This window comes from Canis lupus, chromosome 3 (assembly GCF_048164855.1).
Source record: "Canis lupus baileyi chromosome 3, mCanLup2.hap1, whole genome shotgun sequence".
Lineage (NCBI taxonomy): Eukaryota > Metazoa > Chordata > Mammalia > Carnivora > Canidae > Canis > Canis lupus.
Genome location: NC_132840.1, coordinates 47,010,793 through 47,289,655, shown reverse-complemented (window position 1 = coordinate 47,289,655; position 278,863 = coordinate 47,010,793). Strand labels below are relative to the sequence as shown.

Here is a 278,863-nt window from a genome sequence, read left to right as displayed (position 1 = left end):
GTGCAGGGCTGTGGGTCGCCGGGAGGCTGTGGTGTGTGTCTGTCTGCAGGCGGTCTGGTGTGTGGCTGCGTAGGGCTGTGTTCTGCGTGCCGGTATGAGGCCTGGCGGGCGCGGGGGGCGGGAGAGGGGCTCCGCGTGGTGTCGGGGATGGCACCGCCGCAGAAGAGCCGCTTAAGGCGCGAACGGGCTGCGCTGGGGTCGGGGCGCAGCGCGACGAGTAGTGGCGGAGGAGGGGCGGGGAGAGAAGGCGGAGACCGGGGGGCCTTCATCCCGCGCCCCCCCCCCGCCCGGCCCCCGCCCCCGCCCCGCACCGGAGACGCAGCTTGGAGATCCTGGTACTTGCCGGCTTCGCGGTCCTAGAGGCGCTGGGTTTAGGGGACCCTGCTGGGCGGGGGAGACGCCTAGGGCCTGGGGGCAGTGGAACGGAGACTCGGAGATCCGGAGCAGCCCAGAAGTGCGCGGCGAGGGCCGCCTGAAGAGGCGGGGAGCGGTCTGGAGACAGCAGAGGACTGGGCCAAGACAAAGAGCGGGGCCGGGGCCTCGAGGCGGGACCGCACCTCCAGGCTCCCCCCGCGGCGGAGGGACAGCCCAGCCTGAGCGCTAACGGCCGTGGCGCGGAGCCCCGCGTTGGTGGCACAGCCCTTCTGCGCCCTAGTCCGGGAGCCGCCACAGGGAGCAGCTCCAGAGCCCCCGGGGCATGGAATTACGCGCCCCGGGAGGGGCCGCGGTCGGCGGAGGGTGGGGGGTGTGGGAGGTGTTCAGAGCGTAGCAGGCGGGCGCCGCGCCCCCGGGCTGTGATTGAGCGCTCCACTGGCCCGCCCCTCGCCAGGCGGCTCACCGCCCACGCAGCCATTCATTCATTCATCTCTGCGTCTCTCCATCTACCCACCCTTCTATCCATACACGTGTCCGACCTATCGTCCGCTCACCCAATTATCGCGCCAGGGATCACACAGACGTGTCAGCCCTGGCTCCCTCCACTTTCTCCTGCTTGCCAGTCTTGTTTGTCTCACTCTCCTTGTCCCCCCCCCCCATGCTCCCCACTCAGGCCCCTCTCCGCTCTGCCAAGGGGAGGAGCGCACCCACGACCTCTATCACACTTAGGTTTCGCTGTTCAGTGATTGCCGGACTTCCTCTATTAACCCCCCACCCTGCCGCTGCTAACCTCTCCATACATCCCACACTCCACTCCTGCAGCAATTACGAGCCAACTGGGTGTGGGGAGCCTTCTCCCCGCCCTGCCTGGCCCTTCCTGAGGCCTGGTGGTTCCTTAGAGCCGTGGCAGGCAACACATCTCTCCTCACTGCCTCCTCCAGGCTGGGGTGCGGGAAGAGGGGAGTGGGGAGTGGGGAGTAGAAGTAGAAGGAGTTTCATAGTTTGCTGTGCCTCAAGGTCTTGGCTAAGGGCTCAGGGGAGGGTGGCACAGGGGAACACCAGTGGCTTGAATAGTCACTCCCAATCCTACCTACCGTTTGTAGTATCAGATGGGAAACTAAAAAGCACAGATTCCTGAGCTCTGGCACAGACCTAACCAATTCAAGTGCCCAGAACCTTTGCACATGCTGTTCCCTCTGCCTAGGAATCAACAGCTTACAGCCAGGCTGGGCAATCACTGGCCTGCAGCATCTTACAGCCTACCCAGACTCCTGAGTGTGGCTGTGCAGGGGCACAGGGCAGGCCTCTCTTCCAGAAATGGACCCTAATGTGCCCTCTGGGCTGACCGCTAGCTCACCAGGTAAGGATGCAGCAAAAACAAGCAACAGTGGGCACCTACTCCCAGCCAGCCAGCCCTGGGCAGCCCAGCTCCTCTGTGGGCTCTAGTCTCCCCGTCTTTAGAATGGAGGCTATTTGGTGCCTGTCTTCAATGATCTGGCCTAGGAACCAGGGTCAATCAGTCCTGAGGCTGAGGAGAGGCCCAACATGTGCACCAGTAGACAAAAAAAGCCCATATCCCTGCTGGGGACCACCAACCCAGTCACAGACTGGACTGCAATCCCCATCATAGTGCTGCCTGAAAACCCTCAGCCTCAAATTGTCCCTGTCACATCCTGACTCAGCAGCCTCCTCCACACAGCCAGCTGCAAGGTCAAGATCAGCAGGTAGGGGTATGAGGATGGTAGCATGTGCCCCCTTCACCAGCGGGGCAGGGACAGGCTCCCCTCCCCAGTTTCAGAGTGATCACATAATCAGGCCCCTCCCTTACTCACCACTTGGGTCTTCTAGATGTTCCTTGAATTCACCAGACACAGGATTTTTGCCCTTGCATGTCCCTCTGCCTGGAATGCTCACCCCCACCTTCTAACGTATCATATAATGTATTTATTTAGGTATTTTGTGCTTAGTTTTGTCTGTGTGCTCAATGGTGCACCTGTCTACCTGGATTGTGCCTAACACACGTTCAGTAAGTGCTTGTTGAATGAATAAATGAGTAAATGAATGAATGAAGCTGACCCAGCCCAGGGCTTTCTCCTCTTTGAACCACTAGCCCTTTGGAGAGGAATGGGGGGAGGGGATAGAGAGCATCTGGGCAAGGACAGGCCATGTGGCTGACTCATCTGTGGTCACTCTGGGAGCACCCTTCATGGATTCTGGATTCTGGGCACATGTCCTAGGGGTTTGGAGGAATGACTCGGTGGTGGGATGGCTTGTCCCAAAGGAGAGCCGAGCCCTTCATCTGTTCCAGGGACCTCTCTGTCATTCTGGGGGCAATGTGGCAGAGGGGTCCAGATTCACACCTGCCAAAGGGGGATAGAAACCCCTACCTAGCCAGGGCCTATCCACAAGTGTTATCGTGGATGGTCATCAAGATACCCCTGCCCAGGGGGAATCTGCTCATCTCTCTCCAGGCTGAGAAAACACAAAGGACTCAGCAAGAGTACACAGGCAGACAATCTGATCCCCACCTAAGTTTCTAGAGCAGTCTCGCTCACCTCTGCCTGGCACAGAGCAGGTGCTCAAGATGCATTTAGAAAATGAATGAATAAAGAAGACACAGTGTCGGGATCCCTGGGTGGCGCAGCGGTTTGGCGCCTGCCTTTGGCCCAGGGCGTGATCCTGGAGATCCGGGATTGAATCCCACGTCGGGCTCCCGGTGCATGGAGCCTGCTTCTCCCTCTGCCTGTGTCTCTGCCTCTCTCTCTCTCTCTCTCTCTCTCTGTGTGTGTGACTATCATAAATAAATAAAATTAAAAAAAAAAAAAAGAAGACACAGTGTCAAAATTCAAACTTAGGTCTATATGGCCTCTGAACCCCTTGCTTGTTCCATTAGACCCTCCTGGCAGGATTCCAGGGATCATGGTGGCAGCACCCAGCACCAGGCAGGTACTCCATAGATGCTGAAGGAATGACTGGCAGGCGAGGCTGCCTGTTTGGCAGGCTCCCTGCTCCTGCCAGGGGTTTGACTCCACTGCTCACCACGTGAGTCCTGCCCCAGGCTCAGTGTCAAGAGGGGATCCCCCAAGGCTTGGCTGGCGGGAGAGTTTTATGGGCCAGCATGGTACTCATAGGTTTCAAAGGGCCAGATGCTTCCTGGGGAGGTGCGGCTGTGTTCAGGAGAGCCTGGCCTGGACAGGTCACCCGGTTGTTCACCTAGCACAATCTGAATAGCTGCTTTCCTGCAAAGTGTGTGTCCAAATACCATTCTAGTGTTGAATAATAAACAGGGGCCAGTGAGGAGACTCTAGGCAGGGGCCTGGGGAGTGCAGGCAATGGGGGTCAGTGGAGCTGCTAGACATTAGGCTCCCTGACAGACCACCAAGGACAGGGCTTAGTCAGGGGCCACCCAGGTAGACACAAGAGGCAGAAAAGAGGGGTCTGGACTTCACCTACCAGCAAGGCAGGTGCCATTAAGACAAAGTCACATTCAAGCTCAGCCCTGGTCTGGGAACCCCCAGACCCTCCTGGCTTTGAGATGTCATGGCTCTCCAAGGAGAGGACAGACCACCTGGCACTTGACCTGCAAGTCTGCAAGCCACAGGTCAGAGGTGGTCCAGGCAGTTTTCAACATCTATTTTACACATATTTACAGAGTAGTCAGCCAGCGATTTCAAAACTCTTCTCTTTCCCTCACATCAGTCACACACTACCCCCATTTCAAAGACTGGGTCACTGAGATCCAACCAATTGACTTGCCTAAGATCACAGAACTTGTGTGTAACAGAAGTATTTGCCTGGCGAATATTTATTGAGCACCTACTATATTCTAGGCACTGTTCTGTGTGTTAAGTATTCAGAGCAATGAGCAAGACAAAGCCTCTGTTCTTTGTGGTCATGAGTCAGACAAGAAACAGAATGAATGGGCAAATTATATAGTAATGTTACATTTAGGTGAAAAAATAAATAAAGCCAGGGAAGGGGACTGGGAGCATCTGGGGAAGGGCTGGGTTTTCACATTGGGTGGTCAGAGAACTTGCACTTGAAAACATTTGAGAACACACTTGAAAGGCTAAGGTGGTAGGGTATGCAGCTGTGTGGGGGGAACACTGCAGGCAGACGGAACAACAGGTACAAAGGTCCTGTGACAGAAGCAGGGTGAGTTTTCATGGAATAGCAGAGGCTCCTGTGGCTGGAGCAGAGTAAGCAAGAGAGCAAGTGGGAAGAGATGGAGACAGAGAGGTGCCTGGAACTACACCATAGGACCCTGTACACCTTAGAAAGAACTTTGGCTTTTATCCGGGAGTAGGATGAGGTATCTCTGCAGTGTTCTGAACAGAAGAGGGACATGATCTCCCTGTGGTCCTCACAATATCTCCAGCTGCTGTTGAAGAGCATGGTCATGGGGCTAGGGCAGGAGCAGGGAGGCCAGTGAGGCGGCCCCTGCACTGGTCCAGGTGGAAGAGGAGAGGGCCTGGCCCGGGTGGGGGGTGTGAAGAGCCGAGGAGGTGCAGGATTCCGTATTTTATTTCGAGACAGGGCTGACAGGACCAGCTGGCGCATTTGGCCCGGCCAACCAGAAGGATGGAGCAGCCAGTCTCGCTAAGTGAATGGTCTGGGGCAGGTTCCCCAGGATGAGGGGGAGGCAAGCCCTTAGGAAGGGACAAACCTGTCCCATCTGATGGGTTAACAAATATCATACCAATACGTTAGCTTAGACAGCTGCTGAAGAAGCCCCATTTTATCGGGTGTACCAGAAGCAGTGCCCTGCCAAGTTAGTTCCCCACACCAAGCCTCAGTTTCCCCTTTTAACGAGCATGTCGGCCCAGGGCAGCAGCTGAGGGCCGTATTTGCCTTCCCTCCCTCGTGGCTGCTGTACTCCCCAACTGCCTGAGTGAACCCACTCTACAAATCTCTGCTCTGGGCTGCATATCTAGGGGTTCCCACCAAGTGTCGGGCATTGTTGGGGGGCACAAGGGAGATAGCAGGGAGCAAAACAGCCGGCCCCCCCTGCCCTTGTGGGCCGGTTGTGGTCACTAAGCAATTCTAGTACTGTTACTTTCTCTCCCACACCAAAACCCTCTACCGCGGAGCACTTCCTAAGAGCCAGGCCACCATGTGAGACCAAGAGCAAAACACTTGAGAAAATGTTTTTCTTTGTAAGCAAAGAACTTGATGTTTCAGCTGGGGGTGGGGGGTGGGGGGTGGATCAACATTATAAATATCCAAGTTCCCTTAAAGTTTCGAAACTTTTTCTTTTCTTTCTTTCTTTTTTTTTTTTTTTCGAAACTTTTTCAAACACGAGGTGTGCCCCCCACCCCTGATCCCAGGGAAGGCAGTGGAGGTCAGAGGGAGATCTGGGGTCTCCTTCTATAGGTTCCAGCCAGAGCCAGGGCAGGAGAAAGGCCTGGGGACAGGGGGCACTCTTCCCTTTTCGATCTGCCTTGGGCTGGCCCTGTGGCCCTACAGGGGCTAGGGAGGTGTGGGGGTGTCTGCCCATCAGGGTCCTCAGAGACCAAACCAGATCCTGCCTTTGATCTGCATGACCTTTCATCTCTGCTCTCTGTGGCTTTCTCTGCCATCTGTCTGTCCATCCATCCTTCTTTACTAGGCTGTGGGAGGCCACCAAATGAGGTCACATAGCTTCAGGCTCAGGCAGGGTACACCACACTCCCCATTACAGGATCCCCTTCACTGGCTGTGAGCTTCAGGGAAACATCGTAGCCCCTCAGCCTCCATCTCCAGGGTGCTCTGAGCCTAGGCAGCCTCAGCACCCCCTGCCTGGCCCCCATGGGCAGTCACCTCCTTGTCTCAGCATCTGAATGCCCTAGAAGGTGCTGAGCTTGGGTCCCTGAGCTCAGAGGAGGTAAGGTCCTGCATTCAGAATGTGGCAGCTGAAGGAAGGGGTGGGGGGCTGGGAATAAGTGGGGAGAAGAGAAGGGTCGGGGAGCAGGAAAGACAGAGCAGGGACAGCAGGAAGGAAGAAGGGAAGGGACAGAGGAGTAGGAGAGGAGTGGAGGCTACCAGAGCAAGTACAGGGGAGAGGGAGGAAGGGATGACAGAGCACCAGGGATGAGGGGAGGACAGGGCACCAGGACTGCCAGGCAGCATCTGCTCAGCCTGTGGGGCTGCCCCTGCTCTGCATTCTCCTCTGCAGTCCTGGGTCCAGAGGACACCCCTTGGTTCCAGCTGTGATCCATGCTGCCAACTCCCAGCACATGTGGCCTAGCTGGGATCCTGTCATGGCCATGGAAGCCACCCACGGCAGTCAGGGGACCTCTCAAGTAGCTACAACCCAGGGTTCAAACCCATCTTCTTGGCCGAGGAGCCACCAAGGGGCTGGAGGTCTGCCCAGCCCTCTGCCTCAATACAGATGGCCCCCTGACCCTAGCCCCTGATTAACCCTTAGCCACAGCCCCAGAGTGAGCCCCCTGCCCTGACCCCAGTCCTAGACTGACCCCTGCCCTCTGCTGTGAATGGACTTCTGGCCCCAGCCATGGTCCCTAGCCACAGACCAACATCTGGCCCTTGCTCTAGACTGGCCTGTGACTCCAGCCCCAGCCTAAGCCTGAACCCTGATCCTGGCAGAGGCACTCTGTCACTCTGGTGACGATCTCCTGGACACATTCCACCAGGCCACTGGGGACCACGTGGGAAGGAGAAGGGGCCCAGCTCAGAACCATCCAGCCCCCGAGGTAAGGAGCACCATCAACCCCATACATGGCCCACGCTGAGGCCTTAGGGTCACGGGGTGACCAAGGAGGGCCCGAGGCCACTGACACTTTCCCCACGCAGAGTTCACTGGCGCTGAGCAGAAGGCCTGCCGGGGCCAGAGCAAGCAGGCCAGACAAACACACAGACACACTCAGAGCCTGACAGACCTACACACACAGTCAGACCCGCCAGCCCAGCCCCTGAGATCCTCATACACAAAAACACACATGCAAAGACACACACAGCCTGAGATGCACAGGCATCAGCACACAGACGCAAACCAAAGACACACAACCAGACAGGCACAGGCACACACAGACTGTCCCCACCCCCTGCACAGCACCTCCAGCCCAGGCTCCGTGGCTCCCTAGGTGCCCAAGAGTGGGAATGACAACAGCTCCTTCCAAGAGGATGTGGAACCTACTCTGAGTCCCAGTGGCTTCCTCTGCCTGCCTGGAAGAGAACTGGGCAAGAGGGCAAGTTCAGTCCCTCCCCCAAACTCAGGGTGGTTGCTGCTGCCACTTTTTTTGCAGAGAGGGCCTGGCCCCATGCCGCATAGGAGATGGATAGGGAGTAGGATAGGATAGATGCATAGGGAGGGAGGTCAGGACCTGCATAAACACACAGGCTCCGAGCACCTGGCTGGGTCAGTGGTTGAGTGCCTGCCTTGGGCTTGGTCATAATTGTGGGGTCCTGGGATAGAGTCCCACATCAGGCTCCCTGCATGGAGCCTGCTTCTTCCTCTGCCTCTGTCTCTCTGTCTGTCATGAATAAATACATAAATAATCTTTAAAAAAACAAACACAGGCTCCCCTCGGGGGAGATACACGGGCACACACATCCATGTATACGCACACTCACAAAATCAGAGACTCACTTGTGTCTCTATATGCATGCAAGGAAATGTATGCAGGGATATACACAAATGTGCTCGCATAAAAGTGACACAGTGCACACGTCAGGAGACACAGAGACTCCTCTATGGCACACTTGCATACACCTCTGGGTAGCAGCCATCTGCCTCCATACATCATTTGTTCTCTGAGCCCAGGCAGTCCCCAGGGCCCCTAGGTATCTCTGGGTGGCTCAACCACTCCTCAGGTAACCCCTCTAGGCCCTTTCCAGCTCAACTCAGAGCTCTGTGGGCCTCTGCCCTCCCTCTACCTGGTGGCCCAGGGATGGGGATGCTGTCCCCAGGGCTTCTCTTGGCTTCCAGCTCCCAACCCCACCCAGGTGAGGACCCCTGAAGTCCACCTTCCATCATCCAGTCTGATGGCTGCAGCTCCCACTCAGACCTGGGTTGGCCATGGCATGCCCTTTGTCTTCAGCACAAGTAGGCCAACTCCCTCCCTGCTAAGGGACAAACCAGTCCTGTCAGCTGCAGTGGCCTGTCAGCTGCAGACTGGGTCAAGAGACCCAGGCCCAGCTTAGTGCCTCCCAGGGCAGGGGAGTCCCAAGTAACATTCAAATGGAAAGCCCTTTTCAGGGGTGCCTGAATCTGCAGAGATCACTGCTGGAAGGAGAGAGAAGAAAGTGCTGATCAAGAAGGAGAGGAGGGATGCTAATTGTGCTGTGTGAATTTTTCATCACCTGAGTGTGTGAGAAGGAGAAGGGGAGCTGGGAGGAGGGGAAGGAGGGCGGAGAGGGAGGAGGAGGGGATTATTGTTATGCTTTTCCTCCCAGTTTGGCTTCATCCCCAAATTCCCCAGTGGAACCCAGGTGACTGTGCCACAGGGCAGGGGTGGTATGTGGAGAGGGTGCTAACTCTGCTAAGCACCCCCATGGAAAGCACCCACAGAATCCTCTGTGGGAGGTGCCCCCCCTTTTTTAAGATTTTATTTATTTATTTGAGGGAGAGGGAGAAAGAGAGAGAGCACGATAGTGAATGAGTGAGCAGGAGTGGGGGAGGAGCAGACAGAGAGGGAGAAGCCGACTCCCCTCTGGGCAGGGAGCCTGAAGACTATGTGGGGGCTCAATCCCAAGACCCCAGGATCATGAACTGAGCTGAAGGTAAATGCTTAACCAACTGAGCCACCCAGGTGGCCCGAGGGAGGTGTCTTTAGCCCATTTTAGAGATGTACAAACAGCCTCAAAGAGTAGAGGCTAGAGCACAGGTCTGAGTGGCTTTGGGGGAGCCTGAACTACTGCCTTGTCTCAGGAGCTATTCTCATTCATCTGTTAAGACCCTGAGGCCCAGCTCAGAGCAGTCTAGCCTGGGCACACATTTGGAGGAAGGAAGTTGAACCCCTGGCTTCAGAAGCCTGCCTCGGCTCTGACCTCCAGGAGAGTTACTGGGTGATGAAGTCATGACTACCATCCTCCCTACACATCCTAAACCAGGCACTGCCTCTGCCCTCCCTCACGGCAAGTCCAGCCCTGCCCTTGGCTGTGTGTGTCTAGGAGGCTCTGCACCCTCTCTGAGAGGAGAGGTGATGCTTCTGATCCTGCTTCCCTCACAGGGTCAGGGTAGGGGGCAGTGATATGGGCTGGAAAGCAGCCTTCTGAGCTGTAATCATTCTCCCTAAATAGCACCAAGTTCACAGTGTGACACCAGGAGAATCCTCCCAAGCCCAGCCCCCCAATGAGGTAGCTACAAAGGACCTTCACTCGACCAACTGACAGGACCAAGAGCCAAGTCCAACCAACCCCAAATAGTCCTTCCAGGCCTATTTGCATACATTTCTATGGTGGCGAGGACTGCAGTCAACTTTCTTAGATGATCCATACCACTCCTAAAGTGTGAGGATCCATACAACTCCCAAAATGTGTGACAGGAGACTCACAGCCAGCCACTTCACATCATATTTCTGAGCCTCAGATTCCATCACCTTTAGGATGGTGGAGTGGCAGGGCCTGGGCTGTGTTAAGGATTAATGGAAATGTGTATGTGAAAGTCACTACGGGGTCGTCTGCTGCGTCATGCGCCCCTGACAAATGTTAGGTCTGATGGTTATTATTCCCTCCTGCTCTTCAGAGAGATGTGAGTTTTCGATCGCTGGGATGAGTACCAAGTTCCAATTTCATGGTGGTGGTCTGAGCATTTAATTCAGAAATCCTGCGGGTTGTGCTGCTGGGGCAAAGGCCCGCCCATGTTTTGTCCCTGGTACTCAATGACCACTAACATGTGCTCTGGGCTACTGTCCCCAGATCCCTTTACAACCTCCCAACAGCCAAGTAAGGGGCCTGGGAGCCCTGTGCTGCAGACCCAGAAACCGGGGCTCAGAGAGGGAGCTTAGGAGGAGTAGAAGCAACAGGAAGACAGATTTCACCTCCATATAAGGAAGAGCTTGCTAACAGGCAGAGCTGCCCAGAAATGGAATGAGTGAGCTGCCTTGGGAGGTGGTGAGCAACCCGTGGCTAAAGGCGTGCAAGCAGAGAAAGGGGGTCTCTGGGTGGCAAGGGCACACAGGCAGCTCAAACACTAGACGGGGGAGGACCACTGGGATCTCCGGTCCTGTGACTTGACCAAGGCCATGTGAGGAGGAATGGAATTCCAGAAGGTCAAAGCTGGGGGCCAGAGCAAGCGCTCTCCTGCTCCAAACCTGCCACGTGAAAGCCCAGCAGACAGAGCTCAGTGGGGTGGAGCGAGAGGCCTAGCCCTCTGAACCAATTCCCTGCCTGCCCCCCAGATCACATAGCATTGATTTCTCAGAAAGAAAGGCCTACTTTTTAATTTAAAAGTTGGAAATAGACACAAGTAGAAAGGAAAGAAATCCCAAGTCCCCCTGACCCTGTGACAATTATCACTAATATTCCCTTCCAGTTGTCTCTGTGGGCATCCATTTTGGTTAGAAGTCCCGGCACGATCTAAGAAAGATGTTTCCTTACTGAGATACAATCCGCATATTATACAATTCACCCTGTAAACGTGGTTCTCGGTACATTCAGAGAGTCGTACAGCTGTCACCACTATCTAATTTCAGAATGTTTTCTTGCCCCCCCAAACCCATACCCATTACCAGTCACTCCCCACCCCTCTGCCACACCGCAGCCCCTGTCAACCACTATCTACTCTTGTTTTTATGGGCAAGTGTAGTGGCCCCTTCTCAGCCTCCCTGCTCCCACTTCTGCCCCCCTCAGACCTTATGGCGGCCAGAGGAAGCCTGCCGAAACCCAAGTCAGATCCATCCTCCTCTCACTTGGAACCCTCCATGCCTCCCACCTCACACAAGACTTAAAACCAAACTTGCACCACAGCCTGCAATCACCTACCCAATCAGACCTCTACTACCTTGACCCCCCCCTCCCATTCTCCGCCCCCCCCCTTTCCTGCTCCAGCCACACCAGCAGCTCCTCAAACACCTCAAGCATGGTCCGGCCTCAAGGCCTTTGCACTGGCTGTTCCTTCTACCTAGAACATGCTTCTCTTAGATGTCTGCTCAGCTCTTCCGACCACTAGTCCTGCTTTTTCTTCATAACACTTATCATCTGACAGGTCTGTCTTTCTGTCCTCTGTCTTCTCCTCCACTAAGATGGCAGCACCATCGCCTGGTGTCTTGTTTGCACCTAGCATGGAGTTGCAGTTCAGTGAATATTTGCACTGTCTCCAATAAAGTAAGCAACATAAAAGGAATAAATGCAAAAAACCAAGCGCCCCACAGAGCAGACGTTATGAACGAGGCCCTCTGCCTGTGGACATGTGCGGTTTAAACCACACTGTGCCTTTTGTTAATTGAGCCAGGAGAGTTCACATAAAAATCCAAATTCCGGTTTCTCTTGAAAACACCGATCTGGTCATCTAGGGCCGCACAGCCGTGTGACAACTGTCAGCAGGCACTGAGAGGTGGAGCCCAGGGGTGCTGGGGTCCTGGCTCTGGGGTCTGGGGCCAGGCCTGGGGCTGTCTCTGCCAGGTGGCCCTCCCCAGGTCAGAGGCTGGGAGGTCCTGGGAGGCGAATGCTTTGTGGTTCCTCAGGGATGCCCAGCTGTGCTGCCTGGAGGGTGGCCTCCCTCTGTGAGAGACTCGAGTCCTCTGCTGTGGCTGCTCCCCAGCATCTGGGGCCCTGACTCATTCCCTGACACCAGCCTCATTTCCCACCCACCTTTTACATGCCAAACAGGTCAACCAGCGACACGTACCCGGGCTCGCCAAGCTCCGTCACTGCTCGCAGCCAGTGTGCCTCGTGCCTGCCCTCAGCTTCATCCTTATGTCTGTCTTGGGGCCTCACCTGCCCCCAGAGGCCCATTGAGGCCCCCCTCTACACACCTCCCCCTCTGACTCTGAGACAGGGCAGCAGGGGGGTGGCACCTGCTCATCCCAGCCTCCCCAGCCCTGGGCATTGCCAGGGCACAGTAGGCCCTCGGGAAGCTTGGCTAGAGGACTAGATGAGTGGCACCTGCCCCTGTGGGCTGGGAAATTAAGGGATAACATGTACACCTAGAAGGGTCCGACTTGGGTCCCGCTCCAAGCCATCGTGTGCTTGTCAATCACCTACTGTGATTCCAACAAAGGCGGAAAAGCTTGGGAAGGCCTGCAGTGGGGAGGCTGGTCCAGGGAGAAGGCGGCTCGGCTGGAGCTGAGTGTGCTGCTGCAGTTGTGCGTGTGTGCGTGCGTGTGTGAGTGCGTGTGCGAGCGTGTGCCTGTTCATGCTGATGAAGGAGGGCTCTACAGCAGGCAGTGTCCAACGTTCTCCCTGGGCCTCAGTCTCCCCACCTGCATGCAGGGCTCCCCTGATCACCAGCCCCTCTGGCCCCACGGTTCAGGCCTGCCTCCCCACCCTGGGGAGGTTTCAGGGTACTGCAGCCCTGCCTCCCCATCCATCAGGATTTTGCTGCATTCCTGTGAGTCATTCTCCAAACAAACCCCTGCGTGCAAAGGAGAGAAGGGAGCAGGGGAGGGGGAGAGGGGAGGCTGGATGCAAACCCAGCCCCGCCTCCTCCCTCTCGCCTGCTCCCCCTCCATGCCCCCTCCCATGCACACTTGAAGCCCAGCCCCTGGTCCCAGGAGAGCTCTGGAATAAGAGTCTGGTCAGCTTGTACCATGGACTTGCTGTGTGACCTTGGGCAAGACCCTGCCCTCTCTGGGTCTCAGGAGAGGATGACCCTGAAGGTCTCACCTACAGGATGCCTAGGCTTCCAAGGCATATTCTGTCTCAAATAAAGCAGGGTGTGGGGTGACGGTATGCATGGGTGTCCTCAAACCAGCCTCTGCATACTGCTTTGTCTCAGTTTCCCCATCTATGAAGTGAGGAGAAGGCAAGTCCCTGGTGGCACAGGTGCAGCAAGGCAGGGGTCCTCAACATGGGCCAGCAGCTGGAGCCCACCAATCACAGGACCCAGGCCAGCCTCCAGCCCCGAAGCAGGGTGGGGGAAGGGGAGGGGGCTCCCACCGGAAGTCCCAGTCTCCTGCACTGGGGCCTCACAGTGCAGGCATTTCCCTGGGGGAGGCGGGGTGTGGGAGGTGTGGGGGGGTGTAGAGGGCATCTCTGAGTCACAGAGCCAGGGGCCAGGCCAGGAGGAATGTCTTTATGGGCGGACCCCAGCTCTGGGAGTGGGGGATGAAACACTGCTGGAAATAAAGGAGGAAAATTCCCCACACCAGCAGTGAGAAGTAAAATGGCTGTGGCCGTATGCCCGTGTGTGTGCATGTGGGTGCATGGGTGTGCATGCATGTGTGCTCCACAGGATGGGGAGGCAGGTCCCACAGGTGTCTGGTCACGCAGCTCAGGTGCTAGGGCCTGGTAGTCCAAATCATTAAGGACTGTGCAAACATCTGTGTGCCAGTACATGTCTGCCTGCATGGCACATGAGGGAAGGGCAGAGAGTGCAGGGGGTCTCCCCAAAATGCTTTCTCTTGGGGCTAAAGTGTCCTTTGGGCTCTGTTTCTTTGGGAAAATCCAGCTTCCTAGTCAGCCTCCCTGCAGCCATCATCTTTGCCAGGTGGGTGTATGCACCAGCCTGTGTGCCCCTCATACATGTGTCTGTGTGTGCTTGTGTGCCCTCAGAGCTCCAAAGTGCTGTGAGTGGTCATGCGGCTGCAGGCTGGCTGGCAGGGGACAGTGTGTGTGTGTGTGTGTGTGTGTGTGTGTGTGTGTGTGACAGATTTTGGAGAGTGTGAGAAGGGGGTGTGAGTGTCCATGAATGTGACCACAAGTGGCAGGGGTGCGTGGGTGTGTCTGAGTGTGGGTGTGTATCGGTAGTGCCACAGAAGGCTGGCATCTAGGGATGAGCGTGCGTGCAAGAGGATTTCCGCCTGAAATACCAACTCCTGGAACGGCCCCAGCCAGTCCCCAGCTCCGCCTCTGCCCAGGCTGAGCCGCCTCCTTAGCACTCTCATTCTCTCTGGCTCCATGAAAAGCAGGTTTCCAGAGCCCCAGGAGCTATACCCACGCGTGAGCACACCCCCGCCGCAGGGCTCTCATCTGTGGGGCCCCTAAGACTCAGAGCAGAGCTCCAGCCCTCAGCCCACACAAGTGCCCTGACACACTTCACTATGGATCTGGTATTGGGGTTCAGGGAGCCCAGGCAGGGGTTCCACCTTGACCAAGGCCCATTGGGCATGGAGGCCACACAGGAGGGAGAGGAAGGCCAGAGTGAGGTCAGGGGCCTGGATGGGCTGCCTAATGGGCATCTCACCACAGCGCGCCCAGTGGGGCTGTGGCCACCTGGGGGCAGGAGAGGAGCCCGCCCGCCCGGAACAGCCCACAGGACACCACGGCGGGCGGGCGGGCGGGCCAACCTGGCTGCGGTGAGCTCAGAGCCTGGGCCGCCTCCCAGCTCTGCCTTCAGCAGCCTGAGCCACCTGCTCAGCCTCAGCCGCCCCCTCCACTGAACAGGGACCTTGTCTTCCTGACGAGGCGCAGCAGGGGGCTGGCACGCTGCAGGCCCAGAAGCTGTCACTCTTGTTATGGCAATGGTCCCCTGGCTGCTGTGAGAACAGGTGGGAAGAACACCAGGCTGTGGGTTCCTCTCATGCACTGAGTAGACTTGGTCTAAGTCCTTTCTGCTCACTGAGACTCAGTCTTTCTACCTGTAAAGTGGGGTGATGGGGTAACGCACCCCATAGCACCTGAGGGTAGGAAAGACCCATGGAAGAGGACGCTAGGACAGACTGCTCCCTCTGTGTCCAGAGTGAGGCCAGCAAGGGTCCCCAGCACAGGGTTCAACCTGGCAGTTGCAGAGCTGGTCAGCTCTGGGTGTTTCCATGGGGGGTAAGCATTTGCACACCGAGACGATGGGCTCTTGTTAGCAGACGCCTGGCTTGAGACAGGGATGTGGTCTTCAGTCTCTGGGCCACTGCTCTGTGCCCTCACCATGCATGGAATCCCTCAGTTGTCAGAAGGGGTAGACAGGTAAGAGAGGGCCATTGCTGAGGGATGGGCACATGGGGCATCCCAGTCTCAAACGACAAGTGACAAGCTGCCTGGGGACATCACAGGAGGCATGCAAGGAGGTGCCAGTGTGGGGAAGCCCAGGTGGCTCAGCGGTTTAGTGCCACCTTTGGCCCAGGGCCTGATCCTGGAGACCTGGGACTGAGTCCGGCATCAGGCTCCCTGCATGGAGCCTGCTTCTCCCTCTGCCTGTGTCTGTGCCTCTCTTTCTCTCTGTGTGTCTCTCATGAATAAATAAATAAAATCTTAAAAAAAAGAAATGAGGTGCTGACGATAGTGATCCGCTCACCCACAGAGTCCAGGCCCAACCCAGGGAACTCTGGGATTTCAAGATTCCATAATGAGGGAATCTTTCTACATGGCCTCCCAGCCTCGCTGATGAGAACAGCCCAGAGGGAAGGCCACCAGAGCCAATTCCTTTCTCCTTCTATCTAGGCTCATGAGCCCTTGTGTTGCTGGAGCAAACAAGGGGCTTGCTAAGCACCCAGCTTCTCGGAATTCATCAAAGGGTCTCCTCCTGGGGAGGGGGCTGGCCCCCACCTCTACTGCCACCTCCAGGTCTGTCAACACTTGGGAGAGGACCCAGAGAGAGCCAGGGGCTGAGGAGTCATTACAGGGAAGCAGGTGGGTAGCAGAGCGAGCGGAGGAGGGTATGCGGCAGGGACAAGGATGGCAGGGGTGGCACCTGAGAGGCTGGGAGATGGCATGGGGTGGGGGATAGGGGTGCAGCCTAGCCCATATGATGGCAGCCTGAGGTTCCTTCTCCTACCCTCCATACTGTGTGTGCCTGGGCCCCTCAAGTGCTCAGGGAGCCTGAAAGCTCCTGAACCACTCAGGACTCGCCTCCGCTCGCCCCTCTATTGGCTCCCAATGGGCTCAGAATGAAAGCTGAAGTCCTGGTCTGGCCTGCAGGTTGGGCAGGGGCCCTTACCCCTCCCCTTCACTGTTTCTGGGACACTCAGGCTTCGGCAGGGCCCTTCCCCCAGACAGCCACGAGGTTCACTTGCCTCCCTCACACATCACCTGTTCAGGAGGCCTTCCCCAATTCTCTAATTTAAAACTGCAAACATCTCCCAATTCCCGAGCCTCTTCTCTGCTCTGCTGTTCCCTCGGCGCATTTGCTGCCTTCTAGCACACTCTGTAGTACTGTCTCCCAGTGGAACCCAAGTTCCGCCAGGGCAGGGATCTCTGCTTTGTTCCCTGACGTCAAACCTAGAACCATGCCAGGCACATAGTAGGGGATCAATAACTGTGTGTGGAATGAAGAGCACACCTGGTTATTCAAGAAAGAAAAGCCTCCATCTGAGGCCTGAGCTCTTTCAAAGCCTTCCCCTGTGGGAGTTTCAATTCTTTTTTTCTCCTAAGAAAGCACAGAGAGGAAACTTTGCACCACGGCTTGGCTCAGGCCCCGCCCCCAAATCAATGGTTCCCTCTTGACGACAGGGGTGCTTCTCGTTTCTCTTCAGTGTTCAGTCCAATAAGCAGCCCACTTCCTGGATAGCTCCCCTGGTGTTGCTTGGGCACTGGTTCAGCAGTGAGGATCCCAGACCTCCGCTGTCCCCGAGCTTCCTTTGCAGACCCCTGTGTGGTCCTTGTCTCCGTAGATCTTGGCCTGGCCTCCTCCCCACCTCCTACCGCTGATCCTTCCTTTCACTGGGTTTTGCCCTCTCCCTTATGCTCAGGTATGAGGCCAAAGGGCAGAGTCTCCCTTTAGCCTGGCCAGACTCACCTGCCACCCCTCAGCCTTTTCTCAAGCAGGGGTCCGGAATGCCGGTCCTTCCCTGTGCCCAGCTCTGCAAGTCTGATGCCAACACCTGCCCCTTTTGGCATTCCCCCCTCCCAGCCCCACAGGGGAGGCTGGCCCGGTCCCCCAAGGGCCACCTGAAGCAGCTCTGCAGAACAATGGCTACCTCCCCCTGGGTTTCTGAAACAGGTGCTCAAGAGACTTTTGACAAATGAATGAATGAATGAATGAATGAATGAATGATGCCAACAAATTAGCAAGAAGGTGAATAAATGAGTGAGAGTCTGAGTGGAATGATTCTCGAAGTAGGTCAACAATGAAGTTGTATTTTTTGGGCAGGCCTCCTCTACGCTCATGGTTCTCTTGTGGGGACCCCTGGTGTGGGGGGCATCTGGGTGATAACGATGACGTCGGTAGTCTTATCAGTCAGTCTAGGTGAGGCTATCTTGCTACAACAAAACCGCCAAATCTCAAGAGCTTAAAACAACAAAAATTTATTTCTCGTTCACACCACACATCCTCCCCGGTGGGGAGGCTCCTGCTCACTAAGCGTTCCCACTTCGGGCTGTCAGAGGGAAAGAGTGTCCTGGCATGTCGCCCTCGGCAGTGAAATGCTCGGCCTGGAAGAGCTGTGCAGGTCACTGGGCAGACCTGGTCATGTGACCCGACCCACCGCAAGCCGTCCAGGAAGCATGATCCTACCACGGCCTTGGGAGGTTGAGGAACTGGAAGTTTCGGCCAACAGCTCTAATGACACCTCCAAAGATACCAACAACAGAATGAACAGCAGAGACCACTAATGGAGCCGTCCCTGTGTCCTGGACACTGGGCTTAGGACTTGAAGTGGGGTTTCACTTAGTCTGCATGGAATCATCCTGAGTTCTGAGGCTACTGCTGGGAATATTCTCATTTTCCAGATGAGGTAACTGAAGTCCACACAGTGAAGCGACTCACCAAGGTGACACAGCTTGTAATCAGTGATGCAGAGATCAGAACTCACAGCTGTGGTTCCAGGCCCTCATGGACCCCATTGCCTGGCTCGGGCTCTTAGCTTCCTCCACTGAGGCTGCCCAGGGGGTCAAGGCTGGCCCTCAGACCAGAAGTGCCCCACACAGAGGGCCATGCTGACCAGTCCTACCAGAAACTGCCACATCCCATTCATTCCAAAGATGTCTCCAACACTGGAACCCCTACAGTGGGTGAGGCGAGTCCCAGGTTTTACTGAGAGAGAAAAAGCCTCAGAGGGAGTGATGACCGAACCAAGGTCACTGTGCAGGGCTGAGACAAGACCACAAAATGGGGTTGTGATCACAATTACAGATGACATGGCACATACCTGACACCCAGTACGTGCTCAACAAACACTGTGGCTCTTAGGATTGTAAATGGCATTTATTTTTGCACCCCATGTCCTTCTCCTCCCATTCCAAATCTGAGCCACAGACTATGATTAACCCTTTCTGAGCTACAGTGGGGCCCCAAGACCAGAAAGCCTATGGCTAAAGACTCTTGCTCTGGCTGCCCTAAGAATGCATTTCGGTCCCATAGGCAGTCCCTTGTCCCAAAGATTTTATGCCTAGAAGTTTGACCAGAATGAGCCCCCACCCTGTGCCCAAACCCTGCTTCGCATCCATACCCCAAGCAGTGTCAGCGACTCACAGGGTAGTAGGCCCCAGCAGTCAGCCTCCAAGGGCAGCCATCCTCCTAATGTGGACAGGTCAGAGCCTTCCCAGCCTGCTTTGAGTGCACCCTCCGCTAAGAAGCCTGGAGTCTCCAAGTCTCCTTACCCTTTTGTCCCCTGTGCTCAGCTCCTAGAGCCTTCCCACTGCCTGTGAATTCTATGCATAGTTCACTGTCCCAATCATCCAGTCCAAAAGCATTTATTGAGCACTACTCCACACAGAGCATTGCCAACCACCATGAGAGAGGTGGAGTTGAAAGGGCATGGCCCCACCTTCCTGTGAGCCCAGGGTGTAGCAGGAACATATGCATTCATGATGCCCCACAGCCCAGGGGTTGCTAACACAGGTTTTGAAGTTGCACAGAGATGGTTCCAGGCCCAGCCCTGCCACTTCCCAGCTGAGAGACTGTGGAAACTCTCTATCATCTCCACTGACCTTAGTGTCTCTATCTGCAGAATGAGATAGTAACAGAATCTACCTCCTGGGTGGTAACAGTTACTGAGTACCAAGAGCTTTGTGCAGAGCCTGGCACATAGTAGGAGCTCACCTCTACTGTAATCCTTATTCCTCGCCTTGACAGGACAAGGGCAGAGTCCCGAGGCATGCCAAAATAGACCTCCCTCCGGGCTTCCACCACCTCATTAATAAGAAAGGACTGTCCACCAGGCTAGGATGCCACCTGACGCCCCTGGCAGCCTGCCCATTCACCTCCATCTTGTCTGCAAGGACATCTGGGGATGGGGATGGAGCATGCCAAGTTCTGGCTGAAGGCCAGGCATGCAGGGACCCCAGCAAACCAGAAGAGACCCACCCAGCAGGTCCCACTGCCATTGAGCTCACATAAGGTCATTGCAACACACCACACACACACACATACACACTGTATGCACACAGTAGGTCCACAATAAACATCCTACATGGGGCTGAGGCTAAGTGGTGCCCTAAGGTGAGGCAGGTAGTTAAAGTCTGCAGTCCGGGGGGACTGAATTTGATGTCTCAGCAGTAGGGAGCCACTGAAGGTTGCAACTGGCCAGTAGAGGGACTTCTGCCCACCTCCCCAGCCTCAGGTCTCCCCACCCTCTAGGAAGCTGGAGCTTTTATGTGGTGTCCCTTACTTCCCCCACCACCAATATGAGTCAGTGTTCTGCCCCAGGCCTTTGCTTCAAATGTTCTTCCCACCTAGAAAACTGTTCCCAGGCCCTCTGATTAGCTCAGGTGTATCCTCCTTCCAAGCTGGGCTCAGAAGCCTCTCCAGACCTTCCCAGTGTGGGCTCAAAATCTGTTCTCTGCTTCCTGCAAAGTGGTCCTTTTTACATTAGAGCACAAGTATTTCCTTCTCAGGCCACCTCACCCAGACAGGAGTCCTTGGAGAGCAGGGTCCTGATGTGACTACTCTCTGTGCCCCAGCACTGCCTGACACAGGACAGGGCAGGGATCGGTGGCTTCATGATGGACATCACCATAGGCTTCAAAGTTCTGTCTCAGAGATGGCACAATGGAGGATGGAGAAGCCCACTGGGTGAAATGATATCCTTGGTGCACCTGCTCCCTCTCCCCTTTCTCCTTCCTTCTGCAGAGAGGTGAGAGGGGGAGAGGGGCAGGACTAGGAGAGAGACAAGGGGGTGCAGGTCTAGGCCGCAGGCCCCTCACTGGGTGAGGCTCACTGGGTGGGGTGCAGAAGAGCACAGGCAGGTCCCACAGAGAACACCTGAAATCTCCATGTGTCCTGACCTTCCCATCATTCCCTACAGCCCCAAGGGCCCTCACTCTGGCCAGAGGGCTCGGGGCAGCACTGCAGTCCACAACTCATGCCATCCCCAGGCATGCTGGGACAGTCAGACCAGACTGACCTCAAGGAACTGTCCGTCGGGGGAAGCAGGACACACCAGGTCACCCCTCATCCTAGGCAGCCCCTTCCTCCAACAGAGGGAGCAGGAAGACAGAGGCTGCCTTGTTGGAGGGGACAAGGGTGGATTTCGGGGGCGGGTGGGAGAGGCAGGAGACGGGCCTTTGTTCCAGGCAGCGGGAACAGCTTCTTGAAAGGCAAGGGAGGTGAGGCAGAAAAAGACAGGCATCTGGGGGGCGGGGGCGGGGGGCTCCTAGAGGTCGCCCTGGACGCCCTCCGGGGCCCTCGGCCCACGCTGAGCGACCACCGTTGTTGTCGGCGCGGGGCGGCGTGGCCGCGGCCGGGCCAGGGGGCAGCGGCCGTCCCGAAGGGCCTTGAACGCCAAGCCCAAGGTGGCCCAGCGGGCGGCGGCGGGCGGGCCGAGGGAGCGCCGAGGCCGCCGGCGGAGCAGGTCCCCGAGGCAGGGCGATAAATTAATTAAATGAACCTGCCACGCCAGCCTCTCCCCACCCGCGCCGCACTCCGGGATGAGCGGGGCCGGGCCGCGCCCGCCGAGGCCCCCCGCCCCTCCCTCGGTCCCTTCCCCGCCGGGCGCCGTTTTCCAGGTAATTAAGGCCGTGCGGGCAGGCGCGCAGCTGCTTCCGCGGCCGGCCGCGCCTCCGGCCCGGGCAGGTGCAATTAAAGCCGCGCGTTCGCGGCCATTAAGCATTAATGCAGCTCATTAGCATAAGAACGAGAAGACGCTTTGATGGCGGCAACCCCGCAGGGGCGGCGGGCGAGCGCCGTAGGGGCGGCGGGGGGCGGGCGCGCAAGCCCGGCGGGAGCCCCGGACCCAGCCCGGCCACAGGCCGCCCCGCGTGCGAAGGGACCCGAGCCTCCGTCCCGGCCCCCGCCCCCGCCCGGGTCCCAAGGAGGGCGGGGCAGGAGGCCCACCAGCGAGGGTAGGGGGCTCTTTCCCAAAGGCACCGCAGGGTAAACTGAGGCCCGCAGGTGCCATGTGACTTGCACGGGGGTCCCACTACCAGGGAGCCAGAACCCACCTCTCGGCCTGCAAGAGGTTCCATTATTAACAATAGCAATCCACACTTAAGCCCTGTTTCTGAGCACTTAGAGGAGACTGTCACTTAATCCCACCTCCTCCACCCAGCAACCCCAGGGGCCAGTGGGTACTTAGAATTGTGATCCCCATTTTACAGAGGAGGGAACTGAGGCTTGAGAGAGACTGTAATTCACCGCAGGTCCCATGGATGGTAAAAAGCCAACGGGAGGATTTGAACCTGGGCAGTCTGGCTCCTGAGGCTGGGCTCAGAACCAGGAAACCACAGCATGATGGTGACACAGGCGGGAGGGGTGGAGGCTGTGGTTAGGTGCAGGCGGTGTCATCCCACCCCAACTGGGTGTCAGACCACGGCCAGTGACATCAATCATAGCCTTGGGAGAAGCAGGTAATAATCCAGAGTAGCAGTAAACCGGGGGTGAAACTGCCCAAGGATTACTCACTGGCAATTTGTTTTGTGTCCCCCACCCAAACACTTGGTGGGCCTTCAAAATGGGTCTGGGCCAGATGTGGCGGGAGGACAACCAGCCTGCCACTTTGGTCTAATACCTGGCATTTAGTAGTTCAAGAAACACTATAGCTGAGCAAATGAAAAGTGAATGCCTGAATACACGCTTCCCTCCACAATGGGATGGGGGTAGGGTGAGGTGGGGTGGGGGATCAGGGACTGATTCTCAGATTTCATCTCTTTCAGGCTTCCTTTGGCCAGGGAGGTGGCTCTGTGAGAGCAAAAGGGCTACGACGAAATGGCAGGTGGGGCCTGAGACAGCCTTGCTGTGCCGTGGGCGTCCCCTGGGGCAGTGCCTCGGGCATTCCAAAGTCAAGGTTGTTGCTGAAAGATGTCTTGAGGGCCCTGGTGAGGAAGGCAAAGAGCACAGGAAGAGGAGACACAGGCTGCCAGAGGTGATGGAACTTGAAGGAAACTTCCAGCCCCTGAACAACTCAGAGAAGGTAGGCAGTTGCCTGGGGCCACACAGCAAACCCTCCCAACTCATTCAGTCCTAGATGTGCCTTTAGCAGGTGTCCAGAGCAGCCTGCAGCTGAGACACGGGACTCCTCGCTCCATGAGAAGCTCATGCAATGCATTCTTCCAGCCTCTGCCTTGGCCTGCGATAAATGTGCATTCCCATACATGAATGTATAAGGACACCAATAATATGATTATTTGATTACTGTCTTTTCCCCCTTGGCCGCACATCCCAGGGGCAGGGATTACGGAACACCCAGATCATGGCTGATTCAGTGCTGGACCGCAGTAGGCTTGCAAACGTATCCGTCCACCAGATTAAATATTATTAGGACAAACAGTCACAATGCCAAAGAAAAACGCATGCCTGAGTGGGGGCTTTCTTGCCTCGCCAAGTCCTCAGATACCCGCTACACACACACATCCGTACACAGCTGGCTTTATGGATCTGGACTGGCCTCGATGCCTCCACAGGCAGGAGAGGGGCTTGGCCCCCCTCTTCCCAACCTGACCCTGAGGCCAGCCCACCCCCTCAGCTGCCAGGCTGGCCTGCAAAGGTATCTGTCCCAGGGGGGCCCTCAGAAGCCTCATTAGGAAAGTAGTGACAGACGCATTAGCTGCTAAGGGTGTGTGTGTGTGGTGGTGGGTGGGGGGAGCACTGAGGGCTGTCACAAGGCTGAGGAAAACCAAATGCCTGCCACTTCCTGGGCCTCTGGGCCCCATCTGTGCCAGGGGAAGGGATGGAGACAATGGCCCAAGGACAGACTTGCCCCCTGGGACTCACCCTGGGTCTCAGAGCCCAAGGCAGAGATGTCCCAGCCATTCCTTGCCATTCTTGCTGTCTGCTTCCTGGCCAGACTCGACTCACTGTGTGATGCTTGACAAAGCCCTGCCTCCTCTGTGCCTGGGTCATTATGGTTCCGATGCTCTGTCTCAGGGAAACTCAGGGACCTGGGAACCCACTCCCATGTAACAGAAGAGGAAACTGAGGCTCAGGGTGCTGCCCCAGAGCACAGTACTAGAGTGGGGGCTAGGCTCTCCTGAAGGTCCTGGCTTGGCCACTAACAGGCTATGTGGCCTCTGGACTTCAGAAATGCAAGCCTGAGCCACAGTGACCCTGGAGTTCCCTCTGACCTCTGAGCCAGCCAAGGTCTAGGAAAGCCCGGTTCTGCTGGAAGAGGGTCAGGGATTATCAGTGTCCCCTCAGCCCCCAAAGCCAGTCCTTCCTGGACCTGAGGTGCAGCCACACACAGAGGTGACCGAACCCTGACTCCCAGGGCACTGAGTTCTGTCCAGCAACCCAGTCAGTGACCATTGTCTCTACCATTGATAAAAAGCAGGTGGGTAAAGTCCTATACCATACTCCAGATGCACACAGTAACAGGCCTCACACCACAGGATATGCACAGAAACAAGAAGACAGATACCCAGCCACACACACAGGTCCTCTGCCCACAAATACAGACATGGAAACCACATACACACAGAGGAGCACAGTCCCCCACATTGTACCACTGCACATACGAGTACCCGAGACGTGCTCAGACAAATCAACCCCTTCATCTCATTTCTCCAACCCAGACACACACACACACACACCACAACCACACATACAACCACAGGTTGGTCCCAGTCACAAAGACACCCACTATACGTACAAATCACATACACAGGTGCATACTTAGCAACCCAACACAGACAGACTCATCCACGTGCCTGGATGCAGCAACCATGGAAGAAGCATCACCCCCTCCACGTACAGAAATACCTCCTCCCCATCCATGGACACAGCCACATGCTGCACGCACAGGTTCCCAAGGCCAGGAACGCACACGGATACACACTCATCTTGCCACTCGGTTAAATTCCACACGGCAGGCGGTGCCCCACCCAGAAGGGAAAATCCAGATAAATAAATCATGTTCAGAGCATCAATCTCGGCCCCAACCTGGCTGCCTCCTTGCTGCAGGTAAAGCGAAACAGGTCTTAAATATTTTATAAATGAATAAACCTGTTAAGAGAATATAATTTACAGGGCCATTGGCTGTAGGCTCACAACATCCCTCCCACATCTTTTCATTTTGGAGAACACGTGGTGGTGGCAGGTGGTGGCCACTGGGGCATGATGTCTGGTGCCCCACCCGCTGCCCTTCTGCCAGGGGTGCTATTCCCAGGGAAAGGGGCATTCTGTGATTTTCCATCCACTAAATCCAGCTGCTGCTCAGAGTCAGGGCCCTGCATTCTCTTGTCTCTTCAGCTCCACCCCCCCGCCCCAAGCCTTGGATGCCTTTTAAATGCCAATCCATCCCTGGCAACTGTGATTTCCCAAGGCCTGTTTCACACAGGGCTTGGATGTGTTAGAACTGAACTGTTCAGGGAAGGGGAAGAAGAGAAGTCCTGGCAGGAGGGATAAGTGGGGAGCAAGGACAGCTTGTAGCTAGGCCTGAGGGGCAGCTGGGCATAGGGAGGCTGTGCCTGGTGCCAGGCCCGCACACACCCAGGGAGAGGCTGAGCAGCTTAGGGCAACGAAGTCTCCTAAGATGTAGACAGGGAACAGAAGGTGGGTCCCAGGACCAACAGAGGGTCTTTGGGTCTGAGCATAGCTCAGGCAACGGAGGCTGGAATGAGGCTGAGGTCTGAGCCTTCGCTGAAGCCTTATGCAGCTGGGGCCAATTAAAGCCCCTTGCTGCTGGGACCTGAGTCTCAGCTGGGGCCTCGAGTCTTCCATGTCCCTGAGCAGGCGAGGTGGCTCCTGGGTCCCCAGCTGGCAGGATCCTCTGGCCCAAGCTGCTTTTATCTGAGGTTAGTGGCAATGAAGAAGGGCTCCTGAGGGTCTTTGAACAAAGTTAGAAAGGGATCGTCTAGTCCAGCTCTTCTGAAGCTCTCACAAGAATGTGGTTCCGGTTCTCTCAAAACTCCCACAGACTCAGGAGAAAGGAGAGTGTTACACAACATTAAATGAAAAGAGCAGGATATCAAATGGTACACACAGGAGGAATGATGGTATGCTTAAACAACAACAAAAAACCCCCACAAACGGGGCAAAGTCAAACGTGGCTGCCTTCGGAGACTTGGAGTATGGGTGAATTGTTTTTCTTTTAACTTGTCATAATTTCCAGAAGTCTATAACAAGCCTGTCCTCCTTTTATAGTGAGAAAAAAAACCCTACCAAGTGCCTTACAAAACCAAATATATAGACTGGTCCTATATTTTACATTTATCTATCATATATTCTTTATGTCTATAAAAAATGTTGACAGTGGTTATGCAGGGGTAGGGGTAGAAACACAGGGGATTTTTACTTATTTCAACATAAGTAGATTTAGATTTTTCTCAGTTCAACATAATAACATGATAAACATCAAAAACAAAATGCATGGGATGCCCGGGTGGCTCAGTGGTTTAGTGTCTGCCTTTGCCCAAGGGCGTGATCCTGGAGACCCACGATAGAGTCCCACATCGGGCTCTCTGTGTGGAGCCTGCTTCTCCCTCTGCCTGTGTCTCTGCCTCTCTGTGTGTGTCTCTCATGAATAAATAAATAAAATCTTTTTAAAAATGCTTAGGACTGGGAAATTATTTTGATATAAAGTCTGAGGAGTCTCTCCCGTTGCATCTGAAAGCCCCTTCTCACTCTCCCTCCCAGTGCGTGTGCAACGGGTGAGGCTTGAGAAAAGCCAAAGGACAGTTGCTCAACAGGCACACAGCTTTCCTTCCAAGACCGAAGGGCTGGCATCACATTTTGCTGCCTGCCCAATCCAGGTAGGAGGGGACAGAGGGTCAGCTGAGTCGGTGCCTCTATAAAGACTGGGGGAGAGAAGGCGGCCCTGGAGTGACCGGTCAGGGACTTAAGGCACTAGGAGGAAGGAGGGGTGGAGGAAGGGCTGGGTTGGCAGCAAAGTTCCGGAAGGGGCTGCCCCCAGGGTAGGCGGGGTGCCCGGGCTCCGGAGGTAGGAATGCGTCTCCAGGCCAGACAGCCCGGATGGCTGCCAACCAGGGGAGGCCCGTGCTCCTGGGCTGGAGGGGGGCCGTCTGGGTGGCGGGGTCCAGGCTAGGTCCCTCCTCTCTCTCGGGCCCACGGGCGGCCCCAGCGAGGTGGCAGTGCTGGAGGGCTCCGGGACAGCGTGGCCTGGAGGCCGGCCCCTGCTTTCAACGCCTTCCCTGCCGCGGGAGGGAGGGGTGCAGCCTCCCTCCCCAGGTCGGGCCCCGGGAGGCGCTGCCTGCTGCCCCTGAGGAGGGGATGCGCGGCTCTGAGAGCAGAGCCCTCCCGAAGCCAACCCGCACAGGATCCCGGCGCACCCGGAGCCTGGAGCCGCAGCCCCCGGTTCCCGGAAAGACTCGGGCTCGGCGGGGGCGGGGCGTCGGCGGCCCCGCCCAGCGGCCCCGCGGAGCACGCCGGGACGGGGCGCTGCCATGGCGACGGGAGCGGGCCGCCCCGCCCCGCCCCGCCCCCCGTGCGGCCTCCGCGCCTCGAGGCTCCGACCCCTCCCGGCGTCGCCGGCCCGCCGGCCGGGGCTTGTCAGGCCGGACGCGGCGGAGGAGGCCCCGGCGCGGCCAAGATGGTGGGCGCCGCGGGAGGGGAGCGGAGGGGAGGGCAGGAAGCGCGGGCGTTTGCCCTCTCGCCGCCCCCTCTCGAGGTTGAGCAGAGGAGAGGAAATGGCCCCGGAGGCGATAATCGAGCTGCCAGTGTGTCTGGCCTGACAGCTCCTACCTAAGCCTCCCCCCGCCCCCTGCCCAGGCCTGCCCTGCCCGCGCCGGGATCATCCAGGACTTGACACCCGCGCCCCCCGCCCCGCCTTCCTGCCCCTCCCCCAGCCCAGTGAGCCTGCACCCCCGCGAAGGGGCATCGTTGGGTTTCCCAGGCCCGGCCCGGACAGGCCGACCTCTGCCACCCACACCCCGGGCATCCGCTCTAGGACAGCGAGAACCTGCTTCCCCTCCGTAGGGCTGCTGAGGCTCTGAGCAGCCCTCCCTGCCCTCCCTGGAGACCCAGCTAAGCTGACAACTTACCCCGAGGGGTGGGGGGGTGGTCCCCTCTTACCTCGTGCTCTCCCAGCAACAAGGGGGCACACGAGTAATGGGAACTCACACTGACTGGGCCAGGCCAGTGGGGCTGGATGACTTATCTTCCCGAGTCCTGCATGTGAGTGACTCTGCCCAGGCTCCGTGGGCAAACAAGCCCAGATCTGTTAAGGAGTGAAGTGGCAGGGCTGGGACGCAGCCAGGCTGTGCCTCCGGACGCCTGTCCATACACAGTGGCACTCCCTGCTCCCTGGCCGCCCAGCCTGGGCTGGTCCAGCCGCCTATCTCTGGCCCAGAGCAGTGGCCTGGCCTCCCAGGCCCTCCTCCTCCCAACGACCACAGGCCTGGCTTCCCTTCTGAGACGCCAATCTGCAGCCACACAAAGCCCTGTTTGTTTGCTTTCTCTGCTGCTCCCCCTGGATCCGATGTCTTTCTCTGCTACCTGCCGGCCTGGCTTCCTCTCCAAGCTGCCCTCCCAGCCAGCTGAAGGGAAGGAGGGGGCGGCTATTCCAGCAAGCCCTGCCTCACAGCCACCCCAACATTCCTCAAATCCACCTCCCCGGTGCCAGGGCACCCAGCTGGGGCAGCCTGACCCACAATGGCTTTGCAGCCCCCTTGCTGCCTCTCAGAATATAAGGTGCCAGCTGGGTGGAACAGGAAAGATGCCTGCAGCCAGGGGCTGGGGCAGGGGGAGGGGAGCCCAAGAGGCCCAGCCAACCTCCCCTCTCCTTTTGTGAGCAAGGCTTGTTTTGTTCGTCAATCAGGAAGGCAGCCCCTGACTTCCCAGCAACCCACGGGCTGCCAGGAGATAAGGAGATGAATGAGGCCAGGAGGGCTGAATTGGAGGAGGCAGAGGGACACCCTGGTTTTATGGCCCTCCCCCACCCCTGTTTTTCTGGGAGTTCTGGGTCTCCCAGGCTCTAGGACAGACAAGGGCTTACAGGCTGTGCTGCGAGCCTTTGGTGCTAGGTGCCCTCTCCGTGCCCACTGTGGGCAGGCACCTGAATAGATCCCTCTGCATGGTGGGCACCCCAGAGTGTGCAGCCTCAGGCACCCTCTGCAGTGTCTGGGGAAGCCTCATCCGCCTGAGCTGAAACAGGGCTTTCACAGGCAAAGAAAAATAAACACCCGCATTCCACACCACCTTCTCTACCTGCAGAGTGGGGGCTGCCCTCTCTTCCCGTTCAAATAAAGAAACCCAATACTGATACTGCACAAGATCCTACAATCTCTCCCAGTTCCCTCTACCCAGGGCTCTTTTATTGTACCCCGCCACACTGGGTGGCCCAGGGCAGGTCCTAACCTCCCAGGGCCTCCCTCTTCCCCTTCCTGTCCCCTCCATGCAGAGTTTAACCCTTACACCAACTTAGGATAAAGGCATGATTGTGCCCACTTGACAAATGGCAGGAGGCTCATGGGACAAAGCCACAGAGACAAACTGCCCCAGAAAGGATTCAAGCTCATTTCTGTCTGACTCGAAGCCCTAAAAACTTCCCACCAGGTTGCAGTATCACTTCACAGCCAGTGATTTTCTGCTGATTGGAGGAGTGACCACCATGAGGAGGTGAGGGAGGAGCAGGTACGGCCGCCAGATGCTGTTTCCAATCTCAGCACTGCCACTTGGGTGCTGTTTGACCTCAAACAGGTCACTTAACCTCTCTGAGCTTCAGTTTCCTTGACAATCTGTATAGGGTGGTTGGTAAGGCTTAGAGAGGACAGACTACCCAATGCCCATTAAAATAGCAGGCACTCATTGAATGATGGCTTTTCTCTATGATCCCTTCCAGCATCCAGAGAGACGGGCATTTATTTCTTAGAGGCAGGCGAGAATTCTACCACTGAACCACCCATGCTATTTATTTCTTAGAGGAACCAGACCTCTTCCACCTCTGCTTTCACCCATCCGGCCCTGCTGCCAGTTGTCCCCCTAGTCACCATCTCCTGCCCTCTGGAACGCTCAGGTTAAGGCTGAGGGCTGCCAAGCTGAGCTCCCCAGGCCCCTGTCCTGCTCAGGAGACCAGGGCCTCTCTGTTTAATCAGCCAGGGCGAGGGCCCCAGGGGACAATGTCACCCTAAGGGAATGAAGCCAGCTCCGTCCACATCCTGCTGGACTCAAGAAAAGAGAACCACTCAATTAAGTCTGATTTGCCAAAACGTCTGTTTTTAGTGCTATTTCGGGCCACGGTGGGGATTTTCTGTGCTTGTCTCAAAGGTATCCTAAACCAGATTCCTTCCTACCTCCCCCACTCCCACTGTGTTTGAAATGAAAATATGTTCTTCCTCTTCTCTCTCTGTTTTTTCCTGCTTCTCTTTCCCACCTATCAGAGGGATGCAAATAAGAGAAAAGGGTGGAGGCTGGGCCCCCACAGGAGGACAGCACCCCCCACTCACTAGGCCTGGGCAGGCCCCCTCAACTCAGTCTCCCAGAGTACAGCACACTGGCAACTATGGTTTCCTCAAAACAGCCTGCATGTGAGAGCATCTTGGGTCTTTATCTTCTCCCAGCCCCTGGAAGCCTCTGAAGCTTGATCATTTTCTGCTGTCTCCCTAGACACACACCAGGCATCTGCCCTTCCCTCCACACACCCTTGTCTTCTGCCTCTGAGCTTTTGCTTGGGCTGAGCACCTCCCCCAAGGTCTCCATGCACTTTACCTTCTTAGCTTGCAACACAATTATAGTTAAATCCACATCTATGCAAACATGTCATTTTTACTTTTTTTTTAAGATTTATTTATTTATTCATGAAAGACAGAGAGAGAGGTAGAGACACAGGCAGAGGGAGAAGCAGGCTCCCTGCAGGGAACCCTATGTGCGACTGGATTCCCAGGACCCCGGGATCACAAACTGAGCTGAAGGCAGATGTTCAACCACTGAGCCACCCAGGTGCCCCTAATCATGTCTTTTTTTTTTTTTAAGATTTTTAAAAAAGATTTTATTTATTTATTCATAGATACACAGAGAGAGAGAGAGGCAGAGACACAGGCAGAGGGAGAAGCAGGCACCATGCAGAGAGCCTGACGTGGGACTCAATCCAGGTTCTCCAGGATCGCACCCTGGGCTGCAGGCGGCGCTAAACCGCTGCGCCACCGGGGCTGCCCTAATCATGTCTTTAATGTCTGCCAATCTACCAGACTATAAGCTTCACGAGGGCAGGGGCAGCATCTGCTTGGCCAGTACTGATCCTCCAGGGCAGGCTGTCAACCTCCCTTGGCACTGCTGACGTTTGGGGCCAGATAACTTGTCGCGGGGGCTATGCCCATGCATCCCAGGATGTGTAGCAGGATCCCAAGCCTCTACCCACCAGATGCCAGCACCTCCCCAGTTGAGACAACCAAAAATGTCTCCACACATGGCCCACATGTCTCCAGAGGGTAGAACTTGCCCCCAGTTGAGAACCACTGCTCTAAAGCCTGGAAAGTGCCTTCCCCAAATGAATGAATGCATGACTCCTCTTCCCTTCCCACCAGAGGGATTCTTATGTCTTTATCTCTCTCTTTTTTTTTTAAAGATTTTATTTATTTATTCATGAGAGACAGAGAGACAGAGAGAGAGAGAGGCAGAGACACAGGCAGAGGGAGAAGCAGGCTCCATGCAGGGAGCCCGATGTGGGACTCGATCCCTGTCTCCAGGATCATGCCCTGAGCCAAAGGCAGATGCTCAAATGCTGAGCCACCCAGGGATCCCTGTCTTTACGTCTTATCATAATCTTGTGCAAATTTAATTTTCCCTATCAGACCAGAAGCTTCCAGAAGACAGGCCCATGTGACCTTAGGTGTAGATCAATGCTGATTGCCCATAACTATTCGCCGGAAGAATAACTCAAAGCATCAGAGCGCACCAGACGAAGCCTAGTTCTGGTGCCCCCTCGCCAACGCCTTGGATTACTGTGTGACTTTGCTATGCTAGCTAAACTTCTCTGCGTGTCAGGGTCTCTCCAGTCACTGCAACAATTCTTTGTCCTATGGGGCTCATGGAAGCCCCCAAGAAGAATCTTTCAGGTGGTTTTCAATTTACATTTTCTGTGAAATTTTACAGAAATTTTTTTTACAGGTAAATCAGTGTCACCTAATTGTAATTAGGTAAGATACTGATTCACCACTTTGCAATGGGCCAGGTATAGCTGAGTGCTTTAGAGGCACTATCTCATTTAATCCTCCTAAAAACAAAACTATGAAATAGGTACTATTATTTTCGTTTCTTGAGAGGGGAGGGTCCTTCACTGGGAAGGCCTCCTTCCCATCAGGCCTCACCTGCTGAGCTCTCCTGGCAGAGTATGAGCTCCCCTCACCAGGGGTCCAACAAGGCCCAGAGGTAGTGACTGCCTATTCAAGAAGTAGGCCTGCCTTAGAGGGGCTTGGAGGGCTACTCTCCACTCCTCTTCCCTTCCCTTCCCGGGTGTTATCCCTCCCAGGAAAGCTCTGGCTGGAACACACTTTCCCCAGCACAGAGCCACTCTGTGAGATTCTTCAGGGCTCGAATCAAAGATAAGGAGGAACCATCTTATAGATACTTCTATGTACCAGGCGCTGTTTTAAGTCTCTAATGTGCATTAACTCATTAACTCTCCCAACAATCCTAGGAGGTAGATGCTATTATTTTCTCTGCCTTACAGGTGAGGCTACTGAGCAAAGAAGATAGGTCACTCGTCCCTGGTTAGTAAGTGGCAGAACTGAGGTCTGAACCAGCGCGGTTGAGCTCCAAATACAAGTGCAGGGCCTCAATGCCATATCAGAGATGCCTCACACATACAGGGCTGTGTTCCCAGCCCCCTGGTATGTGACAGGGCCCGCATGTGTGACTTAGGGATGGGTGAGCATGTGGTTGCACGGCCACATCCACGGCCGGCCAAGTCCTGGGATCCACACCCAGCATTGGGGGAGAGACCCTCTGGACACAGAAGCTCTGACCAGGACACTGATTCTCACCTGCCCTGCTGTGTAACAAACACTCGCTCCATCCATCTTTCCCTGGCTGAAGAAGAAACTTGGGAAGGATTAGAGGCAAACTGGCACAAACCTGTGCAGAGTCCATTAGCACCAAGAGCAATAGCTGCATGTGCTGCATGCCATCAAGCGGGGCTGCTGCTGATGCCCGTTTTAAAGGCAGGGGGATGGAGCCTCGGAGAGGATGGTCAGCACCCGGATTTTACCCCAGTTCGCCTAACCCCAGGTTCTAGAGCACCTTGCTTCTCAGATTGCAAAACACCCCCACACTGGCATCACATTTAATGCTTGCCACCACTCCCATCTTTGACAGGAGGGGGAGGACAGGCCTGGAGCAGCAGCTGGCACTAAACCTTTGCCTGATGCTGAACCCCGGGCTTCCATAGCTCCCCCACCATGCTGCCCTCCCTGTGTGAGGCCTTCAGGAAGGGGTCCTGGGGGAGGGGGGCCATGCTCCTCTCCTGTCTGCAGGTCCCTTGGATCCCCCCCCATGTGCTGAGTGAGGCCCTTGTCCCCGTTCTGACACCTCTCTCCACTCAGCCCTGAGGTGGGGACTCCAGCTGACATGCTGCAGTCTGAAATATACAGCAAAAGGCAGAGGAAGATGTCCCCACAACTCCTGTCCAGTGGCTCCCAAGGCCCCCTCCCTCTGTTTCCCCCTCATAAGATTCACTCCTGCCCTCCATGGCACCCCTGGGCACTGGCTCCCCTGAGCCCAATCACTTCATATGGAGAATGGGTATTCACTGCCCACCTGGCCCTTGGACTTGGGAGGGTCTGGAAGGCCAGACCACATGCTGGTTTGGCTCTAGGGCCCAGGGTGAGCACAAGGCAAGGGCAGCACCCTGAGGGAGTATCTGCTGAGGGAGGGAAGGAAGGAGAAAGGGAAAGGGAAAGGGAAAGGGAAAGGGAAAGGGAAAGGGAAAGGGAAAGGGAAAGGAAAGGAAAGGAAAGGAAAGGAAAGGAAAGGAAAGGGGCAGGGAGGAAGGAGGGAGAAGGAGGGAGGAGGAGGGAGGAAGGAAAGAGGGGGGAGGGAGGGAGGGAGGGGGAGGGAGGAAGGAAAGAGGGAGGGAGGGAGGAAGGAAGAAGGAAGGAGGGAGGGAGGGAGGGAGGAAGGAAGGAGGAAGGAAGGAAGGAGGGAGGAGGGAGGGAAGAAAGGAAAGAAGCAAGGAAGGAAGGAAAGCAAGGAAGGAAGAGGGAGGGAGGGAAGAAAGGAAAGAAGGAAGGAAGGAGGAGGGAGTAGGGAGGGAGGGAAGGAAGGAGGGAGGGAAGGAGGGAAGGAAGGATGGAAGGAGAGAGGAAGGAGGGAGAAGGGAGGGAGGAAGGAGGGAGGGAAGAAAGGAAAGGAAGGAGGGAGGGAGGGAGGAAAGGCAGGCAGACAGGCTGGCTCAATGTCAGAACGAGCCCTAGTGCTCCTGGATATTTCCTTTCCTAATTCTGAGCACACTATTTAGCAACAAAAGCATCTCCTTCCCTCCTCCCTCCACAGCTCTCTTTGCCCCCCTTCTCCTGCCTCACCTCCCTTTCTTCCCTCCCTCTATCCTGCCACCACGCGCGCACGCACGCACTGTTTACTCAGGCTCAAGAACGAGCAGAACGAATTCTCTCCTTTGCCAGCAGAGCCCCAGTCCTTGCCTCCAGCCCTGGCACTCACCCTCCCTGTGTGCACCCCCCCCCCCATGTCACATTCCAGTCTCAGATCCCCAGTGACCCACCCAGGCACAGGGCACAGCTCTGCCTCAAACAGTCTCCTCAATCCCTGGGGAAACAGGATGAGCCAGTTTCTCCTCAGCCCCTGGGGGAGCAGCCTGGGGGGTGCTGGGCCCCTCTCCGGCCTCACTTGTCTCTCAGAAGTCTGAACGAACAGAAGCCACTGAGCAGGGCCCTGAGAATCTGCAAAGGTCCGGCAGGCAGCGGCCAGGGATCTCAGGGGCCCACGAAACCTGTCAGGGGCTCCCACCCGGGCCCGCGGCACCTAGCCCTTCCTGCCAGGAAGCACTTCCAAGCGTCTCCCGTGTTCCAGGCCTCGCCCTTGGCACTGGGGCCAGGGGAGGAGGGAGGTGTGCTCTCGGGCCTAGATGCTCCGGCCTTGTGGGGAGGACACTGACAGAATTACCGATAATTCCATGATAAACGCTCTGCCATGGGTATAGACAAAGGGAGATGACTCAGTCTGCCTCACAGGTCAGAGAAGGAGGAGACAGGACATCTGTTTTGGTCTTGGGAGGCAGGGAGGAAGGTGAAGGGCATCCTAGGTGGAAGCAGCAGCCTGGGCAAGTGCGTGGAGGCAGGGATATACGTGGCTGAATCCTGAAGGCTGTGCTGTCGGGAGGGAAGGGAAGGGGGTTCTACAGCACAGCAGGCAGAGGACCCTAAAAGGGCGCTGTCATATGGGAAGGACCACGGACTGGACCTGTATTCTGACAGCAGCAGGAGCCCCTAGAAGTATCTGCTATGGTTGAGAAAGATCACTCTGGTAGTGTGGCCCATGCTGGGAGGGGGCAGGATGGAGGCAGGGAGGCCAGGAGGCCCAGCCTCTTCCGTCACCATTCTTTCTGAGCTAGTTCCTCCTGTCTTGGCCACTGTACATGCCACATCCGTTTCAAGCTCCAAACACTTGCTGGTACGTTCCCTCTGGCAGGAGTGCCCCCTCTTTTTCTTACTTACCCATGCTGGAAGCACCTGCTCCAAGCTCCCTCTTCCGTGAAGCCCCTGCCTCCATAAGGCTCCCAACTCTGGTCAAGACTGAATCCTAAGGCTCAAGTTATCTGTCCCACTCATCTCGGAAATGGATTGTACACTGTCTCCCTCTGCTCTTCTTCACATGGACAAGTCTTACCACAGATGCTGCCCTAGCTCTCTTGATCTTATTATCCCCATAACACCTTCATGAACTGGGGGACTTGTTTTCTGCCTGAAACTTGGCTCAGGCTCCCATGACAATACTAGTTCCCTTGAGTATTACCTGGGTCTCAGTCACCCACCAGACTATAACCCTTTTGGAGGCAGATGCATGAAGCACAGGACTTCAGAAATGGTGGGCCCTTGGAAAATATCTGTTCCCTTGGAGCTAGTGAGCCCAGGTACCTCTCCCACAGAGACAGTGCCCATGGTCCACTGCTCCACCCTGTCCTTCCCTCTGGGGCCACACATTTGAAAGTGTGTGGGGGGGGCATCACGGCCACAGGTGGCTATTTCCTTAAGATTTTATGTAATTATTCATGAGAGAAAGAAAGAGAGAGAGAGAGAGAGGTAGAGACACAGGCAGAGGGAGAAGCAGGCTCCATACAGGGAGCCCGACGCGGGACTCCATCCCTGGTCTCCAAGATCACACCCTGAGCTGAAGGCAGTGCTAAACCGCTGAGCCACCCAGGGCTGCCCCACAGGTGGCTATTAAAAGCAACAAGACGGGGGCGCCTGGGTGGCTCAGTTGGTTGAGTGTCCAACTCTTAATTTTGGCTCAGGTCATGATCAGGGTGGTGGGATGGAGTTCCGGGTCAGGTTCCATGCTCAGCAGGGAATCTGTTTGAGGATTCCCTCTCTTTCTCTCCCTCTGCCCCTTCTGCATGCTCTCATAAATAAATAAATAAATAAATAAATAAATAAATAAATAAATAAATAAATAAAGTGCAACAAGATGCATCCATGCACTGCCACGGGGATAAACCAGTATTAATAATGGTGACAGTGCCAACTGGCATTTACTGGGACAAGTACTATTCTAAGCTTTTACATGTTTACATGGACTACTTCATCAAATCTTCAGGAGAGTCCTATGAGGCCAGTACTCTTATCATTCCCGATGTACAGACAGGACACTGAGATACAGAGAGGTAACTCATTCACTATGCAGTAGAGCTGGGGGTTATCCCAAAGCCTTGCCCTGGAGCGCCTCGCCCTACGGCTTCCCAAAGACAAATGGAAAGGAAAAGAGAAGGTAAAGAGTAAGAATCTGAGATTCTCATTTGGGGTAAAAGAAAACTAAGTATTGGCATATATGATACACGTATACTTCAGCGAGTAGCAAAAACCTCCAGGAGGATACATTCAAACTCTGAACTGGGGTTACCTGTGTGGGGAGGTGCGGAGGACACTTTTACTTTTACCCTATATACTTCTGGGTTATTTGCATTTTTCACAATAAGAATGAATCCAGGTGTTACTTGAGTAATTAAAAAAGAAAGAACTTGTCAGGGCTTCGATTAATGTTTGTGGAATGACTAAAAGGCAGATTCATTTCGTAGGACTGTTTTTTCAAACTCTGGGTATGACCCATTAGTGGATTGTGAAATCAATATAGTGGGTTGCAACCAGCATTTAAAAAAATAAAAAAAAAATCAAATAGGCTAGAACAGAAAGTATCAGCTCAGCAAAGTAGAGAAAAAGAGTTATTTCACTCAACTTCTGTTTCAGTTTTATATAGTGGTGGTGAAGAGACTTGTGACCTAAAATGTATTTCTTACTAGAGGTCTCCTGTAGAGTTTGAAAGCCATCCATCTAGACTTGGAGGTCTAAGAGGAATGGGGAAGAGGGGCTCCTGCAAGGGTGGCTTGGTCCAGTGGAAGAGAGATGGGTTTTTCCAAGTGGGTGCATTCCCTCCATTTAGGAAGAAGCCAGAGGGGCCCCTGGCTCTGGGGAAAAGTCCTATTTATTAGCCCACTCTAGAGTTGGCTTCTGGGGCCTGGGTCATCTCTTGATAACTGCTTTCCTCCAAGGCTCTTTGCCTGGGAGAGCCTTCACCAGGGTTCTGAGATGGAGCCGCCCCCAGCCCAGAAGGTCTACCTGGCTCCTCTGTGTCACCCAAAGCTCCTAAGATCGCTCCTGGGGTGCCCTATGCCCCCTCCGCTGTCGAAGGGGCGGGGTGGGAAACGAGATTCCTTTCCAGCTTCCACATCCCCAGAGCCACATCCCAGGGAAGACTCTGGAAACACAGCTGTGTGGTCAGTCGGGAGGGGGCTCCACGGAGTCTGCAGCGAGAGCTGCCCCCAGCCTGGGTGAGCCTGACCCAGGCGGAGCAAGGTCTGCATGGAGGATGGGATGGAGGGAAGAGCAGCAGATCCCCCAGCCCGGGGCTCCCACGGCGCTGGCGCCTCCACTTAGGCGCTCGCCGAACCCACCCCCGCCTCCCCTCCCAGGGCAGCAGACAACTAAAAAAAGATAAAATAAAAAGAAGTAATTCCCCTGCTCTGACGTCAGCGCGAGGTTTTAACAGCCCGGCAGCGGCCTGAAACCGGATTGCAACCAGATGTAATGCCCTTGAATCCTGCACACACCGCTGCGCTGGGAGAGAAATGAAGCGGGAGCGGGGCGGGGGCGGGGGCAGGGGCGGGGGCGGCGGCGGCGGCGGGGGCGGCCCTCGGGGTGGGAGGGAGCCGTGCGGGGCCCGCGTGGGGCCTCTGCATCAGAGCCTCTGCCGGGAGCACGGGCCAGCGCTGCGGGAGCGGGTGCGGCGAGCGGCGAGCGGCGAGCGGCGAGCGCCGAGGCTCCGGGCCCGGGTCCGCCATTCAGGCGCGGCCGCCCCTCCCCCAGCCCCCCAGCAGCGCATTGTTACCCTCGGTTTTGTCCAGTCCCCGCCGCCGCCGCCCGCTCGCGGCTCCCCGGAGGGCACGGCTCCCGTCCGCACTCCGGCCCTTGGCGGGGAGCTGAGGACTACGAGAGCCCGAGAAGGGAAACGGGCGCCCCAGGAAGCTGGGGCCGCGGCGGCCTCGGCCTCCCTCCTGTTTCGCTTCCCCTCCGCCCCTCCTCCGAGGCCCCCGGCGCCACCGGGGCCCGAATGTCACGCCCGCCGCCCGCCGCCCGGCCCCGCGTCCTCCTCCCGGGAGCGCCTGCCTGCGGGGCGCGGGGCGCGGGGCGCGGGGCGCGGGGCCGGGCGGCGGGCGGCTTGTCGCGGTCGGCGCGCCGGGGCGCTCGGGCTCGCGGGGCCGGTGCCCCCGCCGTGACGTCACCCCCGAAGGGCCCGTGCCCCCGGGGCCTGGCCGCGTCGGGGCTCCGGAGCCTCGGGCCGCTTCCTGCCGGGTCGCGGGGCCTGCGCACAGGCCCGGGCGCCGCTGCCCGCGCGGGGAGCCCCCGAGAGCCCCGCGCCCCGCGCCGCCCCCGCGCCCCCGCGCCCCGCGCCCGGCCTCCCGCGCGCTCCGGGCTCCCCCCGCCGCGGGCGCACTCCCACAGCTCCCTCCCGCCCCGGCGCCCGCCGGGTGCCCCCCGCGCCCCGCGCCCCGCGCCCAGGCTCCCCCGGCCGCACCGACAGCGCCGCGGGCCGCCCCCAGACGGCCATCCCGTGACCTCGCGGCCCCCCGCGCCGCCCCGCCCCGGCCCGGCCCGGCCCCCGCGGCGCCCCCGCGCCCAGTGCTCACCTCGGCGCCCGCGCTCGCTCGCTCGCTCACTCGGGGGCCCTGGGTCTGGCGCGGCGACTTGGCGGCCCGCAGGCCCGGGCGGCCATGGGGGTCAGGGCGCGGCGCCCGGCCGGCCGGCGGCCCCGCAGGAAGGAGGTGGGCCGCGGCGCCCCCTCCTCGCGCCGGCGCTCGGGCGGCGGGCAGGGCGGCCTGCTCGGCTCGCCTGTCGCCCTCGCCGCCGCCGCCTCGCTCTCCGCCTCGACTCTCGGAGCCCGGCCGCGGCGGGGGCGGCGCCCGGGGGCGCGGGGAGCCGGCGGCGGGGGAGCGGGCCCTGGCCGCGCACCCGGCCGGGCCTGCCTGGTGTCCGCGGCGCCGCGGGGAAATGCGATCCCCTCCGCACAGGAAGAGCGGACGGGCGGGCGGGCGGGCGGGCGGCGCGCGGGGGGAGAAGGAGAGCGAGAGCGGGAGGGAAAAAGTTCCCGGGCGGCCTGGCTGCGCCCGCTCGAGGCCCCGGGCGCCAGGTGGGCCGTGCGCGCCCCGACAGCACCCCCTGGCGGCCCGCGCGCCCCACTGCGCGGCCCCCGCCCGCTCGCCCGCCGGCCCGGGGGGCGGGGGGACGGCGCCAGGAGTGAGGTCCAGGTGGAGCCCTCCGGGATCGCACGCCCCGCCGGGGGCCGCGGGGGCGGGGGGGGGGCGGGGGCTGGAACCTCTTGCGGAGCATCTGGACTTGCGTCCTGCCCTCAGATGCCTCCGGTCTCTGGCCTGGTTCCTAGGCGGGCTCCCACCTTCACCCCGCCGTCAGCAGGACCTCCTCTTTACAGTCTGGGAAACATTCTTCTGAACTCACTAAGCCGGACAGAAATTTCTCCACTTACCAGGTTCCCGACATCTTGTTGGGCGCTGGGGAATCAACAGAGACAAATGGTCCCTGCTGTCACGGAGCTGACACCCTGTTAGGGACAGGCAGACAGACCACAAATGCTTACGTACATAAAGAAGATAATTTCAGGGAGTCATGAGTTCTGGGAGGCCAAATAGCAGGTGAAGTGATGGACAGGGGCTATTTAGCTGGAAGTAAGAAAGGGAGGCCTGTCTGAGCAGAGAACTGAACAGAGCAGGAAAGAAACCTGCAGTGAACAGAGCAGGGGAAGAGCATCCCCCCTCCACACACACACACAGAGGGAAGAGCAAGTGCAAAGGCCCTGGGACAGGGGAGAGCTTGGTGCTTAAAAAGCCAGGAGACCAGTTCTCACGACACTGAAGGCAGAACCCCAAGGAGAGGCCTCTTGTCTTTAGCACTGCGCAGGGCCTGGTGAGGAATTCCGATGTAAAGTTCTGGTGTTCTTGGGAAGGAAGCCACTGGCAGAGCTTAAGCAGAGGAATACTGAATACATGAGTGAGTGAATAAGCCTAGGAACTTACAGACTCCCTGAGCAATGGCTGCCCCAAGGCTTTGACTCACCAGGGTTCAGACAGAAATCCACAGCCACCTGCCCTGCGAGCCTCCCTCCACCGCACCCCGCAACAGCCTCAGGAGTCTGGTGGGCCCCTGGAGAGGAGGGGGAAGCATCAGAGCTCCCAGGCGCCCTGTGACTAGTGAGGTCTCCTATCAAACCCCAGCTTCCTCATGGGTAGAGCAGGCTCTGCAGTAGGTACAGTGACTTTACTCTGTATGAGACCCTGTCCCTGGGATCCCTGGGTGGCGCAGCGGTTTGGCGCCTGCCTTTGGCCCAGGGCGCGATCCTGGAGACCCGGGATCGAATCCCACGTCGGGCTCCCGGTGCATGGAGCCTGCTTCTCCCTCTGCCTGTGTCTCTGCCTCTCTCTCTCTCTGTGTGTGACTATCATAAATAAATAAAAAAAAAAAAAAAAAAAAAAAAAGAGACCCTGTCCCTCTTTCTGTGGGTTAGGTCTCACTGGATCCTGGCAGCCCCTCTGTGAGGCAGGCTCACTCATCACATTTTGTTCACGAGGAAATGGAGGCACAGAGTGGCGAAATCACCTGTCCAGGTCCTCGAGCTAAAGGATCAGAGCCAAGACCCGCACTCAGGGCCCTTCACTGAGCTCTGCTTTCTGTCTCCCGCGGAGAATGGGAAGAGCAGAGCAGAGGCTGGATCAATCCACCAAGCGAGCTATCCTGTTTTAAGCTAGCTCTCAGGACTTATTCTTGGGTCGGGGAGGCAGACCTGGTTTCAAAATCTGGCTCCTTTGTGCCAGCTTTGGGCAAACCTCTTGACTTGCGGAGTGTCCGTTGCCTCCTCCATAAAAACTGCTGGGGATACCAGCAGTTACCTACTTCCTGGGATTGTTCAGAGGGTTGAATTAGCTAAGGCGTGTGAAGTGTTTAGCCCGGAGCCTGGCACGCTGTGGACGCATTTACTGTTCTAGGTCAAATACTAGCTGAGTGGGAATGGTCTCTTTCATCCATCCAGGGACATTCTACCCCCCACGTCCAGCCTCCTGTCTGCCCTGCCCGCCCTCCTTCTGGAAGAGCCTGACACCAGGAACCCCAGTGGGCTGCTAGAAGAGGAGGCCTCTCTGGAGGAAGGAGATTGTGTGGGGTCCAACTGGTAGCAACTGCCATTGTTGAGCACCTGCGATAACGAATGAACGTGTAACCAAGGACCACAACTGTAGTGGCTTCAAACAGTGCACACTCGTTCTTTACAGTCTACAGGTCAGAAAACCCTTAAATCAGTTCCACAGGGTGGAAGTCAAAGTGTTGGCAGGCCTGGCTCCTTCTGGAGACTCTGGGGGAAGAATCTTCCCAGTGTTTCCTAGCTTCTGGAGATCACCTGCATTTCATGGCTTGCGACGCGTGGTGACCTTCAGAAGCTAGAAGAGACGAGAAGACAATAACTTCTGTTGTCCTACCTTCTACTTCCTCCCTTGACCTTTCTGCCTCCTCTTCTAGGGACCTGTGTGGTGACATGAGGGGCACCTGGATAATCCAGGATAATCTCCCATCTCAAGACCCTTAATTTAATCACACCTGCAAGGAACACCCCCCCCCCCTTTTTTTTTTGCCATGGAAGAGAATAGGCACAGGTTCTGGGGATTTACATCTGGATATCTTTGTGAGCCACTCTTCAACCTCACATTCCATACCCTCTCTGAATGTTCCCTCATCATAATGCAGTTTACCGATAAGAAAATTGAGGCTCAGAAGAGATAAAGTCACTTGTCCGAAGGTCATACAGCTGATGAGTTTATTCACCTAGTCCATGGGTATTTACTGAGCGCCCACATCAGATTAAGAATCTGGGTTACAATGTAAAATAAAGGTTTCCCTGGAAAAGTGTGCTGTGGGGCACAGGTATGAAGTGTAATGACCTAGTCCTGTCGAGGAATTCAGAGAAGGCTTCCTGGAGGAAGTGACCTATGAGCCGGGATCTGAAGAGGGATTTTTCCCCCCCCAGGGCTGCTTTGTTTATTTATTTATTTTAAAGATTTTATTTATTTGTTCATGAGAGACACACAGAGAGATGCAAGAGACATAGGCAGAGGGAGAAGCATCCTCCTCGCAGGGATCCCAATGTGGGACTCAGTCCCAGGATCCCGGGATCACGTCCTGAGTCGAAGGCTCAACCACCGCAAAGCCGGCCAGGCGTCCCTCCCCAGGGCTGCTTTAGTCAGGGGAGGACCTGGGGCTTCTCAGAAGAGAACTGGGAACTGATCAGGGGTCAACGTCAGCAAAGCCAGTGCCCAAGAGATTTCTGCTGAGAACTTGCTTGTCATTCTTAGCCGGATGCAGTCAAGAGGGCCAGGAAGGAGGGGGCCCACCGTGCAACAGACCCCTGTTAAAGACAGTGTAGGTACAAAAGTCTTAAACTTGCAGCTTGAATGTGGAATCTGGGGTGCTGGGTTTGTGTTGACTGAAGAACAGAGCAGTGTTTGCAAATTTGGAGTTGAATACCTCTAAGGAATCTAAGTTCTTGTAAAGTTGAAATACATTTAAGGAATGTAAATTCTGCCTATTGTTTTATACCCCCATTTAAATCACCCAGCTGACCCCCCCCTCCCCAAAGCATTTGAGTTTGGAATAGCCTTCCCCTACCCCAGGGGTCTTAAGACCCTGTTTTGCTTCTGTGGCCTTGACCTTGAGCTCCCCCTTAGTTTTCTCATAGGTTGAAAGGAGACAAAAACCTCTATTAGGGAGAGAGAGAGAGAGAGAGAGAGAGAGAGAGAGAGGGAACCTTGAACCTTGTGGGCTGGAGGGCAGGAAAGGGGAAGGGATCTATCTCAGGATAGGATCAAGTTTCCTGAGAATAGGCTCATCAGTGCTTACTCAATAGAATAGGAAGGCAGCATTTCACTAAGCTTCCACCTTGTTGGGTAGACATCCCCATTGCAATCACCCCCTGGTTCACACAAGGAAACTGAGGCCAGGGAGATGAAGTACATAGAGCGGAAAAGCACACAGCGAGATTCAGCTGTATCCAAGAGCCCAGCCAGAGCTGCCCCACTCTGCCAGCCTGCCTCCTCTGGACCAAAGCTCCTGGGGGCTCTGGGCTGTTGTCACACAACACACCTTTGGTAGTCCCTGCAGAGTGCAGGGTATGCAGTAGGACTCTCATTTTTTTTTTTTTAAAGATTTTTTTTTAAATTTTTATTTATTTATGATAGTCACACACAGAGAGAGAGAGAGAGAGGCAGAGACACAGGCAGAGGAAGAAGCAGGCTCCATGCACCGGGAGCCCGACGTGGGATTCGATCCCGGGTCTCCAGGATCGGGCCCTGGGCCAAAGGCAGGCGCCAAACCGCTGCGCCACCCAGGGATCCCAGTAGGACTCTCATTAGCGAGTACATAGCCAGCAGCTATTGAGCACTTACTAGGTGCCAGGCCCAGTGCGTTTTAGTCTTTGAGGTAGAGGCTCACTATCTGCTCACTCCTGCAGATGAGTAAATAGAGGCCTGGAAAGGGGAGGAAATGTTCTCAGAGTTGGTCGGCTCAGTGTTTGTAGCTGTCAGCTAGGCTGACAGTAACCAGGGGAGCAGGACGGAAGGGCAGAGGGGAAGGCCCGTCCCGGCTGTGCCAACAGCGTGAACCCCGGGCGGCTGCCGTGCCCTCCTCGAGCCCATCATATCCCCAGGGGGAGTGCAGCAATGCCCACCTCAAGGGCTTATCGAGAGAAGTTTAAAAAGCCAGATGCTGTGGAGGTCTGCATGGCTGCCAAGGCTTTCCCCTCTCAGCCTCTGTGAAGTGTACCCATCATGCTCCACCACCCCTACGTGGAAGACAAAAGTGAGCAGAGCCATTTCTCACAAAAGTCTTGCCAGTGTTGAGAGTGCTTGAGAGGAAGGCAGGCCAGGAAGGAGAGATGGGGATGTCCATTGCGGGGTGGGTGTCAGTAATGGGGGGGCATAGCAGGGAGAGACCACTGGGCTTCCCACAAGGCCTCTGACCTCCTGCCGGAAGACCAGAAGGAGGAAGTACTGGCCCTGTTTCCCTCCAGGTGAGTTTGAGCAAAGTCAGGGGGACCCTGTCCAGTCTAGGATGTCCCTTAAAGGGACTCAGAGCAGCTGGTCCAGGGCTAGATAGGATCCTCTATTCACTCATTCATTCATTCATTCAATACACATTAGTTAAGGGAAGCCCCCTTCTAGATTCCATCTCCAGATTCCCCCTTCCATATGGTGATGCAACCCCCCCCCAGCCCCACCCCAACACGCATGACTGCTGAGTAAGATGGACACTGGACCTGTTCTGAAGGCCTTGTTATCACAAGAGGAAGGCTACTTTGGCCTCATATTCTCTTATATTGGGAACCCACATTTCTTAGTATATTGGAGAAAAAAAAGGTTTACTTTGAATTTTATTTTGAAAAAAATAAAATTAGAGACACCTGGCTGGCTCAGTTGGAAGAGAGTGCGACTCTTGATCTCAGGGTTGTGAGTTCAAGCCCCACACTGGGTATAGAGATTCCTTAAATAAATGAAACTTAAAAAAAAATAAAATGAAATTAAAGCTCAGAAAATACATAGACAATATGTACATGTTATCTTTTCTGCAACAAAGTCTAGCTTAACATGCTCATTCTTAGATTAATGCACTCGTACTTGGAATGCAAAAAACGTGAATTTGGAGAGGTATATTTCTTCCCATAAAATCACCTGATGGCCTTTACTAGACCCTCTGGGCATGCTTTATCAGGTCCTTGCACTCTTCAGGTCACGGAATTCTATGGCTTTCAACTTCTGTCTTGGGGGCACCTGGGTGGCTCAGTCATTTGAGCATCCAACTCTTGTTCTCAGCTCAGGTCTTGATCTCAGGGTCATGAGATCCTGTCCTGAAACACTTCTTCATCTTTGGGATTTTCATTGTTTAGATGGGGCTGACCCATCCAGTGGAGCCTTGATGTGTCAGCTGTACATGGGACCCCAGGAATTCTCCAGCTCACCTCTCACCAACTTTGTGAAATTCTACAGCTTTTGGTTAAGATTTAAAGATTTCCTTCGCCATCAACTTGTGTTAAGTGAGCCTGACAGAAAGGATGCCAACGGAAGAGGTGGGGGAGAGCCAGTGCAACACGGCGGGATGTTTGAGCGAGGACTAAGTTTGTAAGTGGCCAGGGCAGTAGCGAATCTGGTCACGTTGTAACAACCTTTCCTTCCAATGCAGATAACAAATGCTCAGCTGCGGGGGACCTCCATCATCAGGATTAGCCAGATCAGCCGGGGAATTGTTGCATCAAGAATTACGTGAGGGAGGGCTTAAGTCCCATCTTGTCTCAGCCATTGTGGACCTCTTTCCAGAACCTTTGTCCCATCTAATACAACTTGTCTTTTGGTGGTAATAACACATTGATTTTCCTGTGGGGAACGTTCAGCCTAGGCTGACCCTACCTCTGGGATACAGAGATGGTCATATGAGTCAGATTTAGGCAATCAAAATGCCCTATTTGCCTGGACAGTGATTGGTTTAGGAATGGCCACAGGACGCATGGCCTCTGGGGGTTTTGCTGAGGGTGTTGAGCTTTGCTGGCCCCTCCAAGGGTGGGTTGTTAAGCTGGTTGGCTGTGGGCCTGAGAGAATAAAGCCAATATGGAAAAGAGCTGTATGGAGACAAACCTAGAGATACCATCTGGGCACATGAATCCAGCTATACCTGAAGCTTAGAAAATCCTAGACTTTCAGTTACATAACCAATAAATTCACCTGTTTGTGTAAATAAATTAGTTTGTATTGATTTTCTGTCACTTGTTTTGAAGAGCACTGAAGCTGCTTTACGTGAAGAAGGAAAATTAGGAATGTGAGAATAGGAGCATGACCACTATCTCCAAAGATCTGAAGGGCTGCCCTGGCCTTGAATACTAGCATATAGATGGTATGGTTCCAGTGGGTGGGAGGACCTGAAGCAGGATGTTGACTCCAGGAGGAAGAACTTTTCCCACAGTTAGAGCTGTTCAAAGAGGACCATGTACCACCTTGAGAGAGAGTAAGCTTCCTGTCTCTGGGGGTATGCAACAGAAGCAGGATGTGGTGAAGGGATTCAGGCTGGCAATGACAGCAATCCTGTAATTGAATATGACTCTGTACCTCAGATTGGCTGTAGCAGAGAGCTGGAGAATACCAGTCGCCCCTGGTTTTTCTTTGTAAAATATTTAAAATATTCCAGAAGATGAAAGAATAAGGTGATGGCCCCTGAATACATTCTTGTCAGCTCAAGAAGTAAACCTTCACCAATACAGCCGCGTTCTTGATCATAGACTCCCCCCAACCCCCAGCCCTCCACCCACCCCTGTCCCTTTGCTTGTCTTTAAGCTTTTACTACAAAAGCACCATCCCAAGGGCTACTTGGTTCACAGGTCTCTTTTAAACAGAGGGGTTGAAATTGCCATATTTTTGGGCCCTACAGATTTTTTTGTTATTGCCAGTGATGAAAATAAAAGCGCTTAGCTATCCATAAAACATGTATTTTCCTTCTTCCTTTTTTTAATAATAGAAAAATATTACAAAAGCAGTCCCCAAACAGTTTTTCATCTTGTTTTTGGAAAAGTGACTCCATGACCTCCCCTCACCACCTCCCCATGCCCCAGCCTCCTCCGCCTCCCCAGGTCGGGTGTTCTGAGCTCCAGCCCCCACTCTGCCCTGTGAGGAGAATCATGGTTTCTGAGCTTGGGGGTTGAGACCAAGATAAAGCATAGCAAGCACTTGCCCATTCCCCGAGCATGCAGTAAGTGCTCAGTTATGGCTGTAGAGTTATGACAGCTCCGGGGATTGACGCAGGGCTCTATCCCAGGACCCTGGGATCATGACCTGAGCCGAAGGCAGAGGCCTCACCAACCGAGGCCCCAAGGTGCCCCGCTGGTCTCATGTGTTCAATTTCAAGCCCCTACACCCACCCTCTGCACAGTGGCCCCAAAGTTGTTCCTTTCCAGTGTGTTACTCCCTGCCTTGTCCCCCGCAACGCACCCCAAGCCTGGCTGGGCCCTTACTGGTCCTTCCTTGCAGAATGACTTGCAGCTCAGGGCACCTGGGTGGCTCAGTGATTGAGGGTCTGCCTTCAGCTCAGGTCATGACCCCTGGCTCGGCTCTCTGATGGAGTTGCATTGAGCTCCCTGCAGGGAGCCTGCTTTTCCCTCTGCCTATGTCTCTGTCTCCCTCTGTGTGTCTCACGAATGAATGAATGAATGAATGAATAAATAAAATCTTAAAAAAAAAAAAAAAAGAATGACTTGCAGCTCAGCTCCCCTGAATGCCTCATCCCTTACTCCACTGAGCATCCCCACATGCTATTCTCTCTGCCTGAGGTACCTTTCTCTTTTTCTCTGTCTGGCTGCTCCCTCCACACCCTTAGAGGCTCAATTTAAGACGGGGCTCCTCTGGGGTGCCCTCCCAGAGCTCCTTGTGCAAACCAGGGCTTTGCTCCCTCAACTGTGCACCTGGACCCTACTGTCTGTCCTATGGCATTCTCAGTGATCCCTGTGTTTTATGAGTCTCCCTTGCTCCAAGTAGAGAGTTTCTTGAGGGCAGGAGTGCTGTCCTCTTCAGGGCTTGGCAGATAGTTTTTGCACAGCAATGATTAAAAACAGTACAATTTACTTTTCTAAGCTCTTTGCACCTACCAACTCATTTAAACCTCACAAGAGCCCTGGGAAGGGAAATATTCTATCAGCCCATTTTGCAGATGAGCAGGCGAGGCCTGAGGAGGGTGTGTGAATTGCCTGTGGCTGCCCTAACAAATCACCACTAACTTGGCAGCTGAAAACTACACATTGTTCTCTGACTGTCCTGGAGGTCGGGAGTCCAGAATCAGTAACTCTGGGCAGAGCTGATTCCTTCTGTAGGCTTGAGGAGCGCGGGGGGTGGGGGGTGGGGTGGACTGTGACCTTGTCTTTTCAGATTCTGGGGGCTGCCTGCATTCCTCAGCCTGTGGCCCCTTCCTCACGCCAGGACTACCTCTTGCTTCTGTTGTCACTTCCCTTGCTCCTCTCTGTCACATCTCCTGCCTCTGTCTTACAGGACACTCATGATGACCTTGGGCCCACCAGATAAGCGAGTCCTCTCCCATCCCAACATCCTCGCCTTAATCACATCTGCAGGGACCCTTTTGCCAGCTAAGGTCACAGGCACAGGTTCTGGGGATTAGGACTGTCTTTGGGGGCCGTTATTCAGCTGATACAGAGGTGCTTCCAAGTGGCAGAGCTGAGATTCAGGCTCCAGAGGTCTGACTCCAAATCTCAGTGCCATGATGCCTCCAGTTTGGAGAGATTCACTGACTGGCTGACTGGCCACATGGGGCAAAGAATTCTAGGCAGAAGGAAGAGGGTGAGTCCTGGCCTGGGGGCCAGCGAGACAGAGGCTGCCTGGGAGGAGAGTTCACACAGCCCTGCGGCAAGGTGGGGAGGGCATGCGTTACTCGACCTGAGGAGGCCACTGCCACAAGACCCTCCAAGGGCAGGGAACAGGGGTTCCTCCCACCTCCTCCCCATCTCCACACCCCGGGTGGTCAGAGGCGCCCAGACCAGCGTCCTTCCTGATGATTCGGTGTTTAGAATGTGCCTGGTATTGGATCAAAGTGTTCCCAACTCTCATTTAATGTTTACTGGTTCACTGATTGATTGAGAGAGAGAGAGAGAGTGGGGCGGGGGGGTGGGGTAGTGGGCAGAGGGAGAGAGAGAATCTTAAGCAAACTCCACACCCAGTGCAGAGCCCCATGCACAGCTGGATCTCATGACCCTGAGATCATGACTGGAGCCGAAATCAAGAGTCGAACGCTTGCTTACCTGACTGAACCACCCAGGTGCCCCATCTCATTTAGTCTTTACAACCATAATCCCTCAAGCCCATTCTATGGATGTGCACATTGAGGCTTACCAACGATAGCTGGTATTTCTTGAGCATTGACTGTTGACCATGGCCATGGCCATGCTCAACCCTGTGCACTGTACTTCATGGGTTCATGCTCAGCTGGTCCTCACAGCGGTCCTATAAGGGAGGTACTGGGATCCCCATGATCTTACAGAGAGGAAACTGAGCTTAATAGTGCGGTGAGTAGGCATTAGAACAGTGAGGACCTTGGGGGACGAGGCTGAGCTGGGTTCCAGAGCTGTAGTTCAGAGTGGAAATGGAGGGTGGGCAAGGTCTGGTCTGCATAGGCAGCCCCCAGGCCACTCCCTCTCAGGCTTACAGAACAGCCATGCTGCAGCTGAGAGGTGCACGGGGGCTCTGTCCAGCTGCCAGGCAGCGGGGTGGGAGATGATGCTGGTCCTGGGCTGTGGGGTGGAGGCGAGGGGAATGTGGGGATGGGGAGTAGGGAGAGGGTGGAAAGTGGGGAGTGGGGTACAGAAGAATGGGAGGTGGGCAGTGGGGCAGGTGGAGGAGGGGGATGGGGAAGGAGTGGGGAGTGAGGAGATAGAGGGAGTGGGAGGTGGGGGAGGGGAAGGAGGGGGTGGGTGGGAGGGGGAGGTGGGGTGGGTGGGAGAGGAGAGGAGGGATTAGGGAGGGGAAGGGGGGAGGGGCGGGGAGAGGTGGGGAGGGAGGGGAGGGACTCAGGGAGGTCCAGGAGGGTCGCCATAGTAACGGGAGCCTGCGCTGCTCTGAGGCTGAGCTGCCCCTGGGGAAGGAGATAAAATGTTTTCTATCGATCTCTGTCGGGAAAGTCATCAGTGATAAGCTCCTCCAGCCAAGACGGGGCTGGAGGGGCCTGGCTGGTGGGAGCGTGCGTGGCGGCTGCACACCCCTGTACTGTGGTACCCAGGATGACACCCCCGGGACGGGGTCAGAGTGGGAAGTGACAGCACCCCACCCCCCCCCCACCCCCCCCCGCCGCGGGCCTGGCCCTTCTGCCTTGCCTCCTTTCCTGCTCAGTGGCGCAGGGACACCTGGGCTGGCTCCCGCTCTCTCAGGGCTGCGAGGAGTCAGCGATGGAGAGGCAGGAGGAGGAGACGGGCTGGGGATCCGCTGGTGTGGAAACTCTTGTGCTCTTCTCTGTGCCTGGAGGTCCAGCTGCAGGGAGCTTGTCCTTTCCCTTCAGGGAACCGGCAAGGTTAGTCAGGTGCCCGCTGGGGGCATCGGCAGCCACGGCTCAGGCAGGACTCAGTGGCCTCGGGGGGAGGTGGGGGGACAGATACTCCAGCTGCCTCTGCCGCCAGGGCCAGGCCTCACTGGACCTGGAGCAGCCTCGGGTCTCACAGTCCCATGTGTCCCTGCCGGTCTCCACGAGTGTGCACCTGGGTCTGTCTCTGTGGTTCCTTCACCCCGCTGATGTTAGCAACTGCAATGACCTGGGGGCTGGGCTGGGACAAGGGTGACCAATGCAGACACAACTCCTCCTCCTCAGAGTCCATTTTTTGGGGTGGAAAGTCAGACAAAGAAAATAAAGAAGTATATACGCAGTCTATGGATGAGGATGCGTCGGTGGGGAGGTTAGGAGGCAGCAGGAGCATGGGGAAGTGGCTTCTTGGTTGTATAAGGAAGTCGTGGAGCATGAAAGAAGAGCATGCCTGGCCCGGGGAAATAAGTGCAAAGGCCCTGAGGCAGAGAGTGCTGGGACCGTTAGCCCCTGTGGGGCTGGAGTGGATTCAGGGTCCAGAGAAGGTCAGGAAGGGCTTGAGGGGACATGGTGAGTGAGACCTCTGACTCTGACTCTGAGTGAGGAGCATGATCTCCCCGAGGTCCTCACAGCAGCTGAGGGGTGATGTGAAGAGAGCAGACCTGGGCCACGGCAGCAGCAGGCAGCCTGGCGAGGCGGCCACCGCACACGTCCAGATGGGCATCACTGGCCAAGTGTGTGGGCAGACAGAGGCCCTCAGGCAAGCCAGCCCCTCTCATCCCTGTGGCCGTCAGATGTGGGCCAGGAGGAGGCAGGAGGGAGAGGAAACAGAGGGATGGAGGGGCTATGGCAGGTCTTTGAGAAACATTTATGGGTAAGAATCCATCTACCAAAAAAAAAAAAAAAGAATCCATCTACCTCCCTGGAGTCCGCCAGTCAGTGGTGTCTGTCCTGGAGGCCCTGAGAGGAGACACCTGCCCAATAGCAGAGACACTGGTCCCCACCCAGCAAGTCTTCTCCTTCTGGAAGCCAGAGAGAATCCCATTGGTCCATTCAGCTTTGAGAATTCATCTACCTTCCTTCTCCACACCTCTAAATCCTGTCCACCTCCCAAGACTGGATCACACTCTGGCTTCAAGGAGTCTGATGAGATACCTGGAAGGTGGGTACATGAGTCAGCCAGAGGGTACTTTTTTTTTTTTTTAAAGATTTTATTTATTTATTCATAGACACACAGAGAGGCAGAGGGAGAGGGAGAAGCAGGGTCAATGCAGGGAGCCCGAGGTGGGCTCGATCCCGGGTCTCCAGGATCACACCCCAGGCTGCAGACGGTGCCAAACCGCTGTGCCACCAGGGCTGCCCCAGCCAGAGGGTACTTAAGCCTGTCATCTGTTACTGTGTGACCTGGGGCAAGTCACTCTGGCTCTCTGAGCCGACATTCTTCCCTGTGTAACTCAGAGCTGATAGCACCTGTTCCATGGGGTTGTTCAGCCTTTATCTCTGTGAGCCTTAGTTTCCTAATCTGTCAAGGAGGGCTGAGGGAGGATAAAATGGACTCTGTCGGTGGGGGTCCTCACTCTGTGCCTGGGCCATGGTATACCTATCCCCACATTCATTCCTTTCTCCTCTCCCAGAACCTAGCCTCGTCTCCCTGTCTTTCCACTCTGCTTCTCTGGAGCTACCCCCACCCCAGTTCTAGGGAGTGCTCACCAGGCTGTGACCACAGCCCACGATGCCCACGACATCAGTACCAGAAAGGGTCTCCAAAGGTTGTTGCCACACCACATGGCCTTACTTGGTCACCCAACTGGTCAAAGCCAGAGCTGGCTTTTGGAGCCGGCCACTGAGCATCGGGGGCCCCGGCTCAGATCCCATGTGGCTCACTGTGGCAGCCTGAACATGACCCCCAAGTAACCTCTATCCTAAACTCTGGAACTTGTAGCCCCAAAAGGGTCTTTGCACGTCCTCCAAGTTAAAGACCTTGAGATGGGGAAATTGTCCAGGATTATCTGGGTGGACCCTAATTCCATCACAAGTGTCCTTCTAAGAGAGGTAGAGGGAGATGTGACATACCCCGGGGAGGCGGTTTTGGGGACATCACACATGTCATGGGCCCCGAGCCAGGGAGGACCAGAGCCACCAGAAGCTGGCAGGGAGCAGGAATGAATCCTGCCGGCAGAGCCTCTGGAGGGAGCATGCCCTGCTGACACAGAGCCTCTGGAGGGAGCATGCCCTGCATGTCAGCCCACTGATACCGATTTCAGACTTCTGGCCTCCAGAACTGAAAGAATCAATGTCCGTGCTTTAAGCCACCAAATTTATGGTGATTGGTTATGGCAGCCACAGGAAACTTATGCGTGTATGTTTTAGGATGTCTTGACTGCCGCCCTGACCCCCCTGCCTGCCCACTGCTCGCCCAGAGCTGGACGTGAAGAGGTGGGTGTTTGTCACTCCTGCAGGCCAGCAGAGGCCCTGGGGGTGGTGGGGGGCAGGGCAGCTGGGGGGGCGGGAGGTGACCGGGCTCCAGGAGTCGGGACCATGTGGCTGTTCTGTGAGCTGCAGGACCCTTGGCTCCGCCTGGGGCTCCCCAGAGATGCTGGGTGCAGTGGCTGCGCTGGCCTGGCCTGTCGATCTCTGACAGCTCCTTTGTGGGTTGGAGTGGAGCTGAGGCCTTCCCTGGAGAGGCCACGGTTCCCGTCAGCCTCAGACCAGAGGCTCAGACCACTCAGTCCAGTGCCTGTGGACGCAGGCATGCGCAGGGAGCATGGGAGGCAGAAGGCCACAGTGCGGGTGGTGGCCGCCTGTGTGTCCACATACATCAGTATGTGTGTGTGTTTGGGGGGGGTTGGTGCATGCACATATGGTGGGCACACTGGTAGGGAGCAAGTATGTGTGCACACGATATGAACCCAGTTGAAGACCCCAGTGTGCCAGAAACAACTAATTTCTTCGTTTTCTTTAAATCAACTTAAATCCTATTCTAAGCCCCCATTCTGCGGGTGGGGGGAAGTTTGCATCTCAGCCATTACGGGGACTCTTTTTCCCCTCCAGAGTGATGCAAAGGTCCTGGACCACACAGTCTGGCCCCCACCTCTGGCCGGACAGGTAACTGACACTTCCTGGCTGGCAGAGAGACCAGTGAAGCTCCCTTAGAAACAAAATGCCAGGAGCCTGAATTGGAGCCTAGGGTAGGGTGGGGTAAAAATAGAACAAAATCCAAATTATTATTATTATTTTTTAATATTTTATTTATTTATTTAGGATAGTCACAGAGAGAGAGAGAGAGAGAGGCAGAGACACAGGCAGAGGGAGAAGCAGGCTCCATGCACCGGGAGCCTGACGTGGGATTCGATCCCGGGTCTCCAGGATCGCGCCCTGGGCCAAAGGCAGGCGCCAAACCGCTGCGCCACCCAGGGATCCCCAAAATCCAAATTAATACTTCATATTCATCTCGAACTCCAGAGTTGCACTGCTGAATATGGGTGTTGTTAGCCACGTGTGGCTATTTGAATTTCAATTAATTAAAATGAAACCAAAAAAATATAATGTAGTTCCTAAGTCATGTGGCTATATATTTCAAATTTACAGTAGCTGCACATGGTTGTGATGGAGGACATAATAGAAAGTTCTACCACTGACATGAATACTACCCTCTTGTTTGTTTTTTTTTTTTTGAATACTACCCTCTTGAATGGAGTAAATTGCCCATCTTACAGATGGGAACGCTAAGGCTAGACGGGCCACAAAAAGTCCTGTCTTTGTTTAGAAGTACAGCCTCCTGAGCTTGGCTTGTCAAGGAGCTGTGTGGCTCTAAGCCCTGTCTCAGGCATGATGCTTCACTCTTTTATGACTCAGTTTCCCCATCCATGAGATGGAGATTATGACAACCTCATAAGGATGCCGTGTAATTTCTGTGAGTTAATATTGGTAAAATGCGGGATGCCTGGGTGGCTCAGCGGTTGAGCGTCTGCCTTTGGCTCAGGGCGTGATCCCGAGGTCCTGGGACAGAGTCCCGCATCGGGCTCCCTGCATGGAGCCTGCTTCATGCAGCCTGTGTCTCTGCCTCTCTGTGTGTCTCAAATGAATAAATAAATAAAATCTTTAAAAATATATTTGTAAAGCACTCAGGACACTGCCAGGTACACGGTATTTGCCAAGTCACAGTATTTGACCACTGGCTGCCTGGGATCCTCTCCCAGGGGCGGAGGCTGGGATTCACTTAGACTTAGCCCCTCAGTCTTGTGCTTCTAGCATTCACTTGACGAACTCTCATTGAACTTGCTTTTGGGGGCTGATAAGCTTGTATAATATAAATCTGGAGCTGTGGGGGCCACCCGGGGCGGGGAGGGAAAACTGATCTGAGAATGAAGTGACCCCAGTGGAAGGTTCCTGTTGATATCTGAGAGCTGGATCCAGCTGGTCCCGAAGCTAGCATCTTTCCAGTTATGTTCGCCAATAATTTTTTCCTGTCATTTGCAACTCAAAGACTGATGTGGGGCCATCTCATCTAATTCCTTGCTCCCTAATGCCTGATCCTTCTCTGTAGCAGCTCTGACAGTTTCTTCTTGAATGCTGCTCACAGTGGGGATTTCACTACTTATCAAGCTCCACAAGGGTAGTACCGATTCTGTCACTAGCAAGGGCTGATAATCGATTGCTCCTGTCTGGAAAGGGTGTGTGAGAAAAGACAAGATATGGGGATGGCCGGGCTGCTCCTGAGGAAGCCCTGCTGGCTCAAATACAGTGCAGGGCAGTGGAAAGAAGACCCTTCATAGTCTGGCAGACCTTGGTTCCGATTTTTGCTCTGCTCGTGGCTTGCTGTGTGACCCTGAGAAAGAGACTTTCCCTCTCTGATCCTCAGTTTCACCACCTGCAAAATGAGTTCCCTGGAAGGATTCCCCTGGCAGGACAGTGTGAGAATCAGGGAGGGAGGAGTGTGTGTGAAGCTGCTGGGCATGGGGCTGCGCCTGGCACACAGAGGGCACGCGGGGGCGAGAGCCACGCCTTCTATGTGGATGACAACAGTGCATGTTCTATGCACACCTGAGGGTGTCTGCTCAGTGCCTGTGACGGGCTGGCACTAGGGGTCTAGAAGAAGCCTAGGCTGCTCTTGCTCCGGGAAGCATCCGCCGCAGTGGTGATGCACACCCTTCCCCTGGCCGCTGCGTGCAGCCCGAGATGCAGGAGCTGTCTGTTGTCATGGTGACAGAGGCCCATTGCTGTCCCGGGCCGTCAGTCACCTAGGCCTGCTGTTGTGGGCACGTGGGCACAAGGGCGTGGGAGGTATTATTCGTGTGCCTGTGTGTGAGTGGAATTCCCGAGTGTGCAAGGCTGTGTGCCTGTGTCTATGAGTGTGTGAAGAGAATTCCTGAGCGTGGAGGCCATGTGCCTGCATGTGGGTGTGTGAACAGAATTCCTGCCTATGTGGGGCTGGGCGCGCCGTCACTGTTGGCAACTCTATGTAGGTGGCATTTGGGTTGCGTGTGGTCTGTGTGTTTGGAGTGTGTATGTCTGTGATGCTGGCCCCGGGGCAGGGTTGGCAGGAGGGTGGCTCGGGGGAGGAGGGGTGTGGGCTCAGGTGTCCTTTGCTCTGACCGTGTGGCCCTCGTGGCTCACTGTGCCTTTCTGAGCCTTGGTTTCTTCCTCTGGAAGCACAGCAGGGTGTGAAGGGCAGTCACACTCCTCGTGAGTCCTGTGCTAGCAAATTTATTTATGCAACATATATTTATTGAGGGCTGACGATGTGCCAGGCCCTGGGGTTGCAGTGTGGTCAAAATTCCTTCAGTCAGGAATCTTCAGCGTGATGGACAATGTACATGGAAGCTAATAGAAGCACAGAGACGTCAAGTATTTGCTGTAAGAGCCAGATGAGGGCACGTAGAGGTGAGGGTGAATTCTGAAGATGATGTGGTCCAGGAGGTGACCTTTGAGCAGAGGCCTGATGAGAGGAGGACAAAGTCATGCAATGGAAGAGCATTGCAAGCAGAGAAAACAAGTGCAAAGGCCCTGAGGCAGGGCCGGAGTTTGGGTGTCTGTCGGACAGTAGATGCGTTCGAACTATGTGGGCTCCATAGTCAGATAATGGGAGGTAGACAGAGGGAGAAGGGAGAGTGGGGCTCTGCACACGGCCTAGGAAGGTCAGGGACTTGGATGCTGGTCCCAAGGATGGGATTTAGGGCCAAGAAATCCTGGACAGCTCTTCACATTGGAAAAGCCCAATAGGTCTGGGGACTGGTGTTGAAGTGCACAAAGGGCCCTGGAGACAGGTGCATTGGTGGCAGCTGACACCCCTCCCCTCCTCTACAGAGTGATTGGGCTCTGGCCTCCCTGCATGCTCTGCCTGGCAAAGCAAATCTAGAATTCTCACCTATTGGTGATAAGACAACAACCCAATCAAAAGGAGCAGAAGATGGGATGCCTGGGTGGCTCAGCAGCTGGGCGTCTGCCTTTGGCTCAGGGCATGATCTTGGAGTCCCGGATCGAGTTCCGCGTCGGGCTCCCTGCATGGAGCCTACTTCTCCCTCTGCCTGCTTCTGCCTCTCTCTGTGTCTCTCAGGAATAAATAAAATCTTAAAAAAAAAAAAAGAGCGAAAGATCTGAATTGACACTTCCCCCAAGGATGTCCCAAGGGTCTGTAAGGATTTGGAAAGTGGTTCAGCACCAGTCAGCACTAGGGAAATCAAGTCAAAACTACCACTGGTTGCCACCATGTCCCCACTAGGCTGGCCAACGTGTAAAAAGTGGATAATACCAAGTACTGGTAAAGATACGGACGATGGGAACTCTCAGACAGGGGTTGTGACAGTGTGAAATAGTACAGTCACTGGGAAACAGCCTGGGAGCTTCTTATGCAGCTAAATATTCACTTGCCATATGATGGAGGCTTTCTGCTCCTAGGTGTTTACCGCAGAGAAATGAAAACAGACGTCCACACATATGCTCATGGCGGTTTTATTCATAATTGCCCCAAACTGAAAACAACCCGAATGTGCATCAGCTGATGAACAGATAAGCAAAATGTCATACAACCATACAATGAAATATTATTTGGTAATTAAAAGGAAATGATTCGCTTCCAACAGCGAGGCTCCCTGTCCTTGACAGGCGAGGAGGGAGTGAGCAAGAGCCTGCCTGGCTTGCTGAGGAGTTTGTGTGTGTGTGCGTGCATGTGTGCGTGTGTGCGCGTGTGAGAGAGGGGAGGGTTTCTGTGGAATATGGTGATTCCGTGGCAGCTAGGAGCACTTTTTCTCCTCCTAGCACCAGGCAAGATAGGATCCCTGCTTACTTTGAAGTTGGGGGTGGTAGGTGACTTGCTCTGGCCAATGGAATGCGAGCAAAAGTGAGGACGTCACCTCTAGGCAGCAGCTTGGAGGGCTGGTGTGCAATTCTTCTTCCCTTTTCCTTTGCTCTGACCGGCTGACCCCCTGTCAAGACAGGGTCTTGGGCAGCCTGGACCGCGGAGAGTCACTCCGAGAGGCTCTCCTGTGTGGTGTCTTCCGGTTCCCCTGGTCAGATATGTGGCATGAGCAAGACAAGTTCACTTTTCCTTCCTTCCTTCCTCCTTGACTTCATTTTTTAGAGCATTAAAAAAAAAAAAAAAAAAAAGAGAGAGAGAGAGAGAGCAGGGGAGAGGCCAAGGGAGAAGGAGAGAGAGAGTCTCAAGCAGACTCCTCCGGGAGCATGGGGCCTGACACAGGCAGGGCTTGATCTCAGGACCCTGAGATCATGATCTGAACAAAAACCAAGAGTCAGACGCTTAGCTGACTGCACCATCCAGGCGCTCCTAGAACAATTTTAGGTTCACAGCAAAATGGAATGGGAAGGAGAGAGATTTCTCGTGTATCCCTCCCCCCAGCCTTCCTCAGCACCCCCATCCCTCACCACCAGGCATGTGCTACAGCTGATGGACATGCATTGACACGTTGTTATCACCCAAAGTCTGTGGTTTACATTAGGGTTCATGCCTGGTGGGGCACATTCTAAGGGTTTTGAGAAATGCAGAGTGGCATGGCTGCCTTATAATAGGACCCCACAGAATGCTTTCACTGCCCCGAAAGTCCTCCTTGCTCTGCCTATCCTCCTAACCCTCCAAGCCCCGGCAACCCCTGATCTTCTTACTGTCTCTATAGTTTTGTCTTTTCCAGAATGCCATACAGTTGGAGTCATAGAGTATGCAGCCCGTTCAGATTGGCTTCTTTCACTTAGTGATCTGCATTTAACTTCTCCCCATGTCTTCTCATGGCTTGCGAGCCCGTTTCCATTTAGCACTGAACCATATTCCATCACGTGGTTGGACCATAGCCTGTTCATCTATTCACCTGCCCAAAGACATCTTACTTGAAATTTATGAATAAAGCCCCTATAGCCATCGTGTGCAGGTCTCTGGGTGGGCATAGGTTTTCTTTTCTTTTTTCTTTTTTGCAATGTAATTTATTTTATTATATTTAAAAATGTTAAAAAATTTTGAATTCAATTTGCCAACATATAGTATAACACCCAGTATTCATCCCATCGAGTGCCCTCCTTAGTGCCTGTCACCCAGTCACCCTGTTCCCCCACCCACCCTCCCTGGGCATAAGTTTTCAAGTTATGTGGATCAATACCAAGGAATGTGATGGCTGGATTGCACAGTAAATTATGTTTTATTTTGTTAAGAAACAGTCTGTCTTAGTCAGCTGGGGCCACCATAACACAATAGCACAGACTGGGTGGCTCGTACAATAGCTATTTCTTTTTCAAAGTTCCAGAGGCACACCTTCTTGGTGTGAATTAATGTGGTAGGGGCGGGAGAGAGAATGAGAGAGAGAGAGAGAGAGATAGAGAGAGAGTGAATAGAGGGAGGGAGAGAGATGGAGGTGGAGGAGAGAGGGAGGGAGAGGGAGAGAGAGAGAGAGAGGACTCTGTAGTGTCTCTTCTTACAAGGATATGAATCTACTGAATCAGGGCCCCTTCCCTGATTACCTCATTTAATCTTAATTATCTCCATAAAGGCTCTATCTCCAAATATAGTCACATTGGGGGTCGGTGCTTCCACGTAGGAATTTTTTAAGGACACAAATATTCAATCTGTAACACCGCTAAACTGCCTTCCCCAAGTGGCTGCGTTCTCACGGACAGAGAACAATAGTTTGCGCGGCTCCATGCCCTTGTCAACATCTGATACCTGATGCCTGTGCTGTGGAATATTTGTCTGTTTATTTGATTATTTAAAAATTTCGTTTTTTTAAATTTCATTTTTAAAAACGATTTTATTTATTTATTTGAGAGAGAGAGAGAGAGGTGGGAGGTGCAGAGAGAGGAGGAGAGAATCTTCAAGCAGATTCTCTGCTGAGCAGGGAGCCCGACACGGGGCTTGAACTCACGACCCTGGGATCATGACCTGAGTGGAAATTAAGACTTGGACACTTAACCGACTGAGCCACCCAGGCACCCCTAAAAATTTCCTTGTTTCAGTGATCTCTACCCGCAGTGCAGGGCTGGGACCTACAACCCCGAAGTGTAAGAGTCATATATGCTCCACCAGTTAAGCCTGCCACCGCCCCCTGTGTTGTGAATTTTAGTATTCTAATGGGTGTGTTGTCTCAACTTGCATTCATCTAATGCTGTATGGTGTGGAATACCTTTCCACATGTTTATTTTCCATCTGTGTGTCTTTGGTGAGGCGTCTGTTCAGATATCCTGACCATTTTTTAAAAAGATTTTATTTATTTATTCATGGAGACACACACACACACACACACAGAGAGAGAGAGAGAGAGAGAGAGAGAGAGAGAGAGGCAGAGACACAGGCAGAGGGAGAAGCAGGCTCCATGCAGGGGGCCCAACATGGGACTCGATCCTGGGTCTCCAGGATCATGCCCTGGGCTGAAGGCGGCGCTAAACTGCTGAGCCGCCCGGGCTGCCCAACTTGACCTTTTTTTTAATTGTTGAGTTTTAAGAGTTCCGTGTGTGTGTGTGTGTGTGTGTATGTCTTTAGAAGAGTTCCTTGTATATTTTTGATAATAGTCCTTTCTCAAATATTTCCGCTGTAAATATCTTCTCCCAGTCTGTCTTCTCATTCCCGTGACAGTGTCTTCTATAGAGCAGAAATGTTAAATTTTCATAGGGTCCAACCTACTGACTCTTCGTTGGATGGATCATGCCTTTAGTGTTGTATGTAAAAAATTGTTGCTCAGTTGTTCTTTAAAGGCTTAAAAACCACTGAGCTGTTGGGAATGCTCACTACCACAGCATAACCTTGACGGGCCTGGCTAACGCAATGATGAATGATAGCATTGTTGCTTGGCTGGCAGAAAAAGGAGGGCTGTTAGCTCTGCTACCATCTGGATGGTGTGGTATCAGGAACTAGCCCTGTGGCCAAGTCAGGGTGCTGCCACCACCAGAGCAACTGCTCAATATTCACAAAGCAGGACCCTGGAGCCTGCGATCGCCTCCCCAGCAGGGAGACACCCTTCTTTCACACCCTCCTTCCTGGTCTTGTGTGAATGGCAGTGCATCAAGAAACAATTTCCTGTACTAGTTGCAAGGGATCCAGGAACATGCTTCCAGCTTTCCAGCCTCACCATCCAGAGAGACATAGGAGAAGGAAATGGGCATGAGTGTTAAGGGCTACTTGACCATGATCAACTAAATGAGGGGTGGGATGGGGGCACCCCTGTGGAATGAGAAGAGGCAGAGAATGAGGTTGGGGGAGAGGAGGTTCAAGGTGGGCAGAGGGGCGAAAAGAAGGGGTGGCCAAGGGGAAGGGCAGGGCTGACATTGGCATTGGAGAGGGAGAGGATTAGGGAAGGAGGAGAGGTGGGCTCTGGTTTGATGTCAGCTATATTGGGTTGCATAGTGTCTCCCAAGATTCACGTCCACTGGGCCTTTCAGAACATGACCTTATTGGGAAGTAAGGTCTTTGCAGATTGGATGAGTTAAGGATCCCAAGGCAAAATCAATCTGGATTTACAGTGGGCCCTAAATCCAGTGACTGGTGCCCTTACAAGACAAGGAGAGGACACAGAGGCCCAGGGGAGGAGGCCATGTGAAGACAGGGACAGAGATCTGAGGGATGTGTCTGCAGGCCTGGGAATAGCAGGAGCCTCCAGGATGAGAGGAGGGGAGGAGGGACCCTCCCCTAGAGCCTCTGGAGGGAGGACAGCCCTGTAGACTCCTTGAGTTCAGACTTCCCGCCTCCAGAAGTCAGAGAGAAAGCATTTCTGCCTTTGGAGCTCCCCAGTCTAGTTGCTTTGTTACAGCAGTATGGAGAATACAGAGGCTGGATCCCAAGCTTCCTTACCCAGGAGGCTGGGAGGGCAGGCCCAGGGTGGCCTGGGGGAGAAAGAGGGGTGTAGAGGGCACCCCAGGGGAGGTCATGAGCATCCCGCTGGTCCCTGGGGGCAGAGAGCGCTGACTGAGCCAGCGATCGCAGGACCCACCAGGTGACTGGGTTTGAGTGTGGGGCTGGGTCATCTTGCTCCTGGTGGCAGGAAGGCAGGTGGAATGGGAGGTGGAGGCTGTCCCTGGGACTCCAGCTTCATCCCTCCCTGGGAGTCTACTGCCCAGCCCCTGCCAGCCGGTGCAGGGGGGGTGAGTCCAGACACCTATGAGCTGGAGTCTGCGGGCTGTGATGGGCTGGGAGGTACATGTGCAAGACCATTGCTGGGAACTGATGTGTCTGTTCTTAAGGAGTTGGCTTGGCCTGGGCTCCTCCCAACGTGGCTTTTCCTAACTTGCTGTGTGCAGGTGGATGAGTCACAGCCCTATCGGGCCACTGGGAAGACCCAGTGTGATAAGGCTGGACTGGCCTTTAGAAGTCCTGAGGGCGAGGCAGGGCTGAGGGATGTGGTCACTGTTATTCCTGAGGGGAGGATGAGGGAAAATATGCTGCTCGCATGGTGGAATTTGGGGAAACTGAGGAATTCTTCCAGAATCCTGGCTTCCATGGTCTGGGAATTCTTATAAGGAAAGAGAACGCTTCCTTCCTTGGTCCAAATTGAGGGATAAGTAGCGTGACCATTTAATCTGGGGGTCAGCAAACTGTTGGCTACCATCCGAATTCAGCCTGCCACCCATTTTGTGAATAAAGTTTTATTGGTGGGGATCCCTGGGTGGCTCGGTGGTTTAGCACCTGCCTTTGGCCCAGGGTGTGATCCTGGAGTCCCGGGATTGAGTCCCGCGTCCGGCTCCCTGCTTGGAGCCTGCTTCTCCCTCTGCCTGTGTCTCTGCACCCCCCATCATGAATAAATAAATAAAATCTTTTAAAAAATAAAGTTTTATCGGCACCAGCCCCACTCACTCATCTACACACTATACGTGGCCTCATTAGGAGGAAGGGAAGAGGAAAGGGGGCTTACCAGTGTCTGTAGGTCTGAGGGGCAGGGCCTGGGCACAGTGCTGTGGGAGGTCCTGGGGGTTTGGAGTCTGTGATGCCTCCTTCTGCCCCCCACCCCATGCCATGTTCGTCCATAAAGTCCTGCCCGCTTACCTGCAAATGAGGTAGGTCCCTAACCCATCACTGTCTATACCCTGCTGCCATCACCATTCACACCCTCAGGATTGTGGTATTTCTATCTTCCTCCAACAGTCCACACAACAGCCAAAGGGCTTAAAAATTCAAACAGGCCACATCACTCCCCTACTCAAAACCTCATGCTGCCCACCCCATTTCCTATCATCCTTAAAATAAAAGCCCCATCTCCCCTGTGGCCAATAGACCTGGGTGACTCAGCCCCGTCTACTCTCTCACCTCATCACCCCCTATAATCCCTCTTTCTTTACTATGTTAGTTTTCGTTGCTGGTTCTGTAAATTGCTATAAATTGCTAAGCTTGCTCCTGCCTCAGGCCATTTGCACAGACTGATCCCTCTGCCTTCCCCTGGGCTGGCTCCTTCTCAGCCTTCATCTCTCAGCTCAGGTGCCATCTCTTCAGAGTGATTTTCCTGACCAACTTTGCTAAAGCTCCTGGATTTTTTTTTCTTTTTTTTTTCTTTTTTTTCTTTTTATTTATTTATGATAGTCACAGAGAGAGAGAGAGAGAGAGGCAGAGACACAGGCAGAGGGAGAAGCAGGCTCCATGCACCGGGAGCCCGACATGGGATTCGATCCCGGGTCTCCAGGATCGCGCCCCGGGCCAAAGGCAGGCGCTAAACCGCTGCGCCACCCAGGGATCCCTTTTTTTTTCTTTTTAAGATTTTATTTATTTGAGAGAGAGCACACATGAGCAGGGGGAGGGGCGGAGGGAGAGGGAGAAGCAGGCTCCCCATTGAGCAGGGAGCCTGACTTGGGGCTCAATCCCGGGACCCTGAGATCATGACCTGAGCTGTTCTTGTTTAAGGCAGGCACTTAACTGACTGAGCCACCCAGGTGCCTCTATACTTTAACTTTTATTTCAAAATTATGCATGCCTGTAGTTCAAGGAGTACAATATTTTTTAAAGGTTTATTAGGAACAAGGGCTGTCTCTCTTCCCTTCCTTCAATTGCCTCTTTCCCTAGAGATAGCCCCTCCCATCACTTCTTAGCAGGTCCTTTTTTCTGTTCATCTCCATGCCTCTAAATAACCTGCTCATGTTGCTGTTTCTTGGCTTTTCAGCCTTTTCAGTATTATCTATTGACTTCCTGCCCTTGAGAATGAACATCTGGGGCTCTCCCCTCCTCCCTTTCGACACCCACATGGGCCCTCCTGACCTCTCACCCCCTATCAGAATTAGTCATGACTTGGATCAAAGTGTCAGCCGGGGAGGCAGACCGCTCGCGTTGCCCTTCAAGACAGAGCTTGTTCTGCTACGAGGAGCATGGTCCTGCTGCGGTGCCCCTAGGATTCGGGGCAGCATGTGAGTTGAAGCAATGCTCCTCTGGAAAGCTCGCAGTCACATCCTGAACACAGGGATGGGGGCGGGGGGGGGCACATGCCCTGGAGCCAGTTCTGCCCAACACAGGACTCCCGAAATGGGCAGGCTTTGCTCTGGAGCTCCTGATCAGGTTGGCCAAGACTTTCAGATTTGCCTTGGGGTCAAGTGCCCTCCCTGCCTGGTTCTGCTTCTCTTCCTTTTATCTCTCATAGGCGTTACTCCCCAACAAAGTGCTCTCACATCATCTCAGTGGCTGTCCCCCACCCCCCTGGAGAACTTGAGCTGACACAAGCCATACTCGCTGTGGACATTATCACCCCAAGTCAGTGGCGCTCCCAGCTGAGCCGTGCAGTCTACCAAGATGAAATGGGCTTTCCCGCACAGCGCTCTGCTCTTCCCCGCAACTAGAATGAAGAGGTTTTGTTTTGTGTGTACTTATCATGAACTCAACCCCCAGCCTCCACCATTTGTCTAAATCAACTTTCACTTCTTATATATCATGTGTGCCATCAGTTTTATTTTGAAGAAATGCCTCCAGAGCCTGCTGCCCTGCCCTAATCTGGTCTGGCCACCCTTTCTGCCTGGTGCATGGTGTAGATCACCTTCAAGTCACTTCTTACCTCTCTCCCCAGGTGGATTTCCTGTATCTATGATTTCCTCTTTCTTGTTTATTTTCTCCCCCATCTTATTTTGGCAGAGCACGTCTTCCATCCTTCCTGAGAAAGAGTATGTAGGAAGTACATTTATTGAGAGTTTTTACATCCAAAAGTGCCTTTATTTTTTGTTTATTTATTTTTTTAGAGGAGGGAAGGGCAGAGGGAGAAGGAGAGTGAGAAAGAGAAAGAGAATCTTAAGCAGACTCTGTGCTCAGGGCAGAATCTGATGTGGGGCTCAATCTCACAATCCCGAGATCACAATCTGAGCCAAAATCAGGAGTCTGACGTTCAACCGACTGAGCCACTCAGGCTCCCCTGAAAATGCCTTTAACCTACTTGGTTTCTAGTTTAGCTGGGTATGAAATTGCAGGTTGGAAGTAGTTCGTTTCCAAGTTCTAGGGCACTATTTTATCACCCTAGGGTTTCCAGGGCTGCTATTGCGAAGTCTGAAGAGAGTCTGATTTCTGATCCTTTGTATGCGATCACCTATCCCTCTCTCTCCTCTCCCTGGAACTTGTACATCACTCATCTTCACAATTATGCTTTGGTGTGACTCTATTTTCATCCATTGTTTGGGTCCTTGGTGAGCCCTTTCACTCTGCAAAGGATAGAAAAAGTCCTTTCCATCTGAGACATTTTCTTAACTTATATGATTGATGATTTCTTTGCTCTTTTTTCCCCCCTGTTTTTAATCTTTCTTTCTTTCTTTTCTTTCTTTCTTTCTTTCTTTCTTTCTTTCTTTCTTTCTTTCTTTCTTCCTTCCTTCCTTCCTTCCTTCCTTCCTTCCTTCCTTCCTTTTCTTTTTTTAAAAGATTTTTATCTATTTATTCACGAGAGACACACAGAGAGAGGCAGAGACACAGGCAGAGGGAGAAGCAGGCTCCCCACAAGGAGCCTGATGTGGGACTTGATCCCAGATCCCAGGATCATGCCCTGAGCCAAAGGCAGATGCTCAACTGCTGAGCCATCCAGGCATCCCTCTGTTTTTACTTTCTGGAACTCCCTGTAATTCAGATGTTCATGCTCCTACATGGATCTGGTACATTTTCTTATCTTTTCTATTTTCCATCTCATTGTCTTATTCCTCTTGGAAATTTCAATTTTGTTTTCTAACTCTTAGATTGATGTTTAAATTTCTGTAAGTATGTATGTGGGTATATATGCACATATATACATATATATATGGTCTATAAGATAACATGTATTACATAATACATTATAAATATATTTTATCAATAATATGATATATAATATGAATATAATATATAGATATAATTTTCATGGACTCCTTTCTGTTCTCTGAAGATTCTTTTTTTTGCCACATCCTGTTCTTGTTTTATAATTGTAGTTCTTTTATCTCTTTGAGGATGTTAATGAGGTTGTTACTCATTTAATTAATTAATTAATGATTTTCTTTATTTATTTGAGAGAGAGAGAGAGAACATGAGAGGCAGACTCTCCACTGAGCAGGGAGCCCAAAGTGGGGCTTGACCCCAGGACCCTAGGATCATGACCTGAGCCGAAGGTGGACGCTTAACCAACTGAGCCACCCAGGCACCCCTGTTGTTACTCATTTTTAAAGTTTTCTTCTTCCTGTAGGTCTGTTTCTCTTTTGCTTTCTCATGTTTTTTGATTTGGGTGTCTGTCTTTCTCCTCAGAGGCTCTCCCCAGATTTCTGGTGGTATCTGGAATTTTACAGGGAGCGCTGAGTCAGCTCCTGACGTGGTTTGCTGGGGCTGCCATAATGATGTAGCACAGGCTTGGGGCTTCAGCAACAGACATTTCTCTCTCACAGTTCTGATCTCGGGCTGGCAGTATGAGATCAAGCTATCAGCAGGGTTGGTCTCTCCTGAGGCCTCCCTCCTTGCCTTGTGCAGAGCCAGCTTCTCCCTGTGTCTTTTCATGGTCTTCCCTCTGTCGTGTTTGTGTTCTCATTCCCTCTCATAAGCACACCAGTCAGATTGGATAGAATGAACTCTAACGGCCTCACTTCACCTTACTCACCTATTTAAAGACTACCCCCAAATGCAGTCACATTCTGAAGGACTGAGGTTTAGGAGTTCAAAATATGGAAGGTGGTGTCACATCTTAAACCATAACATCTCCTGTGCTCCTGAACCCCAGAACTTGGCCCAGTTCCCACCACTTCATGGAAACAGCTTCCCCCAGAGTCGACAACCACCTTCTCATTACCTGTCCACTGGGCAGAGGCTATTCTGTCCCCATCCAGCTGGCCTTTCTGCAACATTTGATTTTTTAAAAAATATTTTATTTATTTGACAGAGCACAAGCAGGGGGAGCAGCAGGCAGAGGTAGAAGGAGAAGCAGGCTTTCTGTGGAGCAGGGAGCCTGGTGTGGGACTCAATCTCAAGACCCTGAGATCATGACCCTAGCTGAAGGCAGATGCCTAACAGACTGAGCCACCCAGGTGCCCCTGCAGCATTTGATTCTATGGCTCACATGCTTCTCCTTGAAATTCCACCCCTCTCACTCATGCTTTGCTTTTCTTCCTTGCCCTTCTTACTTTGGGGATTCTCAGGCCTCTTTCATCCCCCTCTTTTTCTTTCATCTCCCTTTGGCACTGACAGGACTGTGTGGCCCGGTGACCGTCCACCTGCATGGGGATGATGCTGGGTGGGCAGCTAGGATGCTAGTTAAAAAGCCAGAATGGCAGGTCTCATCAGAAGCTATCCAACCTGGACTGTGTGAGCATGGAGTCCAGGAAGCTTCCTCTTTCATTAGCTCCCTAAGTGATCGTCTGGCACGTTGCAGAGGAGCTGAAATTTCCTATGTGATTAGCAGGTGCCCATCTCAGCACTCTGATGTCCATGTTAGCTCACTGAGTCCTCCCAAACCTGTGACGGGAACCGTGACTACAAGCGGGGAAGAAGGCTCAGAGAGATTAAGGCCACACAGCTCATAAACGGCGGTGCTCAGGGTTAAATATATTGGAATTACAAAGAAAATAAAAAGCAATGCTCAGATCTGAGCTCAGGCCATGTGGTTTCAGAGCTCATGGTACAAACCACCCCTGTGGGTTGTCACAAGGTTTCAGAGCTGCTGTCCCAGGTAATCTCCATCTCGTGGTCTTATTCCCTAGAAGGGCTTCCCTGGGCTGTGGTCATCTGCCCAGACCTTCTTGGGTCCAGTCTCAGATGTTTCTTAGGCATCTCTGAGCCAACATATATGGACTTACTCATCTTCCTCCCAGAGTGCTCCTGCCCTGGTGCTCCCCACCTGGGTAGTGTCACACAACCTTGAACTTGCTGGCAGCCTGAGTCCTCTCTGTCTCCCTCACCTTTCACCACAGTGTCCTCCCGGCCCTAGCCTCTGACAGGCCTCACTTCTCCTGTGGTCCTGCTGCTTTCCCCCCAGACTTGGGGTCCCTCACCCTCATAGCCCCTCACCCTCTCCTATCTGCAAGCCCAGCCGCTTCCTTACTTAAGACCCACCATGGCTGCCCACCAGTGCCCGACTCAGCCCTAACCCCCTTCCCTGGCTCTCCGGGTCACACACCGACCTTCTCTCTTGCCATCCACCCTGCACAGTTCAACTTCTAGAAGACAACCTGCAGCTTCAAGTCTCGAGGCCTTTGATTTTACTGTTTCCCCTGCCTGCTAGGCCCTTTCTGCCTTTCTTTTCTTTAAAAAAATTTTATTCAGTGATATTTAGTATATTTGCAATGTATAACTACCACTATCTAGTTCCAGAACATTTCAACACCCTGGAAAAGAAAACCAGTGCCTCCCCATTGCCCTGGCCATCCACACCCTGGGAACCACTAATCTACTTTTGGTATCTATGGATTTGCCTGTTCAGGACCTTTCATATAAATGGAATTATGTGACCTTTTGTGTCTGCTTCTTCTGCTTAGGACAATGTTTTGTGTTTTTATTTTTTATTATTATTTTTTAATTTAATTTTTTTTTATTTTAAAAGATTCTATTCATTTATTCATAGACACACACACAGAGAGGCAGAGACACAGACAGAGGGAGAAGCAGGCTCCGTGCAGGGAGTCCGACATGGGACTCGATCCTGGGTCTCCAGGATCATACCCCAGGCTGCAGGCGGCACCAAACTGCTGCGCCACCGGGGCTGCCCGTGTTTTGTGTTTTTAGCAAAGATTTATTTATTGGGTGCCTGAGTGGCTCAGTCAGTTCAACGGCTGTCTTTGGCTCAGTTTATGATCCTGGAGTCTCAGGCTCAAGCCCTGAATCAGGCTCCCTGCTCAGCAGGGAGTGTGCTTCTTCCTCTGCCCCTCCCCCTGCTCCTGCTCTTTCTCTCACAAATAAATCTAAATAAAAATTGAAGATTTATTTATTTATTTGAGAGAGAGTGAACATGCAGAGGGGAAGGGCAGAGGGAGAAAGAGAGAGAAAGAACCTCAAGCAGACTCCTTGCCAAGTGCCAGAGCCTCATGCAGGACCCAATCCTAGGACCCTGAGATCACAACCTGAGCCAACCAAGAGTTGGATGCCCAACCAACCCAGCCATCCCGGTGTTCTCCACCCCCCAGCCCTGTTGTAGAGTGTGTCAGTACTTGATTCTTTTTTATGACTGCATAATATTCCACTTATGGATGCACCACATGTTGCTTATCCATTCATCCACTGAGGGACACTTGGGTTGTTGGGAACAGTGCTGCCAAGAACATTCAGGTATGTTTTTGTATGGACACTGCTTTCAATTCTCTTGAGTATACATTCAGGGGTAGAATTGCTGGATCATGTGGTAACTCTATCACTCAGGCCACTGTGTCCAGGGGGCCATGGGGGCTTGTTTTAATCCTTTCTTGAGTTCAGAGACTTGAGTCTGTGGCCTGGTTGTGGGCAAACAAGTCATTCCTATCTCCAGGCTTGGGTTTCTCATGTGTTAGTGGGGATCTGCACTCCTGCCTGTGGTGGTTTCTGTAGATGCCTGTGTGAGCTTCTGGGGCCCGCCAAAGCAGACTACCACGGGCTGGGGCTTAAACAACAGAAGCTTCCTGTCTGATGGTTCTGGAGGCCAGAAGTCCCATGAAGGTGCCGGCGGGCTGGTTCCTTCTGAGTGGTGAGGGATGGGCCCGGCCTGTTCCAGGTCTCTCCCCTTGGCTTGCAGGTGGCTATCCTCTCCCTGTCTCTTCATATTGCCTTCCATCTGGGTATGTCTGTCCAAATTTCTTCTTTTTATAAGGACATCAGTCATATTGGAATAGGGCCTGCCATCATGGCCTCATTATGACTGATGAAATTATAACTAATGACTTGATCACCTCTATAAAGAGACCCAGCCTCCAAATAAGGTCTCATTCTGAGGTGCTGGGGTTTAAGATTTCAACATATGAATTTTGGGGGACACCATTTAACCCATAATAACCTCACAAATTAACTGCTGCTCTCAGATCCTTGTCTCAGGGTCTACTTCTGGGGCACCCTGCTGGAGACTTGGGGAGACTCAAGTGAGCAAGTGCAGTGTTTATGGGTCCTCTGCTATCCCCAGGGCCCCAGACTCAGCACCTAACATGGCAGACAAGGCCCTTGACATTGTGAGGTTCATGGCCCAGGATAGTGGTGGAGGGGGGCAGATGGCAAACATGCAATGTAATTGTAGATAGCAAGGAGTCTCTGAAGGATATCAAGCAGGGAATTGACAGAAGCATGACTAGGGAGGCTATTTTAGCCTGGAGAGGTCGGGGAAGGCCTTGATGAGTAGGTGACATCTCAGCTGAGATCTGAATGGGGAAGATTCCAGTCTTGGGAGGTGTTGGGGGAAGAGCATGCCAGTTAGAGGGAACAGCCAGATGGTAGTGGGCCTGCTGCTCACTTCCCACCCCCTAAATACCAGTACTTAACACGAGGAAAGCAATGTTGGGGAGAAGAGCTGGGGTTAGGTCCCAGGAGTAATGATGGAGGACGCTTAGCCTAAGTGGGGATTCTTTTGGACTTCTGAGGGGCTCTTAGAAAGGAGGGGGTCAGATGAACGCTTTATGGAGGTAAGAGGAGGAGCAAAGTGTGGATGTTATAGGGACAGAAGAAGATAAACTTTGTAAAGAAGACACACAGAGAGTGAGCGCCCCATCCTGGGAGGTATTTAAGTCCAGGCAGCATGATCTCTTGGCAGGAGACTGTGGGGGAAACTCAAGAGTTGCGCTGGATACTTGAGCACCTCGAAATCCCAGCTTCACTGTCAGAAGCACCCAGGAGGGACCAGCCCTCTGATTTTCATCTGCGGTAATACACTGGGCCCTCTCTCCTATCCCTTTTATGAACTCAAAGGGAACAACTGCGCTTGACCCTGGGACCGGTCCCCAAGGCGCTCGAAGTGCCTGTAGTGTCTTTGTCTTCCACCAGGTGGCACTGTTCGCCCGGCATTGGGGCCGCACTGACTGCGGCATTTTTTGCAGCGGGGCAACAAACGGGGAGAGGCTGGGGTTTCAGGTCTCCAGGATGGCGGGAGTGTGGGAAATCCTCCGGACACCAGCCGTGCGCTCAGATGTGAGTGGGCCAGAGCAGATCCGAAGGCCGGACTCAGCTCTGCCAGCTTCTAGCTGCGTGATCCTGAGCGAGCCGCCTCTGGGAGTCTGTTCCTCCCCCGTAAGTCAGGAACTGTCTTGCAGTTTTGCTGCGAGGATTGCAATCAGTCCGAATGCTTGGCCTGGAGCAGGCGGTCCATGAAACATGCCTGAGGTCATACTGGGTAAGGTCCGCTCCCTGGGCGCGCGCTGCAGCCCTCCCAAGTTCACCAGAGTCAACTTCTCAACGTCTAAATGATTCCCAGGAGCCTTCAGTGGCGCCTTCTCTTATCTGAGACCCTCAGTCCTGCGGTGGGACCTTAGATCGCGTAAAATATACAGGTTCTTACATCCCTCCAACCGGACAGCCCCGGTGGCGCAGCGGTTTTGCGCCGCCTGCAGCCCGGGGTGTGATCCCGGAGTCCTGGGATCGAGTCCCACGTCGGGCTCCCTGCATGGAGCCTGCTTCTCCCTCTGCCTGTGTCTCTGTCTCTCTCTGTGTCTCTCATGAATGAATAAATAAAATCTTAAAAAAAAAATCATCCAAGCGCTTACTGTAGAACATGGAGCCTTCCATACCTGGTTAGTTCCATTCGCAGTGACAAGTCCTCTTAGTAAGTTGCTATGGATTCCCTCAGGACTTCCTTTAAAAAGATTTCTGTATTTGTCTCAGTATTTGTTTCAGAGAGAGAGAGAGAAAGAGCGCGCACGAGAGAGAGCACAAGGAGAGGGAGGGACAATCCTCAGGCAGACTCTCCACTGAGTGCAGAGCCCCACGCGGGACTCCATCTCACCACCCTGAGATCATGACCTGAGCCGAAACCAAGAGTCAGATGCTTTAACCGACTGAGCCACCCACACACCCTCTCAGGACTCTTTTTTTTTTCTAAGCATGCACCTAAGCTCACATTTATATGAAAATTATTATTACATTTAAGAAGCCAAAACATACCTGTTCATCCCCTGAGGCATACAGGCACCTGTCCTGTGCAGGCTGCTGCTCGCCCTGGGGCACAGCAGCAAATGAGGCACTTAGAGTTCTGCCCCGTGGAGCTTCCGTTCTCGTCAGGAATGACAGACACCCGATAAAGAATAATATATGGGGGCGCCTGGGTGGCTCAGCGGTTGAGCATCTGCCTTCGGCTTAAGTCATGATCCCTGGGTCCCTGGATCAAGTCCCTCATTGAGCTCCCTGCGTGGAGCCTGCTTCACCCTCTGCCTGTGTCTCTGCCTCTCTCTGTGTATCTCTCATGAATAAATAAATAATATCTTAAAAAAAAAAGAATAGTATATGATGGTGATTGGTAAAGAAGAATAAGGGGCTAGAGAGTGTGTATGTTCCTGGTATAACAGGAACCATAAGCAGCAGAAATGTATCCTGTGGCAGTTATGGAGGCCAGAACCCCAAATCAGTATTGCCAGGCCAAATGAGGTGTCCACACGGCCGTGCTGCCTCCAGACGCTCTAGGGGAGAATCTGTCCCTCACCTCTTCCAGCTTCTCGTGGCCACCACCTTTGTCTTCTAGCTTCTGGTGGCCACCACCTTCCTCTTCTAGCTTCTGGTGGCCACTACCTTCCTCTTTCAGCTTCTGGTGACCACCACCTTCCAGCCGAGGAAGGTCACATGAACCCCAGTCTTCAAAGCCAGGGTCTTCTCATTCCCCCTGTCTCCCTATTATAATGACACATGTGACTGCATGAGGGTGCACCCCAATATCCAGGACCATCTCTCCACACACCTGCAAAGCCCCCCTTTTTTGTCATACAAGGTGACCTTCCCAGGTTGCAAGAATTAGGATGCAGACAACTTCTGGGGGCCACTTTTCAGCCTGTCCAGAGAGTGTCCGAGAGGGTGGAGGTGCTCTTTCAGGAAGGGGAATGTTGAGGCAGAGGCCTGAGAGCAATGACGGGCAGCTGTGCCAGCCTCAGCCTCAGCCTGATACGTGGTGCACACGGCTGATTGGCTCATCATCGTTCAATCACTAGGAAAGTGAAAAACATGACAGATCGTGCTCTGAGAACATAAGTGTGTGCATGGTGAGTGTCGAATACTGGCTCCCATCCCAAACAGCAAGGATTTGCTGCTGCTTCTGTTTTTCTGGCTCAAGCTGCACATCTGACAGCTCGGGGTGGAAGCTGGTGTTTGCCAGTGGCTCCTCTCCCTGGCTGTGGGCGCCCCTGTGTCAACCCTACATGGTTACCAGAACTGAAGGATGACCCCCAGCAGGCATGCGGAGGTCAGGGGAAGCAGAGGGGACATGGTGCTGGCAGGACCTGGCTTCTGTCCTCGCTGCATGGCGCACTGAGGGCCTTTCCCCTCCGGCACTGAGTGCCAACACCCTCCCAGGCTGGGGTCTCAGTGATGCGGAAGCAGCAGAGTCAGGAATGGGGCCAGGCCTGCCTGCATCCAGAGCTATCCTCCTCATGCACCTGGCCCATATGTTCCCTGGGGTTCTCTAAGCCTGTGAGAGGGGCAGGCCCAGAAACCAGGAGCTCTAAGGCGGCGGGGGGAGGGGGTCCCCTCCCAAATAAATCACTGCTCTGGCATCCTCATCTCAGGGTCTGCTTCTGAGGAGACTCAGCCTGAGACACCGCTGAGCCCACAGGGGCCAGACCCGGTGCTGGCTGCTGGTGTACCTGGTGTCATTTACTTCTCCAGCGGTCCGTGAGGCATTCACAGCCCTGTGCCACCATCCAGAACAGGTGTCGACCTGTGCCTGTGTGCTGGAGATTGTCACACAGCTATAAGGCAGCAGGTTGGACCTCAAAAAGCTGCAAGCCTGGCTGTGTGGCTCCTGCTACTGCCCCCCTGCCCCCACCATATCTGTAGTCCTTGGACCAGATACCCCAGAATGTGCTCAGGATGTATGGGCTCAGCAGGACGAGTGCTCTGGGCGGGCTGGGCTGGGCAGTCCAGTGACCGTGGACTCTCCTGAGGGCCAGACGTAGCAGGGCGACGTGCCCCAGGGCACTGAGGGGCGGGGGGAACTCCCCATTGTTCCAGGCCTGAGCCCAAGGCCGCTTCTCTTCCCAGAAGAGGTTCTTGACAGGTGCTGGGAGCCAAGGTCGGCTCAAGCTATTACACCCTAGAGGCCCCTTTTGAGGGCCAGCTGAGACCCACTGTGCCTGTCCCTGCCAGGCAATGCTTCAGCAGAGAGAGCACTAGGCTCTTGGCTCAGCTGGCACAATGCTGGAAACTGCTTTCCTGAGGGCATCTCTCCACCTGCTCAGCCATGCAGCAGCCGGACGGTGAGGCCAGACCCAAGATACCCTTCTGGGGTGCCTCCCATCCCTGTGTTCTTTCCCACTGGGCAGGCCACTCACCTATGTGACCCTGGAGGTCAAAGCTGCTGAGGGATGAGCATGAGGCATGGGATGGGGAGACCCTTGGTTCTTCAGGGTGCTGTGGGGGTGTGAGTTTCATTGATGTAAGGATACCTGCTTGCAGGGTTAGGTGTCTCTTTTTATGTGTATCAGAAAAAAAAATATATCTAGCATCAAATGTGATCATAGGGGTGTCATAGCCAGGCAGGAGGCTCAATTTTAAGAAATGAATCAGATGAAAAAAGTATTATTCTGTGACTCTAAGACCATTTTCTGTGTGCTAGATTGGAAGAGATGAAGAGGTCTGATGATGCCAGGCGTCAGCAAGGATGCTGAGCCATGGGGACTCCCATCCACTCCTGGTGGGGGTGCAGATTGGTGTACCCTCTCTGGAAGACAACTTGGCCTTATTTGGTAGAGTCAAAGCTGTGCATCTCTGCCTCAAGGAATTGGACTTCATCTGTAAAATGAGGATAATAGTGGCTCCTAACCTCGGAATGCCTGAATGGTGACCATGCTCAGCAGGGCCCCCAGTTACCCCCAGCCACCCTGCCCTGCAGTGGGGCCTCCATTTCTCCCCTGGCCAAGTCTAGGGGGGCATGAGATGGCTTGGATAGGTCCTCCAGGCTCCTGGCAACCCTGGTTCTGCATTGGCGCAGCCCCAGTGCCCAGGGGCTCATGGAGATGGCTCACCCTGGAAAGCAGATGTCCCTGAATTTGGGGCTAGGCCCAGGCACAGGCAGGTCAGGGTTCATTGGGGGGCTGACATGACATCTTCACCAGCCTGCCCTCTGCCTGCCACCCTGTTCTGGCCACCTTCTGCCTCTGGCCTCAGTCTGGGGATCAGCCCTGGCCCAGAGAGCCCAGGCCTGGAGCTGTGGCCCTGGGCAGGCCCAGGGTGGTCTGCAGGGAGGGGCCCCAGGCTGGGGTGGGAGGTGTGGCTCCAGGCCAGCTCACTAGGTTCAGCCTTACTAGGGCCTTAATTTCAACATCAGTAAAACAGTCGGTGCTCTAGGGGTCCTTCTTCAGCAGTAAAATTGATCCCCTGGTGTGATTTTTTGGAAGCAAGTTAAGCCTTGGCCCCATGACCAGTCTGGTTGGTTGGGAAAACAGGCCTCATCTGCCTCCCGCACCTGGAGAGTCCATCCTCCCACATTTGGGGCCTCAGATGAGGCCGTGGTGTCTCTGGAGCACCTTGTGTTGACTGAGGCCATCTGTCCCACACTTTGGATGTCTTGCCGTGCAGGAGTCAAGTCCATTATTATTATCGTGGGTCCATTGGAGATCACCACTCATTTCATTTCAGTGTGTGATGTGTTCCCTTGTATCTCCAACCCCCTTGATTCTTCCCCAACCAAGGCTCCCCCGTAAGAAACCTGGTTTTTCATCTGTAGCTGTGTTTCTGACCTCGTAAAAATATACCATTTGGTTTTCAAGCAGCGCCATGCTACATCTTGTGCTGTTCTTTATCTCTTTAACTGAGCATCATGATCTATGACCGGTACTATGAGGATTCCTAGTTCACTGCTTTTCAGGGCTACGTGGACCACCCGCTCCCCCGGTACATCCATTCCCATGCAAAGTGCTGTTATGGACATCTAGGTGAGATCACAGAGCGGGGAGAAGGATGGTGTGGTTAATGAAGGGGGATGGTTCAGCTTATGGAACAAGGCGGATCCCACTTTACAGAAAAGCAAAGGAAGGGCCCAGTGATTTAAAGATCCAACTCTAGGGCAGCCCCGGTGGTTCAGCAGTTTGGCGCCGCAGATCCTGGAGACCTGGGATCAAGTCCCGTGTCAGGCTCCCTGCATGGAGCCTGCTTCTCCCTCTGCCTGTGTCTCCTCTCTATCTCAAATAAATAAATAAAATCTTTTAAAAAAAAGATCCAACTCTAAAAGGCAAACTGTATATATGGTATTTAAGAGGTGAAGCAAATAGAAGTAAATGTTGGTTGATAGCTTTGTGATCGTGGGATGGGGCAGATGAAGCCCAAATGTCCCAAACATAAAGTGTGTTCCTATGCCTGATTGAGAGAGAGAGAGAGAGAGAGAGAGAGAGAGAGAGAGAGAGAGAACACACATCTGTGCAAAGGAGAGAGCAGAGAATCTGACTAGAGGAAAATGAGAGATTTCTGCCTCATGAAGGACAATACACAAAAGCATTAACAAACAAATGACAGACTGGGAGAAAATTTTTTTTAAAGTTTTATTTATTTAAGTAATCTCTACACCCTATGAGGGTCTCAAGCCTACGACCCCGAGATCAAAAGTCGCACACTCTTCTGACTGAGCTAACCAAGTGGTCTGAGAAAATATTTTTGATAATTGGAAACAACAAGGACAAATGTTGAAAGACATGGAGGACGACACAAACAAATGAGAAGGGATCGGGTATTCATAGGTTCGGAGGCTTAGTGTGTCAGGATGACGATCTACAGATGTGATGCAAACCCTATCCAAATCCCAACAGCTTTTTTTGCAGAAATGGAATAGCCAACCCTCAAATTCATAGGGAGATGCAAGTGGCCTCAAATAGCCAAAAATAATCTTGACAAAGAAGAATAAAGTCAAAGGACTCACACTTCTTGATTTTAAAACTGACAACAAAGCTATAGCAATCAACACAGATATACTGGCACAGATAGACATGTAGACCAACAGAATAGAACTGAAAGTCTGTAGCTGATTGATTTTTAAAAATTATTTATTTATTTTAGAAAAGGAGAGAGAGAGAGAGAGAGAGACCGCAGTGGGTGGGGGGAGAGGGAGGGAGAGTCCCAGGCAGTCTTTCCATTGAGCATGGAGGCTGACATAGGGCTGGATCTCTTGACCCTGAGATCATGACCTGAGCTGAAACCAAGAGGTGGACACTCAGTCGACTACACCACCCAGGTGCCTCTAGCTGATTTTTGACAAAGTGCCAGGAACACTATGTAGTAGAAAGACTAGATTCATCAACAAATGGTGCGGGGGCCACCAGATAGTCACATGTGAAAGAATGAAGATGGGCCCCTACCTCACACCATAGGTAAAATTCAGCTCAAAATGGATCAAAGATCTAAACTTAAAAGCTAAAATGAGAAAACTCTTAGAAGAAAATATAGGAGTGAATCTTCATGACTTCGGACTTGGCAAAGGATTTTTAGATATGACACCAAAAGTTCAAGTAACAAAAGGAAAAATAGACACATTTAATTCCATCAAAATTAAAAAGTTTTGTATATCAAAGAACAGCATCAAGAAAGTGAAAAACCAAAAATAAAATGAAAAGGCAGCCTACATAATGGGAGAAAATATCTTTGAATTCTATTTCTGATAAGAGTCTAGAATCCAGAATGCATACAGAACTCCTACTCCACACGAACAAAAAGACAATCCAATCTAACAATGGATCAATGCCACCAAAGCAGATACACAAATAGACAATAAGTACATGAAAAGATGTTCAGCATCATTATTCATTAGGGAAACACAAAGCAAAACCCTCACTGAAATACCACCTCACACTTCCTGGGATGCCTGTCATTTTAATACAGAGGATATAGTAAGTGTTGGCAAGGATGTGGAGAAACTAGAGCCCTCATACGCAGCTGGTGGGGTTGTTGTAAAATGGTGCAGCCACCGAGGGAAAGGATTGGCCAGTTAGTCAGAAAGTTAAACAGAATTCCTAGAGGAGCCGGCAACTCCACACCTAGATGTATGCCCCGAAGAATTGACAAGTATGCAAACAAATGCCTGGATGTGAATATTTATGGAGCACTATTCACAATAAACAAAAGATGAAGACAACTCATATGCCCAGCCATGGAATAACGAGTGTGGTATGTACATACAATGAATTTTATTCAACCATATAAAGGTACTGACTCATGCTACAACCTCAAAAAATTGTGCTAAGTGAAAGAAGCCAAGTCATGAAAGGCTATCCTTTCTGTGGTTCCATTTACAGGAAATGTCCAGAAGAGGTGAATCCAGAGGGATAGAAAGCTGGCTGTTGGTTGCCAGGGGCTGGGGGAAGAAGGGAATAAGGATTGAAGTGATCTCTTAATGGGTCTAGGTTTTCTTTTGGAGTGATGAAAATATTTTGGAAGTAAATAGAGGCACTGTGAAGGTACCAGCTGTCACTGAATTGTACACTTTCAAATGGTTCATTTCATTGTATGTGAATTTCCCAACAAACAATTTCAATAAGGAATCTGCATCCAGCATTTTCCAAGAACTTGCAAACCTACAAGAAAAAAAAAAGCTGGAAACCCAATAGAAAAATGGGCAAGACACATGAATGGGCACTTTATAGAAGGGAACCCACACTGACTGATGAGTGTATGAGAAGGTGCTGGAGCTCATGAGTAACCAGAGAAGTGCAAGCCGAGACAGCAGTGGGGCCCTTCTTTCTCCCACCAGACTGGAGCCACCAGGGGTAGATGACAGCCATGGTGAGTGGGTGTGTGTGGGGGGATGGGAATCATCTTCCACACCAGGCACTCCACTGCTCCTTGCCCCTGAACAGTAGAGAGAGAGAAAGCGAGCAAGGAGGAGTGAGAGAGGAAGGAAGAAAGGGAGTGAGGGATCGAGGGAGGACATTCTGCTCTCAGGAGATTGGCTGTGTGGAGATGGGAAATGGACCCGGGCACAGGAGGGCTCAGAGTTTCCCCCGGGGTGCAGGGCCTGGCCTGGGGTTGGGGGAGGGGGGGGCAGTGGGAGCCCAAGGGCACAACCCCACTGCAGAGACAGCAGAGGCAGAGGCAGCAAGGCAGGGAGTGTAAGGCTTTGCAGAGAACAGTAACCACTCCACCACTGCCAGCTAGCCATGAACTGGCATGGGATGGTCAAGGGGTGTCATTCGGATGTGACAGATCAGGAAATCAAGAAAACCAGGGAGACAGCTCTTCAGCATAGCTATGACAGGGTGAGGCCTGTGGCCCTACTGGCACCTTGAGAGGTCTGGGCTGGACCCTAGGGGCCTGTTTGCTCTGACCTTGCCAGCTCACCTAATTGAGGTGCTACCTTCCAGGGGGCCTCCTGTGGGGTTTGGGGCCTTCCAGAGGAGGGGCCTTTCTCCCCTAGGGGAACAGAGATGAGGGAACTTCATGGCTGCATCCTGCAGCTTTAGCAGAAAGGTGCTCTCCCACTGGTTCCTGGGAGATGAGGGTGGTGGCAGGACCCCCAGTGCCTCAGCTCTATTGCCCTTCCTGAGAAGCAGGAACATGTGATGCTGAGTTCCTGTCCTCCTGTCCTCCTGTCTTTCTGTCTGAGACAGCCATGGGGGCTGCTCCTTCTGCCTCCTGAAACCCACAGACCTTCCATTCCTCACGGAAGTCAGAGGAAGCCCCCGGGGTTCAGGGAAATGAGGAAAAGGTGAGGCAAGAGGGCCTTGCTTCTAGCCAAGCTCATCCCTGCCATCCACAGATGCCTGCCTGGCAAGACCCTGCTGCGCGATGGCAAAGGGTTGCTTATTCCTTCCACTGTTCTGTATTTTAGAGATCTTTCTTGAAAAAGGAAGAATAAAAGAATCGGTGAGAGCTCCTGGCTAAGGATGCGTGTTTAGAGGATTTTGGAACCTGGCTATGATTCTGCGTGTGTAGGTGAGCGTGCGAATGGCTGTATGTTAGTTCTCCCCTTGCCTCCCTGAGAATGAGTACAGAGATCATGACAAAGGTTGTCAGAGCCCAGACCCTAGGATCGGCCAGGGACCCTCTGCACCCTTCCAGCAGCCCCAACATGTCCCCCACTTTGCAGAAGCAGAAACTGAGGCTCAGAGAAGTGAAGTGACTTGCCTAAGGTCGCACAGCCAGCCAGCCAGCCAGGGGCAGAGCTGGGATTTGAGGCCCGGTCTGGGGCTTTCCTGACCTGCACCACAAAGCTGCCGGAGGGCAGGTCCCGTTTACATGGCTACAGGATCCCTGACGTGCAGCCCACACGGCCCAGCATGGCGCAGCGTGGGAGGTTCTGTCTGTCGGTCCCACGACTGAACAAAGTAGGGGTCCTCACTGACCTGAGAGAAGCCAGGTCCTGTGTGTGTGTGACTTGGGGAGCCTCCCACTGCCCCAGAGAACATGGTGACATAGCACAGCTCATCAGTGGCTGGCGTGTGTGAGCCAACTGGGAATACCTCAGAGTTGACATTTCCCTGGCCAAGCTTTTCTTCTTAGTAAGAAAACACAGGATATAGGGCAACTGCAGCAGCTGTGTTTAAATGCCAGAGTTCATTTGACCTTCAGAAGCAGAGAAAACTCATGTTTCTCACAAACATTCCCATCTCTTCTCGGGAAGCCTGGTATTTACAAACACAGCCTTTCCACAATAATCATGACCTCCAGGCAGCACTGTGCAGGTTGCGGACTACCTAGCTCTAGGAACAATACCAGTCTGTGTAAAAGTACCCTTTTGGTGTCACCTAGTGCTCAACCTGTGCAACAGGGCATGGTGGCCTTGAGCCTTCAAAAACATTTCCGCTAGGTGGACAGGTGAATGGGTCCCCTGAAGCTTTGAGAGGGCAAGGGTGCTTACCTTCTTGTTGAGATGCATCCCTTTGAGCAGGAGAAACTGGCCAGTTCCACCCAAGGGACCCGGAGGTGGACGGCTCCCCTCATCGATGAGCATTGTGCATGTCCTCAGCGTAGCATCTCACTCACGTCCCCCTCCTCCCACCCCACGCTGATGTTTACATTCCAGACTTGGCTTGTGTTAAAAGTTTCTGCAGCAACCCTTCTCCTATACCCGACCCTAAAATTCTTGAGGGGGCTTTTGATTTACTCACCCCTGTGTCTTCCTCTCCCAGTCTCTGCCATCCCGCTCTGCCACCATGGTGATCCTCCCTGACTCCTTGGTGTCCCTGCCTGCCATGGCCCAACTACAGGAAGTCCCCGTGGCCTTGCCTCCGAGATGCACTTGGCTCCCCAGTCGCCCTCACCGTCACCCCGAGTGCCCGAGTGGGGCCCCCAGGCTCCAGCACCCCCGGCCCCCAGCTGGCTTCTCCTCTGCATATTCACGGGCTCCTCCTGCAGGCTGTGCGGGGCTCCTCCCTCCCCTCTCCTTCCCCACCTCTGAGCCCGCACCCCTGTCTCCTCCTCAGCCTGGACCACAGACCACCCTTCCCACCCACTTCCCATTCCCGGGCCCTGATCTACCCTAAGCTCTCAACAGTACTTGAAATGATCGTGTTATTTCTAGCTTGACTGGCCGGTTCGCTCTCTCCAGATGAGAGATTCATCCACGGCGGGCAGGGGCTTTGCTTGCATCTCTGCTGCTGACTCCTGAGTGCCTGGCACCAAGTGGTGGCCCTTGCGGGGCCGGATGAAGGGAACATGCCAGCTGAGGGGGCTGCTCCTGCCCGCGGGGCTTCTGGCTGCTGCCTCACGGGCCTCGTCCTCCTGCGGGCCTCCCAGAGTGGAGGCTGAGCGCGGCCTCCCCAGAGGCAGCCCGGCTTCCTCTCTGCCCTTCAGAATCCTCTCTTCTTCGGAAGGTTCATCCCTTTGGTACGAGCAGTGTCGGTTTCTGCCTCACTGCTTTCTGCTTCTGAAAATCCTCTGGGCTCTGGGCCCCTCCCTGCTCATACCTGTGCCCTTGAACTTGTGACTTCTGGCCTCGGGGGGGAGGGGGCTGTCCAGAGCACCGGGCCGGCACCCACACTCTGCACAGGCTCCGCACAGGCCACGGGCTGGACGGTAGACAATGGGGCTCCTCCCACCCAGGCCAGCAGTCGGCCGTGGGTGGGAGGGCAGCGCTGGCGCTTGTTCTGAAATGTCCCTACCTGGAGGTCAGAGACATCCGTACTTCGTCAGCTGCTATGACCACCTCTATATGCCCTCAACACTTTACCCAGAAGTCACCTTCTCAATGAGGGGACCTCCTTACTTAGCATTGCACCCTCGCATCCCCCTCCTGCCTCATTTGTTTTCAGAGCCCTCATCACCATCTGATGCCCTGATCTTCTAACCATTCTTCTCTTTAGTACCTGCTTGCCCCACAAACACAGGGATTTCTCTCCCCCGCCCCTCCCACTGCCCTTGTGACAACTAAAAATGTCCCCAGATGTTGCCAAAAATCCCCCAGGAGGCAGAACTTTTCTTGGTCAAGACATTTCCTTTCCTCTTATGGATAATTTCAAGCAGATATGAAACAGGGAGAACAGTGTGAAGAACCCCCTCCCCTCCCCTGGAAGCTGTACAGTTAGCAACCCCTGGTCAATCTTGTTTCATCCCGGTTCCTACCCATCCCTAGCATTTTGTTAATTTGAAGCAAATCTCAGACATCATATTATATCATTTGTAATTATTTCAACATTTACGTCTAAAAGACCGAGGGCGCCTGGTTGTCTCAGTCGGTAGAGCATATGACTCTTGATCTTGGGGTTGTGGGGTTAAGTCCCATGGTGGATGGGGATTTACTTTAAAAAATAAAAGAAAATAATAAAAGGCAAAGACTGCTTTTATCAAAATAACTATGCACACAGTTGTTGTTGCTTAGTTTGCTTGAATTGGGGTCCAAATAAGGCCCAGTATTGCAATTAATGATATTGGTGTGTCTTTTTTTGCGGGGAGTTGCAGAGCGAGAGGGAGAGAGAGAATCTTAAGCAGATTCCATGCTCAGTGCAGAGCCCAATGTGGGGCTCAATCTCACACCCTGAGATCATGACCTGAGCCGAAATCACAAGTTGGACACTTAACTGACCGAGCCACCCAGGTGCCTGTTGGTGTGCCTCTTTGTCTGATCCATCGCAATTGATTTGCTGGAGAAACCAATTACTGGTCCCACAGAGTCTCCACAGTTTGGATTTTTCCTGACTGTTTGATTGTGGTAGCATTTGGAATATTCTGTCTCCAGTCTTTCCTGAAATTTGATGTGTGGGTCTAGTGCTTGTACAGATTCAGGTTGGATTGTTTTCACTGCGAATGGTTCAGAGGCGAAGCTGAGTGCTTCCATCAGGAGATGCGCGGTGTCTAGTTTTCCTGTCTGATGTTAGCAGCTGCCTGCCTGCCTTAATTCCTGGCAGGCTGTGTCTCTGGCTGCCCCGTGCCTGCCTTGACCTGCCCCTGGGTTGTTGCAGGACCATGTTGCTTGCCTGGGAGACATTTCTTGGGCTTCTGGGGTGGGGTGGAGGTGGAGGCAGGTTCTCAAAGGCTGTGCTTGGTCTCCCCGGCCCTGTGGATTCTCCAGCTGGTCTGGCAGGATTCGTCCCTTGAAGGCTGTGCTGTGGGCCTCAAGAGGGCTCTGGCCAGGACTCCATCTCCAGAAGTCAGAGGTGAAGACTTCTCTCTCCACCCTCAAGAAGGAGTAGTGGTGCGACGATGTTGATGAGAGAAGGGGCACCGGGGGCAGGAGAAATGGCTGGGTGAAGGGACAGGGGGAGGGGAGCACAAAGTGCACATCTGGGACCAGAGACTAGTGGATGTGGTGGGTCGAGGAGCAGCCCCATGAAAATTCATCTCCTTGAGGTCAAACCGCAAGCATTGAAGCCACCCTGGAAGTACATTGATTGGAAAAAACAAATCCCTGCCTCCATGGTGTTTATCGTAGTCTGTAGAGTAAGCATCTTAGCTTTATCATCTGACATGTTTTGTCCGTACCTCGGTGGTTATGTTGTGGTGTTTGAAGCCGGCTGCCTTCGAGCGGGCTGGCATGCTCTCCATCATCCAGTGATGCAGGGCTGTGCCCCTCCCTTTGTCTCAAGACACCTAAAGGTGTTTGAGTTTGAGCTCCCTGCCTTGGTGGGAGACTATACATACATAAGGGTGATCTGGGTGCTGTGAGATCAAAGATGAGTGGTTTGGAAGGGTCCAAGGGAAGAGGAAGCCACTGTGGGAGTGGGTAACACCCACAGAGGTGGTGGGAACTAGCAAGTCTGGGCTACTTTACATGGATTATCTTATCCATCCTGTGAGGATGGAAATATTATTGACATTTAACAGATAAACAAAATGAGGCTTAGAGTGATCGGTGATCGACTCTAGTCATGTAAGTGGTAGAGGCGTAATTTAAACCCAGTTCTGGATGATTCTAAAGGTGAAATGTAACTGGCATTTAGTAAGAGATAACTGATTATAGTCCCTTAAGCAAATTAGGGATTGATTTACACATTAAAGATGACTGGAGGTAGGGTCGAGGGCTGGCTTGGCAGCTCTGCAAAATCATCAGAGACCCAGGCTCCATCGTCCTCAGTTCGTGGCTTCCATCTCCAAAGTCACCTCACAGTCTAAGAAGGCTGCTGGAGCTCCAGCCATTTCATCTGTTTTATGGGCAAAAAGAAGAAAGGAGAAGGAGCAAAAAGACATGACTCCTAGTTTAATTGGCTCTTTAAAGAGGGTCTTTCTTAGTCCTACTCAAAGGCTTCCAGATCATTGACCACGCCAACTGCAAAGAAGTTTGGGAAATGTAGCCTTTGAGTTGGCCACATTGCTGAGCTCCATGAGTGAGGAAGAAGAAGAGGAAGATTATGTCACAAATCCCCCCCACCCTTACCACTCCCCCAGAGGAGCCATTTCCCATGCCCTCTAGTCTCTCCAGAGCAGTGTGTTCCAGAATTTATTCCAGGCCCACTGATGAGAACCAGTGTTTTGAACTGCTTTGCTGGGGGACGCAGGCTCAGAGAGGCACATCCAGGGCCGTGTGCCACAAAATGAAGTGTTACGGTCTCACTGCTCACCATGGGCTTTGCTTGTGGTACTAAGGGGGACCCATTGCACTGTCTGATGTGTGTAGAATCTGCTCTCTTGTTAATCACGCCCGTGGCTTGTGCTTGTTCGCGTCAGGCTGCGTTGTTGGTGGTTTAGAGTGTGGGTGCTGGTATCGGAGAGACCTAGTTTGACCCTTGGCTCTACCTTTTACTGGTCGTATGACTGTGGGGGGAAATGCATAATTGTTCATGAATTTCCGTCCCCATACCTGTAAAATGGGCATCACGATCATGATACTTGCACACATGCATCAAGGGTTTATTTTGTGTCAGCCCTTCTGAATTCTCTACACACACTGGTATATTGAGCTTTTCCAGTGAGGTTGGTACTACTGTCATTCCCATTGTATAGATGACGGAATTGAGCTACAAGGAGTTTAAGTACAGCTGGGGAATGAGCCAGCTGGAAAAGAGACCAGATCTGACCAGAGCTCACATTCCAGGCATTACCCTGTGAGCTTCAGTTTCACTGCTTGTAGAATAAAATAGGCGAGATGATAGTACTTCCTTGGCCTGACTTGAAGACCCAATAAGATACCAACGTCTGTGATGTGTTCCAATTAGCACCTAGTGTATAGCAGGTGCTTGGCATATGCTGGCTAATATTACCCTGTTCCCCATCCTCTGGGCTCCTCCCCTTGATTCCCACATTTGGCTAAATGTTGTCTGCCTGGCTCTTCCAAGTTCCATTCCCTCCCCTGGCTATTTTTATTTCAATTTCCTTGGAATTTGAGACTATACGTGAGACTCAGTGGTTATTTGCAGATTGCATGGGAAGTCTAGGACTTTGGGGAAATGCAACAGCTTCCCAAATGGGAGTAACTACACTGACCCAGTTGCCTTTTCTGGGAGAGTGACCCATGGACTCTCCTTCCATCTCCTGGGGACAGAGTCTAGCTTCTCCAGAGTGACTGAGATAGTGTCTGCTGGGAGAGGTCATCTGGACAGGGTGTGGCATCTCTGCTGAAGGTTTCCTGAGAAGAAGCACCGGGACAGAACAGCAGGTGAATATGAGGGAATCGGCGAAGAAGCCAAGAACCCTCCTGCCATTTTATCGTCACAAAGCCTCAGACCTGGAGAAGGCCAGGCATTGTGGCCCTCTTGGTCCTAAGAGAATAGAACTTTCTAATAACAGCCCCAGAAACAGGACCAGGAATTGAGGCAGACAGTGTTAGCCAATTTTCTAAGACCTAGTCTCTTTGTCCTAATAAAACATCAATTGTTTTTTTAATCAATGTTCTAAGCCAGTCGTGACCATCGTGTTACCAAATTTCCCAGCCTCTCATGCTGATCATGTGACCCAGATCCCCAGATCCCACCAGTCAGTCCTAAAGTGGGAGGTCTGCTGGGGGCATTTCTGGGAAAGCTTCTGATGAAGAGACAGGAGAAGCTCAAGATAGGAAAGGCCCTTGACCTTTCCCTCACCTTGCACTTGTCTTGTACCCAAGTGTGAGGACTAGAGTGATGGCAGTCATCTTGTGACTCTGAGGTCAAAACATGAGGATGGAGAGTGAATTATATTAGGGAAGGTGGAACCACGGTCCCTGATGCTAGCAACCATCTGCCTCTAGTTATGTTATGTGAAAAAAAGAACCCTCTATCCATTTGGTTGGATATGGATTATCTAACCATAATTGTTTTAGAGATTATTTATTTATTTGACAAAGAGAGGGAGAGAGAGAGAGAGAGAGAAAGAAAGAACAAGCAGGGGGAGCAGCAGGGAGAGAGAGAGAAGCAGATTCTCTGCTGAGCAGGGAGCCCAATGCAGAACTCGATCCCAGGACCCTGGGATCATGACCTGAGTTGAAGGCAGATGCTTAACCGACTAAGCCACCCAGGTGCTCCTGGATTTTGTTTTTGGCAGGTGAATGTGTTCCCAACTCAATACAGACATGAAAGCAGAGCACGGACACCTCTCCCCAATCAGGGACACTGCATGTTCAGAGATGCTTGTTAACTGTTCCTAGGGACTGCTGCATGCTAAAGCCTTTGCCAGGTCTTGGTGACATCCAGCAAATCAGGCCAAGACCCTCCCCTCAAGGGGGTCACAATCCACCAAAAAGGATGACACAGACTTTCCACTGGTACAAACCGTCACATAATTCTCAGGGTGTAAGAAATCCCTTCCCTTTCTGAAGTCAGATGTAACCCCACCTGCCAAGCTTGGCGACACCTAGACAAGAGTATAATGGGGGCAGGAGGAATTGTTCAGGGTCACTGGATGACTTGGTAAGCCCTACAATTATTGAAAGGGACCTTTGCCTGCCACTTTTTATATTTCTTCTGAGCCCATCTGATTTTAGGTAAATAAGATAAACTGCTATGACAAGTAAACCCTTAAGTGTCAGGGTTTGTTCATGTCTGTTGGATGTGGGCTGATGGGAGCCGATGATTGTGTGGGGTCTGCTTCTTGCAGTCACTCAAGGACCTAGGCCCCTTCCATCTTGTGGCTCTGCCTTCTGAGTCCTCTGATTCAGCAGGGAGATGGGGAAAGAGAGATGAGGGTAGCACATAGGAGGGTCTTCTCACCAGGCCTGGGAGCGATGGTGTCACTTCCTCTCACATTCCATTGGCTGGAACTCTGTCATGTTGTCATACCTAACAGCAAAGGGGGCTGGGAAATGGAGTCTCATTGTGTGCCCAGAGGTCCTGTGGACACCTGCTGGCCCGCAGAGGTGGTGGGCTGCAGGCTCCCTTCCTCGTCTGTCCAGTGCCCTATCTACAGCTGTTTCTCCTCGCAGAGCAGCAAGCCAATGCCCTTGAAACACCTAGACCTTCCCAACCTAAAAACCTGAGCATAGGCCATCTCGAGGAAGCCTGCCTGACTCAAGCAGGGCCCTCTTATCCTGAAGCACAAGCACCTAGGTTTAGACCAAGGAAATTCAACCTTGTTACTATTCTATGTTGGGCTAGAGGATTTTTGGTTATGGTGCTGTCCTGCATGTTGAGGGTTGCAGACAGCATCCCTGACCTCTGGGACGTCCATGGCACCTTCCAGCTATGACCGAAAATGTCTCCAGACATCACCCAATGTCCCTGGGTGTGTGTGTGGCAAAATTGCCCCTGTCTGAGAATGCTGTATTAGTAGATGCCAGAACTTTAGATAGGAAAGACCACCTTCTCCTTGGTGGAGGTCTGAGGTGCAAGGAGGAGGAGGCACACGTTGTGTTCTGGTGTGTGTATAGCAGCCAAGAGTAAAACCAAGATGACAACTCATTTACCAGAAAATCATAGTTAGAATAATAACTGGGTGAGACTAACATTGTAATGACATCTCTGCAGGACTATCAGGTCAACTCTGCGCAGGGTCAGGGTGCCTCGTAAAGAAGGGGACACTTTAACCAGGTCACGATGGCTGGAGGAATTTGCCCAAAGTTTGGGCATAGGGGGGTGGCCCTTCATTATGTTTGTAAAGGCAGTCCAGTGCATTCTGGGAATTGGAGGTAATCTGATGTGATGAGCAGGACTGAGTACTGAGGAGCCACATCTTCTAAGAGCCTGCCTTCAAGATGGTTTTAGTCCCTTCCTCTCTGTCCCCATTGCTCACCTACAGGCCCATTGGATTGCTGGTCACCCTGCAATCGTTTGCTCCTCCTCAAAGTCTTGTCTTTTGTTCCACTGTATCCTAGTGCCTCGCACACGTAGTAGGTGCTCAGGCAACTGCATGAGTGAAGCAATAAATACATGAAGGAATTGATTTGGGAAGAGTGTCCTATACCAGGCAGGAGAATTGGATTCTGGTCTGTGCAGAAAGGAACCATTGCAGGGTTTTGAGCAGGAGAGTCCACCGGCTGTTGGGTCGAGGCTGTTCTGGGGACGATGGAGGCAGGGAAGCCAGCCATGGTGACTGTCCAGGTGGGAGCTGGTGAGTTGATGAAGCTTGAGCAGAGCTCTTTCAGAGGAACAATTATGGTTGTTGATGACTGACTGGTTGTGACAGGGAGGGAGAGTGGAGGGAGGGAAGAATCTGGGTGGTGCAGGAAGTGCGGGCCTCAAGTCACGAACTAGGAGTGGAGGGGGCTGGGGTGAGGTGTCTGGAAGACCAACCCCACCCTCACCCCTGTGCCATGGGGAGGAGTTCAGCAGGTGGAAGCAGTCTGGAGCCTGAAAGGGAAGTTTAAATGAGAAATAGAAAATTAGGAGTCATTCATGTGTAGTGCCTGGAAGAAAAACCACATAATTCTGTTTTTCAGAAGCTGGCTGTAGCTATTTCTGCATACATACAAGGCAGCAGCACTGATGTTTAGAGAAAGAGCAGCTTCTGTCTGGAAAAACACTCTAAAGAGCTCTTGATTGGGTGAAAGGTCTTGGGCTTGCCTGGAAGCAATTTCACAGGGGAAGGAGTGCTCCATTTTCTCCAGAGATGGGGAGTGGGGGTATGTGCAAACAGTGGAGGGCTGGCGCAGGCCCTTAGACAGGGACAGGGCTGACACTCTCGAGAAGCTGAGATGGCCCACATTCCATTTTAAATGTCTCCTCGTGTATAATTACCCTTTATCTTAGAACTCGACAATAGAAAGGTAAATAACCCAAATAAAAATGGGCAAAGGATCTGAAAAGATATTTCTTCAAAGAAGATAAACAGATGGCCAAGAGCACAGGGAAAGATGCTCAACATCATTAGCCGTCGGGAAAATTCAAGTCAAAACCGCAATGAGACACTGCTTCACACCTATGAAGATGGCCAGTATCGAAAAGACAGGAGAGAACAAGTGTTGTTGAGGCTGTGGAGAAGCTGGAGCCCTCATGAACTGCTAGTGGGAGTGTAAAATGGCGCAGCCACTGTGCAAAAACAGTCTGGAAATTTCTCAAAAGCCTAAGTATAGAGTTACCATATGACTCAACAGTTTCACGCTAGAGAACGCCCAAGAGAAATGAAAAGTGAATCCATTAAAAAGCAACAGCAACCTGGGGAGCGCCTGGCTGGCTCCGTCAGTAGAGCATGCGACCCTTGGTTTCAAAGTGGTGAGTTCAAGCCCCACACTGGATGTGGAGCCTATTTAAAAAAATACTAAGTTTGGGACCCCTGGGGTGGCTCAGCAGTTGAGCGTCTGCCTTTGGCTCAGGGTCTGATCCTGGATTCCTGGGATCGAGTCCCACATCGGGCTCCCTGCCTGGAGCCTGCTTCTCCCTCTGCTTGTGTCTCTGCCTCTCTTTCTGTGTCTCTCATGAATAAATAAACAAAATCTTTTAAAAAATACTAAATAAAAAAAAAACCCAACCTATACATGAAATGTCTGCAGCATCATTATTCATAACAGCCAAAATATGGAAACAACCCAAGTCTCCATCAACAGACGAACAGACAAACAAAATTTGGTTTGACCATACAATGGAACCTTATTCAGTCATAGAAAGGCACGAAGTACTGATATGCGCTACGACATGGATGGACCTCGAAAACAGGCTGAGTGAAAGAAGCCAGACACAAAAGGTCACACAAACTGTATGATTCTTTCAGAAAACACAAATCCATAGAGGCAGAATGGGTTAGTGGTTGCCAGGGGCTGGGGTGGCAGGGTACAGAGCAACAGCTAATGGGTACAGGGTTTCTCTGTGGGGTGGTGGAGATGTCCTGGAATTAGATCATGATATGGTCATATGACATCATGAATGTGACTAAAAACCACTGAACTATATGCTGTAAAATGGTTAAAATAACTTTTGGGGGAAGACGCAGTGGCAGCTGTAGTGGAAGTAGGGTTCTCTGCTCCTGTTCTTGCCACCCCGCTCTTCCCTCTCCTTGAGGAATGAGGAAAGAGGAAGCTTTTGGGCAGGAGGCCACACCACTGCCGTTGCTTCTTAAGAACCTGAAAGACAGCCATGGGACCAGAGGTGGCGAGGTTCACCGAATCAGAATGACTCTAAGCAGCCACGATGGAAAAACCTTCGATGAGGGTACTCGCTGACCTGATCAGAGGCCAGAGATGAAGAGTCTCAATGTGAAGCAACCAGTTCCGATGCCTACCAACACTGGGAGAATTACTGCAAGAAAAACACCCAGGGCTAAAGGGTCTAAGATTTGGGATCTTTGCCAGATGAAGACCCACAAGCAACTCAGTCATTGGCATCGTCCTTCTGTGGTTGCTCAGTGGTTGACCTCCATCAGTAGTGAGCCAGGGGTCAGGGTTGAAGTCATCATCACTGATGCTTCAAGTGACCTTCTCATACATTGATTACCAATTGTTGAAACATAAAAGAAAATAAGATGGTTAAAATAATGAAATTTATCTTAATATGATTTGTTTTAAGTAGGCTCCATGCCCAAGTGGGGCTCAAGCTCATGATCCTGAGATCAAGAGTTGCATGCTCTACTGACGGAGCCAGCTAGGCGCCCCTCAAATTTTTTTAAGTATACGGGAACTCTCTCTACTCTCTGTTCACTTTCCCTAGAAAGCTACAGTACTTTAAAGTGTATTAATTAAAAAAACAAAACAGAAAACATGAAATGGCCATGAGGAGATGAAATCTGTGACCTTGGGTCCCCTGGTGTCACCTGCAAGCTGCTAGGCCTTGGGAACCCTCCCTGCACCTTCACTATCATCACTGCCAGCCTGCACCTCCCTGGCCTCTCTACAGCTCACCACTTCCTCTTTCTGAATGACTGAACTTCTTATAGGCCAGTAGAGGCCGCCTACAGAGAGCCGGTCAAAGGGCTTGTTGCCTTTGACCCTCGTGACCAGCCCACAAGGAACTGGAGGCTCAAGGAAGCTGGAACATTTGTCCAGGATGACTTAGTGGGTAAGTGGCAGAGCCAGAATGGGACCTCAGGTGTGTCTGCCTCCAGTGTGCGCTGGAAAGGATCACCTCCCAGGCAGTCTCTGGACAACAATGCTCTGAGTCTGGAGATAATGCATTCACAGCCCTGGAAACTCAGACACACACTTATATGGACATATACTCCTCCCTACGCTGGTCACACATACACACACCCACTGGCACCCACACACAAGCAAACACCCATAGACACACATCCCCTCACTCTGAAACAGTCACATTCACACACACACACTGTGAACTAGACACACACACTCACATGGATCTGCACACACATTCTCACACCTGGAAATACACACCCACACCCGCACACACTCAGAAAGAGACCCAAACACTGACATACTCACATGAGGGACTGGGCTGTGTAGCTGGGCTCTGGCCTGTCATTTGAAAGTGCCGGTTATCTAAGTCTTGGGCTGAAGGAGGGGAAAGAGGCTGGCTCTGAGCTTCCCATGGCTCATGGGTCACTTTGACCTGGCTGGGCCTCACCAGCAGGTACTTAGCCATCTGGTCCCCAAGCAGTCCACTCTAGATGCTCACTGGGGGAGGACAGTCCTGGGGACTTCCCTTAACGTAGGGCCAACTCCCTTTCCAATTCATTAACCTCAGACTGTCCAAGTCCTTGAGGATGGAGGTTAGGGCTCCTTACTAGATCCTGATGGTCGCCCCTATGGGTAATAGTAGCCACAGTGACAGTAGTAATGAATAACAAACATTTACTAAATACTTTCTAGGTACCAGGCACCGTGCCAAGAGCATTATCGCCTTTGACCCTCACAATAAGAGTATAAGATCAGTTCCAGTATGGTACCATTATACTGACAAGGACACAAAGGTCTGCAGATGCCTCTAGGACCTGCCCACGCTGGTCCTAGAACCAGATTATATCAGGTAGCTCTCATCATTATAGTGCTGCATAACAAACCACCCCAGACTCAGTGGCTTACAGCTAATGTTTGTGCTCACGTATGGGTCTGCAGGGTGAGGGTAAGTTGCTGGTCTAGTTTGAACTTGGTTGGGCAGCTCCACTTAGGTCTGGGGTCACCTGGGCTGACCTGAATTCAGGTCTCCTCTCTGTGCATTTGTTCTGTGGCTCAGGCTAAAAGGAGAGCAGTCACCCAGGATATGTGCTTTGTATCAAGTCAAAGCAAACCACAGGAGCACATCTGAGGACTCTGCTTACACGATGCCCATTCCCATTCCATTAGCCAAAGCAAGTTACATGGGCCCAAAGTCAATAGCGCAGGGCAGTCTGCTCCACCTACAACCGAAGGGGAGAAAGGGGTGATTGTTTGCCGAGCAACAATTCAATCTCTTGCTCAGGTTTAACACAGAAATCTGAGCTCACAACCAATGTGTGACATTGCCTCTGTCAGTGGACAGCCTTGAACAGGGTGGGGCATTTAGGGTCTGGCCTACTGGGATGGAAGTCCTGGCACCAACACTTCCTGACTATTGCTTAAGCTTTTTGGGCCTGGCTTTTCTCATCTGTAAAATGAATTGTTTGCAAGATCAGTGGGATAGTGTATATCAAGTGCATGGTACAAGGTCAGCACATAGGAAGTCCTCAATACAGGGCACCTGGATGGCTCAGTGGTTGAGCATCTGCCTTTGGCTCAGGTTGTGATCCCGGGGTCCTGGGATAGAGTCCTGCATCAGGCTGCCCACAGGGAGCCTGCTTCTCCCTCTGCCTATGTCTCTGCCTCTCTCTCTGTGTCTCTCATGAACAAATAAAATCTTCAAAGAAAAGGAAGTCCTCAATTCATAGTAGCTAATACGATTAGCTGTCACCTCTAGCAATTCTCAACTGGAGGCCATAACCCCTTTCTCGGAGCCATTTGGACATGTGTATGGGGTGTTTCAGGTTGGGGATATATTTCAAGGTGAGGGCCAGGGACACTCAAGGTTTGCAAGACCAGCCCACACCACAAAAAAATGGTCCCACTCAAATACTAAGTGCCCTCACCAAGAAACCTAACAGGTTCTAACCCTGGCACTTCTTGTTGCAAATAAGAGAGGCTGAGGCCTGAGGAGGGGTGGAGCCTAGACCAGGAGGTGACCCTGGGGTCCTCCAAAAATACAGCTATGATGCCAGGACACAAGGACTCGAGGACCAGGCAGCAGGGCCCGTTGGGCAGGGGCTGGGATGACAGGTTACCCTGCTGGTCACCTGGGCACCGTGGGGAAGCTGGCTGCCCCTGAGCTGCCCTCTTGAGCTGGAGCTATAAAGCCCCAGTTTTATGAAAGCAAGAACAACACACCAGCGGGCAATGACAGACCAGTAATTTAGAAGAAAGAACATAGCTGAACCCCGCACACCTCTGTGGAGGAGAGATCTGATGCTTGCAGTGATCAAAGCTCAGACACCAGGATGGGCAGCTCGATATCACATCTCACATCACACGCTGGAGGACACAGTGGCACTTCGGTGATGTTCCGGCCCCCAGAGGCACAGCCTGTAGGGAATTGTGAGACACTAACCCTGCCAGAGGAGCCCTCTGCAAAATCCCCTGTGCTCTCCCAAAATGTCAGTGCTCTGAAAGACAAAGAGTTAAGTAATGTTGCACATTAAAGCCAGATGCAGGCAACAAGTGATCCTGCATTGGAGTCTGGATCTGATGACAAAACACACCAGAAGGACGTTCTCTGGGCAGTTGGTGAAATGCAAGCCTGCCATATATGTTAGATACGCTCCTGTAGCAACAATAATCTTCCTGATTTGGGTCATTGTTTTGAGGTTTCGGAGGAAAACATCTTTTTTCTTAGGAAATATCCACTGAAGTATTTAGGGTGAAGAGCCTGCAACTTACTTTCAAACAGTTGATATAATAATAATTATATATAAACAGATAAAGCAAATGCTGGGAAATGATCATCAGGAAACCCGAGTGGAGGATATGTGGGTTTGTTGTATAGTTCTTGCAAGTTTTTGGTGGGTTGGAAAATCTTCCAAGTAAAGAAGTTTTTAATCACTTAAAATTGACAGCAGCCTGATTCATTTCATTAAGTAAGTTCAAGAGATGGCTGAGACAGGCTCCTGAGTCTTTTTGGAAGAGGCACCGGAGGTGCATTGGTAAATAGTGCGAATAAAACACTATTCCAGTCAAAACGGAAAGGGCATGGAGAAATGTCCAACATCACAAATAACGAGGGAAAAAAGGCAAATTAAATAAAGTCTAATTATTCAACTATTAAATTGATATAACTATATTTGGAATAATAATACTCTCTGCTAGCAAGTCCGAGAAATGGAAACTTCATCCTTCTGTGGAGGCATAGAGCTTTATTTTTTAATGAAGTATGGCTGGCACACAGTGTTATATTAGTTTTGGGGGTACGACAGAGTGATTGGACAAGTGGGTACATTACACCACTAGCCTGGCTACGGTCAGTCACCACGCTTTAACAATAGAATGGGCTATGTTCCCTATGCTGTGCCTCTGGTCCATCCCTGTGACTTGTTCATTCCAGAGTTGAATTAGTTCTCCCTCGCCCCTTCCCTGCTTTTGCCTCATCGCCCCCCACCTCCCTCTCCCCTCTGACAACCATCAATTTGTTCTGTCTTCATGGATCTGTTTCTGCTTTTTGTTGATTTGTTCATTGTTTCAGTTTTTTTTGTTGTTGTTGTTGTTTTTTTTTGATTACACATACGAGTGCAATCCTATGGTATTTGTCTGTCTCTGCCTGACTCATTTCACTTAGATCAATAGCTTCTAGGTTCATCTGTGTCATTGCACATGGTGCTGAGTGTGACTGGATTCTCTGCTTCGGAGGTCTATCCTAAGGAGATAATCCTATATGAGACTCCACATGTTAAGGTCACCTGTGTGCCACAAGAGGCAGTGTCTTTGCTGGAACCCCTCAATCTCTAGTCTTTTATTATTTTTTTAAGATTTTATTTATTTATCTGAGAGAGAGTCCGAGAGCATGAGCAGTAGAAGGTGGGCAGAGGGATGCTCAACGGTTAAGCGTCTGCCTTCGGCCCAGGGCATGATCCTGGAGTGCAGGGATCGAGTCCCGCATTGGGCTCCCTGTATGGAGTCTGCTTCTCCCTCTGCCTGTGTCTCTGCCTCTCTCTCTCTCTCTCTCTCTCTCTCTGTGTCTCTCATGAATAGATAAATACAATCTTTTTTTTTTTTTTAAAAAGATTGTATTTATTCATTAGAGAGACACACACACACACACACACACACAGAGAGAGAGAGAGAGAGACAGAGAGAAAGAGAGAGAGAGAGAGAGGCAGAGACACAGGCAGAGGGACAAGCAGACTCCATGCAGGGAGCCTGACGTGGGACTCGATCGCGGGTCTCCAGGATCACGCCCTGGGCTGAAGTCGGCGCTAAACTGCTGGGCCACCGGGGCTCCCAAGATAAATAAAATCTTAAAAAAAAAAAAAAGAAAAAAGAATTTATGTTCTGCACTTGTTGGGAGGACTGTTCTGAGGAGATCATGGTATAGGGTTGGTTCATCATATCATTCAAACCTGCAGCCCTATGAGATTTTTCCTACCTTTTCTCTTTCTTTCTTTCTTTCTTTCTTTCTTTCTTTCTTTCTTTCTTTCTTTCTTTCTTTCTTTCTTTCCTTCTTTCTTTCTTTTTTTTTAGGTTTATTTATTTATTCATTCAGAGAGAGCGAAGAGAGAAAGGCAGAGACAGGCAGAGGGAGAAGCAGGCTCCATGCAGGGAGCCCCATGGGGGACTCAATTCTGGGTCCCCAGGATCACACCCTGGGCTGCAGGCGGCGCCAAACCGCTGCGCCACCGGGGCTGCCCTTTCCTACCTTTTCTGTCAGTTACTGAGATAAACATTTATTTATTTTTTAAAGATTTATTTATTTATTTATTTATTTATTTATTTATTTATTATAGACATAGAGAGAGAGAGAGGCAGAGACACAGGCAGAGGGAGGAGCAGGCTCCATGCCAGGAGCCCGACGCAGGGCTCGATTCCCGGACTCCAGGACCGTGCCCTGGGCCAAAGGCAGGCGCTAAATCGCTGAGCCACCCAGGGATCCCCGGAGATAAACATTTAAACCCCATGAGATATTTTTATTCTTATAAATATCTAAGACTTGTTCAGATTTACCTTTCCCATTGCTCTCATTCCTTCCCTATTCCTGGGCTTCTGACTGGGGCCATTTTCCACCTACCTGCTGGTGATGAATCCTCTTAGCCATTGTTTGTCTGAAAATATTGTTACTTTGTTTCCATTTTTGACAGATAACTGGACCAAAATTCAGTTTTGGCTTTCCTTCACTCATTGATTTGTTTGGTAAACTTGATGAGTGCCTGATTGGTGTTGGGGTGCTAGATGCCAGAGGTGCAGGAGATGCTCCTCTGAGAAGAGAAGGGAAGAGAGTGCCTGACAGGGAATGGGAGCTGCAAAGGCCCTGTGGCTGGAGGCAATTGAGGTTAGTGTGGCTGGAATTCAGGGAGGAGGGCTGGAATGGTGGGCTGCATCTGGGCCATATGGGACCTCGGGGGCCACAGTGAGGAAGAATACTTTGCCTTAGTCCTTATAGGAATAGTCAGGCTCCTCAGAGAAGATGAAGCTTTAACTGGACCTCAAAGGGTAGATGTGATGAAAAGAAGCAGAGAATGTTACAGAAACATGATGTGTGTGTGTGTGTGTGTGTGTGTGTGTGTGTTTAAGATTTTATTTATTTATTTGTGAGAGACACACAGAGAGAGAGAGAGGCAGAGACATAGGCAGACAGAGAAGCAGGGCCCATGCAGGGAACTCGATCTGGGGACTCCAGGCTCACTCCCTGAGCCAAAGGCAGACGCTCAACCACTGAGCCACCCAGGCGTCCCAACACGATGTGTTTTGAACGCTGAATATTTGAATAAGTGCTGAGCCTGCACTGGACCATGTGCTGGGCTTTTTATGTCATTTCCTCCACCCTAGGGAGGCAGGATTGCATAGTGGTAAAAGGCCAGGCATGGGTTTAGGCTGGCTGGCTTGAAGCACACTACTTACTCAGCTGTCTGCCTACAGGCCAGTCCCTTCCACAGAGGTCACTTCCCTCATTGGGAAAGCCAGAATAACACTCCCCACTTTGCAGGGCAGTTTGGGGCTTATAAGGAACTGGTGCTGAGAGCTGAGCCTACAGCTTTGCAAGAGCTCAAATAGCTATTTGTTTTGATGGGTAGAATTTTCTCTTCTGCTGTGCAACAGAGAAGGTAAGTCACCTGCCCCAGACCCATGGCCAGCAAGTGTTGGGATGGGGACTTCATGGCTTACTGGTTGCTATGATTTTGTACTCATTGATCCTGTCAACCTCCCCTTTCCGCAGGCAGGGTCATTGAGGCCCAGAGAAGTGCTTTGTCCAAGGATACCCCAAATTTGGGAGTAGTAGGACAATTCATTCATTCATTCATTCATTCATTCATTCATTCATTCCTTATTGAATGCCTGCTTTATGCCAGGCATGATTCAGGTGCCATGGAGTTGTGTATAAAGGGATAAAAGAACCCCGTCCTCCTGAAGCTCACATTGTACTGGGGGAGGCTGACACTACACTGGATAAATAAGTAAACTGAATCAATGTGTTAGATGACAATAAGAGCCGTGGAGGGAAATAAGGTGGGGAAGAGGATGGAGAGTGGAGGGGGCGGTTGACATGTTCCACAGAGCAGAAAGATGACCCCCACACCTAAAGGAGTTGAGGGAGGGAGCTAAGAGGACTTTTCAGGGAAGAGCGTTCCCGGCAGAAGGGGCAGCAACATGTATAAAGGCCCTGAAGGTGAGGGTGTGCCTGGGGTGTTCAGGGGACAGCAAAAGGGGCCAGGGGAAGGCAGAGGTTGGCTGCTCTGTGGAACGAGTGGTCGGGGCGGGGGGGGTGCTGGCCAGTACTCATTCCTTGCTGGTGTTGCTAGGATCTTAAATGGCTGGATTCAGGTGAGTCTACCACTGAGCCCTCTTCCCAGCAATAGGAAGTCACTGGGGGAGAGGCTTCTTCCTCAGTCTGGGGAGGATGGGAGGGTTTCCTCATCATCTGCATCACTGCCCTGCTCAGTTCCCTCCCTGGCTCCTGCTGAACCTACTTCTCTCTCCTTCCTGTACCCTGCTTGGGCCAAGGGGGGGCAATGGGCCATGAATATAGGAGGGAGGTGCTGGGCATTGTGGCTGCAACTCTTCATTACCCTCCTGGTTTTATTTCTTTATTTTTACAATTTTATTTAAATTCAACTTGCCAACATACAGTATTTCCTCCTGGTTTTATTTTTTATTTTTATTTAAAAAATATTTTATTTATTACAGACAGACAGACAGACAGACACACACACACACACAGAGGCAGAGAGAAAAGCAGGCTCCACGCCGAGAGCCCAACACGGGACTCGATCCCGGGACCCCAGGATCGCACCCCGGGCCAAAGGCAGGCGCCAAACCGCTAAGCCACCTAGGGATCCCCTCCTCCTGGTTTTAAAGAACACCTGATAATGTGGTTTTTGGTGACCTGCAGTGCATGCTGCCCAGCCTTCCCCTGCTCCTTGAACACTGCTGGCTTCCCCTGCCCACCAGGCCATCTGCTCATGCAAGCTTCTCATCCCCTGTCTTCCCAGTAACTCAGTGGGCCCCTGAGCTGGGCTGGCCCTAGACCCCAGCATGCCTGTGAGTGTCATGAGTGTGATCTTAACTGCTGAGTCTGTTCTATACAAGAGAGGAAGAGAAACATTTATGAAGAATCCACTGTGTGCTGGGCACGTTTGTGCATGTTGCTAACTCTAATCCTTATTTCAGCCTTGCTCAAGAAATATTACTATCTCCTTTCATGAACAGTAAATAGATTCAGAGTAGGGAAAGATTTAGGTTTTACCCAAAGCCGCCCAATAAGCAAAAGCTAATTTTCATAATGAAAGCCTATTTTAGTGATTGCTGGGAGCCAGGCAGCCAGATCCAATGCCAGTGGAGGCTGAGGGAGAGGATCTCCTCATACCAAGTGTCAAACTCCTGGCCAAAGAGGGGTCATCAGGAAATGTTTGCTCTGGAGCCACCTGGGAGATATTCTGTGATAAATGGCTTCCCATTATCTGAAGAATAATCAAAGGGGAAGAGAGAGATAACCCTGAGGTTATTTCTACCTGAGGGTAGAAAGAAGCTCTATCTGTTAAAACTCCAAGAAGGGTGGCTTTGGGTCTGTTTCATGAGGAAACACCCTGTTCCTAGAGTGGAGTAGGCTACCTCAAGAGGTGATGAGCTTCCCATCACTTGGGGTATGTAAACAGAAATGACTTTTCTACTTGCTAGGGATGCTGAAAAAGTTATATTCCAACAATTTCTGCAAGCTCTACAGACCTGGGAGTTTTCAAATAGTCCTGCAAAGACTTCTGCCTCAGACTGTCTTGGGTAGGAAGCTTTTGATCTGAACCACTCCAACTACATTTGAAGCTTCAGTTTGGCTTCTCCTGGCCAGGGTGTTTTCTTTTCACGGAAAATGGCAGGGGGTGGATTAGGGGTGGAGGAATGGATTCCTCTAGTTGCATCAGCTCTGATGTGACCTCTGACGTTTACCTTTGTTCCCAGATAAACCAAACACACACAAACTCAGCTTTTCTGGCTTCAAAAAACAATGGGAGCCGCCAGGTAGGACAGGAGAAACCTGGTGCTTCGAGGAGAGTAGAGATGTGGGGGGTGGTGGGAGTGAATTCCCCTAGGAGCACTCTGCCTTGATGGGTTCCCCAGAATTGACTCTGGGTCCAGGAGGCCCTGCCTGGACACCCTGAGGGGAGCATCCTGACTCTTGTGACAGTGGTCTGTAGGCAAACCAGCTTTGAAGCACCCATTGTGTACTCAGCCCTGCTGTGGCCAGAGGTAGTTACTTCACGGGTGGGTGGGGGTCAGATCATACGCACGGAGTTTTACCATTGCGTATTTCCTTCTTACTTTTGAGGAAACTGGAATTTGCCCCTAGTCACAGACCTGGTACATGCTCCAAAGCCAGCATCCCTCCTGTCCTTCCTGTCTGGTTGGTGGGCCTGCCTCATCCTGAGGATGTTGTAAAGGTTGGGCCTATCTGTAAGTAAAACAGTCAGCACAGGGACAGGCACCCAGTGGCTGCTCAGTAAATGCTCAAGACTGGTAGGTGCTCAGGGCTAAGGGCGAGAGAAGCCAGCCACCTGAATCAGGAAGTAACTGGTACTGCTGGGGATTTACCCCAAAGATGCAGATGCAATGAAATGCTGGGACACCTGCACCCCAATGTTTCTAGCAGCAATGTCCACAATAGCCAAACTGTGGAAGGAGACTTGGTATCCATCAAATGATGAATGGATAAAGATGTGGTTTATGTATACAATGGAATATTACTCAGCCATTAGAAATGACAAATACCCACCATTTGCTTCAACATGGATGGAACTGGAGGGTATTATGCTGAGTGAAATAAGTTAATCGGAGAAGGACAAACATTATATGGTCTCATTCTTTTGGGGAATATAAATAATAGTGGAAGGGAATAGAAGGGAAGGGAGAAGAAATGGGTGGAAATATCAGAAAGGGAGACAGAACATGAAGGCTCCTAACTCTGGGAAACGAACTAGGGGTGGTGGAAGGGGAGGAGGGCGGGGGGTGGGGGTGAATGGGTGACGGGCACTGAGGGGGGCACTTGACGGGATGAGCACTGGGTATTATTCTGTATGTTGGCAAATTGAACACCAATAAAAAATAAATTTATTATTAAAAAAAAAAAAAAAGGAAGCAGCTGGCCTTGCGAGAGTCCTGCCGGGGCCCGAAGCTTGCTGGGAGACTGTGCAAATCTGAGAATCTGAGTCTCTCTCTCCATATATGTAACACCTGGCTGCAAAAGGGGCTGTCTTGGGCCTGATCATCTAAAATCCCACCTATTGTTCTAAACTCCTTCCCTCCCACTCTGTCTCCTCCACCCCTGCTCCACAAGCCATCAGCCTTTCCTGGATTCCTGAAATGCCCCTAATTCTTTCCTGTTTCCCACCTTTGTAGCATGGTCTCTCTTCCTAACCTGTCCTGTCCCTACACTTCACACGTCTAACACTCTCTCCTGCGTTTGGGCCTTGGGCAAGGGATCCTAAGGCACTCTGGCTTATCATCTGACTTTACCCCGGGGTTTCTTTCCATCACAGTTATTGTCCAGGTTATAATCCTTTATTCATGTTTTGTCTCTTCCGTTAGGAGACAGTGAGGGCAGGGACCCGTGTTGTTCCCTACGGTACCGCAGCACAGACCAGTTCAGCAAGTACCCGGTGAGCGAACGAGAATAGAATGAATGAACAAAGGAGTGGAGGAGGTGTCTCTGGCAGAGCCCAAAAACAGGGAGGCCACGGGGGCGGGGGCCCAGGGTCCTGAGGAGTAGCCTGGGCAGGAGACTGCAGGGTGTGCTGGGCCTGCACCGCCTCTGGGCAAAAGCAGATCTCAGAAGAGGGCGGGGGACCCCGAGCCCGGGCCAAAGTCCAAGTCCGCAGGGGGCTGCGCAGGAAGCTACTTGTACCTAGGACCCGCTGTCGCCGGCTCCGAGCTCCACCGCCACCCAAGCACAGGGAGGCCAGGTCAGTCGGCGAGCCGGGAGCGGGAGCGGGAGCCGGGGGCCCAAGGGTCCGGGCGAGAGCCGCCCCGCACCTGGCGGCCCCTGCAGCGTGCGACCCTGGGGCCAGCAGCTCTCGGCTCCTCGAGCTGCCGTCGCGAGCTCCGGGACGGTGGCGCCTCGCGGGCACGGGGAACTACATTTCCCAGAAGGCCCGGAGCACTTGGGGTCACAGGGAAAGCGCCCCGGGCGGCGCAGCTTCCCGGCGCCACAGGGCGGCTCTGGGGGTGGGGGGGCGAGTCGGCGGCCCTGCGGCCCCGGCCCCCGGGAGGTGGCCCGGCTGGGGCGACGTGGCGGCCCGCAGCAGAGCCGATGAGCAGCTCGGTGGCGGGGCCCGACTGCTGCGGAGGCCTCGGCAATGTTGACTTTAGGCAGGTACGGACCGGGCCGCGCGGCTGGGGGAGCAGGGAGAGGGTCCGCGCGGCCGGGGGTGCTGGGTCTTCCCGCCTCAGCAGCCGCGGCGGCGGCCAACGCCCAGTGGGCGGGGCCGCTGTTGCCAAGCAACGGGGGAGGGGCGGGGCGGGCGGAGCTGCCTGTTTGGGGGCGTGGCTCGCGCGCGCGTGTGAGTGGAAGAGAGGGATTGTATCCGAGAAAGAGTACTTCAGTGTGTGCGCGTGTGTGCGAGCCTCTGCGACTGTGTGGTCGGGGTTGCCCTGGGAGTGTGGGTCCTGGCTGAGAGGGGAGTGTGCGTGGTGGGAGCGTGTGGGTGCGTGGGAACTGGGGGTCCTGCCGCAGCCCCGTCCCCCTCCCGGGGCCAGAGGTCGCGCCCTGGCTCCTCCACCCCCTGGGGTTGAGTTGGCTACGGGACATCACCTCTTTCCAGGCTGGAGGAGTGGAAAGACTTGCCGGTCTTCAAGCCTTGTGCCAGGATGGCGTGGGACGCGCCCTGCTGGCTGGAGACCCGGCTGCCTGGGGCAGCAGCCCGTGTGCAAAGTCATCGGCCAGAGAGTTTTTTTCCTGGCATCTCGCGCCAGGCTCCCCTTCCAATGGCTGTTCCTCTCCCACCTGCTGCCTTCTCTCAGAGCCTCCCTTTTCTCGCCTTTCCACCTTTCTCATCCCTCAGCCACTGTCTGTGGAGCCTGGGAGCTCCATCTCTGCCTGGAGCAGCCTTTCTTTAATCTAGTGCGTTTCTTCCCTTTATTCATTCGCTGATAACAGCCAGTCTTTGCAACAGGAAGCCTGGAAGCATAGAACATTCTCTGAAGGGGCTAAAATTGGTCAATGTTTCTGAGATGTAGCTGGTGGAGAAGTGGGAATTGAAATCCCTGTATCTGTGAGGAGGTGACTTGCTGTCTGAGACAGGGTGATAAGCTCTGGTCAGCAGGGACAGCAGGGCAAAGGCCTGAGACGGGGGCAGTGTTTTGTCCAAGGAACAAAGAGAAGGCTAGCATCTGACCCTGAGAGGGTGCAGGAGGAGTTGACATTGGTTGGTGGGAAGCAGAAGAGAGGAAGAACAACCTCCCCCAGGAGGATGAGGGTATCCTGTGGAATCCTTAGAATCCTAAACTGTAAATAGTCATTAGAGAATCTCTGGACCCACATGGACAGTGGTGGTACCTTTTGTGTTTTCTACCATAGCAGATTTCAGATGAAGAGGGCACTTGGAGAGTGCCAGGGGCGCATTGCCTGGCTCCGGGGTGGGTACTTCCTGGATGAATGACTCTGTGTGGAAGGCCACGTCACCATGAACTTGAGGTGGGATGTCTCTGAGCCAGAAGCCCCACTGTGAGGGGGCAGTGGGCCCAGCACAGGCCCAGTGGAGTGTCAGGGCACTGCCGGGTAATCTGAGTGAGGCCTGTGTTCTAGACCTAGCACTGGGAGCGAGAAATCAGCCGCGAGCAGGGGAAGGTTCACTCGGTGTGTGTGGGAAGGGTTTTTCTGTTTTCCCCTTTCTCTACAGGTTTGATGGGGCTGTGCAGCTGGAAAGAACTGGGAACGCTTCTGGGGACAGGTCAGGGTGACCCTAGTTGACTAAGATGCAGTTTTTCCACTGCTGCCTCTCTTTTGGTACAGCTAAGCTTCCTATCACCAAAGATTTTTTTTTTTCTTAACAACACCACCACCACCACCAGCAAGCACGTTATTGTGTATTTGTCTTGTAGTGGTTCTCCTCCTTCTTCAGTCAGAATCTCTGGCTTTAAAAGATGTCAGTCAGTCCCTGGCCCACGTGAACACCAAGGTTTCTTTGGACTCCGTGGGCATCTGAGCTGCAGGATCGCAGTGTGCTAGTCTAGCCCTACCTGATAGGAATGTAATATGTCCCATTTATCATTTAAACTTCTCTAGCAGCCACATTTTGAAAAATAAAAAGAAATTGGTGACATTACTTTTTTCTCTTTTTAAAGATTTATTTATGCCAGAGAGAGAGAGACAGAGACAGAGACAGAGACAGAGACAGAGAGAGAAAGCAAGCTAGAGAGTGTGCGAGTGGGGCCAGGGGCAGAGGAGAGAGAATCTTCAAGCAGACTCCCTGCTGAGCACAGAGCCCCACACAGGGCTTGATCCCATGACCCTGAGATCACAACCTGAGCTGAAATTAAGAGTGGGATGCTCAACTGACTGCCACCCAGGTGCTCCGGTATTATTTTTAAGAGTTTATTTTATTTAACCTACTATATCAAAAATATTATTTCATCCTGTGGCACCATAAGTTCCCAATAGCCACATGTGGCAGGTGGCTACCATATTCAGCTGAATGGTGCAGCCCTTGAATACAATGGCCTTGGACAGCTATATTCTGCACCTGCTCCAGCTGATACAGAATTTTGGTTTTGTTTTTAATTAGAAAAAAATCACCCACTTTGATGAGGAGCGTACCTGACATGGCCTCGCTGGCAATGGCCCTTCGTAGCTTTTTGGCTATCATGGGATTCTAGAGCCCTGCTCCTTGGCCTGTCAGCTGCATGAAGCAAGCTGGCTGGTGGGTGGGTGGCAGCAAGGACTGTCAGTTTGCTGTCCACGGGCAGGGTACCTCCAGGACTCAGAAGATGACTGCAGTGGGGCCTAGGGGTGCTGCCGTCTTGGAGAACTCAGTCTGGCAGGGTGTAGTCATGGGGGCCACTTTCATGCCCTTTTCCATTTGGACACACCTGCTCTCGTGAGCAGGTAGGTGATGTCACTTAGTGTAGGTGTCAAGAAGTGTGCTTCAGTTTCTTGATCTGTAAATGAGGGGATAGTAAATGAGGCTCTAGGGAAGACCAGAATGAGATAAGAGTGTAGAGGAGCTTTACAAATTGTCAAGCATAGCCCACCAAAGGGTGGTCTTCCGAAGGCAAAGCCCCTGTATTCAGAAAGTTTCAAGGCCACAATGGGGGATAGGCCTGTTTAGTTGTACAGTTCCCATTTATGATAGGAGTTGGAGACAAAATCCCAGTGGCAATGTGGGAGGTCTTGACTGCCTTTCAGGGGAAGATATTTGCCTGCTATGCAAATTGTCTTTAAAAACCTTTGATGCTATTACTTTGTTAGAATATCAGTCTATTTTACTGGATTTTGTGACATTCTCAAGGACCTAATTTTTATCTTCAGTATTTTGGGTCAAAGTGAAGACAGCTTCACTGTCTTCAGGTAGGGGCTTTCCTCTGCCCCTCATTATAACCTTGGGCAAGTCATTGACATTCCTAGAACCTCAGTTTCTTTTGCTTCTGTTGAGATGATCAAGTGGGTTTTCCTTTTTTGTCTGTTAATGTGGTGAGTTACACTGATGTTTTGATTATCAAACCAGCCATGGGGTGATGCAGGATCCTGAGATGTTATCCTTTGCATATTTTGTTAGATTTGCTTTGCTTCTTTTTGTTGTTGTGGAGGATTTTGGTGGCTATGCTCATGAGGAATAGGGTTTGTAGTTGTCTCGTGTCTTTGTCTGGTTTTGGTATTAAGGTAATGCTGGCCTCTTTGGGTGAATTGCAAACGAGTCTCTCCTATTCTGTATTCTGGGAGAGATTATGTGGAATTGATGTCATTTCTTCCTTAAATGTTGGTAGAATTCATCCAGTGAAATCTTCAGGGCCTGGGGTTTTCCTTTTCCTTTTCTTTTTTTTAAAGACTTTATTTATTTATTCATGAGACACACACAGAGAGGCAGAGATATAGGTAGAGGGAGAAGCAGGCTTCATACGGGGAGCCCGATATGGGACTCAATCTCAGGACCCTGGGATCACGACCTGAGCCAAAGGCAGATGCTCAACCACTGAGCCACCCGGGTGCTCCTGGAGCTTGCCTCTTTGGAAGATTCTTAACTGTGAATTCATTAAAAAAAAATAGATATAGGACTATATCTTGAGTGAATTTTGTTAGCTTATGTCTTTCCATGATTGGACCATTTCATCAGAGTTGTTGACCTGTGGACATAAGCTCCGTTATTACCCTATAATATTTGTGAGGCCAGTGGGGAGGCTCCTCTTTCATTCTTAGTATTGGCAATTTGTATCTACTTTTTCCCTTGGTCAGGGTGGCTAGATGTTTATCTATTTTAATTCTTTTCCCCAAAGAACATGTTTTAGATTTGAATTTTTCCCCCTCTGTTTTTCTCTCTTCAATTTGACTGATTTTTGCTTTTATTTTTTCCTGCTGCTTGTTTGGGTTTAATTTACTTCTCTTTCCCTAATTTCTTAAGGGTAAAGCTTATATTACTGTTTTGAGCCTTTTCTTCATTAATATAACTCTTATCTCTTAGCCCTGCATCCCACAACTTCTGATATGCTGTATTTTAATTTTCTTTCTGTTCAAAGTATGTTAAAATCTCCCTTTAGATTTTTCCTTTGGCCCATGTATCATTTGGAAGCATGCTCTTTAACAATAGCTTTCTGTTGTTGATGTCTTGTTTAATTCTGTTATTATCTGAGAACATATTTTTATGTTTTCTGATTCTTTGAAATGTAAGATTTGCTTGGGGTGCTGGTGGCTCAGTCGGTTGAGCGTCCGACTCTTCATCTCAGGTCAGGTCTTGATCTCAGGGTTCTGAGTTCAGGACCCACCTGTATTGGGCTCCACACTGGATGTGGAGCCTACTTAAAAAAAAAGAAGAAAAAAAAAGATTTGTTTTATGGCCCAGACTTGTCTGTCATGGTGGATGTTTATGTGTGCCTGGGAAGGATGTGTTATTTGCTGTAATCATGGAATGGCCTATAAACATCAGTCAAGCCATGTAATTGACGGTGTTGTTCAGGTCATCTCCGTCCTTACTGGTTTTCTGCCTGCCTACTCTGTCAGTTTTGAGAGTGGGGTTATCGAGGTTAGGTTGCCAGCTGTTGTGATGGGTTTATCTGTTTCATCTTTTAGTTCTGTCGGCTTTCTCTTCATGTGTTAGCCTCAGTTTTTTAATCTGAAAGATGGACACACCCCACGGTGTTGTGTGGACTGAATAACACATTAATAATAATAACTAACTTTATCAAACGCTGCTAAGTGCTAGACACTATGCTAAGTGCTTTCCTTGCACGATCTCATTTCATCTACCTGATAGTCCCATGAAGGAAGTACCACTATCATTCAAAGCTTACAGAGAGCATGTGACTTGCCCAAGCATGAATGGGGTTTGTCAAGCCCGACCAGGCTGGGGTACACCCTGTCTCGGGACTGTGCTCTGCCCTGCCTCATTAAAACCAGGGCTTAGGTGCACCTGGGTGGCTCAGTGGTTGAGCATCTGCCTTTGGCTCAGGTCATGATCCCGGGGTCCAGGGATTGAGTCCTGCATCGGGCTCCCTGTGAGGAGCCTGCTTCTCTCTCTGCCTATGTCTCTGCCTCTCTTTGTGTCTCTCATGAATAAATAAATAAAATCCTTTCTTGAAAAATAAAAAATAAAGCCAGGGCTTGGTGTCCAGTAACTTCCCAAGGAAGGTCAGCTGGCTAATTGTTATTGCTTTTAATATGTAACATGTATTTAAATATATGTACTGAGTAGCATCAACCCTGGGGGCGGGGGTGTCCTTGAGGACACCCTTGAGGGTGAATGTAAAGAACAGGGGTCTGCAGGTCACAATCACACAAAGGTGGTAAGAGAGGGGACCCAAGGTGGAGAAGATGAGGGCCTTGAGAAGCACAGGACCCATCCATGGATACCACTCCCAGGAAAGGGGCTCACTTGGTCCTGCTCATTAGGCTGCACATCAGCTGCCAGCGCCTTTTTGCACCTGGTCCAGGACACACTAGTTGAATGAAGAGGAATGGACATCTTCCCCTTTCCTGAAAGGAGTTATAGATATGGGGAATTAGAACAGCTGCTGGCCATTTCTTTTTATTGTGGGATTTAGGAATGCTTCACATCAGTGTTTTTCCAGAAATTGTAGCTGACCACCGTTGCATTGTGACATTCCAGCAAACCTCCTGTCTTAAGATGGCTTGCAGGGCTTGTGTGCCCTCAGAGTTCAGCATGAGGGCTATATTCCTTGGATCAGTGTCCTAGGACTTTCTACCTCTTCCTTAGGACTCATGTCCTAAGGAACATGTCCTTCCTAGAGGGCCCCCCTAGAACAAGGTGAGATGTCTGTATTAGTTAGCTGTAAGCAAACAGAGGGAGGGGACAGGACAGCCTCAGCCCTGGAAGCACCCTCTGTACCTTGTTCTCCCCTCTGTCCAGAATGTCACCTTGGGGACGGTGGGTGGGGGGAGCAGTCTCATCGCCCTTGCTTCATCAAAGGGAAACCCTGGGCTGAGATTGGTCACAGAAGGCCTGCCTGTGGTCCTTCCCAGAGGGTGGGAGTGATCCGATTCCAGCTCAGATTGTGAGCTGCCCAGAGATCTTCTTCTGAGCCAGATGCCCCCCTTCCCCCATACAGAGTAGATAAAATGAGGAAGGAGGACTGCCTTCATGTAAAAGTTTGAAGAAAAAGACACTGGCACGTTCATTCTTGTGTCTGTGTCCTGTGTCAAACAGGGGCTCTAACCAAAAGTTGCCCAATAAACATTGCCTGAATCCACAGAGAATGCCAGGGGGCCCTTGAGGGTCCCCTGGGAAAGGCAGAAGAGACTGTGGTTCCAAAGACGTATTTTGCTGTGATGGAGAGTGGTGCTGGAGGACCCCATCCCCCCTGGTTCCTCCTGCCCTTTGCTGTACGTGGTGTATGGATCCCACTTGTGATCGATGTGACTTTGACTCTCTGGGCCTCTGCTGTTTGTTTGTATGTCACAATGTGACCCTGGGTGCTGTTGACCCGCAGCAAATCATTCCCTGAAGTGTCCTCAAAGCCTGCAGTAACGTGAAATTGCTATGAGCCGCTTCCTTACCAACTCGTAGGGCTTCAGTAGCTGAGCCCATTCATCGGTGACCTGAGTGGAATTATTCCTGGTTCTGGTAGGTAGTGTCTCTCTTTTCAAGCACAGAGCTCTGCAGTCTGTGACCTTGGAGCGGGATTCCATTCTTAGAATTACCCAGCAGAGGAAGCCAAGATTTTTGCTGTTTTAATGAGGTTGGGGTGGGGAGGGGAGGGGAGGAGCAGGGGACCTTCCCCATAGTCAAGGCAGCCCACAGGTGTCAGGAATGACGCAAGAGACCCGGGATCTGGGACCCTCCTGATCTGCTCAAGTGTCACCTGGGGATACTCCCTATCCAGTTTCGGGAGGGAGGGCCGCCCTTTCAGGTGAGCTTTGGGAAGTGACAACAATCAGGAGAGGACGTTTGGGTCCAGGAGGAGTACCACTGTGGAATATTAGTCATTCTTTCCTGCCAGGCAACGCAGATCCCCCACTCTCAAGGTGACCCAGGTGACGGGATACTCTCCTCCCACCAAGACAGTTTGACCTGAGGACACTGGGACCTGGTGGGGGCTGAGGTTCCAGTTTTAACCAGTTCAGTCCTAACTGGGAGCTTCTGTTGGATGTCCCCTGCTGCCAGCTGTGGCTGGCCTTAGCTTGTTAACCTTTAAGTGCCTCAGTTTCCCTCCCTCAGCTGCCACAAAAGGCGAAAGGAGCTAATTTCTCCTGCTCATTTGCCCTGTCTCTTTGCGGGTATTCGAGACTGCTCCTTCCCTCACTGCAGCAGTGGCTGCAGCATTTCTAAGTCCTTACCGAAAGCCCTGGCTTCTATCAGGAATCTGGAAGGGCTGGGTTGGCCATGGCCTGGCTCTGCCCTCTGCCTGTGATCTGGGGGTTTCTCTGAGCTTTTGGCTCTCTTATCTGCAAAGTAGGCCTAGCAGTAGTGCTCTCCAAGATGAGGCATGCGAATTTTAAATAAATACTCTTTGGTCTTGTTATCTGGCACTGGGAAGTTTCTTGCAGGAGGTCTTTGTCCTCAGACTCCCCCTTAGAATAGGGGCACCCAAGTGGATGCTCGGAAGGACATTGAGTTGAATCCTTAAAAACATCTTCAGCATTTCCAGAGAATATGGTTTCCTCTGCCGGCTGGTGGGGAAATAGGGGGCACAGGTCACCGTTCCCAATGCTGAGGCCCTCCCTAACCTTCCTCCCTGGGGAGGTGTCATTTACACACAGAGAAATGCATAGACCTTAGAGCCCAGTTGGAAGGCCTAACATGCAAGCTCCTGGCTACCTAGACTCCAGTGAGATGGAAAATATTTCCATCACCCCAGAAAATGCCCTGTGCTCCTCCCCGTCAGTGCCCTACCTTGCTTCACAGAACCTACCCTGAACCATTTGTTCGGTTCTCACCTGCTTGGTGTCCCCAGGCCTGGGTTTCCAGCCGCGACCCTCTGGCCATCACCTGTGCCCACTCTCTAGCTGGATGGGTGCCTGCTGCGGACCTCACACTTTACCCTCTTTCCTCTGGCTGGGTCCCACCAGTGCAGGGTCAGCCTGTGGGACAGGCAGCACAATATTGAGGGCACACTGGTTTCGCCTGGGATTTGGGGTTTCTTATCCTCGAGAAGGCATGCATCCCTTCAGCCAGCCACCAGCTCGTAGCAAAAAGTGATGAGTGTGCAGGCTGTGTGGGCACAGAGCAGGGCTTTGAGAATCAGGCCTGCAGGTAACTCAGTTTGGCTATCTGTAAAATGAGGATGCTGATGACAGTGGGAGGAGACAGTTGGTGGGAGGCTCTGGGCAGGGGTAGGAGGCTCTGGGTGGAGGTGGGAGTGTGTGGGGGGGTGGAGAATATTTTACTTCTCTCTGCTTAGTGAGAATAGACCCACAACCAACTAGAGACCCCGACTGTTGGTGTTTCCCTTGTCACGAACATATGCTGCCTTACTGTGTGGGAGGGTAGGAGAACAGGAATAGAGAATTCTGCTCTGGAAGAATGGTGGCCTTCAAAGGGAATCTGGCTAACAATCGAATCCTTGTCTGTCGAGTTGCCATATAAATTCCCACGGGGAGTGCCTGGTGTCGTAAAAGTTAGCAGGGTGAAAAGTACATTTCATGTGCTGGCCCTACACTCTGTGATGTGATGATCGAGGGCAAGCCTGGGTCTTAGAGGACCTTTTGTGGGCGGCCTCGGATGAATGGTTGGTGAGGATGCCCAGTTTATGGAGTTGTTGCAAGGGGCGAGTAGTATCTGGAGGGGATGATGGGTAGTGGAGTTCAGGGAAGGCCACGGCATCAGGACTCCTAGTAGCTCCCTGGTGTTCCTCCCTGCACACACCTTCCACCCAGCTGTACATCTGAGGGATGGGCAGGCCTCACCCTGGGAGACTGACCTGCCTTGAAGAGATCCTATCCCAGGGTTTCTAAGAACCTGAGAAAGCCCTGTCCCATCCCTTGTCTGGCCATCCCACCTCCTGGCAGTGTTGGTGAACACTAGTTGATTACACAGCCTAAAAGGTGCCATAAAAATATTTATGAAGGGGTGGGCACTTGGGTGGCTCAGTGGTTGAGCGTCTGCCTTTGGCCCAGGTTGATCCCAGTGTCCTGGAATCGAGTTCTGCATCAAGCTCCCCTCAGAGAGCCTGCTTCTCCCTCTGCCTATGACTCTGCCTCTCTCTCTGTGTCTCTCATGAATAAATAAAAATTTAAAAAATCTTAAAAAAATATTTATGAAGCACAGCGCCTGGGCACCTGGTGAATCTGTGGCCTTATAAGTAGAGGGATCAGCTGGCCACTGCCGGCTGTCCACCTGCAGAATCTCCACTGCGGCCACATGGGCAATTTTCTGCCTCCAATTTGAAGCCAGAAGGGAGGGAATCAGAGTCCCAGGAGCACAGGCAGCTGAGCTGGAGGTCCCTTCAGAGATGTACCTTTAGCCCCTACTTTTTACTGATGATGAAACAAGAGTTGCTGTTCATTCTGCAAATATTTACTCTTTGTACCAGGTGGAAGACACAAAAATGGAGGAAATAGTAGCCTCTAGCCTGGAGAGATGAGTATGAGATAGGCACTGTAACCAAATAATCATAACAGGGTGTACACTAAAGACACAAAAGAGTGCCACTGGTGAAGGTAGAAGAGATGCTCCCGCTGGGTCTTGAGGGGTGAATAGGAGTTCGCCTAGAGGTGTAGAGTGATAAAGAGTATTTCAGAAACGTGCAGACCCCCCCCCCAAAAAAAAACCCCAAAAAACGTGCAGACCCATTGTAAGAGGGTCTAGAGCATGATGTTTGGTGTGAGTGACAGATGGGGCAGGAAGGATGGCAGGTGATGGTGGATCCAGTGGATGCAATGAATTTATCACTTGTCAGTGCGCGCTGGGATGGGTGAGCTCAGTGCAGGTGAGGAGGCCTGGGGTCCAGAGCATGGCAGGAAGTGAGGCATGGGAAGCTGGCTGAGGGCAGTGGGAACAATGGGATCAATAAACAGATTGGATTCATGGATGAAAGAGGACAAGGGCCAATGGCAGGTAAGCTTTGGCTGGGCATTGAGGGTTGAGATGGGGACCTTCAGGGAGGAGGGGCAGTGAGGCAGGTCCTGCTCTGTAAGTGGCCGAGCAGGACCAGAGCCCCACTCTGATGGCTGCTCCCCAGCCCAGCTCTCTTTCCATCCCTCCTCAGGGCTCCTGCTCCACCAGTCAGCCCCATCGCAGCCTCTCAATGGGCCTTGCAGTCGGGTGCTTAATAAATGTTTCTTTTCAACAGAAGATTGAATGCCCTCAGGTTCAGTTCTGGGGCTGAGGTGTGCCTGTCTTCCTCCAGGGTGGACAACCTGTTTTGAGGCCTATTCAGCCATTTGGTCCTTCATGAGTGGCCTCACCTCTCCTGGTGTGCTCTCCAGGGCAACTTGGAATTTCCTGTCATGGCCTCATGCCTTGCAAGGTGTCCGCCCCGAGGGCCACTGAGCCTCCGCTGCTCTGCGTGATACTGGGGGCCTGGGTGGGTGGGGGAGTCTGACCTGGGACCAAAAGAGAAGAAGGCTGGAGGACAGGGTGCGGGGTTGCCTGCCTGGTGGGTGTCGGTAGTGCCCACAGGGTGCCCAGAGCCTGTGATCAGTGTGGAGCAAGGCTGTGCTTCTAATGTCACTCTTCCTTGTTTGCTGAGTGAGTCCTCCTTTGTCATTTGTTTATTAATAATGCGCTTGTGGGCTCCCATGGCCACTTTGTCCCTCAGCCATGTCATCCACATGTTCACATAGCGGTGCCTTTTTTGGCTCGTTCATTCTTAGCTCTGCCCTTGGTGCCTAAGAGGCGAAGTTTGCCCTAGACTTGGGACAGGAGGCCTACACACGCGAAGGACATGCTGGGCCACATCTTCTATGTTCAGTGACTTTCCAGAGTCTTCCCACCGTCCCTACAGGCAGGGTGTCTCAATTCTGTTCCTGAGGGACACTGGGGCCATGTGTGGAGACATTTTTGGTGCCACTGGCACTGAGTGGGTGGTGGCCAGGGGTGTCGCTGAACACTCTATGGTGCAGGGGACGCCCCCACCACAGGGAGTGATCCAGCCCAAGTGTGGACTGCAGAGGGCAGGAAACCTGCTGGAGATGCCCCACGTGGCATGAAGCTGGTATGTCGTGTGCATACACACAGAAAGAACATTTAGTACAATGTGTTGTGTGTTATTTTATATAAATGTATATATATATATGTATATTTATGTATACATATATATACACATAGATATGCTGTGGCAATTCTACAGCTTGCTCTGTTCAGTTGACATTTTTAAAAGAATATTCCAGGTTGACACATGGCTAGTTTGTTTAAATTGTGTAGCTTAGCTGCTTTAGGAATGGGCCCCATTCTCTGTATCCATTCTTCCATAGATGGACAGCTAAGTTGCTCATCTTTTTCATTGCCTGCACACGCGCTTTGCACGCTCGCATGAGTTTCTCCAGGACAGGCGATCAGAAGTGAAATTGCTGACAAGTAGGAGCACGCCTTTCAGTTCACACCCTCCCCAGCACTCAAGGCTATCCCTCGGTAGGGCTGGTGAGAAGGAGGCACGTTATTGTTGTTTTAATTTGCATTTACCTGATTACTAGGGAGGCTGCGTGTTCCTTACCATGAATGCCAGCCCCTTGGGTTTGCTCTGGGGCCTCTGAAGCCCTCTGCAATGCATGGTGTCAGGCATGGCACCTGGTGATGGTGACCCAGACCTTTGTCCTGGTGTGGTCACTTCCCCTTCAGGGTGCTGGCCACTCATCCTTGGCGCCAGTGATTTCCTTGTCTAGTGTCCCTATTTGCTGCTCTTCTGCTGCCAGCCGGGCCACCCTCTGACTGGGCACGATGCGGGTGGTTGGGTTTCAGCTTTTTATCTTCAGTTTTATGATTACACTGTAGTAACCTTTGCTGGACTTGCTTGTGCCCCAGTCTCCCAGAGTGTTCCCAGAGGGCAACTTTGTTTCTGAGCTCCGGGGGCTTGTCACTCCATGTTCAGCTTGTGGGGCCGGGCTGTCAGGGACTGGGCGGTTCTCCCGCTGATGCTGTCTCTGTCCCTGCAGGCAGACCTCTGCGTTATGACCTGGCTGCTGGGCTACGTGGACCCCTCGGATCCCTGCTTTGTGGCTGCCATCCTTACCATCGCTTTCAATCCACTCTTCTGGAATGTGGTAAGTGCCCTCGCACCAGCGTTGTCTGGATTGGCTGCGTGGACAGACAGACAAATGGCTCTTCCCTCCCTGTGTCTGTCTCTGGCCAGTGTGGAATCATCCTTTCTGTTTCCCCGTCAAGGTCAGAACCCAGTTAGGGGATGCTGACCAGGGAAGCCCCTCATTCTGGGGATCCTGCAATATCCTGGCAGTGACAGCGGGGCTGCCCATGTGTGCCCTAGGATTTTAGTTTTCCAGTGGGTGTCGTAGATGGCCTCAGCATAGGGGCTCTGTTCCTTCTCTGCCATGCTGCACAGTAAAGCTGCTTTCTTGTGAATCTCCACCTTCTCACATGTGCTCCAGAAACATGATCATTTTTTCCTGAATGGGCCTCCCTGCAAAATGATTGGCACACCATTGGACTGAGTGTGCTGGGGAGCAAGAATGAGAGGGCAAGAAATGAACACAGGGGCTACCTGGGTGGCTCAGTCGGTGAAGTGTCTGCCTTCAGCTCAGGTCATGATCTCAGGGTCCTGGGTTGGAGCCTCATGTTTGGCTCCCTGCTCAGAGAGGAGTCTGCTTCTCCCTCTACCTCTCCCACACCCCCTGTTTGTGCTCTCTTACTCTCTGTCAAATAATAAATAAAATCTTAAAAAAAAAAAAGTGAACATAGAAGGAAAAAGAGGAGCACCCAGCTCTTCTGTGGGTCCAGGGGACCAGGCTGTGTGGGAAAGGAGCTCCGAGTCCTTGGAAGAAGGTGTGGGAATGGCAGACAGTCACTCCTGCTACAAGCTTCTCTGTGATGCCTCCTCCCCCCGCAGGATATGGGGGAAGCTCTTGGGTTTTCTGGAGGGATGAGATGGGGTGGCAGTTGTGAGGCTCCTGCCCTGTGCCTGTACCTGGGTTTGCTGATGCAGAGCCACGAACGTCCTGTGATCACCCTTGAGGGTAGCCTAAAGAATGAGGCAAAGCTCAGCATTAGCAACATACTGTTCCAGACTGTTTTCATTTCGAGTGACCACTTGGTCCCAGAGGCAGAACGGGACATGTTTTTCATCTGCTTTATGAGTTAGGTCTTTTCTCTGTCTGGGGAGATCGGGGTGGGTGGGAGTGGGGGTGGGGGGTGGGGCTGCCCCTCTCAAAGAGGCCGCCTTCCCCATGTGTTGTCCCTCCTGTCCTGAACAGGCTGGACCCACCCCCGAGATGGTCGGTTCAGGCCTCCGGCTAGAGAGGGCCTAATGGAAGAGAGGAGCTCAGAGGACCAAAGGGCCAGAGCTTGCTGTGTCTAAAACCATCCTTTAGGCCTCCTGGGACCCCTGCCACAGGCCACCCGGGATCCCCTGTGTCTGAGCTGACCCTGACCTGCCACAGGCATCTGAGCAAGAGCTGGGCTTCCACAGTACCTGATCTTCCTGTCCCCTTCTACCCTCATTTCTTCTCCCCATCTCCAGTCCCCACCCTCACCCTTCCTCCTGTGGCACAAGACGGCGGTGGGTATGGTGGGTACGTGGCAGGCTGGAGAAATGGCCCCCAAAGACGTATGTCCATGTCCTAATCCTTGGAAACTGTGAAAGTTACCATATATGGCAAAAAAGGGGAGCTTTGCAGGTTTAAGGATCTCAGGATGGGGAGGGTGTTCTGGATTATTGGGGTGTGCCTTCATGCAGTCATGTGTCCTTATAAAAGGGAGGCAGAGGGAAGAAGAAGACCCTGGCTTTGAAGACTGGGGTAATGTGGCTGCCAGCCAAGGAAGGCCATGGCCACCAGAAGCTGGAAGAAGTGAGGGACAGATTCTCCCCTAGAGCGTGGGGCGTGGGGGTGGGGGTGGGGGAGCATGGTCCTGCCAGCACCTTGATTTGGCCCAGAGACACTGATTTTGGACTTCTGGCCTTCAGAACTGGGAGAGCAAATTCCTGTTACTCTAAAGCACCCAGTCTGCGGAATTGGTTAAAGCAGCTGCAGGAAGCAGGTGCAGGGCACAGAGATGCTGTCAGTCTGTAGAAGAGCTGGCAGTCAGCTGGGAGCGTGCAGTGCTCTCCGCAGTCCACAGTCCTCACCCTGCGGGCCTGGCTGATCTCCCAGCGCCTGGGGCTTGGCTGGCCCAGTGCACAGTGGGGCCCGGGGACACTTCTTCATGCAAATGCCCCTCCCGCTATTTGCTGCTGGTTCTTCCAACTGTGTATTTTTGTAGGTTCATTTTGAAGTCACACTGTGGCCCACGGGCCCGTAGTCAAGGCGCTTAAGATTTGGGAGATGGGCAGCTTGTAATCTGTGCATTTGTCATGAGGCTTTTTTCTCTCGTCGTAGTGTTTGATTTGCCTTGCTTCTGAAAAAGTTATTTGCTGGAACAGTATGTGGTCATCAGTGGGAGGAAGAGCTCTTCAGTGGCTTCAGAATGAGGACCTTTAGGGTGGTTTAGTGGGCTGCTGCTGGCCAGGCAGTGGAAAGGCCCTGGGAGGCAGGAAAAACCGGTCTGGGTGGGCCTGGGCCCGGGCTCTTGCGCCTGGGGAGGGAGATCCCAGCGCATGAGCAGTAAGCAAGGTGGCACCTGTAAAAGTGCTTAATGAGCTGATTAAATCATCATGACAGCTGATACTTGGTGGGACTTGCCACGCTTGGGCATTGTGCTGAGTGAGTCTCATACAGAATTTTAGTCGATCATCACAGCAAAGGCTGTTATCATCCCCTTTGGAAACTGGGCCGAAGGGGTTCGCTCATGTCTTCAGATACTTCTTGATGGCCTACCATATGCCAGACATGGGGGGCGCCCTGCCCTGGTTCTAAAGGAGCCCACATTCTAGGAGGGGGACACTGTGGTTAAACACACATACCGCCAAAACGCAGGATGGGGTGGGGCCAAGTGAAGCAGGGGATGGAGGAAGCTGGTCAGGGCAGGGTGACCTTTGAGTGGAAACCTGCCCTCCACAGGGGAGGGAGCCCCCAGGTGTCTGGGGGAAGAGGAGACAACAAGTACAAAAGTCCTGGGTGATTTCAAGGAACAGCCACTGGCTGGAATCTGAACGGAGGGTGAGGGCGGCAGGTCAGAGAGAGGGCTGGCATCACAGTACAGGCCTTGTGGGCCGTGGGGAGCACGTGTGCCGGATCCTGAGCGGGGAGCTGGGGAATGAGTGACCTGATCTGACTTGGGTTTTCCAGGCTGGCGTGGGCTGCTGAGAGCAGATGAGGGGTGAGGGCGGGGCTGGAGGCTGGCACCGTGCTGGAGGCCCAATGGTGGCTTGGACCAGGGTGGCACCAGCAGCTGTGGGAGAGGTGGTCAGATTCTGCACACAGTTTGAAAGCAGGAAGAGTCAACAGGATGTACCGTGGTTTGGTGCAGCAGCGCCAGAGAGAGGAGGCACGGCCAGCTCCAGTTGGGACCTGAGTGAATTACAATAAGCAATATGGATTTGCTTGCAGTCTGGCACACAGCTCCGCAAATCCTCGAAATTTCCTAGCTGTTGAGTGCGCTCAAGGTGTCTTTTGTTATGTTAACGCGGTGACTATAGACCCCTCCCCCACCTAAGGACAGGGAGGAGCACGTTGCCAGAGGAACCAACCACGTGGTTGGGGAGGGAAGAGGAACTGGAGGTTGAGTTCGGTAGCCCAGGGCCAATGATTTATTCAGTCACTTCTGTAATGCAGGCTCCGTAAAACCCCGAGGATGGGGTTTGGAGATGGGGTGCCTGGGTACCTCAGTTGGTTGGGCTTCTGCCTTCAGCTCACGTCATGATCTCAGGGTCCTGGGATCGAGCCCCCCATCATTGGGCTCCCTGCTCAGCAGGGCATCTCTTTCTCCCTCTTCTTCTGCTCCTATGCCTGCTTGCGCTCTCTCTCTCTCAAATAAATAAATATCTTTAAAAAAAGATGGGGTTCAGAGAGCTCTGGGTTCGTAAACACATGGAGATGGGGTAAGAGTGGCGTGCCCAGAGAGCATGGGCACTTGGCACCCATCCCTGTCCCTCACCTTATTCATCTTTTCATCGGGGTGATGATTCCTAGTCTTTAATATCCTTTATAACAAGCTGATAATCAAGCAAATAAGCTGGTTTCCTGAGTTCTGTGAGTTGGGCAGATAGTGTCAGAATTGAGTTGAATTCTGGGACACCCACCTGGTGTCAGAGCATTGGTTGGATGTGTGGAGACAGGGTGCAGAACTGTAGGGGGCGAGGCCATGTGGGACCACATAGGGGCTGAAGCCTGTGTGGGAAGAGATCTCTGATCTCTCTGCTTCTGGGAGATCCCGAGTGGAGGCCTTTCGAGTCTGGAATTCAGGGGAGTGGAATGGCTGGGGTTGATGGTGATGTCTGAGGCTGCGTAGAGAGGCCCAGGCTGAGTCTGGCCTTGGACCAGTGCCTTCTGATTGCTCCAGGCCCACTGTCTGCCCCCTGGGGGCTGTGGCTCTTGGCTGGAGGGGCCTGCCCACCTGTCAGTGCCAGCATGGAGATACGCTGACACCCCCTCCCGACATTCCCCCTGGTCCCATCTCTCTCTTCGTCCCTCCCCGACCATCCCTGCAGCCGGTTTTTATCTCCTTCACTCTGTTAGAATCCTGCTCCCAAAGCCTCAAGGAGCTCTTTGTCACCTTCTGTCCTCCTCTTGTTGGATCTTGGGGCAAACCAACACTGCTGACCTTCACAGTTTCTTGTAACCCTGTTCTCCTTGCCTTATGTACTCTTCTAGCTCACTGTGTTTCTCCTTTTAAACAGCTTTTCCTCATTCATTCATTTGTTCATTCAACAAATGTTAATCGAGGGTGTCTGGGTAGTGCAGTAGGTTAGGCATCAACTCTTGATTTCGGCTCAGATCGGGATCTCAGGATCGTGAGATTGAGCCCCGTGTCGAGTTCCATGTGGAGCCTGCCTAAGATTCTCTCTCCCTCTCCCTCTGCCCCATCTCCTCACTGCTCAGACTCTCTCTGAAAACAAAAGAACAAATATTCATCGAGAACCCACTGTGTGCCAGGCACTATGTGAGCCCCAGGAGCCAGTGGTCTCCATGCTTAGAGATCACAAATAAATTTGTAAATAAAATGGTGAAAAGGTCAGGTGCTACAAGGGGACCAATTGGGGCTTTCCCCTTTGTCTGTGTCTCAGTCCTTGGCCCAGAATCTTCTCAGGGTACCAGCACCTTGGGTCTGTGCTGTGGCCCCACCTGGGTATGTCAGGCCCAAAAGGGAGCTAGCTGTTTGAACCCTGGCTGAGACAGGGGTGTGGGCTCTGCTTTCCTTCCAGACGCCCAGGATGGAGATCCAGGGGCCAGCCTCACTCCTCCCTCTCACCCACCCTGCCAGGCCCTTCCTCATCAGTCCACCTGCTCAATATGGGGTCACCTGTTCACCTGGTGTGCACTGCAGCCTCCTAGCCAGGCTTCCAAGCACTCTCTGTGCCTCTCCACCCTTTTACTCTGCATACTTCACTCTGTCATACATTGTGAACACGGGCCAGGGCCAAAGCGCTCAGTGCCCCGGTGTACCCTCAGTTGCTTAAAAAGGCACCCCACACCTTCTACCAGAAAGTGTGAGCCCTTTCCCGGGTCCCTGAGGCCCCTCTGCCAGCCATTCTGTTGCTTGCATGCCCAGACGTCCTGGTCCCCACCTTTCCCTGTGACTCATCCTCTCTCCAAGGGCTTCCTGTGTACCTGTGCCACCTCTTTCAGGCAGTCACCCCTACTTCTCACAAATCCCCTTCCCAGCCTACCCTCCAGGCCCAGGTCACCAACATTGGCACTGTTGCCATTTTGGGCCATCCTGCAGGGTGTTTAAGCAGGTGACCTGCCTCTGCCCACTAGGCGTCCTGACAGTCTCAAATGTTTCCAGATGTTGCCAGGATCCCCAAGGGGCATAGCTGCCCAGGTTGATCTGAGTGAGGCAGTCCTTTGTGCCCCCTGCATGTGTCCTGTGTTCCCCCTGGGCATCACTGCCTGCCCCTTAGCTTTCCCCTTAGCCCGGGTGTTCCCAGACACCTGGAGCAGCCCCTGCCTTGCGTCCTGGTACCCCCAGCACTGTGTGCTGTTCTGAAGGGCAGAGCTTCTGCCTCCCCCTCTGTGCTCCTGCCCTGCGCTGTTGGCGTTGTTGGACCCGCAGCCAGTATTTCCTGGGTTCTCAACAGTTGACCTGACCTCTTCCCCAGTATTCTGGGGTGCATGGGTGGAGGGAGCCCACCTCCATCTGTGACATTGGCATGTGCATGCTCTGACTCTGCAAAGGAGAGGATCTGTGGGGAGGTGAGGCCTAGCCGGCCCAGTTATTCGTGGCATCTCCGGAAAGATAAGATAGACGCAGCCCTGCGCCATTTCAGCCCCGGGAACTCCTTCCAGTGTCAGAACACAGCGAGCCAGTGCCAGGTTATTATGATGTAGCCTTGAGCTTTCCCGTTGTTTATAGAAGAAAATTGTTGGCGGGCTTTGGTGTCTTAACTATTATCGAAGGCAAACTGCTGGTCAGGACGTCAAAGCTGATGGAGACTATCAGTGTGTTTGGACACCCTGCTAAATGGGATGGCTTTATGGACAGTGACCATATCGTTAATCTTCCACGTGGGCCCCTTGGGAGAGCAAAAGGGATCTGGCCAGGACAGCAGGTGTCAGTGGGAACCGTCCCAGCCAGCGGGTTTCTTCAGCTCAGAGTGTGCTTCTGAGTTCTGTGCTCTTCCCTGCCTGGCGCAGCCTTCTGCTCCCCCTCTTCTGCTCAGGAGTGCCTGTTCTCTCACACCCTTGCCTGCTTGCGTGATTTCTTCCACCTGAGACCCACCACCCATCCTTCCAGGGCATGTGTACAGCACTCCCCACCCCAACCCTCCATGCCCACCTGTCCCCCCCTGGGTCCCAGTCTCAGACTCCTCTCTCTAAGTGTGGGATCTATAGCCTGTGTCTGGGGCAGCTCTCATCTGTGGCAGGATGGCCAACCTGCCTATTGGCCAGGGCTTTCTGGGTTAGTCTTTTTTTTTTTTTTTTAAGATTTTATTTATTTATTCATGAGACAGAGAGAGACAGAGAGACAGAGACACAGGCAGAGGGAGAAGCAGGCTCCATGCAGGGAGCCCAACATGGGATTCGATCCCGGGTCACCAGGATCACGCCTTGAGCCGAAGGCAGGCACCAAACCCCTGAGCCACCCAGGGATCCCCTTTCTGGGTTAGTCTTGATGTCTTGCACGCCCAGAGCCCCTCCTTCCTGGGTTGGTCACCCTATCTGCAGAGAGACAGAGCCTCCCTAGGGGGTGGTGAGTTTGGGAGGAGGCAGCTCTTCGTCTCTAGGAAGTAGGGCAAATCACCACCTGGCTGGGGGTAGGGGTAGGATAGTCCCTTAGCCTAGGGATGTCTTGCTGGCTGAGTGCCTGAGGCCCCTGGGCCAGTGGCCCTGGGCTTTGGAGGGAGCTGGGAAGGCAGGACAGTAGATGGCGCTGTGGGTCAGGCAAGGACAGCCAAGAGCCCGTGGGCTGACACCTTTGTATTTGCTCTGTGGTCCCATTTTCTGGTTTCAGATCCTCAGCTAGCAACTGTTGGCTAATTTCAGGTGCCCCAGAGGAACCCCCTATGGGTACCAGGAAGCTGACCCTGCAGATGCCGCTGGGCCGAAGCAAGGGAACCACCCTGACACCTGGGAGGATGGCTCAGGTCCCATTCCCTGTGTTCACACCCTCTCTGGGCCTTGGTTTCTCCATCTCTGAGGTGAAGACCCCCAGCTCAGGTCCCATCGAGCTCTGAAACACTGTGACCCACTCACTTTACCAGGGGCTGCCCAGGGATGGCCCTTTGTGGGGTCCAGGGGAATAGAATGTCCCTTGCCCTCCTGGAACTGGTGTTTGGGCCACCAAGGTAAGATAGGATATCATGAGTGCAATCTAAAAGGGTGTGGGCAGCCTGGGAGGCTCAGCGGTTTAGCACTGCCTTCTGCCCAGGGCGTGATCCTGGAGACCTGGGATCGAGTCCCACATCAGGCTCCCTGTGTGGAGCCTGCTTCTCCCTCTGCCTGTGTCTCTGCCTCTCTCTCTCTCTCTCTCGTGAATAAGTAAATAAAATCTTAAAAAAAATAAATAAAAGTCAGGGTATGATTAGTAATAAAGCTTACAAGTAGAGAACACATCTAGGAGACAGGAGACAGGCTGCACAGGGCCTAGGAGGTAGGCTGGGCTTTCTAGAGGAGCAGCAGGCATGGAGGGTGGGGGGCAAGAGTCAAGAAGGCCAAAGCAAAGGGGATGTGTATGGACAGAAGGTGGACTGGTGGGCCTGGGGCCCCGGAAAGAGGACTCTGAACATTGGCTTGCAACCCTGATTGTCTGCTACAGGCTGGCAGCAATGAGAGAGAGAGAGAGAGAGAGAGAGAGAGTATGTAAGTGAGTGGCCGTGCATGTGAGAGTATGTGAGTATATGTGAGCATGCATGTGCTTCTGTGTGTATGTGTGTGTGTGTGTGTGTGTGTGTATCTCATTCAGACAGGCTAGGGAATTGGGATAGGGTGTGAACCCAAACTGTCTGAGACCCTCGCTCCCATCTGGCTTAGAAATCTGGCTCCCAGAGCATGGCCAGGCACCCACTGGGCTCCCAGTCAGTGTTTCCGGATTGGGAAACATCCTCTTCTGCCACGAGTGCGTCTTGCCTCTGTGGGAAGCCTGAGCTGGGCTTGTGGGTATAGCCTGTGGCATTAGCAGGGTTTTTCACTGAGCGGAGCTGGCTGGTGGGCTGGGCATGAGAGCCAAGAGAGCACAGAGCTCTGGCTAGCTAGCTGCTTGTCTCTTACGGCTAATGTCCTCCAGGACACCATAGCCCTCCCCTGGCCCTTGCTCTCTCCCTGTCCCTGCCCAAGATGCTCTCTCAGAGCTGGGTTATGCGGAATTAATGGCATGTCTGGTCTCAACTCCACGGTTGGGGACAGTCAGCTGCTCATCACTGGGGACCCTCGCTTGCTTGTCTAGCATCTCTGTGTTGGCTCAAGTGCCAGATGTTCCGTGTGTGTGTGTGTGTGTGTGTGTGTGTGTGTGTGTGCTCTTTTCTGAGCCAGGGAGTAGACATGTGTTTTCAGCTGGAAGCAGCCCTGACCACCCCTGCAGCCCCATCCCTATCCGAATGGAGAGCTGTACTGGCTAGCGCATCGCTCTGTGGGGCTGCTGGCACTGGCCTGGTGGTGGTGGTGGGGGGCATCGTGCTGTCGGCCAGGGCTAACTTTAGAATCTCAGTGTCTGAGCAACGTGGTGATGAAGTGTACTCGGCGCCTTGAACTGGGTCAGCTCACAGTCTTTGCCAGGATCCCTTGGAGTGACACAGTTAAGAACAAAAGGGTGGGGAGGTGGAAGGAGGCTGCCCCCCCAACACCTCCCACACTCCAAAGCCTAGGCGAAACCCTGGCTGGGCCAGCTTTCTTCAGTGACCTCATCCTTTTCCCTAGCTTCCTGACATTCTGGAGGTGCAATCTGAGTTTTCTTAGAAAGTCCGTGCTGGGTGGTGGTGGTGATTGTGGGTCCAAGCACTTCTTCCTGTGATGACTTATTTTTGGTTCTGGCCTCTGTGGCCTTTTGAGGACATCAGGGCATTGTGCGGATTTGTGGGATTGAAAAGCACACGTTGGAGAAGGCTCCTCCCTGAGTGGTTGGGTGAAGGTGACCTCTTGGGATCCTTCCCACATTGAGGGGGTCCAGGACGGAGTTTTCTTGCCCTAGCTTTTCCGGGGTACTCTGAGCAGATTGGGACCTCCTACTTCAACCTTTCTGTAGAACCCCTGGCCTTCAGGTTAGATGAGCGGCTCAGGGGCCATTCATCACCTGGACCCATTCACCTACCTCTGTTGTGACGCCCTCGCAGAGCTCTGGCCATCTACTCTCCGCTATTCTGCAGACCTGATCTCTCACCTCTTTGGATCTTTGCAGTGTGTTCCCTCTTCCTAGAGGGGCCTCCCTTCCTCTCCACCTTTGCTTGTCCTTTAGCCAGCCTGCCCTGAGCCCCAGGCCCACGTGGACATGGCCAAGCATCCCCTTTGCACTTCCCAGACCCTGGCTTGGCTAACCCACAGCTCTGTGGACTCTGTCGTGTGCTCAAGTTTGGCTGCCTCCCTCAGACTGAATGCTCCTAGAAGCTAAGGACAGCATCTTGGAGCTAAGGACAAGGCCTAGCCCAGTGTTAGAAGGGGTGGATGGGAAGCTGTCCTTCCAATATCAGGCGTGAGCACTGAGTAGCCCCGAGAGCAGTGGGCCAGGCAAGGCATGTCCTCCTTTTTTCTCCTGTGAGAAGGATGCCAGGTCCTCCCCCTCACCTGCTGATGCTGCCATGAGTGCACTGTCAGGAATTAATGAGATGCAGCCACGAGTGTTTAGCAGCCTGGGAGGCAGACTGGTTGAGTTGTTGGCTTTGCCCCATTCCTGGGCCTGCTTTTGACGCCAGCCGAGATTCCATGAACAAGTTCCAGGGCTTGAGTTCTTATCTCACTTTACTGCTCACTTGCTCCCTGAGTCAGTCCCTTCCCTTCCCTGGGTCTCACTTGCCTCATCTGAGGTCTGGAGGAGCGGCCTTTGCCCAATTTCCTCACTGTGAGCAGCGAGGCTGTTGCAGAGGAAATGAGTGCAAAAGGGTTTGGAAGCACGAAGTGCCCAGTGTCATATTTGGCTCAAAGGAGGAGCAGCTGCAGGAGCCGTCTGGTTGCAGGCACGTCCAGAAGAGCACTTGCATCGGTGGAAACTCCTAGAGCCTTTATCCTCTCCCAGCCACTTTCCCAAGCTTTAGGCCAAGTGCCTTCACTTATACCAGAATCTCCTGCCCAGAAAATTTCCATGGCCTATGGATACATCTTAGAGCATAATTTCCATAGCTGGCGACACCTTCCTGGCCCCCAGGAGTCAGGAATGAGCCAGGGAGAGGCTTTGACTCTGTCGGGAAATGTTGGATGCGCACATTGTTGGCCAGTGCCATGGGGCCGCGCATCACCAGGCAGTATTGTCAGGCTCTCCAGTGTCATCGGGTGACACTGCCAGGCTGTGAAGTTCTGGTCCACCGCTTGCCCAAGAAGCAGCCTGGTTCTTGCCACCTTTGTCTCCGACTCCCACCTTCCTCATTCCCTGCCTTGGCACAGTGAGACTCAAGAGGGCTAAGATGAGAGATGGTCAAGTGCCAGCCTGATCAATGTGGGGCTTAGGTCCAAAGATCTGGGCTGATGCCCCACTGCATTCCAGGAAAGCCCCCCATGTTTACGTGTTTGCTGGACAGAGGGTAATAATGCCAGGGGTTTATTCAAAGAGAGGACAGCATGGGCCTGGGACCCTGGACTCCTGAGGTTTTGGTGGCCATGGAATCTGGACTGGCCAGGGAGTGCTGGGGTACATACTGGGCAGGAGGCAAGAGATCGTGAAGAGAAGCTGGAACCAAAGATGAACAGCTGGCCTGGAGGTCCTGGGTGGAGGGGAGTGGATAATCCTGGCCACCTGATAGAAAATGGAGATTTAGGGGCTGGCCTGGGTTGGAGGGGGATTGGTGGAGCAGAAGGTGAGAGGTGGAGCCTTTACAGATTTCCTCAAGGTAGCTTTCAAAGCCAGGTGGTGCTTACTCTCCGAGGCTCTGGCCCAGCCTCAGAGGCCAGCCCCTGTGTTGGGTACAAGGTTCTGCTAACACACCTTTGTTGCTTTTCACTTTGTCTTGATGCTCCTGCTGAAAATAGCCCTGGATGGGCCCACGTGTGCTGACTGGATGTGCGGTGCAGTAAGGGATAGTGTGCACAGAGACCTCTGCTCCCAAGGCCCACCCCATCCTCCCTGCTGCTGCTGCATGATACTTGAATTGACCCCAACTGGTCCTGAAATGGCACACATAGTAGGTGTGATGTTCTTCAGCCTTCCAGGGCTGTGCTCTGGGCAGAGGGGCCTGTGGTGAGGACGGTGAGGATGCCAGCCCTTTAGCCTCATGACTGGATGGATTTATCCCTCTTCAGGGTTATTCTGTGGCTTAGATGGGAGTACAGCATGGAGGGGGGTGTCATGCTCTGGGCGTGTAATAGGCAGCAGCTCCTCTGCCGTGAGTCCCCATCTGTCCACCCATACAGCAGGTGGAATTGTCATGGCATGACACGAATAGCAAGCACCAAGGGGATTTGTAAGCAATAAAGCAAAGGATGAGCAGAAGGAGTTAACGTGATTTATAATAAACACGTATTTTGTCTTCAATCTGTTCCTGGCACAAGCTTCCTAAAACCCTCGGAATTTCCTAAGTGATGGGAGCCAGAAAAGTGTCTTTTGTTATGTTAATGAGGTGACTTTTGGGAAGCCTCTCTGTCCCCTAAGTCTGGGGATCAGTGGAGCCAGCCCATGTGTAGACAGTTGGAGCTCTCAGTTCTATTTCTGGCCTCCCGGGAGGGGAGAGAGCTGGAGATGGAGTTGGGGCCAGTGAACAATGATTTCATCCATCTTGCCTGTGTAATCCAGGCTCCATAAAGCCCCAAAAGAGTGGGGTTTGGAGAGCTTTCCCAGGTTGGTGAACAGGTGGAGTTTGGGGGAGAGCAACAGGCTCGAGATTCCCAGGAGCTATGCACCCTTTCCCCACACCTCGCTCTCTGTATCTCTTCCAGCCCAGCTGTTCCTGAGTTCTGGTCTGTATAATACGCTGGCGACCTACGAAGTCAGTATTTCTCTGAAGTGTTGTGAGCTGCTCTAGCAAATTAATCGAATTGGAGGTGGGCGGTCATGAACCTCGAATTTATACCTGTTGGCCTGACAAGGGTGACCACCCAGACTTGGAGTTGGCGTCTGTGGTTGGGACAGTGCGATCTAACTCCATCTCCAGAACCATAGCGTCCAAGAGGAGCTAATTGCTTCGTGTTGTTAGGGAAAGCACACACATCAGAGGCTATCGTAGCGACTAGTTTTATTTGCTCATGAAGTTTCTTTCTTTTTTTTTTTTTTTTAAAGATTTATTTATTTACTTATTCATGAGAAACACAGAGAGAGAGAGAGGGAGAGAGAGGCAGAGACACAGGCAGAGGGAGAAGCAGGCTCCATGCAAGGAGCCTGATGTGGGACTCGATCCCGGGTCTCCAGGATCACACCCCGGGCTGCAGGCGGCGCTAAACCGCTGTGCCACCAGGGCTGCCCTCTTTTTTTTTTTTTTAATTTTTATTTATTTATGATAGTCACAGAGAGAGAGAGAGAGAGAGAGAGGCAGAGGGAGAAGCAGGCTCCATGCACCGGGAGCCCGACGTGGGATTCGATCCCGGGTCTCCAGGATCGCGCCCTGGGCCAAAGGCAGGCGCCAAACCGCTGCGCCACCCAGGGATCCCCCTGCTCATGAAGTTTCAATTGCCTTTTCGGCTAGGCCTCTATTTCAGGCCCAAACTTGCCCCTTCTTCCTGAGTGGGGCCCTGTGCTTTTCCCTCCCAAAGCCTGGGACTTCTCATGTATCCTGGTGGCTGGCACAGCGGGGAGTACAGCCCGAGTGAGGGGGCAAGGGGAGTGAGGGGGCGAGGTAAAGTGCCAGCTCAGCAGGAAGGGCTTCACTCTGAGGCTGGCCCCCCTGCCCCCTTGCCCCCTGCCGGCCACACCAACAGTGACTCACAGGGACCCCCCATAATGCCCAGTACCCTCCCCTCTCTCTCCCTAGCCTGGGCGGCTCCAAGGCTGGATGCCATCGGCACAGTGACTTGTTACCAGCCACCGATTCCCAGGGGCCTCTTTGGAGCTCTGTGTCCACCACGAGGCTAGGGGAAGTGGGTTGGTGTCTTGGGAGGTGCAGTACCAGGGTCAGATTTGTGCTGAGGGCCCCAGGAGCCCTTCGAGGAAGTGCTGCCCCGGGATGAGGCAGCTGAGCTGCGATGAGGTGGGCTCACTGTGTGGTAGGCTCAGGGCCCAGGAAGGGCACGCATCTGAGTTAGGTTCTCTGGCCTGGGTGGGAACCATCTGTGCTGCCCCTGCAGCGGAGTGTGGAACCCCACTCCCTAGCACTTGTGCCCAGCAGGGGATGGATGTGACCTTGACAAGCCCCTGGAACCCTGAAGCATGCACCCCATCTCCTGGCAAGATTAGAGGCTGAGTCTGCCCTGGTCCTGCCCTCAGCTTCTCCCCGCTACTTTGAGAAAGACCACTCAGTTGTCCTACAAAGCGCCAGAGGCACTAGTGCCTTCTAGAGGCTTTCTTCCATTAGGGATGAAGAACATTGGAGAAAGGGGTGCTCGGGGAAGGGGTGACTGTGGCATGTCCTGCACAGACTCCTCTGTCACCTGTCCTATAGACTCTCTTGTCACGTAGGGAGGAATCTTGGATGCGGTCACTGATGAAGTAGCTGGGTGTGGGCAGCCTGCCCCAGCAGCCAGCTGGTTGGATGGGGTAGCACTGCTCCGTATCTCCCCACCAGTCTTTGAGGGTAGGGACCAAGTGATGGTGGCCTGCAGTGATGAGGCAGGACAGCCCTAGGTAGGAGCAGTGCTGTCCATGGAGGGCACCAGACTCTCCAGAAGCAGCACCTGGGGACCAGAGAGGTTGCTTGACCTGCCCTGGTCACACAGCTGTGGGAGCTGAACTGGGCCCGGCAGCTGGGCCTTCTCCTGTGCATTTCCCTACTCCCCCTTCCCACCCCTTGAGGGGCCTGCATGGTGCAGACACAGTCCTAAGTGGCGGCATGGCCCGGCCCCAAGGAGGCAGAGCCCTGGGGCCCTGATGTTGGGAAGAGGCTCTGAGAAGGCCTGCTGGGGCTCTTGCCCTGAGGCCCCCTCCCGCTCCCCCCACTGCCACTACAGGGTGCACGACTGTCCTGCACGGACCTCTCTGCAGCTTGGCTTCCGGCTGGTGTGCATCCTACCTGTGTGATATTATGACTGCACGTGGACTTCCTGTGGGCAAGGCTGCAAGGTGGCCATGGAGGTCAGCCACCCAGAAAGGATGCCTCTGCTGGGGTAGGGCAGGCGCAGGGGTCCTCATGGCCCATCCTTGGGCTGCTCCACCTTAGGAGCCCAGTGCAGTCATGTCCCCCTAGACCCCCAAGTACTCCTTGCCCATCTTGCTGGGCTGGAGAGCAGGAGTTGGGGGGCTCTGTCTCCCTGACGATACCTCTCAGCTGGGGGCACCTGGGCAAGATTTTTGAGGCTCAGTTTTGTCATCTGTGAAAGAGGCAGAGTAATGAGGGCCTTGAGGATTGGACAGGAAGATAGGTAAAACAGTACCTGGAGCACCCTGAGCGGCTCACCTTTCTTACTGTCACCTTTGTCCCTGGCAGTGGCTTGTGGCCTAGCTGCCCTGGGGCTTCTGTGGTGCAACTGTCCTGTGGCCTCAGTCCTTTGGGATGGGCTCGGGTGGGGCAGCAGGGGCCTTCCCACCCAGCTTAGGAGCTGACTGCCGGGCCCAAGTCGTGGCCAGCTATTGACTGCATGACCTCAGGCAACATCCTCAACCTAAGCTCCGTGCCTCAGTTTCTTCATTTGTGAAACAAGTTCACTGGAAGTTCTACCCCAGGGTTGTGCTGAGGTTAATAAAGTCACCCACATGCAGCATGCAGAGCAGTGCCAGGCACAGTCAAAACTTGATAAGTATGAGCTGTTGTCGTCCTGGTCCTGTCTGACCGGTGCCTGGGAAATGTTTGGTGACCGAGCCGTATGTTGCTCCTGTCAACCACATGATAGGACTTGGTGGGGGTTATGGAGAAAGGGGCAGGGAAGGTTGTAGAGAAAGGGAGGAGCTGGGAGAGGGTGCACACGGGTTCTGGCCTTTGGTGGTCACATTGCTCATGGCCGCTGGGTCCCTGGCATGTGCCCAGCTGGGTCCAGGTGTCGGGGCCCAGGGAGATGGTCGGTTCCAGGGTGAGGGGGGAACAGAAGGGCGGTTTAAGTGGAGGAGAGCTAGGAGGAGGGGGGCCACACCTCATCAGAAGTTTGGGAAGGTCAGAGGTGGTCGTGAGAATTGAGGCTGGGTGGGTAGGCTCGGGGGCCTCCTGGAGTGCCAGGGAGCCAAGGAAGGCAGGGAAGAGTGAACCTGTGGGCACATCAGAGAGCCCAGCCCAGCCCCTGTGTGGTTCCTTTGCTGTGTGAGGCTTTGTGCCAGGGCCGACTTGGTCACAAGGTCACAACGAACGCATTGACGCCTCCACCCGGAGGCTCTGTACCACCATCCTCATCCCAGTCCTCAGATCTGCCTCGGGTCAGTGCAGCGCTATTGAGAATGGGGCTGCATAGACCCGCCTCTGCTCCTTGGTGTCCTTGGTTTTTGTTTGGTAGTGAAAGTAGATATGGGTGCCAAGGGTAGGGCCCAGCACCTGGTCCACCTCTGGGTGTGGTGGGGTTAGGGGACTGTCACTCAGGGCTCGCCCCTCCCAGCCAGGGCCAGGCCATGTGCCAGCCTTTCCCTGCTGCACCCCGAGCCTGCTTGTTGGCCTCTGTCACATACCTACTGGTCACTGTTTAGACTGGTGGCAGTGGTGTGAGGGGCATTGCCCTGCCCTGGCCACTGGGGAGCCTTTTGGCCCAGTCCAGCTGTGTCTTTGCTGTGATTGGTCAGGAAGCCAGGTCTTGGCAAGTCTATGAGACCTCAGGTGGGTCAAAGTGGCCAGCAGGGCCCAGAGGCTCTGAAAATCCAGGAGGGCCCATGCCCCAGGAGAACGTGGGGGACAGAGCCTCACCGTGTGGTTCCAGTCCAGCTGTGCACTGGCCAACTGGCAGCCGGGGCAGGCCATTTCATCTGCTCAAGTCTCAGTATCCCTATGCAGAAACCAGGGGAAGCAGGGTATACAATGGTCTTTTCTGCTTCCATGGACCTGAGGCTGTTTTGTAGCTCCACCCTGTGCCATGGGTTTCCTGAGAATCCCAGCTGTGACTTCCCAACAGCCCTGAATGTTCACCCCAATCCAGAGGTCCAAATACATGACCCTTCTGCCTCCCTATCCACCTGGATGGCCCGCCTAACCCTCACGTCCATGAGACTGGCTCTTCTGTGCCTCTGAGAACCCGCCGTCGTGTGAAGGCTCAGAGGCCCATTGCAAGGAGTCCAACCCTGGACTGCTCTCCAGCTAAATGGTCTCCATGCCTTGCTCCCACCAGGCTCCTGGCCAGCTTGCCTCCTCCCCAAGAGCTTCCTGCCATGGAGTGCCACTGGCAGGGCAAGCATGGCCCTATATAGGCTGCCTGGGCCCAGACCTGGTCCTGCCTGCCCCAAGCAAATCACTCAGCCTCTCTGAGCTTCAGTATACTCTCCTGTGAAGTAGGCCCTCACCTGCCTGCAAACCCTCCGAGAGGCAGGACTGGCCATCACTGCCCTGCTTGGCACCCCAGGGGCCCTGGGGTGCTGGCACCTTTCCAAGTACTGCCTTCCCCAGGCCCCTGCCCCAAGGGAAGCCTGCCAGTACTGGACTGCTGCCTCTGCCTGGATGGGGGAGTGTGGCCTGTCGTGGTGCCCAGTTCCTGCAACGCCACTCTGTGCCACTCTGCCCTCTGGGCCCTCCCTCCACACCCCTGCTGAGGTTTACTCTAGGCCTTTCTCCATTCTGTGAACACACCCAGGGCACTTGCCCCACATGGCTCTGGGAGGTATTAGAGATGAATAGGAAATCAGCTCTAGAGCCTGGTAATGAACCTGTGGTCTGCTGTGCTCTGCTAGAGCATCCCTTGTCATGATACTGGAATGGGCCATGAGCCACCCGAGAATCCTAGAAATGCCTTTCCCGTGGCTGTGGCCTTCAGGACTTCTGGGCCAACCCCCGGCTGCCTTCCTCCAGGCCTTCCTGTGTGCACCAGCAGCCCTAGTCCCAGCTATCACCTCTATAATTTCTCATTTCCCGCCTGTCCGCTGTGTGCATTTTTGTAAGCACCCCATGTCTTTTTCATAATGAAGCATAGGGTAAAGAGACAAAGGCCAGTGGAGCCCAGTGTAGGGCAGTTAGGTTTGGTGCTCAGTCCGAGATGTGGGCTCCATGGAGGGGCAGCCACGGGAGAAGCGAGCCCCCTGCATGGTGTGTCTGCATGTGTCCCTGACAGGCTGCACAGAGGCTGGGGATCGGAGGGGGTCATGAGTGCCAAAGGCTGTGGGGGAAATGAGGGGTCCAGTGAGGTGGAGGAAGGGATGCAAGATAGTCATCTGACAAGCACTGAATTCTCTGGGGGACCCCGTAGCAGCTCAGCGATACAAGAGAGATTTGAGGCACAGAGACAAATTATGTCTGGTGGGATCCTGGGGACCTGCTAGGGCCGGGGGCTTTTCGGCATCCTTACAGCATCTTGCTTCCTGCTGAAGACACAGAGCCTGGCTTTCCTTTTCCCTGTGAGAGGTAGCAGCCCACGGCCCCTGGGGGCCGCAGTGGTCTACAGAGCCACTGGCTTCCCCCATTAACAACTGCGCCAGGGGGCCTTTCCTGCAAATGAAGAACATTTTGGCTCTCTGTTTCATTCTCATGCTTTAAGTGCTTGTGAGGCCTCCAGAAGGAAGGAGGAGGCTCCAGACAGCAGGCAGGAAGCCACCAGTGGCTGGCACCCCAGCCAGGCCCTGCTCTTTAGACTTTCCCGTCTGGGTGATGGGGCTTGGGTGGCTAGCTACTCTGGGGGCCAGATGACTGTGTTGTTAACTTGAAACAGACCTGGCCCTGTTGTCAGGAATCATGGTCTGGGGGAGCCTTCTTACCTGTCTCTCACTCCCCTTGTCATTCCCCTGGTCCCTTGCCTGGGCACCTTGTGTGATGTGATTGATGCCCATGTGCCCAGTCTTCTCTCTGAGAAGGAGCATGTTGTTTGTTCATCGCTGAGCCCTGGTTCCTGCCAAAGTGGCCGTCACTTAGAGGCCTCATCTGTGAAATGAGTAAGGCACCTGGCTGCCAGCTCGGAAGCCAGATGGGGCTGGATTACAGTCTCTCTGCAGTCTAGGGGAGGTACTTGTAGACACTCTACCCAGAGAATATTTTCAGAGTCCAAGGCAGCAAAACACACTTGCTTTAGCCGTGGAGAACAAACATTTCTGGAGGGCAGCTTAGGGTCTCACTGGGCCCCGGTGGCATCATGACAGGCATTGGTGGTCAGCATGGACAGGCCATCCTCAGGCCTGATGTGACCAAATCAGTTTTCAGAGAAGCCGGGAACGCTCCATGAATGGAACCCCAGTATGGGTCATTCAGGAGCCAAAGGCAAGGGGAGGGATCCCTGGGTGGCGCAGCGGTTTGGCGCCTGCCTTTGGCCCAGGGCGCGATCCTGGAGACTTGGGATCGAATCCCACATCAGGCTCCCGGTGCATGGAGCCTGCTTCTCCCTCTGCCTGTGTCTCTGCCTCTCTCTCTCTCTCTCTGTGTGTGACTATCATAAAAAAAAAAAAAAAAAAAAAAATTCAAAGGCAAGGGGAGATTAAAACATTCAGCTCTAAATATATGTCTCCACCTCCTAAACTTGGAGACAGGGTCCCTACTCTCTTTTGTGATGTATGCCTAGAAGGTTGTGGTTCTGGAAAGTTCTTCCTTGTTGTCAGAAGAAGAAACTGTCCTGGGTGGAGGGTACTTGTTCAGGGTATCCCACTGGCCACTGACAGATGGGTGTCTGGGCCTTCATCAGTGCTGGGCTGTCCTGAGCTCGAGGAGGTAGGCCCTTGCTGAGCCGCTGAATGGGCTTCCTCTGGGGGCAGAGGTAAGTGTGCTAGAGCTCTGCCCTCTGGCACATGCTTGGTCCATCTGCACCTGCAATTTCCTGTTCTGCTTTCTCTTTCTAGATGTCACCTTTCCTTCTTGGAGGGATGATGGGTGCTCTCAGTATGGATCCTAGCTCTACCACTTACCATCTGGCTTCAGTTCCCTCCTCTGTGAAATGGGCATAATGAGAGGACCTGCCTATAATGTCTCTGTAAGAAGTCAGTGACTTGGTCCCCAAGCAGAGATTGGAATGTTTTCTGTTAGTACTCATGCAGATATGTGCTGTGGCCACTCTTAAGCCCCATCCTCAGATGGCACAGGCGCCATGCAGTCTATAAATGTTGGTTGAATAAATGCATAGATATATGCCCCCCTTTCACTTCTGCACTGTGGGTTCTTAAAAAAAAATCTGCTGACACCACACTGGTTGATGGGGATACTGTCCTGCAATGCAAGGGCTCCATTTGCTGGGGCCCAGCTGGAGGCAAGCTCTCCCTACCCCTGCTGGCAAAGCGCCCTTCTTGCCAGAACATACTCCTGCACCGTTAGCCATTCTCAAGGTGCCACAGTTATGCCTCTGAAGCCCATAATAGCTCAGAAGCAGGATGGGGGAGGAATGTAAATACCTAGGATGTTTACATCTGTCGGGGCCCCTCTTCTACTGACCATCAGGTGCTTTGCTTGATTTTCCAAAGGACAGAGGTCTGATCTCACACCATGGCTTGTGGCAGAGGTGGAGGGGTCCAGGTCTCCTGAAGTTCTCTCCTTATACTGAAAGCTGAACACAGGCTGTACCTTCGAGAGAAACAGACAAGAGGAGAGAAGAGGGAGATGCTGAAGGCACCTGGGGTTGCCGTGGCTGGCAGGATCCTGCTACAAGCCCCTTGGTTTGGCCTCTCAGCTTCAAGGTTAATGCCCCCTCCCCCAGGAGCCTCTGGCCATCCAGTCTAGAGTTGCCCCCACCCCCTGGCAGGGTCTGTGCTGTGTGGAAGGGACAGAGGGAGGAAGAACCGACTCTCCCCAATGACAGCCCTTTCCCTGCTGCAGCTAGCATATGACATCTTTTAATACGGGCAAAAGAAATAAAGGGGAACTGATAGCTATCCACAGGAGAAGGTATCTAGATTTTGCTAGACTTTCTAAATAGTTGTACAGAGTTGGAAGGATTCATGGGGCCTCACCTTGCTGAGTTGCTGATGGTGATGGATGCTGTGGAGGGCCCAGGAGGAGGCCACACATGATGAGCTGAGCAGGGGCAGAGCCCTTCTCAGATCTGGAAGCATCCACGGGCTTAAAGAAAGATGCATTATTAGGGGGGCTCCAAAGGGTGCATGATTTCATCTGAGGCATCTCTCTGACAGGAAGCCCAGGTAGCAGCTGGGAATGGCAGTGTCCTGCGTGTATCAGCCTTCTCTCTCTCTCTCCCTCTGATCCTCACGGCCTCCAGGAATAATTACAGGGGTAATTATGAGCAAGAGAATGGAAAGTGCAGGCACCTCCTACATTACAGAAGCTGAGCACTTGAGCCCAGTTGGAGACCTGGGGGCGCCCCTCCCACCCCAGCTGCCAGATGGTAAGCGGAAAGAATGGGCAGGGTCTCCCTCTGTGGGGGCCACTGGGGCCCAGGCCGTAGATTTGAGCCGTGGCCTGTTGGAGGCCGGCTTCTGGGTCCCTGCGAGCCTGGTCCTTAGACCCTGGTGATGGGACCACACAGACTTTCTAACCCCAGCCCACCACACGCCTTCACACCTGGATGGAACCCTGCAGCTGGTCACTTTGAAGAAAGGGTGGAGATTGGGATTTCTGGAAGTGGTGAGTGGAGGAGCTGGACCCTGGGGCCTCCCGGATGAGGGACCTCCAGTATTGCCCCAGGCGTGCAGCAGAACAGCCAGTCCTCCAGCCTGGGCCTGCCTGGAGCAGTGTGTTCAGAAGACACTGTTCCCCGAGCACAGATTTGACACCTTCCACGGTCGGCACTGAGACAGGGCCCCCCTCTCCTGGGGAGCTTGGAGAGTCAGGTGTGAGATCCAGTAGCCTAATTTTAGACCTTGGGTCTCTATGTCAAAACACAGCAGGATAATTAAAAAAAGAAAGAAAAGAAAAGAAAAGAAAAGAAAAGAAAAGAAAAGAAAAGAAAAGAAAAGAAAAGAAAAGAAAAGAAAGAGAAAGAGAGAAAGAGAAAAAGAGAGAAAGAAAGAAAGAAAAGAAAGAAAAGAAAAAAGAAAAGAAAAGAAAAGAAAAGAAAAGAAAAGAAAAGAAAAAAGAACGACAGCCCGGCTTTGACCCCTTGTTGATTATGAAGCAAACACATTTCCACTGGCACAGGAGCCCTTGGCCGGCAGGGTTGCCAGGCTTTCCTCCTGCTGGGAGGCCTCGGGGACACCCAGACCCTCAGCCTCCTGGGCATGAGTGGCTCCATGGCTGCAGCACAGATGAGGGACACACAGGCGATGACCCCCATCCTAGGGCCAAGGTCAGACGGGGATGCAGGAAGGGACCCTGCCCTTTGGACCAAGGTCTTCGTTGTTAGACGTTGAGCGGTGACCTTTATCTGGTACTTTTTGGGAGGAATGTGTTTCACATAGTCAACTCTCCAGTGTTTAGTGAAACTTTCAGTGTCTTAAGGTTTGTTGTTATCTTTTTATAAACAAATCATGCATATGCGCTTTCTAAAGTCATGTGTGGGTGGGTTCACCTTCCCTCCTCACTAGCACAGATGAGTTCATGGTATGAGGTCATTATGATGTGGGGCCCAGAGCTAGAATGTGGGGCCCTTGCTCCTGCTGGGTGGCCCTAGACACTACACTGTTCCCGTATTTCTGACCCCTTGTCTGCTGCTGGGTCTCACTGCCTGCCATGTGCCTGTTCCATCTCCCTCCGCGTCGGCCACTTCTCTGCTATTTGGGGCAACCACACAGCCAGGCTGGTTAGAATCATGTGTAAAGTAAGCCTGTCAACTGGAGATAGGAGTAACTGTTCCCCCTACCCCAGCCCTTGGTTTGGGTAGGCGAGGGCCCTGGGGCTGGACACCTGTGAAACCCTGTATAACCGTCATCACCTTGGTTGGCCTTGAAGATCAGCTGTCCAGGGTCCCTACCTCACCTGATGTAGCAGCTATCTGCCCCTCACCCCTGGGGACATGGTAGTTTGTTGTGTTTTGCATCTTCACAGTTAAGATGTTTAAAATTTTGAGTGTAGGTAATACATGAGCATGATAGCAGGTCAGACAGTGCCAAAAGGCATAGGGTGAAAATGTCTCGCTTGGGCTCCTTTGCCCTGCACCCCCTCCCGAGGTGTTCTCTGCATGGATGGATTCTCTCTCCTATATGGATGGCCACTCCTGGATGTCCTACTTCTTTTCCTTCATAAAAGCAGAGCAGGCTGGTCTTAGAACAATAATGGGAACTAACATTCATGAGTGTTTGCTCCGACCAGACCCTGTTTTAAGTAACCCTTGAAGTACCTCCTAGTGGCCTTGAGAGATGTCTGCTTTCCCATCTGTAGATCTGCTTTATTCTTTTCAATGGCTACGATGTATCCCATTGTATGGATGTCCTATCATCTATTCAACTCACCCATGGACATTTAGTTTGTTTCAGACTTTCACCACCATAAACGGTGCTACAATAAACATCCTTATCCTACTTATTTGCACACATGTGCAAATACATGTCGGATCTGCTTCTGGATCTGGAATCACCAAGTCAAAGAACCGGTGTGGCCATGACTGTGATGGAGATTGGCAGGGAGGCGAGTGTATGAAGGCCCAAGACGCCATGTCCTAAAGCAGGCCCCCCCTTCCCCGGGGGGCTAGTGCACATGACCCTTGAGCCCTGAGGGCCACGGAAGTCCCTAAGCCCTATCTCAGCTGCACAACTGCAGAACTAGCAAGGGCTCCTGTAGAAGCTCAGTCTGATCAGCGGCACAGGGAGGCTGTACGAGATCGTCCCCAGAGAGACCAGGCCACAGCCGTGCCCGTAGCACACAGAGATTGTGCTGTTCTAGCTCATCCTCCCTTTGGGTGACAGAGAACCATAAATGTCCCCATCCTCGGAGATCACGGGAAATGTTCCAGCAGGGTGGGTGATTAGCACAGAACGCAGTATTTTGAACCCAGGCTGTACCCTGCCAGAAGAGAGAGTCCTCATGCTCAGGTGCTCTGTCCTCTCAGCTGTCAGAGACCGTTTCAGGGACAGTCACACCAAGCTGTGAAGGGGATTATGTTTCCTCAGGACGTTGTTTTTTTTATGTTCCTCCCTGCTGGGGTGGGGCGAGCTCAGCCCTCTGAGCCTGCACTGCCCCCCACCCCACCCCATTCACAGCCTCTAGGAGGGTGCATGGGCCTGGCTTGGGTGCCTGGAGACCGAGGGGCCCTGGGGGCTCAGTGTGGCTGCGTGGCAGTGACAAGGACATGCCTCCCTCCCAGCTGCAGTGCTGGAAAGCTGACCAGTCCTCATACCAGCAGGGCAACTGCTTTTGCCCAAAGAATGGACGGACGGTCTCCGCTACATTTATAACAAATGGAGCATGGGTGTGGGAGGTGGCCACCTCGGAGGAGCTGGCGTAGGCACAGCAGAGCTCCCTATGCTGGCTTTGTAACTTGACTAGGAATCTGAAAGTATTGACAAATAAAATGTTATTTAAAACTGCCATGGCTGTTGTCACTGCAGAGGGCAGTCCCATTCCCAGCAGTAGAGCCTTCTGGACAAATGTCCCTGAGTTGGGGCCTGTGTTTGGCCTGTGCCACCTCTGCATTCTACTGCCTGACACGGACTCTGGGACAGATTTGGATTTGGACACAGACCATGGAGCCTCTGGGGCCCGTGAGGGGAGGAGTGAGATGATCCCCAGTCCTCTTCAATGGCTTTTGGGATCATCCTCCTGCCCTGCTGACCCCAGCCCACAGCGCTCTTCCATCCAAGGCGGCGGTGGCCCTTGCAGAAAACCTGGACTGTGCAGTTCGGCCAACTCCTGAGTCTTCCGACTGTGCGCTGTGGGTCCTGACCTACCTCAAAGCATTCTTGTGAGGACGGAGTGGGGGTCGGTGACACCCTCTGTACCTGTCTCCCTTAGCATTTCTTTGGTCAGGCTCATGCGCTGGTGCTTCTGATCCTGCAATGCTCTTGAGCAGCAGATAGCCATCTTTCTCTTAGCATCTTTGTTCTGCCTTCATCCAGTGTTCCTTGTCACTGTGTTTGGCATTCTTTCCCCCTGAGCTCGGTCACCAACTAGCGTGGTTTAGATTTGCTGTGTTCCTCCCTGGTGGCTCTGGTTTCTATAGTGAAGACATCTTCTCTGGCTAAATACCAAGTCAGAGATACAAAACAAAACCCTTGAGACTGCTCTACTCCCCCACCTTTCCAAAGCCTAGGGACGGGGGTATTGGTAGCTACATATTTGGATGTGAGGAGGGTGCGAGGCCCTCTGGCCAAGCCTGGCCTGGCCCAGAGACACTGGCAGTCTGGGGAACCACGTGAGAAGCAGGCCGATTGCAGCAGGACAAGAGAGCACCATGCCCGTGTTTTCCTGCCCAGAGGAACCTTCTTTCTATGTTCTTTCTTTCTTCTCTTTAAAAAAAAAAAATTTTGTTTATTTGAGAGAGAGAGTGAAAAAGAGAGAGCATGAGTGGGTGGGGGGCAGAGGGAGAGGGAGAAGCAGGCTCCCCACTGAGCAGGGAGGCCCCATGTGATGCAGGGCTTGATCCCAGGACCCCAAGATCATGACCTGAGCTGAAGGCAGACGGTTCACTGATGGAGCCCCCCACATGCCCGTTCTTTCTGTGTTGGGTGTAGGTCTCTGTTTTATGTTTCAGGCCTTGGCATGGAGGTCACTGTGCCAGAGAGGCTTCCTTGACACCCCCCACCCCCAGTTATTCTGTCTGCCAGCACCTAATCTTTGGCAATCACACTGCTGGCCGGTGTGCCTCACCTCCCCAACCCCGTAGGCCTTCCCGAGGGCAGAGGCCACACTTGCTGTTCTTACTGCCCAGTGCCTGGCACTGAGAGATGCTCCGTAGCTGCCCAAAGAACCGACCCGCAGGTGTGAAGGCAAAGGCTGGCCTTTGCTTGTGGGGGAGTCTGGGCTGGTGTGTAAATACTTTGCTTGGCATCAGCGGGTGTGAAACAGCATAGCGGTGCTCCTTGCTTGCTGAATTGTTTTCTGCTGAATTAAGTATCTCAAGTCTCCACAAATGCTGCTTAGATTAACAGCAGAGCTGCTTTAATAGGGAACATTAGGTGCCCCCCCGCCCCCACCCCAGGAGGAGCCGGGCTTTACTGTGAAGCACACTTGGAGCAGAGAGTGGCATTCAGCTCAGGCCCTTGAGAGAGGCGCAGGCTTCCTGAGTCTCTTCACCTGGTCGCCCAGCTTAGTCCTGCAGGCCACTTAGGCTTGTATAAGCCCAGCCCCCTCGCCACCTCATTTCTGCCCTTTAAAAGGAGAGGGACGTAAAAACTAGCCCTGTGGATAGAGGTCTGGGTCAGCATGCAGCAAATGAAGTAATCCTAACTTCGCTTTGATGCCCACTGTGAGGATAATGGGATGGCCTCGGTCAGCATAGAAGCTTGGCAATTATCGGGCACTAATTGGGATTTCGTGGCCTGCCTCTAGATTGTGCAAACTGTCAGGCCAGCAAGGGCCACCCTGCCCCTTTGATGGGAGTCCAGTTCAGCCCTCCCCCTCTGAACGGAAGCCACTCCTCCCTCTTATGCCTGGACCCCCCAGTGGCAGCAATTGTAGCTGCTGATCCCTACTCCACCCCCCAGGATGGACAGCGATGTCCCTCTGGGACTGGATGCAGGTTGGCTTTGGAGCGTCTTTATGCTGCATCCATTAGCGAGGGGCCTGGGGGGGCTGGACAGTGTGTGTGTGTGTGTGTGTGTGTGTGTGTGTGTGGCAAGGCTGCTCCATGCTGCTGTTCACAGCCCTGCAGACACTATTTCTTTGTCTTTTTCTCTCTGTGACTTTAGCAGACTTAGCAAATGTTAGAAGTGCTCTGGGTTGTTTCAATCCTATTATGCCCAGCAGCTCCTGGCCTGGCCAAGTGAGGTTGCCACCAGCTTGAAGCCTACTTCTGCACATGTCTTGGGGGAGGGCCTGCTGTGCCTGGAGGGGGAACCCAAACCATTTGAATGTGCATCTGCTGGGTTCAGGACTGTCGAGCCAATGCCAGGGCCTGGGGGAGAGTGTGGGCTGGCCAGGCCAGAGTGGTGGTGGTGGTGGAGTCCAGCACATTCTTGTCCCCACCATGGCTGTGGCACATGCTCTTGTCCTTTCTTTCCCCACAACTGGGCCATCGCAGATGCAGAAGTGGCACTAAACTTGGGCACCCAGCATGTTGGGGATTCAGTCAGACCCCTGGAAGGTTTGGAGAGGAACACTTCCCAGTGTTTAGAGGATGCTCGAGGAGGTAGGGTTCGTACAGATTTCAGGGCCCAGAAGATGCTACACTGTGAGCAAGGCACAGGCAGGTGGCTCCAGGGCTTAGAGGAGGGACAGAGCAGAGCAGGCCAAAGGCATGGACCCCCTGAAAAGGGAATGCTTTAGCAGGAAGAGAAGGACAGGAGAGGGATAGGTTTCTCAGGCAGAGGGGCCTTTCTTTTAAACGATGAATTTTATATGTATACAACAACAGGAAGAACAAACCTCCCAACACTGTCACCCAGATTCTAAAACATCTTGCCTTATTTACTGAAGTCCTGGATGTGGTGACATGTGCCTCCTCAACCCTTTGGTGTAGCATTCCTGAAACTAAGGACATCTGCTCCAAAGTGTGGAGCAGAACTTTGGAAGTGAGCAGTCTCCATGGAATGAATGAATGAGTCATTGGATGTGCCCAGCCCCCAGGCCTTCCTGTTGAGAGTCTAGGTGAGGAGCTGAGCCCAGGACCTAGGACCCAGGACTGACGGGGCTGCTCCCCAGGCCAGTGGGAATGGCTCCTGGGGACTGGACGCACCACGGATGAGGTCACAAGAGGAGGGGCTTCAGCTTGGCCGACAGCATGGGTGTGATGTTGGCAGGCAAAGGGCATGGACAGCTCTTCCAGGTGGCAGGAATGGTACGAGAGAGTCATAGAATGAATATACTGGGGACATGTGGAGGCACAAGGCTTCTTGGGGTGAGCTGGGGCACCAGGACTGTGCGGGGCTTCATGGTGGTGGCCTGGTTGGAATTGACCTTTTGAGGGTCACCCGTATGGGTTGGTGAGGTCTCTCAAAATGTAGATCAAGCCATAGCCTCATGACCTGCACTCATGGCTGAGGTCCCATCTGGCCCACCTAACATGCCCAGGAGAGGTCAGGCTTTCCAGGGATATGGTCTGGCAAGGGATTGTGGGGGGGTGGGGGGCGGGATGTGCAGGCCGGATGGCCCCACTGTGCAAGCTGAGGACACCAAGTGGTCCTTTGGAGTGGGAAGTGCCATATGGGGTTAATGAGGGCCCGGGGTCAAGGGGGGCTCACTCCAGAAGGAACAGCATGGGAGTGGTCACCTCTCATGGTCTACACACAGCCTCACAAAGCACATACATTTCTAGCTCCCTTGGCTGCAAACACCAGCAGTCGCAATGTGGTAGCTCAAACTGCTAGTGTGTACCCCAGTTTCATGTGAGGATGAAGCTCCTGGTCCCGTGGGAGAATGGTCTTGGTACCCAGGCCTGCTTGCCAGAGTGGGGAAGCAGCTGTTCATGCTGTCATTCACAGACCTGTGGGATATTGCAGCTGGTGGGGATGTTAGAGTCTAAGCCCCTGTCCTTTACACGCGACGAAACTGAGGTCACGATGTGTCCCAGCAAATGGGGAAGAGCCTAGGCAGGAGAGCAGGCCTGGGAGCTTAGTGGCAAGAAACTGGGTTTCTGGGTTCAAGATTGAGCTTTATAGCTTCTCAGTTGTGTGGCTTTGGGTGAGTCACTAAACCACTCTGTGCCTCTGTTCCCTTCTGGGTCAGATCAAGTGCCTTGCTCATAGACAATGGTGTGGACTCTCTGAGGCAATCTGTGGGCTGCGTGCTGCACCCAAGTAGGTGCTCTGCTTCTCCTGAACCCTGTCCAGTCCTCTCCCCAGCCTCGCCAGCCTCTAGGCGATTCCCAGAAGAGGCATTAAGGCTTCTAGGGGCACCTGGGTGGCTCAGTGGTTGAGCGTCTGCCTTCGGCTCAGGTTGTGATCCGGGGGTCCTGGGATCGAGTCCCTCATCAGGCTCCTCGCAGGGAGCCTGCTTCTCCCTCTGCCTATGTCTCTGCCTCTCTCTGTGTGTCTCTCATGAATAAATAAATAAAATCTTAAAAAAAAAGACTTCTAGCCAGGCTGAGTCACTGGGTTCCTTAAAGTGGGGAGCTGGATCTTTGAGCTCTCTCCAACACTGTGGTGGCAAAGCTTCATGTTGTTACAAGGAACGGACAGTCACTGGGGTCATATCTAGTGAATCTTGTGTGTGGTAGGCAGAGGTCAAAAGAAAGCATGTGCTTGACTTTGCCCTCGGCCACATGAATTGGCCTGGAGGCATTGCTTAGAGCCGCTGGGGCTGTGCTGTGGCTGGAGGGGGCGTACACCACCCTCAGTGCCTGTTTTATTTATTTATTTATTTATTTATTTATTTATTTATTTATTTATTTATTTATTTTTATTTTTTATATTTTTTTAAATTTATTTTTTATTGGTGTTCAATTTACTAACATACAGAATAACCCCTAGTGCCCGTCACCCATTCACTCCCACCCCCCGCCCTTCTCCCCTTCTACCACCCCTAGTTCGTTTCCCAGAGTTAGCAGTCTTTACGTTCAGTGCCTGTTTTAAAGGACAGCCAGCCACTTCTTGAGGCAGGGCGTTGTGCCACGGGCCCAGTGGAGGCCACCTCCCTGTGTTCAGGAGCTGGAAATAATGCTCACACGGTGATGTGTGATTCCAAGGAAATCCAAGGAGAGATTGTGACTTCTGGGGTAATGACAGTTGTATAAAATAGTTGCTGCCCAGGGTGGTTACGGGAGAGTTTTCTGGCAGTGAAAACAGTTCCAGGATTGAGTCAATAACCAAGTGGGTGTGTGAGGTCCCTCAGAATGTGGTGGAATAGCATAGCCCTTCTTGGCAATGCCTGGGGATGTGGTCCAACTGCAGACTGTGACTCAGTGGGCCTGGGGTGGTGCCTGGGAGTCTGCGTTTCCAACAGGCTCCCAGTGATGGCCACACCGCTGCTGTGGTTCTGAGGAACTAGGTGGGAGATGGCGAGGCCCGCCTCTGAGGGAAGGCAGCAAACCCCCTGTGGCCTCAGGATGCAGCATCTCTGAGGAATGGAGGCAGCACCCCCACCTCACCCCCCCATCAACCTATGTGGTAGTGCTGGTGGCCTCGGGCCCTGCCCCCCATGCCCCTGACGGCTGCACACAGGCCTGGCCTTGGCTCAGCCTTGGATCCCGCTCACAGTCCCTGCCACTTCGAGGGTCTGCTGAGGGTTGGACAGACATGGAGCAGCCTCAGAAACCTGAGAGAAGCCGTGAATGCCAGGACTGGGGGGGTGACATGGCAAAAGGTTCAAACCATGCTCTTGCCTTCCTTCCATGAAAGACAACCCCACCAAAACACAAGGCCCCTGCTGTCGACCTATCTGTGTCCTTGCTACAGTTCAGCTTGTTCTCGAGAAGGCTGCTGATTGCCTGGAGATAGGCCCTTTCCAGCTCTTGGCGCCCCGAGACGGGGGAGGCGTTAGTTCTTTGGGTGGGTCATTGGAGGTGTGCTGGGTAAGGCCCGGACAGGTAATCCGGGGACCAGGGTGAGGTGAGCGCCCTCAGCTGTGGTCACCTGAGCAGGCCAGGGTTCTGCTGGTGGTGTCATGCCAGTCCATGGAGACTGGGCCCGTTTTCCTGGATTAACTTCAAGGGAGTTCAATTAGGCAAACCATTTTCCTCAGCCTGGCGCTTGCCTTAAACAATAAGGAGATTAGCTGCACCTTTCTGGCTCAACACTAATATTCTAATATTCACTAATGGGTTCCCCACTGGCCCTGAAGCACCTCTTTGACGGTGGTGCCTGGCAGGTGGGTCCCTGGGTGCTGGGCCCAGGTGGCCAGTGCCCATCTGGTGGCTCTTAGAGGCAGAGCTGGCAACCCATTTCTCTGGGCAGGGGGCTTGGAAGACACCCATGTGTGTGTGGTTGCAGGCCAAGCAGGTGGCCTTGGGCACCAGCCCTAGCCCATCACAGTGTGCTTTGGGGCCGGTCACTTTCCCACTCTGAACCTGAGTCCTCACCTAGAAAATGGACACCGTACATAGTTATCTCTGGAGGCCTTGAGAAATGTGTGCCGGATTCTGCTTTCTTGGGGCCGACTTTTCCAGACCAGTGAGTGGCCTCTGGCTAGATGTCACCTCTGTCCTGCTCACTGGCCCCGGGGACAGGCCCCTGGTGGTGCAAGCCTGCCCATACCCTGCTGCTGCTGAGGCCTGTTTGTGTTGCTTTCAAGTCTCAGCTCAGATTCTTTTCCACTGAAGGGGTCTCTGTCCCCTCAGTGCCTCAGGCCTTCAGGCCTCGCTCCCTTGTGCCTCTGTTCTGGCTACCATCCCCCTGACATTTCTGTGCTTGTATCCCTCTGTGCTCCTAGGCCTTGGCTGTGCAGTGTGGGAAGCACTCTCCCAAGCGGTGGGGGAGTGGTGGCACCTGTGTCCCCTGCCCACCCTCCTGGGGGCTTGCCAGGCAGCGGTGGGGGGCACAGGTGCTCCAGTGGTAGAGGCACGGAGCCCGACAGGCCAGGTGCCCTGAGGGTCTCAGCTCTCCTGGGCTCTGACCTCTGAACTTAACCTCTAGCTAGGTCAGCAGGCCACAGGAGCAATGAAAACAAAAGCACATGCCCGCTGAGCCCTATAGGCAGCTGTGTGTGGCAGCTTTATTTACAGTAGCAGAATCTCGTGACATCCAAGTGTCCCTCTGCTGGGGAGTGGATAAACCAACCGTGGTCCACCCACCTGCACCACAGAATCCCTCCCTTGCAGCCCCGGAAAGGAGCATAGCACTGATGCGCACAGCACACCAGGGTGGCACCCCGGGGCCAACTGAAAAGACTCCCACTGAAGAGGGTGGGGCCACAGCTGACTAGGGGGCAGAAAACAGGTCAGGGGTTGTTGGGGCAGGGGTTGGGGAGGAGCCTGGCTGCAAAGGGCACGGGAAATTCCCAGGGTGACGAAACTGTCCTCTGTCTTCATTTGGCTGTGGCTGTGTATATGTTTGTCAAAATTCAGAACCCTGAATTCCAAAAGGTACATTTTTATTGAATGTGAATTTTATTTTTACCTCTATTAAGTCAGACCTAAGAAAGGGCTTTCTTCTCAAATAAACTAATATTTCAGGGGAAAAAAAAGAAGAAAAAAGCTGACTGACCATAGCTGCCAATGGTGATGGTGAAGGGGATATTGTATCTTGCACCTGCCACCCCCACCCTCCACCCCTAGGATGCCCGGGAAAGGCCCCAGCTGCTTATTGAAACACTGTGTATCCAGACAACCACTCTGGCCTTGAACCAAATACTTTCAAATTTCCTTTCTGAGTCAGGCTGAAGTCCATGTAAATATTGACCAAAGAAAGCAGACTAGATTTTGTACTATATTTGGTTAATAGTTGAAGAGTCACTCACTCCTGGGCTATTTTTCAGGGCCTTTGTAGGTGGGCCTTATTTTCTTGAAAATAAATTTTTAAAAAGATCTTATAAAGCTGTGCATAAATCAAACATTGCAAGTGCCATAGGAAAGCTCACATATTTAGATGAATCTCATAGCAACTCTTATGATAAGGCGATTACCTCCTCCTACCCTTTTAAGTGTATTTATTAAGTACAATTTAAAAATAGGTATTAGATGTTCCCCATGCTGCCTGGCAGGCAGGTGACAGGGGGCGGGGGAGACCCTGTACCAGGCCCTGTCCATGTCCTAAATGCCCCAGGCTCAATAGGAATGAGCACCCTCTGCAGAGTCTGGATTTGAACCCGGGTTGTCTGTCCTCCTCACACTGCCTGGTCCAGGGCTGGAGCCCTTCAGAAGGCTTGTTAGCCTCCTGTGGGGGCAGAGCCTCTGGGTACTGCAGCCAACAGTGGTCCAGGCTTTCTTCCCACTTCCGTCTTTCCCCAAGACAAATATGAGGGAAGGGAGAGGTGGCCACGAGGCAGAGGGTGATGAGCTGTTCGAACTGTGTTCCTGTTGGGGGCTGCTGCAGGGGTAGGGCTCTGTATAGCTCTTTGTACCTAGGGTGGCTTGTGACTCCCAAGTGGGGTCCCATGTGGGTGAGGGCAGGTGTGTTGGGTGGCCTCTGGCCATGGTTACCTCATGGGCATGGGGTCTGGGGACCTGCAGGGATGGGGTTCTTGTCACCTGAACGAGACAGGCAGCCATGGTGCTCCCCTCAGAGCTGGGCCCCAGGGACTCCCTCTCTCCTTCCCTCTTTTTTAAAATCTTTTTTTCCTACGTACATTTTTTTTCTCTCTCTTTTTTTTTTAGAGTTGGGGAGGGACAGAGGGCAAGGGAGAGAGAATCTAAAGCAGGCTCCACACCCAGAGCACCACAGCCTGACCTGGGGCCCGATCTCATGACCCTGAGATCAGACCTGAGCCAATATCAAGAGTCAGATGCTTAACCAACTGAGCCACACAGGCACTTATTTTCTCTCTTTTTTATTCTGTTGAGATGCACATGACATAATGTTTACCATTTTAGCCACTTTTAAGTGGACGATTCATGGTATTAAAAACATTCGTGTTTGTGCAGCCAGCAGCACTGCCCATCCCCAGAGCTCTTTGTCTTGTAAAACTAAAACTCTGTCCGCATTCCCTACTAACTCCCATTCTCCTGGCCCCAGCCCTTGGCAACCACTCTTTTGCTTTCTGCCTGCATTTGACGACACTAGGAACCTGAGATGAGTGGGATCGTATGGTATTTGTCCTTATATGTTGGGCTTATTATTCAGGTAGCATAACGTCAGAGCGTGTTCATCCGTGTTGTAGCATTGGTCAGAATTTCCTTCTGTTTGGATGAATACTATTCCATTGTATGGATATACCAATTTTGCTCATCCACTCATCAGCCAGTGGAGATTTGAGTTGTTTCCTTGAGTTAGCTATTGTGAATAATGTTATTATGAATACGGGTGACCAGATACCTCTTTGAGACCCTGCTGTGAATTCTGTTGGGTGTATACCTAGAAATGGAATTGCTGGATCGTATGGGAATTGCGTTAATTTTTAAAGGAAAACACTCGTATCTTCCATAGCAACTGTACCAATATACATTCCAGTCAACAGTGCGTAAGGGTTCCAGTTTGCCTATATCCTCGCTGATACTAGTCATGTTCTTATTTTTGATAGTAGCACCCTAATGTACGAGGTGGTTGGTATCTCTTTGTGGTTTTGATTTCCTAATGATTAGGGATGTTGAGCATCTTCCCAAGTGCTTTTTGGGCCATTCTTTGGAGAAATGTCTATTCAAGTTCTCTGCCCATTACTGAATCAAGTTGTTTTTTTCTCGTTGCTCTTTCCTTTTTCAGGGGCAGCATTTTGGCCCAAAGTACAGGATGTGGCCATCATTGTAAAGAGGTGCTTAGAGACTGTGGTTTGAAACTTGGATACAGGAAAAGCAGCCACAGAGAGGGTCCTATCCAGCCCTGAGCCATGCCAAGTTCTTCTCTCCGTGTCCCTTGGCCTTGGAAGCGGGTCTTAGCTGTGGAGTCACAGTACCAGCTCTCTGACCACAAGAACCTTGTTTTGTGCTAAGAGTGGATTGCTAACAGGTTTGGGCAATCTCCCTCAGGTGCAGGGAGACCATCAACCCTGGGACTGACAGCGGCTCAGGGAAGAGCTGACTCTGCCACTTGCAGCCAGTGTGGGGGTGAGCTGCCAAGCCTCACCTGTGCCAAAGGCCCCCAGGTGGGGACTAGGGGCGGTGGCTCTACCTGAGGTATCCCTGGGGCAAGTAGAGGAGGCTTTTGGACTTGGCTTAAGTGTTTGGGGGAAACCAAAGACAGGCTTGGATCCATGTCGAGGGCGAGGGTGGCATGAACATGGCTCTTGGGTTTGATTTGGCTTCATGGCTCCTGATACAGCCCACACTCCAGCTGGCTTTGTCAGTCTCAAGGTTCTGATGATGGTGTTCCTCGAGCCCCTCATGGGCACCTTTATGGGTGAACAGAGGTCAAGAAGATGCTGAGGGACGGCAGACTCTCTTTGGAGGTGGCAAGGCTTGGTGTGAACCTCGTGCCAGAGCAGGAGGCCACACCCATGCACTTGTAACTGGAGCCAGAACCAACCCCCAACCCCAGCCCGGGGATAGGCATCCAGCCCTACACTCCTCATAGGCCCCCGGGATGGAGTCAGTAGCAGGACACATGAAAGCAAGTGTCAGCCATCCTCGTGAGTGTGTGACCCACAGAGGGGACTGTCCTGGAGACCATGGTCATGTGGGGAGAGAGGGTCCCTGGAACCACAGCCACCCACTGGGCCAGACCTGCACCAAGGTCCCACAGAGCCCCAGGGAATGGTGGGGTGGCGCTCACACCAGGAACTTCACCTGTGGGGCTTCAGGAAGCAACTTTTCCTCTTATGAATCATGCTTTTCATGCGTATCTAAGAAATCATTGCATAACTCAAGGTCATAAAGATTTTCTAGTAGCATGTTTCCCTCTGAAAGTTTTATAGCTTTGGGTTTTATGTTAGACTTATAATCCATTTTTGAGGTCATTTTTGTATATGGTCTGAGTTATGGGTTGAAGTTCACTCTGGCGTGTAACCTCCAGAGTTATTTGTTGAAAAACTTTCCTTTTTCCACTGACTTCCTTTTGCACTTTGTCCCAAATCAATTGACCTTTTATGCATGGGTTTATTTCTGAGCTCTCTGTTTTGTTCTAGTGATCTATTTGTCCTTGACACTAGCATCACGCTGTCTTGGTTACTGTTGCTTTATAATACAACTGGAAATCTGGTCATGTTAGTCCAACTCTTATCCTTTCTTAGAGTTGTCTTGGCTATTCTTGGGCCTCTGCATTTCTATATGATTTAGAATCAGGTTGTCAATTTGCAAAGGGGGGGGGGTTGGGGATTTTGGGACGGGGGGCGGGTCTACAGATGAATCTGTAGACCAGTCGAGAGATTTGACATCTTAATAATACTGAGCCTCTGGACCTGTGGACACTGTATCTCTCTCTGTCCATTTATTTATGCCTTAAATTCCCACAGCAATGCCTTACTATGTTTAGTGTATCAGTCTTGCAACTATTTGTAGATCCCTTCAGATTTTCCACATGGGTGATCATGGGTCCTCCAGGAAAGGTGTTTTATTCTTTCCTTTGTGATTTTTAAATTTCCTTTCCTGGTCTGTTTGAACTAGCTAGACTTGTCAGAATAGGTGGTGAAAGCAGATGGCTGTGTTGTTCCTGATCTAAGAGGAAAGCTTTCGGCATGCAGTTAGCTTCAGACTTTCAGATGAGGAACTTCTTAATGTCCCTGAAGTGTGCTGCGTCTTTGTCAGGAATGTATGTTGGATTTTGTCCAATGCTCTTTCGTGTGTTACAGTGATCATCTTGTTTTTCTTATTCATTTTGTTTATGTGGTGAATTCCATTGATAGGTTTTCAGTTGTTAGACCAACTTTTCATTCCTGGGGTAAACCCCACTTGGTCATGATGTGTTATTCTTTCAATCTATCATGAAATTCCATTTGCTGATTTACTAACATCTTTGTCTAGAATTGTTTGCAACTTTGTTCAGAAGGGATATTTGTCCCTGGTTTTCTTGTGATGTCTTTGATTTTGGTATCAGGTAATGCTGGTCTCATTGAATGAATTGAGAAATGTCCTCTCCTTTTCAATTTTGGTGAAGAGTCTATACATAATCAGTATAATTTCTTCCTTAAATGTTTGGGAGAACCCTCTAGGGAAGCCATCCAGACCTGGAGTTTTCTTCGTGTGAAACTTTTCAACAAGGGATGCGTGGGTGGCTCAGTCGGTGAAGTGTCTGCCTTCAGCTCAGGTCATGATCTCAGGGTCCTGGGATCGAGCCCTGTGTTAGGCTCCCTGCTCAGCGGGGAGCCTGCTTCTCCCTCTTCCTTTGCACTGCACACCTCCCCCCCCTTGTGCTCTCTCTCACTCTCTCTCTCTCAAATAAATGAATAAAATCTTAAAAAAAAAAAAAGAGAGAGAAAGCTTTCTTTGTGTGTGTGTGTGTGTGTGTGTATTTTTTATTGGAGTCCTATTTGCCAACATATAGTATAACACCCAGTGCTCATCCTGTCAAGTGCCCCCCCCAGTGCCCGTCACCCAGTCACCCCAACTCCCCGCCCACCTCCTTTTCCACTACCCCTTGTTCCTTTCCCAGAGTTAGAGGAGTATCTCATGTTTTGTCACCCTCACTGATATTTCCCACTCATTTTCTCTCCTTTCCCCTTTATTTATTTTTTTAAAATTTATTTATTTATGATAGTCACACAGAGAGAGAGAGAGAGAGAGAGAGAGAGGGAGGGAGGCAGAGACACAGGCAGAGGGAGAAGCAGGCTCCATGCACCGGGAGCCCGATGTGGGATTCGATCCTGGGTCTCCAGGATCGCGCCCTGGGCCAAAGGCAGGCGCTAAACCGCTGCGCCACCCAGGGATCCCTCCTTTCCCCTTTAATCTCTTTCATTATTTTTTATATTCCCCGAAGGAATGAGACCATATAATGTTTGTCCTCCTCTGACTGACTTACTTCACTCACCATAATACGCTCCAGTTCTATGCATGTTGAAGCAAATGGTGGGTATTTTATCGTTTCTAATGGCGGAGTAATATTCCATTGTATACATAGACCACATCTTCTTTATCCACTCATCTTTCGATGGACACTGAGGCTCCTTCCACAGTTTGGCTATTGTGGACATTGCTGCTATAAACATCGGGGTGCAGGTGTCCCGGCGTTTCACTGCATCAGTATCTTTGGGGTAAATCCCCAGCAGTGCAATGGCTGGGTCGTAGGGTAGTTCTTTTTCTTAACTCTTTGAGGAAACGTCCACATAGTTTTCCGGAGTGGCCGTACCAGTTCCCATTCCCACCAACAGTGCAAGAGGGTTCCCCTTTCTCCACAGCTTCTCCAACATTTGTTGTTTCCCCTCTTGTTCATTTCCGCCATCCTCACTGGTGTGAGGTGGTATCTCATTGTGGTTTGGATTTGTATCTCCCTGATGGCAAGTGATGCGGAGCATTTTCTCATGTGCATGTTGGCCATGTCTATGTCTTTTTGAAATTTCTGTTCCTGTCTTTTGCCCATTTCACGATTGGATTGTTTGTTTCTTTGCTGTTGAGTTTAATAAGTTCTTTATAGGTCTTGGATACCAGCCCTTTATCTGATAGGTCATTTGCAAATGTCTTCTCCTATTCTGTAGGTTGTCTTTTAGCGCTGTTGACTGTTTCTTTGGCTGTGCAGAAGCATTTTATCTTGATGAAGTCCCAAGAGTTCATTTTTGCTTTTGCTTCCCTTGCCTTCAGAGATGTGTCTTTCAAGAAGTTGCTGTAGCCAGGTTCAAAAAGGGTGTTGCCTGTGCTCTCCTCTAGGATTTTGATGGATTCTTGTCTCACATCTAGATCTTTCGTCCATTTTGAGTTTCTCTTTGTGTCTGGTGTAAGAGAATGGTCTAGTTTCATTCTTCTGCACGTGGCTGTCCAATGTTCCCAGCACCGTTTATTGAAGAGACTGTCCTTTTTCCAGTGGGTAGTCTTTCCTGCTTTGATGAATACTAGTGGACCATAGAGGTGAAGGCCTGTTTCTGGGTTCTCTATTCTGTTCCATTGATCTCTGTGTCTGTTTCTGTGCCAGTACCACACCGTCTTGAGGACCACAGCTTTGCAGTACAACTTGAAATCCGGCATTGTGATGCCCCTGACTCTGGTTTTCTTTTTCAATATTCCCCTGGCTATTTGGGGTCTTTTCTGATTGCACACAAATCTTAAGGTGATTTGTTCCAACTTTCTGAAGGACGTCCATGGGATTTTGATAGGGATTTCCCTGAAAGTGAAAATTGCCCTGGGTAGCATTGACATTTTCACAATATTAATTCTTGCAATCCATGAGCATGGAATATTTTTCCATGCCTTTGTGTCTTCCTCAATTTCTTTCAGAAGTGTTCTGTAGTGTTCAGGGTATAGATCCTTTACCTCTTTGGTTAGGTTTATTCCTAGGTGTCTTCTGCTTTTGGGTGCAGTTGTAAATGGGACTGACTCCTGAATTTCTCTTTCTTCAGTCTCATTGTTAGTGTATAGAAATGCCACTGATTTTTGGGCATTGATTTTGTATCCTGCCACATTGTCGAATTGCTGTATGAGTTTTCGCAAGCTTGGGGCGGGGTCTTTTGGGTTTTCTACGTACAGTATCGTGTCATCTGCAAAGAGGAAGAGTTTGTTGACGTCTTCTTTGCCAATTTGAATGCCTTTTATTTCTTTTTGTTGCCTGATTGCTGAGGCTAGGACTTCTAGTAGTAAGCGGAGTCTCTGATCCACCCATCTCCCCAGTTTCTGTGGTGACAGGGTGCCCCAGGACCTCCTTCTCTGATGGATCAGAGAACTGGTGCTTTTTACCTGTTCAGCTTTTCTCTGCTGATGGCAGGAGTGAGGATCCCTAAAGTCCATCCATGTCGTGCCACAACCTGCAATTCTTTTCATCTTTTATAATGACAATGAATGGATTTTAGCTTGTTTCTGCTGCAAAAAGGGCCTTCTCACCCCAATGTCTGACAAAGGGAAGAGATGGATTGAGGAAGTCCTTGTGCTCCGGTGAAGTGGGATGTCACCCGTCGCTCAGGGATATGTCACATCGTCAAGGTAAAGCTGCCCTGGTTTGCCGTCACTCAGAATCCTTGATACACAACATTCATCCCAGGTGAAATGTGGAAGAGGGTATTTTCCCAGGACTTCCAAGACAAAAGGGAAAAAAAAGACTAAAAAGAAATGACTACCTGGGAAAAAGATGTAACACGTAGAGTGTGGACACCTGGTGTCCACTCGGGATGATGCAGCCTGGTCCAGGCCAGAGAAGTGGGTGAGAAGCAGCCATTCCCATAGGCAAGGCTGAGTCTCCCTGTTTATCCCTCCCCCGGGCCCCTGCTGTATACCAGGCTGCGTCACTGAAACTGAACACATTGTTCCTCCTCAGGGGTCAGCCCTACCAGCCCTTCTGCCCCCACTCCCGCCACCCCAAGCCCCCCCCCCCACACACACCCCTGCTGCCCCCAGCCGGCCACAGGAACCTGGAAACAGTGTGATCTGGCTCCCCATGCCAGCATCCATCCAGGCTGGAGCTTTTCCTCACGTGACCCCCAGAGCACAGACTCAGGAGATGTAGGCAAAGAAGTGGAGCAAGGCTTTATTTTAAGTTATGGAGGAAACTCGTAGAACATGGAAAGAACATGGGGAGGGCAGGAGTCCAGTGTGGGTCGAGGAGGAGTCCTGTGTGCTGCAGGACTGGAGGCAGATGGGACACGGGCCTCCGCGCACCGTCCTGGGGCCTGTAGCCACTGGGATCTGACACAGCCTCGAGCCACCTTTGGGCCAAACTGTGGGGCAAGGCTTGGGAATATTCCAGATGCTGACTTTCGGGATGCCCAGTGTCCCTCCAGGACCACAGAAGTCAGGGCTAGATTAGGGTTTCCCATGGACATGAGGTGTAGCCTAGAGGGAAGGGGCACGCTGGCGACTTGCCAGGAAGCTACGGACTCAGGCCCGCATTTTCCTCCTAGACCCCAAAAGAGTGGATTGCGAGGTGTCGGGAAATGACTTGTGGCCCGGCGCAGCTCTTTTGCGACTCCCCGAGCCCTGGGCAGCTGATGAGGGGCTCGACCTGGCAGGGCTGCTCCTGGCTGTGCTCAGCACAGAGGCAGCGCCACGAGGAGTAGGGCCCAGGACCCACGTGACCCTGCAGGTGGCCTCGCTGGCAGTGCTGCTGGGCTCTGGGCTGGGCCTCGGGGGCCTCTGAGCGGCTAGGTCCCTTGGGCTGGGACTAACAGGAGGGGTGTTCAGGCCTCCAGACACAGGGTTGTGTTTAGTGCTGTCTTGGGCAGTGGTGATGGGGGTGCTCCCACAAGGGTGGCCCTGGGTGTTCGGGCCCAAGCTGTCCCCAGAGCGGTGTGTGCTGCTTGGGGCCCTGCTGGTTTGTGGTGTAACGCTGAGAGCTCCAAAGGTGCGCCTCTGATCTGGGGCAGCCTGTCGCCTCCCCAAGCCTGTGGGGGTTGCCGCAACCCCGAAGCTCAAGGGGGCTGGGCTTGTGCCGCCAGCTATTGGGCAGGGCTGCCAGCTGTTGGGCCCAGCATTGGTCATGGAGCCAGGGGCGGTGGCCGTGCCAGGGGGCATGACAGCTGGGGTGGCAGCAAAGCCTGGCTGGGTGCCAGCATGGGTCTCTGAGGTGCAGGACGTGGGCGAGGAACCCCCAAAAGCCACCTGTGTGGCGCTGCCCAAGGAGAGCTGGCCTAGAGCAGAGGTCAGGGCCCGGGCTGCGGTTGAGGCTGGAGCTGCCTGTTGTCCACAGGGGACAGGGCTGCGAAGGGTGGTGGCTCCCTAACACTGCCCATCAGTGGCCCCGAATGTGGGCTGAGCTGGGGTTCCTGGGTTCCCACAGGGATGGTTCACAGATGGGTTGGGGCTCCAGAGCCCCAGTGCATGCAGGCCAGTGGTGGCTCTGACTGAGCCCATGCTGTCCCTGGAGGGCATCGGAAGGGCCTGGGCAGATGGAAAGAAGCTCCCACTAGAGCCAGGGGGAGACCCCAAGAGCAGAGGCTGGCAAGGGGGAGTGCAGTCCATGGGGGTGACCTGGACGTCAGAGGCTGGCTGGGGAGCCAAGCCTGTGGATGTGCTGCTCGAGGGGCTGGAAGGGACGGCACAAGTGACCGGCAGGCTCCTGGAAGGGGGGGCATGAGGACCCATGGCGGGAGGGGAGCTCTGGGAGCTGAACACTGGACAGTCAATACACATGGGGGTAGGGCACTCCATTCTGGAGGTGCTGGTAGCAGTGGGGAAGGCACAGCTGGCATCGGTTAAACCGCTGACCCAGTCCTTGGTTGGCAGAGAGCCCCCTCCCTTGCCTCCCATCCGAGGGTTGTCCCCACTGGGCTTCACCCTGGAGGGAGGCAGGGACTCTGCAGCAGCTGCGGGAATGGGCCAGCCAGGAGCTGGGCTGCTCAGTGCACACGCCAGGCCTGATGCAGAGCAGGGAGCAGGCCTGGACGGGTCCCGGCCCTCGGCAGACAGGTCAGCCCTGCCCGATCCCAGGGAGGAAGTAGAGGCCAGCAAGGTGCGTGGGGCTGGGGGCAGGGACCGTGCAGAGGTGCCAGGCAGGGGCTGTGACAGGGAGGAGGGGGCGCCAGGGGAGCTGGGCTCCCCCTGAGACAGAGGCGGCACAGAGACAGCCCCTCCACCAGGTGGCAGGATAGCCAGGGGACGCGGGGAGTCCTGCTCCGCCCGCTGTGCACTTAGGCCAGGGGCTGGGGGGACAGCTGGCAGTACAACAGCCCGTGCAGCAGGCCAGGGCAAGGCACTGGAAGGGCACGTGAGGCCGCCCCTCGAGATGCCCTCCATGTCCCCTCGTCGCAAAGCACGGTCGATGCGCTGGAGGGCGGCTCTCTTCTCCGCGTCTAGGTCCTGGGCGGTGACTCGAAAGCCGAGCACAGGGGCTGGTGGCAGCCGCACAGGATCCCCTGGCCTGTGTGGCAGCAGAGGCATCTTGCGTCTTCGGGGCCTGGAGCAGTGAGACGTGGGTGAGCGGTTCCTGCAGGTTTCTTTCTGCCCGGTGGTGGCACCCGCCTCCTCCTGGCGCTGGTTCTCCATCTGGCAAGGCACAGAAGGCGCCGCGGGACGCCAGGGGCTGTCTGGGCTGACTTTGTCTGGGGGCGTGGGGGGCGGCCAGCCCTGTCTTGTGACTGGACCCCTCCTCCTCTGCGCTGAGGGGACCTCCCTGGTGGAGCTGTAGGAGCTGCTGATGGCATTTCGGTGGCGGCAGGAGCTCCTGCCGGCCGGGTGGGACTCCTTGTCAGCTGCGTCGTCTGATCCCTGTGCGGGGAGGCTTCTGTGCAGAGGCCCAGGCCTGGGCACAAAGGAACGGGGGCTTGTGTCCACCCTGAAGGGCCCGAATGCCGGCTGTGCTGCCCCGGAGCCTTTAGCGCACCTTCTCCGGGCGTCTGGGGGCCCCGTGAGTGCGGGGTCCTCCTGCTCCTCCCGGGCCCTCCACGCCGTCTTCCCTGCGGAGACATCTTGGGCACAGCTGGGTGCTGACGTTGGCCCCGGGGTGACAAGCCGCAGCTGCGGCACATAGGCAGGGAGTCTGCCCGGGACGGACGCGCAGGTGAGGGACGCCTGGGCCTGGGGGGCTGACAGCTTCGCCCTGTGCAGGCCGCCGCGCCTGCGGACCCAGGCGATGAGCCCCAGAAGAGAGCGCAGGGTCCACAGGATCACGGAGTGCCCTGCGGCGGCAGCCAGGGACGAGCGCCCAGACCGGGTCGCGGGACGCTTGGAGGATGGCCTCGGGGTTGACGCCGGCGCGGGGACCGCCGGGCCCCCCTGCGGGCCAAGGCTGGTCGGGGGGCGCCGGGCGCGGGCTGCAGGCGGCCGAGCCCTGCTGCCAGGGGCCGACCCCGCGGGGCCCGGGCCGTGCCTGAGGGGCGCAGCCTGCCCAGGGAGGTGCCCATCGAGCGCTTGGCTCCGGGCGGAGGCCGTGGGTGCAGAGCTGGGCTCCCGGCGCTCTCCTTCAGGTGCCAACGTGGCGGCCCAAGGCCCAGAGCAGCGTTTGGCCCGTCGCCAGGATACGGCTTTGGAACCCGGGGCGCCTCAGAGTGGGGCGCGGGCACGAGGCCCCGGGGGCGCAGGGATTCTGCGGGAGGGCCCCCGAGCCCTGGGACCGCGATGGCAATGATCCTGCCGACGTGTGGCCGCCCCGCGACCGCCACCCTCAGCCTTTCCCAGATCTCCTGCGGTGATGCTTGAGCTGAGGCACGGGAATCGCCCGGCGGTCAGGGCCCCGGGGACCCTCCCTGAGGGTCTCTGCCGTGATCCCCGCACACCTGCTAAGCCTTCAGGTGGCCTTTGCAGGGCTGGAGGCACTGTCTTTGCCTTCAGAAGTGCTCCCCTTTGCTTCTTCCTTGGGTGTTGTGCTGTGTGTGCCTTTGGATGCGACCCAAATCCGTCGGTTGCGTGGGCCGTCGTCTGAATGGTGCTGCGAGACTGTGGCCCCTCTTAGCGAGCTCTGAGGAACGTTTCTCTTTCTCTTTCTGTTGTTTTATTAATCAAGCAACACATGTGTTCAGCTCAGGGTGCACGTCCTGTGTCTCCTTTTGTCCGCGACACATTCCCAGCACCTTGTCCTGCCCTTGCTGTGCTTTTTGTGTCCACCTGGCCCCATGACCACTCAGGGGTTCATCTGAGGGTTGGCTCTCCCGTCTAGCCACCCACACCCCCCACCCCGGTAGATACAATGCAAAAGATACTATTGACAAAACTCTCCTTAGTTTCTGAGGGTACCCGGGGATCATCACCCAAAGCACCCGCTGAAACCCAAACAGGAAATAGTTTCTTTCTAACACCCTGTGACAGAGACACCCAGGGGTCCTCTGGTTTGCGTGGGTCCCCACAGAAACGGGTAGGAAACCCCAGCTTGTCAGCTGCACGTGTGGTCCTGGGTGGCCCTGGCCTTTACCTCCTGACGATGATGACGATGATGGGCCCTCACTCTCTGGTTGTGCCAGGCACTGCGCCACGTTGTTCACGTATGTTAATCTGTATCCAGTCCTCGCAACCACGTTAAGAAGCAGGTAGCCTTATCTACCGTGTTGTGCAAATGGGGAAGCTGAGACCTGCAGAGGATGAACCGCCTACACCAGGTCACCCAGCTGGGAGGCTGTTGCCCGCTTGAGTCCTTGTTCTGAGAGGGTCACACAGGCTTTAAGGCCTGGTTAGAGCTCAGGCCCTAAACTGCCCTCAGTGGTGTAGATCTTAGAGCTGACTGGAGAAGGGTGGTGAGCTGGAGAGCATGCTGGGCAGCCTCCGCATCAGGCCTGTGTGCAGGAGCCTTTCTTCTTTGTGCCGTGGCCCTGACCCGGGTCATCCCATTTAGAGTGTGGCCGATGGGGAGAGCTGGACCCCCGACCCCCATGGGGCCTGCTCCTGCCCTTCTCCCAGGAAGTAGGACTTGGGGTTTAGGGACACTGGCCTCAGTGTGCAGGAAAGGTGCACTGGGATGTGTACACTCAGGGGCTGAGAGATGATATTTTCTGCCCTGGACACAGTGGCAGGTGGTTGGGAAGGATGGGGCAGCAAGCAGACACAGAAGCAGAGAAGGGAGAGCTCTGCGGGGCAAGGCAAGGAGGGGGAGAGACCGGGAGGGGTAGGAAGAGAAAGACACACACACACACACACACACACACACATATCAGAGGTAGGAAGGAGGGAAGAGAGCCCCAGGGATGCAGTGACGCCATCTAGACCCTGCCCTTTCTGGCTAGCTGCTCATCCCCATCAGGAGGTCACATGTGTTCCACCAGAGTCAGTCCCCTCTGGACCTGCATATTAGTCTGGGGGAGTCTCTGCTCCTTCCTTGGAGAAGTGGCTAGCATCTACTGTCCCCTGTGCCCAGGGGTGGCACAGATGGGGGCCAGAGATCGGCTCTTTCAGGGACTCAGGGCCCAGCCCACATCAGGGCCATGCACAGGAACTACAGGCAGTGATTGCTCCCAAAGAAGCTGTTGGGGGCCGAGGATGGTGCAAATGTGGCCTGGAAATAGAATTTCTTTCGCCAGTGGTTTGCTCCTAAAATAATCCCTCCGACCCAGGCCGGTAGCGAACTGTCACCTTTGGTTTCTCTGCCAAAGCTGTCCCAGCCTTTCCAGGTTGTGCTTCCCACTCATTTCTCTCCTTTCTCCTTTATTCCCTTTCACTGGTTTTTTTTTTTTTTTTTTTATTCCCCAAAGGAATGAGACCATATAATGTTTGTTCTTCTCCAATTGACTTACTCACTCAACATAATACACTCCAGTTGTATCGTTGAAGCAAATGGTGGGTATTCGTCATGTGAAATGGCGGAGTAATATTCCAGTGTGTATATAGACCACATCTCCTGTATCCATTCATCTTTCGATGGACACCGAGGCTCCTTCCACAGTTAAAAGAGAAAGTTTTCAACTATACTTTAAGATATTTTGATGGACTTGGGGCTCGTCAGGTTATGTACTCTTTTCCTTGAGTGAGCATTGGTAGTTTGTTTCTTTCAAGGATATATACATTTTCTTCTATCAAACTTGTTGGTGTAAAGCTGTTCACGTGTTCTCTTACTTCTCTTTTAACATCTTCTGCACACTCTGTAGTGATATCATCTCTGTCTTTCTTGATATCGAAAATTTGTATCTTTTTTTTTTTTTTCTTGATCAGTCTGGAGTGATATTTTACTCCTCTTCATAGGTAACCAACCAATGCTTGGTTTCATTGACTTGTTTCTGGTGTTTTTCTAGTTTCTATTTCATTGATTTCCACTGCAAACTTCTATTGACATGGGCTCATTTTCTCTCCTGTATCTAGTTTCTTAAGGTGATTGAGATCAATGATTTCAGACCTTTCTTCTCTTTCTTTTTTTTTTCTTTCAAGATTTTATTTATTTATTCATGAGACAGAGAGGCAGAGATATTGACAGAGGGAGAAGCAGGCTCCCTAAGGGGAGCCCGATCCCGGACTCGACCCAGGATCTGGGATCATGACCTGAGGCAAAGGCAGATGCTCAACCACTGAGCCACCCAGATGCCCCCCCAGAATATGGTCTATCTTATATGCACTTGAAACTAAGGTGTTTTCTGCTGTTGTTGAGTAAAGTGTTTTACAAAATAGGCTGAGTTGGTTGATAATATTCAAATCTCTATCTTTACTTGTTCTACCAATATTGAGAGAGAGGTATTGAAATACCTGAGTGTAATTGAAGGTTTATCTATTTCTTCCTGCAGTTTTATCAGTTTTTATTTCACATGAGCTCGGTTACTGGGTGCATGGATGTTGGGATTATTATGTCCTCTTGGTTCATTCTGAAGAAATCTTCTTTATCCTGGTAAAAATATTTGCCCTAAAACTTAATTTGTCTGATATTAATATAGTATGCCAGCTTCCTTTAAAAATATTTACTTATTTTTAAAATTTCAGTATAATTAACACATTGTGATGGGCACTGAGTAATGTGTAGAATTGTTGAACCACTGTACTATACATTTGAAACTAATATAACACTCGAGATTTCTTTTGACCCCTGTTAGCCTGTTGTCTCTTGTACTATCCTTTTAATTTTAGCCTATCTGTATCCTTATAAGTATAGTATATTTCTTTGTAACCAGCATATACTTAGAGCGTTTTTATTTTTTAACCCAATCTGACAATTTGTCTTTTAATTGTGATGTTTAGGCCATTAACATTTAGTATGGTTTTTAAAAAAGATTTTATGTATTTATTTGACAGAGAGAGTGAGAGCAAGAGAGAGCACAAGCAGGTGGAGAGGCAGGGGGAGAAGCTCTCCTGCTCAGCGGGGAGCCTGATGTGGGGCTTGATGCCCAGAAGCTGAGATCATGACGTGAGCCAAAGGCAGACATTTAACTGACTGAGCCACCCAGGTGCCCCTAGTGTGATTATTGATGTGGTTAAGTTTAAATCAATGTCCATCATTTCTTCATGTGTGGCATCTGGAAAACTATTGTGTATTTGTTTTTGAGAGGCTAAACTCCATCCGTCTTGGCTGGAAGTGGAACGGACAGCCCATGTTTAACATTCAGTCCATATTCACTTGTCCTTGATGGTCTCAAAAGTATCTTTTTACATTTGGTGTGTTTGAATCAGGATCCAAATAAGAAATATATTGCATTTGGTTGCATTTTTAAATCCCTTTTAATCAGAGTAGTGTCCCATCCCTTCTTTCTATGTCATTTATTTATTCAAGAAACTGAGTCATTTGTCCAGTGGAATTTTCTGGATTTCTGTGATTATAGCTTTGTGACACTTTTTAATACATTCCTCTGTTCTGCTATATTTCCTGTAAACTGATAGATATAGAGAATATTCATAGAATGTGCTGCATGGTCCGTTGAAGTACATTAAATTGCCAATATTTGACTCTTCGCCCTACTAAGTGGCAGTTCCCTCCTTTGAACCTCCTGCTTCCTGTTGCACCACGTCAGGAAGCCCCACTTTGAGAGACAGAAATTGGCCAGTAGATTCTGGAGGTTGGCTTAGCCCTCCACTGTCAAGTTCCCCACCTGTTCCCTGGTGGTTTTGGTCACTGATGCATGTTGTCTAGATCTTTATCTCATTTAGGAGTTGCAAAATGGTGACGTTTTCATTCTATTACTCTTGCATTTATTATCTGTGATTCATCTGTAAATAGAAATTTTCCCTCATCAGTGATTTGGTTGCTCCAAGATACAGTTCATATAGCAATGGCAGGATTAACACTTAATTTTTCCCTTTTTAAAAACCAATTTTCAGAATACTATGTGAGTGTCCTAGCTGCCTCCAAAGACATTGATGATTTGTGTGTATGTCTGTGTGTTATTTGTGTGTATGTGCATACATCTGATATATTTCAATTTGCTGTCATTGCTTTTGTTGCTCAGCATCCCTTTTTAGCCACTTGAGGACATGTGAAGTTTTCGTCAGTGTTCTGACATTTCCACATGTGTCTTTGACAGCTTCTATTCCCATAATCAATTCAATGTCTTGTATATTTCCTATTCTAGACCTAGAATTGGCCTTTGAACCAAGGAGCTCTGGTGACTTTTAATGGAAAATGATCCTTAGAGACCGAAGTCTGGATGTTAGAAGTGCTTATTGCAACAGGAGAGGCCTCTTTTGTGGATCAGGCTAGGAAAAATGAATTTTTTTAGAAAGAAAGAAATCATAAGTTCATACTGATATCTCCATTCTGAAAGTTTTTGCTTCACTTTATTGTATTTATTTGTTTGTTTATTTATTTATTTATTTATTTATTTATTTATTTAAAAGATTTTATTTACTTATTCATGATAGAGAAAGAGAGGCAGAGACATAGAGGGAGAAGCAGGCTCCCTTTGGGGAGCCTGATGTGAGTGAGACTTGATTCCCGGACCAAGGATCATGCCCTGAGCTGAAGGCAAATGCTCAACTGCTGAACCATCCAGGCATCCCTTGGAAAGAGAGAATCTTAAGAAGACTCCGTACCCGGTGTGGAGCCCAACGCAGGGCTTGATCTCAACACCCTGAGATCATGGCCTAGCTGAAAGCAAGAGTCAGATGCTTAACTGACTGAGCCACCCAAATACCTCAGTTTTTGCTAAACTTTAAAGATTTTATTTTTGTATATGGAATTGTGGCTCCTAAATACATTAACATAATTTATGTATAGTCAAAATAACAATACCTGTATTATTCCTAACAATATACTTACTAGGGGATGCCTGGGTTGCTCAACAGTTGAACATCTGCCTTCAGCCCAGGGTGTGATTGTGGAGTCCCCAGATTGAGTCCTGCCTTGGGCTCCCTGCATGGAGCCTGCTTCTCCCTCTGCCTATGTCTCTCCCTCTCTCTGTGTGTCTCTCATGAATAAATAAATAAAATCTTAAAAAAACAAAAAACAATATACTTACTGGATGTAGTTTAGAATTTCTTTTTAGGTTCCTTTTTTTGTTTTCTTTTTGTTTTTTGTTTTTGTTTTTGGTTCTTAGGTGATATTATTGCATGAGGGAGGATTGACCAAAATACTATGTTTAAAATTACTTGAAAACAGTGTTGTATATAGCTAAGTTCCTTTATTTAGTTTTTGGAATCTTAGTGATTTTTAGTGTTTTTATAAAACATTAAATGGTCTCACAGTCAACATTATGAAACCAAAGACATTCATAAATATCTGGCATCTCTTCCCTTATGCTGCTCCCTTCCTCACCTACAGATAATAGTTTTAATTAGTTTTTGGTCTCTTCTTCTGGTATTTATTTTGTCTTTGAAAACATAAGCAAGTATTTGTAACCCCCTTTTTGCCTAACAGGTAAGGGGCACCTTCTCCTGCACTTGACTTTTTTCACCTAATGACATATTCTGCAGCTCACACCATAGCAGTAGGTAGAAATCTTCTTTCCCTCTGGGCCATTCTCCAGGGTGAGGCTGGACCACAGTTTATCCTGCCTGTCCCCTGCTCATGGACACTGCAGGGGGTACCTGGGTCACAGGATGTCATAGGTTGTGCTGAAGCTAGAATATGAACCCAGAGCCTCTGCTCCTGACATTTACTAGGACTCATTCCCTATGGCTCTTTCTCCTGCCTTGCATCTGGAAACAGTGAGAGCATGGCCCGCCCCCTACCTCCTCCTCCTGCTCTATGGCCATTGCAAATGTGAGGCGGGGGGTGTTGGGTGAAAGGCAGTGAAGAAGCAGGAAAGCCAAGCACAGGCAAGAGACCCAGCATGCATCATGGCTCCCTCAGGTGTGATGTGAGGTCATGCTGCTGGGCTGGAATCTTGCAGATTGCTTGGGGGTGGGCAGCTGGTGTCAGGTTAACAAAAGACTTTGTGCCCCGGCCTCCAAAGTATGACTTGGGGACCCTGTCCCAGGCAGTCAAGTGCAGAGGTGAATTCACTGCAGAGGGGGGTGTCTTCGATGTTATCTTTTTTTTTTTTTTAAAGATTTATTCATTTATTTATGAAAGACACACAGAGAGAGAGAGAGAGAGAGAGAGAGAGAGGCAGAGACACAGGCAGAGGGAGAAGCAGGCTCCATGCCGGGAGCCCAACACAGGACTCGACCCCGGGACTCCAGGATCACGCCCTGGGCCAAAGGCAGGCGCCAAACCGCTGAGCCACCCAGGGATCCCCTTGGATGTATCTTGAGATTGATTTATTCACTCAACAAGCTGATAGGAAGTATCCCGTGAGCAAGTAATGACTGAGTGGTCCAGCACTGAAGTGGCATGTGGCTGTGGGAGTCTTCAGCCACAGCCCTGTGCTACTCATTCTGTGTTGAGGAAGGGTGGCTGGTCTAGGCTCAGGTTGCCAAGGACTGAGAGGGAACTCATGGCAGAGCTCAGTGTCAGGGAAGGGTGGGTGTGAGCCAGCCTGCACACTCACTTGGTGGCCCAGGGCTCCCCGGGGATCAGCAGCCTGGCTAGCTGAGCAGAGACGTACACCTTGCCTTCCTCCAGGGCCTTTGGACCCCTCCCCTCTTCATGGAGCTCCTCAACTCCCAGTCAGAGACTCTCTGCCCCCCCTGGCCCCTCCAAGCCCTTGCTCACTTCTAGATGGAACCGCCTGGGTGGGCCCCACTGAGTCTCCCTGTAGGGCAGGCAGAAGCAGAAGAGAGAAAGTCAGAGAAGCTACTCACCAGTTATGTTGAGCCTCTGAGCTTTTGTAGGTCATTTGGGCAATTCACTCATTCGTGTAGCCCAGTGTTCACTGAGATCTTTTCTGTGCTGACATAATGTTAAGTACAGGATGCCATTTGAATGGTTAAGCCAGGTCCAGAATTCATCGGTGAGTGTGTGACAGGAGTTCAGAGGACTGAGAAGGTCCTGGTTGTGGCTGGGATGATCTAGGACATGGGGGTTGAAGGGGGTAGTGGGTAGAATCAGAGTGGGCGCAAATGGGACCCAGTTGCAGGCAAGAGGAGCTCGAGGTACCAGCAAGGGGACAGACAGGTAGCAGAGGCACCTGGGTGTGTCCGGCTGGGAAAGTGGATCCAGTAATCTAAATGGAAGGACAAGAAGGGCAGGATTAGTAGTTCTAACTTTTGGGCCTGTGAACCCCTTGGAAAACTCATGGAAACTCTGGCTACTTCTCAGCAAAAGTTATAAATGCATAAACAACTTCACCATTTGCTTCAGCTTTGGGATGTTCACTGAGCCCTCTGGGGTGCTCCAGGTCCCTGGGTGGAAAGCCCTAGACTAGATGGTGGGGGCCTGACTCTGGCTGTCAGAGATCTGGTGGCTGCAGTTGGGCTTGGATGGGTTTAGCCAGTGAAGCATGCAGAGAACGAGAGGAGTAGCTTGGGTGAGCATTGACGACTTACCAGGGCAGAGAGGGACTGCCAGGTGAGTGGGCCTCGTGCCCAGTGTGACACAGGGCCTGTGCATCCTCTCCCAGGGATGCTGGTCTACAACAGACTTTCTCCATCTGCATTGCGGTGGCCTCTCAGCCTAACAGCCAGGCCTTCTTCATTACCTTTCAGCTCCCTGCCACTTGTCCACACTAGAATGCAAACGTGCATTCTGAAAGTTTGCCACATTCCAGACATGTGCTCTGAGCATTGTGTGTGCATTAACTGCCTTAATCCTCAGGCGATGCTATGAGATAGTATATTATTAGCTCCGTTTTACAGGTCAGGAAACAGACAGTGAGAGAGAGACATGATCTACCCTAGCTTGTGTTTGAACACAGAATCTGATGCTCTTCACCAGCATACTGTCCTGCTGGCCACCAGGGTAGATGCTCAACAGTTAGTCATTTAGTGAACTTGATAAAGCCTCTGTCTCACTTCAGATGGGGTATTTAAAAAAATCCACCCTAGGTGACTCTCATTCTGAAGACATGTAGGAAATTCAAGAGGTGAAGAGGAGTATGTGTCCAGAAAATTCCTCATCAGGTTGGAGAGATGGCTCTTGAGATCCCTGCCTGGACTCTGATAGCCCCCTCCCAGAGCCCTTGTTTTGTCATGTGGACCCACCCAGAGGAAGGGGCTGGTGCTTTCAGTGATTGAGGCAACCTTGGCTTTACTTATTGTTACTAAATTGCAAATTTTACATGAAACAAGCACCATTGTTATGAATGACTTTGTATGGTTTTCACCCCATTTTCTTTTCAAAACATTCTACTGTCTAACACAATATCTGGCCTATAGTAGATCTCCCAGTAAATGTTGGATGAATAGGTAGATGGTTGGGGGGAGTGGGTAGATCAGTGGGCAGGTAGGTGGATGTGTGGAAGGGTGGATGGATAGGTAAATGGGTGGATGGATGGGTATGTAGGTGGATGGTGAGTGGATGAGTAGATGAGTGGACAGTAGGTGGATTGGTGGATGGTGGGTGGGTAGATGGTAGGTAGGTGGGTGGATGTGTAGATGGTGGATGGATAGGTGGATGGGTGGATGGATGGATGGGTAGGTGGGTAGATTGAACGGAAGGATATTTCTCATAGCTTTCCAGAGCTGTAGCCTTTCCCTGGTCTATCTGAAAAGACATCCCAGATGTCCATCTCTCTATCACTTGTGGCCACAGCCACATGCCTCCCGCCTTCTCAGTTGGGAAGGAACACTAACTGTGTTCCCAGTGAGCTACTCAGACAGTCATAAGATGCTGGGCAGGTCCTGGCTCTCCCTGGTTCTAACAGGTGCCACCGGCTTGCCAGCATTCCCAAGTAAGAGTCTCCCAAGGACACCCTTATTCTTCTCTAGCCTTGGGCCGAGCACATCAGGTAGATCTTACATAATCTCACAATGCTCTGTGCTAGGTGTTATTCATATTATAAGCAGGGGAAGTGGCTCAAGGGCACCTAATCTGTAAAGACTGGGGCAAGGATTTAAGCCAGAGCTTGCGGGACCCATGGCTTTCAGGCTTGCTGAGCCAGGCAACAACCTTGATGGTTTACACGCAGGAGTTCCAGATCGAGACTCACTGATGTTACTATTATACACTGGCACCTCTGGTCTCTGGGCCTTAAACTCAGCAGGCCTTGGATCTGAGTGGCAGGGACATGTCGCTGTGTGATGCTGTGGCTCCTGGCTGAAACACATCACACTGGTTTGGGGACTTGCTGAGGGCACAGTTCTCTTTCCCTAGGGACACTGATGAGGGTTCTCTTTGCAGCTAATGGGGCTATCCATCTCAAGGGCACACAGCGTGCGGGTCTTACGTCCCAGGGGACTGAAGTTTGAAGTCACTATGTGAACAGTCCTGGCGTGTGGGCAGCTCATGCACAGCCCTTAGCATACACCTCATTTCCCTCTGCCCTCTCTTACATACACACACAGCTGTCAGAAGCCATCGGCTCACATGCATGTAGCCCACTACAACTGGGACCCCTGCTCCTGCCCCATCTGCCAGGACCTGGGCTCTGCTGAGGGTTGCCATATAGGGCAGCAGGCCCACTGTAGCCTCATTGTCCAGATTTTCTCCCTCCAACAGGATGCTAGGGATTGAATATGAAAACTCTGAATGTTGATTTGTAGGGTCAAATGTTTTTAATGTTCTGTGAGTTTGACCAAAGCACTTCCTGGGCTCCCAGTACGATCTCTGGCTGAGCCAAAGGAAGTAGTTCCAAGGGATACCAAGAACAGAGAGCCCCCGGAAAGTGCCAGAAAGAACTGTACACCCTGTTGGGAGCTGTGGACACTTCCCTCCGGGGACAGACTTTGGAGCCACTTCCTCCAAGACCAGACCCAGCACCCTCAGCATGATCAAGTGGGAGGAAATTGCAGAGCCTGCTCTGGGAGCCAGGCAGCCAAAGGAGAGGCATTCTTCTCCCCCCAGACAGGGCTGTAGGGCCGACATGCTTCATCCATTGCCGTCCTGGTCTTCCCACCATACTGGGAGGTGGAAGAAGGATTTGTTACCTTATTTTTCGTATTTGACAGCTGAGTTGGTTGAGGTGGCACACAATGAAGTGATTTGCCTGCAGACACACCGCTGGCTGGTGGCAGTCAGCAGTTGTGCATTGTGTCCCTGGAGGTCCATCCCCTTCCATTCTGGCTCTAGCAGCTTACACCCTGTCTCTCCTGCTCCAGCACAGAGCTTGTGGAAGAGATTTGGGGGGAAAAATCAACATTTTGGAAGAAGAGGCCTCTCATTACAGAGCTGAGCTGGGTGACCCTTGATCGGGAGGTACGGGGTAGGCAGGGTGGCCAAATGTGGCAAACACCATACAGAGCCTCGGTTCAATCTGGGTTTTAGGTAGACAACAAATGCAACCTTTGGGACAACTTACACTAAAAATTATTTGTTGTTGATGTGAAATTCAGATTTACAGGGGCGGGGCTGTACTTACGCAGCAAGTTTAGGGAGAGAGAGCTAGGCACAGCATAGGGGAGGGTTGGAATGCCCATCTCCATGTTGGGGACTCTGGAAATCTAGAAGACAAGCAAAGGCAGGAGCGGCAACAGCAGAGCGTGCGGGTGTTCCGCACCCACGCCATGCAGCCCGCGGGACAGTGACCTGCGTCATCCCACAGCTCGGCCCTAGGCATCCAGCCCCCTGCGGACGGGCTCGACAACCTGCTTCCGGCCCCTTAATTGGATGAAGTGTGCAGCTGGGCGCCTGAGGCTGGGGTGGCGCTGCCAGGCAGGGAGGGAGATTAGCCTTGGACTTGGCAAGGCCACTGGCTGTTGATTTACTGATTGCCTTGAAATAACAGCCCAATCGAATACAGGCTGCCCGAAAGGCACATAGATCATAGTTATTCACAGGATTCCTCGTTTCCTCCTTCCCACACAGCCTGGTCTCAGGCTCTGCCACCTTTTGTTATTAGATTACTCAGAAGGTACCTTTGTCACTCCTCTGTGCCGCAGGTGAATGGGCAGGGGCACGGGGGGCCACCTGGGGGTCAGGGGTGGCAGAGTGGTCCCCAAAGGGGCCTTGGAGGAAAGATGTTCCATTCTCCCCAGAAGAGCCAAGGCCCGGCCAAGGGTCCAGCTGGCAGTCCAGGGGCCTGAGCGCTGGCCTCAGGTCTTCCCAGCCCTCGGTTTGCTCCGCTGCAGAATGGGCCTCCCTCCTGGCCGCGCAGGAGTGCGCTGTGGCTGAGTGAAGTGGAGCGTGAGCTCCGGGCTGGGGTCTGGTCTGTATCCTTGGACACATTGCTAAGCCCCACGGAAACAGGGGAGAGGCCCCTCCTTAGAGGACAGACTCCGGACTCCAGGCTTTCTCACTTGTAAGAGCCTGCCAGAGTACGTGACATTGGCAGCCATTCTCATTTGCCCCTAAAGCTCACATTCAACAAAGATTGGATTTAAAAATCAGCTTTATTGAGGTATAGTATACATAGACTAAAATGCACACATTTTGGGGATTCAGTTGGAGTCTTGATAAAGGTATATGCTCGTGTCACCACCCCTCTCAGCAAGTATGGAAGGTTTCCTTCCCCACGTTTCTGTTCCTGCTGTCCTCTGGCTCAGCTCTCCTTCCTGCCCCAGCCCCCAGCCCCCAGCCTAGCAGCCCCTGTCGTGGTTCTGCCCGCTGTAGAACCTCATATAAACGGCATAGGCAGAGGGCACTCTTTTGCATCTGGCTCCTTTTGCTCAGCATCTAGTCGATGACAACACAATGGGGTGTATACAGATGGACCACACTTTGTCTCTGCATTCTGCACAGTCGGTGGCAGGTTTCTGAGAGGCAGAGCCTCTCCTGTCGTCAGGAGCACAGAAATGCTCCCTGCTCCCACTTCCATCTCATTTTATAGCTGGACAAACAGTTTCAGAGAGAGAAAGTGGCCTCCTCAAGCATGGAGGATACACAGGGCAGGTCTGGCTCCAGCATCCAGTGCTCCTCATTCCCCATCTAGCACTTTCCAGACTGGGCCTGCTGGGATGGTCACAGGCCCCTCGGGTAGAAGTATGTGACACCTTATGTAATTGCTAACGGATTTCAGTGTCCTTTTGAGAGCTTTATCCCATCAACTGGGAGGGGAAAAAAAAATCAATGGTCTTTAAAGATATATCTTAAAATCACATGCAAGGAACAAGGTGTGCTAAAGATAGCTTATTTGAAAAACAACTGGCTAATTGGAAGGGTGGAGAGAGGGGCCTTCCCTGGATGGATGGAGCACTGCATCAGGAACCCACAGGGGTCATTCTGCTGCTCCTCTTTCTGACTCTGTGACCCCACCAGTCACTCTGCAAGGACTTCTCTTTACCCTTTCGCCTGAACTCCTTGGCCAACTGGTTTGGAGGCTGACTGCGTCTTCCATTGTGCAGGCCACACAATCTGTCTTGAAGTCTGACCACCCTAGACACCCCCCGGAATTAATGCAAGCCTGCTTGGCTGTTTTGTGTGCTATAGGATCAGGTGCACAGATGGAAAATCTACGCTATGTTATTATTTTGGTAGACTCTGAGCTCTCCAAGGGCAGGCCTGGTGGTTTACTGTTTTTTTTTTTTGAGCGAGCAAAGTGGTTCAGTAACAGAAAAAGCTTTTCCTTACAAAAGGACATTATAAAGAAAGTGAAGACTGTCCACGGAATGGGAGAGCATATTTGTGGATCAGATATCTGACAAAGGTCTAATATCCAGAATATATAAAGAACTCGTACAGCTCATTAACAGAAAGATAATCAACCTAATAGAAAGAATGGCAAAGGACTCTAACAGACTCTTCTCCCAATAAGACACACAGATGGCCAGTAGGTACATGAAAAGATGTTTAATGTCATTGGTTAGTTTGTGGGGATTACAAATGAGGTGACTTGCCACCTCACACTCACTAGAATGGCTACAATTTTTTTTTTTTAATGGAAAATACCAAGTGTTGGCAAGGATGTAGAGAAATTGGAACCCTTACACTTCTGTGGAGGACAGTCTGGAAGTTCCTCAATAAGTTAAAAGTAGATTTACCCCATGACCCAGCAATTCTACTCCTAGATATACACCCAAGAGAGGTGAAAACACATGTCCACACAAACTTAGACACGGGTGTTCGTAGCAGCGTTATGCATAGTAGCTGAAGGACACACACAACCCAGATGTCCCTCACCTGGTGAATGGATAAACAAAATGTGGTCTGTCCACACAATGCAATATCATTCAGTCATAAAGGCACAAGCTACAACGTGGATGAACCTCAGAAACATTATGCTAAGTGAAAGAAGCCAGCCACAGAAGGTCATGAGGTTCTGTTTATACCTCTTCTGAAGGTGAATCCACAGATGCAGAAAGTAGATTAGAGGTTGCTAGGGGCTGGAGAGGGGGAGGCAGAGAGACAGCTAATGCGTACAGGGATCTGGGTGGGATGATGGCAGTGTTGTGGAATTAGACCCTTGCTGATGGCTATGCAACTAAAAACATGCTTTGAATTTTATCTCTAAAAGTTTTTTTGAAGGACTCAAATTGGCCACAAAAGTGTGCAGTCTGTGGCCCTGCCTCCCCCCGGGCCACCTGCCTGCCACTGGTGGTACATTCAGAGCCCCTTCAATGTTCTACCCTCCGTTTCTGAGTGAGGCTCGAGCTTCCCATGGGGTCAGCAGAGGCCGCCTGCCTGGAGCCGGACAAAGGGCTTGTTTACCTTCTGGGAGAATTGAGCGGTGGTAGCAACAGCAGATCCGCAATTGAAGAGAAGGCCCAGGAGCCCCACCTGACTCACCTCCTTCCCGTAAACTCCAGCTCGTACCCTCTCCCCCCAGCCCTCTAGCACCCAGGAAATCTGAGGACAGGCCCAGGAGCCGCCTCCTCCAGGGAGAGAGTCAGAGAGTCGGTGGCCTTGGGCCAAATCAAGGTGGACCTGGGGCCACTAGTCACTCTCTCACTGATGTAATTGCTCGGAAAGGCAGGCTCGTTTGGGAAATAGAGCAGGGCAGCAACACAATCATTGCTGAGGCCAGAATGAGATGCTGGCCCCAGTAGCCCCAGGACCTAGTCCTCCTGTAGTAATTCCAGGACCACAGAGGGCCGGCTGGGGCCTTCAAGACCCTTCATATATCACACACACGTATATATTCATGTCAGGACCCACCAGGACTCCCAGCCGCCCACCCCCCAGCATCCTCAGCGGTGCATTTGCTTTCTTGCAGTGCCCACACCCCCGCCCCATCGTCTGCCAGCAGGTGCGTCAGGAGGCTGGGATGGTGCAGCAAGCAGAGCTATCTGTTCCATGTGCTCTGCTCTCAGCTCTTGAAGCTTGAGAGTCTAGATATGATTAGTTTGAAAAACTAAAATAAGGATCCTGGGGTTGAAGTTAAAAACTTGGAAGTCTGTGCCTTGGGGGTCGCTGGGGAAGCAGGGGTGAGGATACAGGTTGCTCCTTGGCCTCCCTGCCCCCGGGGGTGATTGCACCCTGCCGACGGGAGGTCAGCCCTGGGTCCGCGCGCTCCCTTGGCGTCCTTCGTTTGGCTGCTCCTGTCTGCTTCCAGCAGCTTCTCCTCCTCTGTATCCTTGTGCTTTGCCGTGGCCGCTGGGGATAGCGTGCGGCGGGACGTGGGCTTGGGAGCAAGGCCCAGAGGCTGTCAGAGCCCTGCTTTGGCTCAGGTGCGTCTTGTGGGTTCGGGTGTGGGTTCAGGTCTCTTTGTTGCTCTGTGTGTTCGTCATGTGCTTCCAGAAGGACGTCGCGGTCCATTCGCACAGGACCAGAGGTGTGGAAATCCCTGCGGGGCTGGGCCAAGATCCATACACCCCTTGGAATGGAGACATCTGAGCTTTAGAGCACAGAAGGGCCTTCTCCCCGCTTCCACTCCCCCCGCCCCCGTATTCTCCCTAACAGACATCTTACGTTACCTTATTCTCTCTTTCTCACTGTTTAGGTTGCAAGATGGGAACAGAAAACTCGCAAGCTGAGCAAGGCCTTCCGATCCCCCTACCTGGCCTGCTACTCCTTGGGCGCTGCCATTTTGCTACTGAACATCTTGCGCTCACACTGGTAAGACTGCCAGGCTGACCGGCCAGAGAAAGTCCATTTTCAGCGTAGGCGGCCACAGCATCGGAAGGGGTAGCCGCTGCTGGCAGTATTAGGGGGTCCATCTAGATGTGAGGAGCACTGTGTCTGAACATGGTGAGTTCTGCTCTCTGAGCAGAAGAGTCCTTGTGGCACCAGGAAGGGGACAGAGCCCCGTGCCTGGACTCCAGGCACGAAGGAGCGGGGTAGACAAGGCCAGGTGGTTCCCGGGCTCTCATCCCCAGTCTCAAGTGTGTAGACAAAACAACAGTCCCCTCCAGGAAGTGCCAGGGCAGAAGGCAGGTGACACTTGGGGACTGGGCCTCACCCAGGCTCGGCCTGGTACCAGTGAGCTGCTCAGCTCATCTCTGGACTTGACATGTTACCCTCCTGCCATCAAAGAAAGAGGACAGAGGAGGGGAACTCGTAGATGATGACGCACCCATCCTTGGGCCTGGTGGTGAGTACTGGTGCTCAGACGGGAGGCACAGCGCCCTGCAACGTTGCAGGCTGGAGGCTGTGGGAGGGCAGTGACATCTTTGTCAGATGCCCCCCAGCCTGACCTGGCTGTCTCCGAGCCTTGGGTCCTACCCCCTCTGTTCTGTGGGCAGCACAATAGCTCGTGGACTGAACATGGCTCATGTGGTGCTTTAGAAAAATGAGAAATGGGGGATCCCTGGGTGGCTCAGCGGTTTGGCACCTGCCTTTGGCCCAGGGCATGATCCTGGAATCCTGGGATCGAGTCCCACATCAGGCTTCCTGCATGGAGCCTGCTTCTCCCTCTGCCTGTGTCTCTGCCTCTCTCTCTCTCTCTCTCTCTCTCTTTGTTTCTCTCTGTGTCTCTCATGAATAAATAAATAAAATCTTTTTTTAAAAAAAATGAGAAATGGGACAGGAGAATCCCAATCTGGATTTGTGACAGATTAGAAGCTCTGGGAGCTCTGCTCCCCCCACTGGGGTGATGACTGGGGAGCCTAGTGGTGGCTGGTCTCCATGTCCCCCATGCCCCGGCCTCCCCCCTGGGCCCTGAGGTGAGAAAGGGAGGTGTGTACCTGATGCTCCATCCCTGGCATGTGGGAAGGGCAGGAGTGTGCATGTTGACTGGGCCCTTCCCACTCCCACCCCGAGAGAGCCAGGGCCCCAGCCTTTCCACTCTGTGCCCAGGACACCTCTGCCATATACCCCTGCTGCCTTCCCTCCATCTGGGGCTCTGCCTTCCCATGAGTGGGGAGAGGGAGTGTGGTTGGGCGGGGGGGCGGGGAGGCAACCTTCCCTGTGGACATTTGAGTCCTGGCTTTTGCTTCTTGGCCTGCCAGGCTGCCTGCTGTCTGTGTATAGTGACAGACCCAGCCATGTTAGCCAGCTCTGGGTCACCTCCTCCCAGGCCCCTGCCTCCCTTCTGGTCAGGTCTGGGCTCTCCTGCCTTCACCTTTGGCATCCCCGGCCCCTCCCAGAATGCCCCCCCTCCTCGGGGGGCCACCTGCTCCAGCCCAGCTCCTGCAGAGCAGCAAGGCCATTTGCTGGTACAGTGTAAGGCCCACACATAGACCCACTGTGAGCCTCCCAAGTGTCACAGAGTGTCGTGGCCTCCCTGCCTTGGGATCCTCAGCTGCCCAGCAGGACAAGCCCCTCCTGGCAGGGCGGCACAGGTGGGCACTGGTGACAGCAAGGCACCAGTCTTGGGTGAGAGGGGACATAGGTTAAGTGGAAGACATGTGTGGCAGGCCAGTGGCCTCCCCTTAGCTGAGTATAGGTCCTGTTTAAATGCAACCTATCTGATAAAAATGGTACTCGGGGGTGCACACGCCCTCCCTCCCTGGGCCTAATCTGCCCCCCACCCTTGGGACCTCGGTTATTGGATGGAGGCTGCTTTAGAGAATGGGTCCATCCCATTCTTGTCACCATGCAGAGATTCACACTCTTTTGTTTCTGGATCCTGCCATGCTTGGCCCTGACAGCATGTCACCAAACAGCTCCTGTGCCACAGGGGGGCTGCCTCGTTCGCTGGCTTGTGCCCCGCTCAGTGATCCTGAGGTGTCCCCGGCCTGGCTGGGCACAGGTTGGGGTGGGGTGGCCTGCGGGGTCAGGCCGCACCTGGGATGTGGTAGGAGAGAAGGAGCCACAAGGGCTTTAGAGCCAGGGCAATGAATTCATGTACCAGGTTGTTTTTTCAATGTGTGGGGGCTACTTCACCTTCCTGAGCTCACCCACCTTGTTATGTGGCTGAGAGAAATCATCACTTGGGGTTCCCACTTGGAGGGGTGCTAAAGCCGAGGGAAGGGACGGGGAGGGACGGGGGTGTGGGGAAAGTGCCCTTCTAGCAGAGAAGCCATGTGGGTGGCGGCCAGGGCCTCTGTGTCTGCTCTGGTTATAAAGCCCAGATTCTGGGGGTGGCTACTGGGCACATTTGGGCCACCGGTGCTACACACTAGCTTTCCACCCCCACCCCTTGGGGTCCCAGCCTCGAGGACTGAAAACTCAGCTGGCAGGGAGACCCCAACAGACTCCTTCCTTCTTCCCCAGCCCCCACCCTGGCCTGCAGTCCAGCCATGTTAGCTACTTTTCCTGCTAGCCACCTGACTTTTTATGTCTCATGAGCTACTCTAGGAAACTCATATAAGTGGAATTATACAGTATTTGTTCTTTTGTGCCTGGCTTATTTCATTTAGCATCATGTTCTCAGGGCTCATCCCTGATGGAATACGTTTCAGAATTTGCTTCCTAATGCTAAGTGAAGTAAGCTAGACACAAGGATGAATGCTGTATGATTCCACTTAGGTGTGGGATCTAAAAAAATCTAACCTATAGAAACAGGGAGCAGGTTTGTGGTTGCAGGGCCCGTGTGTGTGTGTGTGTGTGTGTGTGTGTGTGCTCATGCACGCACAGGAAACAGGGAAATGTTGGCCAGAAGTACAAACTTCTGGGTAGTAGGTGAATAAGTTCTGGGGATCGAATGCATAGCATGAGGTCTGTAGTTAACACTGTCTCAGAAACTTGAAAGTTACTACGAGAGTAGATCTTAGAAATTCTTACCACACACACACACACACACACACACACACGTTGACTATGTGAGGCGATGCACAGTCACCAACCTTACTGTGCTAATCATCTTATATACATACATCAGGGCATCACGTTGTATGCCTTAAACTCACATCAGGTTATATATCAACTTTATCTCAATAAAATGGGTAAAAATTGAATTTTCTTTTTTGAAGAACATCCTTCCTTAAGGCTGAATAATATTCTCTGATAAGCAAATACCATATTTTGTTTATCCATTTATCTGCGGATGGACTCTTGGGCTGCTCCCACCGTTGGGCTCCTGTCATCAAGCCGCTATGAACATGGGCAAGCCCTGCATGTGATTCTTCAGGTATATACCTAGAGGAGGGGTTACTGGATCAGATGGTAGTTCTGTGCTTAATATTTTGGGGTACAGTTTACCTTCCCACCAGCGGGGCACAGGGGCCCTAGTTTCTCCACATCCTTGCTTGCTGTTACTATTTTTTCTTATCTTCTTTTTTTTTTTTTTTTTTGAGGTGGGGAGGGGCCAAGAGAGAGGGAGAGAGAGAATCCCAAGCAGGCTCCTCGCCAGCATGGAGTGCAACACAGGGCTCGATTCCCTGGCCCTAAGATAGTGACCTGAGCCGAGATCCAGAGTCAGACCCTTAACTGACTCAGCTTACCCATGTGTCCTCTGTTACTATTTTTCAATAACGACCATCCTTAAGGGTGTGAACTATTTTGTTTTGCGTTCCCCTGAGCATTTTTTTTTCCACAGGCATATTGGCCATCTGTCTGTCTTCCTTTGAGAAATGTCTATCCCAATTCCTTTGCTCATTTTTTTAATCAGATTTGTTTGTGGCTGTTGAGTTGTACATGTGGTTACATTTTAAATGGCACTCTGAGCCTCCACATGATATCCTAGATTTTTCCTCTCAGCCTACAAAGCTGAGAAATATTTATTCTCTGGCCTTTTGAGAAAAAGCTTGTCCACCCCTGGACTAGTTGGTATCTAAGGTCCCTTCTGGCTCATTCAGATTCATAATTTTATGATTTTCCATATCAGGTGCCAGCACACTTTTTTCTGTAAGGGCCAGATAATAAGTATTTTTGACTCTGAGGGCTCCATAGTCTCTTGTGAGTACTGGAGACAGCATGTCAGCACATACAGAAATGAGTGTGCCTGAGTTCCAATAAAACTTAATTTACAAGAATGGCCTGCAGGGCCAGATTTGGCCACAGGCTCTGGTTTGCCAGCTCCTGTGCTCCAATGAAAGGAAAGTCCCACTGCTGCCTTTGGATGCCCAGCACAGTACTGTGGGTCCTCAGGAGACAAGGTGACAGGCCCACTGGCAGCCCAGCTCCAGACATGGGGACACCAGCAAAGAGCCCCCTGGCTTATTCTTGCATCCGGGGCCTGGGGAGAGCTGGGAAGAAATCCCGCCAAGTCCAGCCTCTTATAGATGATGGCTCCTCAGCTCTCCTTCCTCACTGGCATCTCGGTATTGGCATTGGCTTGGCCTGGTGGCTGCCTTCCGGGCCATGACTTTTCCCCTGGTTGGACTGGCCACTTTGGGAAGTTTCTGGGAGGAGAGAGAATGTTCTCACAGGCAGCACTGTTTTCTCTGCTCACCTTCCCGATCAGCAGAGACTTTCCCTCCTCCCGGGCCTTTTCCCACATGTCCTTCCCTCTGCCAGGTTGGTGACAGCAGGGGGCTGGGGCTTCCAGAAGAGGCTGTGAGAATCCTGGCAAGACCACTCCTGCCTGTAGCCTTCTGCCCACCCTGCTATATTTTACCCATGCACCCTTCCCTTTCACAAACATGCTCTCATTTGGTTCCTAGAGGTGTGTTTTCTTTTTCTTTTGTGGTAAAATACACATAACATGAAACTTATCATTTAGCCATTTTAGAGTGTACGGGTCAGTGGCATTTAGAGCACTCGTAATGTTGTGCAATCCCTTTTGTCTAGTTACAGAACATTTTTACCCAAGATGAAAACCCTGTACCAATGAAGCACATATGTCCCCCCACCCCCCCCACCGCCGAATCTGAATTTACTTCCTGTCCCTATGGATTTGCCTGTTCTGGACGTTTCCAGTGTGCCTGTTCTTCTCTCTCTGTAAGCCACAACTTCCATGGTGGGGGTGAGTAGCACTGGGTGATGGGAAGATCACAGGCCTAGTAAAGCCCAAGGCAGGGGCATCAAGAGGCCACTGGGCAGTGGGTCTGCCAGGTGTACAGAGGGGCAGGGCCAGGCATCCGCATCTGCTGGTCTGCACCACCCAGGCAACCGGAGGTGGTCTGGGGGCCTCCCACAGGATGCAGGCTCCTTATCTGGAGGCCATTAGCACAGACCTGTGTGCTCTGGTCATGGAGCGTGAAGGAGAGGGAGCCCTGATGGGGGGGGCATCTGTTGAAGCCCCCTTCCTACCGGCTGCATCCCCTGCATAGCCAGTCTTGGTGGGAGCCTGGTGGCCTGGAGCGGCGTGGCACAGTGTGGACAGCCAGGCAGGGCCCAGGTCCTACCCCACCATCTTCCAGCAGCATCGCGGCATCAGGGCAGATGCACAGACGTGCACAGGGCATCAGGGAGCCCCTGGCATGTTGGCCAGTCATTGAGTGGAGCTGTGGTCCAGCACACTTCTGAATTGCCCGGGGTCTTGTGGAATGGGGGTGGGGCATGCAAGTGTCGGGGAGGCCCAACAGGAGGAGGTAGCTTCCGCTCACAGGCTGGGTTCCACGTTCAGCAGAACGGGGCCGTGGTGGGGTGAGGAGAGCGAACCTTCACCATCCCCACCCCCCATCCCACCCTGTGTACTAGGTGTCTGGGGGCGGGTGCACCCCCTGCACAGATGGCCCAAATGGGTGGGGTGCTGGCACCTGCGGCTCTCTGTCCCCATGACCATCTGTGTGCCAGCCATCGCTGCATCCAGGTCCCTTCTGGAACTGCTCACAGGATGAGGTCAGGACTGGCCTGCTGGGGCAGCAAATGGGGCACATGGGGTGTACAGCAGAGGAAGGTTGTCAGAAGGTGCAGTGAGAGCAGGGCCGGAAGTGAGGTGGGGTCTTCCCCAGGCTCAAGGAGTTCGGAAGGACTCTGATCCTTGTTCCCATAGGCCCTCAGGTCCCTGTGTCTGCACTGCTCTGGGGCCAGTGGGAGGTTCCTCTGCCTCGTTCCCACCTGGCTGGGTAATCTTCGCAATGAAATGTAATCCCATCTGGAAATGCCCACACCGGGGTTCCCAGGGCCGTCCACACCCACGGGGAGGGATTCGGTGGGGCCTGCTCTCAGGAGCCCCTTGGAGGCTGCCTGCCACGTGGAAGGGAGTTCTAGGCTGAAGGAGCAGGAGGTGCGGCTGGGGTCAGCCTTAACTCTGTGGGCTGCGCGACATTGGGGGGGTTTGCCTTGGGGAAGGACCAGGGTTCGAGGTGGGATTTAGAGTGGAGTCGTCCACCCCAGGAGGACGAGGCTGGGACGGGGGGCAGGTGGAGACCGAGACCAGAGCCAGGAAGCAGCCAGAGGTCCATGCAGACTTAGAACCCTGACATTGGGCAACTGATTGGTGTGGGAATGAGGGGTCTCCCCAGACACCTTTCACCCCCTCCTCTGATGCCTAGAGTTCTGTTGTATTCTGCATGGGCCACTGAGCTGTGGACAGCAGCTGCCTCAGTGCAGGCAGGAGAGGTGAGGGCAGCTAGAGAACTGGCTGCCTGACCGGGAGGGCAGCCAGGGAATCTGCGTTAGGCTACCTGGAGGCAAAAGGGGCCTGGCTGTTGGATTCAAGGAGGTAGGGGGGTAGTCCCTGCATCTCAACAAGATGAGCCCAGAGGTTGGGGTCAGGGGCCAGATAGAGGGGGCTTTCCCCTCAGAGCAGTGGGGAGCCAAGGATTCCAGTTGGAAAGACAAAAATAGGACTCTGCCCACCCCTTCCACCCCTCACCTCTCCCTCACCTCCCCACCATGAGGCCCATGAAGAGGCTGGTTATCAGCCTGGGCTCCTCTCCTGCCTCACCCCTGCCCCATCTGTTTCCTTATTTGTAAGATGAGACAGATCCTCTCTTGGCTGTGATGAGTTTTGGAAACACTTTGCAAAGGTGATGTGTTCATCAAATGTACAGCATCATAGCCCTCAAATCTAGTTGCGTGGCAATTTTTCAGGCTGGTACACAGGTGAACATTCTCACTTTGTTTTAGTACTTATAGTTCTATTTCAATGTGGATTAGGAAAAAATAAGTCAGCCCACCAGAGGCCCACGTTCATGGATAGCTTTGCTTAGTACGGTTGCACCATGCAGCAGGAGCTAACCTAAGCCTGAGTGTGGAATATGGAGTGAATTGCTGTTCAGGTTCACCTGGATGATGCAGTGAGGACGCCCTGGGAGGACCGGCTTTTGTCACTGCTGGCCAGTTGCAGACACACGCGGGGACAGGCCTATCGCAGGGCTGCAGGCCACAAGCATGGCCAAGCTGGGTGTCTGGTGTGTGGCCGGGACACGATGGGCTGTGACACCCTCTCCTCGCCTCCGCTCTGGGTTCCGGGATTTCAGGGGAGCAGAGTGCAGACATCCTCAAGTCACACTGGTGACCGAAAGCTTAATCCAAGTTTTAAAAATAGATCCTGAGACAAATGGATGTGTCTCTCCGCTCCCACCCCCAGTGAGGAATCTTTCCAAAGGAAATTGCCTCCTATTACTTCATTCTATTACAGAGAGCGTGGCTCACAAAGCCACTCATCCCTCCATTAATTTTCTGTGGGGAATGGACTGTGCCTTCCTGGCTTAATGGAGGAGCTAGAACACCACAGATCACTTGATTGGGGCCGGGCCCTGCCATTCCAGGAACCCTGACGCCTGTGGGCCTGGAGCACACGCGGGCAGGCGGCACATGGGGCGTCTGAACGGAGCCCTTGTGAGGGCTTTGCCTGCTTTTTCTGCTGACCCCAGACATGGGGGCCCAGAGAGCCCTGTGGGGAGTGGGTGCAGAGGGAGTTGGCGAAGTGCTTCCCCTTGAGCCCCTCTTCCTCTTTTCCCACTGATAAAGGAATAGAAAAGGAGCTACAGGTGGATGGAGGCCCAGGTCCAGTCTGGGGCGGCCCCCTGGCCACTTCAGGGCCTTCTCCTCCCCATCGCTGGCCCTAGACCTGCCCTTTGTCAGGAACCTCCATTGGTTTCCATACGAAATGGCTTTTCCTGCAAGGCTGTCCCCCTGGGAAGCTGCTTCCGGCCAGCACACCAGAGGTCAGAATGAGAACTTTCCATTTTCATCTGCCGCTGTGCTGTGTGCAGTCAGGGTCAGGCAAATTGCGTGTTTCTTGGATGATGCGAGTGAATTCTGACAGGGGAGCCAGAGCCAGCCCAGCACGGAGCATGAAACCCCGTATCTGGTCCCGGCGGGGTCTCCCTGCTGCAGGAGCTGAGTGAGCGATGACTTCCCATTCTCAGAGCACATGGCCAAACGACCCCAGGACGAGGCCTCTGCCACAGGCTGCTTTCACACCGAGCTCCTGTGCTGGGCTCGGTCCCCAGCCTCTGCCAGGGCTGTTCCTCTTTCTGGAATGCTCTCCCTGCCCATCCCCTTCTCCTGGTGAATTTCTTCATCAGATCCCAGCGTAAGCCTGGCCCTGGCCTTCCGGGCCCCCTGTCCAGTGTGCCCATCCTGCAGCACCTGGTGCTGCATCACACGGTGTCGCCTGCCTTCATACCTCTGTCCTTCCCGCTGTCCGCGAGCCCCACAGGCAGAGCCTGGCATTTTTTGTGCTTTCCAAAGTGTGCACAGCCGTTGGCCGTGGCTCTGAGCAGGGCAGCGAGGAGTCACCATCACTGTCATACAGAGGCCGAAACCCACGTCTGTCTGAAAGTCAATGCTACTCTTCTGCCGGGAGCTCTTTTATTGGGCTGGCCAGAGGGTACCCACCAGGCCTCAGCTCCCTAGGTCTGGGGGCCAGAGGTTAGCCCAGGCAGGGAGGAACAGGTGCCAGAGCTATGTTTAGGGAGGTAGAGCCCAGGGCCTGGGGGAGGGGGTTACCCCCAGTCCACAGGAGTACGGGGGCCTGAGCATCACCCCGCCCCCAGCACATACATACACATTCTCCCTCTGCTGGGTGGTCTCTGGTGCCGTGGTTGCCAAGGAGCCAGGGGCCTGCAGGGGAGCCCTGCTCTGGGTGGGGCAGCGAGTCTTGCCATGGCCTCTACCTTCCTACAGACAGCAGAGGTGGGGAGGGTGCTGAGGCCAAGTGCTGAAGCTGCCTGCTCCAAGGCCTGAGCTGTGGGTCTGCAGGGCTGAAGGGGTGCCCAGAGCATGAGGGCTGTTGGTTTACCAGAAAGTCAGGTGAGGGCATAGACTGGTAGGGCATGGGTGTGGTAAGCAGGAACAACAGTGGGGTGTGCGTGACCCTGAGCCAATCCCAGCAGCTCAGCCTGGATCTGCAGGGTGACCCTGAGCCCGGGCAGCAGGAAGGCTGAAGGAGGGCAGTAGTGGGTGGAGAGCTGGGGGTGTGGGCAGCATGACCGATACCTAGGTGTGCCTTGACATACATGTGCCACCGTTTGACAGGTCACCATGCAGGCCTCTGCCCGCAGGTGGAGGGTAAGGCAGTGGGCAGGGGGGTGCTGCTTTTCCTCCAGCTGATGAGTATGTACTATAACCCATCCTGTCTGATGTGTGCCAGGTGCCGGGGAGATACCTGAGGGAAGGAGAAGCAGCCTCTGTTCTCTCAGAGCTGAAAGTAGTTGGAGAAGAGAGTTCCAGGGAGGTGGTTTTTAGCTCAATATAAGGATAGTTTTACAATTGAATTTGCCAATGGAATGAGTGAGTGAGGTGGTGAATTTGTTCTACTTGAAAGAGTCTTGCAAATAGAGGTACTTTGTAATGGACGCACAAATGAATAAGTGGTTGAACAGATTGATAGGTTGATGAATGGAAAGATGGGTGGAAGGGTGGATAGGTAGAGGATAGACTAATGGATGGGTAAGTGGATGGATGGATGGATGGATGGATGGATGGATAGAAGATAGATGGTGGGTGGATGGATGGTTAAGATAGATTGTTGGATGGGTGGATGGATGGAAGGCAGCATGGATGGATGGAGGGTTGGATGGATGGAAGATAGATTCATGGATGGGTGATGGGTGGATGGATGGAGGATAGACTCATGGATGGGTGGATAGATGGTAAATGATGGAGGGATGGGGATGGCTCAATAGAAGATAGACTCATGGATGGGTAGGTAGATGGAAGGAAGAGTGGATACATAGAGGCTAGACAGGAGGATGGCTTTGCGGATGGGTAGGTAGACAGTGAGCTGCCCTGCTAAGAGGTGCGTGGTACAGAGTGAGTGCAAGCAGTTGCCCTGCGCAAGGCAGGAGAGCTCCATATCTCTTCTGAGTGTTACGGTCATGGGGGAATGGGAAGGGTATGTTAGTGGTACACGCATGCACTCGCTCCCACACACATCCTTTCCTTTGAGTGTGCCGCTTCCACCAGTGCCAGCTCCCTGCTAGGGAGGCAGAGGCTCCACCATGATCCTGTGCATAGCAAGAACCCCTTCACTTTGCTCCACCTGCACCATGCCTTCCAGTCTTCAGCAGCCAGTAGGAGAACCTGAACGCCAGAGCATAGTCACCCCTCTTTTGTCACTTGCTATTTAACCAAGTCTTCAATGGCTTGGCCCCCAAAAACCTTGCTGGGGCCATTGCAGTGGTGGGGGAGGACATATGGGACTTCTGAGGTGCCACCTGGGATGTGGCCAGCCCCACACAGGGGCTGTGGAGGCCGCAGAAGGGACAGTGTGTGCCCCAGGCTTCCAGGCACCGTGTCCTCTAGGGGCCTGGGATGCCACGACCACGGGCAGCATATGCCAAGTGCAGGGACACATGGGCACAGCTGGGGGCAGGCATCTTTTCTTTTTCTTTTTCTTTTTTTTAAATTTTTATTTATTTATGATAGTCACAGAGAGAGAGAGAGAGAGGCAGAGACACAGGCAGAGGGAGAAGCAGGCTCTATGCACCGGGAGCCCAACGTGGGATTCGATCCGGGTCTCCAGGATCGCGCCCTGGGCCAAAGGCAGGCGCCAAACCGCTGCGCCACCCAGGGATCCCTCTTTTTCTTTTTAAAACGATTTTATTTATTTGAGAGAGAGAGAGAGCACGTGTGCACAAGCGAGGGGGGAGAGGCAGAGGGAGAATCAGACTCCCCATTGAGCAGGGACTCTGAAGCAGGGCTCTATGCATCTCAGGACGCCGGGATCATCCCCTGAGCTGCAGACAGACGTCTAACCGACTGAGCCACCAGGTGCCCCCATCTTTTCTTTTTTGAGCCACAGTTTCCTCTGAAGTACCAGTTGCTAGCTGGACAGGAATCAGAGTTTGCAAACTGGTGGCCCTTGGGCTGGATCTGCCACGTGGAGTCCAAAGTGGTTGTCATCCTTGCCTGTTTCTAATAATTAGGGGATTTTTTTTTAAATTTTTTTATTTATTTATGATAGTCACAGAGAGAGAGAGAGAGAGAGAGGCAGAGACACAGGCAGAGGGAGAAGCAGGCTCCATGCACCGGGAACCCGACGTGGGATTCGATCCCGGATCTCCGGGATCGCGCCCTGGGCCAAAGGCAGGCGCCAAACCGCTGCGCCACCCAGGGATCCCTAATTAGGGGATTTTAAATACAAGACATGATTTCTGGCTTCTTGAAAAAACAAAAAATTTGGCAGGGCCCCGGCTCCTCATTGGGGTCACCTCCCTGGTGGCAGCAGAGGGCTGGGGCCACAGGGAGCCCCCCTTGGGCAGGACGATGCTCTCCAGGTCCCCTGCAACCCACCCCCAGCCGACCTCACTTGTTTGCATCACGTTCCCGGTGCCAGCAGATGCCGAGTTTGAGACCCCTGAACTGGCTACTCTGGGGGCCACCAGGGGACAGAGAGTGGGAAGGGTGGGGCACCCTGTCTCCATGGCAGTGATCTCTGGACCTCTCCCCCCAGCTTCACGCAGGCCATGCTGAGCCAGCCCAAGATGGAGAGCCTGGATAACCCTATGGCCTACCGCGTGGGTCTCGCGCTCCTGGGAGTGGGCAGCACGTTTGTGCTCTCCAGCTTCTTTGCCCTCGGCTTCACCGGGACCTTCCTAGGTAAGACCCCGGGGGCTGGGGGCCCAGGGGGCAGCAGGGGCCAGGTGGCTGATTGCCCTGCCATCTGGGACATCTTCGTGGGGAGCCCTGGGGGAGCTGCATTTGGGCCACCAGCCAGGGTTGCTGAGGGCTGGGGGGACACTGCCTCTGCTCCGTGCTCCCCACCACCTACGGCTCAGGTGCTTTTGGGCTGCAGGCCCAATGGTGGCCTGGCTGGAGGTCCTCATGACATCAGCAACTTCTAGCAAACTTGGAAGCCCAAGCAGGGGAGCAGCTGGGGGAGGCTGCAAGAGCAGAGGCGTGGAAGGAGCCCAGTGGGCAGGTGGTACATGGGAGGTGCCCACCCCTCTGATGGGCCAGATCAGGGGGGCTCCTGGGCCCTCTCGGCTCTCAGACCTCAGCCAGCTTCGCAGACCGGGCCTGTTTCCTCCAGTGCCCGGGGCAGTCCCGGGCACCCTCCCCATCTGCCTGGGCATCTGTCCACAGTCGCTTGTGGCCCAGGGTACTGCAGGCTGCAGCAGGGAGCCTGTTTTCACAGGCAGAGGAGACCCCCGGGAGCAGCATGTGCAGGCGGCCTTGGCTGGGCCTGTCACACACCACAGCTGCGACAGGGCTCACAGGCGGGTCACACCTGGTGCTTGGGCCTGAGCTTTAGGGTGCACAGCGCCAGGAGAGGGGCAGCAGGCAGGATGTGGGAAGAGAAGTTGGGAGCTCCTGGGTCTGCGGCAGGGGCAGGGCACTGGGGTAGGTGGGAGGGAGGTCAGCATAACGGCAGGTGGCCCAGTGTGTGGGGGGCCAGTCAGGCTGGGGCTGGAGGTCAGGTGGGGGCCACATCACTTGTGTCCCAGAAGGCCATGCCCAGGGCCTGAGGCTTCACTCCTGGGGACATAGGGGCCATAGGAGGGCTTGGAAAGTTCTCCCAGCAATGAGGAGGTTGGGCTGGTGGTGAGGAGGGGGTATTGTGGAGCAGACTGTGCAGAGCCAGGGCCAGGGGCATGGGGGGAGGAAGGGCCCTGTCCTGTCCCGCTCAGGTCCCCTGAAGGCCAGGGGCGCACAGCCCAGCAGCATGCAGGTGGGGAGGGGGCTGGCGGAGCCGAGGCTGGTGCAGGAGGCAGGGCTGGGGCAGGGTAGCCTGGAGGAGCCAGTCAGGGCAGGCGGCTGGTGGGAAGGAGCAGGAGGAAGGAGCACTCCGGAGGAGGAATGGCCGAGGAAGGCCGCTGGGCTCAGCGTGGAGGGCACCGCGGCCACGTCCCTCCTGTGAGTCAGCGCCAAAGACGGTTTATGTGCCATCCGGCTCCAGGCCCGCAGCCCCACTTCCTGCCTCCTGGGAAGAAAGCTTCGCGCCACCCCTGTGCCCCCTGCACCCTTTGTCCCCAGACAACGGACTCCTGCTGCCTGTGGCTGCCCTACTTCTGGCTCTGATGAAGCTCTGAGGGATTTCTGGGGCGAGGCAGCTGGAGGACACGCTGGTGCCCTGTACTGAGCAGCGCGGCGCCCGTGGCGGTGCGGGCTCCATGTGGGCCTGTGCCAGAGACTCTGTGGGGCAGCCTCGTGGGCACATTTCGGAGGGGTGGATGACAGGCCTGTCTGGGGTCGGCCGACTGATGGTCCCTCTGGGCTGCTTGCAGGCCGTAATACCAGGGCTGACCTCCTGCGTTGTGGGCACCCTGGGCGGAGGAGCAGAACAGGTCCCCTGGGGTCCCCGGGGTGGGAGGAGCTCCCCGGCCACATCTTGGGTGAGAAGGGAGGATCTGGGGGCAGAAGTGGGGAGCAGGCAGGCCTGCTTTCCATAGTGGAGGGGTCTCTTTCAGGAGGTGGCATGAGCTGAGGGAGAAATGCCAAGGAGGAGAGCTGCGGGCAGGACAGAGAGCAGGGAAAGGTGTCCCGAGCAGAGGGAACAGCAGGTGCTAAGGCAGAGAGGAGCAGATGGTGGGCAGGAAGCCTCAGTGCCTCAGCCCGCTAGGACCTGTGCCCTAAGGGGGCCCACCCACTGCGGGGATGGGATGCCCCTTGACTTGGTTCAGCCCGCTCCCTGGCTGGCCCCGAGGGCGGATCTCAGGGTGCCCATGCTGGGGGCCTCCGTCAGTAATGGTGCGGCCTATCCTGCCCCGCCTTGTCCTCAGGCGATTACTTCGGCATCCTCAAGGAGGCCAGAGTGACCACGTTCCCGTTCAACATCCTGGACAACCCCATGTACTGGGGCAGCACGGCCAATTACCTGGGCTGGGCTGTCATGTGAGTACCAGCCTCCCCGCCAGCCGCCGCCTGGGGAAGAGGGGCAGCCTTCTCTCATCTGTGGGGCCGAGGCCTTCCTGGTGATTTCCTGTTCCATGGAAATGAACGACATCCTAGAATGGGGGTTAGCGAACTTTCTCTTGGAGGGCGGGAGAGGCGTGACCCCCCAGGCCACAGGCAGAGCTCTGCAGCTCTGAAACAGCTGTGATACGGCAGGTAAGTGAATGACTGGGGCCGAGTTCCAGCCCCACTCCAGTTTTGGACACTGAAATTTGAATTTCATGTAATTTTCATGTGTCATGTAATATTCTATTTTTTTTGACCACTTAAGAATGCAAAAACCATCCCTGACATCCCTGACCATAAGTGGCCAACCATGGACTAGAACATTAGGGCTCGTAGCCCCAGGGGCCCCTGGGCTCTTGCTGTCCAGAGACTTCAGGCCGGGAGCCAGCACAGGGAGCGCAGTGGGCTCTGGGCCTCAAACCATGCACCCCTCCAGAGCACTTCCGTTTGTCTACCTCCTGTCTTCGGGCTCCTTCTATCGGAAATTTTTTTTGTAGAAAGTGTCCTTCTTATAATGAACACCTGAAACCATGTGCCTAGAATGTCACAGATGCTCCCAGACACCAGGAAGGTTAGAAGACATAAAGTAATGAATCTCTAATGGTGGAAGGTCAGGAGCGAGATGTTTCCTCGAAACCCCCATCTTTCTGGGTAGCTCAGATGGGAGCACTAGGCTGAGTGCAGGGAGTTAGATGGGGATCTGTGGGTCTGGCCGGGACCTCTCTCCCTGCCCCAGTCCCACTTCCAGGCCAGACAGTGCTCCCCGCCACCAACTGTGCCAACCTGTCTTCCTTACCAGCCCCAGACCTGGACTTGGGCAGTGGGATCCCAGGGGGGCGGTTCCACAGCCCTAGATTCACCCGCTCCACAGAGCATCTCCCCAGGTCCCACCCAGAAGCTTCCTGATTCTGCCCACAGAGCTCCTTCCCTACCCCCTGCCTGCACACCCACTGTTCTCTCCCATCTCCACCCTCAAACCTGACCTGAGTTGGGAAGTGAGGAAGCCCGCCCTAACCCTAACCCCCCTCCCCACAGGTGCCTCCTCTGTGCTCAGATGGGCCCTCCAAAGGCCAACCTCACATGTGGGTCCCCTCTATGCCCTGGTGGGGTGCCCGGTGCCCCGCAGTGAGATGTGGCTACAGAGCCTTGGCCCCTGCCCATCCTCCTGAGCTGGCTGCTGGCAGGTCTCCCCAGGTGGGAGTCCAGCCTGCTGCCTGCCTCCCCCCCAGCTCCTGCAGTGCCTGATTCATGAGTGAGGAGGCTCTGCTCACTCTAGAAAACCAAATGAGGGCTAGTGAGTAAAGCTCCAGGAGGGCAGATTTCATTTCAGCCCAGAAGGGTCTCTGGGGTTGGGGTCTCCACCTGGGAGCCCACTCTGCCCTGGGGAATGATGCAAACAGAGTCCACAGGATGGAGGGTGAGGCTTTTGCCGTCCCTGCTGGGGTGCCCAGACAGGCACACAGACAGACAAAGAGACAGTGTGAGGTCCTGGGCAGAGAGGAGTGGGCAGGGCCCCAGCCGGAGGCTCCTGTGAAGGAGGTAGAGCGGGGGACACAGAGTGCACCTGGGGCCCATGGTCCCTGCTAAGCTCCTGGACCCTGTGTGGCCCCACAGACCAGTTTCCGTCTCTCCTCCCGGCCACCCAGATGCTGCAGGCCAGCTCTTGTGGAGCCTCTGGGATCAGAGGGTACTAGAAAAGGTGGGACCAGCTGGACACCAGGTGCACCCAGGCTCTTGGGCAGCAGTCACCAGCAGGGAGCCCACAGAGGGCCCACTGGACACTTCATGTGCCTTTGGGGGCACTGGCCCCATTTCTAGAAATCAGCCTGTGAACACTGTCACTGGAGGGCGGGTGTAGCAGTTTCTGTGCCCTGGAGCATCCTTGTATGTGGAAAAGAACCCACCTGGCCACTCGGGCCAGACCTTTCCTTCCCCGATTCATCCCTGCTGTGTCCTGAGCCGGGGGCTGGGGACGTGAGAGAGGGAGCGTGGGCCCCCCCCTTTGAGGACCGAGCCAGCCTGGACGGGCGGTCAGCGAGTGGTCACCGGGTCAGGCCCCTGCAAGGCCTTGGTCCGAGAGAGGAGGCCAGGCTCCAGACCTGACGGCGTCTTCTCCCTCCGCAGGCACGCCAGCCCCACCGGCCTGCTGCTGACCGTGGTTGTGGCCCTCATCTACAGGGTTGCCATCCTGTACGAGGAGTGAGTAGACACTTGTCACACATGGGGAGTGTGACCGCTGAGCCAGGCTGGGCTGCCCGTCACCCCCCGAGCAGCCCCAGGAAGCTTCGAGCCGGCCCAGTGGGGCCTGGGGGTGGCCAGGCAGGTGGTGTCGAGGCAGCCAGGGCCTCCTGTCCCACGCAGATCCCCCCTCTGTGTCTGCGCCATGGGGGGCACGCCTGGGGTGGTGACCTCATCCCAAGACCTGCTGACCAGAGCCCTCCCCTGCCTCGCAGGCCCTTCACCGCGCAGATCTACCAGCAGAAAGCCTCTTCTTCCCACAAGAGGAGCTGACCGCCTGGGGCCACCCCTCTCAGAGTGGGCCTCCACCAGCCCCGAGGTCCAGGCCCTGCAGCGCAGAGAAGGGTGCCCGGCCACCGCTCAGGGTTCGTGCCCAGCGAGGGCCACTCCAGTGCCTTGGAAACCTCTGCCTTGGGGGCCCTGGACATGCTGTCGTCTGGCCACTGAGCCCCCCTGTCTGCTGCCCCCAGCACGTCCCAACTCACCAATAAAGGCACCTCGATGCCAGCATCCCCTCCGGCTCTGTGTCTGGCCAGGTGGGGAAGGGGAGGGAGTTTGGGGCTGCAGGGAATGGGGCATTTCCCTGAGGGCTCCAGGCAGGCTGGTACAGCCCTCCTTCTCACCTCCATCCACACCTGGCAGGGAGAGGACTTGCAGGTGTTTGGGTTTCCTGTGCTGCCTGCCTCTCCCCCTGCCAGTACCACACCCCTTCTGTTCCCTTCCTTGGGGGAGCCAGCATAGCCTCAGGGTGGGGGGTATCGTCATACCACGCAGCAGCCCAATACCCACATGGCGACGAGCTCCCAGCCTCTGTGAGGTGCTCTCCAGGGAACACGATCAGGGAGTGAAAAATATGCCAAAAATATAAAAAGTGACATGAAACTGTCTGGTGGGAGTGAGAGCCCCTATTAACCATGGTGGTCGGGCTCCCTCTGAGGAAGTGACATTTGGGCTAAGTCCCAAATGAACAGAGAAAGCAAACCGGAAGATTCCAGGCAGTTGGAATAGCCAATGCAAAGGCCCTGTGGTCAGAATAAGCACGGGTGCTCAAAGCAGCAGGCCCTAAAGGACCCAGCGAGTGAGGAGCAATCAGCCATGGGGTGCCTGGCTCCCAGGAGTCAAATCAATGGGTCGGGGCCATCTGGAGCCTCCCAGTGCACTACCGCATCCATAGAAAGCCAGGCCGTGACATCCATGCTCTCAACCGCAGGCCACCAGGTCCAGCCTAGATGAGCTGCTTGGACACAGATGTCGCTGGGGCTGAGGAAAGTGAGGGCTAACGTGCCGCCCCAGATGTGCTAGCAATGCTTGAGCCCGCGGACAGAGGGGACAGAGAGGAAGGGCCCGGCCGTGCTACTGCGGACATTTGGTGTGCACCTGCTCTGGGGCCCTGCCCGCACTGGTGTCTTGACGCTACCACACGGGCTGGGGTCACCTCCAACTGGCAGCGGAGGCTGGGTGACTTGTGCTGGGGGCACAGGGCTGTGCCAGCCCCAGCTCACTCCCTATCTTCCGCTGAGGTGGGAGGAGGGGAGACAGCTGGCGGCTCCCGGGGCCTGGGGTAGGGCTTGCTGGCTGGGCCCCCAGGACGTGGGGCCAGCACCCAGGCCTCCCCCCCGCTCTGATCAGGGCTCGATGAAGGGAGCCTGCCAGCCTGTCGCACCTGCTCCCTACAGCCACGTTCCGCTCAGGCAGCGGCTGTGGAGCCCCACGGAGCTGCGAGGGGCGGGCTCGGCCCGGGCCACAGCACCCGGACACGTGCATTGTTTCAGAAAGTGTCCACTCCCTTCCACCCCTGAGGGGGCCCACCCGGCACTCTCCAACAGCTTTCCAGAACCATCTAAACGGCTTTTTGCCACCAGACCGGGCCGTGGCAGACCGTTCCTGCCCTCCAATCTGCCCTCAACACTTGGGTCAAATATTTTCAAGTTCCCTTTCCTCCGTGAGCAGGAAAATCGCTGCCCTGCAAGGAAACAGCATTTAGGAAGCAGGCTCGGCCCGGCAGGTGCTGGTTGCTGCCTTATGCCCAAACGCACAGAAAAATGAAATCATCTGTAACTATTGTTAACCTGGACAACAGAAAACAATGCTCCAGCTGGAGGGATGTGGGTAGTGGGCATGCTGGGAAGGGGGGCTGCACCTGTCCCCCTACCCCCAGCACGGGGCCCAGAGTGTCCGGGGCAGGGGACCACTAAGCCTGGCAGTTACGTGGGGCTGCAAGTTGTCCCCACTGTCCTGTTGAAAATACGTCCCCCAATGCGGGCCACTTGGATTGGGTCAGCCTGGGGCAGGCCTGGTGTAAAGTCATGAGGCCCCTCCCCAAAAAAAGATCCAGAAAAGGGTAATTCCGGTAGCAAAGAGCTTGGTAGTGGGCGGCCACACAGGTGTCCCCCTGTGTGTGTGTGGGGTGCCACCCCCAGAGCTGGCCTCAGTCTGATGGGGTGTGGGCAGGAAGGGGATTCCTGCCCCAAGATTTCCCAAGGGAGAGCTGGGTTCAAATCCTTGACCCTGCCACCCTTGAGCCTCTGCTCATTACGGTGACCCCCTGGCAGGGGCCATCAGGAAGGAGCCAGAAGCCATCCTGTGTCAGCCCAGCTGCCCGTACCCATCTAGGGATGATGGGGTCCACGCCGCGGCCAGCCCCTGCTTGCATCCGTGTCTGGTCCCTTTTTGCAGTGAACGCCCTGCACCACCATCCACGGCAGCCCTGTGCACGGGCCACAGGCTCACTTCTTTCTCATCTCAGACGGGGAGGGCAGGGTCAGAGCAGCCTCAGGAGAGTCAAGAGGGGTGGGGGGCCCAGCCCAGCTGACCTGTCACACAAGTCTGTATAAATGACACCAAGAATCAGAGCCGAGCGGTGAGCCCTTGGGCACTCCTCATATGATGCGTGCCTTTGAAACACCCCATCAGCAGCAGACACAAAGTCTGGGGACAGGTGTGGAGGGGAGATCTGAGGGGTGTACTCTGAGAAATGGGGCCCGGATGTCCCACAGTGGCGGGACAGAGCCACAGGAGGGGCACATTGGTGGTTAAGAGCAAGGACTGCCAGCCCCCTGGGTTCAAGCCTCAGCCCTGCAGGTACTACCTGTAGACCCTGGGCAAGGCCTGCCTTAGTTTCTCCATCTGTAAAATACAGAGTAACAGTCCCTCCTCCTCAAGGTTGCCTAAAGGATGGACTTAGGATAGTGCACTGGGCAGATAACCACCCCCACCCCCCCAACCCCCCCAACCCCGCAGGGGACGTGAGATTCTGCTGGAATCCCTGTGGTGGAGGGGTGGAGAGGATGGCCCCTGAGAGCCCATGGGCCCTGTGCAAACAGTTGAGGGCTGCAGGCTGGTGCCCTGACACTGCCCGGAGCACCCAGGCCTGTGCAGATGGGGGGTGGCACCAGCTAAGGGCTCCCCGCTCTCTTCCAAATCCTACACAGCCTGGCCTGCTGCAGTGAGGAGCCGAGGCCTGTCCTGGTGCCAGACCCTCCAGCCCATCAGCCCCCTCCTGGTTACAGATCCACCCGTGGCACCTTTGCTGACGGCCCCCCCCCCCCCCCCCGCCCCGTGCTGCGCTCCCGGGTCATTTACTCTTGCAAATGTTACCAAGTGCTGGCCCCAAACTGCTGGTACTTCCTCATCCCCCACAGAACCAGAATGCCAACTTCCAGAAGCGGAGCCGAGACCCAGGGAGGGCAAGAGACCGCCGTGGCCGGGGCTGCCTCGCTGCCTCACACTGGGGTTTCGAGGCCCAGCCCCCCAGCTCCAGAATGGGAATGTTGGCGCCAGAGACTCTCCAGACACAAATGCTACGGGCGCGGCAGGAGGGCCCGTTGGCCCAGTCCTGAGCAAGGATGGGCAAGTGTCTGGTCCTCCAGGTCCCGCGGGAAGCGGATGGGGCCAGCCCCCGCCTGAAAAGCCCTGCAGGCTTCAGAGCATCCCCGGCTGGGCGCAGGGACACGCGGAGGCCCGCGCGCCGCCCCTGCCCAGACCCGCCTGGCGGCTCGCCCTCGCCCCCGCCCCCCATCCCGCCGCGCGGAGAGGCCAGTCGGCGCCCCCCACCCCGGCCGCGCCGCCGGGGCCTCTGCTGCCCTCTGGCGGCCGGAGCGCGCGGCGCCCACCCGGCGCTAACCGCGGCCCGGAGGCAGCGCGCGCCCGCCGACGGGAAGGGGCGGCCGCGGGACCTCGCTCCGGGGACCGAAGACAGAAGGGAGGTACGCGAGGCCCCGTGCACGGTGCCAGCACTGGGGAGCACCTGCGATTAGCTGCTGCTGCGGGGTGCCTCTTGTTACTCTCTGGGGAAACTGAGGCCCAAAGACAGTGGGTGTGAGCAGGGGCGTGCGTGTGGGTGTGTGAGCGCCACGGGTGGGGTCCTCGCCCCAAGGCACACGGGGTCAGAGGCACAGCCGGGACTGCAGCCCCGACTCCTTCGCGGCCGCTGAGCCCCGTGCAGTGGGAAAAACGGTGTCCCCGCGCCCCCGGCCGCAGTGCGACCCGGGACTCGGTTGCTCCCCGCGTGCGGCGGGCCGGGCAGTAGGGGCAGCGGCCAGCGGAGGTCGCGGGAGGGGGCGGCGGGGCCCGCGGGGCGTGACGCACGGAGGCGGGGAGGGCGCGGGGCGGGGCGGCCAGGCAGGCTGCATATAAGCGCGGCCTCCGGGCGCGCAGCACCGGAGCGAGCGACTCCGTCCCAGAGCCGCAGCCCAGCGGCAGCCGCAGCCGCAGCCGCAGCCGCAGCCGCAGCCGCAGCCGCAGCCGCGCTCCAGCCGAGCCCGAGCGCACACAGCCCCGCGCCAGCCCCGCGCCAGCCCCGCGCCAGCCCCGCGCCAGCCCCGCGCCAGCCCCGCGCCAGCCCCGCGCCCCCGGCCGCCCTCCGCGCTTCTCTCGGCCCCGCCCCGCCGCCCCTCCGCCCAATGAAACTGGCCGCGATGATCAAGAAGATGTGCCCGAGCGACTCGGAGCTGAGTATCCCGGCCAAGAACTGCTACCGCATGGTCATCCTCGGCTCGTCCAAGGTGGGCAAGACGGCCATCGTGTCGCGCTTCCTCACGGGCCGCTTCGAGGACGCCTACACGCCCACCATCGAGGACTTCCACCGCAAGTTCTACTCCATCCGCGGCGAGGTCTACCAGCTGGACATCCTCGACACGTCCGGCAACCACCCGTTCCCGGCCATGCGGCGCCTCTCCATCCTCACTGGTGAGCGCGGGGCCCGGCGGGCGGCGGGCGGGGGGGGCTGCGCCACGGGGGGGGGGGGTCGGCGGTCCCCGGTCCCCAGCCGGCCCCGCTCCAGCTGTCCCCCGGGCCGCCGCCCTCACCGCCCCTTCTCCGCCCTCCGTGTCCCCCGTAGGAGACGTTTTCATCCTGGTGTTCAGCCTGGACAACCGCGACTCTTTCGAGGAGGTGCAGCGGCTCAAGCAGCAGATCCTCGACACCAAGTCTTGCCTCAAGAACAAAACCAAGGAGAACGTGGACGTGCCGCTGGTCATCTGCGGCAACAAGGGTGACCGGGACTTCTACCGCGAGGTGGAGCAGCGCGAGATCGAGCGGCTGGTGGGCGACGATCCCCAGCGCTGCGCCTACTTCGAGATCTCGGCCAAGAAGAACAGCAGCCTGGACCAGATGTTCCGGGCGCTCTTCGCCATGGCCAAGCTGCCCAGCGAGATGAGCCCGGACCTGCACCGCAAGGTGTCGGTGCAGCACTGCGACGTGCTGCACGGCAAGGCGCTGCGGAACAAGAAGCTGCTGCGCGCCGGCAGCGGCGGCGGGGACCCGGGCGACGCCTTCGGCATCGTGGCGCCCTTCGCGCGCCGGCCGAGCGTGCACAGCGACCTCATGTACATCCGCGAGAAGGCCAGCGGCGGCGGCCAGGCCAAGGACAAGGAGCGCTGCGTCATCAGCTAGGAGCCCCCGCGCCCGCGCCGCCGCCCGAGGAGGGCCCGTTTGTGTACGAGTCACGTCCGACGACCGGGCCGGCCCCGCGCCCCGTGCGCGCCGCCCGGCGTCTCCCCTCCCCGCGCCCGGGCCCGCGCGCCCCGGGGGGGCGCAGACGAAGGGACGGTCATCGGCCCTGGAAGGAAGGAGAACTGGCTCAGGCCGGGACTGCGCCCCCCTCTCGCGTCCCCCGCTGGCGCCTGCCTGCCCCGCGCCTTGGGGGCGCATGCCCGGCAGAGGGGCAATTCGGACAAAGACAAGAATGGGGAGGGGGGCAGAAGTTAATCAGCCTCCGTTAGGCCTTGGGGAACTTGTCCTGCCCTCCCCCCGCCCCCGAGGGTCAAGACGGGACAATGCGGCATTAGCTTGTCTGTGATTCTGGGTTGACAGCTATCGGAAGCCTCTGCCCTCCCGAAACTAGGGGGTGCGGGTCAGATCATAGCCAAGTGACTTGTTTACATGTGTGTGTGTGAAGTTGCACGAAGGAAAACACTGACACACAACTTGCACTTTAATAGTTCTGAGGTCATCATGGACACGAACAAACCCTTACCCAGCTGTTTGTACTGTGTGTGAGACCGTCTTTAAAGTTATTGTTTTTTTTTTATAATACAAAATAAAATAATTTAAAACAGAAGCCCATATGCTTGCTTTGCCTTTGGAAATGGCTGGAAGGCACAAGGGTGAGAAGGGAGGGGGTGGTTTTTACTTCTGCGCATCAGAGGAGTCTAACTCTCCCCAGATTGTCAAATGACCCTGGCATTCTGAAAATAGCATCAGCCCCCGTCGGAGAAAAGGCTCCAAAAAAAGCTCCAGATGATTGGGCCAGAGCCCTTCTATTTGGGAAGGGTTCCTTAGAAAGCCAGGGCAATCGAGGGGTTCAGGTCCTTCCTAGAGCTGAATATTTGCAGCCACAAGGGGCCTCCTGGCTGCGTCCCCAGCTGTTCTGTCCTAGACTCACTACAGGCCCAGGGCAATGAAAGGGCTCCGAACCTACCACTCGGGGTCCACTTGAGGTGTCACTAGGGTCCTGCTCACAAAATGGAGCCTTGAGAAATGGATCTGGTGTCAGGCCGGTGCAGGACCCACGTCCCCCAACTCTTCTCCGCCACACGGCAGTCTGGAGACAGTTCAAAATCCCCAGGCCCCCCATACCCTCCGGCCTTGAGAAGCACTTGCTGCCCTGGGGGCAGGTCTGATACCTTCTCTACCTCACGGTCTCCTTCTCTTTGGGAGTTGAGGGCACCCCTTCCGGACTCAGGACCCAGCTCTTTCTGCCACTTGTAACTGCAAGCTTGGGGCAAGTGATACCTGCCAAGCCTCAAATTCTTCATCCACAAGACAGAGCACCCTCTGGGTGGGGATACTGTGAGGAGTGAGGTGTTTGATAAGTACTTATTCCAAGTACCTGCCACCCAGCAAATAATTGGTGGCTCAGGGTGCTCAACCCTGGGAGGGGCATTCAGTATAGTCCCAAGGAGGGATTTCCACCCTGCTCCATGGAGGACTGCGCCCTGGGGACTGAGCCCAGGCCTGGCCCAGAGGGCCAGGCCCAGCTGGGAAGGATGACCCGTCAGGCCAACGGGGTCCTTGGGGACAGATGTCTCTCCTCAGGGCACTTACTCGGTTTTGACAGTGGTTTTGCCATTTGCGTGCTGAGAGGGAGGAGGTTCTCACCATACGTTCTGTCTCCCCTTAAGCAAAGTGAACATCTTCCTCTCAATTATCCAAGAGACATCCTATAATGAATTTCTCAGTACAAAAACCAAGGTGTCCCGAGAGCAGAGTACAAGTTCTTTTAATTATACTCTCGAAAAATGTCACAAGGCAAAACCCTGGAACACAGGGAAGATTCCGTCTCCCTCTGCCCTCGGAAGAGCCCTCATCCGTTTTAGCCGTGCGGAAAAGCCTCGCTGGTTATATTTCTAGATGCTTTGTGTTTCCTATTTGGTCAGAGCCTTAAAACGGGCCCACACTACCCTGAAATTTCAAGGCCATAACTGATTCAGTTAAATATAACAGTCCCACGGTGGGAGTGGTTGACTAGGCGGCTACCCACTTCAATTCAGAGCCCGCTCTTCTGTCCAAAGCCACTGAAACCGAATACCGCCCTTCACATGTCCCAGTGCCCCATGCACTAACCACCTTCTGACAGGTGGCTGTGGGGCAGCACAAATGGAACCCCTGCTAACATGTCCAACCAGTACTCTGCCAACGAGGTCAATCGGCGGGCATCTGTTAAGCCCCTGGCTTTCTCAGCACAGGTTATGTGCCCATTTCTAGATCTAAACAATATGTGACTACTTCTCACCTCGTCTTTAAGAGGCTAAGAGGCTGTCATGTCAGTTTGACAGTCAAGCGAAGAGCACGCAAATAAAAGTCCTGTTGGCAGAAATGAGGGACGTTCTGAATATTAATGAAACCAGAGTGGGGCTGCAGAACTCCAGGCTATAGGTGGTCGCCCTCCTTCATCCTTCAGAAGGGACTCGGAACTGATGGGTGATCAGAACGGTCACTGCAGCCACCCTTCTCTGAACAGTGCATCATGGTCACCTCTGCAGTGCAGTCAACGTTCGGTCGACTCTTCAGTGAGAAGGCCAGACGGGAGACTAATTTTTTAAACCAGGACAAGAGGAATCTGAAATGAAAAGAGGCAGGGCCCGCTCACCCGGAAGCCTGTGTGGAGACAATGGTTCTCTCCAGCCCGTGGGAAGCACCATGGGGTCTGAAGTGGTCTGGTCGTTCTCGAGCATTACAGGGCTGGATGAGCTGACTGCAGGGCACAGGAGACAAAGGGAGCAAGAGCTAAAAGTAACAGGACACGTAGGTGGCAGAGAACCTAAGACAGAAGGTGCCTGCAGGGCTCTGGGTTGACACCCCCAAAGACCCAATTATATTCACTGGCTCAAACATAAAAAGGAAACAAAGTTTTTCAGTGGGGGCGGGAGAGGGAGGAAGTCACCCTGTTGCAGTCCTTCAGAACAATATTCATGCTTTCCTGGTTTTCTTCTAATACTTGAAATCCATGCCCTATGAGTGCAGCTCCAATTTGTCCAGTGAATTCTATGCAAATGTTTCATGACACTGCTGTTAACAGAACATGTACCTGGTACACACGGAGCATACCCAGGGTGGGAGAAGAGGGAGGGCAGGAAGCAAAGAGGAGCCACCTTCTTTCCTCCTGTGCTCTCCCGATCTGCCAGTGGAGCCTGAATACACAGCAGATGGCCCCCTCCCCGGAAGCAGGAGCAGAATCCTCTACCCCCTCCCCAGCCTCCAGGAACATTCTTCCTTCCACCAGCAGGCACTCAAGTTATTATGCATCTAGACATATGGATATATACACTACAAGGAGGCCCTGACAAAGCCAAGCCTGCACGCTGGCTCCTCACATAGTCAATGCCAAGTTCAGCTACAGAAGCAGCTACAGCAGCAGCCCCCCACCCCCAGGCCTCTCGGTTACAAAGTTCACAGCTGGAGTCTGAAAGATCTACACTCTGAGGTGGTGTGTGTGTGGGGGGAGGGGGGGCGGACAGTGAGGACGCGTGGTCTCCCTTTTCTTTCTCAGGCATTCCTGGAAGGCGGCCTCATCTACTCCTTGGGGATCTCAAACATGCAGAGGCTCTTGTACTTCTGCAGAAGTTCATTCTTGGTTCTGACTTGCTCCCGGAGGCTCTGCAGCTGTTGCTGCTGCTGCTCAGGACTCAGGTGGATGCCCGGCATGGAGCTGATGACCTTCCGCATCTCCTGGAACTTGGTTTTCAGGGCGTTCAGGTCCTGGTGGATGTCTGGACTGTCCTTGTCCATACTGCAGGGGCAGAGGGCAGTCGTTAGCATTCATGGCTCAGACTGAGGATGAGCTGGCCCCTCACCTCTGTACCCCCCCCCCCCATCTCTTGCTATGTTCCCTTACTAGGCCTGTGTCCTCAGAGGGTAGGGATTGCTTCTTCCTCATGCAGCCTTAGGGTAGGCGTGTCACAGCTACCTGGTAGAAGGACCTGCACCCAGCTCAGCCACTGCAGCCCCCCTCAGCACACCCACACAATTGGAGGCTGAAACCCCATTTAGCTCAGAGCACAGAGACCATGTCTGCCTTGTTCGGAGCTGTACCCCCCATTCCTGGGCACTGTGGGCACTCAAGTCACATTTGTTGCAAGAATGAATGCTTGGCAAGTAAGTTCATCAATGTTTGCTGAATGAATGAACACTCTATTACCACCATCAGGTGACGAGCAACAGGCAAAACTTCCCAAAATACTACATTTCTTGTAACTGGGGACATTTCCAAGCCAATCAGGGGGCTCTATCAGCTACCAAGAGCTTAGTTTAGTGGATGTTTTGATGCTTGAACCTGTTAACATACGCATTCATTTCCACAGAGCTAGTCATAAATTTTATATTAGTTGCAAGCTACTGGAAATTTTTCAGCAGGTACAAAGTCTCCCCTCCCTATCTTGTAAATTCCTTGCCTTTGGGTCAAGCTGATTTTAAAGGCAGGACCATTTGCTTCATCTCATAGCTGGCTATTATTAGCCGTCCAGAGATCCGTGCTCCCCTGGCACTGCTAAATTAAAAACCAGAACAAAACCTTCGCCTAAGATCAAAGAAACAGCTTGCCAGTTGTTCCTATACATTTTTTAAAAGTTAGTAAGTGAATGAGCTTTTGAAAACAAACAGTTGGTACTAAAACTGAAAGCCAATTCAGTAGGCTGTTCTAAAAGTCACCCATTGAGGCGTAGGAAGGGGGAGAACTGTCAATGATCTTTTTTTTTTTTTTAAATAAATGTCCATTTCTGTTGGGAAATTTCAACCCAGATGGTGCTAATTCACGCTTATTATTCATCATTTCTCTGCTTACGCACACAGAATATCTCCATCTTCCCCGGCAATCCATTGGTTACGCTCACACCTGGCAAATGAGATGGGCCCTGTTCACTATTTATCAATAGCTCTAACTTGGAGGCAAGACTGGAGAATCATTCACTCTAGGGAATGTTAAACAGCCAAAGCTTTCTTGTTGTCATCTGATGCCCTCCCTTTACATATACAATTAATGATATACCTTATCCCGGTTTCTAGAGAGGAGTAATTGGTATTTACGAGAATTATATTTAGAAGGAAGAATTCCTATTTCAAAGGAAGGAAGAGGGGGCAACTTTTATTTTAATTATTTTAGATCTCAGCTCAAAACTACAACTCTGGATAGAAACCATCTGGACTTCTGAAATCCTTACACTTGGGTGACATATGTGCTAACACATTGTTACGGATATAAGTCCCAAGGGAGTTTTTAAATTAAAATATAGTTTTAAGAACACTGATTCACATCACCAATCTGAAAGGACACAGTAAAACAAACAAATGAAAAGACATAAAATCAGAATTTGGGGGATCCCTGGGTGGATCGCAGTTTGGCACCTGCCTTCGGTCCAGGGCATGATCCTGGAGTCCAGGGATCGAGTGCCACAATCAGGCTTCCTGCATGGAGCCTGCTTCTCCTCTGTGTCTCTCATGAGTAAATAAATAAAATCTTTAAAAAAAGAAAAAAATTTGGAAGGAAGTTAGGATCATTCAGCTCTGGAAACAAAAGTAACCTGGTCCCAAAGATTTAATTCTGAAAGAAAAAGTGGGCCATGCTTAGGACAGTCACTTCTGAAAATCCCCAAATCTCAAGGGTCATCCATTCCTCACTGGTGAGCTTTCAGTAAAGGAGCCACATAAAAGCTTGCCTGGAGGGAAGCTTCGGGGAAAGCGGGCCATGTAGCCCACAGCAAAGGCCCCCTCTGCAAGCCTCTCAGCCTGCCCTAGTTGGGGAAGGTAAATAACGTGGAACTCCTGGGGCGAGGAAAACACTTCATTCAAGAACTGGCTCGAACCAAGCGGGAACCTGCTAGGCCAGATTTACTGCGAAATATTCAAACCAAAAGAAATGAGACGCCAAAATATTGAGTGAATAAAAGCAGAAAGCTCCAAAGGGACCTGCCCTTGTGTTCAACATTAGTCATCAGCCAACTTTAGAAGAAAAAAAAAAAGGAGACTAGGCCAGGTCGAGAAGCATGAAAATTGTACACATAGGGCTTGGTTGGGGCACTTTGGTCCTGTTTATATTAGTTTTCTAAAATATGGACAAAAATACTACTGCTATGGCTAGATTGATGGGCCACTTCTCCATCTTTTGTGCACCTCCTGGGTCATACTCAGCATTATGGGCACACAGACATCCTGTATTCGTGTCACCAGACTCAGGGCAAACATCATAGGCTTATTTTATTAGGTGGCTGTGTTGAAGAGTGATGCTTCGCATAGGTACTAAGGAAAGCACAGCTTTCATTTTTAGTAGAGGTGCCTCGGGACGTGAAAAATGCCAACTGGCCTCAATGGGGCAAGTGTGTCCACTGGAAACTTAGAAGCAAAAGGAACCCAGAAAGGTACTGAAGCCAACTTCTTCCCAAACTTGAGCCCATGCAGTAGTATGACTGTTTCCCATTTCTTCCTCCTCAAAATTTCTGTAACCTTCAGTCCCAATGCCCCCACTGTCCTAGCTGACCACGCTGGGACCAGTCCTTCCCAATCTCTCCTCCTTCAGTGCTAACTGCAGGGGCTGGCATCTTTGTAAAATAATGGTGGGGGAGGGGTGTGGGGCTGTTGCTGTTTTATCTATGATTGTAATAGCTTGAGGGAAAAACATTTAGAAATAACAGACACCAAGGCTTAGAAAAGGAAGGTCCCTCTAATCCGTGTCCCAGAGAAACTTCTGTTAACATGTGGTATATATTACTTCAGACCGCTTCGAAATACAGGGTTACAAACACACACGTACCTTTTTGTTATTTCTTTGACCATTCTTGCTTTTTTCACTCAAGTTGCACTTGGTTGTCTTTCCATGTTAACACACATACACTTACACAGCTAAATTATTTGGCTATTGATGGGTATTTGGATGTTTGCAACTTATCACTTGTAATTGGAGTGGCAACGAACATTTTGTACCTGTAAGTACTTGTGCAAGTATTTTGGTAAGATGATTTCTCAGAAGTGAATTTCTAGATTGAAGGTGATATACATTAAAATTTTTAACAGACTGCCGAAACGCCCTCCAAAAAACCTGCACTGTGACAGGTGGACACAATGCTTATCCCACACACCCTTGACAACACTGGCTGTTGCTGAGCTAGCAGCCATGTGTGCTTCTCTGCTCCAGTTCTGCCAGCACCTAATATGTCTTTGGGACCGGGGCTCTGAACCTCAGACCCTTGCTTTTATTTTTATTTTTTTAAGATTTTATTTATTTATTCATGAGAGACACAGAGCGAGACCGAGAGAGGCAGAGACCCAGGCAGAGGGAGAAGCAGGCTCCATGCAGGAGCCTGATGTGGGACTCGACCCTGGGTCTCCAGGATCACGCCCTGGGCTGAAGGCGGCGCTAAACCGCTGAGCCACCTGGGCTGCCCCAGACCCTTGCTTTTAATCTGCAAGGCTTACATGTGAAAAATATTCCTTTCAGGGAAGGGCAATGAAAGGTTCTTCTGCTAAAAGAAATTTGAAGACAACACTGCTCTACAGAATAGGTTAGAACGTGTTCATCTACTTCTAGCTCTTCAGAGGCCAACAACTCCCCAGCCTGCCCCCCTTCCTGAATTTCCAGACCCTCGTGCCAATAGTTCCCATGTACTGTCTCCTTGGGAGTCTGGAGACACCTGCAAACGTCCAAAGTGGACTCACTGCCTCTTCAGGATACCGTAGTTCAGATGGAGGGCACCCCCATCCACATGACTGAGCTGAACTGGAACACTGTGCCCCCACATATGCTGAGTGCCCCATTCCTCATACTCGATGTACACCCAGCCGCCAGTCCTGCCCACTCCTCCTGCCTGCCCCTGCCTCCTCCTCCCACCGACTCCATTTCCTTCCTCCCCTGCCTCCCCCTCCCACCGCACCTCTTTCCAGAGCTGGGTCCTCTCTTTCTCCTGAAACCCTCTGCCCCACACACCTTTACAAAACCCAAGTCTGAGCTCCAATACTCCCAGACACCTGCTGGACCAGTTCATACTGGAAGGGGGCCCCTTAGGGCCGGCCACAAGCAGCCTGTGACCCTTCCAGGCTCACCTTCCCATTCTCCCCCAGACTCAGCGGAAATGCTCCACTGTGGCCCTCCTCACGCTGCACTAACTGCTGACCTGGGGGCCCGTGTTCCAGCAGGTGCTTAGTAAGTTATGCGGAATGAACCGAGATGAAGTGGCAGAGGAGCGAACAGGCTTGTAAGCTGGCCCAGAAATAATGCTTCCAAACAGTCTATAAATACTCCCTGTTTGGGTGCTCATTCTTTTCACTGAGATTTGGTTGAAGGAGAAATGAAGGGCAGAGAGGACTACAGTCAAACGAGTGCACACAAGCCGCATGGAGCCAGGGGGTTCTTTCACAGACTTCTCCACTGATATGGGGGCTGCTTCTTGCTCTGCCCGAGGACAGGCCTCAGCTGGCGTGGATGGGTGGTCAGATTAAAATAGGCCTTGTGAAGGAAGAAGCAGGTCAGTAACACCCCGTTTCCACAAAAGTGGTTTTGCCTGGGCTCTCAGGTCTTGCTGACCTGTCTGGACAACAAAGGGGCTCATTTTCAGTGATACAGCCTCTGCTTGAGAGGTGAAGGATGCTGTGTACCCATCATTTGAACTACCCTCTGTGGTGTCACAGATGGCTCCCCTTTACCTACACAGCAACCTAGAACATTTTAAGGAACTAGAAAATTTAACTAAAAAAAAAAAGTTTAAGAACCCATGTTGACAGAATACTTTTACTGGGTGAGCCACAATCACCAGGTAAGGCAGGGACAACAGCAACTCAGAATTCCTAGGCCAGGACACTTAGTTCCAGACTCAGATTAGATTTGGCAAGTCTGAGAGGGGAAAAAAGTTTTAACTCTCTCTGGTCCAACAAATCTCATCATTCCTCTTTGGTTCTCTTTTATTTTTTTAATATTTTAAAAAATTTATTCATGAAGAGATACATGGAGAGAGGCAGAGACACAGGCAGAAGGAGAAGTAGGCTCCCTTTGGGGAGCCCGATGTGGGACTCGAGCCCAGGGCCCCAGGATCACGACCTGAGCCAAAGGCAGACACTCAACCACTGAGTCACCCAGGTGTCCTTTCTCCTTGGTTCTACATGTACTTCTCTAATGTGATTTCTATACGTTAACAGGAAATGTCTCAAAGAGTTGGGAGCTCTAACATTCCTTACAGGCATAAAAATGACATTTTTCTTTCCCGTTTTCCTCATTAACATCAATTTAAAATAACACCAATATGTTATTTTGATCATTGTTCAACTAAGGGACAGACAGTAGGAGGAAGGGGGGTGCTGTGGAGCTTCCCTCTAGCACCAGGAAGGGTGCATCTCAGCCAGGATGACAAGAACCAGGAGCTCTCCGGTATAGGAGGCAGCCTCTGAGCAGGTCCATAAGCATATGTGGCCCTTCTCTGGACAGAGATGGTGGTGGGGGGGGGGGGGGCAGCACTCCTGAAGAGGGGCTTGGGGGACTCCATGCCCCCAAAGGTACTGGCGTCAGAACAACTTGCTCTGGGCCTCTAGGCTTTCTGTTGTGTGATCCAGGGAGGCCTTTGAAGATGGTCTGCACAGATCCCTAAGTGGAGAACGATATGGGAAGAATAGGGAGCCCTAGAGATTTCTGCGCAGAGAGAAATTCAACTGATAACATGCACAAGACTAATAAGAGAGGATAAAGGCAAAGAAACTAATTAAGAAATGACTATAAGATCCCCAAATGAGGTCAGATGACCTGGATCGTGACTGTTATTTACCAACAGGCTTGGAAGTAAAAGAGGCAGACAAAAGCCTAAATGTTCCACTGACCCAAACTTAGCACTTCATTTTCTAGCATCTCAGCCAGGCTACAGGAAACAGGCCAGGAAAGGTCAAGGTGCTATGGTAAATGCTGCCAAGAAAGAGGAAAGAAGGAAGAGATCATGAATTGTGCCAGGAAGATTTAAGAAGTAAAACAGTTTGATGCTAGAGAACAGAATGTCCGCAAGTAGCTCAGAAAACATACAGGGACTCCTTGTATATGGTGAAGGCAGTGGCTCCAGCAGAGAAAATAATGAATATTCAGTATGAACAGGGGGATGATGAGGCTCACGGAGGAAAAGTGAAGGCCCCCTTCCCTTTTCCATCAAAATACACTCCAGAAGCATCAAAGAAATGAAAGTGAAAGGGGTGCCTGGTTGGCTCAGTTGGTTAAGCATTGGACTCTTGGTTGTGTCTCAGATCATCACCTCAGGGTCCTGGGATTGAGTCCCACATCAGGCTCCACACTAAGCATGGAGCCTGCTTGAGATTCTCTCTCTCTCCTTCCACCCTGCCTTCCTCATGTGCATGGGCTCTCTCTCAAATAAATACATACATACATCTTTTTAAAAAAAAGAATTGAAAGTGAAAAATGAAATCATAAAAGTTCTAGGGAAAAGGGATTGATATTTATCATTTTATTATAGTGGGAAGGACTTGCTAACTAGGACTAAAAGCCAGAAGTCATAAAGGAGAAGCTTAACAAACCTGCCTCCATAAAGTGATATACTTCCAAATAACAAAAACAAAAACAAAAAAACTCAGGAACAAAGTTGAAAAAAAAGCCATAACTTGGGGGGAATATTTATAATATACTAGCCAGCCAAAGGCATACTTTTCTTCCTGTACAAAGAGGTCATTAAAAGAGGAGTAAAAAATAATGGGCAGTTTACAGAGGAAAAATACAAAGGACATAAAAAGTTGCATGTGAAAAGATGCTTTATCTGATGAGACACAGATCAATACAACATATCATCTCTGATCTATCAGATTAGCCTCAGTTAAAAAGTTCAATGGTGACAGCAGGGTATGGGGAAAAAGACATACATACACTGCTGGTAAAGCACACAGTGCCTTCTTTCTGAATTTGCTAACAGTGACCAAAATTTTAAATTCACATATTCCTTGGCTAGAAATTTACTCTATAGACTCTCAGAGTTTACAAGATGGCATTTACAAAGAGGGTCACTGCAGTGCTGACTGCAGTGGCAAAATGCCAAAAACACTGAAAGTGTCCTTGAGCAGGAACTGTTGAAAGAAATAATGGCATAATCAGGAAATGGAGTATGACGCAGTCAGGGGACCAGGGAGGGAGCTGGAAGGAGTGGGGGAGAGGCTCAATTGCTGTTTTGCATCGATGGGGGCTCTTCTATTATATCTGCAACTGCAATGTCTCATTTTATTTTATTTTATTTTTTTTTACAACAGCAATTTTTAAGTAATACTTTCTGGGTGGCAGATTTCTGGGCCATTTTGGGTTAATCAAAGCCGTCCAGGCCACAGCATTGTGTTCTGGAGAAAGGGCTACAATGATGAAGCTCTCTACATTTAGCAACAGCTATGAAAATGAAAAACGCCTGTACCCTCCACTCCAGCAATTCCACTGCTGAGGATTTACCTCATCATAAACGTACTCCAATACAAGGATGCTTGTACCCCAGCACTGCTGGCAATAGCAAAAATTAGAAAAACACGTAAATGTCCACAAACAGAAGACTGGTTACATAGCTGAGGGTGAGGCCACCTCACTGAAGACGGCCTTTGTGTGTGAGAATGGAAAAGTGCCCAAAACAGATTACTACGTGAAAACAGCAAAGTATAGTATGATCACAAATTCTATAAATGTTTTAAAAGACATGCATATATACGTTGCTCCTGAAAGGATATTTAAAATATTAACAGGGATGCCTGGGTGGCTCAGCGGTTGGGCACTGCCTTTGGCCCAGGCTGTGATCCTGGAGACCCAGGATCGAGATCCATGTCAGGTTCCCTGCATGGAGCCTGCTTCTCCCTCTGCCTTTGTCTCTGCCTCTCTCTCTCTCTCTCTCTCTCTCTCTCTCTCTCGCTCTGTGTTTCTCATGAATAAATAAATAAAATCTTAAAAAAAAAATTAACAGCAGTTAGGATTGGTGAGGGAACTTCACTTTACAGGATTCTGAATTTGCAACTGTTACTTTTTTCTTTTTAAGATTTTATTTATTTGAGAGAGAGAGTGAGAGAAAGAGCGCAGCAGCAGACGAAGCAGAGCAGGGAACAGAGGGAGACGGAGAAGCAGGCCCCTCATTGAGCTGAGAGCCCCAAGCGGGGCTCCATCCCAGGACCCTGGGATCATGACCTGAGCCAAAGGCAGACACTTCACCGACAGCCACCAGGCGTCTGTTACTTTTTCTTTTTTTTAATAAAAATTTTCTACAAACCTAATGATGTTGTAGTCTGAATTCTTTTTGGCAACAAAAAATGCTAAACTCACTTCAGCTTCTTTCTTATTATCCCCTGGGCAAGGAGTAAACAAATAATAAAAGGGCGCCTGGGGAAGCTATAGTAAAGGATGAGATAGAGGACGTGCATGACCCAGCAGGTCCTGGCCCTCATTCCTTCAGGCCAGGCCTGCCAGGACAGCGTCCTCACTGGCTTTCCCACCTTGGGCAGAGATGCTACCTCCATCTGGAACACGAATCCGACTAAGGCCCAGTGGTTGGAAGGTCTCACCAGCTCCCCAGTCCTCAGAGGACAAAAATCTCCCTCCTTGTGGGGGATGTGCTGTCCTCTGTATGCTGGCTCTTGCTCTCAGAGCAGATCTCCCTTACTAGCCTGCATTTATCTATTAATTTTAAATATTTTATTTATTTGAGAGAGAAAGCACAAACAAGGAGAGGGAGAAGCAGATGCCCTGCTGAGCAGGGAGCCCTTCGTGGGGCTCAGTCCTAGGACCCTGGGATCACGACCTGAGCTGAAGGCAGACACTTAACTGATTGAGGCCCCCAGCCCCACCAAACTGCGAGCTAGCCACACAAGTTCCATCTTGCTTCTTGGCCTCAGCCCCTTGCCCATGATCTTCCTATACCACTTCTCCTCCCTTTCACAATTTAAGAGTACATCGGCATCCCTACACATATTCTAAAATCACATCCTAGCTTTTTTTTCATGATGAAAGCATCTTTCTCTCAATGACCATTTCTCTGGATTTTTGCTCTTCTGTTTTGTCCTATATTTTGCTAGGGTTTTTCTTCACATACTTAGTGACCCTGGATGCCAAGTCATAAGGTTAAGAGTAAAATACTATTTGGATTATGTGTATAATTTACTGCTTTCACCATACTAAATCAAAGAAGAAAAAGATGTGATCCTATGATAAAGAAAATGTAGATTACTTTGACTTGGATCAGATGTGGAGGGGGAAGCTGAATGCCCACAGAAAACATAATTATATTCTTTTAGTAAAAAGCATAGTATAAAGAAATAATGGAGAATATTGAAAAAAAAAAGAATAAAACACTAAAAAGCTTAATGGAAACTCTTTTTTTTTTTTTTTTTTAAAGATTTTATTATTCATTTGAGAGAAAATGAGAGTGAGGGCACGGCCAGAGGGAGAGGGAGAGAAAATCCCAAGCAGACTCCGTGCTGAGTTGTGGAGCCCAATCTCACAAGCCTGAGATCATGACCTGAGCTGAAACCAAGAGTCAGACACTTAACCAACTGAGCCATCCAGGTGCCCTGACTTAGTGGAAACTCTTAGTGATACTTCTTCACTTTCTTAAAATGAACTAAGTTCTTCCTTGGAGAGCTCCCAAAGTCTTTCTTTTGGGCTGATGAGATACCCCAGAGAAGGTATCTCTGTCTCTTTGGCTGCCAGTCTAAAAGCCAACCCAAGACTAGGTTTGGGTCTCAGTATTAAGTTTGTGAAGTTTCTCTTAATCCCTCTTTTCAGTATGGCTCTCTTTCTCCAACTCCTGCCATGTGCCTGGTGTTCTCCAGTCCAGAGACACTCTGGCTTATTTTTAAAAATAAATTTTGGGGGGAGAGTAATCCTTGGTCTGCCAAGATGGAAGATGGGCAGTCACCATCTGCTTAGAGTGGGGAAGAAGGCTATGGGATCTGATTCTTACACAGACTTTAAGTAATCCTCCTGTTCTAGTCTCACTTTCACCTCTATTTCCAGGAGTCCCTGACACTGCCAATTCCTGAGCTTTGGGGAGAAGCCATGGTCAAAGGCAGCTGTGTCTGGATGGTTCTGGGGGCTCATAGATGGATTAGCCTTTAGCCATCTGCTTTGTGACAACAGCTGTTCTTTTTGGTTTTATGCTTAAAAAAAAAAAACACTCCTCACTGTCCTTTCAGAGAGTATAGAGATAAACACATGTGATCAACCTGCCATCTTTCACAGAAGGCTGCTCTTGAGTATACCTTACAGCAATCTTAAAATTTAAGTACTGTTATTCCATTTCGCCAAAGAGACTCAGAGAAGCTAAGTCATTTGACCAAGATGACCTAGGCCCTACACAATAAAGCTGTAATTTAAATGTTTCAGGTCCACTGTTATTATTCACGTATGAGAGATAAGAAAATAAGGCCTAGAAAGGTTATGTTTTAATAAGATTACAAGGCCCACTTATAATCCAGCATTGCCCTGAGATTTGGGGGTCTCCATGTGTGATTTTTTTTTTTTTTTTTTTTTGCCATCGCACTGCTCCCTAGAAGTGCCACTTGATGATCACAGGATAATGAGAACAGAACAGAGTCTGTTTTACCCTATAAACGGTATGTTCACACCAAGTGAAGCCAAATGAAGGCAGGGTCTAATGTGAGAACAAAGGCTTTCCAGCTGTTTAAAAAGGGGTGGAAGCATGAGGTCATCCCACAGCAAGTGAATCTAGTCCGGCTAAGCTCAAAAGCTAGGCCAGTAACAAACAAGACTTTCATGTTGTAGGTAGCAAGTCCATTTCAGCAAGACACCCAAGAGCGCATTAATGCTCACTTGAATGTCACGGTAACAGTGACTTTGCTTTCATTTACTTTGTTTTGGTTTTTAATGGCTGAATAAGTTATGAGCCTGGTTTACCCTTGTATCATGTGGATATAAATAAGGTATCAGCAGAAATAATTTAGGAAAGCATGGGGATCACGGAGCCTTTTGGCTGCACTACTTTTTTTCTTTTACAGAGTCAGTTTGAAAATTCAGGCTATAATCTAAAGACTGGCCAAAAGAAAGACAAGTCGGCCAGCCTGGGGAGCTCAGCTGGCTGAGTGTGGGACTCTTGATTTCCGCTCAGGTCATGATCTCAGGGTGGAGGGATCCAGCCCTGCCTGCTCAGCAGGGAGTGGGCATGAGATTCTCTCTCCCTCTGCTCCACCAACGCTTGTGCTCAAGCTCTCTAAAATGAATAAATCAATCTTGGGAAAAAAAAAAATGAAAATCACCCTTTTTGGCACGATGTAAGAACAGTCCTACAGGGCCAACTTCTATCTTTGTTTCTTCTAAGTTCACTATCATCAACCCTCCAAACTCTCTGAAATAGGGGTCATTTCCATCCCTGTCTTTTTTTCCTTCAAACTGATAAGCAATGTTGGGGGAGGGGGGAGGAGAAGTTGGCCCTCTTTATTGTGTACATTCCACGGACTTAGCAGTGTGCCACACAAGGAAGATGATCCATATCTGCTGGATGTGTTGAAAAGACAACACCCAAGTGTTACTCCTCTATTACAGGTGCGAAAACCGAGGCTCAGAGACGCTTGACTTGCTCCAGGTCACTAAGATGCAAACTTGAGTCGTCTGACTGCAGAGCCTTCATTTTTAAGACTATCGCCTGGCCATCGTGAGGTCTGGCAACTCTCTCAGGGTTCAAACGTTTGCCGAACTGACGCTGTGACCAGGTGTGGTCGTGGGAAAGGCCTCCTGCCCCTGGCTCTGTTTCCCCAGCGGTAAAATGGGGCTGTGCCCGAGAGCACCTAGGCCTTTGCCGCTCGGAAACACGAGACGAGAAGCGGGAGGGCGTGTCGTGGCTGGTCCTCTCTTGGGCTCTTACCATTTGATGATGTTGTGAACCAAAGGTAAAAAGGAGTAATTCTCCTCCTCCTTCACGCCGGCCGGTGACTGGGGCCTGGTTGCCGGCGACTGCTGCGGCTGAGGCACGGCGACCGGAGGCGGCGGCTGCGAAGGCGGCAGCGGCTTCGTCTCGGGCAGCGACGGCTCGGCCGGCGGCGGTAACGCATCCTCGGCCTGTCGCCCGGCGGCCACCCCGGCGGAGGCCATAGCGCTCGGAACCGCGCCGGTCGGGCAGCAGGACCCCAACGGTCAGCTTCTCAAAAGCGTCGCGGACCTCAGACGTCACCGCTCTGCGCCCGCGGTGGGCGGGCCCTGGAAAAAGGTTGTGCGCGTGCGTACTAGGGTGTGGGCGGGGCAATATCCTGGGGGCGTGGCTGATGTTACTAGGCAACGGGCGATTGACGGATTTGGTTGTAAGTAGAGGCAGCTAGATTATTAAATAGTCAGAAACAGATCCATTTGAGACATAACATTCTTATTCACACGACAAAAAGGGTCCAAAAGCAACTAGTACAGGAAAGCTGAGATGCATGACTCCGCAGGGCCCCGCCCTCGGAGAAGGCCTCCCGACCACCTTGAACCACATGCAGAGTAAACAACTTCCTGCTTTGTGTAAAGCATTGGGCCCTACGGGCATTGAGAATCCAGAGATGGAGGGCCTACACCTCCTACACCTCGCAGATGCCTCCAGGAGGACAGGCAGCAAACCCTGACCCAGCTGAAGTGTGAGACTGTGTTAGCCCAAAGGGGCAGAGACAAAGTAAAGTGAGTCTCTAAAAGCTCCCCAAGCCTAGATAGGGAGGAACTCATAATTCAACATTGCATTTTCTGGATGGCAGATGCAGTATTAAATGTGAAGTAGTGGGTAGGAAGGCTGTCCTGACTTCAAAACAAGGCAGAAGGGGATTGACTAGTGCCAAGAATAAATGCATCCTACAGGAAAGTCCACCTCGGGTATTCTCCATACGGGCAGGCCAGTTCCTTGAGCTCCTAGGTCTGTTTCCTTAACTGTAAAATGCTTACTCCAGGGTCATAGCAAAGCCTAAATTGTTTTCTAACTTCAGGTACATGGCTGACCTCCAAAGGTCTGGTTTGTCCCCAGGATCCTAGGTCAAAAACATGGTGGTGATGTAATTATATTTCTCAAAACAAGTGTGATATGGGGGCTGTATAATAGATTTCTGGGCAATGGGACACCCATCCTAAGCTCAGCTAGTCAGTGGGAGAGGACATGAGCTAGGAAAGCCCCAACCTTTCAAAGTCTACCATCAAGGGTCTTAAAGAGAGGCAAGGAGGCCCATATTCAGGTGGCAAGATGAGCTGGAGCACTTAAGAGCAAGGGGGCTGATTCCAGGGAAAGCATTGATGCTACTATTTTCAGATGCATCAGGAAAGGTTGATGGAGGCAGACCCTAGGGAAGGCAGACTGTAGAAGGAAATAGGAGTTGGAGAGTGTGCTCCAACTCTTTGGAGCACTAAAGGCTCTTTAGTGATGGGCCTTAGCACAGCTTTCTTCAGCAAGAACTGCCTAGAGTACCCCCAGGGGGGAAAGCAGGGAGAAGGAGAGTCTGCAGGGCTTTCTTATTGCTACCCATGGACTTATCCACTTTAGGGAAGAGTTTTAGGAGTCCTGGTAGAGAACTTTCCTAGAGGAGAAAGGCCTGTTGGGATCAGACCAGGTGTGCTTGAAGAGGCTATCCCCTTTGAGCTACCTGGGGAAATGTTGATGGTGCAATAATTAATAGTAATTACCACAACCGCCATGGAATAAAAGTAGGTACAAGGAAGAGTCACAGTCTTATCACGTTTAATACACAAAAGAGCCTTAGAAGGCAGAGATGCTAGTGTCTTAATTTCTTGGATGAGGAAACCTAGGCTTATGATGATTAAGATACTGGCCCCAGGGTCACCCAGCTTGTCTGACACCAAATCTATAGTCCTGAACAACACCTAGGAGACCTCAGATCTCTGCTGGTTCTGTAACTTTATGATTCAAAATATTAAGTGAGATCTTTATTCAGAATTCAAAATGAAACTGATACTCATCAAAAATATCCCCATGGCAATCGCACATCATCTTTTCCCTCCTGGTGTGTTTTATAACTTAATTACAAGTCTCAACTTCATCGTTGGCAGAATAATGACATATCTTTTTAAAAAATGGAAAAACACTTCAGGTATAAATAGATATGGCTTAAGAAAACAAACTTAGCATAGGAAGCATGAATGAGTAGGGTGCATTGACAGTTTGCCCTAAAAATAGTTAATACACTTAGTGGCAAAGGATAAAGCTGACTTCATAACATTGTGGGCAGATATCAAAGAAATCTGCCTGTGCGGGCTTCATTAAAGCTGAAATTGCCACAACAAAAGTGCCTGGTCATAACTGCTCTGTTCAGAGTCAAAAAAAGCAGATGCTCCACTGATATATAAAGATTGTATATTGTTAGAGACGTCATCAAGTTAAGCCATCAGGTGATTGCTTTCTTGGGCAGATTTATAACTTTGTGACTTTGGTGAGCTGTAATACCTCACTTTGTGCAGCCGTGCAACCTCCCAGGAGGATTGAATGGTTATTACATAGGAGTCAGTAAGAAAAGTATCTGTGAACAGTAAATATTAGTTCTTATTATTCAGATTTAGGGCTTGCTTTTTCCCCAGTGAACAAAAAACCCAGACTTATGGTGGTTCAGAGGAATGAGGTAGATGAAAACTCCCCAATGCAAAATATAACATGAGCCATAAATGCAAGCCACATACACTATTTTCAATTTTCTAGAAGCCACATTAAAAAAATAAATATATAATAAGAAACAGGCGAAATTAATTTCAGTAATATATTTTATTTCACTATCTCCCTAATATTATCATTTCAACATGTAATCCATCTTAAAAATTATTAAGAAGTATTTTACTGTTTTTCGTACTGTTTTTGAGGTCCACTATGTATTTTACGCTGAGAGCACATCTCAATTTGAATAGCCACATTTCAAATGCTCATTACCAAAGGCGGCCAGGAGGTGCAGAACTGGATGGTGCTGCCCAAGAGATCAATACATATCAACATAGACGGCTTGTAATCATAATGGTGAAAGGAAAACAGGAAGTTGCCCAAAAGAAATAGTATATTATGGGCAGCCCCTGTGGTGCAGTGGTTTAGCGCCTCCTGCAGCCTGGGATGTGATCCTGGAGACCTGGGATCGAGTCCCACGTTGGGCTTCCTGTATGGAGCCTGCTTCTCCCTCTTCCTGTGTCTCTGCCCCTCTCTCTCTGTCTCTTTGAATAGATAAGATTAAAAAAAAAAAAGAAATAGTATATTACTATTTATAAATGTTTGAAACATGCAATTGAGCACTATGTGTTGTCTATAGAAACAAGATACATGTGTAAAGCCTTTTAAAAGGAGGCTATACCTCACATTCATGGGACGGGGGATAGACCCATAACAGCAGCTTTCTTTGTACTGTTATATTCCCTTTATATATTACAGGAGAAATTGAAGCATATAGGAGAAATATGAACGATTGCCAAATATGGCACATGGGAGTTTGGTACACTAGAATCCCGGCTTTGCTTCTTTCTGGCTTTATGAACTTGGACAAGTCATTTCACCTCCTCATGGCTCATTTTCCTTATCTGCAAAATGGATTCATAACAGCACCTACTTAATAGGGCTACTATAAGGATTACAGGAATGAATGTATGTAAAGAGATGTTTGAAGTGGCACACAGTAGGTACTATTAAGTTTTAGCTACTACTTCTACTGTTTTTTAATCCTTAAAAAAGAAAAACTCTTATAATTATTTTTTTACCACAAGAACAAATACAAAACCAGGCTGCATCTAAGAAAGGGACTTTGAGATGCTCTAAGTGGACTACGCCACAAATACCTATGAATGTGCTTGTGATACATTTCTTCTACGTGAAGTCCAAAAATAGTTATTTTTTTGTCAGACGGACATCATGGGGATTGTTAAACCGATCATGCCATTGAGTGATTGAGGGCTTTTTCATCAAAGCTATATTCTTACATGTGATTCATCCTATTTTCTCATTGCCTGGAGCCTCAGGCAGGTTGGAAAAGCTACATGATACTTTGATTTTGTAAGTTAAAAAAAAATAGGCAGCAATCTTGCTCAGGCTAAATGTAGTGCAACATACAGCAGGAGGAGGCTCCCTCAAGCCACAATTTACTGCTTAAATATCAGGACAAAAGCCTTTTCCTTGGGTTCGTCCTGCAGATGGCCTTTCTTCTCTCTCTGAGCTGGATTTGATTCTTTCTTTGTATTCTTTCCAACCATCCTCTCCTTAATCTGAGATGCTCTGTGATGCCCAGTTTGTCAAATCACTTATGTTAGTGCTTTCATTTCTCAGAAGCACTCATTTTGGAGCATTTCAGCACACAAATCGACTGTGTTTCGTTCAGACTCAGAATTGCTTTCTCTTTAAGACTTTTCCTTTTAGTCCTTATTCCTTCTTCTTATTTTTCGTCAGACTTCCACCGGGTTTTGAGATAATGAAAATGAGAGGCAATCCATTCCCAGAACCAGTTTTTGTTTAAAATGGTCATTACTGTTCTGACACCATATCTTTTCCGATCTCTTTACTAAGCCATTTTTAAATTATTTATTAGCCAAGGGGTTTTTGTTTGTTTGTTTGTTTGTTTCTTCCCCAATCTGCCAGCTGCTTCTCCACAGGCTCAATTTTAACCCCTTCTGTTAATCCATTTTTTTAAAAAAACAATGTCCTTTTTCTCATGATGCCTTTCTGGTTTTTATCATTCTCCTTTTTTTTTCTTTTTCTAGAAGTTACTTTGTTTCCTTTATTGGATTTTCTGTAAGTCTTTTGCCTTTTGGTTACTAACCCTAATTGCAAAATTGTAGTTAAAAATTATTATGCAACTGGAATGCTGAGGAGGATAGGATGTGTGGCTGGTCCCATGGCTGGGCTTTCAGACCTCCTGGCACAGGAAGAGATTGTCTGTAACCACAGTCATTCAGAACATCCCCAAACTACAGAATCCAACACGTTCCAAGCTGAAAAATGGAAGAAACATTCAGAGGGAAGAGCAACATTGGTCCCATTGTCCTTCAGCCTCTCCTTACAACATGACTTTGAATACATGGTTCTGTGAGCTGTGAACATTTCCTTCTGGTTCTTTGGCTCTAACAAACTGTGTGATCCTAAGAGCTGTCAGGATATAGTCATGGCCTGTTCATGCACTATGTTTTGGGTGCCTAGCACCATGCCAGGATGCATGAGACAGAAGGAGGGAAGAGGAGACTCCAGGCCAAACCATGGGAGAACGGACATGTCAATTCAGAGCTGGAAGGATCCTGGTGCTTGTCTCCCGTGAACTCTCTTTTGGCAGATGAGGAAGCAGGAGCCTGGGGAGACAGAATGACTCACTTCAGGCTGTGTAGCCAGTTGGTGGAAGAGCTGAGACATAAACATGGGAATGAGTATGTTATACTGACATTAGGAACCAGAGGATGGATATAACGATAGGAGTTTCAGCCTATTTATGCTAGAAACTCCCTCAGCATCTTAACAGGCTTTAAGTCTACAGAAAATGCACATTGTTGTTGCAGCTTTGGAAAAATCCAGGGCTGGTAGTAAGAAGGCTTGAACGTAGCTTCCAAGGAGACAGCAACAAACGCATGAGGATGTTGCGCCTCTGGCAAGCCATTGCTGGTTTGCGTAAGTCTTGATTTTTCCAGGTGGCCTTGGTGACAGTTGGCAAGGGGGACTGCTTATGTAACCGCCTGACTAGGGATTGCGGCAACCTCAGGGAGAGAAGCAAGTGTGGGAAGAGCCAACCCCAACCCAGGGAGCCAAGGAGCCTCCTATAGGTGAAGTTCACTGGTAGCTTGTGAAAATTCCTTGGCTGTGAAGCCTGTGAAAAAGCCAGCAGCAGTCTGAGTGCTCCCAGGAGGCAGCAATATTCTCCAGGTCAGCCCCAGACTATGTGCTGGAGCCACGCTAGTTTTCTGGCTCAAAGCTGGGTTTTCTTGCAGTGTGATTCAGTGCAGAAGAAATAAAGGTGCAAAATTAATTTATGAAGCAGAGAGGAGGCCAGGAGCCAAGCAGTGATCATCAGTAACAGCAGCCCCTCATCGTGTGGTCTCATGCTGTGCCCAAGGACAGATCTGCCAAGCACTAGCTCCGTGACCACAGGCCAGTCAGTCATCGACCTTGTGCTTAGGCGTCTCCGTGGTAACACCTCCCGCCCTGGGCATCCAGGGATGAGAACTCATCCTGGTCCCATGTCAGGTGCTGTGCCTGGAGCTCAGGGGGCTCCAAGGAACCAAGTCAAAGGTGTGATTCTACCCATTTCTTTGGGTGGCTTCCTATTCTTTCCTCTTATGTCTGTGGTTTCCACATCTCAGGAGCTATCTACACATAGCTCTGAATTATCCAGGAGTACAGGAAAAGAAAATTGAAAATCAGAGCACATAGAAGTCATGTTGGTGCATCCTTTTCCCCACAGCACCTTTTCATTTCATCCGGTTTCAGTGACCCACACAACCAGGCTCACAGCATCATAATCAGTAGAATAATGCTCTGATGATGGTTAGGTGTCAGTATCGACCGATGCCCTGCTCTGTGCCAGGCCATCCACTAGGTGCTGTGAGGAAGTGAGGGCTGTAAGGAGCAATGTGGGACTCAGGAAGCTTTTTAATCATGTGAGAGAAACAATATTGCACAGGCGACCGGGCTCTCTGGTGTTAGCCAAGAATGAATTTCCCGGCAGAGATGTTTGCTCACCTTCCATTAGCTCCTCTGACTGGCAGATGCTGCCGAGCCTCCTCCGAGTGATGGGGGCCCTGCCAAGGAGCTCGGCTTCCTGCTCCAGGGGCGAGGAAGACAAATGTGCACAGAAAGCACTCTTAAAATGGTCTTGGTGGGAAGATAGACAGGAAGACAACCGCAGATTGTTTTCTAAGGAAAAAGGAGGCCAAGCCAGATGGCAGGATGCAGTGCAAGCAGATTTGGGGATTGGCACAGCTCATTTTGAGAAGCTAAAAGCACATGGATGACAAAAGTAAATCTTCCAGAAGCTAACGTTGAAATCCCAACTGGTTCAGCAACCCCCAACCTATCCCCCATAGCTAACCTTCTAAAAAGCAAATCAAATCCAAATGAGAAAACCTGTGAGTTAAGGAAGCTATATCCACAGTGGTAAAGAAATCTCTGAGAAAAACTAGTACCACCAGAGAGAGGAGCACATTCTTCAACATGCCATTCCTTCCCTCCCCCAAATCCTTGCTGGACACTTGGCACATAAGGGCTCTCTCTCTTTTTAAAACTTGCCATTTGTCTCTGAAGCCGTATTTGGCACTTCAGCCAGCCACTGACACGTCAGCCTGTCCATCATGCACCCAGCTAATCATTTCCGAAGAATCTGCTGCCTTCGGTGTTCATGAATGAGACCTGGTTACTGCTCCTGGAGATCTTGCAGTGGGCCGGGGGCAGGGGCAGGGGTGTTAGCAGGTGGAGAAGAGAGATTTGAAATAATCTACAATGCAAGGTGAACATTTCTTGCAAAAAAATTTGGGGGGGGGGTCTATCATCTGTTGCATACACATGCTCTATCCAGCCTTCACTCTAGCCCTGAGAGATACAACATGATGGAGCTGAACTAGTCTAAGGAAATGGTCATCTCACTCCCCTTATCAGTGACTGGTCTGGAGGTGGCCATGTGACCTAGTTCTGATTATTGATATATCAGCAGAAATCTGTTAAGTGGGGTCTCCAGAAAAACTTCATTTTTTGTGTGAAAAGGGATAAATGGGCAGCCCCGGTGGCTCAGCGGTTTAGCGCCACCTTCGGCCCATGGCATGATCCTGGAGACCCAGGATTGAGTCCCACGTCAGGCTCCTAGCGTGGAACCTGCTTCTCCCTCTGCCTGTGTCTCTGTCTCTCTCTATCTCTCTCTCTCTCTCTCTCATTAATGGATAAATAAAATCTTTAAAAAAAAAAGAAAAGAAAAAGGGATAAATAAACATGACTGGGGCTGCTAGTTCTTTTCTTCTTTCTTGATAGAATGTGTATGCAATGCCACAGCATTGCATGTGTAGCCATTTTGAGATCATGAGGCCACAGCATGCAAGAGTGGCAGAATGTGTATAGCAAAAGAGTTTGGGTCTCCGACAGCATCATTGTGGCATTGCAAGTGCCAACCTCCAGGCTTCGTAGGTGTGAAAAAGGGGCCATTCTGTTACAAGCTCCTGAATTCATCTGTAATGATAATTTCCTTAAGTAGTTTTTTAACTTAAAAACTATTTATTATTTTTAAATCTACTAACAAAAAGTGCATTCAATGGAGGAACTGTTGGAAAATGCAAAAAATACAAAAGAAAATAAAAACTTTCTTCAAACACCTAAAGATATCCATGATGAACATTTTGTTGTCTACCTTTTCCTACATTATAAATGTATTATGTGTGGTTTTAAAACAAATTTGGGGGGATCCGTGGCGGCTCAGTAGTTTAGCACTTGCCTTTGGCCCAGGGCATGATCCTGGAGACCAGGGATCAAGTCCCACATCGGGCTCCCTGCATGGAGCCTGCTTCTCCCTCTGCCTGTGTCTCTGCCTCTCTCTCTCTCTGTCTCTCATGAATAAATAAATAAAATTGTAAAAAAAATAGAAATAAAACAAATTTGGGATCATATTGCTTTATGATCTGTTTTTTTTTCCTCTTTTTTTTTTAAATTTTTTTTTTAATTTTTTTTTTCCTAACCCTAACCCTAACCCTAACCCTAACCCCTAACCCTAACCCTAACCCTAACCCTAACCCTAATTTTTTTTCCTCTTAATGATTTTCCACGAATGGCTTCCCATGTCAGCTAACATCTATTTACAACATGGTTTTCAATAAAGGGATGCATTAAAAACCAAAAACAAAAAACTAAACCCAGGAGAAAAAAACAGCAAAGTCCTACAAAAAGCCAATATGACTCAGAATTGTTTGTGGCACCAGGCACCCTGAGCAGACTTGCAAGATTTTGGGACTCATAGTGATGCAGGTGATCTTGGGGACCATTTTTATTGAAATGAAACAATTTGCAGTTCCTCTGAGATTCCTATTTTTAAAGTTGTCCTGGAATCTCATTTTAGTCTCTTAAAATTTTTAAAAAGGGAACTTGTTTATTATTGATTCCTTATTACATCTTTCTGCCAAAGGGCAAATGTATTAGATCTTAAAAATTCATTATATTTATGTACACATGCTTGCATACAAACCAACGTGTTGCACATAGTTCTCTGTCAGAGACGTGGCTGGCTTACAGACCCCCAGCAGGTCTCTGAGCAGGTCGGTCCCTTTGGCAGGCTGGCCTCATGGCCCCCTTCTGATTACTGGTGTTTCCACTGAGTATGGACCAGTCCTTGCTTTCACCTCTTCCTACACCATGGCTTCATCCACGTTCAAACAGTAGGCCATGGAGCTTTACCTTGAAAAGGCGTTGGAAAGGGATGCAGCTCCACCCTCCACCCACTGCCTGGCTACAATTGGTGTTTACTTCACCACCACGGGCACCTTATGAAGCCCCCGATGCACAAGCAGCAAAATACAAGCCTTTCTTTGGGGGAGGGGGGTACTTTGAAGGGCATCTTTGTCACATCTCCATCCACCTCTCAAAACAGAACTATAAACACAGCTCCTACCAGGTGAGTTTGTAATCTAAATAAACACCCACATATGACAAGGAGAGATTAGAAATTACACCCAAGGGCAGGATTTATGGTGCTTGTTTTTTCCCCCTGGAATTAAAAAACAAGGCATTGGAATTCCCAAATACGTTTCCAAGAGGTCAGTTACCAGGGTTACTAGATAAAACTCTGTTTTGAAATGTGAAAATGAGGTCCAGCAGAGAGGGAAGGAGGGAGGGAGAGAGGGAGGGAGGGAGGGAATGGAGAGGGAGAGAAGGATGGGAGATACCCATCCCATGAATTTGACAGATAGCTCCTGAGTGTCCCTAGATGCCAGGATGCAACAGTAAACAGGACAAAGCCCCTGCTCTCATGCATCATTTGTGCTAGGCCAAAGACACATTCTACTTGGCTCCCATTATTAAAAAAAAAAGTCACCATTTAAAAATCAACAGGTTTTAATGGAAAAAACTTCCATATTTTCAGCCTCTCTTGAAAAATCCCAAGGCATCAACACTAGCCCCGTATTCCACGTGGCAACGGTAGACTAGAATAGGAAGCAGCTGCCTTGTTTAGAGGGGTGAGGGCTGCCCACATCTCAGGCGCCCAGTCCACGCCCATGTGTGTGTTCTCTTTGCCTGCTGCTTTAGTCAGGTACCCCAGGACAGGGGAGTTTAGGCCTCCCTGCACCGCCACATGAGAGCCGTGTGAATGTACGCATCTCGTCCTGGCCACTAGATTGGAAGAAGCTTTGGAAGAACGGCAATGTCCAGGTGTCCATGTCAGGCTCCACTTGGGCACACCCGCCAGTCCTCTCGGCCCCACTCCGCCGTGGTGATCAGGTGTGCCCATGCCTGCGGGTCACCCAGGTCCTCCTGGTGCCCTGGCCCGGCACTAGGACCTCACCCATATCTCAGTGCAGGGCATGTGGGCGTCCACTCTGCAAGCACACCCAGGCAAGCCCAAGTGCAAGCCAAGTAACAGCAGCGGGGATGCATCTGGCCACAACTGGGGCCAGGTGCCAGTACGGTCTGATGGGATTGCGAACCGAGCAGCATGACCAGCAGGTGCATGGAGAGCAGAGGTGGCGGTGGAGTAAAAATAGGAAGCCAGTGAGGAGAGGTTTAGTGACACAGAGATACACATCTGTGACTGTAGATCCCTGTTACGAGAAAGTCCTTTGGAGCCGGTTCTCGTACCCTGCCCGGATGTCCCTTGTAATAGGCTCCAGTAAGTAAAGCAGACATTCCAGAACCACCTTAGCACAGTATGGAGGAAACACTCTCGAAGGTCAGGGGAGTGGGTATATGAACATAGATATATCAAGTGAGACTGGAGCCACCCTTTCCTGACTATGGTCCTCAGGAGGTCCCAGGGGACACCATGTTCACTAATGCAAAAGGGTAAGGGGCACCTGCATCTTTGAGAAACGCAGTGGCAGCTGTCCTCTGTAAGCTGGAGCTGACAAGGTGAGCTGCTGCCGTGAAGCTGGGCTCCCTGGGGTGGATGGGGATTGTGGGGTAGAGGCTGCAGCTTTGCCCTGTCAGACGCAAGGAGGCTGTCCTTCTAGTCAGCGACAAGGCTGGAATGACGATGGTGGGATGCGTGATGAAGGCCAATTGAGGAGGGTATTCCAAGGACCAAGACTGAGGGAAGCCCCACAGGTGTTACTTGACTTGTACAATTAAAAAATAAATGAATAAAACAAGAAGGAAGAGAATGACTGTGAGGGGTGGGAGGGACAACTTTAAAGCAGCAAGTGTTTTTTTTCGTTTTCAAATATCAAAAACATCAAACCATCAAGTTTCAAAAGAAGTGAAAAAGAGATTTCGTTGGTAAACACTCTTGCTAGCTGAAATCTAGATAAAAATCACTAGAAGAACCCCCAAACAAATGTGATTTAACTGAGACAACAGGAAATTCCTTAAACTAATTTATGTCAAGGGCTGGCGCAAGAGGAAAAATTATTTCTAATTCATAAGCGATTTAGGTAAAAGTCCTGTTTGCTTGTTCCATGCGGTAAGGGAATATAGAAATGTTTAGAGTCAGTCTTTGGACTTTATGAGTGTAAGTGGGAATGACCAATTTGGAAATCATCCCAACAATATATTTGTGTATCATTTGATAGTTCTGCTAAAGCCCCACGGCCCACGTGTACCTTCCTTTGACTCCTCCGCATCTGTCTCTGACAATAATTTATGTCCTGCCCAGACACTCCGTTCTGCCCCATAGTCCCGAGCACAGGCTTGCACACAGGGTGGGCAGGGGGGCCGATTCGCATTCATTGAACACATGATGTCCTTTGATCTTCCAACATGATACCATCTCCTTGTAGGGCGGCCAGGCTCTCCCACAAAATTTTTATTTTTTTATTTTGAAGCATCACACGCATACAGATAGGTGCATAGGACATGAAGTGTGCAGCCTGATGACTTTGCGCTTGGCAAACACACCCATGTACCTGTCACCTAGATCAAGAAATAGAACTTGATGGGGAGCCTGGTTGGCTCAGTGGTTTAGCACTGCCTTCCACCCACGGCGTGATCCTGGAGACTCGGGATCGAATCCCATGTCGGGCTCTCTGCATGGAGCTTGCTTCTCCCTCTGCCTGTGTCTCTGCCTCCTCTCTTTCTCTGTGTCTCTCACAAATAAATAAATAAAATCTTAAAAAAAAAAAAAAAAAGAACTTGACAAGTATCTCCGAAGCCACTCTTGTGTCTCCTTCCGGTCACTCTTGTCCCCAAGAGTAACCGCTCTCCTGACTTTTGACACCTTCATAGATTAGTTTTTTCTTCTTCTGAACTTTAAATAAATGGAATCCTACAGCAGGTACTTTTTTCTAGCTCCTTTGACTACAGTTTGTGAGGTTAACCCATATTGGGACAAGTGTTTGTAATTTTCATTGATATAATCTTTTATGTGTATCCATTCTACTGTGGATGGACATTAGGAGGTTTTGAGATTTGGGGCTAGATAGTGCTACTATAAACATTCTTATATGTGGTTTGGGTGCCCATTTGTAGGCCTGAGAACATGATCACCAGGCCACTGATTTGCATGTATTCAGCTTTAGTAGATGCCAGACAACTTTCCAAACGGATTCTTCTGACTTACACTCATGTCAGCAGAGGATGACAGTTCCAGTCACTTGACATCCTCACCAGCACTTGACATTGTCTGTCTTTTTACTTTAGCCATTATGGGGGTATGTATTTGCATTGCCGTCCACAACCTTTTATAAGACAAATTGGGTAACAAGAGAAAGGTGTTAGAGCAGTCTGTGATTTCCAAGAATGGCTGCCACACTCTCTCTTGTCCCATAGAGTCTTTATTGTGACTTTGACTCTCCTCTTATCAAGAGATGAGATCTGTGCTCTCTCCCGTAAATCTGGGTGGCCTCAGGGTTATGGGCTACATGACACTGTGTAGCTTCTGAGGCTGTCATAAATGTGATACAACTCCAGAAATAAGCCCTCATGTTTATGGTCACATGATCTTGGACAGGGTGACAAGACCATTCAAATGGAAAAGGAGGATCTCTTTAGCACTTTGTGTTAGGAAAACTGGATGTTCACATGCAAAAGTGTGAAGTTGGACCCTCATTTTATATCAAATACAAAAAAGAACTCCAAATGGAGTAAGGCCTACACATAAGGCCTACAGCTATGGAAGGAAGTTGGAAGAAAACATATAGGAAATCTTCATGATATTGAATTTGGCATAATTTCTTGAATATGACACCATATGCACAGGCAACAAAAGCAAAAATAGACAAATAGGACTATACCAAACTTAAATTTTCATGCATTGGTTTTATGCATTTGTACAAGGGACTCAATCAACAGAATTAAAGATATCTATAAAAAAGGAAAAAATATTTGCATATCATATGTCTGATTAAGGTTTAATATTTAGAATATATAAAGAGCTTGTATAATTCAACAACAACTAACTTGATTAAAAAATGGACAAGGGATCAAATACACATTTCTCCAAAGATGATATGCAAATGGCCAACAAGCATATGAAATCATGTTCAACATCACTAGTCATGGGACACCTGGGTGGCTCAGTGGTTGAGCATCTGCCTTCGACTCGGGGCATGATCCTGGGGTCCTGGGATCGAGTCCCACATCAGGCTCCCAGTGAGGATTCTGCCTCTCCCTCTGCCTGTGTCTCTGCTTCTCTCTCTCTGTCTCTCATGAATAAATAAATAAAATCTTAAAAAAAAAAGACATCTCTAGTCATCAGAGAAATGCAAATTAAAACAATCACTAGGATGACTATTGCTTTTAAAAAAACTTGAGGGACACCTGGGTGGCTCAGTTGGTTAAGTGTCTGTCTTCGACTAAGGTCATGATCTCAGCATCCTGGGATTGAGCCCCACGTTGGGCTCCCTGCTCAGTGGTGAGCCTACTTCCTCTCCATCTGTCCTTCCCTTGACTTGTGCTCTCTTGCTCTCTCAAATGAATAAATAAAGCCTAAAAAAAAACTTGAAAATAAGTTCTGACAAGGATGTAGAGAAATTGGAACCCCTGTGCACTGTTGGTGGGATTCTAAAATGGTGCAGCCATTATGGAAAACAGTACTGTGTGAGGCTCCTTGAAAAAAAAAATAAAAAATTGAACTACCATATCATCCAACAATTCCACTTCTGGGTATATATCCAAAATATTTAAAAACAGAGTCTTGAAGAAGTATTTGCCCACCTCTGGTTTTTATTATTATTGTTATTATTATTATTATTATTATTATTATTATAGCAGCATTATTCAAAATAGTCAAGAGGCAGAAGCAACCCAAATGTCCATCTATGGATGAATGGATAAACAAAACTATGCAAGCAACGGAATATTATTTAGCCTTAAAAAGGAAAGAAACCACATGGAGGAACTTCACATACATATTATTAAGTGAAAGAAACCAATCTGAAAGCACTACACGCTTACACGCTGTATGATTCCAACTGTATAACATTATGGAAAAAGACAAAACTATAGAGACAGTAAGAAGACCAGTGGTTGGCGGGGCTGGCAAGGGAGAGAGGGAGGGATGACTAGATGGAACATGGAGGATCTTTAGGGCAGTGAAACTACTCCTTGTGATACCATAATGATGGCTACATGTCATTATACATTTGTCCAAACCCAAAGAATATACAACACCAATAGTGAACTCTAATATAAAGTCTATTTGGGGAGATTATGATGTGTCAAGGTAGGGTTGTGAATTGTAACAAATGTACCTCTCTGCTGGGGGATGGTGATAGTTGGGGAGGCTGTGCATGTGTGAAGGGGCAGGGGGTTTTGGGGAAATCTCTGTACCTTCCACTCAACGTTGCTCTGTGCCTAAAATGGCTCCCCCTAAAAATCTTCATTAAGAAGAAATAAACTCTGTCACATGCTACACCATGTATGAATATTGAAGACATTTTGCTAAGTAAAATTAACTAGTCACAAAAGATAAATACTGTGTGGTTCCACTTACATGCAGTAGTATCTAGAGAAGTCTAATTCATAGAAATAGGAAATAAATGGTGGTCACCAGGGGATGGAAAGTAGGAGGCAAAGGGAAGCTGTTATTCAACAGGTATAGTTTTAAATTTGCAAGATGTAGAGCTTCTGGAGATCTGTCCCACAGCAAACTGAATATCCTTAACACTATTGAACTATACACTTAAAGATGGTTATAGTAGGCAATTTTATGTTATGTGGGTTTTTTTAAACTACAATTTAAAAAGGTGATATAGCTTCTGCCTCATTCTCTTGGGGCCCTAACTCTCAAAATCCTGCAGTGATGTCATGAGGAAGTTTAGACTAGTGCTGGCAAAGAGACCACATGGAAAGACCCCAGATGTGGGTTTCGGTCCACAGACCACTGAGGTCCCGGCCACTGACCAGTGCCAACCACCGGACTGTGAGTTAAGGCAACAGTAAGTCGGCCCTGACTTCCAGGCTCCCCGGCTGAGGCCCCAACATGGTGGAGCAGAGATGAGCCAATCCTCCATACCTATTTCAGTGCCTGACCTGCAGAATCCATGAGCACAACAAAAGGATTATTTTAGGCCACTAAACTTTGTGGTGTTTGTTTCCAGCAACAGTAGCTGGAACAGGTGTCTTAGAAATTGCTTTTCCCTAATTCTGGGCAGGGTTTTCTGAAAGAGAATTTGAAGGGCAGCCCTGGCAGGTTACGAAAGACCAAGCCTCATTCCCTTCTGCTTCTTTACAGTCAGTTTCTGAAGACAAGTCCTGGGTCACATGCCTCAGCTTTGTTCCTCCTGGTCCAGACAGCCCTCTGAGGCTTTTCCCCTGGTGACACTGAGACATCGACTTTGTCCCAGGGTATTTTCGAGTTCTCTAGGACAGGAGGATGCCACCAGCACAATAACCCACTCATGCTTTGTGGCCCTGAGTGTGTCTGGTAGTTCTTAGCATTTTCTTTCAGCCCTTCTAAGGAGGGAGGAGGCTGTCTGGGTTTCTTTGTTTGGTGGGAGCAGGTGCAGGAGGGAGAGGGGCCAGGGGTGGCTGCTAAGGGAGATCACACAGCTGACATCTGGATCTCAAACATCGCAGGGACATGGAGGGAAGGAAGCCAAGTACCAGCTCATTCATTCAGCAAATGCTCGAATGCTTGCCCAGCTCTGCAGCCCTGCAGCTCTGCAAGGCTTAGCCCAGAAGACAGACACACCAACCAACAAGAACCAAGTACTCAGATATCTACTCCCGCCGCTTAATCATTGATCTTTTTCCCTTACACTTTTAAAATTGGTTATTGTCAGTACGTCTTTGTAAATGTTTCCTTTTAAGTCCAATTTTCTATGAATCTGTAGTTGATTCTTTGGAACTTTCTAGATAGCTATATTACCAACAACTGATGATCATTTTACCTCTTATTTTCTAATCTTTTTATTTATTTTATTTTTATTTATTTATTAAAGATTTTATTTATTTATTCATGAGCGACACACAGAGAAAGAGAGAGAGAGAGAGAGAGAGAGAGAGGCAGAGACACAGGCAGAGGGAGAAGCAGGCTCCACGCAGGGGGCCTGACATGGGACTCCACCCTGGGTCTCCAGGATCACGCCCTGGGCTGAAGGCGGCACTAAACCGTTGGGCCACCGGGGCTGCCCTATTTTCTAATCTTTTTATTGCTTACTTCCTTTTCTTGTTCTGGGGTTGGCTGGGACCCCCTGAACAATGGTGGGTGACAGTTTCTTTAGCTGTTGTCTGGTTCTTGACTCATTGGGAATATGGCAAGTATTATCCTGTGAAATGTGATATTTGCTGTAGGTTTTGGGTAAAAATTGTAAGTTAACAACATTTCCATTTCTTTTAGTAATTAACGTGTTCACAATTTTCCCAAAAAACTTCATTCACTGGTAAATTTAACTTCAGTCATTAGACAGACTTTGAGATTGAAAATGACCAAAATTCTATCCATTGGTGACTGGGTAAAGGAAGAATGGTTTAGGGACAGCTGGGTGGCTCCGTGGTTGAGCATCTGCCTTTGGCTCAGGGCATGATCCCAGAGTTGGCTCCCTATGTGGAACCTGCTTCTCCCTCTGCCTGTGTCTCTGCCTCTCTCTCTCTCTTTCTCTCTCTCATGAATAAATAAATAAAATCTTAAAAAAAAAAAGAATGGTTTGCCCAAGCTACACATTCTCCCTGAGACTGGAGTATGCCTGGCAAGTGTGAGCAGTGGTGAGAGGCCCATTAGGGAAACTCTGCTGAGGGTGTTTACCCTTTACAAGGGTAAAATCCTATCACAGAACTCTGGGAACATCACCTTCTTCATTAGTAAAGGGAGAGAGCTAGATTAGATTTCTGGCTATAAGATCCTATGTCTATGAGTCTCTGGGGTTTTAAAAGGAATAGTAAACTGGAAGGTAATAAATATTTAAACCCCCAAAATAGTTATTTGGTGGTGGGATTATAGGTACTCTTTATTTTTAAAAGTTCTTTAGTATTGTTAGATGGACTTTTTCATAAAGAAGGGTGTGGGGGGGAGGGTGTCTGCACTACAAAAGGTAAGGTACAGTATAGCATTCTGGGTTCTGGCTGCAGAAAAAAGAATTGGGAAAACTGGATTTAACAGTCTGAGCCTGAGGATTACTGAGAGGTGAGTATCCGTGGCTGACTTGTGACCCATTTTCCACTTTATTTCTGGAGCCTAAGCAAGCTACCCTTTGAGAGAAATGTGGAAGTCCTATGCATGGAGCTGTTGCAGGACTGGACCAAGCTGAATGAGTAAGTCTGCTCCTTGTCTGATTTACCAAAGTCTTTCATCCTGATCCACCAGCTAGCAAATGGCAGCCTCTCTACCTCTATCCCTCCCTCCCTGCCCTGACTTCTTTAAGCCATGCTATGAGATAACAAGTGCAGAGCAACAGAAAATCATTCTGAAAACTTAGTCAAGAGGTATTTCCTCTAATCCTCCAGCTGCCTCTATTGTAAGGTCTTGGCCAAATGCCCACAGTTCTGCAGCTGGATGGACTGGCTTAAAATTCCAACAGCACCACTTACTAGCTATGTGCCCTGGGTGTGTATGTAACCTCCATTTGCTCATGAGTAAACTTGGGATAATAATAAACACACCTAGGCTTGTGAAGATTAACTGAATTAATCCATGGAAAGGGTTTAGCACTGTTCCTGGTACACAATAAGTGCTCAGTAAGTGTTAGCAATGGTGATGGTGATGAAGTGGATGATGACGATAGTGATGGGGATGGGGATGTTGGTGATGATCATGGTGACAATGATAATGATGTTCATGGTGATGATGGTATTAGTGATATTAAGGATTATGGTGGTGGTGGTGGTGGTGGTGGTATTAGTGATAAGTGATAATGATGATGTAATGATGGGATTAGTGATGATGGTGATGTTGACAATGGTGCTGATAATGATGGTGTTAGTGATGATGGTGATGATGATGATGGTGATGATGGTAGTGATAATGATCATGATGTTAATAATGCGCTAGTGATGATGGTATTGATAGTGTTAGTGATGATGATGGTGATGGTGATTGATGATGATGGTTATAGGGATTGTTCTGTGTTGGTGTCAGCCTATCAACAGTGGTGCTATCAGCAAGGACTGTCTGGGGTATTTATCTGGGCCTGTATTACTTGTGGTGAGCCTCCACAGATATTTCCCTGACCACAGCCAATATTGTGGCCGGACCAGCCCTTGTGGTTCTTATGTTTGCAAGACACACCTCAGCAATAACCATCTGGGAGCTTTGAAAAAACAGGGTTTATTACTCATAAGTCCTGGAAGGTACCCCACACACCCAGAGCCACCCAGCAAGGTCAGAGAGAGAGAGAGAGAACAAAGAACAGACCTAGAGCTCTGCCATTTTTGGGTTCAAGGGTAGGGAGCCTAGGGTTTTTCAGTTTCACTCTTTATTGACAAATTTAAAATATGGGAGCAGGAATTAGGGTGCCAAAGGGGAAAAGCAGAGAGACTTAAGTGGTCCATGATCTAGGTCACCTAGGGCTTTCTAAAAGGAGATCTTCATGGGTAGCACAGCCTGGCTCTTTATCCAGTTGTATAGCTCGTAACCATGTCACACAACTGGCAATGTGTTTATTTGACGTGGGTGTTTTTGAAACAGATGCCTCAGCAATCAAAAGCTTAGTGTTGGGGACTTACACTATAATCAAAACGGTGTATTGTCAGGCACTTAGACTACAGTGATGGTGATGGTTATTAGTAATATCTTTCAGCCTACTGGTTGGAGGGAGTGGATTGACTAATCACTCTCTAAGGCCCTTTCCAGGGGGTCTTCTGTGGAATATTCTATTATCCATAGAACCAATCCAAAGATATTGGCAGCCAGACCACATGTCAGCAGGGCACTGGGGTCCCCTCTTCAGTCTGAGTTTAGCCTTTGTGGCTCACTTAGACCATAGAAGAAGCAGTCCAGGCCTGATTTCTATAACGATGTGCAGTCCTACATATTGAACTGTGTTGCTTTGTATCATCTGACATATCCACCTTCCCTTCTGGGGTAGGAATTTAGGGAACAGTGACCTATGAACTCTTCCATCTCTCCAGAGAAAGAATCGATATTCCCTGTACATTCATGGCCAAAACTCCACCTCCCCACATGTACCTGGTGAATCAGCAGGTTGAGTCCCAGAAGGCCTGAACCCTGTCTGTTTTACGGTCGGTGAATTTTACAAGTTTGCAGCCATATAGCAGAACTTCTAGTTCCTCATTCTTCCCCCACAAGACCTGGAACCATTTGTATAATAACACTTGTGCTGGTCTATAACTTTATCCTTGTGATTGTCATGGTGGCACTGCAAAGCTAGGGATGGTTTCATTACCTGAGCAGCGATGACCCCCTATAGCCCCATGATAGCTAGCATTTGCTGAGCACCACCCTCACCTAGCCTATTTCTGGGAGAGGAATGTGAATGCACTGCTCTGTCTTCATTTTTTATTTCTGACCACGTTGATGACTGCATTTTCCTGAAGGCAGAAGAGACGTACAGCAGGGCTGAGCCACACTCACAGCCACATACATCATGGGGGCGCTTGGGAAGGGAAGGCCACTGGAAGCCATTCTTCTGGCTTTGGATGCCCTGGCTTTGGACTTATCCCCACCACAGTCTTGCAGAAAGGGGTATGGGTTCAGCTGATGGGGCAGCCAAAGACTGAGATAGGGAGAGCATATCTGAGGTAAAGAGAAGCAGGTTTCCTGGGCAAAGCTGTGAATCACTGACCTCAATTCTTAGCAGGGTCCCTCCTTAAGCTATGACATCCTCACTTCATTATGGGGTGATTACTGTTTGGCTGTCTTTAGAAAGTTCTTTTCTTCTCTTGTCTGTTCCTTGCACAGGAATCTCAGAGATGGATGTGCCTGGGATTAGGCCCAAGGGGATTACATGAGAAGAGCATAGATTCTGCTTTTGGAGGCAGTTAAAAGAAAAAAAAAAAAAAAAAACTACCCTGGGGCACCTAAGTGGCTCAGTGGTTGAGTGTCTACCTTCTCAGGTTGTGATCCCGGGGTCCTGGGATCAAGTCTCACGTTGGGCTCCCCACAGGGAACCTGTTTCTCCCTTTGCCTGTGTCTCTGCCTCTCTCTCTCTCTTTGTTTCTCATGAATAAATAAATAAAATCTTTAAAAAAGAAAGAGAAAGAAAGAAAGAAAGAAAGAAAGAAAGAAAGAAAGAAAGAAAGAAAGAAAGAAAGAAAGAAAGAAAGAAAGAAAGAAAGAAGAAAGACTACCCCAAAGCATCCCGATTCCTGCTTGGCCTTTCCTCAGACTAAGTACAACCCTGCCCTGCTGGGTGTAAGCAGCCTATGCAAGCAGAATGATTGTAAAACTAAATGTACTTGACACCCTCTCTGTGCAAGAAGTCTTCCTCACTCTCCAAATCCATTTTTTCCCCTAATAATGGAGCTATGAAAAAAAAATAGGTCTCAACCCTAAATACATTTTAATGAGCTTCTCATTGGGTGTGGCCTGGCAGGTCCTTTTTTATGCGTTGTTTAGCATTCCTTTGAACATGGGGGTCAAGGCATCCCTTGAAGATGGAATACTCAAGGTTTTATTAGCCAGACTACTATCCCTGGAGCCAGTCCCCTGGAGGGCTGTGATGATGATTCTGTTGGTGAGAATGGAAAGAGAAAAGACGGAGAAAAAAGTATCAAAGAGGGTTTTAAAACTCCTAAAAGAAAGGTGCAGTCCAAATGTCACCTCTGAGCGCTGGGAGCACCCCCATCCCGGGCAGACCTTGCAGAGCACTTGGTAGAGCACTTGGCATTGCAGCTAGGGCTGCTTCACAGTTGCGGGTGGGAGTGGGGTTGGGGAGGCCAGGAGCTGGGGGTGGGGGTGGGGAGGCCAGGGGCCAGGAGCTGGGAGCCAGGTGGTGATGGACAGCTGCCACTAGGCACAACAGGCACCCAGGAAGGTACGGGAGTGGACTTATTGGAGCTGGAATGACACAGCAGACCTGTGTGTGGCTGGAGGTGACAGAGGAGGCTGCTGAAGAGGGATGGTCCACCCTGTGCCCTGCCCCCGAGGAGAGCCATTGTTGGCTCAACACCCTGCCCCTTGGAGGCAGTTATTTGATGCTGGCAAAATAGTCTCCCTCATACTAATCTGTAAGCTCTCTGAGTGCCAAAGACTCACAGGACTCTGCTCCGGGTACTTAAATGCTGCTGGTCCTCCTCCACAACACCTGCTCCAGCTGCTGAGCACACTAATCAACTTGTGAACCAACCAATTTCTCCTTTGTTCCCCAAACCAAACTCCCCAGCAGTCACTCCACTGAGGGGCGCAGAGTATGGAATGCCCGGGAACACTGTGCCCTGGCAGGTTGGTTGCTTTGCTGTCAAAAAGCTTCCACAAACACCTCATCTTCATCGGCTCCTCACAATAGCTCTGGGAAGCAAGTAGGTGGGGCACACAAGATTCTAGAATTGATGAGGTTGGCATTATCAATGAATACGATGAGCCCTCCTGGTCGCAGAGGGGAAAAAAATGAGGACAGTTCTTTCTAAAGATTTGCTTCACTCTGAAATATTCCATGAAATTAGTGGGTTTTGGTAATTAGGACAGTTATAACTGAACAACGCGATACGGGCTATTGTCTGCTCTGCAGCTTCAGCAATAGATTGTTCGTGTTTGAATAAGGCCCATTTGCCTTGGTGCAAATGTCAAGATTTCTGTTAAATTGGATTTTTGAGGCTGCGTTGTGTGTGCCATTTACCAAGAGGAAGCAGCCAGGGAACACAGCCCTCCTGTGCTGCATCCAGCCTGACCCACTTAGCCAAAATCGGGGCAATTGCAAACCTGGACACGGGACCACAGGGCAGGCGCCCAGGGTGCCGTTAAGTAGGGTCGCCAAAGTTCCTGGAACCTGCACCAACAAACAAAAGCCCCAAGGAGAGAGGGGAGAGGCTGAAGCCTGCTCTCAACCTGGGTGGGGATACCCATCCCACCTACCGCAGCTAGGGCCTGGCTTGGTTCTCAAGGTTTCAGGTTTGGATAGGGAATGGCGACGTGAATCTTCTTTCTCTACTGATCCAGCTCAGCTGGGCTGTGGCTGGCTGGAGAGTTCTCTAGACCCTATTGAACAGCGCCCATGACCTTGAAAGCCCAAGGATGGGCCCAGGTCAGGGAGTGGCACTTGCTGCTGTGAGTCCCTCATGTAGGCAGGGGGTGACAAATTTTGTTCTACTCTATCTGCCACACATTGTTCTGGGTGCTAGGGAGTGGGGAGCAACCAGGAGTAACTTTCAAGAAGGCTTGGTCTTGGGCACCTGGGTGGCTCAGTCGGTTGAGTATCTGCTTTCGGCGCAGGTCATGATCTCACAGTCCTGGGATGGAGTCCTGCATCAGGCTCCCTGCTCAGCAGGGAGTCTGCTTCTCCCTCTCCCTCTGCCCCACTTCCCTGCTGTGCTCTCTGTCTCTCAAATAAATAAATAAAATCCTTAAAAAAAAAAAAAGCCTCAGTCTTCGTGGGACTTTTAAAAGGGGAAGACAAAAACAACATAGAAACAAAAACATGACATAACTTTAGATGGTGAAACTATCTGCTCTAGCTTTCAATCCCAGCTGCACGTGGGGTGGAGACTGCCTAGTTGGCGCCAGTGTCTGTTACTCCACAGCAGTGGAGCCCCACTTTTTACCTGCCTGTGTGGCCACTCGGAACAGAGGCTTTGTCCAGGCCCTCTTTCTCCTGGGTGAAGCAATTGACTAAGCTGTGGCCAATTGGATGTAAGCGGAAGTCACGTATAAAGTTTTAGGAAGTAGGGGATCCCTGGGTGGCTCAGTGGTTTGGTGCCTGCCTTTGGCCCAGGGCACAATCCTGGAGTCCTGGGATAGAGTCCCGTGTTGGGCTCCCAGCATGGAGCCTGCTTCTCTCTCTGCCTCTCTCTCTCTGTCTATCATAAATAAATCTTTTTAAAAAAATAAAGTTTTAGGAAGTATCCTTAAAGGCACAGGGCATGACCTTCCTCCCTTGCCTCCTTTATGCTGCCCGGAATGTGGATGTAATGACTGGAGCTCCAGCAGCTACCTTAGACCATGAAGGAAAAAGAAACTATTTTGGTAAGCCTTGGATTTTTAGGGTTTTTATTTCTGCTATTTGCAGCTGAATCTAATCTTTTTTTTTCAAGATTTTGTTTATTTATTCATGAGAGACACAGAGAGAGAGGCAGACACATAGGCAGAGGGAGAAGCAGGCTCCCTATGGGGCTCCTGATGTGGGACTCAATCCCAGGACCCCGAGATCATGACCTGAGCCAAAGACAGTCACTCAACCACTGAGCCACCCAGGTGCCCTGCAGCTGAATCTAATCTTATATATATATTTTTTACTTTATTTATTCATGACCGACAGAGAGAGAGAGAGAGAGAGAGCGACAGAGAGAGAGAGAGTGAGCGAGAGAGAGGCAGAGACACAGGCAGAGGGAGAGGGAGAGGGAGAAGCAGGCTCCATGCAGGGAGCCCGATGTGGGACTCGATCCCGGGACTCCAGGATCACGCCCTGGGCTGAAGGCAGCGCTAAACCGTTGAGCCACCCGGGCTGCCCTAATCTTAACTAATATAGTGCCTCTTACTAACCATGTAACTTTGGACAACTGGCTCCAACCTTCTGAGTCTCCCTACTTCCTACAGTTGCATGTCAGTGGCTTTCAAATTAGAGCGTGCGTCAGAATCACCTGGAGGTTATTAAAAAAGGGCCATGCCTTACCTGCAAAGCTTCTGACTCGGTAAGAACTCAAAAATTTGCATTTCTAGCAAATTTTCAGATGCTTCTGCTGCTGCCTAGACATCGCACTTTGTAACAACAGCACCATCTGTGCAGCCCCCGAGGAAGGGACACAAGGGAGGTCTAGACTGCACACCCCAGGACAGCACATCTGGTCTTAGTATCCTGTCAGACATGCCACCAGTGACCGCTCACCTCTATGTCTGCCCTGAGCCTCTGGGGCTCTGACCCCCGATTCCTGGAGGGGCGAACCTGATTCAAATGCTATTTACAGAGCACTGCAGTGGAGGGCCTGTGACCTGTCCCCAGGAAGGACCTCTGTAAGAGCCTGGCCTCTGGCATACTCCACCTGCAAGAAGTGACCCCGCTCCAATGAGTCCCAGGGTGGCCCATCACTTCAGTCACTGGGCAGCAATCAGTATCCTCTCGGCTCTCTCTTGTGCCACCACATATGTTGTCCTGCTATTTGCAGCGGCAAGTAGGTGGGGACAGCTCCTGGTCCAGAGCTGCCAGATGGAGAACAGAACTGGCAGGCACTCCAGACATGTGCACCTGCCGTGGAAATGTCATTCCCATACTTAGGAGTCACGTGAGAGGTAGGGGTTTCATCTCCAGTCTGGGATGTCCTTTCTCCTCAGGCCACTTCAGCGCTGCTCTTCTTGGCAGAAGTGCCTGTTCTCTTGTGCGAGGGCAAGCCTTGTCCTCCCCCAGGCATCCCTCCAGGAGCAGACTGATCCTCTGCTCAAGAAGCTGGGGCACTAGCGACATCACCACCGAGCCTGGGACAGTGGGGCTCAGCAGCTTCATCAAAGGAATGAGTGTTAACTATTAAATAGCTGCTCAGCAGGAGACAGTAGCAAGAGGGCTGGAGATGTACACGCGCATCCCTGAACCAGTGGTTTGGAGGGCCGAGGCTGGTCCAAATCCCGACTCTGCTGCCTATTAGTCACATAACCTCAGGCAGGGGCTGAACCTCTCTGAGCCTCACTTTCCTCCTCTGTAAAATGGGGTAATAATAGTGTCTCTACACTGCACCAGCCAAGGTGCTTGTTGTAAGCCCCATGAACCAACCCTGATAATATAAGCAGAAAAGGTCATTCATTTTTTTAAGATTTTATTTATTTATTCATGAGAGACACACACAGAGAGAGGCAGAGACACAGGCAGAGGGAAAAGCAGGCTTCACGCAGGGAGCCTGATGTGGGACTTGATCCTGGGTCTCCAGGATCACGCCCTGGGCTGAAGGCAGGCACTAAACTGCTGAGCCACCCAGGGATCCCCCCAGAAAAAGTAATTCTTAAGAGGATACTGATGTGTGCCTGGGAGCAAAAGGACAGGCACAAGACTATTGCTGGCAGTGCTGTTTGTCTGTCATAGTCCCAAACTGGAAACGCCAAGTGCCCACCCACAGTAGTGTGGGTAAACCCGCTGTGGTACAGTCAACGCCATACAGTGAAGAGAATGCAGAAACCCCAACTATGTACAGCAGCATGAATGAATCTCACCAACATGATGCTGAGTGGAAGAAATCAGACACGAAAAGAGTGCAACCCATATGCTTCCATTTGTAAAGCTCAGAGACAAGTGGAGTCAATCCAGAAATCCCATGATGACTGTGTTTGGGAGGAGGGGAACTGAGGAGCCTCTAGGGCACTGGCCATGTTCTGTTTCTTCATCTGGGTTCTGGTTCTCCGGGGTGTTCACTTTATCTGAATTCACTGAGTTGCATTGAGTTAGGATCTGTGAACTTCTGGAGCCAGACAGGCCACCTTCAAATCCTGGCTGCTTGTCCTTAGTCCTGGGGCCCTGGACAAGTCACTGTACGCCTCTGAGCGTGAGGATCCTCAGCTTGCTCTGCATCACTGTCGACACTGGACTCTGCCCTGGGAGCCTGGCCACTCATTGTTGAATGGATCTCACTACTTGACATCACAGCCTCCAACTCAGAGGCCAGGGTCAGCATGTCTGCTTGGCTAGCCCTGGCACAAGCCCATGCCCAGGCTGCACGGGAAGCCTGGGAGCTGGGCCTGGCACAGGGGCCTTCCACAGAGCCCCAGAAAGTGGGCTCTACTCAATAAGCTGGGTGACTCTCTAATGCCCCCCCCCCAAGATTCTGATTCACTGATCTGGGGAGAGGCTGAAACATGGCCATTATTATTTTTAAACTCCCCCCCGATGATTCCAATGTGAGTCAGAGTTGAGAAATACTGCCTTGAATCTTTGAATTCCAAAAACATTTTTTTGAGAGAGAGAGAGAGAGCACAAAAGTGACTAGGGGATGGGGGGAGAACATCTCAAGCAGACTCCCACTGAGCACAGGACCTCCCTCAAGACCCTGCAATGATGACCCTGAGCCAAAATCAAGAGTCAAAAAAAAAAAAAAAAAAGAGTCAGACGCTGAACTGACTGAGCTACCCGGGGACACCCCCAAAACTTTTTAAAGGGGAATGACGGAATTGTCTAATAGCCCCGGAGCCTCCAGAATTTCTGTCCACTCAAATCACATACTAGCATACCTCACTTTAAATTCACCTACTATGTGATCATCGAAGCTTAGCAAACCCAGCCCTGGGGATCATTTGCCAAAGGACTTGTTAGGTAAAGTCTATTTTTCAAGTGGTACTTAGGTAGTTAAGATATGACTCCATTTTGCTGTGTCATAACTGCTGGAGATAATTTCTAAACAAAGTTGAGTTAAGAACAAATAAGATTTCTGCATTTGGGAGCATGAAGGACCTGTTCTGGAGACTTTGATGGTCTGGTGATCAGCTGGCCATGCAAGACTGGGTGCCCTGGGTCTCGACTGTACTTGGGTTTCATGGAGCATTAAAAAGAAATAAGGAAATGAGGAGAAAAGTCGGCTAATTCTGGGAACAAAGCTAAGATCGCTGTAACTGGGGATTGGCCAGGTCACTGCTCCTTTCTTGAGTCACTTTTGGCTATTTTTTTCCTTTCCACAGTCAGGAAATGCCACCTGTATTAGTTCCCAAGGCCACCATAATAAATCCATAACAACGACACTAAAGTATTCTCTCACTGTTCTAGAGGTCAGAAGTCTGAAATCAAAGTGTCAGCAGGGCTGCACTCCCTCTGGAAGCGCTAGGTGAGGATTCTTCCTTGCCTCTTCCAGTGGCTCTGGGTGTCCTTGGCATGTGGCAGTACTCCTCTAGTCTCTGCCTTCATCTGCATGGCTTCTGTGTGCCTCACCCCCTTGTCTCCCGTAAGGATACCATCTTTGAACTTGGGATCCACATGGGTCATCCACAATGACCCACGATCCTTCCTTTCATCTGCAAAGATCCTGTTTCCAAATACAGCAGCCACCTTCATAGGTCTGGGATGGACCTCATATAGGTCTCACCCATATCTTTGGGGGACTCACTACACTGCCTTTGTTCAAAGTTCCTTTCTACAGTGAACGTAGATTGGTTCAGGCTTCTGACTCCAAAAGTATGTTATGACCCAGCTCTGGATGCTAGGTTTGGGCAATCTATCTGCTTCCAAATGGCCATTCTTAGAGATGGCCTCCACTGAGCCAGGGATAGTGCTCTGCTTCTGGAAGGTTGAAATCGGAGGATGGAGGGAAGTGCCATTTAAAGTCATTTAAAATGCAGATTCCAGTTGAGCAGGCCTAGGGTGGTGCCTGACTGCGTGTATTTCTAACAAGCTCCCAGGTTGGTGCCCAGGGCCCAGGGCCAACACTGAGCAGCCACCTCCAACAGACCTGATACAGGAAGCCATTCTGTCTAGACGACAAGGATGCAGGCAGCCTTCTGATCCTGTTCAGGGGAAACTGGTCCAGCATCCTCCCCTCCGTGCTCAGGAACAAGGCCCAGACTGAGCCCAGCCACCAGTCTGCTCTTCCCAAGAGGCCTTCGGAATCCTGGAGGGGCGCTCCTACCTTGGTTAGGAATTCCAATAGAGTCAGTGGCCTTGCATGGAGAATCTGCCCTTTCCCAACTCCACCCTCTGACCCCCTGCCTTCCAACCTCTCTCTCTTCTACCCTCTGAGTAAGGGCGCTCAGACAAACCCATACCCTCCCCCTTACCCCCTCACCCACACAGCAGGGACGGTCCAGGGAACGGCATATATGGCCTCTCTCCCTCCAGCCAGCTGAGGTGCAGCGGGGCGATAAGCACAGGGACAGCAAGACCAACAGGACTGGGAAGAGATCGGTGGGTGTTTTAAGGAGCTCCCAGAAAGTTATGTCATTTCCCTGGCTGAGGAAGCAAGCGGAGAGCCCTCCACAGTGTGGTCAATGTGAGCTGCCCTTCCGGGTGGGCAGCATCAGAGCAGAGTAATGCAGAGAACCCCCAGGGGAGAGGAGGCCACTGTGCCCTGGATTCCCTTCTGGGGGTGGGGCAGGTGGCCCAGAGCAGGGTGACCTGAGCAGGTGTGACGGCCATCCCCTTGTTTAAAGGAGGATGTGGCCTTGCCGATGGTGGCAGCAGTGTCCCACCTGGCAGACATGGACATATCGGACTGGCCAGGCCCGGAGCCCCATGACACAACCGAAAATTAGGACGCTCACCTCAAAACTCCACTGCTTTTCTTTGAACTTTGAGATCACCCCTGCAACCGTCACAGGAAGACTTACTTAATTATCTTAAAAGAGCCAAACATCTCACTTAATATGACCCCGTGACCCTGACAGCGTCCAGCTGTCCATCACCTTAACCTGATGCGAAACACGAAGGTGGGCATTGATATTATCTGCAAACAACTCCAAACTCCTTTAGGAGAAAGTCATACACCACAGAGGATACATTCATTCATGACATTTATTTGTGGCTCAGGGACCCTGTTTAGACTTTCCTCACCGTTCTGTTTACGCTGGGTTAATGGCCAGCCGGAAGTGCCTTGCCTGATGTGTTTGGCTGATGTTGACGAAGTTGACCTTTCCAGGAATGTTTGCAAACCAGGCATGTCTGGGTGGCTTTCTACGTCTCTTTCTCTGCTCCCCACCACCCTGCATCTCCCAATAAGGAAGTGGCTATTTTAGGCTAAGGGAAAATGAGATGACGGGATTTTCCCCAATGGCAGCTGTGCCCGATTCACGGTGAAGAAGCTCTGCCCCTTGCTAGGAGGATAGAACACAGCATCTCCCCTCAGCAGTACCCTTGTATCCAGTCCATCTGTTGGTGACTTATGGTCAAAGGAAAGGAAGGGAGGGAGGAGGAACATGGTGATTGGTGATTTGTGTCTTTTGATATTAGGCAAACTGGTCCAATGGGTAAGAGTCACAGAGAGGAAACCAATCCCATAAAAGGAATTATTTCTGGAAGTGATGAGCTCCCTGCCACAGAAAGTATGCAAGCAGAGACACGAAGAAGGGATCCTTTTTAGTTATTCTCTGCTATGAGAGCATAAGAAACGGAGCCTGGGGAGCTGAAGCGTCTCCCTAGACAGGCAGAATGAGACCTGACAAGGGGGTGAATATCAAGGATGTGCTGAGCAAGTGGACTTGCTGGTTTTCAAATGATTTTCCAGCAGCCCTATGTCCTTTGGGAAAGTGTCTCTCATCGCCCATGTGGCTCTGGGGGACTGCCCCATCTCACAGGGCTGCTGGGGGATGCTCCAAGGAAACCAGAGCCAAATGAGTTGCTTGAGTCCAGAGCCGGGGAGGTCGTGTGACCCTGTGTGAGGAAGCATTCCATTGCCTTGCAGGGTCCTGGCTTGCACACTGGTGAAGTACTAAATATTGTCATTTCTCTCAATTATTGGGGTTCTGCAATGGGGGAGAGGGAAATGGAATCTTTTGGAAAGTTTTCCAGAAAAGCCCATGATGAATGGTAACATCTGGATCATCAGGGAAAGGAAATGGGCACACAAGAGATCAGATGCAAGGTTCTCTGTGGATGGGGCCCGGGCCCTGGCACCTAAGTGATTGAGGGTTGAGGGCTTGTAGGACAGTAGTAGAGACTCACTTGGAAAAGCAGAGCTCGGTGGAGGTGACTAGACTTGGAGAACCACACTGAGGGACCTGGTGAGGAGTTGAGTCTGGAGATACTTAAGTCATCACGGTGGAGTGGGGCTTTGAGGAGCCTGGTCAGGATGTACTTTTGATTCACCTCCCTTGATTCAAATGGCCCACAGTCAGGCTTCCTTGAATTCTAGCTTGCTTGCCAGGAGAGGCAGGTGATGCTTCGGCCAGAAGCCCACTGGGGGGATTCCACTGGGGTTCCGAAGCCAAGGACTCCTGCTACACATCACTAGTGGAATCGCACAATTGCTCCATGATAGCCACAACTGCTCTTAACGTAGAAGGCACCTGGCAAATCTTTGACGGCATCCTTGCTGTTCAGACTTGGCTCCTTCCCAGCACTATCTAGTACTGGAGGGGGAAGTACAAGCATAAACCTGATGTTTTAAACCCACAAATTCACAGTGTTGAGACAGAGAAGCCCTGTATTATCAGCACAATTCCACTTGTGAAATTTCAATTTTGTAGCAATCCCTAATAGGGTCATTGAGAAGTCCTTTGAAAATGACCCGAGGAAACTGTCTAAATGACTCTGTTCCTATTGAGATGAGGATATCATAACATTGCCTGTATCTGTTATCCTCTGCTCTGTAACAAATTACCCTAAAACTTAGTGGTTCAAAACAATAACTAACAGTTACCATCTCGGGGCAGCCCCGGTGGCGCAGCGGTTTAGCGCCGCCTGCAGCCCGGGGTGTGATCCTGGAGACCCAGGATCAAGTCCCACATCAGGCTCCTTGCATGGAGCCTGCTTCTCCCTCTGCCTGTGTCTCTGGCCTCTCTCTCTCTCTGTGTCTCTCATGAATAAATAAATAAAATCTTTAAAAAAAAAAACAGTTACCATCTCATACAGTTTCTGTGGGTCAGGGATTCAGGAGAGGCTTAGCAGGGTGGTTCCGGCTTGGGGTCCCTCAAGAGGCTGCAGTCAGGGTGTTAGCCAGGGCTCCATCATCTGAAGGCTCGACTGGGGCTGGAGGAGCCACTTCCAAGGTGGCTTGCGCACGTGCCTGGCTAGTTGGTGCTGGTTATTGGTGGGATTCCTCAGTTTCTTTTTTGTTTTTTAGTTTTATGATTTTATTAACATAAACATGACATGCACATAAGCTGTCTATTCATTTTCTTCGCTACACAGCCTGCCATTGGGATTGGTGACTCTGATGGCCAGCTGGGCTGCTCTTTCCACAATGGCTTTGCAGTTCTTGGAGGATACATTGTGAGCAATCTCTGCACAATAAGATTTGTTGCACATCAGCGGCACTTCAAGCTCCTTGACATTGTGAACTAGGAACTTCCGGAAGCCACTGGGCAGCATGTGCTTTGTTTTCTTGTTGCTCCTGTAACCAATGTTGGGCATCAAGATCTGGCCCTTGAATCCTCTGCATACCCTATTGTCAAGCCTCTGGGTTTCCGCCAGTTGCACTTAATTTTGACATATCGGTCTGACTGGTGCCGGATGAACTTCTTGGTCCTCTTTTAAACGATCTTGGGCTTCACCTGAGGTCTGAGGGCAGCCATGATGCCCAGCAATCGATGGCTGCCACCTCCACAGGCGGCGCCGAGGAAGAGCGATTCCTCAGTTTCTTGCCACATGAACTCCTCCATAGAGCTGACTGCTCCAGAGAATGATCCAACGGAAACAGGGCCAAAGCCACAATGCCTTTTAAGATCTAGCCTTGGACTCACTTCTGCAATATCTTATTGGTTCCCAGGTTAGTTCTACTTGATGGGAAGGGGACTCCACCAGGATATAAAATCAGTCAGGGTACAAGGGCACTGTCTTGGAATGGCTACCACAGCATTGTACATTTGTCCCCAGTTGGGAACACTTGGTCCTCACTCACCTGGTTTGATTCAAGAATAGTTAGAAACTTCTCAACTTTTGAATGCAGGGAAGTGGGCTGACTCTTCAAACACATGCCAGGCCAGCCATTTTATTTGTTATTTTATTTTTTAAAAAAGATTTTATTCACTTATTCATGAGAGACACATACAAACACACACACACACACACACAGAGAGAGAGAGAGAGAGAGAGAGAGAGAGAGGCAGAGACACAGGCAGAGGGAGAAGCAGGCTCCACGCAGGGTGCCCGATGTGGGACTCAGTCCCAGGACTCCAGGATCATGCCCCCAGCCGAAGGCAGGCGCTAAACCGCTGAGCCACCCACAGATCCCAGGCCAGCCATTTTAAACACAATTGGGTGAAAGGCCAATTTACAGTTTATACCAATTGCTCACCCCAAGTGCTTGGAATCTGTTACACTTCCTAGCCACAGAGTGTCACTGGTGTAGGTGGTTTTGTCTGCCACACATCCTCATCTGTCCATGTTCATCCCATGGGGCCACTGGGCCATCATCCTCTGGCTGCAGGAATGAGCATGGGACCCTGGTCTGGCTAACTGTGGTGCCCCATTTCCCTGCCCAGAGTTATTGGTCCAAGGACAGGGCAAATGACCAAGCAAGGCCACCAGAATCCTTCCCCCAAAAAAAATTCAGTATGTGGATTCTGGAAGAGAGAGAAGCTCTCTCTTAATCTGAGTCATGAGCTAAGGGCTTACTGGGTAAGCTGCAAACTGCCAGAGAGGGAAGAAGAAAAAGAGAGAGGAGATTTTTTATTTGAGCACTTGGATCCAGCTATGACTGAAACTGATGAGATCCATCTCTGTTCTCTCCAATTACGTGACACGATAAAATTTCTCAAGTTCACATGGTGTGGAATTCCAAAATCACAACTAGACAATAGTGGGTTTTGAAGAGATAACAAGCAAATGCAGCAGATTTCATTTCTTTAATAGGACCTTAAGTGAGCCAACGACCCATCCCCTGCTGTCTGTAGCCCACAAACACATCAGCCCATCCTCCACCACCTAAGGAAAGAAACAAGCAAAAATTAGAAGGAGCATAAACACCTGCAAGCGAGCCACACCTGCCACCTGGTTTGTACCAAACACTCCAGCATCAAACCAACCCAGCCCAGAATGGTTTTCTCGGCATCCCAGCTGTTCTCAAGCTCTTCGAGGGCAAAGGCTGTGCTTTCTGGGTTCCCAGCCAGCTCTGCATGGTCATTTACAAACAAACCCTTGAAAATGGTTTCTTAAATGGACTAAAACACATAAAGCATGTTCTTTTAATAATACTCAATGTTGAATGAGTCCTAACTAGGCTCCAGGCATTGCGCCAAGTGTTTTACCTGCACTATCTCATTTAATCACCACGTCAGAGGGAGGGAAGTTTCTATTATTATCCTCATTTTACAGGCGCCAAGACTGAGGGCCCAGGAATTAGTAACTTTCCCAATGTCACAGGCTGCTAGAGGTGGAAACTTGATCTTAACACTAATGTGTTTTACTCCACTTTCTTCCCTCTGAAACATCGACACACACACTCACACTCACTCTTCTCTTACTGTCATGGTGGTCTGGCTCTGGCCAAGGGCTTGAAACCAAAACACAATGTTCTTTCGGTGTTATTAGCCATTATCACCCCTAACGAGCCCAAGCAATGTTTTCCTGAGAAAGCCTAGGGTGGAATTCTCGAAGAGCTCCAGTGCTCAGTGCCCCGCCTGGTATTTCAGAGGCCATTTGTGCATGTCTAATTGTGTTTTCTGTGTCAAGAGGGCGGGCTACACTCGTCAGAAGCTCGTTAGGACCCCAGCCAAGGGGTTGTTTGTGATTTCAGGACCAGTGAGAAAAGTGCAGGGTGACGATTTTTGTCTCTAAATGGGCCTCTTGCCGAGAAGCAAATCAGTGTCCAAGTCAACCCCCACCTCCTTCCCGCTTTTTGTGTTTATTTTCTCCAAGCTTCTGTTTATTTTGCTCCTGCAGACAGAAGCGAAAGAGAATATATGGCTCTCGGTGGGTTCGGGGAGCAGATTTTTCTGGGCTTTGTAGAAGTAGTGGAAACTGGTCTAGTCCCTTTCTCTGGGGAGGGGGGAGGAGGGGCTGGGAATTGAGCTGAGCCAAGGCAAAGATTTCCTTCACTTCACAGGACCCACTGAGGCTGACCAACAAGTGGCAGCCCCACGTCATGCACCTGCCATGAGATACTTGTGCATTCTTTCACAGCCTGTATAATTAGGCCCACCAAATTCCCACCCTATGGCTTTATTTTTTTATTTTTTTATTTTTTTTTTCACCCTATGGCTTTAGAAGAAATCCTACCATTTTGCTTGCAATTAGGGCATCTGGCCAGCAGGAGGACCAAGACACTTGGGATGACACCAAATCTGCGAGGCTACTGTGTAATTAAATGTTCACAAAGATACATCTTCTTTACCAGTCACGTTTTAAGTATGTTGAACACTCTAGATAAAGCAGCAGCAAACCAGCATGGCATTTAGAAATACCATCCTGTGGGGCTAATTTTTTAAAATTAAGAGAAGACCTACTTCTTGACCTAACCTCTGGTTATTCAGACTTCAGATCACCAATCTCCAATAACCAGAGCCCCTGGAGGCATGTGCCTCCCTGGCTGCTGGGGACTCATCCTGATGAGCTTCAGGACTCACCAGAAACTCAAGATGTGCCCTCTGAAACATCAGGAAAAAATAAAATTACCTCCAGTTTACTTCCAGGGCTTATTGTATTTTATTGTATTTTTAATTTTTGAATTCTGGCATCCTATAATGTGGTGTGTAAGCTGATACTTCACTCCTCCAGATGTGTCATCACCAAAGCGCCCCATCTCCTGATTCTTACGAACGAAGGAGGGCGGCATGGGGGACAGAACCTAAGGAGTTAAGAGAATTGCAGCCAAAGGGGAAATGAGCCACAGCCAAGCGTGGGACCCATCCAATATCTTCCTTTCATTGTTCTGTGGACCATGTCCTTTCCAATTCACACACAGACACAGAGCGAGGGCTGCCTCCTTTACCACCTCAAAGGGAAGAAGCATTATTTGATGTGGTAAAGACTTGGTAACCAGCTTGGCTTTGGAGGCTCCTTCAGTCACTTGGCCACTGGCTCACAGCTCAGCTGCACTCTGTGGGGACGGGGGTGGGAGGGATGAGCTTGTCCTCAGCCTGGATCAGGGAGCAGCCCCCGATCCAGCCGGTAAAAAGTGACTCACTCACACGCAGATTGGAGACTCCATTCCTCCCAGAAGCAATAAACAGCCCGGCCTCTCCCCTCCTTGGGCAGAATGCTTATGATACCATCAGCCCTTTGCAGGCAAAATTTCCTTTTCTCCAAGTATGTCAGACAGGGTGACTCATTCTTCATGACCCAGGTTAACCCAAACACACACAGGAACAGAGTGATAAATCCTCGGGTTCTTAAGGAGAGCATGAGGGAACAGCATAAGAAAGGTCTTGCAGAATGTTCTTGAATCAGGGAGGTTCTCAAATCAGAATCCTTGTCGGCTATCACCAGGCAGTGGCTCGGCAGGGCTCCATCCATCCCTCAGCCATGGATGGTGACTGAGCTCTTACTACACACAGGTGCTGTGCACGGCGCTATGGAGGACATGAAGGGGCTTGGCAATGAATCCTCCTTTAGCAAGCCCACGGTCTAACAAGAGAGGTAGAACCACACTAAAAGAAGAAAATGATCTTGTCTAAAGAGAGGTGCCTACTAAGTGTGGCAGACCCTATGGTTACCTTCCCAGCATTCTTCCCTTCCTACTGATGGAAACCTGATCTTGTTCAGGGATGGAGTAGAGGTATCTAGATTTCAGAGAATGTGGTGCCTGTCTGGAGGTGGGCACGTGACGCAGTTCTGCATGATGGAAATGTGCCCAAAGGATTCTGGGAAAGAATCACTATAGCCATCCTTGCCTCCTGGCTTTGAAGGTGGTATGAGGGCTGAAGCCACAGCGGCTATCCTGCAACCAGGAGGCAACTTTAAGACTAACAGGTGACACTATGGGGATGATGAATAAGAAAGAAGAAGAGATTTGCCTGAATCTTTAATGACTCCACCAAGTAGTTGCCAACTTCTCAACTTCTCAAGGTGTGGGAATAGTAACCTCCAGATATTTTACAAGACCATTGTTGGATGGGTTTCCTGTTCCTGGCAGCTGCAAGCATTCCTGACTGGTACATTTGGATACTGGGGGAGTATGGAAGAAAGAGAGATTAATTTCCAGTTGAATGGATCAGGGGAAAATGTTGAAAGGCATGTAACTTAGGCCTTCACAATATGATTTGTATGTGGGAGGCGGGAGAAAGGGCATGCTGGAAGAAAAACATCTGATAATGGTGTCATTTATTTAGTTTCTACTAAGGTCCAGGAGGTATTCTATTTTTTTTTAATTTTATTTAAATTCACTTTGCCAACACATAGTATAACACCCAGCGCTCATCCCATCAAGTGCCCTCGTTAATGCCCATCACCCAGTTACCCCATCCTCCCACTCACCTCCCTTTCCATAGCCCTTTGTTTGTTTCCCAGAATTAGGAGTCTGTCATGGTTTGTCTTCCTCTTTAATTTTTCCCCATTCAGTTTCCCCCCTTCCGTTACGGTCCCTTTCTTATATTCTACATATGGGTGAAACCATATGACCATTGTCAAAATGGTCAAAGGATCTAAATGTGAGACAAGAATCCATCAAAATTCTAGAGGAGAACACAGGTGACAACCTTTTTGAACTTGGCCACAGCAACGTCTTGCAAGACACATCTATGAAGGCGAGGGAAACAAAAACAATAATGAACTATTGGGATTTCATCAAGATAAAAAGCTTCTGCACAGCAAAGAAAACAGTAAAACTAAAAGGCAACCTACAGAATGGGAGAAGATATTTGCAGATGACATCTCAGATAAAGGGCTAGTATCCAAGATCTATAAAGAACTTATCAAACTCAACACCCAAGAAGCAAACAACCCAGTCAACAAATAGGCAGAAGACATGAACAGACATTTCTCCAAACAAGACATACACATGAAAAAAATGCTCCACATCACTCGCCATCAGGGAAATACAAACCAAAATCACAATGAGATACCACTTTACACCGGTGAGAATGGCGTGAGAATGGCTAAAATTAACAAGACAGAAAACAACAAATGTTGGAGAGGATGTGGAGAAAGGGGAACCTTCTTGCACTGTTGGTGGGAATGTGAACTGGTACAGCCATTCTGGAAAACAGTGTGGAGGTTCCTCAAGAAATTAAAAATAGAGCTACCCTACGACCCAGGAACTGTACTACTGGGTGTTTACCCCAAAGATACAGATGCAGTGAAACAATGGGACACCTGCACCTCAATATTCATAGCAGTAATGTCCACAATAGCCAAACTCTGGAAGGACCACGATGTCCTTCGACAGATGAATGGATAGAGAAGATATGATATATCCACAAGATGGAATATTACCCAGCCATCAGAAAGAATGAATACCAGGTGTAATGTATCATCTCATGTAATCCTCCCAGCAAACTACTAAGAGACAGATTATTACCATGTGTATTTTGCAGAAATCAAAGAGCTACAGAGAAGTTAAGTAACTTTCCTCTTAAGTGAAGGAGGGGCGATTCAAACTCCAACCAATCTGACTCTGGACTATTTGTTCTTCATAAACACGTATTTATCTCTCCTCTGAGAACATTTCTCAGATAAGGTGATATCTAACCCCAGAGTTGAGGGATGAGTAGGAGTTGGACAGGCAAAAGTCTAGGGGAGACGAGGCAGGTGGGGAGGGGTATTTGTGGTGGAGGGGGCATAGGGCAGCAGGCAGGGCAAGAAAAAGTGCTGGAACTAATGTACGCATGTGCTTCTTCGCTGCAGGGCTATTTGCAAGAGCAGGAGATTGGCTATAATCCACCTGTCCTCAACCACAGCCAGGTTAAGTACAGTGCGTCACACAATGGGATGTCACGAGGCTGTGTTGAGAAATGAAGATGTACTGGTCAGAAAGCCTCTCCAGAATGGGGTAAGTGAAAAGACAAAGTGCAGAACATGTTATTGTTGCTACTTTTGGTGTAAAAAGCAGATGAGGAGTGTCTGTTTCTGCACACGGTATATGCATAAAGTCTGGAAGGAGAAACAAGAAACTGAAACCTTGATATGCATGGGGCAGAGCAAAGGAGGGTAAACTGTTGCCGTGTGACACTGTGTCCTTGAACCGTGGAAATGTCACCTATCAGAAAAAACATAAAGAAAGAGAAGAAGGGACACCTGGATGGCTCGGCGGTTGAGCATCTGCCTTTGGCTCAGGGTGTGATCCCAGGATACCGGGATCGAGTCCCACATAGGGCTCCCTACATGGAGCCTGCTTCTCCCTCTGCCTGTGTCTCTGCCTCTCTGTGTGTCTTTTGTGAATAAATAAATTAAAATCTTTAACAAAAAAAAAAAAATCCAGATCTCCCTTCCCCACCACCCCAATTTTTTACTTTTGCAAGATGACTTCAGAGCTGGTGCTGGGCACGCCCCGGCCCTGCTGGGTGCGCGGTGCAGCTGCCTCTTCACGGCGCTGAGACCAGTGAGCCTTTGAGACCCCGGCGCCTGCAGGTTCCAGACAGAGGAGAGCCACAGGCAGATCTGGACTTTGAAGGTTCCCCATGGCTACGCTATGGACAGCTCGCACCTGACCTCGTCCTCACGATTTGGGGGAGGAGGCAGGGGAGAGCCCTCTGGGTCCAGCCTGAGGTAGTGGCTGCGGGGAGGAGAGAAGAGGAAGTCTTCTCGAGGACACTGAAGAGAGAGGTCACTTCACGGGCCAGTGATGGCCTGAGCAGCCCACGGGCAGGTGCGGAGGCCTCCAGACCAGCTCCCGACAGGAGCTGCGGGAGAGAGTGGTATCCCTTGGCGGGGAGCATAGAGGCAAAAACAGAAAGGTCATGTTTATGAGGCACCCTGACGACCATGAGCCATGCACCGGGGCACTCACCCAGTCTGGGGAGGGTGACTTTGAGGGGCAGAGCAGATGAGGCCTGCAGGGGTTGAAATAGCGAAGACACCTGCTTCCAAACTGCATATCTGACTAGAGCCCCCCGCAGGATCAGTACAAGCGCTCGGGAAGCTGGCAGGATGGACCGTGGCAGAGCGCGGGTCTAGGACACAGCGTGGACTGACTGGCGGGCTCCTACACATCCTGCAGGGCCCTCCTGGGCCTAACCCCTAGGAAGGAAGCTCCAGACTTCTGTCTCAGCCACCTCTACTTTCAGGGACTGCGCGGGCAAAGACGGGCCCCTCCAGACCCCTCTACTTCCCCTGTTCCTACACCTCAGCCCTTGAGTGAAGATGCTTTCCTGTTCACCGAGGTAATGTTTGTCATGTTTTGGCCATATGTCTGGCTAAACCATGTGGAAAGAGCAGGGGCCTAAGAATTTCTAGAAGATTGTGATCTCTAGAGGGTCGGGGACAGCCGGGTCTGTGTCTCTAGGTCCGTCAGTTTCAGCGTGAACCTCACCTTCTCGGAGCCTTCCCTGACTCACTACAACAGGCTATTTGGCTCCACTGTGATGAGCAGGATGCTGGGGGCTGGGCTCACGTCCCCTTCTGCCACGCTCTGCTGCTGGCAGTCCTAGGGCAAGCTACATCACCTCTCTGAGCCTGTTTTCCCATCTAATAAATGTGCCTTCCTATGGGGCTGTTGTGAGGATCACAGGACTTCAGACACATCACTCAAATCTCCTTGGCTCTATCCAGAATCTGGGCATGTCTCATCCTGTCCAGCCTGCTACAAGCCACCACCATCACTCCCTGAACCGTCACCGGTCCCCTTGCCCCCTCCTTTGCCCCCACAGGCCACACTGCACACGGCAGCCAGGGCGATCAGATCATGTCCCTCGGCCCAGAGCCCCCCAGTGACATCCTGGGTCCTCTGGAGCAAAGCCCAAGTCCCTGTAGTCCCCAAAAATTCCTGCCTGCACCCGTTTTTCTCTCTACCTCCTCCCCCTGTCCCTCTCTCTTGCTCCACTTTAACCACACTAGCCTCCTTGCTATTCTTTGAACAAGCTTGGCATTCTCCTGCCTCAGGGCCTTTGCCCTTGCAGTTCCCTTGGCTCAGAACATTGTTCCTCCAGATATTTGGTGGCTCCACTCTCTCCATCTCTTAGCCTAAATGTCCCCTTCTCTGTGAACTTTCCAAGATACAACCACCATCAACCCAGTACTCACTGTCCCCTTACCCAGCTTTGGCTTCCTCCAGAGCTCTCACCACCATCTGCCACAGAGCTATCTTACTGACTTAGCTCCTTTTTGTCTACTCCTTCCCACTAGAGCCAGAGCTCACATGGCAAGGATTTGGACTTTTCTCACGGGCATATGCTCAGCACATGAAACAGAGCTTGGCATTCAGTAGGTGCTCCATGAGGGTCTGGTGGCAATCCACTCTGAACACTCGAGGCCCATGCCACACCAGTTACTTAAGTATTTGGATATCACTTCCGGCTGGGAAACCTCTGGCTGGACCCAGCCTGGGGTTTATGGAGCAGAGCGGAGAGGAGCCAGCACAGCAATGGGCCATTTGGAGTTGGAGGCAGAGAGGTGCCCCTTGCCTCTAAAATATCTTCTTATTCAGTTGCCTTGAGGCTTCCAATTCCACTGAAGCTCCCTCTCTTGGGGATTTAACGCACTCCCTGTGCTTCTCCTTCCAAATAGAAATATTCCAATGTCAGCACTCCAGTCCCCAAAGACAGTAAAGGCTGCTCCTACCAGGCACAATAGTTCTGTACAACAAACCACCCCAAATTCACACACATCCCCCCCGACTCCTCCCCCAGCAGGCTAGCCCAGGGACACTGCGAGGCCTCCAGAAGACAAGCCGGGAATTAATACCCTGTGGCTACAAGACAAACTGAGTCAGAAGGTGGGTGGATTCCAACTTCTGATGGGAGGAATTGCAAAGTCACTGTCGAAAGACGTCGATACTGGGAGGGTAGAGAAATATGGTCAATTTTTGGTATCAATCGTTTGCACTGTTTCCAATCTACCATTTACATTAAGGAGAAGACAGAGGAGACAAATAATAAGTAAATAAATACATAGATAAATCCCATGACCAGTTTCTGGGCCCATTTCCTTTCCTGGAGCTTTGAGCTGTGGGTCAGAAATCTAGCTACCTGGCTACAGCCCAGGTGGAGAGATCCAGATGAGCCAAGCCATCCAGCCACTTCTCTCAAGCCACCAGGTGTGGGAGGAAAGTTCTCCTGGACCCTCTAGGCCATGCCAGTGGTTAGCTAAATACTCCTGAATGACCCCCAGCCAAAGCCATGGGCATCACAAGTGTCACCCAATGAAGCCTTGTCTGAATTCCTGACTCACAAAATTATGAGAGCTAATCAAATAGTGATTAAAGCCACTGTGTTTGGGATATAGTACATGCCCAAAGCAGGAGTTGGACCTGGCTCATTTAATTCCAAGTCCTAAGACCACCAAGAACCTGACTCCCCAGAGCTGAGACGTTCAGTTTGACAGTGAGGAAGATGGCTCTCCAAAGGAAGCTTTGCAACAGCCACATCTTTTAAAAAATCAGAACGCCCATGGCAGTGCTGGCACTTACCTTGATGGCCTGTCACAGGGCCGAGTGCCCCCGCCTGCTCCCTGCTCCCCACTCCCCTGGGTGCACACCTGAGCTTTCCTGTCCATGTGTGTGGCACCAGGCATCAGACACCAACTGACACCTTGCATAATGGCCTGCTTCTCTCACCCAGCTCAGATCTGTCTTTGGAGCAGATTGCACTAAAGCTCTGTGGGTTTCCTGCCTCAAAAAAATGCAGTTTCTGCCCAAGGCTTATTATCAAGTTTTCCCTGGAGATGTCATTAATAGCATGAATAGCTCATGCAGAGCTGAAGTAAAGGTGAGGAGGCGGCTCAGTCATGACTGCGGTGACTAATTACTGGCTTTTATCCTTGTTCCTTCGTGTCCAAATTTCATCCATAGTTTATAATTCATTTGGTTTTATATTCAAAGAAAATGTAAACACAGAACACAACAGGAAGTGTGCCATGACTCAGGTGGCCTGTGCTCCTAGTGTATCTGTCCCACAGCCTGAATGTGGGGGACTTTGTGCCGAACCCAGCCCTTTTATCTGAAGCTCTGTGGTGGTCGAGCCACGTTGTGACCCCTCCGTGTGGTTTCTGCTTCCCATGTTTGCAAATCATTTGTGTGTTTGTTCTTTCTCTTCACTGCCTCACCATGACTCAGTACTGCCCTTAGTTTAACACTGTTTTCAAACCAATGACACCTAAAAAGCTGTCTTGCACAAGATTTCTTACTAGGATTCTCAGCAAAGGGGCAGCCATTGGCAGTGGGTCTAACCCACAGGTATGTTCAGTTTGTTCTGTAAGGTGTTTTCTAAAAAAATGAGTCACTATTTAAAAGTTAGAATTTCACCAAAAAATGATAGCAGATACTAATGTTTACCTACCCAGTATCTGTTTTCCCTGTCTTTGGCTATGAATCCTGATTTTAACAGGGCAACAATGTGCCCAGAGGAAAGACTACATTTCCCAGCCTCCCTTGTGGCAAGACAAGATCGTGTGACACTTTTTTTTTTTTTTTCATGCGACTCAGTTTTAACCAATAAGGTGGAAGTGGTGGGTTCCTTTTGCACTTCTCTTCTTTTTTCCTGCTGTCTGGAAGAGGGATGAGTGGCTAGCACTCCAGCAGCCATCTTGAACTGTGAATTGACCTCGAGGATAGAAACCATATGCTGGAACACTGGGGGAGGAAGAGAGAAAGGTCTTGAGTCTCTTTGGTGACTCTCAGTAGCCAGAAAATAGCCTTAAACTATCTGCCTCCTGACTTCTTTTTAATGAGTAAAAACAACAACAACAACAACAACAAAAAAAAAACAACAAGGAAAACCTTTCTTGTATAAGGCACTGTAATTAATTGTGGATTTTCTGTAAGCCAACCTAATCCTGAGACAGTGCTTCTCTTGAAAAATCAAAATATCTAGTAATCTGGATATATATACTCTATAACAGCATCATTGAAATGTAGTTCACACACCAAACCATTCACCTACTCATAGTGTACAATTCACTGATTCCTAGAATATTCAGAGTTATGCATCCATCCATCACCATCTACTTTTTATCACCCCGAAAACATTTTCATCATTGCAAAACAAAAATCTATACTCACTAGCAATCATGCCTCTAACCCCCACCGTAGTCCCACACCATCAATCTACCTTCTGTCTTTGTGGATTTGTCTATCTGGACATTTCATGTAAATGGAGTCATACAATATGTGGTTCGTATGACTTCTTTCACTGAGCATGGTGTTTTCAAGGCTCATCAGTGTCATATAGCATGTGCCAGGATTTCATTCCTTTTGATAGTTGGATAATATTCCACCTCATGAGGATGAGACAGTGTAGGGGAAGTGGGAGGGACTTAACTCCTACAAAGCCACTGGTCTGAGGCTGGGGTTAAAAGTTTCCATAAGCTTAGAGACAAATACCTCCTTAAGGAAAGTCAATGAATGAGAGATAACAATCATTAGGGAGTAACGGTTGTCTGAGCAAAATTAGAAATAACAATTTTAAGCCCGTTTGCACAAGTCTTTCTATTTTTCCAGAGCCCTGAGAATGTTGACCACAAAGGAGGGAATCCTGTGATTGTCTTGTGTCCCCTTGACCACAAGATAATGACCGTGGGACTGAAGGATACTTCCTTACTCCCAGCTCTTCACTCTTTAGAGAAGTGCCTTGATAAGCCTTGCATACCACCCCTTTGGAGGGCGACATTCCTTTTTCTGGTTGGGTCCCTTGTATCCAAGCTATCTCTGATAAACACTGCCTGCTTCCTTTTTCTCAAGTTCAGTATTCATTCCTATGGCATTGAGACTCAAGAACCTGGTCTTGGGGTCCAGTAACAGGTGTACCACACTGTGTTGATCCATTCAAGTGACCGACACTCCTGATGGGCAGTTGCTCACTGGATGGGAGTTGAATCAGCCCGCCCCCTACAGCTGGGGTGCAGCTTCCCAGTCCTTCCAGCTGTCTCCCCTCATGAGACTGTGGGTGGGCATTTATCATCACTCTTGCACATCTGTTTTCTTATAGAAGAGTATTTTTTGGAATCCAGGTGTCTAATAAAATCTGAACAAAAGGCCAACAGTCATGTACTTTTCTTCCAACCAGCCAGCCAGTTCCATCCATAAGGTACCCACCCAGAACCTGTGGCCTTTTGTAATTGCAGCTCCCAGTCTGGTTAAGCTCATCATTTTTAAAAAAAGACATTAGGGGCACCTGGGTGGCTAAGTCAGTTAATCATCCAACACTTGGTTTTGGCTCAGGTCGTGATCTCAGGGTCATGAAATCCAGCCCTGGGTTGGGCTCCACCCTCAGCATGGAGTCTACTTGGGTTTCTCTCTCTCTTTCTATCGCTCGCTCTGTCTCTCTCTTTCCCTCCTTGCTGGCCCTCCTCCACTCCCTAATTTTAAAAAATCTAAAAAAAAAAAGACACAAGGGACATGTCTAGCTCCCTCTCTGAGTACTCCTCAGCTGGCCAAAGCTCCTCTTATAAAGCAGGAAGGTGAAAAAAAAGAGCAGGAGGGAGAGAAGGTGTTCAGGGAAGGAGATGGTGGTAGGTTGAGGCGGCCCAGGGCCCATGGGAGAAGAGGGCAGGCACATTCCAAGCTCTTCCCAGGAAGGAGGCAATGGGGCCACTGTTTGGGGGCTTCCCTTCCCTCTCCATCAGCTAGGAGTGAGAAGGGCCCAGCCACCCACTCTGGAGCATGTGCCCAGAACTTCATTTGGTTCTTGAAGCAGCCCCCAGGTTTGGAACACCAGATTCTACAGAGAATCCTTTTCATGGAGGGGAGCATTGTGGACTAGGACTCCGGTCCAGTTCTTCCCTAGAGTCGTCCCTTATGAGGGCTCACTGGGACTCGCAGTTAAGGCAACAGGATCTGCACTGTGCATGGCTGTTTACCTATGTCATTACAGTCTGAGACTATATCCTACAGTTGGGGCTTTTTTGGGGGGTGGGGTTGTTTAAAAAAAGAGCCTTTTTCTCCCAGCCTATAGTGAGAACCATGATAGGTACTAATTTGATTTTTAATCACCTTACTTGATGATGCAAAGAGTTGGCAGCCTTAAGGCAGTCCCCAAAATGTTTTTTTTTGTTTCTTTATCTTTGTGATTCCAGAAAACCCCAAAATGGGGATCACCCCATACCACAGAGTGCTTTAAGCCTGTCTAATTTTGATACTCAGAAGAAAACTGTAAAATACGGAGAGTGGATGTCTAACTCTCCACTTTACAAATGACAGGCTCCATTCGAGTGAATAATCTGCCTGAGGTCCCTGGTGAGTCCTCAACACCCCCATCTCCCCACTTTGCTGTCTCTGAAATGTCTTGCATAGTCATTGGAAATTACCATTTCATCAAAATCTTTGGGGTCTAGGGACTTCTAGATCAGTGACAGAGTGGCAAAAAAAGGGACTTCCGCTTAATCTTCTATTCCTGCTGAGGCAGCTGAGCACTGCCCTCCCCTCCACCATCCACATGACCGGCACGCAGAGACGACCAAGTGAGGCGAGTGCTGGTGCAGGCCCCCTGAAGGTAACTCCCTACGTTCCAGTTCATTCTGGTCCATCTGGGAGCCGTGCAGAGAATTTGGACTTGCTTTGTAGTTCGTGGGGGGAACAAAACGAAACTCTTGGTTCAGTCTGAGGTTGGCAAATTAGCATGCATTGTTCTAGGGTGTTCAGTTCCCTTGAAACCTTTGGAACATGGAAGCAGTATCCCCCTCCCCCCCGAGGGCCCCCAGGGACTGCTGTGCCTTATGATGGAACTGTCTTTAATTGGCAGAGGTACAGCCTTCTCTGCCTTTTCCTAACTCCTGGTTTTTCACAGGCAGATAAACACCAGCACTGAGTCAGAGCCCAAGAACAATCACCCACTCCTTGGTGGGCCAGGGTTGGGGTGGAGAGAGGCAGGCACAAAAGCCAAGATAGTCCTCCTATTGGGATGCTCCTGAGACAAACCGGTGGGATGTGCATTTCCATCATTCCTTACAATCAGCCCAGACTGCTGCTTTGTCCTTTCTTTTGGAGGTGAAAAGCTCTAGCTGAGGATTTCCCTGGAAGGTCACTGTCAGGGTGGTGTGGGGCCGTGGATTCCTACTGCTAGCTTAATTCATTATGGTTCCCTTTCTTCTTGTCCCTGGCATGGCACAAATCCAAAGTGGGAGACAGGAGAAAAGAACCCATTTTGAGCTTATTCTGTGAGAAGCATATTCCTGGTCCACAAGGCAGGGATGGGAAGGAGAGAGAGATGGCTAGGACTTAGTGGTACCTCCCCATCCCCCACCACGGCCCGTGATCTTGCAGTGCCGATGCTGGGAAATATGGCTCTCTGGGAGGACCCCCAGAATGCTAAGGAGGTGGTGTTGTCCCTTATAGGGGAATGTGGGAAGGCTTCCTGGAGGAGGTGCCACCCTGTTGTGGTCTGGAAGGGTGTGAGGAAGGTTTCCACAAGGGGCATTGCAGGAGGAAAGAGCCTAGACCGGAGCAAGTGGCTAACTTCCACTTAAGAAATGGCCATGGGAGGGATCTCTGGGTGGCACAGCTGTTTAGCGCCTGCCTTTGGCCCAGGGCACGATCCTGGAGACCCGGGATCGAATCCCACGTCGGGCTCCCGGTGCGTGGAGCCTGCTTCTCCCTCTGCCTATGTCTCTGCCTCTCTCTCTCTCTCTCTCTCTCTCTCTCTGTGACTATCATAAAAAAAAAAAAAAAAAAAAAGAAATGGCCATGGGAGAGAAACCAGGAAAATAACTACTTGGAAAACATGAGTGGTGAATAAACACATGAATCAGGGAAATGCAAATGCAGACCAGAGGAAGCTAGAAGCTATCTTCTTACACCCACTAAATTGGCAAAGACAGAAATCTGACAATACCATGGTTTGGCAAAGTTTTGGGACAACAGGAATGCTCACCCACAGTCGGTGGGTGTAAATTGTTAGGGCCGCATTGAAGAGCAATGTAGCATGTGTTGTCAAGTGGAACGTTCACATTCCCCCTAAGCCAGCAATTCCACTCCCGGGTGTTCACGTGCTTCAGGCAACCCACTCGAGAATGTTCTCAGCAGCGCCAATCACCATAGTAGACACTGGAAACACCACACATGTTCACTGGGAGGAGGTTTACTCACACCTGGAACCCAATGCAGCAAGGAAATGAGCCTGGACTTCTCTCCCCAAACAGATCCTGGGCACGTGGGCCCAACCCTAAATCAATCATTTTGGTGGAGGGGAGGGGATGGATGGGGTGGGATGGGGTGTGGGGGTAGTATATGCTAATTGCTTAAGGTAGGCAGGACTCCCTTCTGAGGCCCCATCCAAACTCAAAGGCTGGGCTGAGGGTGGGGGGGTGGGGGTGGGGGAGCAGTGGGTCCCCAGAGGAAACCAGGAGGGGGACACCATAGAGGGCAGTATTGATGCCCCTCCACGCCCCCACCACAGACTGGTAACAAGCTTTTGCACCCCTGCCCCAGCTGCTGTGTGCTCTAGGGCTCCACTTGGGCTCCTGGAGCACCTCCTGCCCTGAGGAAGAGCCGTCCCTGCACCCCTTCCCAGGGGAGCCTGTGGCCTCACCCTTGGTGAGGTAAGGGGAACCTCAGCTTCCTTGCTTTGGGGCAGGACAAAGTGGGGGGTGTGATTTGCACCTGAGAGCTGCCACAGAGTAGGGCTGAGGCAGGGACTCCCCCCCAGATCTTACCCTCGGTTTCCTCCCCTTCTTTCACTCTGTGGCCAGGTGTCTCCTAGGAGCCTTCGCATCTTTCACTCGGCCTCTGTGTCCGGCGGAGTCCAGGGGCTACCTTATCAGAAGAGGAGTGAACAGAGACTGAGCCAGAAACACAACAGGGGACAAGAGGAATAGTGGCGAGAACTTGATTTTATAAACTTGGAGGAACCCCCAGCCTCTCTCGACTTCGCTTCATCAATTACAACCAGAAGACATAATCCAGCAGTTTATAGAAGGAATTATTGTCAATGTCCAGGAAACACGTGGACATTGCACAGTGTCGTAATCCAAGAAATTAAAACATTTTTCATCTGTCAGAGGCAGGGATCAGAGTGGGTGTTCTCGCCCATTTAGGCAGGGTGTGCAGAGGGGGGCCCTACTCTACAGATAGAAGTATTAATGGGTGTAATATTTTGGGAATGTGGTTGGGCAGTATCTATAAAAATGTTACGTGATGGGGGCACCTGGGTGGCTCAGTTGGTTAAACATCTGACACTTGACCTCAGGTCAGGTCTTGATCTCGAGGTTGTGGGTTCAAGCCCCTTGTCAGGCTCCATGCTAAGTGTGGTGCCTCTTTAAAAAAAAACAAAACAAAAACAAAAAAGTTAAATGGGAAAACCCTTTGACCCAGAAATTCCACTTCTATGAATTTATCCTGCAGCAATATTTGCACAAAAATGCAAAGAAATGTGTACAAGTATGTAACTTCAGTACTGTGATACCAGCAACTTGTGAACAACCTAAATGGCCTTCCGTTGGGGGTTTGGTTAAAAATGACAGAACAGGGGCGCCTGGGGGGCTCAGTCGGTTGAGTGGCCGACCCCTGATTATGGCTCAGGTCATGACCTCAAGGTCATGAGATCAAGCCCCATGTGGAGCCTGCTTAAGATTCTCTCTCTCCCTCTCTGCCTGTTGCCTGTCCCTCCCACCACCTTACTTTCACATGCTCTTTCTCTAAAATAAATAAATAAATAAATAAATAAATAAATAAATAAATAAAATAAAAACAGCAGAATACTGCTGAGATGGGACACTAGACTGCCATTAGGAAGAACGTGGTCGGGATCCCTGGGTGGCACAGCAGTTTAGCGCCTGCCTTTGGCCAGGGCGCGATCCTGGAGACCCGGGATTGAATCCCACGTCGGGCTCCCGGTGCATGGAGCCTGCTTCTCCCTCTGCCTGTGTCTCTGCCTCTCTCTCTCTCTCTCTCTCTCTCTCTCTGTGACTATCATAAATAAATAAATATTAAAAAAAAAAAAAGGAAGAACATGGTCAGGTTGTGGGTCCTGGTAGATAAAACTCACCCATGACATACCAGCAAGTGAAAAAAGCCAATTGCAAACAGGGTATACATTGCAATTCCATGTTTATAAAAAGTATTTCCAAATATAAATATTATGTGTTAGCAAGTGCGTGGGGCATGACCTAGAAGAAGATATACTAAGCTGTTTTAACAGTAGTTACTCTTAGAATAAGACTGACAATTTTCTAGATAGTTTTTGGGTTCTTTTGTAGTATCTGTTTGAATTTTTTTAGGAACATGGGTCACTTTTGCCATTTTTTTTGAATTTAGAAATTTAAGATAGAAGTAAGTTAGTGCCTGCTAAGACCTTTACTACAGATTCCACTCCCCAGTCCTCCCCAAAGCCCTACTGAAGTAGGAATTACCACTGCCCCATTTTCCAGAAGCGGAAATTGAAAGCCAGAAAGTCTCAGAAACCCCAAGTTGCAGAGCCAAGATGAACCCAGTGGCCTGAACCCAGGTCTCAGACTCTCAACCATGATGCTACTTTGCCTCACCAAAGACAAATGAGAGGTCACCCCACTTTGACTGTTAACACCAGAACCCCTTTCTTCAAATAAAGTCCTGATGGGAAGCCCAGTTTGTTAAACAGATGAGAGGGGACTGCTCTGGTAAAGACCTGAGCCTGAGAAGCCATTCTGCTCTCTCTGGTCCCTTCCTTCGTGGCGCATCCCTTCCCAGGACCCAGGAGGATTCCTAGGACCCATTTTGAAAATCACTAAGCTAGGTGACTGGGAAGTCCTCTCTCTCTCTCTCTCTCTCTCTCTCTCTCTCGACACACCCCTGGGATTCTAATAATACTGCTTCCACTGAAAGGGATTGAAAGGGTAGATAAAAATGTGTTACTGGGTCATTCAAAATCAAGTGAGGAGTCATTGTGCTTTAAATAAAGAGTAAATGTCAAGTCTCCCCGATTTAGCCTCAACAAATGGATGGAAGCATTGCCCTCTGTATAAAGCTTTTGTGTGGGCAACACTGTCAGTTTGGTGAATGCTGTTTTGATTTAAAAAAAAAAAATCTAGGCCCTCACCATCACCAGCTTGAAATAGCAGCTCCCCCCACCACCACTCATCCACCCACATCACCACACATACTTTATTTTTTGTTTGCCTTTTCTCAGAAGAGGTGGTAATTTCTATCTGTTATAGTCATGGCTATGTGCCAGCACAGAGAAGATGCACAGTAGATGCCTGCTGAATGAATGAATGAATGAATGAATGAACACAGGTTTGGTTGATTTCCATGCAAGCAGGCACCAATAGATGAATGGTCCTTAGCAACTCTGGCTCTGAGACTTGAGCAATAAATCAATAGTAACATTGGATTTTAACTCATCAAATAAAATAAATATCCGTGAGTCCATACTGATATAAATGGATGACTACATAAAGAAATGGGGAAGAAGGGATAATTTTTCCTTTCAAAAATAGTTCTACTTAATAAATGCAGAAGGAATGAAGGAAGCAGCAAAATTCTCACCATGAGAATTTTGCAGTATTAATGGCCAAGAAGGAGCTCCATTCGTGTATGCTAAAATTAGTGGGAGAATGTTTAAGGAGAAACAAGACTTGCAAAGTTGGAAAGTATGTCCCTCTGAAATATTTATTAATTACAAAGGAAAAGAATAATAACTTTATAATGGGAAAGTCTTGGCAGACACAAGTTTAACCAAGTGGTCAAGGTTAACATTCTCAGCAAGGGGACACCCTGATATCATGTAATTCCTCATGTGACACACCAAAGCTACATCATAGTGTCTGCGACACTTTTTCTAATATTGCACAGTCTCAATCTAATCATGAGAAAGTATTAGACAACCTGAGCCACATTTTACGAAATACCTGACCAGAAGTCTTTAAAAATGTCAAGGTCATGACACACAAGGAAAGACTGAGGAACTGTTACAGATTGGAAGAGACCAAGGAGACATGACAACTAAAGGTGGTGTGGATCTGGAACAGGAAAAGAACATAGTATGTAGGAGTCAGCAAACCACAGTCTACAGGCTGAATGTGGCCCCCTGCCTGCTCTTGTAAATAAAGTTTTATTGGCACACAGACAATCCCATTCATATCTGTGTGGTCTATGGCCACTTTTACTCTATAACAGCAGCACTGAGGGATCTCAACAAAGACCACAGGGCTCACAAAGCTGAAAAAAACTATCTGGTCCTTATTGAAAGTGTTAGCTGACTCTTGCATTAGAGGAAAAGCTGATGAAATCCAAATAAGGTCTATAGTTTAGTTAATAGTATGTTAACCATGTTGATTTCTTAGTTTTGAGAATTGTGTGTTAGGCAAAACTGGATGAAAATATGCGGAAACTCTACTATCCTTGAAACTCTTCTGTAAATCTAAAATTATTTCAGAAATTAAAAAATTGTTATGAAAAGTAAATAGCCTAGATGCTTGGGCAGGAGAGATACATGAGTGAAGGAGGCCAGGCTCAAAGCCGGCTCTGGGGAGCCACTGTGGGTGTTGGAAGAGGGACTTATGTCACTTGCTTGGGTTGCAAGTGGCACAGGCGGATGTCATTCGAAGTTAAAGGCTCAGGTGTAGGGCACCTGGGTGGCTCAGTGGTTGAGCGTCTGCCTTTGGCTCAAGTCATGATCCTGGGATCCTGGGATCAGGCCCCACATCAGGCTCCCCTCAAGGAGCCTGCTTCTCCCTCTGCCTGTGTCACTGCCTGTCTCTGTGTGTCACTTATGAATAAATAAATAAAATCTTAAATAAAATAAAGGCACAGGTGTAGAGCTATGCTTCACCGGAGCCTGGAACCAGGATGGCCACCGTGTGAGAGTGTGTGTGGTACTGAGAGTCTGGTCCGTGTGGGATATGTGGTTGCATGTGGTGTGTACCAGTGTGAGAGCCTGTGTGTGTGTGTGTGTGTGTGTGCCCATACTTTGAGTGTCCTTCTTTGTGTCTCTGTATTTCGAGGTCTCTCCAGGTTCTCTGGGTCTCTCCTTGTCTCTTCATTCACTTTTCCACTTTTCTGGTCTCTGTATGCATCGGTGCCTTTCTCCCGGCCTTCCTGTGTGTCCCATCTTCTCTGTGTCTCTGTATGTCCCTATGCCTCTGGCTCTCCCTAATCCCTCTGCCTCCTCACATGTCATCTTGTGTGTCTCCCTATTGTTGTCCTGTACTCCCCATTACTCCATTACTCTGTGTCTTTCCAAGTCTGCTGTGTCTCTCCTGTTTCATGAGGCTCCTCATCCCTCTGCCTCCCTCTGGACGCCCCCAGGACCCCTCCCTCCACACACTGCACATGTCAACCTGGGGAAGGGTGGAGCCACAGAGATGATGCCCCAGTGGCACCACTGGGCGCAACTTGACATCTCCCAGAGACGAGATCTGGATGCCCATCCCAGGCCAGAGTTCATCCCTGGCCCAGCCATGGTGACTGGGGCCAGGGTCATGGGATATAGCCTGACCACTGAGGCCTGGGCCTTGGAGGGGGATTATTAAGGCAGACAATACCTCAGGGTTGGCCTGGCCAACATTACCTGTGGCTGGATCGATCATTTCCATGCCACAGAGGATCCATCAGAGGGAGCGGGGAGGAGAAAACAGATGCTCAACGATCACATTAGTCTCCAGAGCAAACTACCACACGCTTGGTGGCTTGAGACAACAAACATCTGGGGACGCCTGGGTGGCTCAGCAGTTAAGCATCTGCCTTTGGCTCAGGTCGTGATCCCAGGGTCCTGGGATACAGTCCCACATTGGGCTCTCCACAGGGAGCCTGCTTCTCCCTCTGCCTTGTGTTTCTGTCCCACTCTCTGTGTCTCTCATGAATAAGTAAATAAAATTCTTTTTTTTTTTTTAAGATTTTATTTATTCGGATCCCTGGGTGGCTCAGCAGTTTAGCACCTGCCTTCAGCCCAGGGTGTGATCCTGGAGTTCTGGGATCGAGTTCCACATCGGGCTTCCTGCATGGAGCCTGCTTCTCCCTCTGCCTGTGTCTCTGCCTCTCTCTCTCTCTCTCTCATGAATAAACAAATAAAATCTTAAAAGAAAAAGATTTTATTTATTCATAGAGACAGAGATATGGGGCTCCAACATGGGGCTCAATCTCACTACCCTGAGATCACGACCTGAGCCAAAATCAAGAGCCAGATGCTTAACTAACTGAGCCAGCTAGGCACCCTTATAATCCTTTTAATATGGTGGTGAATTTGGTTTGCTAGTGGATTTTGTTGAGGGTTTTTGCATCAAAGTTCACAGGGGAGATTGAGCGATAGCTTTCTTTTCTTGTGGTGTCTTTGCCTGGCTTTGGTATCAGGATAATACTTGCCCTCTTAGAATGCATAAGGAAATCTTCTCTCCTCTTCAAGTTTTTGCAAGAGTTTGAGAAGGATCGGTGTTCTCTGAATGTTGGGTAGAATTCCCAGTAAAGCCATTGGATCCAGGCTTCTTCTTGTTGTTGTTGTTGGGAGATTTTTGATTACTGATTCAATCTCCTTACTAAAGATGCTTTGTGACCGAATTCGAACTCAGCTTTACATACTTCCACAGTCTCTGGCTTAATGAGTATGCGTTCTGTGTCTGTGTGTGTGTGTGTGTGTGTGTGTGTGTGTATGCCTATGCATGTGTGTGTGCAGCCACAGATAATAAGTAAGGAGATTTTCTGTTTTAGAAAAAAACTCCCTTAGACTATGTGTGACGTGAGGGTACAGACCATCTTATTTGTTGTTTGGCCCCAGTAATTACTGCTTGATAACTATTTGCCTATAAAGAACACCATTTTCTCCCAACACTTTGTGCAAAATTATACATTGTCCTCCAATATCTATGCGACCCCTTTACCATATCTTTGTTTAGGTTTCTCCAAATGCAGAGCCTGCAACAGGGCCCTGGGTGCAAGGAGTTTATTTGAAAGAAAGGAAGGGAATGGGGAAGTGGGATAAGACAATAACAGCGGTGTTAATGAGAGAGTAGCAGCTGCGAACAACTGGGGTGCATTCCAGCTAAGGACACTCCGGGAACTGTGTCTCTGCACAGTGGGGAGGCTGGGACACTGGTTCACCAACACTGATTCCTAATGCTGAGGGTGGCTCCCAGGGGTGTTAATTGTCTTGATTTTCAGAAATTGGGGGTGGGGGTGGGGGAGAGTTTCCTGAAATGAAGTGCGACTCAAGCACTTGGCTCAGGGTTCTGGCTCTCTCTATTGCTGCCAACAAAGTACGCATCTCCCAAAATAGTGTGTAAAATGGCAAGTTATTTTGCTATAATCTCTTATAACTCGAGGTTGTGTAGGCTCAGCTGGGCAGTCTTGCTCGGGGTCTCTCTTACAGTTATAGTTAGGTGGAGGCTGGGGCTTGGAGCCTCTTGAAGGCTTCCTTACTAACATGTCTGGTGGTTGGTGCCGGCTGTTAGCTGAGGCTTGGGTTCCTCACAGCAGGGTAGCTGGGATCCGACAGCAAGTGTCCCAGGAGAGCCAGACAGAGCTGCCTTGTGACCTGGCCCCAGAAGCCACACGACATCACTTCTGCTCCTGTCCCAGGGCACGCAGATTCAAGGGAGGACAGAGAGCCTGCCTCTTTGTGGGGTGAGTAGTGAAGACTCCTTGTGAGGCGAGCATGTCAAATGGGAAACAAGGTGTGGCCGTTGTGAAGGTGTGAGCATCACAGGTGGGCAGCTGACCACATGCTAGGTATTGGCGCAGCAGGTGCCCTCAGGTAGGCTGAAGGACACAGGTGTGGGGGTGGCTACCACCTCCTCTACTGCCCCTCATGTGGGGTCTCATGTGTTTGAGTCCCTGAGCAGCTCTGCTGTCCCCTGAAGGAGCATATATATCAACTAATAGTTGCCGAATGTAGAGATAAACATGGGTGTGGCCCGGTTATTCCTTTAACCATGGTGAAGCATGGCATGGACAGCAGGGGCAGCTGCATGGGGGATGCTGATTATGTTCTGGACATTTCTCCAGAACATGAGGGATGGGTACAAATGAGGAGCTAAGAGATCTGGCTTCCAGGAGCTACAAGGGAAGGATCCAGAGAGCAGGAGACCCAATTTCTAGCTCTGACCACGGGCACAGCCTTGACCATTCTGCACCTCCCAGCCAGCCAGACTTGAGGCCTACAGCCCCTTCTAAGCTCTGATATGCTCGATGCTTCATTAGCGACTGAGGGCTACTTGGTCCCAGAGACTCTCATGAGCTCGCAGTGGGGCCTTGGTGGCCACAAGGCTTGCATCTCTAATTACAGATGAGGAAATTGAGGCTTACTAAGCTGCTTGCTTGTGATATCACCTATAGGAGAGAGAAAGATGTTCAGTCATTCTTCTGTGTGTCAGACACCACGCTCGGAGAGTAACAGATCTGTCCTCATTGGAACCCTGTGAGGCAGATCGTGTGTCCATTTTAAAGATGACGAAACCAAGTCTGGCAAGTTGAAGAGATAGTCCCCAAATTCAGGCAGGAAGTAAGGTGTAGAGCTGATGTCCAATGTCCTTCATGGTTTTCTCACGACAGTGCGTCCAGGTTGGCTAACTCCCTCTCATTTTCGTCTGTACCCAACTCCCTCCCAATTCCCAGAGGGGCAGAGGATCTACTGCCAAGTTGGTTATTTCCCTATATGCCTGCAGAGATCTGGAGTGGGGGTGGGAGGCAGGGAGTGCACTTTCTCCCTGGGAGACGTTTAAGTGTGTCCCCTTCACACCTTGGGGATTTTCCACCAGAACCTGTGACCAGCTATTTTAGGAGAGGCTTCTACATCAGAGCAGTGGGGAGTGAATGCAGCTCTGTTTGTTTTGCTTTTTGTCTCCTTTTTCCCAAGATGTGTTTGGCAACAGTGTATGAGCCCCATAATCCTCCCACCAGCCCTGTCTCAGCACAGCGTGTCCCTTAGGACGCCAAAGGTCGCCAGACAAACGTGGGGTGGGGTTAGCTCTGAGCTGGCTGGACATGAGACCTCCCATGACACCGTCTGGAGTGACATCACTGGGACAGGCAGGTGCCCCCAAGACAGCACCATGCCTGGGAGGCACTCAGGAAATCCACCACTGCTGGGGATTTGCTACACTTTGGGGAGTCCCAGGTGCCCCCACAGAGGAGGCTGTGGCTCCGCACACCTCATCTCTGCCTCCAGCATGCCTCTCTGCTTTCCTAGCTCTTATGAGCGTCTGCGTATGTCCTGTTTGAAGAGACAGTTCTAAGGCGAGGGGGGCCACCCATCCAGGCTCCATTGAATTGCTCCTTGGGATAGGATAGGAGGCAGCTCAGAGACGGGGCAGTGTAGCCTAAGGTCATGGGGAGGTAGGCTTTCTGCCCCCCACGTACACTCTCCTCCCACCAAGAGCAGATACACGTGGGGATGACCCACCAGGCTCATCTCGCTCCTGGCTGGCTTGTCAGGACTGACTGTGGTTTAAAGCCACTTATACTTTGTGCACCATCTCTCATCAAGAACCGAAACCAGGTCATGGGGAGGGCCAGACAGAAACATCTAGTGTCTGTGGGAGTCCAGGAGTACTTCTCGGGGCCACCGCAGCAGCAGACCTGGCCTCCTCTTCCCCGGCACTGCCAGTCTTGTCTTTCCAGATCCAGAACACCTGCTTCCTAATTCACCCCTCCCTGCATGTTCTGGAGAAATATCCAGAACAGAGCAAGCACCCCTGCTTCTGCTGCGTCTGCTGACTTCACCACACAGGTAAGAGGGGTCCTGCAGCTGCACCCCTAGCCCTTCCAGTGTTGAACCTTAATCTCCTGCCAACTCGGACATAAGTGTTATAATACTTCTCATTTCCTGGATGCTGCCAGCTGAGTCCTGGAGCCCACCCCCTGTCCAGTCTCATGGGTCCTTAAAACAAGCAGGAGGCAGGAGGGAGAGAGGGAAGGGGATAGAGACTACCCTTTACTGAATGCTCAGTTTGTCCCAGACATTCAGTTCTGCACCAGCTACCTCTGTTTTACCCTCACGATAACCCCTGAGGGGCTCTACATGTTCTGTTTCCTGGCTGAGGCCCAAAGAGGGGACACAACTCACCATGCTGCCGTGGATGAGTGGGACAGAGTTTGCATGATGCCAACACCAACACTTCCTCCCCAACTCTGGATTTCCTCCAGGGCAGCAGGGGAGACAACCAGAGAGGTCTGGGGTTAGGAGATGGAGATGTGGCTCCAAGCCCAATTTTGACGCTGCCCACCTTCCAGACCTTGCACAAGTTCTACAGTCTCTCAGACCCTCAGTCTCTTTCTTCATCTAGAAAACGGGAATGACAGTGTACCCACTTCTCAGGTAGCTGGGCAAATTAAGCCCAAATACATAACAGGTTACATGGACACACTTCAGCCCCGCCTGTGCTGTTGGATGGTTTAGAGTCCTTGGTCATTGGTTACCCTCCTGAAAGACAGCCTGGTGAGGGTTGGCTAGGCACAGCCTGCTGACACTGGCAGTAGGGCCCAGGGGCAGCCACTCTTCTTAGGGAGCCAATCCTTATCCACTCCAGCACCCACTGGGCCAGCAGGCAGGGCCCTGGCAGGAAACAGGGGAGCTCACACTCGCAACAGGTGACCACAGAGAGTCTAATGTGACTGTGCTGGTAAGCACCACCAGAGGAAACCACTGTGCCCCAGGGCCAGTAAAAGTGGGGGCTGCCACCACCCGTAGGCCTGAAGGGTAAGAAGAGGGAGCAGATCCTGGCACCTAGAAAGAGCAGCAGATGATGCAGCCTCCCCTACCAGCTCCCGGCCTGGCAGGGAGAGGGTGGATAAGCACTCCAAACTCTGTGCATCCTGCGCTCTTTTCTTTCACTGGTCAGACCCCGTGGGCACCCAGAGCACAGAGGGTCTGTGCAGGCCACCCTCCTGGGGCAGGGAGGGGGACCGCGCACGGATGGACACAGGGGGTGAGGTGGGGACAGGGAGAGCATGCCCCCACCCCACTCCTGGCCCCAGGCTCCTTTCATTTCACCGCCCCAGTGAAGCAGGTGGCTTCATCCCGCTGCCAATGTGCCGCTTGTTTTTCTTCTCACTCCACCCGCCTCTTTCCCCTAAACTCCTATTTCGAATCTGCAGTGTTAATTGAAAGGCAGCAGCTGCCAAATTGCCCTCAGAGTGCAGAGAGGAGGAGAAAATTTGTGCACTGCTGGGGGGCGGCCGAGGGAGCGGGAGCGGGAGCGTGCAGAGAGGCCACTTAGCGCAGGGTGGGCGGGAGCCTGGGGCCTGGGGGCCAGCTCACCAGCTGCAAACATCCCCCAGGCCTCCCTGGACCAGGCTTCTGATGTCTCCCCGTGAATACATCTGCAGTTAAGTGTGGACACAAGGAAGTTGATTTTTCCCGGGCATATTTTTAAAACCTCTGTTTGGATGGCCTGTTGCTATTCTAGGCACTGGAGCCTCTTTTCCGGCTGCTTCTGCTAAATAATCAAAGGCAGGCACACCAGCTAGACACCTGCCCTCCACGGCCTGCCTCTTGGGGCCTGGGTTCTGAATGCTTTCCTCACTTGCCCTCTGCTGAGGGGGAATCCTTGGCTCCCTTTGGCTGCTGGGGGAATGGACATGCGGGAAGCTTGGAAGATCCGTTCATTCAGCCCACAGGTGGGGGAGCTGAGCCTAAATCGTCGGCCTGGCTGGAACCACAGCTCGTCACGTGTCCACCCCACGTTGCTTGCTGGTTTGACCTGCAGAACCCTGAGGCTCCCAGGCTTTCCTGCTGCCAGAGCCCCTCCCGGAGCCTGCCTCGACTCACCCACATGGCCTTACCCAGGGCTGATGCTCAGCAGGGAGTAAACCCTGGAATACGTTCATACTTAGGAATCCGTAGCCCAAACTGAATCCAGAGCCACAGGGCTTGCCACAAGCCATCAGGGAATGATCTGCGTGGACAGTGTTCTTGCAGCGCCAGCCCAGAAATCATCTGAACATCGCCCCTGCCCTAGTCTGTCACTAGTTCTGTAGCCTGTTGGGGTCACTGGTCATTTGCTTTCTTGATCATTTTGTAAAATTGAGATAAAATTGGTGCCCCTGGGTGGCTCAGTTGGGCAAGTGTCTGCCTTGGGCTCAGGCCATGATTCCAGGGTCCTGGGAACAAGCCCCACATCAGGATCCCTGCTCGGTAGGGAGCCTGCTTCTCCCTCTCTTCCACTTGTGTGCTCTCTCTCATGCTCTCTCTCCAATAAATAAATACATCTTAAAGAAATAGAGATAAAACTAGCCATTTGAAAGTGCACAACTCAGTGACTTTTCACACATTCAATGTTGGGTGACCAGCTCCTCCATCTAGTTCTGCAGATTTCTCTATTAGGAACATCCTGTGGAAACAGAATCACACAATATTTCTTGTTCTGTGACTTTGTTCTTGTTTCTCACTTAGTATAAGGTCTTCAGGGCTCCCTTCTTTTCACGGCCCACTAACGTTCCGTTGCGTGGTTACACCACGTTCCCAGCTCAGGATGCAGACCAGAGGCTCCTGAGCTGTGGTGGCCCCGTGAGAGTGAGCATGGGAACCTCCCCCACCAAGTGCAGGGGTATCGATCTGGGGCCTTGCCAGGCACGTGTGACCACTGTGATGAAGCAGACTGCGCGTCTCCAGGCCTCTCCAAGGTGCCCCCACATCCCCCGGAGCTGATCTGGGACTGTGTGCCTCCGTGAGTCCTGCCTCCCCCAGTGCTGCCATGTACAGCTGTGCAGGTTGTGCCTTGCCCAACAACGGCAGTGGTGGCTGAAATCGAGCTCGCTGTTGTCCAGGCCCTGCACCCAAGGGATGGCATCTGCCTTCAGGGGATGCATTTCCTACTTCGCACGAGGGCACCTGAGTTAATAGCAGCCTCTGGCACTGGCTCCGAGTGGCCCACACTCACTCCCCTGGTACAGATCAGCTCTGCCATTCTTCCACATTCGCCTGGACCTTCCTTCTCCCTGTGGATCTTACCCCTCTGACCTAGGCTCCAAAAGTCAGGAACACGACCGGTGATCATGAGTCGCCCCCCTGCCTGCCAGGGGTCGCAGCCCACTGTAAGCAACTCGACCCCCCACCTCGCGGCTTCTGGCCTTACCCAGCCTGCCCTGCCCTCAGGAGTTCCAGCCTCTTTGCTCAAGCTTCTCTGGAGGACCAACACCTTCCACCGGCTCTTGAGAACTCCCCTCTCCCCACCAGACCCAGGATTAGGAGTTCAGACACCCCACCAGGCCCCTTCCCACCTCCACCCCTGCTCCGCCCAGGGTCCTGTTTACCTGGGATGGGCCCCTGCAGCCTCCCTACCACGCTCAGTACACACACGTGTGCCCTGTCACGGGGCGGAGGTTCCTGCGTAAACACTCTCCATCTGGACCTCACACACACACACACCCACATGCTCACAGTGCATAGATTACATACACACGCGTGGGCCTAGTCTTTCCTTCCCTTCGCACCTGCCTGGGGGCTGTCTGTGGTTAAATCTGACTACGAGACAGACCCCTGAGCATAATTACACACCTCAACCAAGCCGGGAGGCCCAGCAACACAGGTGCATCTGCCTTGTGGACACTGCGTTCCAGAAACTGTGAGCCTCTTAGGGTCCCCTTGAGCATGACAGGTTGAGGCCAGGGGCTCAGCAACTCTGGGTTTCAGGGAAGGTGGGGGAAACTCAATGGTGAGTCAGGAGACCAGGGAAGGAAGAAAAGCTTGGGCAGAGAGCCCCCTGGAAGCTCCTCTGGCCTGATTTCATGGGAAAGGCAAAGAAATGTTTCCTGCTCACCTCTCGGTACCATGGTGTTCACGGTCTCCTGTGAGGAGGTTATGCTGGGTGGTCTTCCAGGGGCTGAGGGCCCCTGGGGGGATACCCCGACCGTGCACACATGGAAGGAGGATGAGAACAGGGCTCCTGATGGCAGTCCCCACGCTGGCTGCCTCCCTTCCTGCAGGAGGTGAGGGGCAAGCTCTGCGGACGTCTGGTGGAACCGCATGGTGGAGAAGGGAACAGTCAGTGCAAAAGCCCTGAGGCAGGACGGTGAGCTCGCAGGCCAGGGGGCTGTGAGTCAGAACAGGCATGGGGCCAGGGCCCCTCAGCGCATCCGGTCCGTGTGAGGACTCTGGCTATCCTGCAGGAGGTAGGAACTCTGGGAGGGATTTGTGCAGGGGAGGAAGGACTCGCTTTTATCTGGACCCTGTCCTCTTCTGGCCGTGGGAGCAGGCTGCAGGGACAGGGCAGGGGTGCGAGCAGAGAGACCACTTAGGCCTTATCAGCTTTAAGATCCAGTGCCCACAGCTTCAGGACCCAGATTTCAGGGTCCCGAGGAAGTGCAGGCAGGGTGCAAAGGGTGAGCGGTGGGAGGGACACAGGGTCCACATCACAGCATCAGCCCGCTGGGTTCAACTGCCATGAGGTCCCCAAGCCAGCTGTGAGACCTGTAGGCAAGCTTGTGTATCTTTCTGGGTCTCTATCTTCCCGTCCCCATAAAAGTAAATAATGTTCGCTAAGACACGGTATCGGCCCCCCCCAGAAGCTGGTGGGCAGACATCTGTGGGTCTGATTCTGATTCTGTCCGCAGCATTACTGAGGTATGATTGACAACATTGTGAGATGTTTACAGGATACGTCATGATGATTTCACGTACATAAGTTTGATTCTAATTTAAGGTGAGGGGAGTCTGGGCCAGATGTGGGTGGGCAACGAGGCGCTCACTCTCAGGGCTGGGCAGGTCCAGGTTGGGCAGAGGCTCTGGTTTTCTCTGCTCGTGGTCACAAGCCTTTGACCTCTTAACAATTCCTCTAGATCTTCCTTCGAGGGCTCAGGCACTTTCATGGCTCTTTATGATGAGTGCCCCTCTCCTGCAGCTGTGGGGAATATAATCTGAATAGCTTTGTCCCCAAACATTATGTTCCTGACTTGAGCCTGCGTACTTGCTGACTTTAAGTTGGTCTTGTGGTCCACTGTGACACTCAGATTTTTTTCTGCTCCTAATTGCAGGCTGGATTTACAACTTTTTGTTTTGTTTTGTTTTGGATTTACAACTTTTTTTTTTTTTGGATTTTTTTTTTTTAATTTACAACTTCTAATGTGGTTTTTGGGAAATGTGTCTTTTGTTCCCCTTTCGATGGGCTGCTCACCTCTGCAGCAGGTGAGCCGTGCCTGGAAGCCTTTCTACAACTACACACCAGCCCACACAACATTGAGTGAAACTCGCCCCCTACCTGAAGCCCACCTCACAGTCTGTTGAGTAGGGGATGAGGGTGGAGGGTAAGGGAGGCCTCTATCTCTGAGGCACACTGGGTGCCCTACCTGTGTCTCCCACAGAAGTCCAGTGTGACTTTGAGGCAGAATGGTGGATTCACTTATCCTCTTTGAACCTCTGATCCTTCTAGAAAATTAGTAAGTGGAACACCAACCCCCTGCCTCTCTCAACAGCTTCATACCAACATGGGTCTGTCAAGTGTTCAAGCAGTTCGGAGAACAGCAGAACACTAAATACTAACCTGTGGCAGCACAATTATTCTTATTATTATTGTTATTTCCCCTAAAAGGGGGATAATCACTGTGACCTACTTAGGGGAGCCATTGTAACTAATGGCTTTGGAGGGCTGCAAAAATAGCAAGTGTCGAGTGGGATGCACTAGACTCTGGGCAGAGAGCAATCGCATGTGTGCTTGGAAGCCTCTTGTCTCGTTTCCTGTGTCTTGGTCAAAGGCCTTGGGAGCATTTCTGGGGAAAGTGACTCAAATGCGTCAGCCCCACCCCCCCCCACCCCCGTACTGCTCTGTGCTCAGCCGGGGGTTAGCCATTCACTGTGGTTGAAGCAAAACGGGACGTTTTCAGATGCAAGAGGTCTTGTGGTTCTGAACACAAGGGCAGGAATGAGGTCAGGCCTCCCCCTGGAAGGCCCCAGAATCAGTGCCTCAAATGGTATCAGAACGCCCCAGTCCCTCTGCATGTTACATTAATCATTTATTTTTATCCTTATATACAACAAACACGCAGCTCAGGACAGAAAAGAATGTGATGAACACCCGCATACTCACCGACAAGTGTTATTTTCATATTTGCTTCAATTTTCATAAAGAAGTGAAGTCCAGCGGCGGCCCCTCTGGGCCCTCCCGCCCTCATCCGTCCTCCCTCTGTACCTGGACGTGACTGCTGCTGGGATTCTAGCATTTGCTACTCCCCTGAGTGCTTTCCTGCTTCTCCGCTACGTGTCTATACGCCCATGAACATTACCTCGTATCGTTTTGTGTGCTTCCGTACATCTAATGAAGAGCTTCCCCCTGGATTTATCCTTCTGTAGCTGCTTCCAGTTCACGTTGGGTGCGGGGCATCTCTCCGGGTTGGCTGAGGCGGTCATAGCTCTTCACGTTCGCTGTCGTGTTGGGTTCGGTGGGACGACCATGTTGCCATGTTGCCCAACAGCAGTCGGGTTGTCCCGAAGTGCTGGCTGAGCAGTTTGTCTTGGCTGGAGCTTCCTCCGAAGGTGGAGAGGAGTCGAGGGCTGGGGGCAGGCCTCTGGCGTGGGAGGTGCTCTCGGAAGCCGCTGAGGCCGTGGGAAGAATGAACTAATGAGTCTCACATTGATCTACGGCTGTATAACCAATGGTCCCAACCTGGTGGCTTCATACAATACTCAGCAGATTAGAGAGCCCAGAAATAGACCCACAAACACAATAAGTAATTCCAGATGGACTGGTTCAAAGTTACATTCCTGGTCTAGACTGAAAGTACATTTAAGTTAGATATTAAGACATGGTTTTCCAATGTGGGGCTTAGCACAAGTGGCTCCATTTTGAGTCTGTTGCTTCTTTGTCAGTAACACGTGTACAGTTATTCTGTTATTCCCATCACTACCGAGATACATTGGAAACCATGAGTTTACACGGAAGCCTTCCTTTCAAGTGAAAGGAAAAAAAAAATCAACGTTTTACCCCTCTACCCTTCCAGGTTTTCCAGCGGGGGGCCCTATCAATTAGACTGGGAAAAGACAAATGTAAAGCAGGAGTTTATTAGCAGGTACGTCCGGCACACACGGAGCATCTCGAGATGAGTAAACAGAAGGGTGGAACTCGGGCTCATGTGGCATGTGAGCAAGAGGACAATAAATTTTCAGGGAAGCGACTAGACAAAGGAGGAGGACTTTAAACTTCTAGGACAGTGAATTGTGAGAAGGTAAATATTTGGGGGAACAAACAGAAGATAAGGCCTAGATAGTAAAGTTTATTATGTAGATTCCTCTGGTGCCTTCTCTGGACTGATAAGGATCTAGAGTTGTCTCTGGTGATTAACTTCTGTCCTTCCTTATAGAGGGGGCGGGGGGGCACCCTAAGAAATGTGTGTACTACTTTTAAGCAAGTAGAGGGATGGATGGCAGAGGGCTTTTTTATATCTGCTTCTTTTCAACTGCCTTTGATTCAAAATAATCCTTCTGCCAAAGTGGCATGTTGGGGGTGGCATGTTGTGCTACCCCTCACGAGCCCACATCCCGGGATTCGTCTGGGTTTCTCCCTTTCCATATTCCTAACTCTGTCCTCCAACAGTGAGGCACCCGGCTCTCAAGACCCTCCCACACTACTTGCCATCGAGTCTCCTGAGCGGAACTCGGTCCCAGCTCAGCCACAGACTCCCCACCCTGCTGCGGCTTTGACACCTGTGCCAGCCGCCCACCCCTCCACCCACCACCACATCCTTGGGCTAGAAACCGCCTCTGCATCCAGGACACCACAAGGCATTTGGCCAAGATCCCCGAGGACCTGGTAATGTTCCTTTTCTCCAGCTGCCATGAGCTCTGGGAACAAAAGATCCCTTGGGGAGCTTAGTTTTGGGGCTGTGAGTTTAGTATTTGAGGCAGACCTGCAGAGGATTTTAATATACTCTCCCCACCTTCCCGATCAAATGACTGTTTATTTGGGAGAAGTGGCTATAGGTAATTGTGCTTGCAATGCACAACCTTTGCTAGACCCCCTGCTAGTCAGATTCTAAAACTCTACTCTTAGAGAACACTTTGTGTTCCCTATTAAAAAAAACAAATGGCCGCAAAGAGAGGTGATTCTTTAACTGAGTGGAGGAAATGGACAAGAGTGGCAGCGCTACTTTGCTCCCCAGAAAGGGGTGAATAGTTAACTCTTGAATTGAATCCCGCTCAGAGCTGGAGCAGAGATGTGGGGGTGTGGAGGGAGGTGGAAGGCGGACTGGAGCCCCCTGAGGCTGTCCGCTTCTGGAGTCAACGGGCACCACTTGCCCAGCTCTGCTACCGGGTGACTGCAGGCACCGCACCACTTGGCCTTTTCCATCTGTAAAATGGGGTTGTCAGACCCCTTTGAGCTCTTATGTGGGTCTGCTTGTATTGTTTGGGACACAAGCCTCA

General features: G+C 51.8%; 3 protein-coding genes, 2 long non-coding RNA genes and 1 pseudogene across 10 annotated transcripts; 4 read left to right on the top strand and 2 right to left on the bottom strand.

The window, feature by feature from the left end:
* The first annotated feature begins 102,642 nt into the window (after positions 1 to 102,642).
* On the top strand, positions 102,643 to 191,956 carry PEMT (phosphatidylethanolamine N-methyltransferase). 5 transcript variants are annotated; one of them, XM_072820847.1, is made up of 8 exons: positions 103,032 to 103,191; positions 115,576 to 115,683; positions 123,175 to 123,329; positions 174,648 to 174,763; positions 186,762 to 186,907; positions 189,031 to 189,142; positions 191,333 to 191,407; positions 191,662 to 191,956. In XM_072820847.1, exons 3-8 carry the CDS (start codon positions 123,195 to 123,197, stop codon positions 191,717 to 191,719), a joined length of 642 nt encoding a protein of 213 aa, XP_072676948.1. In that variant the 5' UTR covers positions 103,032 to 103,191; positions 115,576 to 115,683; positions 123,175 to 123,194; the 3' UTR covers positions 191,720 to 191,956. The 5 variants fall into 5 exon arrangements, with proteins under 5 accessions (XP_072676950.1, XP_072676947.1, XP_072676948.1 ...); XM_072820849.1 differs by lacking the exons at positions 103,032 to 103,191; positions 123,175 to 123,329 and adding an exon at positions 102,643 to 102,781; XM_072820846.1 differs by lacking the exon at positions 123,175 to 123,329 and having other exon boundaries at positions 103,013 to 103,191.
* LOC140630510 (uncharacterized) lies at positions 124,792 to 135,585 on the top strand. The gene is made up of 2 exons (XR_012028265.1): positions 124,792 to 128,307; positions 135,293 to 135,585. It is a non-coding gene; the product is annotated as an uncharacterized lncRNA (long non-coding RNA).
* A 4,311-nt stretch (positions 191,957 to 196,267) lies between the features above and the next one.
* Positions 196,268 to 198,005, top strand: RASD1 (ras related dexamethasone induced 1). 2 transcript variants are annotated; one of them, XM_072820843.1, is made up of 2 exons: positions 196,268 to 196,633; positions 196,859 to 197,093. In XM_072820843.1, exons 1-2 carry the CDS (start codon positions 196,348 to 196,350, stop codon positions 196,939 to 196,941), a joined length of 369 nt encoding a protein of 122 aa, XP_072676944.1. In that variant the 5' UTR covers positions 196,268 to 196,347; the 3' UTR covers positions 196,942 to 197,093. The 2 variants fall into 2 exon arrangements, with proteins under 2 accessions (XP_072676944.1, XP_072676943.1); XM_072820842.1 differs by having other exon boundaries at positions 196,272 to 196,633; positions 196,785 to 198,005.
* Positions 198,006 to 199,150: 1,145 nt separating this feature from the next.
* Positions 199,151 to 213,556, bottom strand: MED9 (mediator complex subunit 9). The gene is made up of 2 exons (XM_072820844.1): positions 213,250 to 213,556; positions 199,151 to 201,176 (listed from the first exon to the last, which is right to left on the bottom strand). Exons 1-2 carry the CDS (start codon positions 213,474 to 213,476, stop codon positions 200,960 to 200,962), a joined length of 444 nt encoding a protein of 147 aa, XP_072676945.1. The 5' UTR covers positions 213,477 to 213,556; the 3' UTR covers positions 199,151 to 200,959.
* Positions 203,659 to 206,762, top strand: LOC140630507 (uncharacterized). The gene is made up of 3 exons (XR_012028264.1): positions 203,659 to 203,796; positions 204,873 to 204,936; positions 205,493 to 206,762. It is a non-coding gene; the product is annotated as an uncharacterized lncRNA (long non-coding RNA).
* Positions 213,557 to 244,594: 31,038 nt separating the features above from the next.
* On the bottom strand, positions 244,595 to 245,158 carry LOC140624902 (large ribosomal subunit protein eL32-like; annotated as a pseudogene).
* Between the last annotated feature and the right edge of the window lie 33,705 nt (positions 245,159 to 278,863).

Excerpts from the sequence above, each read along its gene's own strand:
- RASD1 (XM_072820842.1), top strand. The coding sequence starts at position 196,348 with ATGAAACTGGCCGCGATGATCAAGAAGATGTGCCCGAGCGACTCGGAG. Across the intron at positions 196,634-196,784 it reads GCGCCTCTCCATCCTCACTG|GAGACGTTTTCATCCTGGTG; the intron begins GTGAGCGCGGGG and ends TGTCCCCCGTAG.
- MED9 (XM_072820844.1), bottom strand. The coding sequence starts at position 213,476 with ATGGCCTCCGCCGGGGTGGCCGCCGGGCGACAGGCCGAGGATGCGTTA. Across the intron at positions 201,177-213,249 it reads GTTCACAACATCATCAAATG|TATGGACAAGGACAGTCCAG; the intron begins GTAAGAGCCCAA and ends CTGCCCCTGCAG.
- PEMT (XM_072820845.1), top strand. The coding sequence starts at position 115,504 with ATGTTCAGCTTGTGGGGCCGGGCTGTCAGGGACTGGGCGGTTCTCCCG. Across the intron at positions 115,684-174,647 it reads ATCCACTCTTCTGGAATGTG|GTTGCAAGATGGGAACAGAA; the intron begins GTAAGTGCCCTC and ends CTCACTGTTTAG. Across the intron at positions 186,908-189,030 it reads CTTCACCGGGACCTTCCTAG|GCGATTACTTCGGCATCCTC; the intron begins GTAAGACCCCGG and ends CCTTGTCCTCAG.